The 243793-nt window shown below is 43.7% G+C and overlaps 3 protein-coding genes across 12 annotated transcripts; 1 reads left to right on the plus strand and 2 right to left on the minus strand.

Moving 5' to 3' along the window:
- Positions 1 to 31907: 31907 nt before the first annotated feature.
- Positions 31908 to 35087, minus strand: RASSF10 (Ras association domain family member 10). The gene has a single exon (XM_039553122.1). It carries the CDS (start codon positions 34995 to 34997, stop codon positions 33651 to 33653), a length of 1347 nt encoding a protein of 448 aa, XP_039409056.1. The 5' UTR covers positions 34998 to 35087; the 3' UTR covers positions 31908 to 33650.
- A 40941-nt stretch (positions 35088 to 76028) lies between these two features.
- TEAD1 (TEA domain transcription factor 1) lies at positions 76029 to 228556 on the minus strand. 10 transcript variants are annotated; one of them, XM_039552599.1, is made up of 14 exons: positions 179247 to 179336; positions 175600 to 175853; positions 119374 to 119438; positions 116606 to 116668; positions 116455 to 116517; positions 108156 to 108167; positions 106815 to 106949; positions 106577 to 106623; positions 105973 to 106034; positions 103893 to 104017; positions 94328 to 94501; positions 83544 to 83684; positions 82503 to 82655; positions 76029 to 81849 (listed from the first exon to the last, which is right to left on the minus strand). In XM_039552599.1, the coding sequence occupies exons 2-14, from the start codon at positions 175745 to 175747 to the stop codon at positions 81736 to 81738; spliced, it is 1302 nt and encodes a 433-aa protein (XP_039408533.1). In that variant the 5' UTR covers positions 175748 to 175853; positions 179247 to 179336; the 3' UTR covers positions 76029 to 81735. The 10 variants fall into 10 exon arrangements, with proteins under 10 accessions (XP_039408533.1, XP_010403602.1, XP_010403603.1 ...); XM_010405300.4 differs by lacking the exon at positions 179247 to 179336 and adding an exon at positions 228455 to 228556 and having other exon boundaries at positions 81440 to 81849; XM_010405301.4 differs by lacking the exons at positions 116606 to 116668; positions 179247 to 179336 and adding an exon at positions 228455 to 228556 and having other exon boundaries at positions 81440 to 81849.
- A 9963-nt stretch (positions 228557 to 238519) lies between these two features.
- LOC109950979 lies at positions 238520 to 242435 on the plus strand. Its single transcript, XM_020584572.2, has 4 exons — positions 238520 to 238546; positions 239535 to 239878; positions 239956 to 240038; positions 242009 to 242435. Exons 1-4 carry the CDS (start codon positions 238520 to 238522, stop codon positions 242227 to 242229), a joined length of 675 nt encoding a protein of 224 aa, XP_020440161.2. The 3' UTR covers positions 242230 to 242435.
- The last annotated feature ends 1358 nt before the right edge of the window (positions 242436 to 243793 follow it).

The following is a 243793-nucleotide window of genomic DNA, read 5'->3' on the forward strand; positions in this document are numbered from 1 at the left end:
AGCTACGTTTTTTACCAGTGATAACAGATTTTGATTTCCTTGACTCTACTGACAACGTTGAAAACCACAAGACTACATACTCACTGTCACAGTCACTTGTCTGTCCTTGGGTTAGGACTTCAGATTTGGTCCCTCTTTTGGGAAATCCATGTGAGCTTCAAGTACACCCAAGTTTTTCCACCAGCCTTCTAGGATATGCTTCAACTACATCAAACATTTATGTCACATCTACGTCCTCTTCTACATTAGCTATGCAAAACAGCAGAGCTATGTGGAACAGAATGTCCCCAAAGAATAGCCCCCTGAACAATCTGCCATACTATCGCTAGTTATTTGAACATGATTAACATTATTTTTATCATATTTTTGTTTTCAAAATAGCACATTCTCTCTGTGTAGTGATAGAAGAGACTTTGCATTTAGCTAATTAACACAGTCTCAAACACAGGAACTTTAATGCATAACTCAGAATAGGTGTTCATTAATTAAACAATGGAGGCATTGCAATAAGCATACTGTATTCCTAGTTTTAGCCCCCTAGGGATAAGCCTGCTGGAAAAAGACTGTAAATCACAAAGGTGCTGTAAGGCAGCACATAACAACTCTTAGATACCATTATTTTACTCTGTAGGATGAACAGTGATGAAATCCTTCTTTATTGCACAGTTCATAGAATTTATTGACTGTGGAAGAGCTCAAGACATACAACTAAGGAAGCCCCTCAAAAAACCACATGCATATTGATAAAGTTTTATTTTGAATATTATGCATACAGATTCTAGTTGAAGAAAGTTCTCTAATTCAACTGATGTACTCAGAGTTGCTTGGAGTAGTTCAAAATCTGTTAACAAAAAAATCAGTAAACCTAATTCCAATTATTAGGTGAAGTTCTCTGATAGATAGAGATCAAATTAGTTAGAAATAAATGCAAACAGAAAGGTTTTGGTTAAAATTAGGCCACCTAAATCTATATATCAGCTAGTCTGGCACTTCACTCAACAATCATCAGAATTTGATATTTACTATTGTCCTAGGTAACCCCAAATCTTATTGTATTCCATATATAACTGTGCCCAAAATCATTATTGCCTCTTTAAGAGCCTGTGGCTGGGAAACAGAATAGCATGGCAGGGAGTGGGGGGTGCCCTGGGCTTTTTAAACTTGGAGCACTCAGGAACATGTCTCTCTCCCTCTCCTCTTGGATTACCTCTTGGCTGTGTCTTCTGTCTTGCCTTTCTTGCTTCTTGCCTCTTGGCTTTTGCTGTAGAGCAGAGGCAGCACAGGTGGAGGGTCCCTTTTTGTGTCTTCTTTCATTTCCAAAAGCTCTCCACCATCTTTACTACTGATTTAACTTAAAGAAGTAACAGTCTTTCTAGTCAGCTGTTATTTTTTCACTTATATCTACTTGTATTCATTTTTCCTTATTGGTGGAAAGGGATTGGTTAAAGCTGTAAGGGGACACAACTTATTTTAGTATCCACTTCTTAAAATTGTCTCAAACCAAGACAAATTTGTTGCCCAACCTAAGGGACATGAGAGAGAAAGTGAAAAAATAATAATTTTGTCAAAAAAAATTGTATATTGTGTACAGATCTCACTGGTCACCATATTGCTCTATCGGATAATGGGCATGTGGCACTGAATCTTGTATACTTGTCCATATATGTTGGGCAATTTGCCCTCAAGATGAATCTTTTTCGGATCAGGGACTGTTGTGGTTTTAGTTTAGTCCTAGTTTTTTTCCTGGTAAAGGAATTTTTTCGGATATGCATGTTGCTAGGGGACAAATGGCTGTACTTAAGAAAGACAAAAGAGCTGCCCACTAGAGGTGGGGTGGGCCTGGCTACTCTTTTGTTTCACCTGGGTGTGGGGTAAGTTCACTCTTGGTGTTCGGAGAGAGAAGCTGCAGAGAAAGGAGCTGCTGGTTCTTTTTTCAGCCGTTTTTTCTTTCTGCTGGAAACAACGCTGGGATCCCAGGGCCGCTTTCCCTGCTGGAGGCCGGGCTGTGGCTGCCCTGCCCTGCTGCTGCTTCGAGCTTTCGCTGCACTGTAGCCGTGCTCTCCCTGCCTGCGTGGACCTCCGGGGGGTTCCCCTTTTGGATACATCTCGTCTGGCCTCCGGGATTTGTGCTTGTCCCTGCCGCTCCAGCCTGCCGCTCCAGCCTGCCGTTCCAGCCTGCCGCTCCAGCCTGCTGTTCCCGAGAGTCCGGCTGGACACCGGGGCCAGCTGCCCAGTGGTTTGTGAAGCTTTTGTTCCATCCTTCCCGGGATCCCAGGGCACCAGTGCCGCGTGCTCCCCGAGCTCGCTCCGGAGCGCCCCCTGCAGCCGCGGGGGAACCATTGCACCTGCCCTGCTCACCGGGAGCCACCAGCGCCCCTGCTGGCTGCGAGCGGAACTGCACCCGAGGGGAAAGGGCCCGACAGCCGAGAAGGCTGGGACTGGGTTTGTGATTGTTTGCTGTTACTGCCTGTCTTGGGGTGACCTTATGATGTGTATCCCATATCGTTGCCTATGCCCAGAAATTAATTTCTGTGCCTTTCTATGCCTCTAAACTGAGCCTGAGAGGGGGAAGGAAAAAACTGAGCAAAACTTTCTCAAAGCAGTTTGCAGCTTGTTCAAGGTCACATAAAGATAGCAGGTTTTTTTTCCCCAGCTGCAGCAGGGGAGCGAGGAAGCACCCGGCTTGCTGCTTTCCAGTCAGCTTTTGGCCAGTTTTTCCAGTTTCCTGTTCTCCGGAGAGAGACTGAGAGTTGAACTTTTCCTTCTCTGGAATTTCGGATTTTCTCCCTTTTCTACTGGACTGCTTGATTGCTGTAACATCAGAGCACATCGGGAGGACTTTCCACCGGGCACAGAGGGCCTGGCCCCGGCCCAAGCCCCAGCTCCGAGGAGACCAAAGGGAGGACCCTAACGCTTTCCCAGGTTTTTCCTCTACAGTGAAAGATTTTACCATTTAACATTATTTTCTTTTCCCGTGTGTTTGTTAAATAAATAGTTTTATCTTCTTCACTTTCCTTCGAGGAAAATTTATTTTTTTCCCAAACCTGGTGGGGGAGGGGTGTTTGTGCCTTCTCTCAGAGGATATATTTCTAAATTTGGCCAAACCGTAACACTGCCATAGTTATTGTTGTTTTGTTTGACTGGTTATATATATAATAGTAAAGAACTGTTATTCCTATTTCCCACATCTTTGCCTAAAAGCCCTTGATTTCAAAATTATAATAACTCGGAGGGAAAGGGGTTACATCTGCCACTTCAAGGGAGGCTTCTGCCTTCCTTAGCAGACACCTGTCTTTCAAAACCAAGACAGGGACACAGACCAAGATTGCTTTGTTCATATACTCTGTGGTATCAGCTTATATAAAGATAACATCAGAGGCAATGAAGATTATTTGGGATATGTATTTGTTGCTGTTTGCCTGTCCTGATCTCAGTTGCTTCTTCCAGGGGGTTAGTAATAATCACACTCAGTCTGTTGGGGGAAGAGTAGGGAATGATCTTTTTCAGCCATTCACCTCCTTCTCCACTTCAGGTTTGACACATCACCTTTTGAAAATGTTCATTCCCTCTGAATGTTAAAGACACCATGTTTTTATTGATAATTCTGCTATGTCTCCTCTATACAGTCTACAACACATTCAGAATTAGGGCTGAGATTTCCAGAGAGGTTGCCCAGAGATCTACCCCAGTGGTGGAAAATCCTGAGTGGCATGGGATGTAGGTTCATACTCTGCCGGTTTTGAGAAATAGAATTCCTGTGTAGAGATAACACACTCTCACAGACATGCTTGAGCCTCCTGCTGGGACAGAGAGAAATCATAAAAGCACATCCTGGAGATAAACTGTGTGTGCGGGAAGTTGTTTGTTACATTGAGGCAGGTAGTGGGCCTCCCCTCCCCTCCCCACTGCTCTCTAGGTTTAGCTAAGCCTGATGGAGTCATGTGTCTCTGCCACCTGGCGTTGTTAGAGAAGTAATGAAATAAATCTACACTTTGCTTTTCAACTGAGGCTTGGCAGTTGTCCTGGTTACCTGTATGTGTTGATTCACGCAAGACACAAAACCCCCACTGTCATAATGACATTGAGATGTCTGACTTTGATCTGGTAAGTTCAACAATGTTTATCACAGTGACACCCTTGGAAACTTTTTCTTTTCTTTTTTTAAACCAAGTCATGTCCTTCCAGCCATAATCTGGCATCATAAATACTATTTTTAGACCTATTTTATCCAAAGCATCAACAAAATAGAGATGTCATATTTCAAGTCCTTTGAAACACATATACAACCAATTCCTACTAGAGGGCTTGGTGCAATATATTTTGAAATGTTAGCGTATTTAAGTAATTATAGGAGGAAAAGAAATAGTAAGAAAAAAAATACCGCTCTTTGTTACTGCAAGTAATTTCAGCGAAGAAAAGTTCCCCTAAAGACAATCTAGAAACAGTAGACAATCTTGATATATGGTTTCTGCAAAGTTTTCTTCTGTACTCAACACAATCAGCTCCCATACCAAAGGATAACTAAGAAGAATGACTGCTAAGGGGAGAGGGTAGAGGGGAAAGACCATTAATTAAATTAATTATTTTTTTAAAAAAATCATTAATCAAGTCATTTTCTTTAACCAGATCCAAAAAGGAGCTGGTATGTATATGAAGTTCCAGCACAGTTCACCACTCAACAGAACCTTGCCAAATCAGTACCTCAATTTTCTTATTTTCTTGGTTTTTTTTCTTTTGGCATCATTGGAAAAAAAAAAAGTAGCTATCACCAGCTTTAAAAGACTTGTATTGAATATATTCCACAAGCTGAGACTTTTCCTTAATACTCTTTCCCTTCCCATCTATCATCAAAATGCAGATTTTCGAGATAAAGGGACGCAGTCCCTTACAACAGAGATAAAAATAACAGGACCAAAGAAGACTTCAAATATAGGCTTAACTTTTAACAATGTTTTTATTATTGTGCAACAGTATTTTTAACACTTCTGCAATGACTTTGCTGAGAAGAAAGTTAAGATACTCTTTACGAAGTCTAAGAAAGTTACTAATATGATTGACATCTGAATCAGCAAAATTCCATTTATTGTATTGATCAGGCCTAAAAATAATTAAGCCTTACAAAAATGCTTTCAAGATTAAATGGTAGAGGGGAATATTCTATTCACCAGTGAAGGCCACAGCCTTTCTGGAAAAGTTTAGAAGGACAGAAACAATGCATTATGCAAAAAATGCCCTATTTCACCGAAGAGCAGTTTTTGTATTACTTCACAAAATAATATGCAATAAGAGCCAACATCGCCCAGGGTGTTTAATCAAATCTTGGTGTTGTTCCTGTTGCTAAAAATAAGATAGGTACACATATTTTATTTTTATATATATACATACATAAAATATTCATGCCTTGTGATCCAAACAGGGGTGGAAACACACAGCTTGCTTAATTTGCTGATTATGATGACAAACATGCTAATGATGCACATTACCCAAGATTGCCTAGATACAGTTTCAAGTGCTTAACAATGCCATGAGACTGCTGTGTCTGTTTCTACTATCAAAAAACTTACAATGAAGGACAACCCATTTAAATATGTTTTAATTAATATTCTGTACATAAAGGTTTTGTCTGGCCATAGCTTACATTTCCAGTTTTGTAATGAATTCAGAGGTCTCTTGTTACAGTGCGGATACTGCAACATGTGCATCAGACAACGAGGCCTGTGGAAAAGAAATATATATGGACCGATTCTTGATTGATGTTTCAGAGAGATGTTTATTTCTCCAGCTGCATGGCTGGAGCTCTGCCGAGGAACTGAGGCAATCACGGGACCCGCTCAAGGGAACACAAAACAACCAATGGGGAACGAGGCTGACCAGGGGCTAGGGAAACCCCGTGTCTCCCCCCCAGGGCCCCTCTCCCAGGATGACATGGCAGGGGGAGGGCCCCAACATTTCATTCATTTATTCTTAACAAAAAGAGATTTAAAACTTAACATTGAAAACAACTCGATAAACATGAGACAACAAGGACAGTTTCAAAACAAAACAAGCCACCCTCCTGAGTCTTTAAATGTCCAAACAGATTCTCTGGAACAACTTAAGGCTGACAGAAGGGAGACAGGACTTTCCGGGCATGTTTTGTGGGGAAACTGAGGCAGGAGAGGGTTTCTTCCATTTGTACCTGTTGGAACTCTAAACAACAATAGTTAATTTCTTCCCTCCCCCTTTTCATCCCCCCCTTGGCATCGGAGAGGAATTGTAGGGAAAGGGAATCGTATAGGGAAGCCATGGGGTGAAAAACAGATTAGAAATAAACTGGGGATGGGGTAAACTTAGGAAAGGGTTCATATTGGGTATAGGGTAAAAGGGGAAAGTAGGTTTTGGGTAGGGAAGTTGCTGGGATGGATATTGTTTATAATTTTGTGCATAACGGCTGCCTTTGACTGGAATACCTCCAGGCCCAGTAACATTTGCTGCTTGTAAACCCTTCTTTCCTTGCACTATATCAAATTGTACAACTTCCCCTCTCCTACACTTCGCAGGTAATTTTTAGGGTTATTCTTTTTAATGGCAGTTCTTTGAATGAATATGTCTCCTTGATTGTCACATCTTGTTATAAAACCATAATTTTGTTTAACATTATACCATTTTACTATTCCTAAAACTTTAGCTATGGTGATTTTTTCCTTTTTCCAAGTGGCTGCTCTTTCCTGTCTCGCTGTGGTTTTGCTTTCTCTTTCGCTTTCGCTCACTCCCGTGTTGGAATTTCCAGGGTTGTCAGTGCTGCCAGGGCTGTCGGGGCTGCTCGTGCCTGCTCGTGCCTGCACGCTTTTCCGGGGTTGCATTTGGGGCCGCACAGGCCGGGCCTGGCCGCACCACTCAGCTCCCCGCGTGCCGCTGCCGCCTCTGCTCTCAGCTGCACTGCCACTGCCTGGTGCCGCGCCCATGTCTCAGCCGGGCCCCCAAGCAACAACCCCCCACGCCCTGCTCCAGCGCGTGTTTTGGCTAGGCGTGGCTCTGCTCCACTGCCACTGCCGCCTGCCGCTGCCCGTGCGCTGCCTCTCTCGGTCAGTGTTCATGGGGCTTGCTCCACCATGCGCTGCTCAGGGCCGGGCAGGCACCGCTGGGTCACGCCACTCCCGCCACGCCTCGCTCTGCTGCCAACACTGCAGCACGTGCCGCTCCGCCCACACGCAGGAACTGCCTTGCTGCTGCTCAGAGAGTGCTCAGTCCACGTGGTCTGGGTCGCACGGACTCTGAGGCACGCTTCCCTTCGCCAGGACACAGCTGACATTGCTCAACAGTCTCAGTAATTAAATAATATTCATGAAAATATTCTTCCATCGGCATATATTTTGACTCAGAAATTAACTGTGTCCAAACGGTCTTCCAAAAGTCTTTGGTAAGAATTAAATCCCAAGAAACGTAGAAAAAGTTCTTAAACAACCATGAAAGGAAATGTTTCAGTTCCTTTTGAGCTTGAATTAAGCTAAAATTTACAAATTGTTGTTCAAGAATCTTTTCAAGTTTAAGATAAATGTCCATATGCGGCTCGGAGAGCCAAGAGTCTTCCCACGGTTCCTCCATAGTTTAGAGAAGGAACAGCAAAACAAAAACAAGAAGAGAAATCCAGAGTTTACTCACAAATCAGTCACTGTCCTTAGAGACTGGGGATCGTTCTGCTTGCATTGTCTACCATTTGTTACAGTGTGGATACGGCAACACGTGCATCAGACAATGAGGCCTGTGGAAAAGAAATATATATGGACCGATTCTTGATTGATATTTCAGAGAGATGTTTATTTTCCCAGCTGCATGGCTGGAGCTCTGCCGAGGAACTGAGGCAGTCACGGGACCCGAGGGTCCTTGCCTGCGCAGGAGAACACAAAACAACCAATGGGGAACGAGGCTGACCAGGGGCTAGGGAAACCCCGTGTCTCCCCCCCAGGGCACCTCTCCCAGGACCACATGGCAGGTGGAGGGCCCCAACAGTCTCTTGCTAAAAACTAGAAAGTGACACTTCCTTTCCCCTCCCACCCACACACTCACACACCCCAAAAGCCAAATACGTTTCCTCTGTGGTACCCTAACTAAATAGAGTTATCAGATGTCAGGATCCATCCAGTAATTCCAGACTGTCTGAAAGATGAATGGAGATTTCTAATTCCATATACAGCAGATTGTAAACTGAAATTTCAGAAGAGAAGTTTTGGAAGCTCTTGAGTGCAGACAAATAATTGGATAACATTTCCCCCCTTAAATATCTTATCAAAGCATGGATAAACTTATTTAGATGAAGCCGCATCTTCTCCAGAGACAAAACTATGAAGATTTTTTCAAAGTTATCATATTTGATCGCAAGTTTTATAAGTAAATTTATATATTGTCACTTGTGGGAAACAATTTTAGACTGAAATATTTTACGTTTTCTTTCACAGATAACTTACAAAATCTTCTTTATAGAAAAGAATATAAGATGAATTAGATGCCTTCATTCATAACTACTGCTGGTGAGTGTATTTAAATCCTTTGATAAATCCTCTTCACCAGAGGAGGTAGTGCACCGCTTTTAAAGCTAATGCTTCAAGCTTTATTGCACTTCTCCACAGCCAATCATGAAAAGCAAAAGACTTGGAAGGCTGTTAATGAACAACTTCAGACCACCAGGATCTCTCCCAGGCCTGAGCAGTTCAAATTTAGTTCCTAAATAAGAAGAAAGGTGAAAACCAATTGAAGTGAATAGCCTGACACCAAGCTTCAGCAGGAAGCCTGTAACACGTTCCAAAAGTGTTCCACGTTTCCTCTCTCTTAAGGAAACCTGGTAGAACATTTTTACCTTTCCCTAAATTGTCAATACACTTGCTACCTCTCTGAATTTCTACTTCATTTTTATTCAAGCTTTCCTGTTCTGTATTCAACACACACTCATACTCCCACTTGGTTATTCATCTTCAACTGCCCTATTTCTATCTCAGACATAACACACCACATTTCCTTTACTTCCCTGGAGAGATTACTCTGTTCTCTAAATGCCCAAACAAAACACCCACCAGGTGTGGCATAGCTACAGCAATAACATATTTGGCACAACTACTGTACTAGAAAAAAATCCTAACAACCTCTTTATAAAATATAAAAAGCAAGTGAGGATAAAATGTTCCTTCCTGCTTAGAGACAGAGGGGACCCTGCAGAACCTCCTCTCAATTACCACAGTGAAACTCCCTCCAGGGAGGAGAAAAATAAAATGATCAAGAAAAGGAGAAAGATTCCCTTAGCTGTGCTCTGCACAGCTCTGGAGTTGGCACACAAGCTTTAGCACTGCAATCTAGCTAGCTCACAGGTTCAGAGATTCTAATTTCAAGACCACTTCTTTTGGCACAACCTGTGTTTTATTCAGTATTATTATTCACTTTGGGGGAATTTATGACTGGTTCTGGCATTCACTCTTGTTGTCCTTTGCAAGCATTGAAACAACTCACTTATTTTCTTAGCACTCCAATTTCTTTTGGTAGTAAATTAGTACTGCTATTGAACAGATGCTTGGCTGTCTCCATTACTAACCTTTGTTACTTATAAGTTTCTTACTTTTACCATATCCCTTTCTGAAATCTTCCTGCATATTTCGCCTTTGTTTTCTGCATTTTTATTCTCCCTTCAAATCTTCTGATTCTGAAATATTATTAAATACTCTTTACTCGCTCTTTTTTGCCACACATTCGATTTTTTTTTATTTTTTGTTTTAGATGCATGCACACACATATAATTTATTACTTGCTCAGCTCAACTAGAAACCCCAGAGCATGGCCATATACTGATCAAGAGTAAAGGGCAAAATATGTTTCAATCATAACTTAAATTTGATTCTGGTCAAATTTTTTTTGCATTCAATAATTTTGTTGTACTCCAACACAGCACACTCCAGGCTATTTTAGTGCCTTGAGCTGTGGTTAAAAAGAAGAAACATTCCAATTTTATACGTAAGTTGAAATTCAATGACAAACTGAGAATTGAGTCTATGGTGTTACGCAAAGTAAAAATAAAATTATACAGTTACCATAGCCTGTTGCTGCCTGTTCCGAGCTTCCCTTCCCCCTCCCCAAGACAAGCCACGACTTGCCTCTGCCATGTGTTCTCAACTCCTTTGTTCCAAGTGCAGGCAAAACCAAATATAACTCAAACTCTTTACCAGTGTCTGATTGGCCAGTCACCCTGGGTCCGCCCCCAGTTCTCCCCTTTCCCCTTCTCTGAATAAAAGAAGGACCCAAGAGGGGGCCCACCCTCTTTGGCTTTGCAATCCTTCTGCGAACATCTGCGTGTCTGTCTCTGTTTGAAAGCTTCTAATAGCAGGAATTAGGCAAACCAAAGGCTACATTTCTCCGTCTTTGCATCTACTGGTGGTATCAGCTTTGCAGCTACTATTTGCCACTTTCAGAGCTACTGAAATGCTGGATTGCCCGTGCTACCTCTCTAGGCTGCCCGAGGCTTTCTAAGGCATTGAACTACGAGCCTAGCTGGTAAAAAGCTTTGAGTATTTCCACATTTGGCGCCCAGCATGCTATCTCTGAACTCCAGTTCTGAGAGACTTTTAGGGTGTCCCTGCAGCTGCGTGTCTGCTGGAGTTAGCTCTGCACGTCCTGCGTGCCAGCTCTTGTAGTGAGCTGTTACTTTTTGCGTAACAAAGCCCAGAGCCTCAGCCTGTACCCTCCCCCACACCACGTGGCGAGGGAACGGCTGGAAAGGAAGACCCTTTGCTTTTTTTTCTCCGGACCTGCTTTCCTGTGATAAATCCAGAATTCTGGTGAGTATTTCCCTGCTGGTTTAGGGGCTCCTGTCTTAAGCTGGTGCCGGTGTAAACTTTCTCTTTTTTTTTCCTCCTTTTTGTGAGTAAGGGGTTGAGGTTTGTGGTGGTGCATTCGTAATGGGATCTGAAGTTTCTGCACACCATAGAGAAATATACCACCAAGTTCAAAGTTACCTTTCTTTAACTGGGCATAAATACCCTAAAAATCTAGTTCAATCTTTTGTACAATGGCTTTTCAGTACTTTCCTAATCTGACCTCCGAAGATAAGATCTGCTGAATTTTGGGATAAGGTGGGGAGAAACTCTCCTCTCTGAGGCGTGCAGGAGATGAAACAGTTTCAAAATTCTTTCCTCTCCTGTTACTAAGTTATACTTTGCCGGAGAAAAAGGCAGTACATGAAAAGCCACTGCAAAACCCCCCTGTTAATTCCCTTACACCCTCTTCCAACCCCTGTGTCCCGGACCCCTCTTCCCCTACGCTGGAAAACACAGCTAGAGCAGACTGCTTCTCAGCACAGGAGAGCTATCGTCCTCCTGGCTCACCCGTGTTTCCTCAGCACCCTACCTTGGATGGGAATCCGGAGCCCATCCCAGGACCTTCCCAACCCCTTTTCTCCACTCCCTTTTCCCCAGTTTCTAGCCCTCATGTTTCAAGCGCGCGTAAAAACCCCTTCTCCCCTGATCTCTTTGTTCCCAGGGTCGGCCATTGCCACGTGCTCGCAGCCCGGGAAAAATCCCCTCCCCCCAACCGCCTTTCTCCCAGTTTGTTTGTCTCCAGTAATGGCGGACGCAATGTTCCTTCCTCTCCAAACTACACCTCCCACAATCCCTTTCTCCCCCATCCCACCAAATCCCTTCTTGTCCCCATCCCCTCCCACTCCTGTGTCACAACGCCTGACCCCGACCCCGCCCCCGACATGCGTCGTGTTTCATCCCCTCCCTCTGTTTCCCGGCCCACGGCTCAAGTGCCGCCCCTGGCCTCCCCAACCCCGCCCCCAACCCCTCCCCTTCCTCCGGAACGTGTCCCGCCTCCACTCCCCGCCCGCTGCCCCTCCCACATTCCCCGCCCCTGCTTCCCATTGTCCCACCCCAGGTTCCCACAGTCCTGTGACTGCCCCCTCTCAATCCGGGAACCATTGCCTACCAGGAAGTAACTCCAAACTGCTTCTACTACACTCTCTTGTACGAGCAATGGAGCTAAACCCTGACTGGAAACCCCTTTCTTATTCTGATATTAAGGATTTGTGCAAGGCAACTAAGGAGTTTGGAATGCATAGTAATTATTTTAAGAGCCTTTTAAAGTGCTACTTTTGCAACTCACTTACTTGTACCTCATGAATTTTACTTACATTAATGGCAAACTCTTCTCACACCTGGTGATTTTATGATGTGGAAAAAGCAATGGAAAATAATTTTATCTGATTTATTAAAAATTTTGTGGCAACTCCAGATAATTACCTGGATTTTGAAAACAATTATATCACATTAGACCTTTTATCTGGTGACAATAATATGGCAAATCCTCAAAAACAAGCAATGCTTATCCCTCGTCCAGTTCTTACTGAAATCACACGTGCTGCTGAAAAGGCCTTAACATTATTACCATCTCAAACTCCTAATTCTCATTATACCACCATCAAGCAATTGTCAAATGAAAATATTATTCACTTTTATAACCGTTTGTACGAAGCTGTCTCTTCCCAGGTCCCTAATCCTGACCTCCAACAAGCGCTCCTACTCGAACTTCTCCAAGTTAATACGAATGATGCTTGCAAACAAGTCATTCTCACTCTCCCGCTGTATCCTCCTCCTACTGTTGAATCCATCCTCGAAGTCTGTACGAAGAAGGTGCAGCTGAACACAGCTGCTCCCTTTTTGAAAAAAGTGGGGATGGTTGGGGAGGTTGTGGAGAATGTTACAGGTACAGGAGAAACTCAATCGCGCGGTAACTTTGTATGCTATCGTTGTCAGAAAAAGGGACATGTAGCTCGCAATTGCAGAGCAATTATAACTGCTGATAAAAACTCTCCAAAGACTGTTTCCCCAGGTCAACAGCAGGGAAACTAGCGACTCAACGCGTCCTAACAGCTCCGCGTTCAGACATAAATAGGGCTGCAGACAAAGCAACTTGGACTTCTGGACTCAGGTTTAAGGTAACCTGTGATAAAGCACACCATTTCAACAACAACAAACAGACTGTAATACCCATTTCATTCCAGAATGTGGACCACATGCCAGAATTTACATACCTTTTTGTTATTGGGGACACTCGGGAAACACCTGCTGGGATAGAGGTTACACCCACACTCATGAAAATGGATCAGAACGGGTGTTCTAACCTAATGGTACAATGTATATATCCACCGTACTTTATGCCTAAAGGTCAAGTCATTGCACAGGCCTTTCCACTGCCCAAATACCTGCCCACAGATGGTCATATCCCAGCCATCTGTTGGACTGAGGTTTTGGGAAACAACAAACCTGTATAGAATGTAAGCTCCGTTACAAATCACATAAAATCAGTATAATGGGAATGTTAGACACAGGTGCTGATGTGTCTGTCATTCCATTTGATAAGTGGCCTACGCAATGGGAATTGCAATCTCAGGGCATCATACAAGGGATTGGAGGTACCCAAATTGCAAAGCAGTCCAAACACACCATCCAAATTGAAGGTCCTGAAGGACAAATAGCGACACTTCGTCCGTATGTCCTAGACACCAAATTCACCCTGTGGGGAAGGGATGCCATGTCTCAGTGGGGAACAAAAATTGATATCACGCCTAGACATCAAAATTTTCCCTTGCAGGCCACTGAAGCAGAGTGCCATCCACATAAATTAAATTGGAAAACAGATGAACCCGTTTGGGTTAACCAGTGGTCGTTAAAAAAAGAAAACTTAGAGGCACTCAAAACATTAGTGGCTGAACAATTGGCTAAAGGAAATATAGTTCCAACTAACAGCCCATGGAACACACCCGTGTTTGTAATACAAAAACCGGGAAAGAACAAATATAGGCTACTCCAAGATCTTAGAGAAGTTAATAAGGTTATTGAAGACATGGGACCCCTTCAACCAGGTATGCCATCACCTTCAATGCTCCCACAACATTGGCATTTAGCTGTTCTTGACATCAAAGATTGCTTCTTTCATATTCCACTCCACCCTGCAGATGCCCCCCGATTTGCATTTTCTGTACCATCTCTTAATCGTGAAACTCCCATGGAACGTTATCATTGGCTTGTGCTTCCCCAAGGTATGAAAAATTCCCCAACTCTCTGCCAAGAGTATATTGCTAAAATTCTATCTCCCATCCGTGCCAAAGCAGAGAAAGCCATCATCCTGCATTACATGGATGATGTGCTGGTGTGTGCTCCCAATAATCAGTATCTCGAGCAGACACTTAACATGGTGGTTGAGGCCCTAGAGGCCAAGGGCTTTGAATTACAACCTGAAAAAATGCAGAGAACAAGCCCTTGGAAATACCTCGGACTCAAAATCACAGAAACCTCTATCACCCCAACACCTGTCACCATTAATAATAACCCAAAAACATTAGAGGAAGTGCAACAGATCTGTGGGACACTGAAGTATTTAAGGTCCTGGTTAGGACTCACCACAGAGGATGTAGCTCCTATTGCAAACCTAGTAAAAGGGGAAGGCGGTCCAGCATCCCCTAGATCCCTGACAGAAGAGGCAAGGCAGTCTCTCAAAAAGGTGCAAGAGCTCATTTCCACCAGACAAGCACACAGGTATCAGCCCTCCCTACCCTTTAAGCTTGTCATTCTAGGGAAGGTACCACGCTTTCATGGCCTCATATTTCAGTGGGACAAAGAGCAGAAGGAACCCCTCATCATAATTGAATGGGTATTCCTTCCACTCCAACCTCCTAAAACCATCACACAGCCACAAGAACTAATGGCAAAAATTATCATGAAGGGTAGAGCAAGGCTCCGCACCCTGGCAGGATGTGACTTTGCATGCATCTATTTACCTGTAACAACTGACGCATTAGATCACCTGCTCCAAAATAATATAAATTTACAATTTGCATTAGATAGTTACTCAGGCCAAATCTCAAATCATTACCCAAAACATGACATGTTTAATCTGCCATTCTTTTTCATCCCTCGAGAGATTCAAAGTAGAAAACCCCTCGATGCGATTACCGTTTTTACTGATGCCTCAGGAAAAAGTAAAAAGTCTGTGGTCACATGGAAAAATCCAAAGACGCAAAAGTGGGAATCTGACATCGAGGTAATCCAGGGATCACCACAAGTAGCTGAATTAGCAGCTGTTGTTAGAGCATTTGAGAGGTTCAAAGAACCCTTTAATTTGGTCACAGACTCAGCATATGTAGCTGGAGTAACTGTTAGAGCTGAGCATGCTCTCCTAAAAGAAATCTCAAACAAGAAAATTTATGATTTACTCTCAAAATTAATTTATCTGGTTTCCCACAGAGAGCATCCCTATTTTGTCATGCATGTGAGGTCACATACAAACCTGCCAGGATTTATTGCGGAAGGTAATCGCAGAGCTGATGCTCTGGCTATGCCAGCAGACATAGTTCTATCAGCCGACTTACCAAAACTCCCCCAAGTTTTTGAACAAGCAAAATTGAGCCATGCCATGTACCATCAAAATATTCCTGCTCTTATCCGCATGTTCCATCTGTCGCGGACACAGGCAAAAGCAATAGTGGCAACATGTCCCAACTGCCAGAAGCTACAGCTTCCATCACTGGGCATGGGGGTCAATCCCAGAGGCATTAATAGCGGTGAAGTGTGGCAAATGGACGTCACACATTTCCCTGAATTTGGGAGATTAAAATACGTTCATGTTTCTATTGATACCTTCTCTGGTGCTATGTATGCCTCCGCACATGCAGGTGAAAAGGCTAAGGATGTTGAAAAACATCTTGTCCAAGCTTTTGCTGTGCTCGGTATACCTGAGGAGATAAAAACTGATAATGGACCTGCCTACACCTCCCAGGAGTTTAAAAACTTTCGTCAGCAGTGGGGATTTCGACATGTTACAGGTATTCCTCACTCCCCAACTGGACAAGGCATTGTTGAACGTGCCCATCAAACCCTCAAGCGAATGCTGCTACAACAATCAGGGACCACCAAACTCAACTCACCTGTCCTCAGACTCTGCAAAGCACTGTTTACCATAAACTTCCTGAATGGCACCTTTGAGGATCCAAACCCTCCCATCTATCGTCATTTCCAGAACACCAGGAGACAGAAACTGCAGGAACATCCAGAAGTCCTGATCCGGGACCCAGAGACTCAAAAAATCCAAGGACCGTACAAACTTGTAACTTGGGGACGTGGGTATGCCAGTGTATCTACCCCTCAAGGACTGAGATGGATCCCAGGGAAGTGGGTAAAACCTTATGTCACTTCCTCAAAAGTTAAGGAGGTTAAAACTGCCTCCTGGAAGAGACGCCGTAAAAAAGAATCCTGATTTTGCACCTTCATGTAAACCCCCTACTGCAGATCTTTATGTTAATCCCTTAAGTTAAGTTGCACTGTTTTGCACTCAGGTTTTTGCACTGTATTTTGTAAATCTTCGTCCTGATACTCCATACCATAGATGTCCTGACTAAACCCCTGAGTTTTGACTGGGGAACTAGTTTAAAGGCATCCTAGGTACTGTCGAGTTGTAGGGACGATAGATTACAATTATATTTTGCACTGTTGTTTTGTTACTGTTCTATGCACTTTTAAGTTACTAAGAGTTACAACCCAGCTTTAAAGAAAAAAAAATAGGGAATTGTTGCTGCCTGTTCCGAGCTTCCCCTCCCCCCTCCCAAAGACATGTGCTTGAGCTCCTTTGTTCCAAGCGCGGGCAAAGCCAAATGTAACTCAGACTCTTCAGCAGGGTCTGATTGGCCGCTCGCCCCGGGTCCACCCCCAGTCCTCCCCTTTCCCCTTCTCCTAATAAAGATGCTCGAGGGAAGGGAAACGCCCTCTCGCAGCTCAGCTACCTTCCTGTGAACATCTCTGGTCGTCTGTCTCATTTAAAGGCTTCTAACTGCAGGGAATTGAGCGAGCAGGGAGCTATATTTCTCCCTCTTTGCTTCTGCTGATGGTATTTGTTCTGCAGCTGATTCAGGTACCGATTTTAGAGCTACTAAAGTGCTAGATCGCCTGTGCTACCTCTCAAGGCTGCTCGAGGCTTTCTAAGGCATTGAAATACAAGCGCTAGCCGGTAAAAAGCTGAAAAGATACCTTCCGCAGCTTTGATTACTGTGTGTGCCTCGTTGTTCAAGTGGAGCCCTCCAGTCTCAGGCTGCTCATGCCAGTATGGGAAAGAAAATGCATCTAGGACTTTGTTCTGAGCACAGAGTTAATGTAGGTCTGAACACTGAATGCTTTGGATGGGCACTAGGTGAAAACTTATGCCAGTAAAATTGGCTAAACCATGACATTTAACTCATGGTCCAGCTGTTCTGGCAGAAATTATACAACTATTAGGCTTTTCATGTGAAGACCTAAGAGTGCTATACAAACAGTCATTTATTTGAACTTTCCTATGGTTTGAGAAATTTCAAATTACAGCTTTTTAAGAAATAAAAGCATTAAAAATATTTTTCTCTAGCAAGTAGTTCAAACATCTAACATTAATGATACCATACCAAAGTTCTATTTTTGTTCATATTGAAAAGAAATACATCGTTAGGGAAAGGGATTTTTTTTTCTTCACAACCATCCTCTTAAAATCAGAAGTTACCAGTTAATTGTGGAACATTCTGTATGATTTCTATTGGCAAGAGCCACATATTTTTCATGCAAGTTGCATCTAATCCACTACTGGGCCTATGAACAGGTATCCAGCCTTTTCCCCCAGGTGGGAGCACAGAGTAACTCAATAAATTGCTGAATAAAAGGAGCTTCTTGAGCTTTTCTTGCTGTTACTTCTCTCAAGTCCTAGAAACTCCTGTGTAATCCTCAGGGATGTTTTGCATAGTCCTGTAAGCACAGCCTGTTTGCATGGCTAGAGCTCATCTGTGCATGGCAGGGATGCAAATGTTCAAAATGAGAATGTGTTTTGATCGTAAGATCAAAGTGTGTCTGGTGTAGAGCAACTAAAGTAGCTGGTATGCAAACTCCCTGTCACGCAGATCTCGCCTAATGGCCCAGGACTGATTCCCTGCCCATGCCCAGGGAGGGAAAGGCAGGGCTTGTTTTTATAGAAAACTGTAGGGAAGGGAGAGGCTGCTGCTTCTTTTTTCCCTTGGAGCTGAATTTATAGATAGTCTCTAGTGTAAAAAAAAGAGATGTAAAGATGTCTTGACATGAATTGATAAAAATATATTAACCTGGACCACTGTGAAAAGATTGTAACCACTATAACTGGCTTGCATGTCCACCTCTTTTCAACTCTCTGCTTTTCATGGCTTACATAATAGCACACCCCAAAAATGCCAATCCAAGCTGTGAGGAAGGAAGGAAGGAAGGAAGGCAGGCACGAAGGAAGGAAGGCACGAAGGAAGGAAGGAAGGCACTTGCAGAGTCCAGGATATATCCAGCCACTAGCCATGTTTGTTGAAGCCACATAAATATTTAAGCTCCTGTGCTGAAATCATACCAAGTTAGAATTATGGATCAGTTTTATGGACCATAAATTCTATCTCGGATATATCCTAGAGATTGACTGGGAGTAGCTCCAGTGACAGCACTTTGCTACTGAGTTCCTTTTTTTAAGTGAATCTTCACGATTGGTTTAAGAGCTGCCACCTTTGTATCATGTTGTAGTTAACAACCATTGTTTGTCATGTGAAAGAAGGGGTCATAACTTTTCAGTGCAGGAGGGGGGAAAAAAAGGGATTTTTGGCTAATACCATAAGCTGAATCATTAGAAGATTCAATAATACTCCTAAGCCTTGCCTTCCCTAACGTGGTATATCTGAAAAATGCTCACCCAGACACAATATATCATCCTTGTAGTTTCCTGTGGTTTCTCTCTCAACCCTTGCAGGAATGGAGCCATGAGACTGAGCTGCAGACAGCGCTGCTCCAGGTCTGGAACTCAATTAAGTGCCTGGTAAATTGCTCAGTTATGTGGTTCTGTTCCTGGTTTAACAGCAACAAAGTGGAGCTAAAAAGCATCTGAATGAATAATTCACATGCTCCCATAAATGTGGAGTCTCCCAAGGGGAGAGCCTCTATTCAGAAGAAGAAATATTGCTATGGCACTTGCAGTGTGCTGTTCCTGAAGAAGCCCAGTGTTCTGGTTGAAGGAGTTCCTTCTCCTACTGCTCACCTTCCCGCAGGTTTCCTGCCTCCTGCTCCCTGCTCCCAGTCCCCCGAGGTCACTGGCACCCTGTGGAGTTTGAGCCAGAGACGCGCTGAGGGAACTGGAGACCTGTAGCTGGAAAGGGCCTGGAAAAGCAGGGGCCAAAGGCAGAAAGGGAATATTCATGGGACGGAGACACCACGCAAAGGAATGCAGCTGTGAGAAGATGCAGCCATGAGAAGACAGCAGATGTTATCCCTGCTGGCAGGGTACTGGATGAGCAGATTCCATTGTTCAGTGCAGATTATATCTTGTAGGAAATCATCACAACTCCTAAACCATGTCAAAGTTGCCTGCAACGCAGCGGATGCTTAATATAAAAGATTAATATAAGTTTGTTTGCCTAATAAGGGCCCTTGCCAAGATGCTGCAGCTCCTTTATGTCTTGCCTTGGCTCCCCTACTGAAACGAGATGAGGAGGAGGGTGGCTGTCAGTGCAACACACTCATGATGAAATGGTTGGCCTGCTCAGCTGCTCTGTGCTGGGAAGGAGGAGGAAAAGTCCTTGGGCACACTGTGTTGGATGATAGTTAGCAGCAGCTCGCTGTTGTCAGAAAAACCCGGGCTTTTTCAGGCACTGGAACAATTAGCTGATGAGATTCCTAATAAGGAAGGAATACTTTGAAACACGTTAAAACTGCTGCTGCACATCCTGCTCTGTAATGCTCCTCCTCCACATTTCCTTCCTTGAATGCTGTCGTGCAGTTGCATAGGAAGAGAGCAGCAAGTGCCACACTCCCTGTTGGCTTTTTGCTTTGCTTCTATTAAGACCCATTTTTCCCCTCATGGCTTTTCTTAGGGCAATACACCGTCTGCAGGCTTCCCAGATTTTCTACACTCAACCTCAGTTCTCCTCCCAGCCCGAGGGAATGAAGTACAGCCTGGATTTGGGCATGTCTGCAGTGCAGTTTCACCTTGAGTTAATTTGTTGTTTAGAAAGGCCAGGCTGGATGCTCCCTGAGTGTTTGTTTTTGGGCTATAACTGTTTGCTGCTTGTGCTGAGGATGAGGATGTATGTATTGTCAGTATACATAAAATTGACTAGTTTTTATGTATGAATTAGTGGTGGTATGGTCTTGCCTCTTTTAACTTGCTGACATAAACTTTTGGCACTATTTTTTCTTCTGTGAATTTTTTTCTGAGCTAAGAGGGATTTTTTAAAATGTTTCTAGCAATCAGTTTTGGCTAGAAGTCCACCCAGCAGTAATGACTAAGATTCTCCTCTCGTTTTTGCCAAGTGATAGAGAAAAAGAAGAAAAGGGAGATTGATATCAATGCTTACATCTAGTGTAAGTCGATTTCTTCCCTCTAGAATAATTTACCAGCATAAGATTAATGTCAAGGCTTACTATAAACATCTGTTTTCATGCAGTTTAACACCATAAGCATCTCAAAACTATCAATGTAGCACACCTTAGGGACCTCTGTGTGCATTTCTACTTCCCACTTTTATGCAGTGTAGTAAAGTCAGGACAAAAATGATGACAGAAATAAAAGTGGCACACTACACGTCATGATTCTACAAAGTCAGATTGCTCCAGCAGTAATGTGTGGCTGTAGTGGGGATCCATTCCTGATCTCACACTCCAACAAGGAGGATGGATCTGCCTATACCACAGAAACAATTCTGTTATCAGCACCAGCACTGAGTGATGCTAATTGCAGTAGGTTAAAACCATAGAAAGGCTGAATGCACGATTGCAGAGCTGAGGTTTCCTCCTTGATCAAGGACAGCGATAGGTTTCCAAAACTGGGGAACCAGCAGCTGAGGGTTCATGTGCAGTGTTGCTGCTTCCAACCACCTTTGGATGTGTCTCATGTTCATCCTGGTGGAGTATTAGAGATAAACTCATGTCCTTAGTTAGTAGTGGTAGGTCTTGGCTTGGGTTTCATTCTGTGGAAGTAAATCTGATGCAGGAGCACTTCCTAGAAAGAGGTCAGGAGCTGTGACAACTGTTGGGGTTTTTTCCCTTTCTGTAAATTCAACAGCAGCTGGTCAGGTAGTTGGGTTTGTGGAAATTTAGGCTTTCACAATCTTTATGATTGTTTTTTTCAGTTAGTCAGTGGAGCAGCTCAGATCTGGCAATGACATGTAGAGGCTCAGCCAGGAGAATGCCACAGTGCTATGAATGTGAGCCTTTAAAAAAAGTTCATGGGACAGTGCTGAATTAATTCACTTCCTATCTGTGCATTACTATGACCTAGAAAAGTTGGGCCTAAGCAAAGAAGCTAAATATTTCCATGTTTAACCTCGGTCTGTGTGTTAATAAGAACTGGATACAATTCTTCAGAACTGCAAGAAAGTCACCAGTGGTAACTCTAGACAGGTTTCAGTGCATGAAATTGCAAAAGTTTTGTCCTGGTCTAAACCCGTATGCTTCCCTTCCTGTTAGTTTACAGCTCAAAGTATCAAAGGCATAACATCTGAATTATGCAGCAGGGCTACAATTCTCAAGAAGAGTCTAAGTGATTTTTTTGGACTTTGTCCATGTGTGATTTTCAAAAGCAACAGCCTTTTGGAGGACAGGTCTCGCTGGAAGTCACAGACACTTAAACCTGTACCTCTTCTGCAAGCGGGACTCGGGTTCCCAAGCGGGGAGGTGGCTTTGGGTGCCTTATCCACACCCTCCCTCCCCTCAGCAAATCCTGCAAAGGAAGCCCCTGCGGGCACGTTCTGGGGTGGAGGTGATGCTTGATTTGAAGGCAATGTCTGTCAGTCCTGCCAGACTGGTTGGCTTGTGCTGATCCTGTTTCAGAAGCAGGGCCAAGCTTAGGCATGATACCCCGAATGACAGTGTTTGCTCAGCACCACGAACGATGGTGCACCCGCTCGGGGACTACAGTTCTATTATTTCTTGAAATGAGTAATTGCTTCAGAGTGGGGGGTACCGAGGATAATGCTGCTTGCTGAAAAGAAAATTGGGCATGGGTGTGCCCAAGTGACAAGTGAGCAGCAGACTTCTCAAACAGCATAGGAGAATGTCTCGGTGTAGGCTTGTGTTTGTTCATGGATAGGCTGCACTCAGATGTCAGTGTATGACACTCATGAATGTCATCAGAATTTTAAGGTTTGTACCTTGGGCTGGAATTAGACCCTCGTTACTCCTAGTGAAACATGCAGTGGATTGTTCAGCTGTGTTTCATGCTGTTAGGGATTTTGAAATATATAAAACAACCCCCCAAAAAACTCACACAGACAAAAGCATATTTTTGGCCAATGTTATTGTACTAAAAGTTCTTTGTATTTGAATGCTGACTGTAGCTGGATCTTTTAGGTTTTGCACTTGTACATGTTTAGGCTCGATTTGCCAGTGAACATAATAATAGATTATTTAATTTAGAGTCATTTAAACTGAAGGCTGATTACACACTGCTTACAAACATTCCACTCTGAAATTAACTTAATTTTGCTCCTTAGTAATTTGAATTTTTACTTGTGCTTCATTGACATACTTTTTATCTACCGATGTCTAAATGATATTCATACTTTAATTATGACATCAGGGAGAAAAATCAAATTAACCTTAGTCATCTTGTACTTAACTGAATAGATTATGAACATCAGTTCTGAACTTTTGCAAACATTACACTGTTGAAAGAATTTCTTGAGAACTGTGAGGTACTTTTGAAGCCTCTTTCTGCAATGTGAGGTGCATGTTACCATGCAAAGAAATGTTTTACTTCTAAAGAAGTCTTTGACTACCTGTCAAATTTAAAGCAAAGGATAGAAATAAGATCTGTTTTTCATTGCATCTCATCTTGTGATTGAGCATGATTTTAGTTCTTTTGCTCAATAATTGACTACATCATGACTAATATGAATAGTTACATTAATGATCATGTTCAGTTAATCAACATCCAGATACATTTCTTGTATTTGAGGCTAATTGTTAATAAAGATTTTGCAAGACTCTAATCTGTTTCAGGCAGTGTCTCTGACTGCCAAAAGAGGAGACACAAAGCAGTAGGAAAAGGGCATATGCATGTCATGTGCTAAATATTTATAAAGCCATGTGAAATGTTGAAAGCAAGTTCCAATTGCTCCATTTTCCCATTACTTCCATTAATTGTGTTTTTCCATCTGTTCAGGGCCTGCTCTTATTAAAGCTCATAATTCAATATCTAAAATACTTTCAGACACCAGATTTGGTACTTTCCATTCTTGTGTCTGATATTATTTTGTTCATTAGCAATTTGAATAAAATGTAAATTTCTCAGGTTAATTACATACTCTGTATCACAGCTACCTTCCCGCATACAAGTTTTGGTGAGGGACCAGACTGTTTGGGACTTGTAGAGCACTAATCACAGTGGGATTCTAGACAACAGAAGCAGCCCTAATGTTCACTTGTACTCCATAATAGCTGGAGCTTTCATCTAGGCAGATCAAAAAATGCATGATAAAATGTGTTTGGAGCTGTTCCTTTTGAGCCCTAATGAAAGATGCATTCCTTCTCAGCATCAAATATTTGTGTAACAAAGCCTTTTGTGGCAGCAATACATATCTCCATAGCACTGCCCTTCAGTCATCTAAAATACTCTGTTTATATGGGGTTTTTTGAAGTAAAGATGAAAACCTCAGGACTGAGCTCAGTTCAAAATGCTGTACTGGCAATGACCTGCCTGAAGAAAATGATCTTAAGTGCCATGGTCCTCCTCACCTGAAATTGCCAGGTATGGCAGATGGAAAAGGAGAAACTTTTCATGTTGGCAGCCGTGTCCCAGGCAGACAGCAATGGCTGGAGAGCCCACCTGAGAGGAAGCCAGGCAGGTTTTGGAGCAGTACCTGCCCACTGGGTGAAGCACCTTGGTCAGAGCTGCTCTTCACAAAGTGTTCTGAGTTTGCTAAAAGGAAAGTTAAAATACACCTTACAATATGGGAAAATGTTGTTCATGGACAGATCTTCACAGTATGTGTGAGTCTCTTTGTTGCAGAAAGAAATGCAGGTATCCAGGAAATGAGGAATGAAACCTGTTTATAGATACAGCAGCGATTTATGCCACTAACATGTAAATGAATCAAAAATCTTCCTGAAACCATAAATTCCCAGGCTATAAAACTATGGATTTGAGACTACTAAATGTGGATATGAAATGCAGTAGCCTAATGCAATGCTTTCCTTATACTCCTTGACCTCCTGTATTCTTCAATAGCTTGAATGAATCTCCACACATTTCAGGGGTACAGCTCCTGTGGCAGTAAGGGATGGAGATAGATTTATGCCTCCTCCATTGTCTGTACCACACCACAGGCTGGAAGTGTGGGTCTAGCAGGGAGGAAAGTGGATTGGGAATTGGGAGAATTGGCTTGTGTTCCCACCTTTGTTGCTAACCTGCTGCACACCCAAGTCAAGCCACTGCAGCTCCCATGCCATCATCCCAATTGATGTCTGGCTTGTCTGCCTCAACTATGATCTCATCAAAGCCAGGGCTGCCTTGTCCTGTGTCTTTTAAAAACACATAGTATAATAGCTCTCTACCTTGTGTGGTCCTATTGCTATACCAATGCTTGTTAAAATTTTACTTAGCTCTAGCTGAAAATGTACAAATCACTGGGTTAACTGGGTACATCTTCAGTAATTTCTAATTTGGCTCCTTTTACAAGCAGGCTCTGATATCCTGGGCAAAACAGTGGAGTTTGTGTCCTTTTGCATAAGCTGGTTGTCTTACTCATCTTTGAACTAGGAAAGCACCCATTCTTTCTATTCTTTAGTTTTATAAGTAAAAGAAACACCAGAATACTGGTGTGGCATCTTAGCTGGAACAACTGTGACTTAGCAGTTGTGAGCCTTGAGTTGCAAGTGTGTGGCAGACAATTTCTGAACAGGCAGGTGTCTCTCACCCTTGTTAATTGCAAAGATGAAGCCCAATTGCTAATGACTGGAGGAGAAGAAAAAGGCTTGGAAGTTCTGTGGGGAAAAGTATTGGAGGGAGGAGAAATGAAAGAGAAGTTAATAATGAAATATATGTTCTATAAAAGTAAACTATTCCTTTAGGCGTACTAAAGACATAGGAGTTGCTAATTATGGAGGTGGTTATGAAGGTAAAATACAGAAAGCTGTATAAATAGAGGTCCAATTAATATTGTCAAAAATGGTAATTGTGTTCATTAACTAGATTAAGTGATCAACATGTGAATCACTCTGGTGACACATCATGAAAGACTTTAAAGAAATGAAATTTCAATCTCACTCAGCTGGCTTGTTTTACACAAACTGGTTTACAAAACGTACTTGCAAAGCATGTGCAACAGCCTTTCTGATCTGGCTTGTGTAAACTGGAGTAATAGGTCTGGATCTGCTTTTTCCTTAAGCTTGCCTATTAAATTAAGCTAAAATAACCCATTTTCTTTGTGCCACAGTGTTTTGGCAAAGCATGTAGGTAAACAGAGAACATGACAGCATCCCAGACTGTAAAAGCAGCAGCTCTAGGAAAGGAGAGTATTGCAGAGAAATTGATGATATAAACTATGTATCATCTAGGGAAATGTCCATTCCTCCATATTTACCTAGTAAAACTTGAAAGAAAAGGAAAAAAACAAAACATTTGAGAATGATTTCATCCTCAAATTCTCATCACACTTGCCTGTTGCAAATTCTGCAACCACTGGCCTTTCCAGCTGGGTGAAGAGAACCTCAGGAAAACACAAGGGTTTCACTGATGTCTTCCCTCCTGTTCACCTGGCTGCAGTGCTGATAAGCTGTGAAGATGCTGTGGCTGGATCTCCTGTCCCTTCCAGTTAGATGGTTACAGTGGGACAGCTTGATAACCACAAGGCGTGGTGGCTATCACAGGCTCTTTGCCACTGTCTAGGAGCTCATTCCTGCTCCCTGCTGCTTTCCAATTGCCCAGGTTTCTTGTGGGCTTTTTGTCCTTTCTTGTGGGCTTTTGTTCCCTTCAGCTGCCTCGTCCCCGGTTTGTGTTGTTTGGGCTCAGTTCGCTTCTCTTCTGACACAGTTTCGTTCTTCACGCTCTTGTCCCTGTCCATCCCCACTTCACTTAGGCAGTGCAGAGGCAGGAAAGATTTCATTCCCTTCCAGAACAGAAAGCAGCAAGGTACATGCTCATTACTGCCCTGGCTGGTTTATAAATCCCTCTAAGCCAGAATGCCATTTTCTTTTCTAACTGTACACCTGACAGGTAGGGAGCAGGAGACACTGTCAAAATTAATTCAAAACGTTCAGATGTTTAGGTTACTTTATTTCACATTGGAATCACCTGCTGAAGATCATTAGTCACCCCTGCCAGGGTTAAGAATGAGCAATTTATGATTTAGTGACCTTGAACCTGTGTTTTGCTGTATGAGCTGAGGAAAGGCATTTCTAATCAGCTCACTGCTGTGGATGGGCACAGCCAGATGTACCATTCTGTGTGTTACAGATACAGGACACCTGGACCTCTCTGTGCTCTATCTTCCTCTGAAGGATGGCAAAATTTGAGTGCCTGACTCTATTTTCTGGCCGGGGTAATACTTTTTGAAATAAAGGATGGAAAGTAGGGGACACAGAAAATGTGCAGGAACAGAGTTATAGAAAAAGATGACCAACCTGGCTTTGAACTTTTTCACCTACTGGTGATTCATGATTCCTGTCGTTGGTCACTCCAAAAAGGAAACCTGTAATAGAATTATGGAGAAACCATTCCGTGAGAAAGTGAAGAGTAGCTGTGAAAGAAAGGGAAACAGAAATGCCAGATATCTGCAGTTAAAAGCAAATAATTTGCTTCTATGCTTGTGGTAGGAAGAACAAGCACCGAAGTTTTCAAAAGGTGATCCATGTCTCTCTTAATTTCCAAAGTTACTTTTCATCTGTTCTTAAGATATGTCTATCAAGTGGAGATTCAGTGGAAGGCAGAATAAAACCATATGAGGTTACACTGATAATTAAATGCATAAACTAATAGCCTGATTACACATAAAACATGACACTGTAAGAGATTAAAACAAGGGGATTACATTAAATTGAAACAAGGATTAAATATTTTTCCTAGAGGCTTTTGACACATTTTCCAAAGACCTGCTCATGAGCACACTTTACTGGTGAAAATAATTTCTTTTGGAGGTAATAGACTAAATAATCACATAATTAAGCCATGTGAAGTGCAGTGCTAAGTAAACTGATGATAGTATGTTTCAGATATGTAAGAGCTCCTTCCGTGAGTCACAGATACTTTTTGTTCAGGATTATTTTTTGTTTTGTTTCTTTTTCCCCAGTAAACTCTATAAAATCCCAAGACTGACTTAGCAGGATGGTGTTCTGAGATCACTCTGCCATGGTTCCACTGAGCTAGTAAATGGGAAAGGGTTTCTGCAACCATTCAGAAAAGGGGAGAGAGAGCACTTTGGGAGCTGAGGCACAGGAGACTGAAATTGTTTCATATTTTCATTACAGCAGTACCTAGGAGGCCTTGGGTAGATCAGGCCTCCTTCTGCTAGATGGTGCATGATCAGAGAGTAAATACCTTCACCAAAAGCTTACTCTCCAAGGGAAATAAGACACCACTCCCTGCTCAAGTTATTCTTCAATAGAAACTGTGTCTTCCCACCCCAATGCTCCACAGCAGTGTCACCCCAGAATGTCACCTGAAGAGATGCGTTCCCTTCTTCTGTGAGAAGTGCTTGCCTCCAAGTAGGAGATGGGAAAAAGGTAGCTTGAAAACAGGTTAAAAGGGGAAAAAAAAGGTGGGGAGAGAGAGGACAAGAAAGTTGATGGGAGTATGTCCTTAATCCATATGGCAACTACAAAAATACTGCTGAGCTTGCCACGTACTACACAAACATGGAGTTTTTGCCAAGACACTAATAGACTTTCTTTTCTTTCTTTCTTTTTCTTTCTTTTTCTTTTTCTTTCTTTCTTTCTTTCTTTCTTTCTTTCTTTCTTTCTTTCTTTCTTTCTTTCTTTCTTTCTTTCTTTTTCTCTTTCTTTCTCTTTCTTTCTTTCTTTCTTTTTTTTTCTTTCTTTCTTTCTTTCTTTTTCTCTTTCTTTCTTTCTTTCTTTCTTTCTTTTTTCTTTCTTTCTTTTCTTTTTCTTTTTCTTTCTTTCTTCCCTCCCTCCCTCCCTTCTCCTTCCTTTCCTTTCCTTTCCTTTCCTTTCCTTTCCTTTCCTTTTCCTTTCCTTTCCTTTCCTTTCCTTTCCTTTCCTTTCCTTTCCTTTCCTTTCCTTTCCTTTCCTTTCCTTTCCTTTCCTTTCCTTTCCTTTCCTTTCCTTTCCTTTCCTTTCCTTTCCTTTCCTTTCTTCTTCCTTTCTTCTTCCTTTCTTCTTCCTTTCTTCTTCCTTTCTTCTTCCTTTCTTCTTCCTTTCTTCTTCCTTTCTTCTTCCTTTCTTCTTCCTTTCTTCTTCCTTTCTTCTTCCTTCCTTTCTTCTTCCTTCCTTTCTTCTTCCTTCCTTTCTTCTTCCTTTCTTCTTCCTTTCTTCTTTCCTTCTTCCTTTCTTTCTGTCTTTCTTACCAAGTAAGATTCCAATTCTGAACCCGTGGAGTCACAGCAATTTGAACAAAGCTATTCATGAAATTCAGAGCAGGTGCAGAGGAGGAGTAGATTAGCAGGAAGAAGGGAAAAAGTTATTGGGAATGGAAACTGTTTTTCATGGAACTTCAATGACTTTCTGGAACATTTTCGAAACTGAGGTAAGGGGATTGTAATAAAACTTTCCAAATAAACTTGAAGTGTAAACAAGCTGATATATAGAGAGTGTGTAAAGCCTGCAGAAGCTGGTTTTTGAGGGTACATTCTAATACCCCAGCAAAGTTAGTACTGTAACAATCTAAGACATCAGTGACCAGCTCTGTGTGTTATTCAGCATGTGACAGCGTGTGACAATCCACCCTGCATGGAAGGTTCTGCTCTGATGCATTTACACAAGTAATGTCGTAAATTATGCAAGCAGCACTTTTCAAGATACTATTTGACAATTCTGCTTGAAGATAGTTGGCTAAATTGCATACAGAGCCAAGATTTGCTTTGAGTTTATTAATTTTTCCCTTTCTGTTAAGCTTCCAAGTTCATTTAGCAATGAGAGTTTGTAGAAAAGGAGTGACATCCATGTAGGCTCCCTGCACTTTGCCATGCTCATTTCTCTAAACTTTGTGTGCCAGCTCAGGAGCAATAATATCAAGTGACTTCAAAGGACAACTGCTCCCAACAATCCACAATGGCTTGTATTTCAACTCGTTAACCAGCACAGCTCACCAGACCTGTTATTTCAAGGCCTCTGCTGCTCTTTTCATGTACTGAGCTACATTGCCAGCTCAGTGCAAGTGAAAGGGGGGAAAAAAGGCCAAAGTCGTGTAGAACTTGGGAGGGAGGTCAGTTTCTGCACATGTGTCTCCAGACACAGGAGCACAGACTATTTTTAAAGCAAACCTGGAACATACGTTTCATGCAAGGAGTCAATAATAAAACTTAATTACATGTTTTCTCATACCCACTAACTTGTTTCCCTCCTTTGACTGTATCTTGTCTGAAACCTGGACCATAGGTCCTTTGGGAAAGGATCTGTCACCATAAAACAACCAGACTGTGATTTGGCTGCCCACATGCTGGTTTAGAATCTATGGCAATAATTAATAGGTCATTCATTTTGCATGTCAGTGGTGTTCATTACAGTAAACGTATTTGACTCCCCTCTTCAAGGCATCAAACGATATCCCTACAAAGTGCTTATTCAGACTGGCAGATCTCTTACACAGGCTAAGAACTAGAAATATATCAAATTTGACACAGAGTTTTCATTCTGATAATATTGCTTGATAGTGGGTTTTTGAAACAAGGTCAAGGCTAAAAGCTGCAGTATTTGGCTTATTTTGGGTTTAATATAGGTGAGTGTAATTGATGTCAAAGAAGTTTCAGCTCCAGCCTCAGTTTTCCACTCTCCAAACCTTCACTTAGGCCGTGAGTGGGGGATATTTACAGCCTGAAGGAAGCTTTTGCCAACTTGCAAGTCAGCATAAAGCAGTGCCCATTGCTGAAAGGATCAGTTCCACCTTTCCAAGGGCCTTCAATTTCTCATTTTTACCACTGTACCTCATCATTGCCAGAAACGTTTGCGTGACTGTACACTGAGCCACATCAGGGCCTCACCTAAACTAAAGTTCATCAGTTTTTTTCTGACCTGGTTCACTACCTGGTCCCACAAACTTCTGCATAGGCACAACAGAAAGAGCCATGTAGGGTTCAGAAAAAACATGGCCAAGGGCAGCAAACAGACAGGACCTGTGTAGGAGTGCTTTATAATGCTTGTTTAAAGGGTGCCTGAAACTAAGGCCTGCTGCTACTCTGATTATATCTCCTGGACAAAATTTCTGATTTCTGTAGGTATTGTCTGAGAAAAGGCTGGTGGCCTCAGTCCACGGTGATTCCTTTGGGAAGCAGTTAGGGTGTTGAATAAATAGGGCAACATGACACTATATGCGATTTATGTAAATAGTTTGCAGTGCTGTTAGGTTTTTATTTAATTCATGCCTACCTGTATCTGTCTTAGGAAGAGAGAAAGATTAGACTGGAGTTGACTCTGAAAGATAGAAGAGAATGGTATTGAAAAATCCCCAAAGGCTGTGTTTGTTGGATCTTTCACCTCTCCCCTGGTGGTGCCGGAAGGTAGATTTCCGTCACGGTGTTGGTCAGGGGGTTTTTTTGCTGCTATGTCTCTCTCCCATTCTGTCCGAACTGCAAAGGAGATAAAAATCCTGTCCTTCTACCTGTGATTCTGAATCAGCTCTCCTAACCCTTGGCTATGTGCCCAGCAAAACCCCAGAGCCAAATTCCCTGACAAGCACACTGTGGCTTGTCTCTATTATCTGAGTGAGGATATACAAGCCCAGAAAAAGGGAAGGGAGAAGTGCCTGGTCCAATGCAAACAGTGATTTCCTCTTCTATACTGATGTTTTAGTAATGGTTTGAGAGTGATAGGGATTTGTGAAGATGTTTGAGATCAGTCTGTGAGCCTATTGCAATAACTGTTTACACATTAAATAAATTTACCAAATTTCACCTGCACAATATAGGACCACAATCAAATAGGTGCTCCTAGGAATTCACTGTAGCTCCCACCAAACCCTTGAGACTACAGTGCCACCTGCAGCGTTCTCACCCCTGTCCTCATGGGACAGGACCAGCAGCTCTGCAGGGTCATAATCTTATCTGGGCTATGGGGAAGCCAAGAGCAAGCACCACATGGCCCTCAGCAGCCTAGAGCAAAAGTGGCTTTGTCCTGGTTTTATGGATTTTCCTAGCTGGGGATGAGTAGGCAGACTACTTTGCAAATTTGAATTCCCTGCCTTCCTTCACCTCATGCTTCACAGGCTGCCTGATGCCTCTATCAGCAGTATAATGATGTGCAGCGTGTTGCAGCTCATTTCTGTAACGTGCTCGCTGTTTTTGCTTGGTGTGGTAATGGGAGAACTTACGCAAAGCCGGCTCGGCTTTATTGCTTCCATCAGTCCCTGCAGAAGCTGTGAGCAGGTACTTGCATCACCCACCTGTTACATCCACGCTGCTGAATGCAGGGCAGCAGTGGGACTCCCACATCCCTCAGCTTATTCTTTGGCTCTCCTTCCATGAAAATCCAAATTTCTCACTCTGGACAAGTGCTGATGCTTCTAAATGCCACTGCATTGCCCCTGCAGTGGCCAGAGCTGAGGACAGTGCACTGCTGCTTGTACCTGAGGGAGCCCCTTGTCCCATCAGAAAGGGAAGGGGTGATGCTGTCATCCCTTGGTGTATCTTTCCATTTGCTTTGCACACAAGGCAACGCCACAAAATCCCAGTCCTGGCAGATTCTTAAATCACACTCAATTGGGAACACTTGTTAAGCCTTATTAAGAGTTTTATTAGCTCTAAAAATAGGTTCTTAAATGTTTTCCAAGGTTGACTAAAATGTGAAAAACAATTATATAATCAGTGTTTAAAATAAACCACAGTTTGTTACAACTGAAACCCATTCAGTGGAATAACATTTATCAAGAGTCATAGCATATAGAAAATTCTGCAGCCTCTGCAAATCCACAGACAGTATTTCTCTGCTTGCTTTCAAACTGAGTAGTTCCTGAATCTAATTTTCTGACGTCCACCAGAACTCCTTCCAGCAAGAACACTGCAAGAGTGGAACACGGTCTTTGGGTGAGAAGGCTGCGAGGTTTTTTAATAAAAATAAAGAACTGGTCTATTGGTGTACCCCATTTTTTATACTTTCTTATTGTTAAATGAAAACTTTTATAAATAACCTTACATAAATAATAATCTCAGGAGTTTTAAAAAGTTCATACCATCAGTTGAACCTGACTCAACCTTCTCTGGTCTCTCACTGTTTAAACTATTTCTGCAATTATTCTGGAATACAAGAATCCTTAATGTCTCTTATTGCAAGAGCAGATCATATATTTTGGGCAAGAGTTAAGCTGCAGAGGAAGATTTGGCAATTAAGTGAAATGCATGTTACAGCTGATGGCTGCTTTTTTGTTGTTGTTGTTGGAATAACTGAAAAGATTAAGCTGTAGTGCATGTAGGGCTTGAGTCATGCTTTTATCGTTGCATCTCTTGGCCTGATATGAACTCTGTTATTAAAAATGGTAGCTCAAGCTGATTCTGTACTTTGTTTATCTACAACCAAGCTCAGCCAAAGATCAGCTAGCCTAGGTGGAAAAATGTAGTTGAAGGCTGTGTACATACAGGCACTGCTAATTACCTTCCATGACTGCCAAATGACTATAGATACTAACAGATTTCTTAGTATGCCTTTAAACAAAGCACTCTTATCTATGCATAAGAAAAAGCACTACGCAGAGCAGAGTTAATACAACATGTTAACCTATATTTTGATTTAGTTTGCTCCTTAGAAAAAGAAAAAAATGAAGTAATTTATCACCCCTTTTTGTTGCCAAAAGGAACTGCAGTACCGTCCAAAAGCTTGCGCCCTGGGAGACCCCAGTGTCAGTAGTACTGACGCCTCTTCTCCTCCGTAGTGTTTAAATGATCAGCAGCTTTAGTGTCGTGTCGTTTTGCCTGTAAAGGAGCCGGGTGTGTATCTTTGCCAGCCAGTATAGCCCAGTATAACCCACCGGGAGCCACCGTCTGACTCTGCAATGCCGAGAACCTGTTCGGGAGATACCGATCCCCACTCGGGAGCGCGTCCTGGCCTTTTGCCCGCGAAGAGCTCACCCGGAGCATCCTTGGACTACAGCGGGGAGATCGTGGGCAGCAGCCGGAGGATAAAAAGGCCCGGCAAGAAAACCTTCGGAGGGAAGCAAGCGGCAGGATTTAAGGAGCGAGCAATCCCAGACGTGAATGAAACACAAACACGCTGTGGGTTTTCTCTTCCTTAGATAAAAGCACTGGCGAGCGAGCCTAAACGCTGCCCGCGGATGACTAGTCAGAACAAGTTCAAACTCCAGAGCTCAAATTAAAGTGTTTCCTCTGTGTGACTGCCTCCTGAGCCGGGAGTTTCCTCACCAGCCCCACATCTGCCCGCAGTCCTCCACCGCCCTCTGCCCCGGCAGCCCCGCTCCGCCCGCCCGCCCCGTGCCCGGCCTGGCTGCGGCGGGGCGGGCGGGCGCTACACGAGGGACTCGCAGACGGGCAGCGAGTCCGAGTCCTGGCTGTGCATGGAGCTCAGCCCCGTGTCCGAGTCCTCGTCGTTGTCGGCGCGGTCCTTGCGCAGCGCCCGCGCCTGCTCCACCCAGCCGCCCCCCGCCGCCGCCGGCCGCCCCCCTCCCGCCGCCCCGCGCGGCTCCGCGGGCGCCTCCGCCACGTCCAGGGTGCCCAGCGTCTCCAGCAGGCGCTGCAGCTCCCGCTCCTTGTCCTCCCACGCCCGCTGCGTGCAGTCCAGGTCGGTCTTGACGGCCTCCAGGTCCGTGCTCAGCTTGAGACCGATGTAGAGGCTGGTGCTCAGCTGGGTCTTGACCCGTTCGTGCTCCAGGTGCAGCTCGCCCTCGCCGCCGCCGCCGCCGCTCAGCTCCGTGGTGTCGCAGTCCGTGTCGGCCAGCCCGGGCCCCGCCGCCAGCTCCAGCTCCTCCCGCCGCCGCTTCATCCAGCGCTCGTTGAGCTCCTCCTGGATCTCGGCGGCCAGGTGCTCCAGCAGCTCCTCCTGCTGCGCCCGCTGCTCCTGCAGCTGCAGCACCTCCTCGCACTTCCTGGCGTAGTCCTCCTCGGGGCGGCCGGCGGCGAGCTGGCCCGGCTCCCGGCCCGGCTCGGGCTCGCCGCCGCCCGTGCCCACCAGGTAGGTGTCCTGCACGTAGTTGACGCCGTGCCGCTTCATGCGGTCCAGGTGGATTTTAGCCTCGTACCTGTCGATCTCGCGGTCCAGCTCGCGGAGCCGCTGGATCTGCTGTCGGATGGTGTGGTCCTGCGAGAGCACCAGGTGCACCAGCGTCTCCATCCTCTCCGCCGACGAGGCCTCCCGGGCCAGCGGCTGCTGCCGCTTCTTGTTGATCTTGGCCAGCTTGCGGAAGGCTTTCCGCACCACTCGCCGCTGCCGCTCCTGCGTGAGCGCCAGGCTGGCGCGGGCCGCCCCCAGGCCGCGGCCGGGGCGCTCCTTGCTCAGCACCACCCGCGCCTCGGCGCTGCGCGGCCCCGCGTTGGGCAGCGAAGCCTCGCTGCGCACCAGCACGAAGCGCACGTTCTCCTGCTCGTCCCCCCACGCCACCCAGAGCCGCAGGATCTTCGTCTTGTTGGGCAGGATCCGCTCGAAGCCGCGCCACTTCTCCACGATGCAGTAGGAGTGCGGCGGCCCCGACAGCATCCCGCCGGCGGGCTCGGGCGGCGCCGGGCGCTGCCGCCGGTGGTGGCTGTCCTCCAGCAGCACCCGCACCACGTCCGAGCAGGTGGTCCGCCGGGAGAGCCCGGAGATCAGCTTCTCCTCCTGGCAGATCCACACCGAGATCTTCCGCTCCTCGGGCTCCATCGGGGCGGCTGCGGGCGGGCGGCCGGGGCCGCGGGCTCAGGGCTGGCCGGGCAGCCGCTCCATGGGGAGCGCTCGGCGGAGGCGAGGCGCTGCCCGCCCGCCCGGCTTCAGGGCGGCCGGGATGCCTTGCCGTCCCCTCCCCGCCCGCGGCACCCCGCCCGTGCGCTCCGCCGGCCGCTCCACCCCTTCCTGCCCGGTGCGGCGGGGCCGCCGGGGGCGGGGGGGCCGGCCCGGTGCGCTGGGAGCCGCCGCGCTCCTGTCCGCTGCCCGCGCCCCGCCGGGATTCGCTCTCCTCGCGTGGGCTCCCCGCGGCTCAGGCCCCGCAGCCCGCGCAGAAATCCGCCGGCGCGGACACTTCGGGCCGGGTCGCCGTCGCCTCCGTGTCCCCCTTCTCCGTGCCCTGCCTGTGCCGCGAACGAGCGAACGAGCGGCGTCGGGGATCTTCCAAAGTGCCGAGGGACAAGAGCGAATCCTGGAGCTTCAAAGGGAAAGCCAGAACTAGTGAGGAATTTCCAGTTTTAGTAAATCATCCGCCTGTAATTAGGAAATTCATGTTTGTGAAGCACTTCGCAGATGAAATATGCAAAGGACGGGAATGTCTAAGTGCTATTAAAATACTAGCTGAGCCAGATTTTAATGGGAGCTTGCTGTGTACTTTGATGGGAACGGGATCCGTCCCGGAGTGTGGATTAAAATGAGAAGATGTGAAAAATAGTAATAAAACGCAGGATTGTGGCACTGATTTTCACTGATTGCATCACCGGGTTCACGGACCTAGGCTTTTCTAAGTGATTAAATAAGTACTATAATGGGCAAAGAAAAAAACTCTCTCAAACCTGAACCTTCCGAGGGAGTTTGAGAGCCAATAAAATCGGTGTGCCCTGTGGAGAGGACTTTTGCCTGGATAAGGTTTATGTTCCGGTCAGCGGAACAGAACGGAGTTGTGGCATTGCAGCCTAACTCCTGTCATTCTGCTGTTAGAAACGGTGGAGCTGGGGCACACCGAACAGCGAGGGAGCGATTATGTAGCCTAATGTCCTCTTTTCCCCTAAAGTAACAGGCTCAGTGCGCTGTGCGAGCTTCTCCTGGGTTTCCGTGGAAGGGCTAGTCCTGGGGAAGGAAGCCTGCCACTGCTCTGCCTGCGTAAGGCAGCTAATTACGGTGGTGGTTCCTGACGTGCAGCCTCCTGTCCCGTGAGGAAGTGGGCTGAGGGACCACCGACTGCCAGCATTCCTGGAGCTGAAGATCACGGGGATCTTGTGCCCGCTGCTAACGTCCCTTTCCTGTGTTACTGCAGGTTAAAGGACTCCAAACCGAGCTGGCCACTGCGTGTTGCAATTAGGGCACGCAAGATAAAGGTGATGGTAACAGGCTGGATTTGCTTCCTGACCACAGCCACCTTCTGTTAAAGCTGCAAATTCCTGTCCAACGGTAATTGGTGTGGCACTGCCAGTTCCAAGGGCAAGGCGTTTTGCTCTCAGGATATATCAGAAGTGCTGGGTCGCTGTGCTTTGTGTAGAGGAAAGTGTTTGCTGATGGAAGGTTATTCCCAAGGTGTGCAGGCTTTTTTTTGTTCAGTGGGTTGGTTATGCCTAAAAGCATCATCCAGGGCAGAGGAAGGTGGGTCCAGCAATGGCAGTCCTGTAAGAGAACAAAATGACTTTAACAAAGGGGGTGGTCAGGACTCTGGGACAAATCTGACAGCTCACACTGCCCCAGGATAACAGGGTGCTGAACAGAAATGGGATCTGAAAGAGGACAATATGATTCGGCTTTGACTCTGGCAGGTTCAAGATTTTAAAAAACCCTTCAGGAGAGTAGGAAAAGAAGCCTTGTTGCTCTCATCAGGCTGTCAGAAAGCTGGAAAAACAGACCATTCCTTGTCTTCTGAAGAATCAGGTGCAGCAAAGGGATTAATGGGGCAGTGAGAAACTGTCCAAGTCCTTTACTGGTGGTTCCTTGCCTTTCCCATTTAATTTTAATCTTGTTTTACATGTGTTTCCTATGAGAATGTCTGTACCTATTTTCTTTTGGCAAAGAACAGTACAGGAAGAGCAGGTTGTGATTTGAAGAGGCATCTCATGCTCCCCACAGGTCAAGCTGCTCCAACTTGTCTGACTGCCTGTATCTATCCGGTATCCAAGCCTGGCTTAGTGCAATAAAATTGGAAGATGATCGTTCCATCTTTCCTTGACCACACCTCTGTGTGTGGAAAGCTGGCTCTGCCTCCCCAGTGAAGCCCCCAAGGCAGCATTGCCAGAGAGAGGATGCAGATGTTGGCAGTTTGGTTGGAGGCAGTAAGAGTACAATTAAGAAGGCAAACACTCGATTTTGGTAGGATATACCCATTAGATGTGTGTATATAATGCATGATTTAGAAGATGGCATTCAAAATTCACATTGCTGGATCTCAAGTTTAACCCTCAGGAATTTTGGTTTAGTCTGTTTGCAAACTCAGGAAACCGCTGGCAAAGCTTCAAAAGTTTGAAGTGCTGTATCTGAACTAAAGTTTGGGCTGTGCTGTGCTGAATCCCAAAAGGCAACTGAATGCAGGCACACTTTTGCCTTTGCTCCCAGGATCTTAAAGCAGAGAAAGGTGGTGCTATTATCTCATTTTAAAGATAAGAATGCTCTGGCATAAAGGAATCGAGTGCCTTGCCTAAGGTTATACAGCAAGGCAGCAGCAGTGTCACAAAGCAAATCAGGTTCCTTCACTCTGGCACCATTAGTCACTGAACTCCATCCTCTCCTCCTCTCCTTCTTTTAATTATTCCATGAGAAAGGGAGGTGAGGAGGAATCCATTAGTTCAACAGCTACAGATGGTGATAAAACAAAAGTACAAGCTCAGCAGAGAGTATTTCCCTCTGGTGAAGCAATGGGAGGCAGTGGCACACCAGCTCCTTCAGACGCCTCCATCCTGGTGGAGGCAAATCTCCTCCAGCCGACTGCAAACCTGCAACACTCACCAGTGTCAGTAGAATATCAAATTGGAGGGAAGGACTGCTGCTCCTCTCTTCACTCCCTTCCCCACAGAGCAGTGATGCAGGAGGTCTTCTATAACTCCTGCAACAAGCATATCACATAATTAAAATGGAGAATGTGATAAATATGGTCTCCTGTAATGCAGAGGCTGTTTCTGTACTGCCTTATCAATGCACAGCTGACAGCATGCTCTTTTTCTGAAGCACAAAGTTCCTTGACAGAATGCCATCCAGAACTTACTTCACAGTCTGTATTTTTTTCACCTGTTTCATAAATTGCAAAAAATTCAAAGTTGATGATATTCTTAAGAGCTGCCTAGGTCCCAGAAGGAGAGTTTTGAGCTTAGTATTTTAGGCTGTATTGAAAAGTTCAATCCCAGGTATAGACTAGTTTATTTTTATCCACTACAGGAGAATTACAAGGCCAAGTGATGAGAAATCAGATATATTTTGGCATTTCACTTCAAGTTCTTTCTATTTTTTCCTTTTCATTGAGGTGTGCAAATAAATTATCAAGTCTTTTGTGATAAGAACAGCATTCCTATTATGGGGTAGGATAGTGAGATGTCTGTTTTGTTGTGTTTTTTTTTCAATTTGAGCTGAACTATCAGAATGAAATTGCAGCCCTGATATTTTTAATAAATAAAATGATGCAAGACTTTAATTTTTTGAAATTAAACCAAATAAATACAAACGTATTTTCTGCTTCCATAGTTCATATAGCAGGAATGAGGAGGAACTCTTAGAACACTCTGAGACACAGAATTAATTTCTTTCAAGTGCATTTAAATGGAGAAAGTGTACGGGTTCAGATTCAGGGTATTTTTCTTTTTTTCCATGGTGAAGTTGCTTTTACTTTTTAGATCACTCTCAGGACAATTTACTTATTTTTCCTGAGGTTACAGTTCAAAAGAACACAGCCTAGGTGGATGAGCAAAGGCAGGCTGTAACTGGTAATCTATTGAGCCATCACTGTCTGGAGAAGTTGCTCTTTGTTGTGATGCTGAACAGCAACGCTGCTTTCCCAGCTCCTCTTCCGATGTTCCTGTTAATCTCATTTTGTGAGGTTTAGCTCTTGGTCCCTTTTACTTGTTGCTTTCTAATATTTTGCCTTGACAAACATGGATGAAATCTTGGGACAGAGTCTGACTGGGAGTGTTACAAACTTCTGCAGTGGTTGCCAACCTTTACAGATTGATGAATAGGGAAGGGGCTACTTGAACTTACAGGTCACTCTCTCACGGATGATATTCTCATTGGTACCCAGTTTTTCCTGATGGTATAAAGCTGAATAACCAAATCATGCTGTGAATAACCAAATCATCCCTAGTTAGCATGCACAGAATTAAACACTTGAAAAACTACCCCCGTGTTAGCAGCGGTACGCAGACTCCAGTCAAAACAGTTTGTAGTCTTTGACTTTGATTTGGAAGAAAGTTGTTCAGTTTGTATCTGAGCAGCTTTAGACATTAGAGTGCTTTCTACTTTCAGATGTTCTGTTGAAGACAATGAAGGAACTGGCACTTCAGTTAAAGATGACTTGTAAGAAGTGTAACAAACTCCTGAAGAGCTTTTGTAAGCAGTAAGCTCTGTGACCTCCTGACCCTTTTCCTTCAGTTCCTAGCATCTGATGGGTGCTGTCCTGCTTCTGAATGCCACCTGTTCAGTCAACATATCTGGAAATCTGCAGTCATTACCTGCTTCACATGGCTGGTGATATCTCCTTTCTTATGGGATCCATTTGGGAAGACTGTGGTGTGGCCTGTTTGCATAACGGCAGCCAGTACTGGGTTATATTGCTTTGACTGCTTCGTCCAACTTCTTCTCTTTTCATGTGCACACACCCAGAATACAAACAGGTATGTCAGAAGGAAACTATCTTCAGTGAAGTCAGAGGGGGCTGTGTGGGTAAATCCCTCTGCAGTGCTTTCAAAGTGCACATACGTCTATAGACTGCCATTGAAGAAAATTATCAAGATGTATATTTACATTAAAGAGCAGCCTGGTAGTCTTGATGTGCTAGATGTGATGTAAATGCATGGGAGGAGATTATCCCTGCCTGCTGTCATGCAGCAGGGTAAGAGCACAGCAGAAGTCAGTGCTAAGAATACAGATTTCCAGCTCCTCATCTTTGAACAGACTCTTTAGCAATTTGGTTTTGTTTGTTTGCTATATACACTCTTAGGACAGGAAAGAGTCCTTCTCCCTTTACACCTTCTGTTTCAGATTTTCTTTTGGTGTAAGCGAAGAGGACAGAAATACTTGAACAAAGCAGAAAACATTTTCCTTCTCATGTGCATTATAGGTACACAAAGCTTTGATCCTAAGTAAGTCAGCAGAGCTGCACTGGTAAGCTTTGGGGGAAAATACAAGAAAGATCAGACTCAAATTATGGTTATAAACTTCCTTCTCCAAAAAACTTTAAGTGTATTTGAAAATGGTCTGGGTTTGAATACTGCAGCCTTGTCAGCAGTCATCAGGAAATGGTGGAAGGCAGCAAGGAGGGTGTGCAGCAAAGTCAAAATCCTGGACTTCAGGAGAGCGGAATTTGGCCTCTTCAGGAATCTTATTGGTAAAGTACCATGGGATAAAGCCCTGAAGGCAAGATGGGCCCAAAAAGGCTGGTTAATATTTAAGGCTCACCTCCTCCAGGCACAGGTGTGATGCATCCCAACAAATTAAAAGTCAGGCAAAAATACCAGGACACCTGCTTGGATGAACAAGGAGCTCCTGGACAAACTCAAATACCAAAAGGAAGCCTACAGAGGGCAGAAACAAGGACAGGTTGTCTGTGAGGAATACAGAGAGATTGTCCAAGCATCCAGGGATCAGGTTATGAAAGCTAAAGCCCTGATAGAATTAAATATGGCTGAGGATATTAAGGACAACAAGAGATGCTTCTATAGGTACATTGGTGATAAAAGGAAGACTGGGGAAATGTGGATCCTCTCCATAAGGAAAAAGAGCACCTGGTTACCCAGGACATGGAGAAGGCTGAGGTATCCAATGATGTTTTTGCCTTGGTCTTCACCAGCAAGGGGTCCAGCCACACCCCCTGAGCTGCAGAAGGCAAAGTGACTGGGGTAATGTAGAAGCTCCCACTGCAGGAGACCAGGTTCAAGACCATCTAAGGAACTTGAATGTGGACAAGTCCCACAGGACCTGACGAGATGCAGACACAGGCCTCAAGGGAACTGGCAGATGAAGTTGTTAATCCACTTTCCATCAGATTTGAGAAGTCAGGTCTAGTCCAGGGAAGTTGCCACTGATGGAAAACAGGGAATTATAACCCACACATTTTGCCACTAAGGGCAAATCATACCAGAAGAATTTGGTGGCCTTCTCCAACTGGGTTCCAGCAGTTGTGGATGATGGAAGAGGGACTGGTATCATCTACCTGGGCTTGTGCGAAGCATCTGGCTCTGTCCCACACAACATCCTTGTGGCCTGCCCCAGGTGTCAGTATTGGGACAGGTATCATTTTACATCTTTCTTGGCAACATGGGCAGTGGGATCGAGTGCACTCTCATCAGGTTTGCCCACAGCACCAAGCTGTGTGGTGCAGTCAACATGCTGGAGGGAAGGGATGTCATCCAAAGGGACCTCGAGAGCTTGAGAGGTGGGCTCAGGCAAACCCCATGAAGTTCAACAAGGCCAAGTCCTGCAGGGCAATCCCGAGGAAAAATCTAGGCTAGGAGGAGAGCAGTCCTGACTTGGGGATGGTGGATGAGGAGCTCAACATGACCCAGCCATGGGCACTTGCAGCCCAGAAAGCCAAACAGCCTGGACTGCACCTGAAGCAGCCTGGCCAGTAGGTGGAGGGAGGGGATTCTGCCCCTCTGCTCTGCTGAGATCCCAGCAGGAGCACTGCATCCAGCTCTGGGGTCTCCAACATAAGGACATGGATCTCTTGGAGCGAGTCCAGAGGAGGGTGCTGATGATGCTCAGAGGGCTGGAGCACCTCTCCTGTGGAGAGAGGCTGAGAGAGCTGGGGTTGTTCAGCCTGGAGAAGAGAAGGCTCCAGGGAGACCTTGTAGCACCTTCCAGGGCCTAAAGGGCTACAAGAGAGCTGGAGCAGGACTTTTTTACCTGATCATGCAGTGATATGATATGGGGTAATGGCTTTAAACTGATAGAGAGTAGATTTAGATACATGGAAAAGGTTCTGCACTGTGTGAGTGGTGAGGCACTGGCACAGATTGCCCAGAGAAGCTGTGGCTGTGTCATTCCTGGAAGTGTTCAAGGCCAGGTTGGATGAAGGTTTGAGCAACCTCTAGAGGAAAGTGTCCCTACCCATGGCAGAAGAGTTGGAGTTAGATGGTCTATAAGGTCCTTTCCAACCCAAAACATTCTACAGTTCTGAAATACTCAGTGCAACTATGGTAATTTTAATTACTTAGCACTTGTAACTTCTTTGCTTTTCCCTTAAACAATTCTCTTAGCCGTAGAGAACGTTTGAGTGTCTCACAGTGCTTCTTTCTTTAGTTTTGACCATGAAGCTCAAAAGAGATGAACTAGGTTATTCATTACCTTCTTGAGATTTATCATGAAGGCTTTTAACTACTTCAAATACTCTTGTTTATTCTCCCCACCCCAACTTGTGAATATCCTTTGGAATACACCTTGCCTTCTGAGTAAGCAAAGACTGTGTCCTCAGTGGCACAGAGGATACAGAGTTTCCCAAATAAATACTCAGATGACCTCTTTTTCAGGTCACTTACTTGTATGGAAGGGACTGGAGCTTTCTGGCCTTAGTGGGGGTTAGTGAGAAGTTCTCCTGTTGTTTTTTCTGTAGAGGCTGGGTAGAGGAGCTGCTCTCTGTCTGCTGGGATCAATGACAAAGCTCTTGACAGGCTTTGCTGGGAGCTGGCCCTGGAGTGTGGATAGTTGGAGCCATCAGTTAGGCACGAACAAACATCTGTTTTCATGCTGGCAGTATGAGTAATATGGTTCCTCAACATCACTGCCACGAAGGAAGAGATCAACCTTGGCATTAGGTCTTGGCAAACATGTCCAGCTCGCGTGTGTTCACAGGCAGGCTGTGTGCACTGCATCCTGTGAGGCAATTCCTGCAGGTACAAAGAGAGGGTTTGGGTTTAATTATATATTATTTGAGCTGGAGAACAGTCAGTGACGTGCGTTCCTGTCTGTGACTATGAAATGTGTATTCTCATCCTACCACTCCACAAACACGTTCACCTGGAAATCTGTAAGGATCAAAAGCTTTGTGTGCAAATAAGGCCATATCTCTATATCATGCGTGGACCTCTCTTGTGTTTGGATTAGTGACATCCTTTTCTCCAGAGAAATACCTCACAGGGAGCTTTCTAAAAGCTCAGAAACCACCCCGAAGTGAGATATGATACAAGCAGGATGTGTTATTGCAGTACGATGTTTTGGCAGATCGGAATGAAGACAAATGAATTCTCAGTGTTTGAACGAACAGAACGTTCAGTATTTCCAGTATTACCATGAATTTGTTTGGTTTTGAAGTCTGTCCTATAAATGTACTAAGCAGGCAATCTGTTTTACCTGCCCTGTTTGTATGATCAGTAGTAGATTTCAGCTTTTATAGCAGAGAGTTGTATTCTGATAAGGTTTAAATTTGTAGCTATGAATCCATAGGTAAGAGGTGTAATTTACTTTTCAGTTATAATGAAATCCTTACTGAACTAAGACTGTGAGGTTATTGTATTCTCCAGCCTCATTCTGTCCAGTTGTGATCTTCTAACTCTTCACAAAAAACATTCCCAAAGCCTTTCTTCTGAACTTTTGTATTATTTCCTCAAGACATTTGTATCTTTGACCCATTTCTAAACTCTTTTTTTTTGTATTCTTGGTAGATCACCAGGCTAACCTTGAATCAAGCTTTATGAGGGGTTCAAGTGAGTAAATAAAATTTATAGGTGAATAAATAAGTATGATTTACAAATGATTTCAACAAAACATAATGCAAAAGGACTTAAAGAGAATATGAACTGGATATAGATAGTGTATATTCACTGACCCCATTCTGACACTGACAGTGGCAACAGGATTAGGTCCAGAGGCCAGAAATCTCTTTAGAAAGCAAGAAGATTTCAATGATGCCTTTCTTTCCCTTGAGCAAATATGTCCCAAATGGCAGAAAATAAAATGAGGAGCAACTTAATCTGGTGGAAAACCAGGAGTGGTAATATGCAGTGTGAGAAGGGAACCTAAGTTAAAGTCATATGGAAAAAGCCCCAGAGTTGGGTGCATGCAGCAGGGAAAATAAGATGTGTTATTCTTTGAAGCATGGCTTTCCTGAGAGCCCCAAGAAGATGGTGAGCTCTAAGGAAATGACAGGTTTCCCTCGGGGTGGTCCAGAACAGGTCTGAACAAGAACATTGTAGGAGAGACCTGAATTGTTTGGTGTTGGGGCCCTCCCCCCTGCTGTGGGGTCCTGGGAGAGGGGCCCTGAGGGGAGGCACGGAGTTTCCCTGCCCCTGGTCAGCCTCGTTCCCTATTGGTTGGTTTGTGTTCCCCTGCGCGGGCAGAAGGACCCTTGGGTCCTGTGATTGAGCAGTTCCTTGGCATCTTCAGCCATGCGGCTGGAGAAATAAACATCTCTCTGAAACATCTATCAAGAGTCTGTCCACTTATATTTCTTTCCCATGAGCCTCCTGGTTTGATATGCGTGTTACAGAATCCCCACTGTAACAAATGGTGGATAATGCGAGCAGAGCGATCCCCGATCCCTAAGCGACTGATGTGTGAGTAAACTCTAGAAACTCTGGATTTCTCTTCTTGTTTTTGTTTTGCTATTCCATATCAGAACTATGGAGGAACCGTGGGAAGACTCTTGACTCTCAGAGCCGCATATGGACATTTATCTTAAACTTGAAAAGATTCTTGAACAACGATTTGTAAATTTTAGCTTAATTCAAGCTCAAAAAGAACTGAAACACTTCCTGGCATGGTTGTTTAAGAACTTTTTCTATGCTTCTTGGGATTTAATTCTTACCAAAGACTTTTGGAGCACCGTTTGGACACAGTTAATTTCTGAGTCAAAATATATGCCGATGGAAGAATATTTTCGTGAATATTATTTAGTTACCGAGACTGTTGAGCAATGTCAGCCGTGTCCTGGCGAAGGGAAGCCTGGCGCAGGGACCGTGCGGCCCAGGCCACGTGCACCGAGCGCTCTGCGAGCAGCAGCGAGGCAGTTCCCGCGCGCGGGCGGAGCCACGCGAGCCGCAGTGTCGGTGGCGGAGCGAGGCACGGCGGGAGCAGTGGGACCCGGCGGTGCCTGCCCGGCCCCGCACAGCGCGTGGTGGAGCGAGCCCCGTGAACGCCCGACTGAGAGGGGCGGTGCATGGGCAGGGGCCGGCGGTGATGGCAACGCGGGGCCGCGCAGAGCCCAGACACACCGGAGCAGCGCCGCTCGCAGGGCGCGGAGCAGGTGCAACGCGGGGGCCTGGCCGAGATGTCGGAGTCGGCGAGGCCGCGGCCACACGGGACCAGCAGCCACGACTAACACGCAAGCACGTGATAGGAGAAGTTGTAGCCACAAAAGTCACAGGAACTGTGAAATGGTACAATGTAAAAAACAACTATGGATCTATAACACGAGATGATACAGGGGAAGATCTATTCATCCATAGAACTGCCATTAAAAGGAATAACCCTAAAAATTACCTGCAAAGTGTAGGAGATGGGGAAGTTGTACAATTTGATATAGTGCAAGGAAAGAAGGGTTTACAAGCAGCAAATGTTACTGGGCCTGGGGGTATTCCAGTCAAAGGCAGCTGTTATGCACAAAATTATAAACAATATCCATCCCAGCAACTTCCCTACCCACAGCCTACTTCCCCCTTTTACCCTATACCCGATATGAACCCTTTCCTAAGTTTACCCCATCCCCAGTTTATTCCTAATCCGTTTTTCACCCCATGGCTTTCCTACACAGTTCCCTTTCCCTACAACTCCTCTCCGATGCCGAGGAGGGGATGAAAAGGGGAGGGAAGAAATTAAACCATCTCCTGCCTCAGTTTCCCCATGCTCAGAGAGTCCTGTCTCCCTTCTGTCAGCCTTAAGATGTTCCGGAGAATCTGTTTGGACATTTAAAGACTCAGGAGGGTGGCTTGTTTTGTTTTGAAACTGTCCTTGTTGTTTTCAATGTTAAGTTTTAAATCTCTTTTGTTAAAAATAAACTGATGAAATGTCGGGGTCCCTCCCCCCTGCCATGTAGCCCTGGGAGAGGGGCCCTGAGGGGAGACACGGCGTTTCCCTGCCCCTGCTCAGCCTCGTTCCCCATTGGTTGGTTTGTGTTCCCTGCGCGGGCAGGGACCCTCGGGTCCCGTGATTGAGCAGTTCCTCGGCAGATCCCGGCCATGCGGCTGGAGAAATAAACATCTCTGAAACATCTACCAAGAATCAGTCCATATATATTTCTTTCCCATGGGCCTCCTTGTTTGATATGCATGTTACAGAATCCCCACTGTAACAGTTTAGCACTTGTTGCATTGCTATTTAAAATAAAAAGTATTTTGCTTTATCCTATTCCTTCAGTTTAATAAGACAGTGTGAACCATAGCTAAGGCATAAGTATGAAATTGCAATGAAAGCGACGGAGAGAAGACAGCGAGTGCAGTGCAAGGAAAGTGAGAAAACGAAAATTCAGGGGATGTCAAGAAAATCAGTCTGCTCTGACAATTTCTAGAGCTTTGTTTTAAAGAAAGTGACAGCAACGTTGATATGACCAGGAGTTGACACAGCACTGTAGAATATAGTGAATGATGCTGGCAGAAATGGGGACCAAATCTAGAGCCTGAGTGTCTGCAGTGGCAAATCCTCACAAAACCATGCAGGTACTACATGCAACAAGTGAAGAGGCCGATAATTACTGTGCCTGCCTTTCTGTATAATGCTGTGCTTTTTGCACAAGAGTCTTTTCAGCTGAGCTTATGAATTGACAACAGTATTAAAAGTAAGATCATGTTTACCTCATTCACTTGTCACTGGGGAAAGAATGATGCTCCATCCATCACCAGCCCCTTCTGCTGCAGTGGCCGCTGCATTGTAATCCACTTGTTATTGTAAAGACAATCCAGCCTCATTCTTTACTTTGCAAACAATTCCCAGGGAGTCCCACGGGGCCTCTGAGGTGGGTGTAGATTCTGCTGGCAGCTGATTGCTCTGGATGCCTTGCATGCATTTCTACTCAGTCAGTTTTCAAAAGCTGACTCTTCAGTGGGGAAAAATAGCACCAGAAGGCCACATTTACAGTGTTACCTGGCCATTAATCACTGAAGAGCAGTAATTTTTTAATGATTTAATATGTGCCATCTGCAAAGGCTGCTGTTGTAATGGCTCATATATATTTTACATCCAGTGTGAACTTGAGAATTATGTCACTAATTAGTACACAAAATAATAAATAAAGTTAATTTGGGTGTGTTTTATATGCAGAAAACAAACGAGTCTGCTACTTCTACTAGGAATATTAATCATAAATCAGATTTTTAGTAGCTTAAAGTCAATTAACTTCTTAAAGCTCTGATGGCTTACATCATCCTAAGCTTTAGTTCAGGCATCTTTTGAAGCTGTACTGCCTACAGTTTCTTCTTGTAATTCATGGCAACTTTTGAATCCTATGTACTTTCTTTTAGGAAGGAAACTTAATTTAATTTATTATGAGAAAATGTACTTTTAACTCCAAAACTTGGTCAGCTAGTCATTTTTAAGTAAGAGGCACTGTATAAACTGATACAAAAATTTTCTTGAGTACAAAACTTAAATCCCTCACTGTTATGACAAGTCCTCTATTCTTTTCAGCTTTTCATTCCTCCATTTCATTTTTATCCTGTTTGTACCAGCATCAGTTATTGGTTTTGGCAGTGTTTCTTAATCTTTGGGCAAGAAAAGTTAAGTGATTTTTCTCCATCTTGGAGTTTTAGCATTCTTGACAGCTCGAGGCCTGTTCTTCCTAAGGAACTTGTCAGTGTTCAATGTTCTGCTCAGAGGCACAACCTCAGGCTTGTCAAGTTGTTTATGGCTTTAAAGCTCTATGCTTTGGGTATCCAGTCTCAGAACAGGCGGTTCAGCCACTGCTGTGCATGATCCAGCTCCACTAAAGCTCTCCTGAGGACTAGGGAAGGTGCTGTATAAAAGGAACAAAGCAAGCCAATCAATTAAAAAAATATATAAAAGGGGAAAACTGAATCCATCACTGTGGGGTTTGGGTTTTTGAAAAGAAAAGGAGGATAAAAAGAGAGAAGCCTCGCATATTTGGCAGAAACTCTGACATTAGTAGCATAGAAGCAGTGTCAGGAGTAAAAAATAGACCTTAATGAAAATCCCAGGAGAATTACATTCTGAATAAGTGAACACTTGATCCTGGGTTGCTGCCACAGGCTTCAAGGAAAGCTGGAGGTGCTCAGAGCTATATGGCACAATCCTCCAGTCTTCATAGCGTAGGACAAGTTCCAGTCTCATCTTTCCCTTATTAGAATACCTGCTTACTCATACTGCAGCCCAAATCAGTCATATGAAGTCTTTTGGCTGGAGGTTGCAAGGAAGCTGAAATCCTATATCAGCATGTTTGATAATGAAGGTCTTAAAGTACAGCAAACTAAATCCTGGGAAGTGGAGCCCACCTGCAGGTGAGTGGTGTGGTACAAATGTCTATCTAGATTTCTATAATGCTCCCACCATTTTTAATTAGAGTGGATTTGGATGAAAACTTCTAATCCAAGGATTGAAATGAAATCCGAGTGCAGAATTTGCTCAGTTCCTAAACTTTCTGTTAAACTTAGTTTTCTTTATTCACTAACAGGGCTAATTATGGTTTCCAAATGGAGAGTTGGAGGCCTTCAAGGTAAGCAGAGCTCTGGAAAGGTCACAGCCAGGGCTGGGGTCCTGTCAGGCTGTATAGGCTGTATAGGCAGAAAATTGACTTGAATTCTCTCTAGCATTATTTGGCTCCTGCCTCCCTTCTCCTTTTCAATCAGTACAGTGGAAAGTTTGTTTGAAGGGAGATAATTTTACAAAGTGCTGAGTTCAGTGTTCCAGAGCCTCTGGCATTCAGCAGGAGACTTGCATGCTATTAATCTATCTCTTGTGTTCCTATATTAAAAGAAATGTTTTCAAAGTGATTTGAGCAAGTTACCTGTGTGAGATCTGCTAACAAATAATAGGATATATGCGTGTAACAGTTACTTCACTTTCAAAGTTTACCCTTAGGAGCAGAAAAGATTTCTCATTGGTAGAAATACTTTCTTTTCTTAAAGAAAATAAGAAAGAGAAGAAAAGAAAGGCTCTTGCATGTGATTTTTCATTGCTGTCTCTCTTCTGCTGGCTTTAATCATGTAAACCTCCCACCAAGGTCAAGGGGAGTTCTGGCTAATTCACGGGAACTGGAAAGCTGATGCAGATTTAGTGACTGTTTCCATAGGACCAAAGGAAACAGTGGAGGCAAGAAGCAAATTTCAAACCCAGGGACCTCCTCAATAATTTCCTCATTTCCCCAGTTCCCCATCACCAATGTTTCTCTCCTTGAGAGAGAAGATCCCCACTGATTTGAAGTGCGAATTCCTTGAGAGATCCTGCCCGTGATTGCAACATCATCCTGTCAAAGAGCTGATCCTGCAACCGTGTGTTCGGGCTGGTGAACGCTCCCATTTCCCAGTGACTTGAAGAATGCTGCAGTGATTTAGGCAGTTGTAGCTCTGAGCTAAGACTTTGCTGATACTCAGCACTCAGCAGGATCTCATTTATTCTGTAGAGTGCAAACCTGCAGAACTGCGGCCAGCCTTTTTAAAGCACTGTGATTCTGAGTCCTCTTTGATTTCCGGGTGGAATCCTCTCTAGGAATACAGCAGCTGGGAGCAGCAGTGGGGCACAGAGCTGTTTGCTGTTCAGCCTTGTCCTTCTGTTCTCAGAACCTCCCTCTGCTGCCCTTACCTGCCTGTGATTAGCACTGTGCTCTGCTCTGGGCCTGTCTCACGGTCCAGGAGGAAGGCTGAGGTCAGGTTTGGCTCTGTGAAGAGCAATGTGGCAGAGCCCAGGAGAGTTGTGTGTGTGAAGGAGATGGCCATCCAGGGAATGAACAGTCTGCTGCCTGCTCAGCACAATGTGGCGCTGTCTCTGACATTTTGGTATAATTGCAAGAGAAAAGTGAAGGGTCCACAAAGAGAAAGAAAAAATGGGAGAGAAAGGGATATTGCTAATAGCATTACTACTTGGGCATTCAGACTATGGTCTTTTGCTGAGTGTATGCACTGTTGTTTAACTACTTTTGCATGAGTTATTTGACCTTTCCAGCTAGTTTAGCCCAAATATATCTGCAGTGATAAAACGTGGCAATGTAACTCATCAGTCCTTCCTGCTGGAAAGAGAATCCCACAGCTGATTTCCTTATTTCACATTCCATCAGTATCTCTTCTACCACTGTTTTGTGCCGAAGTAATTTTTCTGCACGTCTCTTCCATCATTAGAGTTCCTTCTAATTTGAACATCTGCTCTCACTGGTTGGGCTATGATTTAGGCCCACAGTAATAGGATCTCCTTCCTAACAGGTACTGGGGGAGGATTTCCCCCTTCTTCCCTTCCACTCTGGTTGACCTGGTGCCTTCATCCCACCTCACTCTGCTCTGCAGCGTTTAGCTCTTTCTGCAACTTCCCATTGCAGCTCCTGTTGTCTTACTGATGTTTTTTCACATCAGCTTGGTGTAAGTTAAAAATAGGCAGGCTCTGCTTCATTTCAGGTGTCAGAGCAAGTGAAGAGAATGGTGTCACTCCATGGCTCCCAGATGATATTGACCTCTCACCAAGTCTACTCCAAAGCCCAGTGTGGTCACTGTGAGGCTGGTGGTGGTTGGATCCACAGTCCTCCTGTCACTATGGAATTAACACATCACTTCTGAGGTTTGTGTTTCAAAGTAGATGAAATGCATTTAATTGTACATTACAAACTACCCTGGGATGACTCCAGTGTACCTCACTCCCACTAATTTTCTGGTTGTGTCCAAGCCAGGCCTAGGGTGGGCTCCCAGCACCACGCCAGTGTGGTCTCCCTCCCAGCGCAGGAGGCACCAGCTCTGGTTGCTGCTGTTCTCCAGCCCTTTCTAACACCATCAGCAGGTACCTCTGACTCTTTGCTCAGAGGGATTTTCACCAATTTGGTGAAATGCATTCCTTGCAGATGTGTGTGGGAACTGCTCTCCCAGGAGATGTGGGAGTGGTGCCCCACAAAGCTTTAACTTGGTCACTGTCCTTTCGATACGTGATGGTCAGATCACTGCACCTCTGCTCTCAGATTCCGGACAGAGTTTTGTGTCTCCTGCCTGCAGCCCCTTGCCTGGCTCTGGCAGAGGCACGAACTCTGTACACATGTAACTCCTCGTGGTCACCGCTGAGATCCTCGGGGGTCCGCAGCAGTAGATTAGATTTTGGGAGGAAATTCTTCCCAGTGAGGGTGGTGAGGCACTGGCAAAGGTTTCCCAGAGAAGCTGTAGGTGCAGCATCCCTGAAAGTGCTCAAGGCCCAGCCGGATGGGGCTCTGAGCAGCCTGGTCTAGTGGAAGCTGTCCCTGCCCGTGGCTGGATGTGGATGATGTCCCTTCCGACCCAGACTATTCGGTGACGCAGGTGCTGCGTGCCCTCGCGGGTGCCAGCACTGCTGCAAGCTGGGATGCCCCTGGTTAAGCTGTCAGTGCCCGCCAGTCGCGACAGGAGCGTCGCGACCCCGCCAGCCGGAGCGGCCCGGGCGGCGCGGTCTCTGTCGGCCCCTGCCGGGCACTGCGGGCGCCGCTGGGCGGGGCGCGGCCGCCGCCTCCTCCGCTTCCACCGAGGGGTAAAACCCGGGCAGCGTCCTCAGAAGCGGAGAGCTCCGTGTCGGATACCAACCCGGGCAGCGTCCTCAAAACCGGAGAGCTCCGTGTCGGATACAACCCGGGCAGCGTCCTCAGAAGCGGAGAGCTCCGTGTCAGAGCGCCCGGCAGGAAAACCTCCTGCGCATCCATACCCTGTGATGTACTAACACGTGTTGGTCTGTATCAGTCTGAGCCTGTACAGCACTCTCAGGTTGGACAAAAGCAACAGGATACAGTTTCCTGGTGCAACAGGAACAGACTTTCCTAGCAGATTTCCCAAACTTCAGAATGCTGGTTTCTTGATTTCGTTTTCAAGGTTGAGAAAGGCAGAGAATCAGCCAATAGCCAAGGGAAGAGGTGACTTGACATGAAAGGCTCCTGCTTGTGCTGGGAGAGTTCCAAACCTAGTCTCATCACAGGACCCCAAAAGGGTTCATGTTGGCTTGGAGGCTCTCTGCTATGGTAGAGTTTTCCTCTGTAACCCAGGCTGTAGAAAGCTATGGAAGTTGAAAGCTGTGTTTTGTCTTCAGTGTTATCTTCACAGTACAGAAAAGAAACCTTGAGCACAAACCACGTCATCTTCTGGCATCAGGTAACAGCTGTCAGCTACCACAAGAGTTAACTAAAAGAGCACAGTCTGCACATTTTGATCCAAACTCTTACCTCTTCACCAAAGAAGTATATTTTGAGACCTTGCAAAGATGGGTAACTGGCTGCATGTGACAAGCAAAGGTCAAGACAGTCATTAGGGCACAGGAGCCCAGCTCTGCCAGATCCCAGAACCAGGATCCTCCCACACCCAGCAAATCAGCTGCAGGTTCCCACAGCTCCATCAGACACGCACTGGTAGCAGAGAGATTTGCATGAATTTTAGTGGTAATGAAATGAAATTACACGTAATGTATAAAAAGCAAAAGTAATTAAGTGTGGCAAATTGAATAAATTCTCTCTCTTGCAAGAGAGAATTTATTCGTGGAAGTAGAGAAGTGAGGTAAATCCATTACTCGTTCCGTTTTCCTTGTGTTTTGCTATGAGGATGATCAGTTTAGCTGCAGACTGCTTTGACAGTAAGCTGATTCTTACTTAAAAATGTGCCGCCTGTAAATCAAAGTAGGGTCTTGAAATTTGTGAATTACATATTTAAAATTAAAGATTTGGTCAAATATTTTGACAGGAAGCCAATTTTTGTGATTTTCTGTTCAGCATCTGCAGCTGTTTTCTCTGTTGAAAGTGAACTCTGTGCTTCTTAGAGCTCTTGATGGTTAAAGGAAGTGATTTTACTCTCCTAATCAGATCTCCTACTCCTTCTTCTTAGCCTCTCTGACCTCTAGCATAGGGACAATAATTTTTATGTAGCACCAAGAGTGGTGTCCCTAGGGAGTCCTATACAGTAAGACTTAAAAGAATTTTGAAGATTTCTCCCTCGTACAGTATCTCTGTGTAAAACCTGGGTATAGAAAAGCAATGATAGGACGTTTCTTGGAGGTCTTTAGTGGAGAGGAATTACAAAAATCTTTATTTTGTTAAGAACACGTGAGGTTTCCAACCATTTCTTACTCCTTCTTCAAACCAAACACAACTTTCTAAGTGACCCTGCTTAGGGTCTTAACTCAGAAAATGTCAGGAATTGATATCTGCAAAGATGTATTAAGTGGCTTTCTGTCTGCAGTTAGAGATTTATACCCTGGTACCTCTCCCACATAGTGGAATATTTCTCTCACATTCATTATCTGTGGTGTAGATAATTTCCTTTGTGCACACAGACTTTCATCTGCCTCCAAATCCATCTTATTTTGTGACAGTGTATAACACTTGACAGTGGACTTGCTGTCACATAAAATTAACCTCTCCTGTCCCATATGTTGCTGTGGAGAAACACAGAACGGAGCAAATTTTGTGGTAACTATTTAGATGTAGTACTCCACGTGGCCAGGGAGTGCTCCTTCCTTTAACTGGCCCTTTCCCTGCTTTGTACTTCTATTAGTTTTATTTAGATTTTCTAACTGAGACAGGCGTTAGCAGTCCCTGCTGTGCTGCATTAGACTCTCACCTCCTCTAACACTTCCCTGCTGATCATTATCCTTTGTTTATAGAGCTTCTGCCAATTTTCCATCCTCTGACTGCTTGTGTCTGAGGCAGTTTGAACCGAGTACAACAGGGAGCTGCTGCAGGAAGTGCCTTAATAAAAACCCCAGATCACAAGCCTGTCGTATTCTCTGCGCCCACTAATTCTGCAGTCCAACAGAACTGAAGTTTGTGCAACGATATTCCTCCACAAGTGCACACTGTTTATTGCTCAGGGCAGTCTCTTGTGGAGCATTTGTAAATTTTGGCTCTGGGTATTGTTGATGTTTTACAGGTGTCTGAAGTGACTGTGGGGACTGCTGGTGCTGTCCTGGCTTTGTTCTTCTGTGCCTCATGCTGCAGTGAAGGTAATTTCTGTGGTGAGATTCCAATGAGATTTACAGGGATGTTCTTCCAAGCTGATGGAGTTTTTAGGAACCGACATTAGTGTGAGGTCAGAATTTAATCCCCTGCTGCACAAGTGTTTATTTCCTGTGAATTTTACAGTACCTTTGACCTGAAACAGCTTTGGACATGAGGTAGAACTCCCATGCCTTTCCCTACAGCCTCATCAGCAGTTCTTATTCACTGCTTTTGTTGGTTACTCTGTTGGGTGGTTTTTCATCACTATCTCACAAGTGGTCAGACACAAGCAAAACAAGCTTAATAGTCAGACACACAGACAACAAAAATCCCTGCTGTTATTCCATGATCTGCCCCACTTGGAGAGCTTCATGTATTTAACAGTATTTAGGCTCATTTACTGCTTTTCATCTCAAAGCACTTTTTTTAAACATTTATTAATTCCCATTACTGGTAAGCAATCTAACCTTTTTCTATTTCCAACCCCTTCTTCTCTCCACCCACCAAGACATGGGGATTGGTTTCTAGACACCTCACTAGAATTGGAGCTGCAGTGACTAAGCAGTCAAAATATTTGCATGACAGGTTTACCAATCTGCTCTGCCAAAAAAACTACCCACCCTTTTCTTGGTATTCAAAGCACAAAGGTTACAAAACTGAGTGTAAGTTGCATTGATTTGGTGTCACCAGAGAAAAGTCTAATAAGCACAGTCTCTTTTTAATGACAAAGAAACAATCGATTTCAGCGTGAGTTTTGGAAGTCACATCTGCAGTTAAGAATGTGCATATTTCAAAATCATAGAATTACAGAATGGTTTGGGTTGGAAAGGACCTTAAAAATCATCTGGTTCCAACCCCCCTACCATGGGCAGGGACATCTTCCACTAGACCAGGTTGCTTGAAGCTCCATCCAACCTGACCTTGAGCACTTCCAGGGATTGGGCATCCAGAGCTTCTCTGGGCAACCTGTGCCAGCACCTCAGCACCCTCACAGCAAATAATTTCTTCCCAATATCTAATCCAAACCTACTTTCTTTCAGTTTGAACCCGTTACTCCTTGTCCCATCACTACAGTTCCTGATGAGCAGTTCTCTGGCTTTTATGTAGATGCCCTTCAGATACTGGAAGGTTGCTAGGAGGTCTCCACACAACCTTCTCTTCTGAACAGCCCCAAATCTCCCAGCCTGCCAAAATGTTGAAAAATATATCAGTCAAGTATGTTTGTTTTGGGAAGACTTTGTTACTTTGAATATATTCCACGTCCTTATCAAATACAGCTGTGTGAAATACACAGGTGAGCCATCACTTCAGTTCCCTGCACTAGGATTACAAAGGCAGAGCTTCCCCTGTGGAAGCAGCCACATCTTTGGTTTCAGGTCTGGTAACAGTGAGTGGCTTTCTGAGGAGGAGAACTGACTGAGGGTGTGGCCTCCAGGCACCAGCTGGGCATCTTTGTTCTCACTATATGTTTGATGACAGGCTCCCATTAAATACAGACACCCCACTAGGTGAGAATAGAGCACCCAGAACACAGCAGGGTCCTAGCAGCTGAATAGTGCATGGATGTGTGTGTGTGCTTTTGTTATGCACGTTGTAATTGATCAAACTGAGTAAATTATACTACAGAAAGTAGAAGCAGATTAATCATTATTTTACATTAAAAATAATCCTAATGCAGTGAAATGTTAACTTGAGAACCAAATTCTGCCTTCATAGAGGCAACCATAATTCCCATGGGAGTGAATGGCAGGTTGTACCTTAAGGCAGATGTAATTTCGTTGTGGCTGATACTGCTGCACGTTCATGTAAATCCCCTTTTCTGTTTTGTTTGTTGGGGTTTTCTTAAGTAGAAATTTGGCATTGCTAAGTTGAACCTGTGTAAAAATAACATCCCCTTTCTTAAAAAAATCTCAAAAAGTTAAATTTTTCATAAAAGGCTTAATTATCATAAAGGAAAGGATATTTCCTATGTGTTTGTTGTGACATTGTACCTCATCAGAGCTGGAGTCAGGGGTTCCTGTTTCCTGCTCGCTCTATCAGCTGACATCCACAGCAGGGTGTCATAGCTGGGGCTGCCTGTGAAGCAGCTGTTCCTGGGCACCTGGAGAGTGCAGGTTAGGGAGCAGTGTGGGACCACCACTGCTAGGAGATTTAAATAGATCATCAGAGCCCAGTATCTTTTTTTTGAACTACAGCGTCTCTATTAGAAAATGCAACTGATTTTTAATCTAACATTTGTAACAAGGTAAAATCGTAAATGCTTGTATGCTTTTCCAAAGGTTTATACTTTCTTAAGAAGACTGTAACATATTTCTAATGTGGAAGAAATATGTAACAGCCTGTATTTAGCTAATTACCCATCACACCCCAAGTGATTTTCAATTTCACTTCTTCTTGGGGTGAAATCTACTGTCTATAATACTTGGACTCAAGTAAAACTCCTGGGTGGTACAATCGTGTTCCAACACCTAATATTAAGTTAGATTTGATTATGAGTCAGTTTTTTCTCTGTAATACCTCAGGCATGCAGGCTGTAAAGGTTTTGGAAGCTCTGGGTACAATGCCTCTGCAGTCCCAGGCAGGCAAATGGCTCATGAGCAGGCCACCTGTGCAGAGCTGTGCAGAAGAGCCAAAACCCCGAGAGAGATGCACCTGAGCAGTCTGCTTGTGCCTTATCCCTGCAGGTGTGAGTTTGCAGAGGTCACTCAGCCAGGTGCCTGGCAAACCAGGATAGTGAGCATCCAGATAAGCAGGCAATTGCTGTGAAAAAGAAAGAAGAATACGTCCTGTTTGACATTTCAGGTCACACTTAGGATTTCACTTAAGAGTAAGAGAATGCAATGCCATGTGAGATGTCTGACAGTCCACACAGTCATTTTAAACTGAGGGCTCAGAGTGCAGGAGTGTGCATGTCGTGCTCACTGCTTCATGCTACTGACTATCACTACCACCTCAGAAAAAACCAGCACTGCCCCACAGTCATTAAGCAAGGACTCCTTCTGACATGGTTTTTCCCATTAAATCCCAGAACAGAGCAATGACTGGCTCTAGATTCTTCCAACAACCACACTTGATTAGCAGGAATTATTTCCCTTCTGGAAACAGAGACACTGAGGTAGATAGGCAGGCTTCAGCATGTCTGAGGATGCTGCCCACTGAAAACCTGCAGCATCTCAGGGTTAGGAGCCAGGAATGTCCTTTGAACCCTTCTCCGTGTGCTCACCCAGACAATTTGCAGAAGGGACAGGGTGTTTTAGCAAGAGGCCCAAACCTGAGGATTCAATTGCACCTCAGCAGACACATGGAATGAATAGGCTGAAGTGTGTTGCTGGCAGGTCTGAGTGGGCAGTGGTGGGAGCAGCCTCAGAGCCACATGGGACTGAACACAGCATTCTGCAGGGCTTCCATGGTATTTTATATTTCTGTTCCCAGCTTGATTGATTCCTGTGTGCATAAACAGTGGGAGGACAGACAGACCTCAGGCATTCGGAGAGTTCAGTACAGTAAATTTTTCATTTTTGGGGTTTTTTTTTTTTGATTTTTGAACATTAGGCATATCTGCATGTGGGCGTTGGGAGCTTTTCATGGCTTCCTGACTCCATTGATGTCTGCTGTGTTGGTACATTTTGGTCAGCTGAGAGAACTTCCCATCTTTCAGCACAGAGAAAAAGGTGGAAAACTTCTCTCCAGAAAACATTAAAACACCATCTTTGATGGTGCCTTCATCAAGGCATGAAGTAACCTCTGGGCTCAGTCCAGCCCCCCTCCCTGTCCTCCCCTGTATGGTTCAGGGCTCTTCGCAGCCTCAGCTGTATCAGAAAAGTTGCTGGAGGTGGGACAGAAGAACTCTCAGTTCCAGCACTTCGACTGAAGAGCCTCCAAAGAGTTTTCAGAGGATGACAGCGAATAGGCCAAACTTGGAACCCAAATGCAGACATTTACCACACGGCTCCTGCTGAGCACAGACTCTGGAATTTGGCATTGCTGCCTTGGGCTCTCCAGGATTTCAACAGATGTAGTGCATTGATTTAATGTTTAAAAGAGAACCCTGCTGTGGCTTCCAGAGCTTGTTTCATCGCTTTAGAAATCAAGCAGTAACATACAAACAATACAAGCAATTTTGTGTTATAAACAACATCCAATGTTTAGGGAATTGGGATTAAAATAAAATGTCTCCAACACTTTTGGCATTCCCCTGTCCTCCATCTGGAGATTGTTTTCTTTTTTCCAGACTCTTCCCACTTTCGTCTATTTCTGAATTTTCGGTATTTTCCTTGCAGCTTGGAAATTCCTCCAATTTGCTCTTTTTTAAGCCACATGACAACCTTGATAGGGCTTGTTGTCTGCCCCATGTAATTCAGAGCTAATAAAAACTCTAACTTCTCACCTCTGAGAGAACAGTGTTTGTGCAATGTGCACTCCACAGCGCTCCCTGCATTGTACAATGTTCATATGCCATAAGGCAGCCCACAAAAATACCAAGCCTGGGTTGACATTCATGCTTTTGTTTATACATTTTGGGACCTGATGCTTATCCTAGGCTCCCACTTAGTATGTGGGATGGGGACAAGGTCATCGTGCTCCTGAAAACACTTCCAGAAACACAAAGGTGCAGAGATTTACTAAATCTTCTACTGTTTGGTTTCAATGAATTGCTTTTCAGAAGAATTCAGAGGAAATTGAGGAAATAAATTGAGATTCCTTTACCTCTACTGCTGTGTTTTTGACATGATTACACCTCCAAAGAAAAATTGTAGAGCTAGAAAAGACAAAGGCAGATAGAGTAGTAAAAGATATGCCCCCCATTCTGTGTTGACCATTACATGAAGTTTTCACCTTAGGAAAAAACCAACTGAATGCGGATGAGATAAAATAGTATAAAAAGCATGAATGGAGTAGAGAATGTGATTCGAAAAGCATCATTTACCATTTCTCCTATTTCAAGACATACATGGCTAACCTGAAAGAAATTAAGACACACTTCTTCACACAGTGTAGGTACACTTGTGAGCATTCCTGCCACAGGGCGTTGTCAATGCCAAAAGTTTACCTGGATGCAGACCAGACCCACTCACAGAAGTAAGCTCCACCAAAAGCTATTAAACACACTTGTTACCATCTCTGCTTCGGGGATTTTTACCCTGTGTATCTTAAAACAGAAAGAGTTTGTCAGGGAAAAAGCATATAAACTTCTGTTTTCCTACTCTTCCATCTGCCATTCAGCCCTGCTGAGTGGGATACAGGGCTGTACCCTGCTGTAAAGTCCAGCAATTCTTATGTTTCTAGTCTACAACTTCACTTCCTCCAACTCAGCTTCTTTTCTCTTTGTCTTATGCTGTTTCTATCACTCTCCTCAGTTTTTCCATCTAACAGGACATGTTCTTTGCCACCCTACCTACCTCTGCTACTTTCTACTTCCTTTAGGTCCTCTTGAGGCGTTCATCTTTTGGCCTCCAGAGAATCTTTACTGTGAGACCTTGAAAAGACCTAGAAAAAGTTTTATCAGCTTGACACCCATCTACATTTTCCAGTTACCAATGATCTGGGGGTTAAGAATGAAGCACCTCAAAGAGCAGTCGAGGCATTCCCTCCCTGTCAAAGTAGGTTTGTTGAAGCAGTTTCCAACCACTTACCAAGTGCCATTGCTATAATGGTAATATGCAAGGATGTTGTTGTCGTCACTGTTTCACTTGTTCAAGTGCTTGTTACATTTTATGCCTTTGGCTGAGCGGTGATTTTTAAGAAGCGAGGTGTTGTGACTGCAATATTGGGCACAGCAGGGATCATGAAAAATGCCAGATGGAACAAAATTATTCCGATTTTTGATCCACAAAGAGCCTAACTGTCAGTCATGCTGGGCACCCAGCAGCTCCCATTGAAACCAGTGGCCCCAGGCCAATCCTGCAAGAACTGCTTAGTTCAGTTCACTGGATTGGCATTGCTGTGGAACCTGCCTCACACCACAGCTGAGCTTTAAGAATACAGAAAGAGATGATAGTGTCAATAAAATCAGGACATGCAAAGAAGCCCTGGGGAAAGACAAGAGATTGATGCCCCACTGTTCCCTCCTTTTTCTTTTGAAGCTTTTTTTGCATTTTTCATTCAAGTGCTGAGTGTCTTTTCTGTTAACCACAGCTCCACTCTGTCAGCTCTATTTTGATTTAGTAGGTCCTGGCAGGAAACTGATTTGGAAACATAAATTTGCATCTCAGGTCTCAGTCTGAAGTCATACTTGCTGAATCTTTTCTCTATTTTGTAGCACAGTCTAATGGGGAAAAATCCTCGTGATCATTCTTACTTGTGGTACGCTGAAGGGCATGGCTACAACCAGTGGAACAGTTCCTAAAAATTCACTTAGGATTCACTCATGAGGTTTATTCAGGGGATTGTTTAGACTTCTGGTTTGGCTTAGAGTGTTTTTCAGCCAGCAGTCCATTTTATTCTGACGCACATCAAAATTCAAGTCAAAACACACCTGAAATTAAAATAGCAAACTTCAAACTCAAAAGTGAAAATATTTGGATGTTTGTGTCCATGTCTGGGTTTAGCCCACTCTTGGGAACAGCAGAGCTGTCATGCACATTTGAAGCCCAAACCTAATGATTTTATTTGAATCTCTCTCTGAATTAAGACAGTAAACCAGTTATTGATATGTTTAGAAGAGTGAGTGTACATTTTCTGTCAAAGCTGGTCCACGGCTCTCTCTGCATGAAAATTAATTGTTTGCAGAACAGGAGGATCCCTTCAAAAGATCCACAAGCAACAGAGGATACATAAACTTCAAAGAATGAGGCTGGGATAATGAAGAAGAAGGAAACAATGAAAATAGCAAGAAACCTGAAAATTTTGGTCACTGCAGCTTCTGGATGTAATTCTATTTCACAGATGCACTCCGAAGTATTGGCAGGTTCAGATCCCTGTTAACAGAAGTGTAATCCCATGCTCACTTGTGAGCAGGGAAGGACATAAATCTACAACTCAGTGAAGAGAATGCTGTCTTTAAGTACAAACTGGTTTGAATTCTGCCATCTACATGGTAAGATCCTTACCTGAGATCATTCCATGGAACTCCTGCAAAAGTGTTGAAGTGGTAGATTACTTTTTCACAATGTTAGAATTTAAATTGCTTGCAAACACAGATGTTTAAGCTTCTGCCTTTCAGTCTGGACCACAGTGCACTCAGGTTTGTGATGCAGAAGTCTCCTATTTTGTGTTGCTTGGTGGAGCTGTCTGGAGGGTCACAGAGGTGCTGCCAGCCCAGGTGTGTGTTCTGTGCATGCTGGAGACGAGGCCACCGTGGCGGGAGGAGGCTGCCACCAAAGGCGGCAGATGGGATTGTCCCCGGAGCAAAGCAGGCACTGAAGCCAGGTGGCAGAGAATTCCCAGCTGGCCACCTGTAGCTAGGGATGGCCAGGCTGGAGGAGCCGAACTTGCTGCTTTATTCCAACATTTCTGGAGGCTCACATGCAGCTCCACAAGAGAAAAAAGGGAAAACAAGTGGGAATTAGCATGATAGCAAGTTTATGTTTTGCCAGGCTGTTTGCTTTATTTTTCAATGTCATAGAACATCATGAACAATTTCTCTGGATGGTCAGGCCTCCTTCCTGACCTGTCCAACCGTCCTTTGGGGGTGGACTGTAGGAGAATGGGGTCTTCTAGCAAGTAGTTGCAACATAGGAAGCCTACCCTGGAATCTTCTAGCTGTCCATTTGCAGTTTTCAGCTGCCAAGCTCGGACAGGCTGCTTTGCGTTTGCTGGTGCCAATTTGCACCTTGGTGTCAAAACTCAGCTGGTTCTTTAGCCCTCCTCCAGCCTTGCTCTGTACCTGGAAAAGGTGTTCTGTGCAAGCTGCTCTTGTCACAATGTCGTTAATGAGCTTTTACTCCAGTGGGAGGCGCTGAAAAGGCCTGGCTTTTTTCACCTGGCTTTAAAAGGGTGTCTACAGAAGAAAGAAACACAGATGACAGGTGTGATGGCTTAAGCCAATTTACAACACTGATAGTTGGCAGCAGATAAAGAGGTGATGTGTTCAGAACTAGGCTTTGTATTATGCCAGTCTGGATTTTATTTTTCTACAGCAAACAAGCAATTTATGCTACCAGGCAAGTTATTTTTCCTTCTGTGGGGACGTGATGCAGCCTTTTCACTCCGTGGGCAGTGTTCTGAACACTCAGAATCATTACTCAGGTTTTCTTCTGAGCCTTAGCTAGCTAAAGTTTTCAATATCTAATAACTATCCATCCTTCCAGCTGCCATGAGTCGCTGTTGAAATAACCAGACACAAATCCTGAAGAGAGTAAACAAAGCTCTTTATTGCATGAATAGATGAGCCCTGAATTCTTCACGCAGCCAAGTAAAGGGGCCATCTCCTTTTAAGTGCAGTAGCTGTCCTGCTTGCACTGACACACTGTATTCTGACTGTTGCACTGGGCTGATGGTTTTTCGGGCTCTCAACACTGAGAGCTTGGAAGAGGCACTCACCAATGAACTGGCTGCTGCCCAGCAAAGAAAGGGGGTTATTTGTGTCTGCCTGCATGGGGTTATTTGTCTCCATAAATGTGCACTCTATTCAGTGCTGACAATTCCCACAATTTTATGATACGGCTCAATATTTAGCACTGGCCAAAGAGCCAGGCCTGGGACATTGTGTGGGGTGTGTAGAGGTCGTATGGTTATAAATGTAAAATGGGATGGTTTCCATTCTGGAGTGCAGTGGATTGGAAGCACCAAAAGGTAACAGCAAAGTTTTCCTTGGAATTGCTCTTTTGAAAAATTCTACCACATGTTTTTTGGGGTGCGTGAGACGGTTTCTGGCGGGCTGAAGTTGACAATACTTCACTCATCTGTTTTCAGTGAAACTGTGGTAAAGGCAGAGCCTGCCTTGGCAGTGCCGGCAGCTCTGAGCTCTGCTGTGAGCTGATGCAGCACAGATTTAGCAGCACAGTGTTCCTCCGTGGTGCTCTGGGCTCGCTGGCTTGGCAAATGACTTGCACTGGCCCCATCCCACGGCAGCTGCAGCTCCTGCTCAGCACAAACGAGGCTACTGGATGTGATGGCTTTGGGGCCAGAAAGGGCACAGGGACCTGTGCCCAGCCTGCTGACCTGGTGGCCAAAGCACTGCCACACACGGAGGGAGTTCGGCAGCTCCTCTCCTCACCGTGCAATTCGTGCCAGGTGAACGAGGACTGAGCCGGGGGGCCAGCGGGTACGGGCTGTTGTGTGATAAAGACAGCGAGCACTCCAAAACAGGTGTGTCGGCCACGCAGGGAGGGATCACTCTCGCGAGCTGAGATGGAGGAGCTATTAACCTGCCAGCTCATTCACAGCTTTAGGCCCTATAGCATCCCCAGCGACAATCTAATCTTATTTCCTGTATAATATAAACTGTGGCATTTCCCCGGTTCAACTCCTGCCTCGTGCTCACCCTTGATGCCAGCGAGAACGCGCCTGTTAGAGATGTGCCTGCTGGCAATTCCCACCCTTCCAGCGGTGGCAGCTCCCCCGAGGCCTCGGCAGCGGTGGGCAGGGCTGGGGCTGGGGCTGGCCGGCTCCTGCCCGGGGCACGGGGTGTGCGGGGTCTGTGGCTGTCCCCGCGCGGTGTCGCTGCGGGGCTGCGGGAGCTGCGCTCGGGCGCGCTCCGCTGTCCTGGCCCCGCGCTGGAGAAGCGCCCAGCGAGAAGGGTTCCAACAAATGGGAAGCGCCGCAGAGGGCTCGCACGGTCCGTTTGTCAGAGCCAGGTTCTGCTCTGCGTTTTCCCGGGAAACTCCGAAATTGCCGCTTTGTTTGCCACCTGGTCAGGACATTTTGATGTAATATTTTTGCCAGTGACGTAATTTTAACTGGAAAGTCGGTCTGCTTTTTCACTGGAGTAGTTTATCCATCATCCCTGTGATACTGTAAAGCATAAGGCAAACCAATAGCGTGATGAGGATGGGGAGCACGGATTCCCATGCTTAGCCCATTCATTCCCAGGAGGTTTTCCGGCTGTGAGTAGCAGTTAAACAAATGTCTGAAAACACATGACACGTTCGGGGTGCTGATGGTCGGGCTGCAGAGGGAGCCAGTCTCAAGGTGAAGCTCTTCCTCCGTACACCCTTTCCCTGTCAGGTTGTTCTCAATGTCACAGAGACAGGGCTAGCGAAAATCCAGCTTTCCCCGAATATATCTTGTCTTGTTCCCCACACGACTGTTTTCCAGGCCAAGTTTGAGGCTGCTTCTCCGGGATTTTGCTACAAAGGAGTGGGTGAGGCAGCAGTTTTGAGCGATGAGGCAGTCAGCCAGGGGTACTGGCTGAGCACTGCAAATGTGAGCACCAGCACACAGTGCAGGTCCAGAGGGCCTGGAGCAGCCTTGGCTGTGCTGGACAGTTGCTGCACAGATGGCTGGAGCTTGCCCAGCAAATATGATGCAGCCAGAGCTACTCAGACCTACCACATGTGCTCGAACTTCTGCGTGGAAATACAGCAACTCGGAGACCCACCAAGGGCCAGAGTGACAAATTAGTTTGGGGATCACAGAGTCAGCACAGTTCAGCCCTCTGGTGATCTCTGGGCAGCCTCATGATTTCCCTTGCCTCTCACTTCTACAACATGGTGGTAGCAACTTGCTTTGTGTCCCTTGACTTACAGTCTGGCTACTCCATGGCCCCAGTTCAGAGCAATGTGTTTGCTTCACTAGCTCTTAAAAAGCAAAAGGAGCAGAAAGCAAAGAAAACTGCTCTCAGCTGGGCAGCTCTCAAGCTGCTCTCTTAGGGGAGGTGGTGGTGGCTGCCAGCTCCCTGTCCCAGTCTGGCTCTACCTCTTGGGCTCTGCTCAACCAGAAATCTGCAGAGGGCAGAATCTGTATCAGTTCCCATCCCATGGCAGGAGGTGGCACTTTGTTTTCCTCTGGCTTTGGTTGCTTGGCCCCTGACTGTGTGTCTGTATGCAAAGTGTTTTAAATTTATGTGGACTTGGATTGCTCCTCACCATGGAAACACATAAAATGACAAGTGAGCAAAGGCTGATAGCACCAGCATTAGGGAATAAGATGCAAAGATTTTGACCCTCGTGTCCTCAGCTTGGTGGATGCTGTTCCTGTTTGATGAGGCTCCCGTGGCCCACGTGAAAGGAATCAGTGTCATAAGGTTGTGCTCTGCTCCACAGCCAGCAGGCCTCTGCAAAACAGTGCCCTGGGAGGAGTATCATGTCTTTATTTCTGAGGCATGTTGGGTTGAAGGGTTTTTGTGGTCACACAGGTGGTCAGTGGTAGAGATAAGAGCAGATCTCTGTATCTCAGCTCCAGCCTGGTGCTGTAGTTCCCAGTGCGTGCTTGTCTCATGGCTCGGCAGAGAGTGGGACCCATGCTGGGATTTCAAAACCTTCCCTCATGTTTTTCCTGCATGAGCAAGCTGACAGAACCTCTTTTCCATTTTGTCTCAGTCCCACGGCCAGGAAATCATCATCAACCTCAATTTAAACTTTTGCTTAACAGAGTTGAAAAAATAATATACACATCACTATTCATCACTGTCTAGTTTTCTGTTCATATCATCAATAGAGAGAAACTACTGAAAACAAATGTTTTAATGAAAACGGAAACAGTTTTATAAATAGTTTGTTTCAGGCTGTGGCATTATATAGAAAGCTGAAAGCAGAGGAGTAGGAACAGGAGTCCACGAAACCCATTTCTCAGCGTGCCCCGGGTCTGGCTCGTGGGCAGAGCTTCAGGAGCACAGAATCTGCTCGGCACAGCCAGCAGCACCGGCGGCACCAGGAATGCTGGGCGCCCGGGCTGCGGGAGCGCTGCTGGCACCGGCCCCGCTCCCAGCAGCGCGGGAGGGCTGTGCCGGATCCGCGCCGCGCGCTGTTCCCGAACAAAGCCCTCGGCATCTGCGCCGGGGCAGTCACCAGTTGCCATATGTCACTCTGCTCTGCATATGTTTGCAGGGCCCAGCCAATGGCGCTCGCACACTCTCGGTGCGCCTCGCTGTCCCACACAAAGGGTGCCCTGTCGCGGCCGGTGCCGATGCTCCGCAGTCTGCTCGCCCGCGGAGCAGCCGCGCTCGCCGCGCCGCGTTCTGCCGCACGGGCAGCGCGGCCCCGGCCCGGCCGGATGCTCTGCAATCTGTTGCTCTGGGAGCCCGGGCCCGGCTGTCGCGATTTCCGCAGCCCGCGGGGCCGCAAAGGAGCAGGCGGGACGCGGCGGGGCCGTGCCGGGCCCGGGGGCTGCGCCGCTCGGCCAGGACCGCGCACAGCGCGCAAGCTGCGCGCTGCAGCGCCCGTAACTAATCCCGCCCGTGCCTTAAGGAGTTTTGGTTGCGTTTGCTCCGTGCATAACCAGCACAGCCCAGAGAGTCACTCGGACTTGCACAACGGGAAGAAATGGGATGTTTCCTCGCGTTACTTAAAGCACATCCTACGCTAGCAGCTGATACAAGTGAGCTAAAGGAGTGGTGCGATATTTTGCCCAAAAATAGGGCTCGCTGCAAAACTTCCTTCAGGAACACAGTTTGTACCACCCTTCAGTTCAAGCCTAGGAGGCATAAAAATTGTCTGCACTGAGAAATTCACTCAAACAAGGCTTTGAGTGGCACAGCCTTGCTGGAGATTGCAGGCTGAGCTCAGAGGAGCCCCAGGAAAATAAATACCTGCTCCTGAAGGATTCACATCCCACAGAGGCCTTCTCCAGGATGTAGTTAATGGTACCAGGGCCACCTGTTGAGCAGTGAGGATGTGACAAAGTATTGAAGCCATGTGCTTTCAGATGTGCCACCAAACCCACTAGCATCCGTTTGGAGACTGTGGAACAGTGTGTGTACACATGGAACTGAAATTACGCCAGAGTAGAGTTGTATTTTAGTATTTATTTTATTTTGTTGTTGTTGGTTTGGTTTTTTGGTTTTTTTTGGTTTTTGTTTTTTTGTTTTTTTTAATCTGGGTAAGACTAGGTGCTTGTTTCACAGATTGTAATTCTTTATGGTAACTTCTCTCAGTGCAAAGCACTTGGCCCCCTGGCCTGAAGTGTCTTTTCACATACAACTTACGCAAAGCCATAAAAAACCCCTGATGCAGCAGCATAATTTTATAACATTCACACATCTGTTTCCACTGACAGCTTTGAAGCCCAGTAAAGTGGCTCAGATAGAAAAGAAAAAGAGAAAAATAACCACCACCGTGTCTGTAGAAATATGACTAACACCCCGACCTGCCTGTACTTGTTAAAACGTGCTAGAATGACAATGTTAACAGCTTGGCCAAACATCAGAAAATCACTGCTCCATCTGATGCTATTAGCTGAGTTATTCAGTAAAGGCAGAGATGGAAAAGTAGTGATGCTTCCCTGGGCCTCAGGGTGGAGTGGCAGAGAGAGATCAGACATCTAGTGACCAAGGGATGCTGGTAGGAGCCTGGCCCCTTGCACAGGCTGCCCATGCTGCTGCCACCCTGTCCTGAACGGCCTGGTAGCACTGGGCCTGGAAAGCTTTCTGCATCTAACCAGCCAGGAATCTGGAAGGTGTGAACATGAGGGGCCCTTGCTGGATGGCACCCCAAAAAGAGACAAAATGACATTTTACATTTTTCTTGTTAGGCCATGTTCAGGCTGAACAAGAAGTACCCAGGGTGAGTCACCAGACAGTGAAAATGAGCTGCCTGACAATCATTTTCAAATGCCCCACTTCCCTGAGGGTGGGATTTTTTTCATCCAAGTCCCCATAAGCTTTTGTAGTTTAACTTGGAGAGTTACATTTCTGCAGCACTGACACCACCAGCAGGATCTGTCTCTTTGGTGTTTATCTTTGCACACCTTTGGGAGGTGAAGGAATGGATCTTTGGCTTTGTGCCTCACAGTTCTCCTAAAATCCCGTGCTCTGCCTTCAGTTTACAGACCCTGTTGTGCCTCTCTTCCAGTGAGGCACAACTCCCACCTGCCTGGCTGAGAGAGGGGAGATCCACCAGGTTGTGTTTGTGCTAAATCCTGTCCACCCAAGTGTCATCCCCTGAGCAAAAAGTGATGCTGCAGACGGCATCCGTGATAAAATCAGAGGTTCTTCCCCTTCCCTGGAAATGGCTCCAGGAATAAAGGACAGTGCTTCAAACAGCATTTGCCGTAGGCATGTCATTCATTATGTTCTTCATGCAAGGACACATTGAAATTCAGTTCAAAGAGAAAGGAAAACCCTTTTCCACTAAGCAGAGATCAGATTATTTGGTAAGCACAAAAACCTTTTGAGTAATAACTTTTCTGTGGAGAGTCAGATGGTTTCTATATGCTTAGTAGTCCTAGTTTCCCTTGAACTGCGTAATTCAATTGAGGTGCCTCACTCAGCTTTTAAACCATCTCATGCACAGCTGTATTCCCAGACTGGCAAAGCCACTGAGCACCTCTTGCAGGGCCACTGTCTGTGGCATTTGGCCTTCATCTTGGAGGGCTACAGGGACAGTCTGACTAAAATTGAGGTCAGTCTCTTCCAGTGACCTGCCTTCACTTGTAGCTGGGAGTAAAGCTGGAAGTAAATTGGCACTTTAAATTTCTGTTTGTTCACAGAGGTCTCCAGCAGAGGCAGAGCCTCTGTCATTTTGTGTGTTCAGGGTATCACACAGGCCAGGTGACAGAGAATTCAGATTGAAGCCAGGAGAGTGCATGCCTTACTGTACTGGCAGTGAAGAAATACAGAGAAATAAGCAATTGACCTGAAATAGAATTAGCAGAAGTCAAGAAGTCAAGACGTTATAGTAACTGGTTTTCCCTCTTTTCAGCAGAGCTGAATGTTTAATTGATTTAGCAACAGAAAGTGACAGGGAGGATGCTGCTGGTCAGAGGAGAGCTTTGGAAGAGAATGGGGAAGACAATGTATTGCCTTTGCTTTTACTGGTAGCTTCCTAAAAATACATATAGACTGTGGTAACAGATACAAGCTGTTCCCAAGTACCAAACTGTGTTGCTGAACCAGATGACAGCAAGAAAGGGGAGCACAAGCAGGCATTTTTGTAATTTTTGTTCAGGTGAATCAAATCATTCACCTGAACAAAACCATTGGTGCCTAATTTATGTTGATGGATGAATTTCTACTTTGTGTATTCAGACTGTGCACTAGAGAAAACTGAGAAGTCCAAAATTCTTACCAAAATTCTTAGCAAATCCCTTTTGTTAAGAATCCTACTTGATATTCTCTTAATTAGGCAGGAAGGAATAAGTCCATCTCCAAGGGAGACTCAGAAGGAGTTGCTGTGCACAGTTATTCATGATAAATGTTGCAGGTCTTCTTTCTGAACACAGATCCGGAGAGGAGAAGGGAGACAACCTTCCAGGTTTACAGCAGATCAAAGGAAGGTCAGTGGCTGGCAGGAATATGGAAGGGGGGAAGAAAGCTGGGAACTTAAGGATCTCTTAAAAATCAGTGACTGCCTCTGCCTACGGGTCAGCAGCATCTCTAAATTGGTAGTTCTTTCCTCTTCTGCTAATTAGTAGTGGCTACAGTGGGAGTGTGTATTCTGTCAGCTTGAATTTAGCTAGTTCAGAAGGTAGACTGTGCCTTTTAGGTATTCTTTTTAGGGTAAACTCTTCCTATTGGGCATGTTTTATTATCTTGGGATCCATCCTTCAATCACTTGATGTTGTGGCAAATTTCCTGCATCCCAGCTGGGATCCCAAGTGTGTCCAGAAAGTCCTACTGTTTTCCAGGATATCCTAGCACTGAGAGCACACATAAACAGAGCACACCGAACAGATGGGTCATGATTTGTTTGAACAATCTATATGTCCTATATATCTCTATGTCTCTTATTTATCTTTATATATATTTATTAATTCAAAGACCATTTACAATGATTCCCTTTATTTAAACGTCCTCTAGATTCTATCTGCTTGTTTGTGCCTCCAGGAAAATCAATCTGTGTGGGGTACTGAGCACAACTGCAATAAAGGAGAAAGAAATAAAGCAGACAGTGAAATACGATGTGTTCTCTCCAGAAGGGAAAGTAGAAGCCTCGAGCCAAAGTCCAAAGGTTACATATGGTGGCAATGCTCTTATCTAACCTGGTTATACCTGGTACTTGCAGGTAAACGGATTGAGACACTCTGCAGTCATGACATGAGCACAGCAGGGCCTGATGAGCCTCACTGCCACGCCGTGCTCCACCTCACACTGCCGTGCAGCAGCACACACGAGAATCCTGCAGGATACAGCTGTTGTCTTGGGCCATGTCCTTTCCCTGGGCATCCCCAATTACCTGGGCCTCCTCAGTGAGGAGAAGATGTGGAGCCTTCTGAGCTCCTGGCTGAGGGACCTTGTCAGATGTTCAGATCACAAACTGGTACTTCATATAAGCACAAAACCCGGCGTTATCATATGGAGAGATAAATCCAGTTATTACAGGCATTGATACAATCTTGAAATGTAAGGATGGAAGAATGAATGTTTCCTTTAAAGACATTTTGGCTTGTTTCTTGGTCTGACTTTCAAGCTTTTTCATCCACTTGCTGGCAGAGAAGTTTCTACTCCTTTGGCTCTTGACATGACCTCTCTTTTCCTAGCATTTCCTAAACTATTTTTCCCTACATATTTCCTATATTTCCCCCCTATGTGGGGCTGTCCACACTCAGGGCTGTTTCCTAGTTTTCAGCAGAGCCAAGCAACACATGCTCTAAGTCCAGAGTTCCAGCTTCTCATCAGGTACTTTTCTAATGGCTGAACAGCATCTTTGTATTTAACCTTTGAACAAAAAAGCTAAAATATTATACAGAATTCCTCTATTTCTATTTGTTAAAGGAACTGGGCACCCCCACCCCCCACTGCCTGTTACTTGGGCACTCTGAGGGTGACAAAGCCAGAGATCTCCTCTGTAATCGTGACCATCTCTTACACAGAAATACTCATCTGTCCTCTCAACAGGCAGCCAAACACGAGCTCCAGGTGGCGTCTTGTTTCCTCAGCCCTGAGTGTGTCTGAGGGCTGTCAGCCCCACCACTGCCCTGTTCCCCCTGTTCTGCAGACAGGAGCAGCCACCACACACTGTCCTAATCAGGAGGAGCTGGCTGCTGCAGCTGACAGGCACTTTCACAAGTCTGTGCTGTGCAGTGCTATCTCCATGGCTTTCGTTTCCTTGCCCCCCTTGACCTCCCATCTATCTCCTTTCACAGAAAACCTGTGGGCAGCCCCTCCCAGATCTTTCTTATCTGTAAATCTGTCTACTGCTGCATCCACAGCTTTCCCATGCACGGACACACCCAAGAAAGCCTAATTTGTCCAGAAACTTCTGACGTTGGCAGTGGTCACTTGTAGCTATCCATCCACTCAAACACAGAGAGCTCTGCACCTGTTCTCTCAGTACTTCTGAGAGCTACCTTCTCAGCTGTTATCTGATGTTTTTCTCCCCTTCCTCTCAGTGGTTTCCTACTCAGCTTATTGACCACATACATATTAATTCATAATAATGAGCACCCTGTACTCTTTCCTCAGGCAGGTCCTCTGGGTTCATTCCTTTTTCTTTGATACATTTCCAGCTGCCTCCAGCTGACCAACACTGACTTTGGCTCAGCCTTTTTATGTGTCTGACCAGAAGTGGTGGAAAAAGGCTCTCTGGAACAGTCTTTGCGCTATCTCCTGCTTCACCAGCTTCATCTTCAGATCATGGCTAATCCCTATGGCTAGTTCTTCCTTTCCATTAGCATTCCAGTACCTTCAAGCTAATGTCCTCCATTGTGCTTGTACTTACTCCCTTGGTGCTACAGGTTGCAGGGATAGAGGGTTCTCCTCCCACTTCCTCCCCAGCTGAGAAACCACACTGGCCTAGAGCAGGGCACATGGAGAGCCTTCCTGACCACCTGTGTGTGTCCTCCCAGTGGCTCTTGAGCCCTTAGCCTTGCTCTCTTGGAGTTCCTGTTAACTGTGTACCACTTCCAGCACTGATGTTCTTAATGGGAAGATGTTTTGTTTACATGGAAAAAGAAAAAGTGAAGCTGATACCATAGCTCTGAGTGCCCTGCATGCCCTGCAGTGAAGAGGAATTGTGGAGCCTGGTGTTCAAGGAATAGCCTTTCAGAGGAATTGTGGAGCCTGGTGATCAAGGAATAGCCTTTCAGAGAAGGGGGCAGATGGAGAGAAAGATTCTGCAAAAATGAGAGGGGCTGTCTAAGATCTCAAGACACCCCTCTCATGTATTCACTGCTCACAGGACACTGTCCTTTGTTATCTGGGAGACGTGTGAAAGCAGGCCAGGAAAGCCAGGAAGTTTGGAGTTTGCTGGTTCCTGCCCCAGATCTCCCCGTTCCTTTGTGCTTATCCAGAGCCTATCGCTGGTGAGTCTTGGGGCACCTCCCAATTATTACTCACCACCACCTCCCTCCAAACAGGAGATCACTGCAGGAGATAGGGAGTGTGAACCCTGCTGAGCCTGGTGTTCTGGCTCCCACGTTATTGCTGTTAACTCTGGGGTGGACTGAGCCGTTGAGTTTCCACCCTTCGTGTTGTTCTGGCGATAAAGTTCAGATTAAACCTAGTAAAAATATAACATAACCATGGTAAAACCAATACAGATATTTCACAAAGAAGCCATCAAATTCTCTGTGCTGTGGAATGCTGTGATATGTGTGCAGGCAGTGTGGTTGAATCTAGTCCTTCATTGCCTGAGTTTTTCTCGTGGGTTCATGTTAAATCTAATGGAAAGGCCAAACAATAAGAAGACCCCATTTTCCCCTTCATCCCCTTCAACTAACATAAAACTCTGTCAGAAAGGAAGTACCAAAGAGAAGGGTTATAACCTGGATGCTGTTCTTGTCCATTTGGCCAAGTAGGAACTTTTGCTCAGTCAGAAGTTCAACATCACAGGCAAAAGGATAAGAAAAGACAAGTATCTTGGAAAAAAAAATTAAATCTCTGATAACACTGCAGAGAACATATGATTTAAGCTGAAAGGAATTTTTAAAAGTCTAGGAAAAAAAACCTCCTTATTCTTTGGTCTCTGCCAACAGAAAAAAAATGGAGAACTATCTTTAAATATGGCTAATAAATTTACCTGCTTGGGGCAGAAGAAAAAATCAGTTTGTAGTTTGTTAACCCACTGGGAAAGTCAGCTGCTCATGCAGCTCAGTGCTCTGCTCAGAGGGTAAGTTTGGAAGCTGCTGCCATACCCTGTCTGTGCTGGAGGTCCAGAAGGCAGAGCATTGAGGTGCATTGCAAGGCAAGGACTAATCCTCTCACTGACCTGTACAAGTAAGAGGAATGAAAAGGGACTTGTACATATTAATCACAGCTCCTGCACCTTTCTCTCTGGAGGCCCCAACCACCATCCATAGTGGGACACTGACTTTACAGTTAGGGGACAGCTACAATGCCTGAGGCTCCAAAAGATAGTTTTCAGCTCTTAAAGCTGATAAAGATGTTTAGAAACAGATTTATGAAAAAACATTTGGTTCTTGGCTTTCTGCTCCCGTTTGATAACATCAAGGTTACACATTTATGCTCTTAGCTCTAGGACAGAGTGAGGGGCAAGGAAAGGAGTATTTTTGAAATTCACCAACTAAACCTGCAATGGACCCTGTGCATGCACCCAAGCCCACACATCTGCAGAAAGGTGGCTTCAGAAATCCCCAGTGGTGAGTAAATTGAGAGCAGTCACTTGCACTCAAGTGTCTTTGCTCAGCTGATTGTTTCAGATACTCTTCTGGCCATTGCTCATTTTGCTTTCTCTCTCTCCCTCTCTCCAAAACAAAGCTGCCAGCTCCTCATCTGCCAGGGAGGGTTACAGGGTGGCTTGCTAAGGGTTTTTGGGCTTTATTGAGTCTCCCCAGTGAGGCACACAAGAGTGGAGGTCTCCAGCAGCCCTTTCCCTTAAGCTTGAACAGGATATGCCCCAAACTAGAAAGGGCTAATAAAAAGTAATGCAGGAGGGGAAAAAATACCCCAAACCAAACAGCAGCAAATTATATTTACCTAGGTGAATGTTTGTCTGTTTTGTTGTAGTTTATATTTTACTCTGATTCTCCTGCCTTCTTCTGATGGACACTTTTTTGATGGTGGTAGGTTTTAATGATCCTTTTCGTCCCTTCTTCCTGTTTTGTCCTCTCCTCATCTTTTCATTTTCTTTGAAAAGCAATACCATTCTACTTATTTTCTCCCAGTCACTTGCACTCTGGGTTTCTACAATTTTCTTTTTCCCTCCACTCCTAGTACAGTGTCTCTACCCACTCCCTCCTGCCCTTACCACCTTCTAGTGTCCCCAGCACATCTCTAGCTCTCAGGGAACATCAGCAATCCTAGAACAATTTACAGCCATTAACCAGTGAAGTGTCCCACCTCCCTGCAAGGCAGGTAATTATTTATGAACACTGCAAGGCTGCCACTGTTTGGGGTAACAGATTGTTCAGCTGTTCCTGCTCGAGGGGCCCCACACAACAACAGTGAGGCTGCAAAAGGTCAGGGTTGGGATGAACAGCTAGAGCTGCGTGTGGGGACTGCAGACATCTGCTAGCACATTGCTGAGCTCTGAGCCCTCCTTTTACTCGTGGGTTTGTGAGCATGAAATGTCTCCTGGATTTGTAGTGTCAAATAGGCTGTATCTCAAAAAAAATTTAAAATCCAGAGAGAAGTCCACGGACCACAGATGGATTCTGTGCTCTAACTGGTCTGGCTTCTTTGTTCCCTGCTCGTGCAAACCATCCCACGCTTCATCAGGGAGGGGCTGTGGCTCCCACTGAAACCAGCTCCTTCATAAACTGATGGTGACACTACATGGGGACTCCCAGCCTGAAATGCTGTGTGACATTTTCCCAAAGGTGGAAGATTTATGGGTTTAACCTAAATTAATTAAGAAGCAGAACCTTAATTAAGAAGCAGGTTGCTTCTGAAACAGCTAACACACTTCAAAGGGCTAAAGCCATACACTTAATGGGAACAAAGAAGAGAAAACAGGGTCAAAACAGACCATATCTGTGCCTTGTTCTCACCCCATTCATCTAGCACATGGAGGGGGGGTGCTCTGCTGGTATTTTAAAAATAGCAGTGGAACATCTGCCACCCAAAGGAGAATTGGGGAGTGTGGGAGGGGTATGTGGTATATTTTATTCAAAAGCTGCTGCTCCCCTGTGGAAGCAGAAGATGAGCCAGATGTACTTTTTTTTTCTCTACCAAGTCCTGCTCGCTTTCCCATTGATTTCAGTTGAGCCAGGATATCCCTCTTAGTCTCTTTTTCTTTTATTTTTCCCCCTAGCTAGGTGGTTTCTCTTTGTGAATGCAGGAGGCAAATTGATCCTGTTTCATCCTCTCATCATACCAGGTACAGCTGTTAGCTGAGGGGCAGGTGGTTTAAGAAAAACAAGAAACGAGTCTCTTGAAAACACGGCACAATTTTAGGACCTCAGTTCCCACAGAGCTCGGTGTTCTGGGGGAAATGACCTTAGATAACCACTGTGCTCGTCAGTCAGTTCTAGTTGCTCAGTTAATGATGTATTTGTACCATTTATTCTGTAATATTTTGAGCAGGTCATTCCTAACTCTGGAATTAAGAGAGATGGGTGGCTTTTCCCATTGTAATGGTGTGGTTTAAATGATGTTTCAATAAAATCCACCACTGTTTCTTTAGGAAGACACACAAACAAGAAGCAGGATGATGGACTCTTCATGGAACACAGCTTCTAGATGTGCAAGCCTCAAGCACCATCCCTCCAGATTTCTGTAAATCCTGCTGGATCTCCTTGGCACCTTTAGGAAGGTACACATGTATTGCTGCAAGTCTGGCCTTGTGCTATTTTGGAAAAGGGTTTTGAAAGCTACACCCAACATTAAGAAGAGATTGATGTAAGAGATTATGATAAATGCACAAAACACTTTCATTTTCTTTATTTTCAATCGATACTGTATGAATACAAAGTTTCTAGAAAGCTACAAAAATTCTACCACTTTATCAAGAAGGCATCAAAATGTGTCACTTTGCAAAGACATGAAAACACCTGCAGTAACCGACACAAAAATAGCATTTTTAGAGTGATGAAATAATTGCACTTAACTGTCATGGATATTAAAGTTATCACACATATGTACCGCGAAAGCTAGAATACATTTTTTTTTTTTACAAAGCACTTTATAAAAAAATTCTCTGCACACAAAACCTATAATTTTCATATTACTATCATACTAAAGATAAATTCACTTTAAAGCCAACACTTAAAACATTTTAAACAAAAAAAAAAGGTACCAGTACCTACACACAGACAATAACAAATACAAGAATACTGTACTGCCAAGAGGTTTGACTGAAACTCCTTTTGAAAGCTTCTGCAAATATGTTAAGAAAACATTGGAGAACATTCAGTTTTTTCCAAGAGCCTTCCCTCACTGTCTAACCTAGAGGTACTTTATCATCAAAAGGCAAGTTCTACATCAAAAGTTACCAGCAGCAGTACAATATTAAAGTAACCACTGACCATATATGAATATGCTTAAGTCACAAACCCATTTTATACACATTACACAAATAAACATAAAGTGAGAATTCCATTAAGTCATTTACAAATGTGAACAAATGCACATGGCAAAAAAACCCCAAAACAAAACAAAAACCCAACCTGTTTTACATAAAATGCACTGAAGAATTAAAGGCTATTCAGGTTTTCAATGTTATAAAATTCTTTTGTCTTTTTTTTTTTTTTTTCAGGCACATATTGTATTTTTTGTCTGCAGTCGTGAGCCTGAATCAGAGGCCCATAAAACGAAACAAAACAAAAACAAAAACACATATTCTGTAAGGAGGTAACAGGGATCCATCTCCTTTTAGTCAACTGAGTGCATTTAAGATTTAATTTACACACTAAAACTAATTACATGATCTCAGCAAGAATGACCTGAAAAGTTAAAGGATGAAGATGTCCAGAGTGTTTCTTGTACTTTGACTTATCCAGCCTCAATCTTTCTTAGGGGGCTAAACATCTCGTTATGAAAGATAAGAGGGGGAAAGGAGATCATCCTGAGCAAAGGACAAAGCCGGGCTCTATTCCCCACATCCGCCGCGCGCCCGGGCACGTGTATCCTCATGGGAAAAGGAAAGGGGGGACAACAACAGGGCTCTCAGTGTGACTGACTGAGTGCTCCAGGAAAACTCCCAGGGGAGCTGCTTCAGACAGCAGGCATGCCCCAGGACTCGCAGTGGGAAAATAAATAGATACGGATTAGCACGTCAAATGTCGTATCTGCCTCGGACTGGCCAGTTACTTACATTCAACATTAATGTACACCCTTCATTATTCCCAATAGCCCATCCCATGGGGTTCCACGGGAGAAGCTACTGCCAAACTGAGCTGTAGCTGTGGTGGAGGGGGAAAGTGAGAAACAGGCATTAGATCTGCAATTCCTTCAAAATAGTGGTGCAGTACCTAAATAAAATCAGTCTGGAATTCAAGTAAGTAAAACTACATTTGTGAGTAGTAATTTTTAACAGCCCCAAATGGTACCATTATGCTTGTTTGAATGAGACAGAGGTGTAGTTTATCACAAACATTGACTAGCACAGCCAAAATGTTTGGCAATAACTGAAAAAGTGTGCTCTGCTTGTGGGCCAAAAGTGTCTTTGCCCTACCTCAGTCTCATTGAGTTCAACAGGATTACTTGTCTTCTAGAGGTAAGTGAGATTTAGACCTTGAAGGAATAACAAAAATAATATTTTAGAGAAAGGGAATTTGAATTATCACAATATTTACCACACAGTGTCACAATATTTCTCTATATAAAAAGTTAATCTTAGTTTTCATCAAATACTTTAAAAATCAAGTTAAAATTGTATTCACAACTATATAATCCCTCTGACAGCTTTTGGTTTTGCTGATATTTGTTCCTTTTAAAATTGTTAAAATGTTGCTCCTCTTCCCATCGATTTCAGTTGTAGTGGAGAGTATGGCCCCCGTTCACAGAAGGTATCAAATACAGACATATTATTAAGAGGAGCTAACTTTTTTTTGTTTTTTTTCCAAGACATCATTTGGGAGGAAAACAAAACAACCCTGTGTTCTGAGTCATGCTGGCCAGAGTTTCTCTACCAGCACCTTCATCCACAAGGCTCACACTCAGCGTTTCAATGCTTAAACCCACACAATTGCATTTACCCTCGCTATGCTCAGCTCTCCATGTTCGTCTTGTTTTATGTATCTGACCTTCAGCGTGCACAACTTTGTAAACAAAATCTTCTGTCTAAACAAAGAATCTTCACAGATACCAAAATATTGTTAGAGGAGATCAATGAAGCCATATTTGTCCACTGAAATTCTGTAGGATACGGATCTCTCATTATGCAGATGCGTGATTGGATGAAGAGAATATAAATGCGAATATTTTCATTTTTATATCACAGACGAATCAGTTGCTGGTTTGCAATGCTGTCAGAAATGGCAAACAGTAGATTTTTCGCCAGCAGGCTGATCATTAGCAAAATCCCTTTGCTATGAATGGTGCTCTTTTGTGAATGGAGGCCTGTAGATTCAACCTATTCCAATAAACCAAAGGCATTACGGTGATAACTAAATATTTTTGGTCTCTCTACAAATTGTCATTATTATGGCAGCACTTTTCTAAGCTGGAATTTCAAACCAAAGGCACTTTCATGCTAGAGTGCAGAAGAGTCACAATTAATTATTTGGTCATGAAATTTAAAAAGGCAGCATTCATTAATACGATTCACTTTTCAGGGAGAACTAGGAATCTGTAACCTTTCCTTTTGGTATAGGCATTTCACTGCAATGGGACTGACTTGTACAGACAGCTGGTTTAGACCAAGCAGTCAAAGAGCGTTCCTGTGGGGAAAAATACGGATATTTTAAAAATGGAACCAATTAATAAAACAATGTATAAAATTTAATGTTAAGAGGCTAAAGGTACTTCTAATATAATGCTAAGGCACTGCATATTGTAATGCTTTGGCAGCTCTCAATTAAAAGGTTCCTACAAAAAAGTAACAGTAACAAGATAAGTACTTCCAGCTTACAAAAGAGCTCACAGTTTACAGGCAGCCTGTTGGACTACACACCCCACACTCAACAGTTGAAGGATTAAGGCTTTTAAGAATTAACATATACAGGGTATGGATCATTTACAGAAATGTAAAGAAAAGACGATGGAAGTAGCTTCCCTAATATTACATATGTGAACACCAATAAACATTGTGACTGTTTATACCCTATAGTTATGGCATATGTAGTGTGCCAGATCCTATTAAAAAAAAAACTGTACCTGGTTTTGCACATTGACTCACATACTTTATATGCCTTAAAGAGTTTGCTTGTTATTAAACAAAAAAAAAAATTAAAAAAAAAAAAAACACCAAACCCACAATTCAAACCCTAAATAAAAGACAACTTTAGAACAAAAAACAAAAAGTAGTTTTTGACTTGTAACACCAAGTGCTTAGAATAAAGGGCTACCGTTAGGCTGTTACAATGCAGTGCTTTTCCTGATGTGATGGTTAGTGTTAAAAATGAACGTTAAAAGAGACCTTGCCATGGACACATTTCTCTGTTCACTTCGCAGAGTATAAACTGAAAGATCATCAGCCCTAATATCCACAGCTAGACATCACAGCAACCATCCACCTCATGGAGTCAGATCAGGCTGAGGGACTAAAGCAGCCTCCCTTCCCCTCGGTGATGTTTGCACCCTCCTCGAAACCGAGACCTCTCCAGCGTTAGGGATGATGATGGTCTGACCCACTACCTTGCCTAGGCTCTGTTCTAGTCTAGACATTTCAACAGTGGGCAATTCCAACAGAAAGGACTATGCAGGGATCTAATTTAAAGAAAAAATAAGACTTGCTTGTTTGAAGACTACAGCAGTGTGCCTGGGAGTAAATTCCCTGCTTGAATTGTGCATGGGAGCATATCGTAAAGGGCAGGGAGGAGGGGCCTGCAAAACGTGAACTTTGATTCAGGACTGCCAAAACCTTTCCTAAGAACCATCTCTGCTGATAACTCATCACTGATCTTTAAGGTGGCTTGTGCTTGGTCAGGCAGCCCTCAGCCTTTCAGACAAATGTTTTGCCTGAGAACCCTCTGCTGGCCCAGCACCTGCCCAAACAACTTCTGCTTGGGACACGAGAGGCAGCAGGAGGAGAGGAACTGAGCAATGCCCTCTGTGCTGAACGCGAGGGATGAGGCTGCTGCTCTCACGTGTGGGGACCTCAGGCAATCACTCACACCCACAGCTGTGGTTCGAAGCCTTACAGTGTTAAAATATCTCCAGCTGTACTTCACTTCTTGGAGTCTTCCCTGAATTTATCAGAAGGACGAATACTACCACATCCAAGAGGACAGCAGACCCCATGTGGTAGATGTGTGTTTGTTTCAGAGAAGGTCTTTGCCAGACCTGGAGAGACAACTGGGAGAGGTGTAAGAGCACCATGATTAAGAGGAAAAGGAGGAAAAAAATAAAATTCTCCGCTTTCCAATCTTTGCCTGATGTTGGTTGTGATTTTCTAGTGTCTCACAGATATTAAAGCTGCTGATCCTTTCAGAGGTGTACACACTCTTCTTTCAAACACATCAGTGTTTTGCTTTCTGTTTGCGAATGGCTTGATGCTGTCACCATGTCAGTTGTTTCCGTTCATCTCTTAATTTCAGAGTTGCAAGTTTTTTGCTCATCTTATTAGAAAACATAGTTGTCCATATAAAATATAACCGCACACACGAGACTACATATAATGCAAGTCTAAATCTTCAGTATTTACCTACTTATTGCAAAATGAGCCATCTTTTTCATTAAATAATCAAATTTTCATATTAGTACAATACAACTTTATACTCTTTTAAAATACACTAGATATGTTAGGGGTAAGGGATGATGTTTTCTTTCTCTGCAATACCTGTTTGAAAGTTTAATGGATTAGAAGATTAGTTTTAGCGTTGAGAAAAAAATACAAAATTTGCCTAATTTTAGGACCTGTCTGTTTCTATCAGGCATTTCTTAAGGCTATATTTTTCATTTGGTTTCAAACAGAAAAATGTTTCATTTTAAAAAATAATTTAGTGAATTACATTCGTCCATATCTTCCACCCTAATTAGTTACAAAGATAATTCTATAAAGATTATTAACTTTGTGTACTCATTTACAGTTATAGCTAAAGATTCATTTCAATTTCACTTGCATTGTAAAACAAGTATTTCATGTTGGAAAAAAACCCAAAATAAATTCTTATAAATGCTGTCAGTTTTTCCCCATGGCAAATGCTCTGTCATACGTTTTTCTATCAGAATTAAAAATAGGCCTCCACAGACAGAGGCGTTAGGTTCTTAAATACAGTCTTCCCAAAGAACTGTGGTTTACAAATTTGAAGAACACTTAGTTTTAGAAATAATTTTTACAACTGTACCAGAATTTCACAGCTACAATTATATATGAACACATTAAAAATGACTTCACTAAAACAGGATTTAGAAAAATGTGGGTGAAAGTTGGGCCAGAGGCACTGCCACTTAGTGTTGAGGTTTACAGTCTGTGTTTTGAAAAAGAAGTGAAATGAAGTGTATATATAAATAACTGCTCAGTCCTTTACAAGCCTGTAGATGTGATGCTGTGCTCCGTGTTCGCTGTTCGACACTTCAAATACACAAGCCATGCAGAGCAGGGTTTCTTGTGTATCCCTGTTTGTCACCACCTGTGTGGGGGAAGGAAGAGGCAGATGGAGCATTACACATCTGGAAAAAGCAGGGCTGAAACAAGAAGTGACCGGTGTCACCTCGGTCCTGCCCCAATCCCGCGGCAGCAGCCAAGGCAGCATGGCTCTAAGAGCTTGGCTGAGGTGCCACCACAGAGCAACAGGGAAAGCAAGCTGGGTCACTGGATGAAACTGGCTTAAAGGCCACTACATGGACCATTCTCTGTGTTTTAGGTCACCTGTTGGGCATATGCTGCCTTTTTTCCCTGCCCAAGAACTAATTAATGCCACTAACATCTGCAGCATTGTAACCGAGCCCCAGTAAGGACACATCAGATGAACGCGATGGTTCAAAGTTACTGCCTCAGGCTCTCTTCAAATCCCAGATTTGAATGGAAAAAAGGAAGAAGTAAGCTGAAACTTGTGGAACATAACAAAGATGTTTGTTCACGCTCACAGCCAGCTGAGCCTTTTCATCCTGAGCGTCTATAGCGTCCAATTCCAAGAGAATTATTCTGAAGTCAGTGGGACAGTTTCTTTGGTAAGAACATGACTAAGGCATTTGGAAACTGGCTTCCTACGTTACAAGCTGAGCAAGCCATACAAAGCCTGAGAGTATCTTAGAAGTGGAAAAGTAAAAAGCCAGTCCATACCAATAAAATTGTGAAGTTTTCCAAGACGCTGTTCATCATGTATTTCTCTGGTAAATGCTTCAGCTTGTGTATGAAGTTGATCATATATTCACACATTGGAGAGCGGTTTATCCTGTACACGAACCGGCCATTCTCAAACCTTGCATATTCAGTCTAAAAAAACATAAAGAGCATTTAGAATGTGATAACTCAGAAATAGCAAAGAAGTGACCACTAAATATGTCCTTCTCTTTTTTTTTTGTGTAGACAGGAAAAAGAGAAAGTGGCTCAGACACACACTTGCCTGTTCTCTGACTCCCTGCCCGAGCTATGCAATGCCCTGCTAAAAATTATGGTGCCCTTGATTATCAAAAATTATACTATCACTACTTGTTCTCTAACGTGGAAATTAACAAACTGAACAGATGAGGATTATAAAGTCCCGAACTGAGTAAGAATGAATTGAGCCAAAAACTGTGATAAGATGATTTTACAGGAGTTTTGAGGTGCCTGTCTGCAAAGGGAACAGCAAAATTAAGCTTATGTATTTATGCTGAAGTGCTCACATACAAACATAGATCTATTATTGCATGCTTTAATAGGCAATTTAGGAACTCCAGAAAGATGCAGGACTACAGCTGGAAGAAAACCAGACTGACTTTGATTCCCGAAGGAGGGTAAGGCTGTGACTCTCGGACTTCTGCTGTCCAGCTACCAATCCCTCAGATGAGCTACTCAGTGGTTTACGAGGATTTTTGACTTTCTCTAAGCTTGGAATATAGGAAATTACTAAAACCTCTTTTTTATGGTTAGAAAACATATTTGGTATATGAAAGGACATAAACAATGACCAGGACATCTGTAAAGGCTCAACCTTCAGCTCTAGGCTAAAATTCCCCCACTAAAACTGTTTTGTACATGACAGATGTGGGTCTGGGGCTTAGTCCCCAGCTGCAGTATCACTGTACAACAAACCAGCCAGAGACCTGACCATGCCATACAGGTTTGTGCTTAGGAAAGGTAAAAAATAAATAAAGGCACATATCCCATCACATCACCCACCTCTACTTTTTCTACTACTTGCTTTCCAAATGAGCAGACTTTGGTGGAACAGGTGATTGTCATGTTTTCTGAGCTCTCATACTGACTGGTGACTCCGTAAAACGCTCCTGTATCATCTTGGATGTTGCAGTTTAAGTCAGCCTGTGGGAAAAAAGGAATGGATGGTGAAGATTTGATTTTTCATTTGACAGTGGGAATAGCATAAGCTGTCATTAGCTCCCCATTCTTTTCAGAAGTAAGGGGGGGAGCTTAATGGTGATGACAGTGACAGTGGAAAAAGTCTGTCAGGGAAGCAGCAGCCTAATTGTTGCAGTAAAAACCTGAGGAAATCAGCAATTTATTCAAACTTTAAACAATAAAAGATGACCCAGTATTTCTGTGGGCTACAGGTGATGTTCTTGTCTGGCAGATAGCTGATGAAAACCCTGGAGCAAAGGAATGATCACCTGCAAGAAGCCTGGCTCCAGAGCCAACCCCTCTGAAGTGAACCTGCCTTGCAGTCTCAAATTCAGCTGAGCCACCCCACTTCAGAGAGGCCACAGCTCACTTTCTCCTTTTCCTTTCTTAAAGCAATGAAATCCCCATGGCAGAGGGAGACAGCTGGGCACCACGGGATCGATCTCTGATAAGACTCTGCCGGGCCATATGGCACTGATTCAGCAAAATACTCGACTTCACAGAGCAGTCTGACACAACCCCAGGCTCCCTGTGTGCACAGAGCCGTGCCCACCACCAGCAAATACTGCTGGAAGGATTTGCTGGCTTCCAGCATTTCTCTGCAGCCTCAATAACCATCCAGCTGCCTTTGATATGCAGCATCAGAGACCGAGACTCAGAGGATCAAGTGAGGAACAGCGCTACCTTCAATTATTCATGTCCGAATCCAAGCCCTGTGCACAGCAGGATTAATTTGGCTACAAAGCAACCACACAGGTCACCTGCTGAATCCGGCCTCCCCGGGCCTGCAGCAGTGCTGGAGCTGTTCTGCCACTCTGCTCTTTGACATCATGGATCCATTTTCAAAAGCCCTCCATTTAAAAGCATGCTAATATGGATACAGGCAGAGTCTAGGGACGTGCCCAGCTGGATTTGTTGATTCAGGCATTAGCTCTGCTGACATCTTTGATGCCCAAGGAGAGGGTGGGCAGGGTTTTCCTTTCATGTGGAAATAGCTGATCAGCTACTGCAGCATGACAGCTAAGAATCACCTGAATTTGCAAGTTATGCCGAGGTGAGCATTTTAGCAGGGAAATGTACTTCTGCAGCTGTTTCACTTGCAAGTCTAACTCTGCTTGGTTCTATTCCTAATACAGAAATGGAACACAAAATACTTGACAGATACTTTAGTGTTTACCCTTGGACTTTTTAAAAACCCTGTTTACAGGAATGCTTACCTATGCCCCATCCCTGGAAGAGTTCAAGGCCAGGGTAGATGGGACTTTGAGCCACCGGGTCCCCATGACAAGAGAGTTGGAAATAGATGATATCTAAGGCTCCTTATGACCAAACCATTCTACGATTCTAGTGTGGAACACTCACCATAGTTCAGGTCATTTGTAACTGCTATTTAATTTTTAACTTGGCAACAACTCATTAATCCTCCTTAGTGTCTGCAGTCCTTATTTGTGGTACGGCCTTCTGAGGCAATATTCTGATAATAGCACACACTGAGCTAGTCTGTGGTACAGAGAAGACACAGGTCTAAGGTTACTTGGGGCTGGCTTTGTAAATTAATCAGTGGAGCAGCCTCCTGAGGTTTGCACTCAGTAACACAAACAGCCCCACAGTCACGTATTTTGCATAAGAGGAAGAAATCCTATCACTGTTGCACCTTGTTTCTTGCACCTGCTTTGCGTGAGGTCAGCAGTTAATGTTTAATGTGCATCTAAAGCAGGGCTGTCACAGGGAGCTGTAAGGAATTGCTCAGAGCTGGTAGTAAATAAGCAATTTGCCATCACAGCTGGCCTGCAACCGAAACATGGCAAGCATCTAAACACAGCAAACTGCAGCAGCCATCGGCCACACCACCGCTGCTCCACCAGAAGAATTCGGATTTCTGATAGAACAATTGCACTGCTGTAATTAATGGTAATAATAATAATAGAAGTAATCTCTTGAAATGCAATTATTCCTGCTGCTACCACAATTGCAGTGTTACTAGCAAAACATTTTCTCTCCTTTCAGATACGAGCAAAATATTTAGGAAATCATAACTAAACCACCCCTCACAATTTCACGTTGTCAAAAGGCAACTGCCACAGACCTTGCTTTTCGAACTCCAATAACAAATGTTTAGAGAGTTAAAAACGGATAACTTTTTATCTGCTGACTTCTGATTTTGAAGCCCACTGAAAAAAACCATCTAACTGTTGTATTTGCATGCTGACACTTAACCTGGAAAAGTAACACATGTGGCCATCTGGCACCCTGTTGTTCACTCCCACAGCTCTTCCAGCTCTTGTGAAATCACCGGGAGGACTGTGTACACAAAACATCCAGGCTGGGGCCTGATGTTTCAATGAGGGACACTTGAAACTATCACTCAATTGTCATGATTTACTCTGATGCAATCACAACATGGTTCCAAAAGTCCCATGATGACCATATAGATGAGAATTATCTTCATTTACTTGTTTGCTCTTCAATTTTTTTTTTTTTTTTTTTTTTTTTTTTTTTTTGAGTCTAGCCCACAATAAAGGTATTTTCAAGGAAGGACAGAATTCTCTTCATAAACAGTTTTCATGTTCAAATAATTACAGATTGCTGAGAGCTGAAGCTTTAAGACTCTTCAAAAAAGTCTAACACCAACCAACATTAAAAAGTCATAGGAGTTGGCAAGCAAATGCTCTTGAAAGAAGGCTTCACCAATGCCTCTTTTAGTACTGTAACAATTGTCTTAAGGACTTAAGTGTATTATTATGGCTCAAATAGTAAGGGATTTGTCTGAACATATACAGCTAAAAGCTAAATTGTATTTCTTAAACTGATGAAATTAAAATAAATTTTTTGCTGGTTTTCTCCTTCTCCAAAAGGTTATGGAAAAAAAAAAAAAGAAAGAGAAGGCTACCTATGTGGCTGTGAGAGTTGTAGATGTGGGAATAAGGAGATGTGTTATAAATGAATGTCCTGGTATTCAGCTTTAGCTCCTTACCACGGTATTGATTCCAGGGCTTGTGTCTACATTTTAGAAGGGATGTTGGAAAATTGGAAAGTGTTCAGCAAAGAGTTACAAGAATGATTTCAGGTCTGGAAAACATCCTTTGTAGTGAATGACTAATGAAACTCCATCTACTTACTTTTTCCAAGGGAAGTTTTTCCACAACCTTGTCATAGCCTACAAGTTGCTACATGGGGAAGAGTCTTCTCCTAGATTAAATCTTGCAGAAAAGGACATTAAAAGGCAGAAAGCTAAAGCTAAGCAAAAGCAAAATGAGAAACAAGGCAGGGGCTGGTAACCCTGATGGCAATGGAACGCTGGCATAATTCTCAGATGAGGAGAAATCACCATTACCTGGGGTCTTTTTTAACCAACTGAATATCTGACAGGGATGCTCTGGTTCAAGCAGGCTTGGTATTGTCCAGTGGCAAACATTACTTAGCAAAGATCACTGCCTATGTTACATGAGAGGCAAGAGCACATAAATATAATAACAACAAAACTGAAATACAGGAATTTATCATATTAGTCTTCTCCTTATAATTTCCTATTTCAATGATCCTTGTGAAAAACATGACAACAGGCAAGCTTTTGGGGTGCTGCTACCAGCTCTGGTGCATTATTTCCACGGTGCTCTGTCTCCAGCTGTTCTCCTGCACTCAGACACAGATTGCAAGGCTTCCTGGGCTGTAAAACAGCTTTCCCTCCTGTATGGCTTCTCAGGCAGCTGTGCTCTGGGCTCCAGGCACTGGGGTTGGGGAGCACTCTTGCTGCCTCTACAGATAACTTTTTGAATGGTGACTTCAAATATATTGGCATGAGTTCAAATATTAGGGCATTTAAAACATTGTGGGATGATCATGTGTGATGAACAGGAGTCCATTTACTCACTGAGTTTTAAAGATCAATGCAATTTAGGGGGGAGAAGATCCCAAACCACAAATGGAATTTTAAATTTTTTTTTTCTTTACTTTCAAGAGTAGAACTCTAATTGAGATTTATTTCTGAGCACTGAGTTTCATACTAGCTGAATGCACTTGGAGGCGGGAGAGGCACTCAGCTTTTTGGCACCCTATCTCCAGTGTAAGAGCATGATTAATTCATTAATAAAGCAGAGCTTGTCAATGGGTAGCACTGGAAATACTACATATTAAGAGCACCAAGTGTTTGATACACTGAATGAAGAAGCCTCTGCCTATGTGCTGGAGGAAACACCTAAACAGAGCTGGCTGCAAACAAAATAAAGAGTAAAAATAAATCCAAAAACCATCTTCCCATTCCTTTCCCAAGAGCTCTTGGGCTCTGTGCTACAGGCAGGGGCAGAGGGTAGAGCACTTGTGTAATAATAACAGCTTTGGCTACCAAAAAAGCAACTCCAGCAAAAATTGCTGAGAAGAGTCTAAATCCATCCTGCTGAGTAGAAGGAAAACAGCACCTACTGGAAACAGTGGGATCTGGGGAGGGCCAGAACAGCTTGCACTGGCACTCAGCAGTTAACATTAAGCACATCAGGTCACTTATTAACAACATATAGGTTTGAGCAAATGCTGACTGCAGGGAGGTGTGTTACTCATAGACCGCATCGTGCCTCTCCTCCTCCTCTGCAAAGCACCCCCAAAGAGCAGGGATTCCAAATTGTGAAGCAATTTTTTCCAACGGGAGCATCTGGGCCGTTGGCACGTCGCTGTGCAGCTCAGGAATTGTGTCCAGGTCTGCCACATGGTTGGGCTTGTGATGGACAGGCCAAGCTGCTCCAGCTTCCCAGCCCCTTCCACTCATCATCCAGCCCCCGCATCAGCCTGCACAGGGCTCCTCCTCAGCACCACGTGAGGCCCCTGTGCCTAGAGGGCCGTGGTGGGGAAAAGCAAATGGATGTCTGCTTTCTTCCATACCTAATTTGTTTTGCATACATTTGCATGCTGGCCATAGAGCCATTCACACTACGGGTCCCATTTGTGAGCTGCAGATCATTTGCCAGTCAAGCTGGCGAGTGTGTGTGTGCGCGTCTGCGTGTGCGTAGGGAACTCCAAGATTCTGGATTATGCAATATAAATTACATGTAAAAATAGAAAGAAAAACAAAACAACAAAAAAAGGGCAGTAGCTGCAATTGTGCACGTGTGAATGAAGGGCACAAAGAATCTCTGCACCTTTTAAGAGGGTTGGAGGCACATGGGGATAAATTCAGGAGGGGGTGGGAGGAGACCACAGGCACAAGCCATTTCTGAACACTGATTACATGGGTAAATTGTTTGTTCCAGTGCATCACAAAGAGAAGGAGCATTATTTTTCATGCCACAGCTGTTTTGAATAAGAATAGGAATAAACTTAACTATCCTCCTCATGTTACTTACCACTAATTATGGCATATATTTACATCTATAAAACAGTGAAATTTTGGGAGACATAATTTAATGCCCCTTTATTGTGTAGATTCCTTTATTTCCATCCCACATTTGAATTTCAAAAATGTTTAGGACTTCAAAGCATCTTTAAAAGCTTGCCCTAATTATAATATGCATTACTTTCTAAAACTCCTAGTTTGCATTGCAGATTCCTGCAAATAGAGGCATTCATTTTAAACATCAATTAATATCATCCACGCATCTTCAGATGAGTTTGGGTCTTTGTTTCAGAGTTGCAGTGAGCTCTGACTAAGCTTTTCTCAGTTAGAAGAATCATTCAAGCTACTGCAAACATTTAAAATTAAGCCAGTGGATCAGATCCATAGAAAGCCCGACAGGCCAACACTAATTTGTATCAGTTGGTTTTTTCCTATGTCACCAATGAGAAAACATCCCTCTTCCTTTCAGAAATATTTTCTTCCCAAATCTGTCCCTGTAGCTGCAGAAACCAGTTCAGGTTGGCACAGAGCATTTGGCAGTGTGAGAGACACAAAATCCTGGCATGTTATTATTGCAAGGTGGGCTTACACCAGCATTAAGGATCCCAATGGAGGCAGGACCCACTGCACAGTGCTGTAGGTTCCATGGAAAAGTCATGAAAAATTTGCCTCAAAATTTACAGTTGGGGGTTGAAGCAAAACCTGAGAGAGAAATAACAAACCTACAGCAGCAGAATTTAGTCTAGGAGGCCTAAGTGCATGGTTTAGAATTACAGTATTTCAGAATAGTAGTGGGCAGTCAATCAGTGGGAGAAGCATTAGATATGAACACGAGTAGAACTTCAACAAATAAAAGAAACCAGTACAGGCACCCTGGGTTGACTTAGCTTTTGGACAGGCTAACTGGAACTTCAAAGAGCAGAAAACTTTGGGGCTATTCCCAAGTCACAAAACCAGTTTAAATACAAACTAACCACCAGGAGCATTGATCCTACTCAGATTAAGGTTAGATGGCATGAATCATACCTGGTTGTTTTACAGAGATTGGGTTTAGCACCATAAGGTGAGAGAAGCAGGATTGTGCACTCAACTTGCAGCCAGGGAAAGGTTCCCTCTGCAGATATTCTCCAGCCTTCCCTGAACTCTGCATCAGTGTTCTAGGACAGCTTTTATACTTGTTTGGAGCATTGATTTCTGTTTTAATTCTATAGCCCTGTAATCTCCAGTCTCATATCCCTGTCACACAAACTTCCTGTGCCACATCATTAGGACGTTGTTCCTTATTTACAACATACCAAGTAAAACTCCCTCAATTATTGTAAAAGTCTAGCTTCTGTGGCAATTTCCCTGAACTCTGTGGTTCCCAGTGACTGCCTGGGATAAAGGAGAGGAACAGAGTCATTGCATTCCTGGTGCAAGACCAGGACCAGGGAATTGCATTGCAGGGCTGTAAGGTTGGTTGTTTGAGGTGGTGTAGGAAGAGGAGTCTCTTCCTTTTGTACCTCCTGCACTGTGAGGTAGGAAGAGGCCCAAAAGTGTGACATCCAGATGTTTCACCAGGAGTGGGGCCAGAAGCTCATCCATTCCCAGCATCAGGTTGTGTTTCCCATGAGATACAATCTGCACGAACCAAAAAAGCTCTGCAAAGCAAAGCAAACTTTGCTTTGTACTCCATCCCGGTGCTGCCTTGCTAAGTCAACTCCACAACTGCCAAATGTCTTCCTGCAAGATCTCAGACCTTTCCCTCCCACTTTTTTTGTAATCAGACCTTATTACCGAAACCAGGACAACAGGGAAAACTGAGCTGCTGAGCAGCCTGAAGCAGAACCAAATGGGAAAGAGCCAGAGGAGTATTCTTTCCAGCTACCAGAGCTCAGCTGCTTTCTGGCTTAGTCATCCTCAGTACAAGTACTCATCTGTGGTCTTCCTGTTTCCCATATATCCGTTCCACAGCGGATTGAACGTCTGAACAAAATACCCTCTGTGCTGCCTCCAGTGACATGCTGACTTCCCTTAAATCCATTTGCAGGGTCACCATCCCTTCCGGCATCAAATCCTCACCTTCACTTTCAAGCTTCTCACGTCATGACACTCTCCTGCTTCCCTTCTCTGGCTTGCCTTGACTTCTTTCACTCAGACCCTGCTTTTCTTTCACTGATTCTCCTCAGAGTGCTTTCACACCTGTACTTACTTGCCCAACCAAAATTCACTTTCCTCTTTTACCCACCAAAACAAGGACTGCCACAGTCACCTAGGATGAAGCAGCTTACAGTGCTGAGCAGATGATCGATGGCTGCATGATAATAAAGGAGGAAGGCAACAGAAAGGCTGGGAAGGGGGAAATGGTAAAATAAATGGTGAGACAATATTAGGACTAAGCAATAACCACACATCATGAACAGAACCTGGAAGGAGGTGAACTTACAGAGTAGGAGGAGGTAGCAGATGATGAGAGAGTAAATACTTATTCAGAACTGGATATTTAATTCAACCAAAATTAATCTATTCTCATATGACTAAACTTCAGGTTACTTATAGGGTCAAAAACGTTGCCAGCAACCTGCGCCAGCTTTACCCTGGTGACTGTTTGAAGCAGTTTGTTAACACTCCCCATAAAAATGGGAACAGCATCCTTTTTTTCTGAAGAAACACCCTATTGGGGTGAAAGAAATAAAAGACAGTGAGCTGACAGTTTAGGGTCTAATTCTCATGACTAGTCAGACAGCTATCTTCTGGTTTCCCTATACATATTCCTACATATGTTTAGGGCTGGGGGCCACAAGTGTGAAGTTTATTCCTAGAAGAGTATTCATCGTGACTCTTGCAACACTCAAACACTACCTCAGGCACCCTCTCTCTGCCTCACTCACTTGATGACAGAGAAAATCCACTGGTCTATTTTAAGACCATGGCTCAGGAAAGTGTTCTCACCACATTTTTAATGTATAACTCAGAAGGATGTTAGCACTGTATGTTTTTTAATCTCTAAGCTAATACAGCACAAAATTGCATTAAAAGGCCATTATGTTGGAAGGCACGGTGAGGTTAGGAAATGTTGGATTGAAGTTGCCTGCACATCCTGACTGCTGAACTGTATCATGTCACAGGCTTCAGCTACACAACTGCACATTCACCCTCTGAGCAGCTACAGAACATTTCTTTGTCTTTGCTGTTCATTGTGGCCCATTCCCTGCTTCCTGAACACTGCTCAGAACCTGTGCTGAACACAGAATTATACATTTTATAGAGCCTTTTTTCATGGCATCACTTTGAGACCCTATAAACAGCCATGAGTCTGATTTGTCAGTGACCACCTGGTGTGAAGGGCTGGTATCACCCCCATGTTACAGATGTGGGACGGAGACAGGAGTGTTAAACGTGTGCACTTCTTGGAGGAGACAAAGCAGAGAAGGCTGGCACTCGAGTTTTCAAATTCAGGAGTATAACACAGACCTCAGTGATTCAAAGAAGGTCTCTACTGGCTTTAGGTATACCTTTGAGCATTCAGCATGCCTGAAAATCAATTTCCACATGGAGAAAAAGCAGAACATACAATACATCAATTACCATATCACAAATCTCTGCTGCGTCCACGTCTAGTATAAAGTCTGAGGCTTATCATTCTCTGTGGGAAATGAGAACAGGCATGTGAGGTGACATTCATTTTTGCCAGTGGGTTTTGCAAGTATTTATTATGGGGAGTGGATTGGAGAGATGACGGTCCTCAGCCGAAGCCAAATTTCACAAGGAAATGTATTTAGTGGTCACAGACCCTTAACTCTGAGCTCTGCTCCTCTGCAGCCAGATTTCTCCTACTGTTACATTTGTCCTATTCCCACCTATCAGAAACCTTTTTTGCTGTACTTCATCCCTGTGTTTCCCTGCAGGCTCCTTATCCCAAATGCTCCTTCTTCCCCACTGCCTCCCTCTTTTTGACTCCACATTCTCACCTGCCTGTTCCAGGTCACTCTCTCAGCTCCCACTCCTATGCTGTCTCCTCTATCTGGCCCCTTTGCTGAGCCAGCCCTCAAATACTTGGTCTACAGCTCCCAGACCCAGTTTTAAGCCCCGTGAATTTCTCAATGGGTTTCTTTTGCAGTCCAGCACAGCTCCTGCTCAGTGGCTTAGTCCTTCTACATCCAGATTTGAGAAAAAAAGTTTCCCTTATTCCATTTTCCACTATTAAATCTGGTGGCACAGAAACTCTTTGAAAGATATGAAGCCTGGGGGATTTACAAGGTGCAGGGTATCTCAAATCCCATAGATAAACGCCAGGAAATCTGATCATAAGCAGTGGTTCCAGATCAACCTTTTCTGGCTTCAGCCTCAATCTGTCCACCCTGTAATTAAACCCTGAATATGCCCCTTTTACTGAGATTTTAAAAGAAAAATTTAAAATCCTTAGATGATAACTACTGCTATGAAAAGGAGTATACCACAAAAAAAAGTACTCTAACAAATTAGTGAGTATAAAAAGCTTTAGTATAAGCATGAGGTTCAGCCTGCAGATTTGCTGATCCTTTTGGGTGAACCTTTTAGCAGTTTAGGGGGGACTTGGATAATGGTTGGACTCAATGATCCTAGAGGCCTTTTCCAACCTAAATGATTTTATTATTTTATTATTATATCGCTAACAGGTGATTTTGTAAATACAGTAAGAAAAAAACTGACGTATCAGTGAAATTTATCATGACTAGATCAATACACAGCATCCCAGCCCTCCATTCTAATTATTTTTTTCACCCTTGCTCTGATATGGTAAGTTTTGGAGCAGAGTGCTGTGGCTGACTAACAAAAAGGCAAGTAGAAATGTGCTTCAAGAAAAGCCCAGCACCCTCCCAGCCTCACAGTTGTCTCAGTTCCCATCCCGCTTGGTCCTCTCTTCACAAGCATGGGCTGATGGCAGGACTGATCCTTGCACCACTTGCACTTGGCAGAAGCTGCACCTCGGAAACACCCAAAAGCAGGCTCCACTGCCGTGCCTTCCCTGCTTTTCCTTGGACCACTAGATGGCAGTTCCCCATCTCCAAAAGGGGGCTGCCGGTACCTGTTGGCTCCTGCCCAGCAGCTGCATAGTCAGGCAGAGCTGAGGCACATCTGCCTCTGCTGCTCTGACTTCTGGGGAGCTGTCAGCAGGAGTGGCCCCGGGCCAGCGTCCCACCTGAAGGGAGAACAGCTTTGCACTCGTGCATGACAACAGAGGGAATTTCCACAGGCACCCCAAGGGTGCTGAACACCACACACAGCCCTCGTCGACAGGAGGGGTCCTCCACGTCTTACTCACCCAGAATTTTACGAGGAAGAAAGCGTTTTGAGGCCCCTTCCCAAAGAGTTCCTTCAGACCGCCCTTCTTTTCAGGAAATTTGTCATAAATCTGACGAATGTCCACCGACTCAAGCAGTGGGTCACTGTAAGAATGGTTGGCGTGTCCAATGTGCACGAAGAGGTGTTTATTGTACTGCAAGGAAGAAACAGGAAAATCAGTGCTGTAGGAGAAGAATAGAGGGTTGTTACGGCAGGGGGCTGCTCTTTGATGGATTAAATGACTCGCACATCGCTCCTGGCACTGGGATTTTCTGCAATATGGTTTCCATGAACAACTTCACTGATTGTGTCACAGACCCTTGTGAACAAGGGTCAACATCAAAAAAACCTGTGTCCCCACTGCAAACCCCAAAGCATGGGCCTCTGCAAGGGGGTTATTTACATTGCAAGACCCAGTGGCAGCACGGTGATAAAGAGCCCTTCACTGAGCATAAAAAGATGAATGTGCTCAGGAGGAAAGCCTATTTCTGCTCCTTTAGACAGTGCCTTTTAATGGCCAGCGTCCTCAGAGCCTGATTTTCTGCTCGTGCCACAGAACCCACTCATGCACACCGCCTGTTTGTCTATCAAAAAGCCCCAAACCTCTATCTGTAGCACATCTCAACAAAAAGAGATGGAAGGGATTTCCTTCTAACTGCAGGATGACAGTAGCAAGAAGGCCAGTTACTCGGTGTTGCTGTTCCTGTAGACATTGCCCTCACTGCATGTCCTCCTGTATTTTGACCCATGTAATATCAAAGAGCCCAACTTTTCCCCCTTCCCTTGGGAGCCAGCTCTGTAGATGACCATCCCTGCCAAAACACATTCAGCTTCAATTTCCTATTTCTTAACTGCATCCCATCACACCTCATTATAATCAAAGGAATCACCTCGGCTTTCCTGCCTGGGTGAAATCCTTCTGGTGGAGTCCACTCCAAAGGAGTCCAATGTGATCTTTTAGGGGCTGCCATTCCTCCAAGAGAACCTTTCAGCACCCGAAATGAAAGTGGAAGGATGAACACCAAAGACCCTCCACCAGTCAATCAGCACCTCCTGGGGTCATGAGAGCAGAGTGAAGGAGCTCCAGAGTGTCAGGATTAGACACTGGGGGTTTTCACCATGCAGATCACAAAACATTTCCCTAAATCAGTTAAGGGAAAGCTGATATGCAGTCAATGAACACTAGAAAACCCTGTCACATTGAACAGATGCTGTATATAAGGGGCAATTCCCAAAAGCTAGGCACAAATAAAATATTTAAAACCCCGAAGCAAACCTCATTTAAGCTATTTTGTTTACAATGTACCTGCTGAATGAACAAATTGAAGTGACAAATCTAAATGAATTGGGCAAGCACTCAGAGCCTTCCTTCGGTGTGAGCAGAGTCTTCCCTAGCAGATGTCCAAAACTCTGGGGAAAAGGAAATGGACTGCTAGATTTCTCCACTTAGTAAATGAAATTGAAATCTATTAAAAAATCATCTAGCACAGTGAAATCCGAATTTAGAACCAGAGAACACGCATCTGGGTATGAGGCCAAAAATGTGATACAGCCTGTGTTTCTTTGCAGGGTTGTATTTCTTTCTAAATTTTCTGGAAGCAGAAAGGAAAGCATAACATCTTAGCATTTGCCCAAGCAAAAGAAATGTGGGGATTGTTTCCTCTCAGTCTTGTCTGCTGGAGTTGTTCCAGGTTGTACAAGTAACCATGTTTTTATGGAAACAGAACTGAGGGCTCAGATTCTCCTGTAAATTCTCCTTCTCCCCAAAAGGGTGTCTCTCTCCCAGCCCAAAGATGGCTGTGGAGGGAAGGGGGAAGGGAGAGCTGTATTTTACAGTTTGGCCACTGCAAACTCCCAAGACAATTCACACACTGTACCTTATTCTGCAAGTCAGGCAAATACACAAATTGCTCAGTATCCAAACTTCAGTAACAGCAAACACATTTATAGGGACATGGAGCGTGAAGTCTTACTACTCTTTAAATACAAAAGCAAAGTTGGAGGCAGCTGCAAAGCTGCCACAGTTGTCTGCAGAGCTCGCCAAAGCACCAGATGCTGCTGCAGCAAAATTTCTGAGCGGGTACAGTAGGACAGATGGTATGACATCACCTGACAACATTCTTAGGACAGAAATGTTTATTTTGATATTGCAATGTGTGATTATTTTCTCCTTATGTTGCTGCAATTCCTATGCTAAGTACAATCATTACTAAGCTAATTAGACATGGCATATTTCTGCAAACTAACAAATGATAATGCAATATTGGAGCAGGGTAAATGGATACTGAAATGATCCCTATCATTTTTAGACAAACACGCTCCACGACAGCTACTGATGCATAGATAAAGGCAAAGGAGCAAAGTTTTATGCCTATATTTTTGAGCCCATTAGTGTCTGAAAAGCTTAAAAACATCCTCATTATATTGAGAATTCACTGTTGATTTAGACTGAGTATTCCAGAGTCATTGAAGTACATTAGTTGCTGAGGAATTTACTCACACTACAGCATTTAAAGGATTTACATCTGGCATCAGGGCAATAATGTGCTTTAGATGCCATAAACCAGCACAAGTCAAATCCTGTATGTTTTAAGTACACAAGTACACAAAAACAGGAGGAACATTTTCAGCTCTGTCTTCTGTGTCTGCATTACACGACATGCCCTGGAGATGGCTGCCTCTTAAAGCTGAGCTCCTTCCCTTAAAAAAATTCTAACTATCCAAAGAATGCAGTAAAGCCATGAAATATGACTGTTGTCAAATAATACCATGAGAAAAATTATAATCCACTTAGGAATCTAAAAGAACCAAGACAAATTGCCAATGGCAGGGCATGCAAGCTGGTGCAGAACAAAGACAAACCACCTACATCTGCTTTATCAGCCAGCACATATATTTGTAGCAGCTCCTCACCAGTTTTGCACTTATATTCTGACACAACCATACAGACCAGCACATGGCGGGGGGGTGAATGGCTCCCCATGCACAGGGTGACGTAGATGCCGAGCAAGGTGGAAGGCAGGTGGCCTGAGAGGGAGCAGCTGTTTCTGTGGGAATGATCTTGCTCACGGGCACAGCACCCTGAGTGCAAGAGTGCTGCACCCTCCTGCTGCACCCAGCCGTGATTTAACCTGCCCAAATCCCACTGACACAGCTGGGAGTCACCTGCCTGACCAGTGATTGTGGTTCTGGGGGGAGCAGGAGCCAGGTGGGATGGGCTGACTGGGACCCAGGCACTGGTGTATCAGCAGTCTGTGTGCAGCTCTAACTGCACCCTGCCCAGCCTCAGCCCTGCTGCCTCGCTGTATCTCGTAAATCTGAAACTCTTTAATTTCCTGCTGATGTAAGAAAATCACTTGGTCTGCCAACAAGTTTTCTTATTTCTACCAAAACACTAGTAACTGAATATTTAATTCCTGCTGCTGTTGTCCTCCACTGAAGCAGATTGGGAGTTATAAACATGACATTTTAGTGCTATAACTGGAGTCTGTACCAACTCCTGTTGTTAAGGTTTTTAACACTTTCCTGTGAAATGTTAATTGAACTTTCTGTGCTGCATGCTATGATACAGCTGCATGGGCAACCTGGTCTTTCATGGACCTCCACACGTTCAGACTCTTGCCTGGATCTGAGCAGGGATTGAATCAGAAATGCAAAGTAAAAGGGGATTTTGGGCAACTTTACGGTTGCAGAAATGTAGAGGTAGGTGATGAGGGAGGGCAGTTCCCTGACCTCTTAATGTTGACCAGCACCTCCCAGCTAGCGCCACAGCAGTCCCAGCATGAAACTGGGACTTGCTGGTTGGGCAAGGTGCTTACACAATATTTCCACCATCTTTTCTGCACAGTGAAGACGCATCCTTCAGTTCTGGCCTGTCTGATTTAAGACCCTTCGGTCCCAGTTCCACAAGTGCTGAGTGTTCAGATGGGAAAATTATGCCTGACTGTAGGAAGCTGTCAATAACGTTAAGTATTCTGCAAAATCAGGCTCATGCCAAATCAAAGGGGACCCTCAAAATCAGTGGCCCATTCATTCTTTTGCACCTGAACTTCTTGGTTTGTCAATTGTGAGTAATAATGCTCCTTCATCTAAAGCGACTGCACTAGTACATCTGTGAGATGCAAATGGAGGGAATTATTAATTCCATTTGGAAGGGAGGTTAGACAGTGCACAGTGAGCAGGGCACGGGGCCACGCATTTCAACAGAAGAAAACAAACTACTGAATAGTTGCTTATCAAAGAAGGGCCATCTACATCTCCACTGAATGCGGCAGAGGAACAAATAAACACGTGAGCATGTCATTATCTGCTCTCTGCACAGCAGACGCAGGGCGGTATTTCCCAACTTCTGAGAGCCTGGCTCTGTAGCCGGGCCAAGCAGTTTTGGGGTGGGTGTAGGGGTGGGGGAAGCTGTTGGACGAGTTGGGGAGATGTGGGGCAGAGGCACAGGCAGGTGCAAAGCCCTTGGGGTGAGCCAGGATGGGTGCTTGGGGCAGGCAGAGTGGGGAATTCACAGCCGCAGCCCACCACAACCACAGCCGACCCCACGTGTCCCTGCACTTTCCATTTTGCTGGGAAATCTCCCCAGCAGCAGTGGGATTTGAGAAAAGGAAGAGAGCTGCATGAAGGCAGCAGTGAGAGCACAGCCAGGCCCCAGCAGCTTTCCACCTGTGGGCTGACTTTGGGGGATAAATGGCGCTGGTCTCCCAACACACCTAACCACGTTCTGGCCACAGGACCCTCCCTGGGAAGTCCATGTCCTGGCACAGCCAGGCTGGGGAAGCTAGCCTGGGGTTTCCATCATGTCTCCATGGGGTCCCCCAGGAATCCTGCTGGATGAGAAGTCTGCTGCCATGCCACAGTTTCATGACTGGAGCCTGTGCCAATCCTGGACCTCTTTAAAGTGCTTTCTTGGCACTTCTAACTATGGACACTCGAAAATGAACATTTCACAGCATATGACATTTGCACCCCAGGGCCAACATACAGCTCTCCAGCACAGCAAAATAAATGAGCCTTGTGTTTAGCAAAACTTTTTCTGATTCCAGATTAAAAAGACCTCAAATCCTGAGTCTGTGGCTCCGAGACATTCATCCTAATGTGAGTTTGCTTTCTTGTCCTTTCACATCACAAAGACACTAAACCAAGACTTCCTTGTGAGAGAAATGCTGAACTGCTTTTTATACTGTTTACAGGGAGTACAGAAAGGATAAACAATCCTTGCAACAATGGATATTGTTCAAGGATGGAGGGCTTCTTTTGAAAAGATCTCATTTATTTTTCATCACTTAGGTGGTTTGATTAACTTTGGTGAATTTTACTGCATTTGGCTAATGATGGCAGGCTGTTTTTATGGCCCTTGAGCAATTGCTTTCCCTTTCTGGTTCTCAGGCACAATTCTCCCCGGGCTCACAAAGTCCTTTTACAACAACGATAAAACCTGAATTAAAACATAAAGAATGTTTTATTTCTTCGCCACTTTTTAAAATACATTTTGAAATTTGGACCTAACACAATCTGACAGTTTGGATGGGTGGACTTATACTGAAAATGTCCATCACCCATATTCTTTATAGCCCTATATAGATATTTTAAATGTAAAGCTGTCTGAAGTGCTCACAACTTAAATAAATGTGACAGCAAGAACAAGAAACCTCAAAAAGGAAGAGAAGAAAGGGCTTTTTTTGTTGGGTGGTGACAGGGTTTTTTTCTCTGATTGAAAATCAATCTTGAAAAAAAAATATGAATTTGAATTATTCTCATTCAGTTATAGTCTTTGAATTTTATATCTACTTGTGTAGTAGTCAACTGCTTAGATCCTTTGTAATCAGCTTGCATGCTCAGTTTATATTTGTTAGGGAACATGGGATTACTTGGTTTAAGCATTTGTCGTGAACTTCCACAGAACCACTACAATAAAAATAGAAAGCCCCCATTAAGGAAAACCTGTCTTGGAAGCAACAGATGGGCACATGAACTGCTTCATCTGCTGAGAATAAAGTTGTACAGGGCAGGCAATAATCAAAGGTAACTGAAATGCTGCTGCTTGGACCTGCAAGGGAAACTTCTATGCACCACTTAGGAATTGTACTTAAGCACAAAATGCCACAAAAGGAAAATGCAGCTTGACATTTGTAAACTGAATTGATTTTCATGTAAAAGGAGGAGCAATTTTGCCCATCCTCAGCTGCAGAGTCAGTACTCCAATGTTCTGCAACTGTGCCATCTTGCTTTCCCCAGACTATCTTCTGCCATGCAGATTTACAGTGAGGGGTGCATATTGTTTCCTTTCTATATTTTTCTCTTTTGTAAATGGAACAATTTTGTGTCTAGATGAGGAAAAAGATCAACAGCCACCCACAAATGAGAGGACTCTACGGAGCAGATTTCCAACTCTCCAGAATGGCCACTCTAAACTAAAAAAACCTGCCTGGCATTGAGCAGCTTTGGTACTTTTAAACACCAATGGCCATTGGAAGAGCCACAGAAATGCTGAAGGCCCCAGTTCTACAAGGAATTCCCTGTGGGTGGACCTTTGTGCCCCTCCACAGCCCCACTGCAGGTGCTGGGAGTCACTGAGGCTGACAAACCTCAATTTCTAATTTCTGTACAGGAATATGGACTGCAAGGGGCCTGGATTCTGCCAGGATCAAGTCCTGTCCCCAGATGCCATGCCAAATACACCTTTTCCACTCAACTTCCAGGTTACATTTTAAGGTGGAATTGATCTATTTGCCCCCACTACCATGAGGCTTTCTGGCCTGATTTTGTGTTGGGGGAGAGACAGAGGAAGGGTCACGTTTTTTTAATAAAATGTTGGAAGGACATTTGATCAAGATAATATTTTATGTCATTTTCTGTGAAAAGAAAGCAATGTAATGAATATAGAACTGTCCCTTTTCAGAAGATACATGAGAACTCCTACACATCTCTCCTGTAGCAGCACATAAATACATTCATTTCCGAGGTCAGCAAAGGCACAAAGGAGATGCTGCAATCACGGCACGTGCCCACAGGACTTCATGTGCACATTGTGCAAACACACACATCACCTGCCTTGATGATTTTATTTGAAAAGTAATCAAACCCCATCCTTTCTGTGCTGTGCAAACCTTACCTGCAATAAAACATCTCACCCACACAAAGAAAGGTGTGCAAAACTGCAGACAGAATTCACATTGTCTGCAATGGCACTGCATGAGGCTGGGGTTCGCTCTCACCTCCAAGGAGAACTCTCAGTGCTTGTTGGAGAGGTCTGTGCATTGGAGACAGGGAGGGCTGGCAGGAGACACAGAGCTGTCCCTGCACACCAGTGCCTCTCCAGCACACATCCTTCTCCCCTTGCCTAGGGAGCTGGTCACACTGCCTTGGGGCTTTTTTCCAATGCCCTTGTGTAAGATCCAAATAATCAAATTTACTTAACTGGATCTAAGCAACACTTCCCCTTCTCCTGACTCCCCTTTTCCAGGCAGTGATGCCGACACACTGCCATGGGGGCTCATCTTTTGGCTCCCCATGGCACCTGCCTGGATGGTGCAGGCTGTCCCCACGCAGAGCACTGCCCCACTGCATTTGCAGTGTGGATGCAAGAATGAACTAAATTGGCAATTGACTTTTCCTAGAGTCTCAGTTTTGCAATGTTACAGCACACAGGTAACTGCTTTTTTAAAAACAAGTCTGGGTAGTTTGATGCTCTTGCTTGTCCTGTAAACCTCCTGCACAAATGTGTTTAAAAGGTGGGTGGGTTTCTCAGCAGTCTTCTTGCAAGCTGGGACAAGATCCAGTGGGCCTCTGCACCCTCAGGAATTCCAAATAATATTAGTTTACTCCAAAGAAGGCTTTGCAGTACTTGTGGGGCCATCCTGGGTAACCACGCTTCTGTTCAGACCTCCACTCTCCCCCTGCAATGCCAAAGCTACTCAGTTGCTCAGCCCCTGTTTGCTCCCTTTTACATAAAACCCCACAGATACAGAGGCACTACACCGTATTAGCCCATGGGTTTTGCATACAGATTTATGTCATAAAAACCTATGGAAAAGGGATCATTATGTGGCACAGTGGCAAACCATCCAATCAGACTGCACTGAGATGCAATTTCATTCACACACAGACAGCAAGGCTGAGCATCACGTGGCCACATCCTGTTTTCCCAGTAACCTGGAGGAACACACACACATCCTGGCCTGGAGCAGGCTGGAGGTGGCAGAGCCCATAAATCAGCAGGACACCTTACACGGAGTCAGCAAGCTGAGGGTTGGGAAATCTGCGCATGGATAAGGGTGACTGATGGGAAAACCTGGATGCTGTGCTTTGGCAGCAGAAATACAAACTGCTGCCTGGATGAACTCGGGGCTTGGGGTGGAGGAGGTGTTCCAGAGTGGTCTGGAGGACACTAAGGTGAAGCCCACCAGAGCCAGGATTGCCATGAGATCATGGGAAGGCAAAGGGATTCCAGGGAAACCATGAATGCCCAACAGTCAGGTAAGTGCTGAGAGAACCATACCTGCTGCCAAACACTTCCTGCACCTCAAAGCTAATTCAACCTGGCAAAGTGTGACATTTAGCAAACCAACACACCTCCATGTGGTTGGTGTATGAATAGGTGAGATACGGTGTATTTTCCCAGGGATGTTTCTCTGCCAGGAGCATTCCTCTGTTGTAAGGTTTCTGGGCTATGTCTCCAATCCCCATTGTGCAGGGTAAACACTCCTTGGATAACACCCCTGGCCAGAGCCCATAAATGCTATGGTTTCCAGTTCTGGATTATAAAAAGAAAATGATAGCTTCTCTCTTCTCCAGGCTACTGTATTTTACCAGGAATCTGAACAAGAATGGCCTGTCCATATCACCCATTCAGGACAGTATTTGCTTTCCAGAAATTTTCTCAGAACAAATTCTCAGGTTGGAGCTGAAAGAAGTTCTTTCAATTTATTTGTGATGCAGTAGAATCAGTGCTAGGCTACTGACAAATGTTCTTGGTAAATATATGGTGATTAATGTCAAGGTTCAAGGCTTACTGGAGTAAATGAAACATTACAGCCAGCTTCAGAAATTATCCTTGCAGGTATAGTATGCAGACTAAAAATCAAAAGAAAATTAAAAATTTCATTTAAAAAAAAAAAAAAATCCAATATGCAATATGCACACTTTCTGTGCAAGTCCTTAATTTTGTTCTGGTTAGGAAATAGATTAGGCTTTAACTTAGAGTTCAAGCACTGAATTCTTGCCAAGAACACAATGCAATTTGGTACACCTGCTAAACTAGGTCAGCAGTGAGACAGGCGCCAGAACAAACCCTGCCTGCTTTCACAGAGGCCTCTTGCTGCTGCAAATGGGGGAGAAGAGGGCAAGAAAGGAAAATACAGTCCTAGGGTGAAAGGAATATTGCACAGAGCAGCAGCGAACACAGAGACACCGGGTGTATTCCATCAGACTCAACCCCGGAAGGCATGCCCAGAGGGTGGGGAGCAAAGGTGCAAAGCTGAAGATCAGCAGTAAAGGTGCAAAGCTGAGGATCAGTGGACACAAGGGCAATAAATACTTACTGATTCAGGATCCCTCTGCTGCTCAAGGAAAGCTGAAAACTCCACCAGCCTGAGCTTGGTCGTACCAATAGATCGGCCCTGCCATGCAGGGACTGAGGGAGCCGGGGCTGATGTGGGCTCAAAGCCTGAAATAAAGGAAACAGTTTCATGAAGAAGCTGACACTTCCTCGGTTTATATTTTCTCAATTAAATATAATTGGGAATTATGCATGTAGCCCTTGGATATTTATATTAATTTTAGCAACTAATTAATTCAGGATGAGTTAAAATTGGAAAATCTCAGACTAATACGTAGAAAAAGAGGTCCCAACCCAGCAATCTAATAATGGTGGAAAGAAAAGATCTACTATTTTGTTTCCTTGGGGCTGCAACTCACTGTAGAATTTTTGTTTAAATTATATACTAGATTATAGAGATTTATAGAGACTTCACCTAGACCTACAGCTGACCCTTCCTTGGAAACTGGCATCAAGATTCACAGGAGACATTACTGCCTTGGGAGTCAGGAGAACTGGCCTCCATTTCTGGCTCCTAATGTGCCACATGTTACAAGTAAATCACCCCTCTTTTTGCCTATTTCTTCTGCCACTCTCAATTCCCCTCTCCTATTTAGAGTACAAGGTTTCCAAGGCAGGGACTGTCTCTTACTACGTATTTGCACACTGGGTCTTGACTACTTTTGGAGCTTTTAGGCATCATTATGCTACAGCTAATATTAAATAATTACTGTAGAGAGCTGAATCATTCCCTAAAAAGAAAAAAAAGGTTTTAAATTGATAATAAAGATAGAATGACATGATCTAGATACAGAAGGGATGTTAACCACCCTCTCTAATTCACCTCAAGAGAAGGAATAAATGCTATCTCCTGGTTCTCATTGTAGAAAATTAGATGAGAAGGAAAGAAAACTGTAAAGGAAGAGGAAAAGGCAGCAGCTCAAAGGCAAAACTCATCTTGGGAGAGACACAGGCACAAGGCAGGCAGGGGAGAGGCACCAAAGGTGAGAGAACAAAGATTATCCTGAACTAGGCTGAGAAGCAGGGAGAGGTCACAGGTAGTGTGTGTCCATATCCCATATAGTGAATGTGGTACCTGACCCCAAACCCTCAAATTTAGGCAAGGAAGGTGTGAGGCTTGTACAAAACAGGGAATTACAAATGTCACTGGCTAGACGTGAACAGGAATTCTAATGAAGCAAAAACTCATGCATGAGTTTTAACCAATTTAGAAATACTAAAATTCCTGTTCTGAGAGAAAATGTGGAAGAATAAAAGGAGACAATAGAAAATACCTGTCCTAGAAAATAATGGTATAAATTAGCAATGTCAAGAAAAAGGCATTCTTATGAGTGCAGAAAAATAGCTTTAGTTTGAAGCATTAAATAGCAGAAAGTTAGAAAATCATAAAGAACTGGGTGAGTCAAAAACTTGCAGCACAAACAGAGTCATAAGCACTGGGGTCATTTGGCAAGGGAGACGTAACATGAGAAATCACCTGCAAAGAAATAATTCCTGAAATTATGCATGGAAGGATGCTGGGAAAAGGAGCAGGGAAGTAGCCATGGGAAGGGCTTGATCAATTTGAGCAATGGAATTCAGAATAAACATTAGGTACTTATCAAAGTGGCAGCAGGCAAAGCAGGACCTTCAGGAGGGGATGAGTTATAAACAACCTGATACAGAGAAGTTTTATACTTAAGGCTAAACATATATGATTTTGGAAGGGGTTTTAGGCTCAGTTTAAAATAAATTAAGCTGTATTCTTGTTACATAGCTATTATAAAAGAAACATTCATCCTATTACTCACTTTTTACAGTAATCCCTACATTATGGAATGCTGACTGGAAATCACACATCACAACTCCTTGCATATGTATTAGTGCTTCCTACCTAAAAAAACCCCAAACCCAATGATTTTCCCTAAGATATAATGAGATAATAGGACACTGGGATTGGTGTTTCCTTTGGCTGGAGGGAACATGAGACCTGGAGCTGTGGCTCTGCCCATGTCAGAAGTCAGCACATCACATTCAGTACCAAATTCAAGTCTTTTTAAGGGTGAGGATAAATGAAGAATTACCTGAAATGGGAGCTGTGACTGATGGCTGTATAGGATAGGCCTGCTGAACGAATGGCTTTACGCTGGAATAAAGAGGTACACAGAAATCATACACCGTGCCATCCACAGGAAATTCCATTAGACTCACACAGTATAGGAAAATAGGTGGCTAATGACCTTTACCCACAAACATATCTCTTCCTTGCAGAGCATATTTGACAGATGGACAGCACAGAGGGAACTGAGGGGATGAGAATCACACCCAGCACCCTGAAGCTGGGATCTCAGCGGCGCTCGGTGACGCAGCAGGAAACCTGACCTGCTGCTAGAGTCACAGCAGCCAGGGATGGACACTGCTGGGACTCCCAGGAAACCCAGAGGACACTGAACTTACAGGGTCACAAAGGAGGGTGTCCATCCAGTATTCAGCCTCAGTTTTGAGGTTTGGGATCCCTTGTAACTTTTGGAATGTGAGTTCACATCACTGCAAAGACTCTTTCTTTCCCTAAAATTATCTTTACCTCCTTTTTTGGAAAATCTGCAAGTTCTTGCTTCCCTCATATCACAGAGTGCACAAGCCACCCTCCCACTGCATATAGAAACATATTTGAATTTTCAGACTTACTCTTGCGAGGATCCAGGCTGCCCCGTTTGAATCATGCCCGGCCAAAACTGAAAGAGGAAAAACAAACAAACAGGCCCACAGTTGTTCTCTTTGTTGAAAGACTTTGGGTATTTTTGAGCAAGCATGATTCCTTTTGCAAACCCAAGTCAAAGCATTAATCCATTCATTCCGTCTTAGTTTTCTACTGAACATTGTTAGAGAATACAGGGGTTTTTTTGGGACTCAGCTAACGACTTACCCCAGGTGCCCCAGGAAATGTAGGACGGGGAATTCCTGGCAGGCCCAGCTTGTTGTGAATAGCAGTAGCTGAGACTATCTGAGCTGATGACATTGCTGCCATGTGCTGGAGTGCTTTGTCCTTTGCTGTCTGATCCTTTAATATGACAATTACACGGAGTCTTAAAACATTTGGCACAACAAATGATGTTAAATAACTGCAGATACAAGCACATAACTACAAACTTAAAAAGCCACACAGAAAATGCAAAAATAGCAAACCATGCAGGGGAAAAAAAAAATACAGCACGGAGGCTAACACTCTAACTACCACAAGGCAAAACCTCCTCTCAGACCTGTATGGTAGACCTGAATTCTCACAGTCTGCTCTGCCAACACACAGGAAGCTCTGGGAGAGCAAACTACTGGCCACTTGTTTATCTGGGCAAATTCTGCCGATTTCAAATCAGGCTGGACTAAGCAGGGCATGCTGCTGAGGCTCAGCTCTGCCTGCAGGACAGGGAGCACTGAGATTCAAGCTCTATCATTTCCATCTAAGAGGAGTTTGCCTTTTGTATTGCAGTGTAAAATGAGAACACAGAACTGCGGCTGACTTGCAAACAGGGACAGTTTTCTTCATGCTTACGGGCTTAGAGTAATTTTGGATTCAGCTTTAAGACAAACATTTTGAAAGTTAGGTCACAAACATGGAAATAACATTTTAAATTTTCAATTGTGGCATTTTACTGGTTTACAGTGTTCCCAAAGAAAGCTATCAGCCATAAAATTCCTGCTTTTTTCGAGCACACAGGAACAAGTTTAGGAAAAGGTGGGTTGTTATTGGTTACTTGTATTAGAGCAGCGCTTGGAGTCCCAGCCACTGCCAGTCAGGTATGGTCACAGGACAGAAAGGGATAGCCTCTTAATGCAACAGAGTTAACCAGGGGGATGTCCTAGGTCAGGGAAAATGAGTAAACAACAGGCTGTTACACACTGGTAAAGCAGGGTTCCTCATCCAGAAGTACTGTATTAATAAGTACCGATATTTAGGTATGTCACTTAGAATGAAGGAACACAAGCAGTATTAGGCAAGGATGTTTTGGGGGTTTTTTTTCTGGTTTTATTTTACAAGCATAGTAGCAAGCATGCTGGCAAGAGATGCATGCTCTTATGTATGATATATGACTTTGCACATATATGCTCCCTTTAAAGCTTGTATGTAGTAGTACTATAGGTGAGCAGTTTCTTCCTTTGAATAGCTCCTTTAGAAACAGCACAGGCTGAAAGTACAGGAAAAGCTAGCCAAAAAATTCTGCCAAGCACAGCTAAGGTACATAATACTTGGTTTAGTCAAAATACTTACCATGCTTGTTACCTGGATACAACAACAAACAGTTTATTAAAATGCTTGTGTAGAATAGCAGACTCTTAGCAAAATATGAACAAAATAATAAGAGACAAAGGAAGAGCAGTTTGCTCAGCATTAAATATCAGCTTTAAACAAATGCATTATTTTCACCCAGGGACTGATTCATTAAAAGGGGAACAAAAAGGATAAAAAAATACCAACAAAACCCTGGGGAGAAACAACCCCAGCTCCCTGTGCGAATGCTGTGGATACTGAATGAGGGATTGTTGCTGAGTGTGTTTCCCTGAGCTGTGCAAGGAGCCCCTGTGGGACACAGCCCAGAGAGCAGCAGGTGGAGCAGGGCAGGAGCAGCTCCAGCATCATTGCCTCTGCTCCCTGCAGGATGTGGGCCCAAAGGACAGCCCTCTGCTCAGCAGCTCTAACACCCTGGGCTCACCTGTGCTGAGGGGGACACATCCATCAGCACGGGGCCAGACTCGGTCCTTTCTCAAAACTTGTAGCTTTCTGATATAACCACAACCAATTCTCTGGTTAAGAGCTGGAGCTCAGCCCTGGCTCTCACCCCTGCCTGCCCCAGGGTGGGAGGGTGTGCACAGGAGGTTTGTGCTTTACTGGCTGCTTTTGGACGTCTGAAGACCACCGGGCTAAAAAGATGTTTAGCTGTGTGCTAAGAAGTGGCAGTATCCTGACATTCATGCAGACCTCCAGACCCCTCTACACTCTTGCACAGCAAGAAGGACCCTCCATCATGAAAAGATGAAAGTGAGATGTCCTTAAGCAATATGGAGATCCAGCCCTACCAGATTTCTCTGTTTCACCCTCTTTTTGTAAGTGGAGCTGTGGCTTGGAAATGCCAAACCATGAGTCTCACACATTGCCTGCTGAATCCTAACAAAAACCAACATTCAGGGGATCTGTATCCTGTGTGTAAAATAAATGATTCAAGAGACATGTGCCTCTGGGTCCTAGTAACCTCCGAAACTGTGTGAGTGCTGCTTTTGTGACCACCTTGTTCTTCTCCAGATGTGCTGGGGCTCTGTAGGCTCTTCTCCTCCACTGCCTCCTGCCTGCCACCACATGAAGATGCAGCCAGTGCCTGTGGCCCCTGCCAAGTTCCCAGACTCCTCTGGATCCACTATTAGATGGATTCAAACTAAAGGAGAATTTAAAAGTAAAAGCTTTTTTAGGGCTATTAAAGTCCATTCCTGGGAGTTGTGTGAGCCCGAGGTAGGTTATGTGTCCATGAAATTGCTTATCATGCCTTGCTTTATCCCTCTGAAGTCTCTGCCTAACTCCCTGCTAGTGTTAGTGCAGCTCCAGGAGAAGATGTATTTATTTCTGCCTGATGAGGCACTGAAACAAACTGAAGTGCATTACTTTCTGTAATGTTCTTGCCATCCAAGGACTAGAATAGGAGCCTGGACACCCAATACAGCAACAAATCCCACCCTAACAGATGAACTAGGAAAAATTTTTGAAGATTTACACTTCCTTCAAGATCTTCTGTGGAGCTCTTAGTCACCATTACAGTGAATCTGATGATCCTGAATTTTAAGAACAGTGACAGGGATTTTTGGAGGGAGAAAACATCTTTTCTTTCGTGACATGAAATGGGATGTGCCTTCCTTCTTGCTGGTTGCTGCTTTTCATCCTAGAATGGTCTGTGTTTTGTGGGGCCATTCATCTCATCCTCTTTGACTGATGATGTTTTCAGGAGGATGCAGAGAAAGTAAAAAACCTTTAGAATGACAGCTCAGAAAGGCAATCCTTCAATAGGGCTATTTTTGAGTAGTTTCAACAACCCCCGCAGAGTTTCCTACTGGTGACAAATCTGATCTGGGACATCAACACACTCAGGCCAACACACATCAACGGGAAGTTTCACCTTTTGTAGGCTTAGGAATCCTTGCACAGTGGGAAGATTCAGCTTTTCTCAAAGTAACTTTACATTCAAACATGACAGAAATCAAATTCAAATTCAAATACAGATACTTAGAAGGTCCTGAGTTTCATTGGCAAAAGAGCAACTTCAGCTCCAGGTACTTTTTGAGAGCTGCAAGGTGGTTGCCTGTGCTTGTATAATCAAGCAGGCTTCATGGTCTTCAAAAACAAATGGGATAACCACATTTTAAAGCTGTTTATTTAGATTGCAATATTGGCTTGTCTGCCACTTAAAAACAGGTATATATTGGGGTTTTTCAGACTGTAACAGAGAGCACTCGTAACCAGGAGGGAATGAGTCTCTCTACCTATCACTGCACAACAGCCACTGCTGGGATGGAACTTGGTAACTGATTAATAACACACAATGGTATTACATCACAGTTTAGGCAGCAAGAGAAGTAATATATCCAATTAAAACGGCAGGGGTAATTTAAACAGGCAGATTACAGTAATTACCCAGGTTGGAATATGGCCAGGACAAATGGGTTAACACCCCTACTCTAAAACAGGAACGTTGTGGGATTTTTAATGACTGCAAATAGTTAAGATTTTGATTTCCTATCTTGTCCAAGAGAGAAAGGGTTTCGTTTTGCTCTCACTTGTGCTGCTTTGTAAAGCTGGAACAATTTCTTTCAGGTCAATGTGGTTTACACTGATGTAGTAAAATAAAAGTTTGGCTCAGCGTGCTGCAGTCCCGTGCTGAGGTTCAGCAGAGGCTTGGGGGACAGTATCTCCTACTGAATCATTAAATCCTGCTGGAGCCTAAGGTATTCCTTGGATAGGTCCCATCTGGCCCTGACCTGGTTTGACCCTACGTAGTTCATGAGCTCAGATGGGATTGCTGCTGCCCAGGAATGACACAGTAGTAAGCAACAGGCTGCACTCAGACTCCTGCCTTCCCCTCCACTTACAAAAGTCTTCTGCACTGTGGTACATAATTAATAATGAATGTTATCAAGGTGGATTTAGAGTACAGTCAGTGGAAAACTGGTCTAGCTCCACTAAATTCCTAAAATATCATCTCTGTAGAGGAGATCAAGATGTGCCTCATGTTTTAGCTGACTGCTGCTGGCTGCAGTTGCACACACTTTGTTTTTGGAAGATATAAGCTCTAAGCATCTTATGCAAGGAGACTACAACTTTTAATGAATCAGGCCCTTGAGGTTTGCTTTTCACAATTAGTTTTGGAATGCAAAATACATAGTTAAATTAGATAATAATAATTCCCCAGTATCATCCAATTATAAATCTTAGTATCTATAAAAGCCCCGCATGAAACAAGAGTTCTACATGACAAGCACAAAAGGATTTGTGCCTGACTTTCTTTTAATCCAACATAAACAGAATAATAATTCAATCAATCAGTTCAAACAAGTTCGTAAGCAAAAAATAAAAACTCTTATCCTAGAATGATAAATGGGGCTTTGAATACCATGTTATCTATGACTTTGGGAGAAAAAAAATCTAAGACAGTATGTGGAAAAGTAAGCACAACAGAACAGTATTAATTCAAGAAGCCCTAAAACCTGTACCAGTATTTAAAATGCAAAACTTTTCATGTAAGGAAAAAAAAAAACACCATAAGAAACAACAATTTGCTCACAAAATGGATGTTACAGTAACACTAGGATAAAATAGCTTCCTAATAAGCAATTTTGCAGATGTTATTTCTGCTCAGATCTCGTATTGATTCAAATAACCTTTACAATAATTAGCTGTAGCTCAAAAAAGATAAACAAATCATGACAATATACAATTGTTCTGGACAAAAGATAGAGAGCACTTCAGTGTTTCTAGCCCTGATCTCCAATTTGCTTATTATTAGAGAAGACAGGAGTAAATACAAAAGCTGGCTATTTCAGCCAGGCAATAGCTAATGCCAAGAAGAGAATGCGCATTCAAAGCTGTCCCAACTTGCTGCCTAATGAGTAGCAATTAATCCATCTTATTGTATTTCAAAATGCTGAAGACTCCATTCACATCAAAGGGAATTTTTCAAGGCTTTTATCATTGTTCATTTAAAAAAGTATAGAGCTATCTTTAGCATTTTATAATTGACAACAATATTTTCTTTTTATCCCTAAATGCGGAATGTAGAATAATGGATTTAAAAACATGTAATACATGTGAACTGTAGGCATTTTAATGTGGGGTTTTTTGTCTCTGTCTAATTAATCTTGCACTATGAAAAAAATCTGATATGAAAGCCTAAGATAGATGTACATCCTGCTGTGAACACCTTTACTCTCTGTTTACGTACAGCTTCCAATCCATCTTTTGTCCTGAATGGATAGAGGTGACTTTGGCTCCCTGTCAGTGCAAAGGTGGAAAATGCTGCGACCTGACACTATGGACTGGTGTATTTGACACAGAAACACAACACTGGGGGGTAAAAATTCTGCTTTGCCTCCTCCAGCTTCTGCGTGAGAGGAAATGCCATGAAGAGGAGCCGCCTTTCAGATCTGTCTCCAAGGACAACTTTGTCTCAGCCTCTCTTCCCGTTTTCATGAGATTAAATTTCTCTAACTTCAGGAAGATTTTAATAACTTCAGTATATTAAGATTAAAATCTCTAAAATAGGAGTATTTTCCTGCTGTAAAGGGGATTAAAATGTACAACATCCCTGGAAGGGCTGAGGGGACGCTCTTTACTGGTGGTCTTGAAAGGCAGCAATAGCATTTATGGGTGACACTTGGCTTTCTTGCAGGCTAAGGATCCATCCATCCATCCATCCACAGTGGCTGCAGGTACTTCTCATTGAAGAAAAGGGACTTTGCTGGACCAAGCAGACTTCATGGCATGCAGGTGAGATTTCAGCCTCTTAGAAAAGCTTCCAGTGCCATGGGTGCAGATAGCTCTGAAATCCTTCCATCCATGTGGATTTTTGCAGAAGATAAACACAACAAGATTTGCCCAAGTTCTCTCCTCTCCATGAGCAGATTTCAGACCAAGGCAGGACAGTAATATCTCTTGGTAAAAAATAAACTCAGCATCTAACTTGGGGAATCAGGGTTACTTGTACCAACACTGTCAAGCTAAGAGGCCAGGATCTGGGGCCAACGGGACAGATCAGATCAGACACATCTCAAAAGAAAATTGACACCAGATGCATATGGGATTTTTTTAAAGTGGTAACTGCTTCCATGGGTGCCACCAATCACAGGTTTTGCCAGTGGCAGCTCACTGTTAAAAGGGTGAGTTGGCCTGGGTGGGAAGCATAGAATCATCAGATGGTTTGGGTTGGAAAGGACCTTAAAAATCATCTAGTTCCAACCCCACTACTAAGTGGGACTTTCAAGAAGTGTCACCTCCCACTAGACCACGTTGCTCCGAGCACCATCTAGCCTGGCCTTGAACACTGCCAGGGATGAGGCATCCACAGCTTCTCTGGACAACCTGTGCCAGTGCCTCGCCACCCTCATAGTAATTTTTTTTCCTGTATCTTAATTTAAACCTATTCTCTTTCAGTTTGAAGCCATTCCCCCTTGTCCTGTCACTATGTGCTCATGTAAAAAGTCACTCATGTAAAATACTGTGCATCCTATCTTCTCCTTGGTCACCCCTTCACCAGGGAATGCGGACAGCAAGAGCCCATCATCTTCCTGAGGATATTGATGAGGCAGTTCAGGCTACTGCCAAAACTGGTCCCTGTTGAAACAATGAGCACTCAGAGGTGCTGGAATGTATCCACCTTGTCTTCCTTTTGCACCAGTGATGTCCTACTCAGGCAGCTTTTGAAGTCCTCCGCAAACTGCTTTAGCACGGGGGAGCTGGACTAAAAGATCTCCAGAGGTCCCTTTCAGTCCTAACTAGTCCATGATCCTGGGTGATTTTGTGTGACAGTGGACCATACAGATGGCTCAATACAGGAATAATAAAAAACCAGGCAGTAGCACTAACAAAATGTCTGGAGAAGCAAAGTTCCATCTCAGGTTCAAAACCAGCAGCTTCTACCACTTCCAGGGAGTAATTGCAGCAGGCAAGAGGAACAACAACTCTCTTCTTCATAAGGCAGCTCTCTTACGGCAGCTCCTTACACCAAAGTTTCATCTCTTCCATGTGGGGAGGAAAAGGCCTGTGGGAAGCTGCCCCTTCTGCAGAAGGGACCAGTGCAAGGGGGCAGGTGTCATGCCACGGCTCCTGGTTCCCTGAGACCAACACTGGCAAGGAAAAGAAGAGGGAGGTAGGGAGAGCCTGGCTCCTTCACCCTTTGTGGGCCCTCTTTACGCTGGGGGCTATGTCAGGGCTCCTGAGGGAGCTAATTCCACGGGCAGCCTGGGGACGCAGGAGCAGGGCTAGGACAAGCAGCCTGGGACCCATCAGCCAGCAAGACCCACTGAGGGAGGGCTGAAGTAGCTTTTGTCAGCAAGGCCAGGGGCCAGCAAGCCTCTGTCACCTGTGTGCATTCTGTTCCCACCATGGTGTCTCAGAGAGCTGAAGCAAATACCCCTGCTGAGTGTCAGGGCCTGGAGCTGGGGAATCTTCCTGAAGCCATCAGTTCCTAGCAGTGAAACGGCAGCTGCTCCGCTTCTACTCAGCACTGGGGGAGCTGCAGCCCATGGACAGGTGGGAAAGGGCAACAAGGTATGAAGCCCTTACAAAATATTTTGTTGTCCAAACAGATCTTCCCTTCTTCAGGCGACTCCTTAGAAAGAAAATTCATCCCAGATCTCTATTTACTGCAAATGTCATCTAGACTAGATGAAATATTCTTGGGATTTGGCTACCTCTTTCTTCTTTGGAAAGCTTCAATAAAAATCAGACAGCAGGTGCAGTACTTAAAAATGGTTTTTGCTTGGTAAGTGTCTTCACATTTTAAGGTATTTTGGTCATTCAGAAAGGGAAATATTTTAGAACAGTAAATCCAATAATTGTGTTCAGCTCCTAGGCCTGTATTTGGTACCTATGTGGGCTTCCTGGTTTTTGCAGCCCTCTAAAACTCCAAGAGCTGCTGGTGCTGAGCACCTCTGAAAGTAAGGCCACCTACTTACATACTTAATTTTAGGCATCAAGGCTTGACAATTTGAGCTTAAAATGCTACATATCTCTGTATTATTGCACCCTCGGTTAAAAAGCAGTACTTTTAAGTTTTCTTAGTCGTTCTTTAAGAACCCCAACTGCTCAGCCAGTGCAGCTAAAAAGCCAGCCACCAACAGCCAGACAAGCTTGCCAGCATGCTGCCCATGAAGAACCCAGTGCTTCTGTCAGGGAGGCCTGTTACAAAGCCAGGCTGTTATTCCTGCGCTGCAGTTCAAGGATGGGGGTAAGCATCCGCAGTGCTCACCACTCAGGACCGGGAAATCACTTCCCGAAACGTTATGCTTTCCAGCTAGAACAAAAACGTGATTTGTTCTCATCTGGGTGAAGAAGAAGAAAAAAATCCACTCACATTAAAAAAAAAAAAAAAAAAAAAGGAGGGAGGGAAGTAAAAGATTTACAAGTTTCTTAGCTTTTTCTAAGAAAAAAAAAAAAAAGAAAAGGATAGCAAAAACTGCAAAACTCCATCTTCCACTTTTAAATAGTGTGGGAAAAACCCCAAAAAATCTCAAGATCTCTGCTGGAAAACTTGAAAAAACAAGCAATCCAAGAAACCCCTATTAAGCATTTCCAAGAGGTTCTTTTTAGCCTTAGAATCTATTTTATGGAAGGCAGAGAAAACGGGGTCCTATAGAATTCATCATGTCAGATTAAGCAAACATACTTAATATTCCCTGAACAGGACTCTGACTGAGGCTCTCCAAAGATTAAATGTCAATAATTTACTTTAAAAAAAATTAAATTTCAGGGAATTTTGTAAATAGTGCATAATTTGAGGTGATACTAGATTGTAGTCTAGAAACACCATAGCGCAATCTGGATAAGCTGTGCTCTCTGGCACTTGGAATAAATGATCTGGTTTAAGTATTCTTGATGGCAGTTCAGAAGCACAGACAAAAAACATTTGGGAATGGAAAACAATTAGCCCAATTACCCCTCTGGAAAAAGCAAAAAAAAAAAAAGATAAAAAGCATCTACACAACTCTGCAAAACCCCTGTGTATTTAAATACACTCCTAGCACTCAACTGTTAAAAAGTAAAACAAAAAACGGACTAACGGGTTAAAAATCAGGTTTAGGTGCTGAGCTGTTACAAAGAGGAGTTCACTTGGCATTTGGACAGTGTTAAAACAACGTTTTTAATGTGGATGCTAGTGCAGAACCCGGGGATTAAACACAAAGAGACGCAGACAGCTCCCACATGCAGGAAAAGGAGGTTACAGGCACAGCAGCCCCAGCGCTTGCCCATCACCGCGGGGAGGAGGAAGGGACAGGCATAGCAACCACAAGCCCAAAAGCAGAAAAGCGCATACCTTCAGCTTGGAATGAAAATCACGAGATTTCCTTCTGGCAAGAACCTGAATGTGACTAGACACCTGCAGGGTAGGGGAAGGGAGGAAACAAAGGAAAAGCCTGTAACCATGGAGATGAAAAGCCCCCTACAACTGGGCAAGCCAAACGTACCTTAATGGCGGCTTGAATTTCTCGAACTTTCTTTCTTGCTAAGACCTGTATGTGACTAGACACCTACATTGTTCAGGTTTATAGGGGGAAAAAAAAACAACAAACAAAAGAAAAACAAAAAGCAAATCAAATTTTTAATGTCTATTTTTTCTTAAAGAAAAAAAAGGAAAAAAAAGAAACTTTTCCAAGGGGAGGAAGTTATTTGCATCTTCAGTAAGCTCTGCTGTTAAAGATACCACATTCCCAGCCAGATACCAAGCTCTTAGCACTGAGGCTTAACAATACAGGTCATCATTGCAGTGACTTGATTAAGGAAATAAAAAAGAGAAAGGAAAAAAAAGTGTAACCCACCAGGTTGTGCATTCAGCTACAAGATAGAAGACACAGTTCACAGCTGGACACAGCCCACGTGCTTTGGTACTGATCCCATCCATGCCCAGGCCCTGAGCTCTCATGTGGGGAGCCCAAAGGATTTCTACCCCATCTGCTGGGGATGCAGATGCCCACTCTGACCATTTGCCACTAGGCTTGAGACATAACTTGGCACCAAGAAATTTTATTCATTATTTATTGTGCTCTGCAGCTCCAATGAGGAGAGACTCAGGCTCCATTTTGACTCCACTGAAATGCTTTAAATTCTGGCACAAATGATAAAATACTGGCACAACACAGGTCCCTGAACCCCTGCTGGTTTCCTTGGTAATCTCAGCATCAAGTCTGCCCACAAAACTTTTGTGTAACTGGGGACCAGTAACTTGACATCAGTTTGAGTGATGCCCAGGTCTGGCCCATGGCTGTTTTGCCCAGAAATTTGTGCAAACCCTATCCCGCCCTACACGAGTTATTGGTCAGAAGTTGCTGCCTGTGCAGTGAAGGGTCTGGGCCCAAATTCACATTCCTGTTTACCCAGGGACATACTGAATCCAGGCTGTTGCTGATGAGGGTTTAATGATGCTGCCCAGCATTGCTTGGTAGGGCTCAGCATCCTTCAGCCTTCTGTGTGAAGGTTTAAAACCTGCAGCAATGGCGAAAACCACTAAAGGGAAATCTATTCTCGTTTGACCCAGGACATAACAGATCAGGTGGTGCACATTTTTCCTGCATTAGTTACAATTCCTCTCTGGGAAAGAACAATGCCAAAAAAAGGAGAAACTATTACTTCCTCCCTCTGTAAGACTATTCTGTGACAATAGCACCTGTATTTTAGTAGGGAAGCAAACAGAGATGCATCAATGAGCACAGTCCCTGAAGGCTACATTCGAGAAGCACCTCAGGAACCAGTGTGCAGTAATTCAGAGTTATACTGCTGCTTACTGAGCAATTTTGCAGTCAAACACCTAGACTGAGTTTTCACATATGTTCATTTGTTTTGCTTTCAGTGGAATATTAGTGGTGTTAAAGGTTATACAAGAAGCACAATCATAACATTTAATCACTCAGTTAAAACTCCAGAGTAGCGACAAACTTTTTAAAGCACTCAGTCTAAAGTGATTTATGAATTGCTCTAGAGGGATGTGCAAGTACGGAGGCAGACATCACCACACGTAGCCAACACAGCCCTCCTGCTTTCTTGGCACATGCTGGCCAAGCATCTAACCCCAAGCTCTGCATTTTGACTCCTGAGGCAACTTTATGATCCCAGCATAACTTCCAGTTGCTGGAGCTCGCATGGGCAAGGCAGGGTAGAACTGGGGCCTCTGTCTTTAGTTTGTGATTTCTTTGTGAATCTTTGGTTTGTTCCTTTTCCACATGCTGCAGTTCACCTCCTTTCTGATGCCTTTTTTCATCCCTCACACACATGCTTCCTTCCTAACTGACAGGGGACACCACCCAGGGCAAAACAGCACCCAAAGTGCTTCAAATCCGAGTGCTGGCAGCTTTGTGTGACCCAGTGTCACCTTTCCCTGCACTGCAGAACATGCAGAATGAGCAAGTGTGCAAGCCTCTGCCTTCCCTTTGTCACACGTGCAGGGGGAGAAGGGCAATCTCAACTGCTGACATTAAAGCAAGGAGGCTCTGCCATTTGTGAAACACTTTTAAACAGCAAAAGGGTGTAGTAACCACTGCACAAACTACACAGATCATGGGCCTTCTGCAAGGCTGCTGATTGCTGTGAATATTATAAATTAAAGGATTTAGTCATATGAGATAAATTAATGGTTATGTGGTAATCATCTGAAAAAAACTTAAGACAGTTTTAAGGTTTATTCTGACTCTTGGATGAATGAAATTTTACCATGGTCAAAGACCAGGAGCCAGAAGGCTCTCAGGGCAATTTTAAAATTATGTTTATATCCTGTAGCAACTACTGGCCATAAGCTTAGAGCATGGTTATGACCAGTTCTTCTAGATAATTTTTATTTATTTACCTCTCATATCCAAGAATCATAGCCTCTATTATAAAGCCAAATTCTCTTAACTTTTAAGAAGTTCCATTATTTACCATTTCAAAATAATTATTATATTATAATAATATATACAGAAATAAGGCACAATGCTTTATGGCTTTGCTTCAACTTTTGAATTTTTTTATGAAATATGGGGGGATAATAGCTTCATGTACAGACAGATTAATAAAATATTAATCCTCAAACCACCACAACATAAGCCCTGGAGTTTTAAATATTCTCTAAACAGCATGTATTTAATCTGAATAGTGAAGTCAATACATCATCTCATCAGAGCTGAAGCACAGACAGCCACTGCAGCCAAAAATGCCATGTTTTGTCATTCACTGACATGCATACTTCCCCACTGGGTTATTTTACCTGCTTCCTGGTCCGTGTCTTCCCTGTTCTAAGTTTGATGTATCTGGCTATCAATTCATTCCTACCTGAAACAAAGAAAAATTCATGGTAAGGGACAAGCAGCATCACACCCAGAAACACCATCAAAATGCCACATTTGAACACGAGCTTCGCGCATATCAGGTTTATGTTTTCTTACACCTACGCCACTTTCCTTTGCAAACAATTTGCCAGCATTTCTCATTGTTCACCAGTGTTTCCCTTCCATCTCCCTGACAGGCATTGCAGGTGCCACAGGAACTCTGCAGAGGACCACGAGTTCAGTGTTTCCCCACCAAAGTCCTGCAGCAGTTTGCAGGCAGAGGCACCTCCTTGGCCAGCAGCAGTGCCCAGAATGATCTCTCACTGGAGAACCTCCCATGCTGGGGCTGCCACAAGGTCTGGGCTCCTCTGGTTTTGATTCCTACTGCTCCAGGTGGTGCTTGTTCCCTGGGTCCCCTGTGGGGAGAAGTGGCTGCTCTTGAGCTGGTTGTGTGCTACCTACGCCTAAGTGCCAATCACACAGATGTGACACCTTCTCTCCAAGTTTTAGTTCTGCAAGGAAGACAGCAAAATCTGTCCTTCCTACCAGAAAGCCTCCTCCAGTGGTGCAAATCACTGTCCCAGTTCAGCAGGTTATCAATCACACCCTTAACTGCACTCACAAGAGTGGCTGCCCTGCAGTGCTGAAGTTCCTGTGGGAGCAGGGCTGATCAACACGGTGGTTTGTTATTCAGAGCTCAGTTGCTCTTTGAAATGTGAAATACTTCCAAGTCTCTAAAATGGCTATTTGACTCTTCTTCAGTCACACATTATGCTACCTAATGCAAATGAACATTTTCTATCCAAATAATTTCCTTCCTAAGTATTGCTGACATGGAAGATAACACAAGTTTTATGTGGTGTCCTGTTTATTTTCACTGCATATTATGTTACGTCTCCATGAGTTGTAATAACTTAAATATACTTGTTCAACAAGTCCTAAGCTACAGAGCTATTTGCATTCAGCACGGGGGAAAAGCAGCTCGTGCGTAGAAAATGAGAAGACTGATTTAGCAGAGAGCTGAAAATGGGGAGGTTAAGAAAATAACTTGTCACCCACCAAGCTATTTTGAAGTGGATGAGTACATACCTGGGGAATGCAGAAAATTATTATATCAGCCAGGCCTTCAAACCCTTACAGTTTTAATGTGGGGGAGAGATGGGGAAGTTTTGAAGTAGCCTGCATATGTTTGAAGGGCATTTTGTTGACTGAAAGACTGAAGACATTTAGTCAAACTAGACTTTTTTCTTCTGTCTCCCCCTCTGAGCCTTATTTTACACCGTTTGTATCAAATGTCTCATGGTTCCTGTCTCTTCCATGTTTGCTAAATGGGTACCAGAACATGAAATATCAGCATGCTTCAGAGCAAGAGCTGCATTTTTGTTTTGGTCTGGACTGTGTGCCTCATTTCCCACAACATGCCACTGGTTTGTAACTCCTCAGCAGGTCTCTTCAGGACAAACTTCAAGAGGTAAATTTTGCGTGAGCAAACAGTTACACAAACCAGCCACATTTCTGCACACAAATGAGGGATTTCCGTATGCAAACAGAGGAGCAGGTAGTTACCTAATTTCATGCAAAGGCCTTGTCTTCAGGCTGAACAGTTCTGCAGCCTGTAGTGCCCACAAGATACTTACCATTTGCAGTGAACAAGTGCCTTTGTGTTCATGGGGTGAAACCACGGAATGCTGCACCTCTGTATCTCCCTATTCTTGTGTTCTTTCTCATTACCCAAACAGAAGCCTGCAAGAGCTTCTGCAGGCCTGCAAGGCTGTCTGTGGCTTGGTGAGATGCAGAAATCACCACAGTCCTGCAATCATTAGGGTGACAGGTGGTATGGACATTTTTGTATTTCTAAATGCACATTTTTATTTAATTGGGGAATGCCAGCCCTCCAGAAAGTACCTGCTTTGCATATGTTTAAGTGTAAGCACACATTAATAGCCAGAATGGGTTTTTTTGATGCAAAAAGATGGTCAGATTGTTCTGATCAGCAGCTGGTGACTGTGCAAGGCCAGTGATGCTATAAGGTGATGTAAAGGATATGATGCCATCTCTTGTCCCTCTGTCTGTGCTGCAGATGTTTCAAACACCTGGGCACAGCACAGGTCACTTCAGCCACCCCTTGCCCATTAAGGCAGCCCTATGCAGCCCTCGCCCACAGCTGAGGTCTCACAGTTCTCCTCCCAGACAAGACAGCTAAAAAGCTATTCTTAAAGGAAAGCTCAGGTTCCCAGGCAGCCACTTGACAGGAAAAGCATCTTTATTAAAAACACCAAGCACTGAAAGTCTAGACTATTATTTGAGTGCTGTCTCTGATTGAGCCCCAGTCCATCCATGAAATGCTTTGGCTTCACTCAAGGGGGGTTTCTGTAGCCATTATCTAGCTGGGCAGGGCTATGACTAACAAGACTGCAGTTTTGGCGAGTGATCGCTTCCCTGAAGCTGAAGGCTATCCATAGCCTAACTCCAGAAGAGTCAACAGGGTGGAATAATTTGCCTTAACTTGCAGGGATGAGGAACTCCACAGGGAACCATAAAAAGTGGTCGAGGCAAAAGCCTAACATATAGTTTCCTTACCACCATGTTTTCAACACAGCAAGGACACATGCATCAGGTTTAGCCAAAGCAGGAGATACTGAAGCCTCACTAAATACCTTCTCCCTGGCCACAATGATCTGAAAAGACATAAATTCTTTCCTGGGTTACCAAAAGCCATAAACACAAACAGAAGCACTGCCTGACATAAACAAGATAGATGCCCCCAACTAAAAGTTTACAGCCTAAATGTTATCTACCAAACATTGGTGCTCTTCTTTACCAGCTCTGACAGATAGGGACAGAAATGATCTTATCTCCAGATCAACTAAAGCCCAAAGAGGATTTTAAAGAAAGGAAAGCTTAATAATCCTAAAAACACCCTTTCCTGTTCTTGGGAACGAGAAGAGTCTGAAACAAAAGGAGGCTCGAGGAACTTCTTTAATTGGCCATTAGAAACCTTAGGGTGAAAAATGCTCATTAGTAAATAGATCTGTTTTCTCTCGAAGAGCTCAGCTGTGGAAATACTTTCCATACACGCCCTCCTTCTGTCTTCTTGTCATATATATCTGGGAAATTGCCTGGCAGAAGAGAAGGGGTCAGATTTATGAACTGTAAATTTTCAGCTCTTTCTTCTTGTCATTCGCTATGACAGCATCCTACTTTGAATGTCTTGGTTCAGGTATCAAAGAGCAGCATGGAGAAGTGCCTGGTTAGATAAAACATCTTCACAGCACAGGAATCTTTTCCAAGGATCTTGCAAAAATCAGGATATTTTACATAGGCTGCTTCTTGGAGTCTGCTTTTTTCCCTGTTAATTCAGACTTTATCTGTCATGTCCTGTGCTGTCAGTGCAACTGCAAACTATCACTCTCCCTGGACTGATGCTGAGGAAGAGGCATTCTGTGCAATGGAACATCTTTTTTAATCATGGCATGGAGTAAAGATGGAGAAAACAGCTAGAAAACAGTGCAGATGCCAAAAACCTGTGAGGCTTTACAGAGAGACAAAGCTCTACTGTGGCCCCTCCAAGGGAACAGCTCCCTCCACCTTCCCAAACCACTGCCCCATCCCTGAGTGCCACCACGCTCAACAGGGAGTGTGTGGTGATCCTGGACACCTCTCAGGCAGCAGACAGCCGACACTTCTGCTCCTCTTGTTCAAAATAAGTAGAAGCAGCTGCAAAGTGGGGAGGCTCCCACCACCCCTCCCCGGGGGAGGCAGTTGTTGCTCTAACAGAGGGCCCTTGTGCAGGGAGCCTCCCCCACCAACGCTGTTTCCAAGAACAGCCTAAAGCAGCCAAGCACTGGCCCCCATAAAGGTCTCCATGAGGCTCCCTGGTCCATCCTTGGTGCTAAGGGTGTGTTTGTCCCCACTTTCCCAACACCAGCAATGCCCTCAAAGGTGAAAACCCACCCCTGACTGAGGAAGGCATAACTGGCAACCCCTTCATGGGCCAGAAACGGGACCACCACCACCTCTGCCTCAGGGGAGCCAACAGAGCACCACAGGCAGCTCTACCAGGACCTGCACGAGCTGTGGACATTCTCCTGGCCACACCATGTCCCTTTTCCCATGTCCTGGCCACGGGCATCACTGCTCAAACCCAGGCAACAGGGCAGGGAGCTGGTGCATCATGTCCCTGAGCAGCCGTGAGGCCAGCGGGCGTCTTTATTTAGAACATTAATGACACAAATTAAACCTCTGCCCTCCCAGCTCCCAGTAATAGGCACTACCCGAATGGGATAAAAATAGGCAAGTGTGGGAAATAAAGCTGGCTAGCAACTTGAAAAAGAACAGCTGATTTTAAAAAGTTTTCATACTCAGCCAAATAATTCAAGTAACGATTGAGTAGAAAAGCCTATTTTATCAGACAATCAAATACTATGAATTTCTTCAAATTCTGCAATACTGTGGCTTCTTCAAATTCTAAAAGACAGGTATTTCCCATCCTGACTGCAAAGTCGGGGAAGAGAGCTGCACAATTTCATCTCCAAAATCATTCTCACAGCCATGTTTACCCATAGCAAAGCTGTTTTCAGCCAGTTGTGGTGAACTCCAATTCTGCTTGGCCTGGTCATTGCACAGTGCTGCCCATGTGCCTGGGGGCCAAATCTGGAGACCTAGTGGGAATTTTGCTCGATGAGGAAGCAGGCTGTGAGCACTCTCCTGGGACAGTCCCCATGAGCAGCACCCAGCTCTTTGTCTGGCTACTGCGCCCAGGCTGGATCCAGATCCCACCCCAGGCATGGACACTGTCAGCAGGGATGTGCTGGTTTGAACCCTTTCCTCATCAGAAGGTGGGCACAGGGTCCTTGGGCAGCAGAGCTTGTGGCCTGTGGAGGAAAAGCTGCTCTGTCATGGTGCTCAGGCCCAGCACTTTTCTGTTCCGTTTTGCCGGCAGAATATCCGGCTTTGGGAGATCCCGCCTCAAATTCGGCACCGCCGCTTTCTGAAGACGCCTTATAGCTAAATTGGCTAACAAAAAGCCTCTTGTAGATAAAAGAGCTCTGCGAGTCAACAACTGGCTAAGCAGTTTAAACCTCTAAGTAAGGCATATTCTATTTAAACGTTATAGGCAAATCTAATTTAAGCTTTTAAAAATATTATGGGCAGGTGTTTAAGTCGCGGGCACACTGGGCTGTGCTGGGCTGGGAGGGGGCTGGGCGCCGCTTCCCAGGCGGGCAGCATTTTGTTCAGCCAAGCTTTCTGCAGAAGGGCCACGTGACAGAGGCCAAATAAACAGCATCTGGGGATTTTCAATTACAGACCTTCACCCAGCATGCCTGCACTGTAATCTCTACCAGATGAGGCTCAGGCCTCACTATTTTCAATAATTCACACACTGTGTACACATAACATGACAATAAGGGCATTCATGCAACCGCCTGATTCGCACATCAAAGCTCCCAAATGGCCAGCTGTAAGCATGCTTACTGCTGAATAATTCATTCTTTTCACAGGCTTGAAAAAACGCTCAGCGGGAGTTGGCAAGCTTGTGTTCTTTCCTGTGTGGTATGCTAAACTCAAATTTTGAAAGAGGTACAGCCCCACTAAAAAGAGTCAGAGATACAACTATTTAAATGTGCATTTGCGAGCTCTCGGATGGCTGCTCACAGAAAAAAAAAAAAAAGAAAGAAAAAAAGAGGAGAAAAAAGCAGCTCTACATTTCCAAGTGGATAGCAGAGATAAGAGGAAATAACCAACATATCCTCTGAGGCAGGTGGTTAACAGAAATAAAATGATAAAGCTGTTTTCTGGCTGGTAAAATACTTTTTACACATATTATTCCTGGCTAAAATTTTTGGATATACCAGGCGCATAACAGTCAACAAGTTCAGCAGACTTGAAATTTCCTCATACTTAGCATAGATTTTCTACTAGATGGCAAAGAGGGTTTTTGTTAAGACTAACACATATGAAAAAGGCAAACACAGAAACACCAGAGCTAATTCTGTAACTCCTATTTACTGTTCTCAGCGATACGGGTTGAATACTAATTTCTACATGATATTTTAACAACTCCAAACTTGCAGCAATGTCTCTGAACATTTAACTTGCAACAAGTGAATGTTCCAGATTTTGTAATACTTTCACTTAATGCAACAGAACCATCATTTCTTTAGGAGAAAAAAAAAAAAGGGGAGGGGGGGAGAAAAAAGAAGGGTCTGCTTCATAATATCAAGTTTTCTTGACTGTCAATCAGTGCCTAAACCAGCAGGATCAACTAGTCATGACCTCTTCTTATAGCAAACACATGCTGCTTACCAGCTGTGGGCTGTGTTTTTTACATCCTTTTCTCTATCATTCAGAATGGCTTCCTCCTAATCACAATAATCCCAAAAGTGCTAAAACATATCAATCGTCCTCTAAGCCCTGCCTACAAAAGGCCAGCCGTCCGGCCTTTATGGGCTTGTCCAACAGCAGCTGATACTTCATTCAACTACAAATCCAATTTAGCAGTTACAAGAGGTTTAGCATCACTGGAAAAATATTGGTGTTGATCCTGCACTCTTAAGTCAGCAAATATTCCTTTGCCATATTGTTTAGCTTTTTCTGCCATATTTACACTTCTGCTGGATTTCCCTGAGTGACTTCAACAACAGCATTTAACCTCTGAACTGGTAATATTTACAGTTGATCAAACAGTGATTTTTAAAATATGTTTACCACAATTACAGAAACATAAGCCTATTTGAATTCCAACTGTTATAATTCAAAAAAAATCCCCAACCAACAACCCTAAAAACAAACACAGTCATTTCACTCAAAACCATAGAGCACTTTGTGTACCAGTCATGCAGGATGTTATTTATTATAGCCCTTCGGGCAAGTTCATGGCAATTCTTTCACTTATGTATTTTTAATTGCCAAGTGAGCCAATGCAAACACTCCCTTGATTCCCCCTACACCTTTTCTATTTTATTTTTTCCCCCTGTTTTCCTGGTTTTCTTTTTTTTTTTCCCTTTTTCTTTTCCCCCTCTTTAAGCAGCAGTATATGTTGGAGGGCTGGGGCCCAGGACACAGGCAGGTCTCACAGTCCCCAGGGAACGGGATTGGATCAAAAACATTAACTGTGTGTCTTCAACCTGCTGCAGTTTGTTGGTGCTCTGAAACCTTTGGGAGCCAAGGGTCTGGCTCAGAATTTAGGTCAGGACCATGCAGAGAAGTGGCCATGCAAGGACAGGACCAGGAGGGGACAAAGACCTGAGGGTTCCTAAAACGGGTTTTAAGGGCTGCCCCAGTGGTGTGTGTGTATGCACTCACACACAAAACTACAGTGAGTCACTTAAATATTATTACACACAACTTAACTGCTTTCAAGGCATACCCTAACTGGGCTGTCCAAGAGGAGAGGGGAAAGAAAAGATCCCAGAAACAAAATAACCGAAATAATCCCTTCAGATGCTAATGAGCGAACAATTACAATGACTCATCGAAGTTATATCATAATGATACTTCCAAAGAAAAGAACTTTTTGTGTATTGTATTAAAACCAACAACAATAAAATGATCCCAGATTGAATCAAGACCACAGTTTAATTTACACAGCAAAAGGGAAATGACCTAATAGTAGCACAGAAAGATATTCTCCTCATGTCAAGTCTTAATCTTTGGGTTTTATCCCAGCTTCAGTTTTAGAGAAAACAATGAAAAAGACCCATAGACACATCTGGTTCAAAAGTGTTCATTGACATTAATGCAATGCATTGGATTCTGTTTGGCAGGTCCTCATACTGGGAAATATTCCACATAAGCAATGTTTATTAATTTTCCTCTTCTGATTTTTTAAAAACACAGGCAGAATATATTTCAAAAAGAGAGGAGTAATCCAGAGAGCTCTCTGAATATTCATTAATTAATATTTTGTCAGTGTCAGTTGTCTCAACAAAAGAAGGTTTTACAATTTACTCTAAGTCCCTTTTAATTAAAATTTAAATGCTACAAAAATACATGGCTTTTTTTTTTTTGCTCCTACTACTTACAACAAACTGTATTTTACTGCAACCAAAAATGCATTTCAAAACAAACAGCAATTTTTATGCTTCAGAATATACAAAGAAATCCCCACAGGAGAAAAAAAAAATCCCCAAACTTGACCTTTGCCATATCTCTGGATCAGCTACCTATGTTTAGTGGATTATACAAAAACCTGGATGTCCTTAATCTGACATTGTGGGTTTTTTCCCCTGCTCTGATAGGAACTGTCAGTAACCTCTCTGCAAAGACCCTGTGCAAATTCCACATGCAGTTCCCGGGTTGGTTTCTGAGGTAGTTGCAGTTTCTCAGTGACAGGAGCAGTTCAGAAAGGAGCAGACTCTTGCCCAATGCTGCTGATAGAAACTCTGATTTGGACAGGAATCCTTCAAATACACAGACAATGGACTGGCTGACCTGTCATGCATGATGGATGAGTTAAGGGGATTAAAACCACTATTTGCATTAGAATAGATAAAAATTAGCAAAATAGAATTTCTCAGTAGGTGGCTTCAGTTCTGTTTGTTCTCTTAGGCAAAATGAAGTTCATTTTTAAAGGAATTATGATTGTTTAAGTAATGCTTATTTGCAGAGAAGAAATTCTGGGTGCTGGTTTGCTTCCTATTGTTTATTCTTTAAGACATACACTTTAACTATCACAAAAGTATCCTTTTCTCCCCGTGTTTATTACTAGAGCATTACACAACTACAGTGTTCTAACCACTTTAAACTGTATGTATACCTTAATGCTTACATGTTCCTAAGCTGCATATATCCCCCAAAAAAGTGGTTTGAGTTCAGGGAGAAATGATCAAAAAGACCAAAAAATTGCATTAAATTGTGTGTTGATGCTTCGGTGAGGTTCTGAGTACAAGCCTGTGACTCAGGAACTGTAAAAGGCAGATGCTTGAATCACTGCAGGTTTCTTTTGATCAGATTCATATTGCACACAGTGCTGCTACTTAAAAGACTCTGAGATGGCTGCACAAAGTGACCTAATGAAAGGCTGGCCTCACAGAATATCATTATACTGTTTATACAACATAGCTTTGAGAGAAATCTGTATGGACAAATTGGTGCACACAGGCAGGAAAACAGATGCAGAAACTGCAGAAACATCCATCTCCCCCTCACTCCTGCTGACAGCAACCAAGACCTGTCTGTTTGTCAGACCAGGGCTGTGCAAACCATGGAGCTCCTGCTCTTTGCAAGGCTCACACATCCAAAGTGCAGGCAGCCAGGAGCCTCCAGAAAATCCAGCACCTTTTAAAACACACGTCTGTGTGCTGCCAAATATGTTACTAAACTCTGCCTGTTTTCCCAGTGAACTGCAGTCAGACCAGCGGTATGTTCCACCATGCCCTACAGCAGCACCAACAGAGAGCAAAGCTGAGGCAGTAAGAAGGCACATTTCTTCCAGAGATGACATTACCAACAGCAAAAGCTGTGACGTGATTTCTCAACTCAGCATTTACTGTAAGGAGATTTTAAGAGAGCAGGTCACTTCTCTCACTCAGTGATGGGGGTTCTGGCAACCTCAGGTTGTCTAAAACAGGGCAATGCCAGATCCTGCAGCCATATAGCTCTGTGCATCCACAGGCAAGGGAACACCTGGTGAGCTGCCTTCATTTTCAGCTCTACAGACCCTGCACCGGGATTTCATGCAACTCTTTGCAAAAACTCTTTGTTTAGCTTACAACTTACTTGGTGTCTGTGTCCCAAGCAGTTAAGATGCTTTATTTTCACAGCAGGTGCAAAAATGTATTTAAATTTTCACTATGTCCAGGGTATTTGGCCTTGGTTTGTGTTAGATGACAGCTTCTGACACCAGATGGGCCAAGTAGAGAAACATTTGACCAGCATATGAAAGAGCTTGGGATACATCCAACAGCAACCTTGGTTTCCAAGTTATTTCACAAGCACAAAGTAGCATTTTGTGGAGATTTTATAGCTAACAGTGTCATTCTAGCTACAGTACAATAAATACTATGCACCAATTACAAACCCACAAGAGAGACGTACAACATACTTGAGTTACAGGGTAAGTCATTCCTTGCAAACTCAGTCTCAAAACACATTTAAATTTGAGATTCCCTTAACTCTTCTTTTTTCAGCGTAAAGAAAGACCTCTCCATACTTCCTTCCCATTAGATCAGCTGCCCATTCCTGCCTCCCTGCAGAACCCAGCTGGTCACTGATGTTCGAGCTGAAGTGGAGGAGAACAATATTGCTGCACTTCTGAAGGATTCCCAAGACACCAGTCCAAGGAGAGAAAAAGAAACCTTAATGTCATCATAAACTCAGGTATCAGAAAACCACAAACTGTTTAAGAACAGAAGACACCACTGCTTATTTTGAAGTTCAGCTAAGAGGTACAGCAATGAAAAGCTGAGTAATCAAATAATACTGCACCATAATGCATTTTGTTTAAATTTGGAAGTGTTCCTCATAACCTACTCATTTGTCAGAGAAAAAAATGCCTGCTTGGCTCTCCCTGCCCCTCTGCCCCAGGCTCCAGCATCCCACTGTACATCCCAAGCAGGGTAAATACCATGCTGCTGATTTCATTATAATTGAAAACCACCATTCATGCCTTTCAAAATCTGCAGGGTTATCTTGGAGAATCATAAGAAAATTTTGCTTTGTGTAGCCACCAAATGCATTAGAACCCTAATATTTGTAATCTTTGTCACATATTTTTTTAGTTAAAGTGGTTGTTTTGGTTGATGGGAGGGCTCTTTAAAGGAAAACAATTTAAGGGGTAGGACATGCCAGAGAACTGAAAGAAAATCACCGTTATTTATAATCTTTTCACCACTTACTTGTTTCTATAGTAAATCACTACTTTCTTTTGCTTCCCAGCTCATGGCTTTACTTTACATAACATTTATTCAAAAAGTGTACATTTGGAAAGCTTTTCTTTGTTTGTTTTGGATAAATGAGTAATGAAGTGCAAACACTGTGTCACGCGTAATTTTTAATCCCACTTTCTTTAGGCCTGATGAAGCAGGAGAGAAACTTCACAGGTTGTTTTGTGCCTGAGTACCACTGAGATGGGACTGGAAGAGGAGACTGGGCTTCCAGCTGCAGCTCTGTCGAGTCCCTGTGCTCCCCTCACAGTTTTGCCTGCTATAGATGTTAGTTCTCTACATATCGCAGTGAAAAAGATTTGTGAAAGATGCCTCTCCTCCACCCACATCCATGGTTATCCTATGGAGCAGCCCCAGACACCAGTGGCTTCTATTCCTGACAACAACAGTGGACATTTCACAAGGAGCAGAAGGACTTTGCTTCTCAGTTCCGTCACAGAATCACAGATTCATTAAGGCTGGAAACGATCTCTGAGACCACTGAGTCCATTAACCCAGCACCGCTGTGTTCACCACTAAACCACATCTCCAAGTGCCACATCCACAATTCCAGGAGCTGAGGGCTGAGGGCTGGCATTAGAACCAGGATGGGGGCACATGTCCCAGCACAGCCCCCACAGCTGGCATCACCAGACCCATGGGCAGGAGCTGCGAGCAGGGCAGCTTCATGCAGCAGAGGAGCAAAGTTTAAATAAACACACATCTGGAACTGCAGTCAACATTTATTAATGTGGCTTACAGAGTTCTGTCCCTACCAAGCTCCCAGTTTGCTCATGAGACTTTATCATCTGTTTAGTCTAACCTGCTGATATGGTAATCAGTAATCTCTGGTGCATAAAATGATTTCATTTTTCTTTTAATCGCTGGCATTTTATGCATTCTTCTCTCCTGTCTTTCAATGTGCTATCTCTCCTACTATCTCACTCCCTCCTTCTCCTCCCCCTGCCCTTCTTCAACAGTAAGGATAAGTAACACCAATCCTTCCCCTTTCCTGGTTGTTTCCAGGATAACCCTCCATTCTATATGGGTTCATCTTGAAAAGAGCACTTCCCTTCTGCCTGGTCCTTAGTGTGCAGACTCTATCCTGTGCAGGCTGTCACACGCCACAGGAAGGCTGGTTTAGGCGTGCTACTCTCTAGTGGGCAAAGTTCTGACCAAGATTCCTGCATCTGACTTCTACCTTGGCCAGTGGCTGGCTGGATGCATTTTGACACAGAGATAAGAGTTTCAAGTGAGGAAGAGGTCCTGAGTTTTGTCAGTGAGCAGCTGAGACCAACAAATGAAAAAAGGTTTTAAAGTGTTAAATACTCTGTATTTGGATTCAACATTTTAACACTGGTATGAATCCAGGTTCATGCCTTGGGAAAAGGGTATGTCAGAGAATGGCAATGTGCTCAGCACCCCTCTTCCTAAGTTTCTGCCTCTGCAAGCACAGAAACAGCAATCTGTGCTTTGCTAAAACACAGGCAGTGTACAGACTACTACACTGTACCTAAACTTCTGCCAGCTTCACAGGGCACCAAATTTCTTAGTTTTACGAACTTTGAAGCACTGCGCTGTATTTTAAACTGTATATGTTTTGATTGTAAAGGCATTTTCCCTGAGGCAGCTGGCAAATCCATCCTGAACCTGGCTATCACACCACTATCAACATTTTAGCACACACGAGGTTTTTGCTACTAAAAGACAAAGAAATAGTCGTTGGGTCAGCCAAAGGAACTCCATCCGACATCAGGCTGAGCTATAATGTGCACAAAGAGAATAAATTAGTGCTGCAGAGACTTTTCAAGAGTGCTTGCAAGAGTGACACCCCTTTCATCTTTGTGAGATGCATATGAATACATCAGGACTCACTACTCCAGACACTAAATTGAGGCATAGACTGCTTTTCCATAAGGACTGGTGGACATGGTAGTGTTAGGTTAACAGTTGGACTCGATGACCTTAGGGATCTTTTCCAACCTAAATGATTCTGTGAGTCTATGACATAAGAAGAAGAAGTAAAAATATACTTACCTCAGAGGCTCACAAATGTTTATATGAAGCTGTTAAAAAGCTGAGATTTAAAACAACACATCCATTTAAAAGAAAGTGAAAGGTTGTTTCTGGTATGGCTGATGCAGTTACATGTTTTCTGTTGGGGGAAATTTACAGCCACATTATTGCTGTCAAGGAGGGTAGTGAGCCACAAGGATTTCCAGATGCCATGTGTGAAGTTTCTCATTTCCCCTAGTATACCAAAGTACATTATCACCCAAACTCAAACAAGCTTTAAAAAGTGTCTGTCATTAAAACATGTGTGGCCCCCTTTCCTGGACTTAAGAGATTTGGGGTTTTTTCTTCTCCTTTCCTTTCTTTTTAAGCCAGATGGGAGAGGGCACTGCAGCACTCCCAGGGGCCCAGTTGCCGATCATACTGATGTTGACAGCAATACTTTGGGCTGCAGCCAAAGTGAGAGGTACATGCTGCACCCTGTCAGTGGGAAACCTGGCTCTGCCAAACAGTAACATTTCACTTGCTGAAACTCAGGCAAAGGAGGGGAAGAAGTGCTGCCATGACGTTTCTCAGAGCAGTTATGAACGTGAAAACAGATTTAAGAGGAACACAGAAGTGTACTGGGTTTGCATGGCCAGGTTTTGGCAGCTTGGGGACTACAGGGGTGGCTGCTGTGAGGAGCTGCCAGAAGCTTCCTCATGTCCAGCAGTGCCAATGCCAGCAGGCTCCGAGACAGACACACCTCTGGCCAAGGCTGGGCCAAGCAGAAATGGCAGCAACGCCTCTGTGATAACAGATTTAAGAAGAAAAAAAGAAGTTATTGCACTGATGTAACTGCAGTCAGACAAGAGCAGGGTGAGAACACGTGAGAGGAACAGCCTTGCAGACACCTAGGTCAGTGTAGAAGAAGGGACTGGAGGTTCTCCAGGCACCAGAGTTGAGATCCCCCCGCAGCCCCTGGTTCAGCCCATGGTGAGGCAGCCATGACCCTGCAGCCCACATTGGATCAGTTTGGGGAGAACTGTTGGCTGTGAGATGCACTCACAGTGGAGAAGTTCCTGGAGAGCTGTCTCCTGTGGGAAGCACCCCGGGCTGGAGCAGGGAAGGACTCCTCTCCCTGAGCAGTGGCTGAAACAGTGTGTGGTGAACTGACCATAACCCCCTTCCCTGTCTCCCTGTGCCACTGGGGGAGGAGGTAGAGCTGAGAAGGAGGGAAGGGTGTGAAGAAGGTGTTTTTAAGGTCTTATTTTTGCTTCTCAGTGTTCTGTTCTGATTTCATTAGCAACAAATTCAATTAATATCTTTAATTAGAGCCTGTTTTGCCCATGACAGTAATTGGTGAGTGATCCCTCCCAGGCCTTATGTCAACTCATGAACCCTTCGTTATATTTTCTCTCCCCTGCCCAGCTGCAGAGGTGAGTGGTAGACTTTGGTGGGTGCCTGGAATCCAGCCAGGGTCAACCCACGACAAGAAGCTAAAACCCACTACAAGAAGCTTAAACATAAAAACATGTTCAAGTTTCTCCTGTACCTATACACCAAACTTGCCATACCAGCAGGCAGCTGAGGGACCTGTCCCATTGTACGGACACCAGTGGGCAGCTGGGACAGCTGCCTGCACAGGAGACCACCCTCACACCTACAGAGAAGGGAATCCTGTGCCAAAAGGACTTTCAAAGGCTTCTGCAAGCCTGAAGCAGAACAACCTCTCTCAGGGCTGTCTGGGACTGCTGCACGCTCAGGCGTGAGGCTTTCAAGGGGCAATAGGTGGAAACAAATGCCTTGCAATCAATCACCTTTCCAACTCTTACTAGCAGAATGGAAGGACAATGAAAGCTAGAAAATCTTATCAGTGAAGTTTTTTGCTTCCGACTGGAATTGTTTTAAAAAGAGGAACCACAGAATTTATGCAAAGGTCCAGCACGATGGTACTGAAAAGAGAACAGAGGTGGAAATATCAGAAGGCTGATGCCATGTAATCCCCACCGATTTTTTCCTCAGAGTAGGTGTTTTGTTAAATGATGTTAACTTGAATCTTTTGCTGAAAATCAAAACTAAATGGGAGATGTTGAGTCCAAAGCAGAGCTGACCCTTCTGTCTCACATCTGGGAACATACCAGCAACAAGATCCTCAGTGGGAGCAAGAAAGGTTTTGCTCAAAACCCAGAATGAAACAAAGTTAAGGAAAGAGGGCATGCTGGAATCCCTCACTCCAGCTGGAGAACTTCCCCTCTCCTGCAGAGCCATAGGCACAAAGTGGCACCTGTTTCTGATGCCGCCTCAGCAGAGTGAAGGCTGAGGAGAGCCCCATGCCAGTGCCAACCAAACTGATGGGAAGCCTGTTTTATGACACAAGCTTTTTACTTCTAGAAACATCTTCCATATCTTCAGCCCTTTCCTATGGTCCTCCCAAAGAGAGTATATACAACATAAGTCTCAGCTATCAAAAGGACACTCTTAGAAACACTAAAGCAAATCCCTGAAGCCACCTTAATCACATCAGACGCTGGGCTTGAAGTTATAACATAGCATTTTCTGAAAGAAATATAGATCTGAGTAACAAAAAGGGTCCCTCAGAAACTCTCACACTCCACATTAATACTTCAGAAAAACTGAATTTCTGCTACAGCAACTGCCGCAACTAGCTGAAGGCTCCAGTGCAGGGTGTGCATGTTTGATGAAACAGAAACAGCCAACGCAATTATTTCCAGAAACTTAGAACAAGTCAATATGGACAAATCCCTTTTCAAACCTACACAGGGCGGATCATTGCCTTGCTGATCTGCCTGAGACTTCATGGCACTCACTCATAGATAAAGAAACTCATCCAGAGTGTCTTCTGCACCTGTCAGTGCTTGATACTCCAATCTTGTTAAAAAAACAAGTTCATAGATTGAAAACAAAAGTGTCACTACAGTGCTTTTAAAACAATCACCCTGGCTTCTCCTTCATCTTTTCATTTCCACTAGATTAATGAAAGACTTCAATTAAAATGTAAGCCAATTTATAAAAGATTTTAAAATTCAGTAACTCAGATCTTTCCATCCCAGCATTTATTTCCTATTGTAACATCTGCCATTCCAGCAGGCTTTTGTTTGCATCTTTTCCCATTCTTACCTGGACAAAAGGCTCTTTTTTATTCTCCAGACTGAAAAAAAAAAGTGAAGATGACAGACATTTCTGTGTGCGTAAGTAAGGTCATTCAACAGTGAACATGAGCTAAATATGCTCAGCAGCTATAAAAATTAGATCACAAACTTTTATGCCTGAATTATTGTTGATTCTCCGAGCACTGGAAATCCTTCGACTTGTGCATCTGAGAAAATGAATCTCCACAGAAATCAGATCTCAGTCAGTTTTCTTTCTCTATATTCCCAAGCAAGACCCCCAAAAGAAGACCTCTGGGTCAACTACTTGTTGGGTGTCTCTCCCATCTGCCCTCCTTCCTGTTTTCAAGACGTTTGTAAAGATGTTTCCTAAAGAACATCACCTCTCCAGTCCACATTAAGTAAGGGATTTGCAGAAGTGACTGGGAAGAACAGGCAGGCAGACACCTGTGGACCACTTTGGAGCTGTGGCCAAAAGAAAAATTCAAGTGAGAGAGTCTTGTTTCACTGTTGCATTCAAATTTGAATCTAAAGCCCAGTTGCTTATGGCATTTGAACATGAATGCAAACAGTGGGCTCAGAAAATTAATCTGAGCCATCTAGATCCTCTGCCCCTGTGGTAAGCAGGAAAGATCATAGGAAAAGAACAACAGGGACCAAAGTGCATCAAGGAGTTTTCCTCTTCTAAGCTTGTAGTTTCACGGCTGTGCTTGAACAGAGGAGATAACAGAAACCTGCAATAAATCTCTTTATGCTGGAGACATTAGTGGGCAAAAATAACAAATTCAATCCCAGTTCCTACATCTGTTCTTTTATACAGCTGATGGTTCATACTCAATATATACATCTTACTAAACTTGAGTTTAAAAAAGTTTGGGATTAAGTAGAAATTATTAACATTTTACAATGTCAAAATGTTTATGGCTGAAAAGATCTGAGTTGGTAAAATTGCTGACTCTATGAGGTTAAATAAATGTTTACCTGGTTTTAGAATTAGTAAATTGTATTAAGTTATATTAACTATTATAATTTATTCTAATTTAAGAAGCTTTAAACCAGTGCAAATTATATAAATTAGTCAAACTTAATCCCTGTGCTTAAGCCTCCTTAAAGTCAATTGCATTCCTTAGTATTTGAAAGGTTTCATTGAAGTCATTGTCAGTGACACCTTTAAGGTGTATGTAAAATGAAAACCTTGATTTCAAATGTAGGTTAATTTTATTTGCTGTCATAAAATAAAATACACTTTAAAAAAAATCTGTTTCCTTTCATATAAATGTCTTGTTTTTTTCCTAAAGTGTGGAAAATAAAACCAGCTAGCATTCAATACCAGGCTCAGTAGAAATCCTTGGCCTGAAAGTTCAGCATTGCTTTCTATGACATAAAATCCAATACCTCCAATAACAGATCACATAAAATTTGACCCAACCTGTTGGCAGGGTTCTTTACCCAGAAATAACATCCCTTTGCATAAAATCGGTGTTTTGAGGGATTGTAATGTTTATGTGACCTGTGGGAAATACACCACCTCTTGTCTGCCCGAGAAGATTACATTGAACCAAAGGATGGCATATGCTCACATCCAGCAAGGCAGACACACCCACTGAGCCATGCAGGAATGGTCTCATCTATAAATACCCAACGTTTTTTTCAGGAACAAAGAAACTACAGCACTTCATCTAGGAACAGCCTCACCCGAATGTGGCTCAGTCTGTAACAACAGAGAAATGGACCCATTTCACAAGAAAAGGATGCATTCCCAGAAGACTTTCTTTGGTTCAAGATTTTCCCATTTTTCCTGTGTTAACCCACTCAACCTGCAACACAAATGCAGGTATCAGTTCCAAAAAAAACCCATACCAGCATGCTGAAGGCATCTGGGAGAGCAGTAAATTACTAGTAGATTGGAAAGATTGATTTGTGAAGAAGTTACAAGGCAGTGGAGACATTGCAATCAGCATGTACATGGTGTAAAGGCCGAGTTTCCCAGCAATCCCTGAATGCCCTCAATTCCCACTAGAAGACTGAAATCAGTGGGAGCTCAGGACATTCAACAATTCATAAAAATTAAAGCAGGGAAACGACTGGTTTTATTGTTTGTTCTTGGCAGTACCCACCAAGAGTGCGACGCTGAAGGAATGCATGATCGATGTTGTGACAACTCTGCAGTTTGGAAAGATTTAAGCAAAAGGGATAGGGCAGTGAAAAGGGGTGTCGCAAGTAAATGAAGTGATCAAAGCTGATGGTGGCTGGCATTCTTTATTAATACAGCAATCTCTGCATTTCGGGTAGAGACTATTCCCAGAGCAGCTCAGCCTACCTGTTACTGACATCCTCATTTCCTACAAATCCCCACAGAAGCGCCTCTCCCTTGCTTCGGAGGGCTGTACTCCAGAGGGCTGTGGCTGTGGGATGTGTGGAGGTTTGTGGGCCAGCTCTGGCACGACACTGCACTCCTGTACCCACTGCAGGTGGAATGAAAGGGGCTGATAAATGGGGTGGGAGAGCAGCACAGGGCGCCAGGGGCTGCCTTGTGGGCACAGGCGTAAGTGCTGCAGTCTGCAGGGGCAGGGAAGACATGTGAGTTGCATAAAGACAGAAGAATAACCGATTTTTAAAAAATTTTTTGTGGGAATATACACAGAGGAATGATCTTAACAAAACAAAGTTTAAATTTTAAGCAAGAAAATACCTTCCAGATTTAAAACAAGCTGCAATGAATGTCCCGTGTTAAGGCACTAAAAACAAAATTGGCAATGCACTAGAAAATATACTGAGAGGAGGAACTTTTGACCTATTCCTTTTTCCCCCTCCCCACTAGATGTATATTTGATATTTTCTTTCTGTATGACCTAAAAACCTATACCTATAAACAGAGCCCCAGGTGACAGGTACACCATGAACTGTGAGATAGGCCTGCAAGACAAATATCCCTGAACCAGCCCAAACTGAACCCCCCTACAACACCAGTACTGTTCTTTGCTTCTGCTCCTGTGGTTTAGTTTTGGGTAGTCCTGTGATGAGCAGACTCCATGATCCTTACGGGTCCCTTTCAACTCAAAGCATTCCCTGATTCTGTGTCTCTTCTCAGTTACATTCCTCTAAACCTGAGCCACACCCAGCAGACCCTCCTTGCTTATCTTTATGGTTTTCTTACACAAAACAGAGAGTAAGAAAAGTAGGTGGTAAATCACTGAATGATTACTCTTCAAGAGGAGCTGTGGCAGGTTAGTATTGTTTTGATGTCACTTTTCTTGTTTATCTCACTTTTTCTAACAAATTTCAGTTTTAATTTAAGCACAGGCTTTGCATTTCTTGGACACCTGGAATACGTAAAAATAATTCCACAAGTTATCTTCTTTTCTGAGAGGGAAAAATAAATTAAGAACTTTCTGTAAATGCAAGGGCCTGCTCTACCTCTAACTTCCTTCTAACACTTAACACCAGGCTTAAAATTCTACGACATAAACACAGAGAAGCTGAAACACCACGAGCAGCCCTTCCATCTAGTTTGCTTTACACATTAAACCACGATTCAAACAGAGTCCATTAAGGCATCTAAATGTGACTTACCACATGTGTTAATTGGGTGGGGAGAAAAAAAAAGAAAACACAACCCTCGAATGTGGACATTTATGTATTCCCATTATTCAGACCCTCCTGATGCCACAATCTCCCACTTCTATAGTTTATAAATGTTTGATTTAAAATATAGCCATTTTATCATTTGTACCACATTTACCTCATCTTACCACTGTTCTGACTGGATGAGAAGCTAATGTAGCCTACACTGTCTGGTCAATTATTGCATGGACACCAGGGACCAATTAATGCCATCCATAAAAGCCTGAATCATTCTGTCAATTAACTAGAACTAACTATGTCATCAGATATATTACTGGTGAGCAAGTCTATTTGGTTGCAATATGTCTTGAAGGAGAGCAGTATCAAATGAATCACAATTGACTTGGACAACTGCTAGCATAATTTCAGAAGATGAAAAGACAAATGTGGTAGTTATTAGTGGTCCCCTGAGGAATTACGGCCAAGCAATTGTAATGTGCTAAGACTGTACTAGCAGGTGCCCACAGCACAAATCAGGCAGAGGGTTAAATCAATATTTTCAATTTCTTAGGATCAATTCAGTGTTTGAACAAGATGGAAACTTGTTAGCAATTGGCAGAATGTGTAAATGAAAAGTCAAACTTCTTATTATTTGTTAAAAAGGAATCAGTGCTCTGCATCATGCCCTTGGCACAAGGTAATGCTTTCATGATCCAGTTGCTTGGGCATTCACTAAAAATGTAGCAGTTCTTAAATTTTAATAGAGTGCAAAAGGCTACTTTAATACATGCTGAACATTCAGGATCTTTAAAAATGATTGAAGTGTCAATAGGAAAGTTTTTGAGCTGTGACAACAGCATAGTTATTAACGATTAGTGCAAGAAGCAGAAGAAACCTTGATTGCTTTAGAAAAGTCTCACCAGGAATGCAGCCTGACATCCTTGGTACAACTTCACATTTATTCTGCTTCATGCAGGAGAACATTTGGATCATCAAGTGATCCTTTACCAATTAAACAAAAAAGAAAAAGCCACCTTACACAAATTGATTTCATTTGTCACTGCTGAGCTTAAAGATGCCTGTAGCAGGACCTAAAGCATTGGCATCATATTCTTTACTTTTAACACAAAGGTGTAAAAATGAACTGTTACATCTTTGTACTGTTTTACAAAAAGATGCCTCCAGCTGCCCTGACAATAAGGGTTTGGAAAATAAACCTTATTTTGAGGTTTTGAGGGAGGCATGCCCTTCAAATGACACCTTAGACAGGGCACAGTCAAATCTCTGGGATTTGGAAGCAGAAAACTGGCCAGTAATGCTATTGTACCTGGGGGAAAAACACGTGATCTCAGGGAAAGCCATTTCCATGGTGCTCTCCCAATGCTTTAAGTCCCTTATTTCAAACAGATCAAAAACATGAACCATTTTTCATGCTACAAAACTACAGCAATATTTATTAGGAAAACAAAAACAAAGCCCTGATGGTTAATTAAAAAGAGGAAACTCAACAAAACAGTTTTGAAACATGCCTGAAGAAGGCATCTATGCTTCAAACATGAATACAGTTCTCTGGTATAGGAATTATTTGAATTGTCTTCAGGGTTTGGACCTCAGCTCATGGGTACAGACGAGTGAAGAGGTAGGTGAAGCTCCTCTTTCAAAATTGTTGGCACAGAGACATTCTTTTCAATATTCTTTGCTCTTTAGTTGTGAAGATAACAATATTTACATTGGAAAAATGGTTCATCTGACTGAAGCATTTTCATCCAAAGCACCTCAAAGCACTCTAAACACAGAGCAGGGAAATGATCCTTTGCCCAGCATATGGTCAGCCTGTGAGTTCACTGTGACAGAAAGTTATAACCAGCAACTCTCTAGCTGCTGTTTTTAAATAACAGTAGTGGCCTTCACTGATACAAGCCAAAATAAAGAGCACTTGAACTTCAACAAACTGCAAACCCTCTCAAATCTTTACATTAGATGCTGCAGATGAAGTGGGAGATATTTCTCATTTTTTAGCCTTTTCACAGGAATAAAATGGTGCCAAGTCACATAAAATAATGAAAAAAATAAAATCAAATCAAAATGGATTTCCCTATTTCAGGGTTGGCCCAGATAATCTATTGTCAGTGTCTAACTCACTGCAGCTTTGTCTGATTTGTGCAATAGATTTATCAAAGAGACCTTTCTCTTGAAATGCATTTAGCACAACATGGGGGTTATGCTCCACACCACAGGACAGCAGGTCCAGAGCAGGCACATACACCATCAGTGTCAGACGATGAAACAGAGGGAACACAAGACATCACAGCGCTTCCTACTGAATTGGCCCACATTAATTACAAAAAAAAAAAAAAAAAAAAAACCAAAAAAAAAACCTCATTAGAGTAATGATACAGTTATTCTCTGAAAAATAACACAGGAAAGATAAACCCTTTCATCCAAAACACACAGCCAATAGATTTTTTTTTCCTTGCCCAGCCCCTCTACCTGTGCACCGTGCATCAGTAAGAACACGTTTTTGGCTCTTTGTACACACCCTCAGGTGAAACCATTCCCAGGCTTTATGGAGAACGTGTACTTCCCTGGGCTGGCCTGGGGAGCTGGAAGAACCTGTGCCTTTAAGAAGCACAGCGAACCAGCGCAACCGTTCGAAACCAAGGTTCAGCAAATAGGAGACAATGAAATATGGAGTAACTTGAAACCAGCCCACGAGCTGCCCAAGAGAAATCTCCAGCTTGTCTGGCTCTCAGACACACCCTTGCAGCACTTCTGGAAAGCTGGGCCCCGTTTGCAAGACAAGGAGCTAATTGATTCCATCGTCTTCTGTGTGTGCAAGTATAAACTGAAGTGCATAAAGGACAGAGGGACACGCAGCTCAGCTGACCGCGCTCAAAGGCTCTGCTGTCTGACAGCGCGCCGGCCGCCGAACAAGCGCCGCGATTGTTCCTGCCAGACGCCACGGGACCCAGGATGCATAATTGCAGTGCCTGCATGTCCAACTGTAGGGTATATTGGCAGCAGGATAGCAAACTGGCTTTGAGTATTGTTAACATTTTTCTCTGCCGTCCACGGAGCTGCTGAGACGCTGCAGGAGCGAGGCTGGTCCATCCTCTGCCACCAGCTCGCACACCTGCCGGAACGTCTCCTCTCCCTACACACCGAAACAGATTTTCCTCTTTACAAAGTGGCTTTCTTTCCCCCCATCTAGAAATTATCTTCATTAACTTCCTCTGTAACAGCCCCTGAGTTGTGCTTTCCACAGAACCGGAGTAAACAAAGTCAATCTTTTCAGCCTGAAACTGATACACCACTCGGTGCCTCCATTTGTTCTCTTTTACAGCGTGATTTATCTCACAGCCTTTCTGGTTCTGGCCCAGTAAAACTCCCCAGGCTGGAGGGGAACTGCCACTGGATCTGTATGAAAGTTCCTGGCGAGCCGCGTGCCAGGGGAACACAAGGAGAACACCTCTGCTGTGCTCAGCCCGAGGTGATGGATGCAGGGGCTCTCTCTTTTCATCTCTTCTGAACCGCGTGCTTAAAAGCAAAATGGCATGACATGCACTTCAAGCAGAGCAAGAAACGTGCTATCTTTGTGTCCATGTGGCAATCTTTCTGCTAAGCAAAGACATCAATCAATTCCACTAATGATAAAAGGGAGAAATTTTATGTCAGAGCCCATTCTGTAAACACGGAATTCAAACACTGCTCTTGGATCTCAAACATAACAAAACTCACTGTTAATTAAGAATAAACTATATAAAGCTACGTACTAAATAAGCCTAAAAACACAAGGCTCATGATATCTTTGAAATGTTATTTTTTTTCCTCCAGGAATAATAATATGAAAACATATTTAGAGTATATATTTATTTTGTGTTTGAGAAACTATACTGAAAATTCTGAAAATCTAAGGAAAAAACATACAACAGGAAAATAATTCCAAGCCACTTTACACACAGTCATCGAGCTTCTCATACAAATTCTTCTGGTTTAAATATGGAGCAATACCACCAAACACAGTAGCAAAGTCATATTGATGTAAAACCGCAGTCTGTTTGTATTTATTTATCGGTATTTATTTGATCTCATGGTATTATCAGATTTCACAGACTTTGGACACATAATTTATAATCCCCATGAATACAGTTTAGTAGGGAACCAGCAGTTCTCTAGCAGATAAACAGGAGCTATGGTTTTGGTCAAGCTAGAATTTGATTTTCAGGTCTTGGCTGGATAAACTGAACAAATCATAAAGACGATAACAAACCAGTAGCCCGTGAATGTGACACCAAAGAAGCAATATCTGGCCAGGAGTCATCACGGACTTCAGAGGATTTTACCTCTGGCTCTTCCTTATTCCTGCCCCAGAAACGAGTGACTTTTCCTGCAGTTGCCAGCAGTGTCATGATCCAATTCAGTAAAATTCTTGCACACAGTTAAATTCAGAATAAAGGCAGGGTTTGAGGATCATTTCTCATGCAGAAATACTTACATGTCGCACCTGATTTCACACTGGTTTGAGTTCACTGAATTCAAAGGATTTAGTGACACTTTGGTCACAAAATAGTGAATCTGTGTTTTTCCTTCCCTTGCCTCCCTGCTTAACCCCCATGCCCTACAGTACCAAAGGGCTCCCCTCAAAACAATAACCAGCAAACAGGTCTCCACATTCACACCCAGAAGAGCATCTGCAAAGAAAATAAAGGCAAGATTCTCAAGCTTGCTGCTATACATAATCTATTATTTCTCATATTTACTATTATTATTACTATTGTTTTCATTGTGTTACCAATATTTCTGCCATGTAAAAAAATGCACTCCAAGATTTAAATATTTTCTTTCTAAAATTACTTGCTTTGAAAAGCAGAATCCCAATGCTGTACACTCTTCTCTGACTAGAATTTCTCTCCCATAGTGCTGTAAAGCAGAGACTGGCATTTTACCATGATCTCTTGATGTTTTGTGTCTAATTTCCTGCGTGCTCACTTGTCAGAGGAAATAACTTTCAAGGATGGGACTACGCGATTTGCTTGGATGTGGTGCTGCTGTTAGCTAAAATGAAGCACCTCAGTAGTCCTGACCATCACTCAGAAAAGACACCAGAACCGGGAAAACCACTGCAGCTACATAACAATAAAAAAACTAAACACAACCATCTTGTGATCAATTTTATGTCTAACATTTCATTAGAGTAGCCATAAAAATGTATCCAGTTATTTACAATTGAAATCTAGCATGCAAGGTCAAAGTGGAACCCACTGCATCCAAAATGCTGTAGCTTTGAAACCAGATGAGAAGTTATTCATGCTCCCACATAACTGATTCTGAACCCTGTATACTTTGGTTCATGCAGATACACTGAACAAAGGCACTCGGTGTATAAATGTTGGTTAATTCTTATGTTATTCACAAGGCAGTGCCAGATTTAAACAAATGAGTTGCAAATGATTTTGATGAAGACGTTGAATTGCTGCTGTGTTTATGATGTACTGCAAGACAGTTGTGATTGACAGTGAGTGATTTAGGCTTAGCTAATAAATATTGTATTCTTATGTTTGATAGGAGTACATCAATGAAACCTATTCTAATTCTGTCTGAGGCAATGAAATCATCTGCCTGGGTTGCTTATGGAAATATGAGTCCAACTATTTTGGACTCATGCAGATTTTATGCTTATACAGAAGAGGTAACTTCCACAATCCATATTTATGGGTGCAACACCATTCACTGAACAACATGGCTTTTCAAATTTAATTATAAACCCCAAACATACTTAGCTAATCGGATCAATTGCAAGTCACAGCAAAGCACATTCTAATTTTCAAGACAGATGAAATTTTGCCACCTCTCAGCTGCTGTGAGAGCCAATGTCAGGTGAAAAGTAAGAGAAAACTGACAAGCATGTTTTCCAAGAACCATTACAACAAATTTTATGACTGTGTTTGCAGACATGTTCCCTGCAGATCTTTAAGTTGCTAAGGCTGCTTTTATTTTGCTGAGCCTCTGCTGAGCAGCAACCACCATTTCAAGGAGGCAACAATGCCTTTTTTGACAGGTCCCATTATCCTTTCTTGCCCCACAAATGCAACAGGCCAGTCCTCAAAAGCCTCTTTATGAATTTATGGGGATGAAACTGAATTTCTACGTAGAGAAACTTAGGTTCAATCCCAAAATAGCCCCTGAAAGGCCCTGCTCCAGCCACAATTGCTGCACTTACTCTAACAGACCTGCAGCAGAGACTGAACTCAAGTCTTCCCTCAGGGACTCGCTCCAGCACTGCGACTTTGCCCCTGTTCTCCTCATGGTGCTGAGCTGAGGCTGTGCTGTCAGCCCGGCTCTGTGGGGTCTCTGCTGGGTAACCAGCCCCTCACAACGGGAAGGCAGCTCACATGTTGTGACTCTGGATCATGAAACCCTTCTGGCTTCCCTTATTTTTTCTGTAATACGAACCTGTTGTGTTTTCTGCAGTGAGGAGTTCTTTTGGATGAGCACCATCTCTTCCCTGTGATGTGCAGTGATCAGTATAATGAAAAATAGAGCTTAGAGTACTGCAAGACAATCCTATTTTCAGTGCTTCAGCTACCTAAGGAGCCACCAGAACGTGTGATATACAGCACCTCTCTTCAGATGCCTGAGGTAATTCTGCTTTGGTTGCACACACTATCATTCATATGAGTGGTCTTGAGGGTATTCCAAGCAAAAAAGGCAAAACTGAGACCAAAACAACTGGTTTGGAAAGGCTCAGATCAATACTGCAGTCAGTCTACTGTAAACAGAAGGCATAAATTAGTATATACAATAATCACCAGTTTGTTCTGTGGTTGTGTTTCCTTTTACTGTAAACATAATCACAAAAGCTCCTGATGACACAGCAGCTGCAAAATGAACTCCTCGAATCACAGCACATTCTCAGGTTGACCCAAAGGCACTCTCATAAGGAACTAAGTATCAAAGTATAATTACATAGCTATAACATTATTTATTATTTGCAACATTTGCAGTTACTTTGAAGTGTCAGTCCCATGGTACTGGCTGTTTAAAAACACAGTTTCTCAAAGAGTTCGCTTAGCACAGAAAATCAGAGACTACAGGTAGATGTAATGGGCTGGTGAAAGGCACAGCAGAGAGGTAAGAGCAACCCAACAGCTGTGCTGCATAAAGTAACCAGTATTTCCCTCTTTTCATATAAATTTTGGCACACATAGGGGCAAGCAAATCAAAGCAATTCAAACACTGCCAGAGCCCTATTGACATCTATACAGTATGCTGCTTCTCTGTGAAAAAGCTGAATTTCCTATAAAACACTCCACAGCCTCCAAGGACAGGGAACGTGCCCCGTCACCACCCTCCCTCATCTCTAACAAATAGAGGATGTGTGGGCTGGGAGAAAAGAACTGAGAAAGGAGAGGATCCTGAAGGAAGACAAACAGGTGGATGATCAGGAACAGAACAGCAAGGAGACCCCTGTTGTACAAGAGCACTGAAGAGCAAAACGGTCCCAGACACGTGAGATGAGGTGCCAGGCCTGACCAAAGCCCAGTGAGGGCAGCATCTCACCCATTACCAAAGGAGGGTAAATGCAGGGAGAGCTGAAGAAAGTGCCCCCGAATTCAAATAAGTTGCAGCCCAACAGTGTCCTGAGTCAGAAGCAGCGCCTCTGGACATAACAGGGAATTTTTACTTTCTGACCCTATGTAAACATACAGCTTCCAATGTACCTTTCAAAGGGATTCACAGCTGCACTAGAGCTTGTCTCCAGAGCTGGTGGCTTTTGTGTGTTTTGAGCCTCACACCTAAACCTTACACTTGCTGCAGAAGAAGCAGTGAGCAGCTGCTCCTCATTCACCTTCTCTGTGCAACTCAGTTCTACAGATTTCAGCCCTGTCTCCTGTGAATCACCACTCCTGGACCCAAGAGGTGCAGTCCACTGAGTCACTGCTTGTGCTGAAGCTGTTCTCAGGAAAATTCTTTGATCCTCCTTGTTGCACTCTTTGAATCTTATCCAGGTCTGCTGCTCTCCTTTTTGGGTGAAGGAACTGAAGTGCACAGAGTATGCAGGGCTGCCCTGGCTTCCAGACACAGCCAACCCTCAATCCTCCAGCACCCAAGGAAAAGCCAGGATTCTCAAAAAAAAAAAAATTCTGCAGTGCTGCCACAAAGATTCTAATTTCCATCACTTAATTTAAGGCTAAAAATCAAATAATCAGTTGCCACTTTTATTTCTGCACTTTTTTTTTTTGTTTGTTTACTTGCAAGTATGGGAACATCAGCATGGACTGGACTGTTTCAGGTTTTGAAATGTGTAGTCCTCTCACAATATCTTTTGAAGTTTTCTGGACTGCCAGACATGCACAGACCACATGCTGAGTAACACTGCTGTTCAGTGCTTCAGCAAACAGCCAAACGGGAGTTGAGGGGACAAAACAAGTTTGACTCAAAGTGCCCTCTGCAGTATGAGTAACTGCTCAGGAATCCTCTGCATATATTCAAAACCACTCGCACACAATCTGATGCTCATTTCCCATACTATAACTCACACGTGTGTGCCCAAGCAAGGTTCAGTGCTTCAGACCTGAGCCACACTTCCCTGGTAGAGGATGGGGGGCAAACCCAAGAACCACGGGGTTGTAGCTGAACTGGCTCTGACCCCCCAGACTCAGCATGAAGGGTATGGCCAAACCCCTGAGAGACATCGTGCCTGCACTTTTAGGGCTAACACTAACAAACATCAACTATTTTCTCACAGTAGCTGACCTATGTGCAATATTTTATGACTCATGGAAAACTTGGAACAGCTGTAAGGAACAGTCAGTAAATTTAAGCAAGACCAGAGTGGATCAGCAATTGTACTGAAACAAAAAGCTACAAACCTGAATGATAAATTGCATGACATGCCCATAATGGAAGGCTTGAGGCTGCTGTTGCAAAGGATCACCCATGAAGATGGAACCACTGGACAAGAGACAAAGCCAATATATTCCTATGGATTTAACCATTTTACTGCTTCTAGCTAGTACTGCCAAACTTTCTATATCATAAACTGCAACAATTTCAGTTGAATTTTCTTTATGATTGAAAGAATGAAAATTTTACCTTTGCTTGAATTTATTACTAACTGACATCACAATTTCAGCAATTCATAAATTTCCACACTGGTCAGCAAGCTATGACCCACAGGGAAAATGTTATGCTGACCTCACTGCAACAGCAGTCCTAGAAGTAGAAGACACAGAGTTATCGGTATTTTAGCAAAGGTTTTTAGATGGATTCTACTAGTTGAAAAGCTAGTATGATACTCCTAAGTAAACGCTGAGGTTATTGAAAACATAAAAAAAATTGAGTCTGTATATTGTGGACAAATACATGGGATAACAGCTCCTTGGGAGAAAGGCTGCAGAGAATAAAAAAGATACACTCTACATATCTAGAGTTTACAAATATTTATTTTCTATTATTTAGACTGTTTGTATATCTAAGGAAGCTGCAAAAAAGAAATTTATACTGCGAGAAAGTCGGATGAAAGAAAACAATCCAAACAAAATCCCCAAACTCCACAATGGAGGAACGTGGTAAGATTTTTAGCATTTGATTTCACACAGTCCCTTGAAAACTTAAGAACTCCTATTCTGCCTCAATCAGCAGCTCTCCATGTTTAATACCCTATTTCTGTTAACTATGAGTCAGTTTTACTGACTTGATGGGAGAAGGTGCTCAGCCATGCCTGAGCACCCTGTAGCCCATCTCCAAAGCTCTGCAGGGAGGGGGAAGGAGACTCTCAAGGCTCCCCACCCCAGGAAGCCACTGCAGGCACTTTATCCCAAGTGCACACCAACACTCATCCAGCCGTAAGTAAGGGTGATACCTCCAATCAGCGAGAACACAGATGCACCCAGCAACAAAGCCGCCATCCCAGATGACAAATAATTAAGCAGACCAGTCTTTGGGGACTGGGGGACAGAACCATTCTCAGGAGCTCCTGGATGTGCAGAGGAGGGTGGGAAGGGAGCTGTGTCCCACTTGCTCCCAGCGAGCCCAACCCTGGCAGTGCAGGGAGAGGGAGCACCCAGCTACACCCCAGTAGTGCTGTGAGTCTCCACGAGCACCCCTGTCCCCAGCCCTCACCGCAGGGCTGAGCACCCCGCTGCCCTTTCAGAAAGGTTTATACGCGTTTAATTACAGGCACGCGCCAGGAGAGAGGTCAGCACTGAGTTTTTCCCTTTCTTGCCTTGTTATATTTTGCAATACTTAATGTTCCATAATTGATTACATGCAATCTGTCCCAGCTGTAGCTACAAGGTTCTGCAGGTCCACTTTGGGTGAAGAGGCAGTGAAATTAGAAATGCTCAGACCACCAGTGCAATTCAGTGAATACATCTGCCAAGAGGAAACCAAGGAATTAATGCACTGGAGACTAACCTTTCAGGAACAAGGCAGGTTTACTCTGAGCATTAATTCTGAAAGTAATGAGGTTGTGGTTTTTGCTTCAGTCTTTAATAGTCTTCATCATAAAAGCACTGCAGTTAATATCCCATAATCAGTGCTTTCTGATCAGGAGAGTCCAATAAGCAATTTTCCATCACATACTGGAACTAAGCTACTGCTGCAATCTGAACAAAACAAACAAAACAATGCTCCAGTCTACATCTAGCAACAGGAAACACAGACAAAGCAATTTAAATATTTCATCTGTGGAGCCATTTGAGGGTCTAGCCACATCTTCCATTAAAATTAGCAGCCAAAAATTCCAGTTCTGCTTGGGAGTCTTCCTCATTTAGAGTTTTCTTAGTGTGTACAAACATTATCTTTCATTGTTGCTTAGCAGTGGTGACTCCCACTTGGTTCAGAAAAGTAAAAGTATTCCAATTTAACGCAAATTAGTTTTTTTATCTGTTTTCCTGGAAAACCTGCTGGAAAAAAACAATTTGAATTAAAATCAGTTCAGCAGAAAAGTTCAATTTTATACCCTCTCCTTAAAATGAGTGTATATGGTTATTATTAATTTCTGAATCACACCATGTGCTCTTTCCTACAGTAATTGCTAACTGAAGTCAACAGCAGTACTGTCATCCATTTTAATGGGCTGGGATCACGCCACAAGACACAAAATAAAGACACTTCTTGTTTCAAAATGCTTAGGATCAAAACAAGAAAAACACAAGAGACACACTGGGAAACCCAAAGGGATGAATGACTAGGAATTTAATTTCTCATTTATTGCTAATATTATTGTTGACTCGCTTGTTAATGTAATGTAGCACTTACATTAAGGGATCTGTGTCAGAGTGACCCACTAATGATGATTTGTATCTGCTGCCAGGATAGGCAGACATAGAAGAGACTATTTCGGTGGTGTTCAGGGGCTATTTCCCTGTCATTTAGGGGATTTAAGGCTCTTAAGCAGTTACAGGCTTGTTTATTTTTTAATAATTAGAGCTGGCTGAATTGTAAGTCAAAGAAGACAAGCAGGATAAGGGGCCTCTGCTCTCTATAGTGCAATTGCTGCACAAAAGAGGAGCCAGGAGGTACAGGGCTGGTTTTCCTCCCCTCCTCACCAGCTGGGGAGGCTGGAAGAGCCTCCCAAGTTTCTTGCACCATGCCCCAGACAGCACAGCTACATCCCTCTGCAGGTAAGTCAGCCCCTCATCACCAAAGCACAATGAAAACCAGGATTTCCTAAGCCACAGCCCTCTCAGAGCGTGTGGGACTGGTATTTATTCCTGACACAGGAGCCACCAGACCTCCCTGCTGCACTTTTCCTGCACTGCTGTGTCAGGCACCGTCACCAGTGATGTTCTTGGCCTCACGCTCACAGAGCTGCCGTAACAGCTGGAACTGGGCTGCCACAGGAGCACACCCCGGAGCAAGGAGCTCCCTGCTCGCCAATTTTATACTTTTTGTGCCATGCTGACACATCCTCTCAGCTCCAGATTAGCCTGGCCAGCCACTGTGAAGCCCTGGCAGTGGATCAAGGGTGACTGGGGTAAGGACCATGGCAGGAGAGGGAGAAACCTCAACTTTGCATAACTAAACTAGACTCAAAATGGGATCTAACGAAGTCATAAATACTAGCAAAAAGTGAATTTCAGAAAAAGCCCTACAGCAGATATATCTTGTCTGAAGTACAAGCATCAGGTGATGGCCAATGCCCTCTTTTGCCAGAACAACCTGCATTCCCCGTGGAGGGCTCGCCAGCACAGCTGTCCCAGCAAACCTCTCCTGGTGTGCACTGAGAGCATCACAAGGATTCACCTCCAGCCAAGCTGTTCAACACCTCTTCCACCACATTTACTCCTTATTAGGGGTCAGTGATCCTGATCGCATAACAAAGAGCACTGGGGGAATACACATTTAGAAACATCAGTTTGTAAGACAAGGCAAAACCAGCTGCTTGTAATGGCAGGCATGGCCGGATGCACAGGGAAGACAGCCCTAATTCCAGTTGGTTTGGTTTTGTCTGGTTGCTTTTCCAACCAGTTTCCACCTAGGAAACTGGTATCACTTCCTGAGGGCATCTGTAACTCTTTACTACACCAAGCATTCATGGACACAAGCGTCCAAGCAGAGCAGGCTGGTCAAAATAGGCAGAACACAATTAAAAATACTTGGGTGGCAAATAAATAACTGCTGCTTTTAATCATGGGTGATATTTCTATCTGTGCAAGTGGGTGTAAAATTCTTCTGTTATTCAGGCAAAGTAGTGAGGAACCAAGCCTGTGGCTCACTCTGCAGCAGCAATCACATTATCCCGTCTCCCATCCTTGGCCTCCAACACATCTACAAGAGCCCATACCAGCAATACAGCAATAATTCTCTACTCCTCACATCTGAGTGTTTGTTTGTTTCTCAGTCAGGATCATACAGAAGCCCTCATGTATCTATAGCAAACACTGGAAGGAGAACTGGGCAAGAGATATTATGCAGGCCCTTGCAGGGCAGATGCAAACCCACAGCATTTCTTGCTGTTCTCTCCTTAGCTGGGCTGAGGCTTTATCCACTCCATCTACGACTATTTAGACTGCAGGCTCTTCGGGCCAGGGACCACCTACGGTGTGCATGTTTCTACAGTCTCCGGAACAAGACTTCCATTTTTGCTGGTTCTCCCTAGGCTAGACCACAATAAATATGATTATTTTAACAATAACACACATTAATAATCGTTAATGCATTGCTTGAATTTCCTTTTGAAATGCAATCTGTGCTCTCCTCCCTCTCAGCAGTTTAATCGCTGGCTGAACTTTCTCAGTTAACTGAAAGTGCCATAGGTAAGATTTTTTTCCACTATCAGCACTTTTAATCTTTGTGTAATTTAAAGCAAATACATCTTTCTTTGTGATTGCAAATGAGCCCAACTGTTGGGGGTTTTCTTTGTGGTTTTTGGTTTTGTTTTGGGGTTTGGGGTTTTTTTTTACTTTTCTGAACTTTTAAGGTATTTTCTAACAGCAACCTGGCCTGGCAGCAGTAAGGCAGACATGACATAATGCTGGCTGCTACTGGCTTCCCAACCCTGACTGTCAGCTCTCCCCATTTCAGTGAGTGCTCTTGGACCCTCCCAAGCTCACTGTGCTCTTGTGCTGGGCCTAAGTCACAGCTCTGTGTAAGAATCAGAGAATAGTTTAGGCTGAAGGGGAGGGACCTTCAAGCTCATCTAGTCCAACCCCTCTGCAGTAAGGGATGTTTTAAACTAGATTAGATTGCTCAGAGCCCAATCTAAACATCCCTTAAATGTTTGCAGGGATGGGGCATCTACAGCCTCTCTAGGCAATCTGTTCCAGTGTTTTACCACCCCATTGTAAAGAACTCTGACTTTACAGCTAACCCAAATCAACCCTCCTTCAGTTTAAAGCCGTATTACCCGTTTCCAACCATCTCCTTTTAAAGCCTTTGTGCTCCTGGGCTCATGGATGGGGCTCTACCTCATTTTAGTGCTCCAGGCTGGCTGCTCTGGATAGGCATCTTCAAGTTCCTGGGGCTGTGGGAGGCCACACCACTCTCAGCTTTCCAGCACGTCGCTGCGGGAGCACTGGGAAACGTGCGGGGGCGTTGGGGGCGAGGGGGAACAGCTGCCTGGTGCAGAGTGATCACCTTTCTGGGCAGGCATCTGCCAGCCAGAAGAATCTGCCTTGTTCCGAGCTTGGCTGCTGTGCTGGGGAGAGAAGGAGAGTCAACCAACGCCACCCTGGCCCTGGAAATAGCCCCGCTCCCAGCGCTGCCGTCCGCGCCCCTCTGTGCCGCCGGCCTGCAGCACCCCAGCAGGGAAAATGACCAGTCCCCCCCAGGAGCAAAACAATCCAGCATCTTGGCTGGCTGTCTGGGCTTTAAAGAATGATCTTCATACACAAAGAATTCCCCTCATCTTACTTCACATCAAGCACGATTATTTGCGGGAGCAGTGCGGATGGGAGAGGGAGCGCGCGGCCCCACCTCGGAGCAGAGCCCCACTGTGCTAAGCACAGGGCACAGAGATGATCCTTTCCCCAAAGAGCTTACAGCTAAGCATAACAGGGAAAAATCTCATTATTGACAGATTAATGACAATCTGTCAGAGCAGCCACTCCTATTAGGAGTTTCTTGAGCAGAAAAGTATTACAGGGCCCTTATAATTGGGTAAGGATACCCAATCTGACCCGAAAATTGAACAGTTAAATTTAAGGACTCACCTCCACGGTAACATTGCATTAAAATTGGTGAGCGTGGGATGAGTACATGGGAACATTTTAAACAGAACACACAGATGGGTAACCCCCAAGGAAGAGGTCAATGCTTAGATTTCTTTTGTGAACTTCCTAAAAACGTGTCGCATATATGATCTTAGAACTGGCATTTTAAAATAACATCTGGGGATTTTCCTCTTTCAACCCAGTTCACTGAGTTAGTTTTAATACTAATGCTAGAGAAACAAATAAATCACTGGCAGGCTGTGAGATGTTTTTGGGGTTTTTTTTCATATTAGTGCCACCTAACATATATTTGTGAAAGGAGATTCTCCTCAAATTAATTCTACTTTTGCTTGACCATCTATAATTCATTCATAACTATTAAATATTGGCCAAACACAGTGCTAAACTTCCTGAGTCAGAGAGCTTTCCTAATTGCAGGAAGTTAGTACTGGAAAGGTCATAAGTATTTGTTCTGCATGTCCAAATCACATCCACACATGGGTCTCACAACCACCTAACTACCCTTGTTGACTCTCCCAGCTGCCCTCTGAGATGGAGGAGCCTTTTGATATTCAATGCAGTATTTGACAGGGTCAGCTCTTAGATGATATTCAAGAAACACAACTAGAAGGAGCTTCAGAAAAAAAAAACACCAACAACTTACATCCTCCTGTGGTGTAAGTGAGCACGCACTCATGCATGCCAGTGAAAATCACGCTGATTTACATGATGTGAGCATCTGGCTCTTTTCCAAGGGTAAGGACTTACTGCCCAAGGGCAAGAAACAGCCCATGATGCTATTTCACGTGGGCATATGATTTTCCCTGCATTATTACTGTGAAGCTCCCACGTGCCTCCTCCCACCCTCATGAAGGAATGATTCTGACCTCAAATGGAATTATTCTGATCAAAATGAGCTTGTCCATCAAACGTTCAGGCCCCCAGTTAGGGCCCAGAGAACTTCAATTGTACCATCAATGCCTGCCTTGAGCATCAAGACTTCTGAATTTTCACACATTTATTGTGACCAGACTTGCTACTTATCCTGTTACACAATCTCCAGGATACACCACGGTGTTTAGGTCTAATCCTGCGGTCCTGACATAAAAAACCCCCACCCCAAACACTCAAAATTCTATTTCAATACTGCATTAAGCTGTTCATTACAGACTTGTAAAAGGTGGCTAAAACCAAACATGACAGAATCAAGAAAACTCTTTTGTACTGAAATGCAAAATGTATGCATTTTCAGTAGTTTAATAAAACCAAGACAATCATTACAAATACTTCCTGAGCAATAGGGTGAAATTAGCTCATTATTACGAGAAGAAGCTTGGAATTAACCAAAAGCATATGACGGAACACAAATGGAGCAAATTCTACTTCTTTAGAAATGAAGATCTGTAAATTTTAGAAATGACAGCCATTTGTACTTACAGAACTCTATTTATGGCTTGTGCACTGCATAAAGAAACTTCCAAAGCTGGATAAACTGTTCCAGATTTCATACAGTTAATGTATTCTACCAGAAAATGTCTATTTCTGATGTTTTTCATTGACACACACTGATATACATTATGCCATTTGGAAAAAATGGCAGCTTTGTCTGTACTTAATAACTACAAGGCGTGGGTACGAAACAGCTAAAGCACAAAACCCTAAGGACAAGGCTTCATTGTAAGCATTAAATAATTATTACAATGCAAAATTAGTCAGAGTAATATCTCTGTTTTACTTCAAGCCATGTGAGGTCTGATCCAGAGCTGAATTTACTGTCAACTCCAGTTACAATGGCATTTCACACTGTACTTTTTGCTTATAATTAAAGGGACAAAATCCATTTTAATTTTTAACCAACCATTTTCATTTATTAAATCCAGTTTCTGATGATTAGTCTTTTTAGACTTACCCTGGTTTTATTTGTAAGTGTACCCAAATTTGTTTCTACTCATGTGAAAAGCTCTTTACCATAAGAAATTGACTGCACAGGGGAGAAACTGTGGGGTTTCTGTCTGACTTCCCCCAAAAGTGACAAATATATACTATTAGGAGTTTTAAAATTAATAATTTTGAGATGAAAATAATGTTCTTTTAACTACCCATTATAATTTTTACACAATAGGGTCTTGCAGCTGGCACTATACTTTCAAATAATTCCCACACTTAAATTCAGTCAGCCTCTATATTTGCCAAAAGAAACCTGCTACAGAAATTCTCCTTGGAAGAGGAGCTGTGGAAATGATTCATGAAAAGCACTGCATTAAGCTGAATGTTAGCATTGAGAAACCTGTTAAATACCTATCTGATTATTATTTATATTAAGTAGCACCCCCATTTCAAATCCAAGAGCAGAACCTCACTGTGCTAGATTAAAAAAAGAATAAATAAATGAAGAAATACACCAATTGGCAGGGCCTCCTACTCCCACCACAGCTATAGAATAAAAAAGCCTACACTGAAAACAAGGCAGAAAAATCCTGTCAGGATCTGCCATGTGTGGCCCAGCACCCAAAGCCTACAGTGGAGGGTCTTCCCCTCCTGCAGCCTTTTCCTGGAGGAGAGGAAACTCTCCTTTTTCCTGGAGCGCACGCAGATCCAAACGGGCGACAGCTGAAATAGATGTCATTCTAATGGGTTCTGTCATAGCTGGGCAAAACACAGCAATGTTAGAAAGCATTTCTCAAAGATATGACAGGGCTTTCCAATTATGCTGCCTTTCAACCCACTGCTTAATAAAAATGTGCGAAGTGATAGAACACTTTACCTCATCAACATCACTGGCAGCCACAGACTTTCTTCGGGGAGCAGCTATTCAAAAGTAACTTGACTGAACTTCAGAGGCATAATTACAGAAAGTGGAGGCATTCAAAGAAAAACCCACCTGTGCAACAAAGTAATTATGTAAACTAATTTATCTTTAAAGCAAACATTTCAGCTTTCATAAACTGTCTTGCTTTCCTTTCCCAAGATGAGCAAAAGGTCCTTTGTTTGTGCCAGTCCTTCTGCAGCTCCCATGAAAGGGGAGCCTGGCCTGAGCAGGGGCTGGAGCAAGACAATTCAGGTGGATTTACCATCCAGACTTGGGTGGCAAACTCTGCTGAGCTTTCAGCTCTACTCAGCATTTCTTACACGCGACCTTAACACAAATAAGCTAAAGAATACAGTACTGTAAGTTTTCAAAAGCTCGCTATGAGGACCACCCTTTACACCCTCCGGTGTCCAGAGTTTTTGCACTGATTTGAGTGGGGTCAGGAGGAGCTGGAGAAGCTCATGTGCCACCAAAGACACTGATGAGTTTCCACTAAACTCAGCTACAGAAACAAGTCCCCATCTTGTGCCACCCTCCAAGCACACACCAAACATCACTCAGTTTTCTCACATACACAAGAAATCTCCTCTGAAGTCGGCAGATTTCAGTGAAACCATGAGCTCACCAACAGTGGTTAGTTTTGATGAGTGCAGGTCAGCAACGTATGCAAGAACAGGTCTAGCATTAGTTGCTTGGAGGTTTTCTGGCTGGCTTTTGGGATGTGAAATGACCTCAGCTACCTTGTATGCAGCAGTTGTTTGTAAAGCTCAGGTTACTGAGGTGGCACAGCAACGCTGTGACAATCTTTGTCAGGCAGGTCCTTTTTACTCCTTGCCTGTTAATGGATTTAGAGGTCTAGAATTAAGCAATTTTATGTATATATATATTGCCTTTGTGGTCTGAATCTAGCTGTTATTGCAAATATTAACTGTGATCTAAAGTGTTGAGAAATACAGCACATGAAAAATCTGATTATACCTTAGTTTTTATATATGAAGAACTCCACTGCTTAAAAATACTCATACGTTTCCTTACCTAGCAGCTCTGTGTTATGGACATCTTCCCTCTGTCTGTTTAGTATCAACCTGGAGTCAAGAACCCTAGCACCAAACTTCCATTGCTTAAGCTCCAAAAACATTTCTCTCATGGCCATTTCACTCCCTGTCTTCTGCTTACAGCACAGAACCAAAGTCAAAATCCGTGACATTTCCTCCTCCAGTTCCCTATTTTTTTATTTCTCTGTTTCTACACACAGGCTTGAATTTGCCTCTGAGTGAGACATGAGGGCAGGAAACTCAGACAAAAAAACCCTGTCTCTCTCCCTGGGCTTTCATTTACCCCCCTGGGCACCAGTTCCTCTTGTCCCAAGCTCAGCCCATTCACAGATCCAGGGATCCACTTTTTGTCCCACCACACCACAGCACTTCAGCTTCCACCACAGCCTCGGTATCTTAAGTTTCTGAACCAGGAGGGTGATGCTGTAAAATAAACTCACTAGTCACATGCCTCTTCCTGGCTGATTCCTCCCAGAGCTCCTAATAAATCCCATTATGTTCAAACACACACAGAGTGCTCGGGCACACACACACACACACACACACACCCTCTGTATTAGGCACAGTGGCTTCATTTTTAAGGCAGCATGTCAGAGCCCTGCACAGAATTGTGAACCCCTGTATTAAACAGTTACTTCTTTGGCAAGAATAAATTAATTTGAGCCTCCCTTTTCAACAGGTTCCTGATTTCATGTGGGTTCTCCAGGGTATTCCGGCTAAAGCACGCGTGACAGAGGTGACCTCCAGAAGGGACCTCCAGCAGAGCAGCAGCTACCCAGACACAAGATCACTGTGTCAAAAATCAAACTCAAATGCTGATTTGAATTGTGCAGAGAGGGCTTATGCATACAGTGCCCTCATACCCACAAAGCTAATTTGGACAGAATGCCATTGCAAATAACCCATCAGCTCAGTTCAGCCTTCCATGGCCACACAGTCTTGCCTGAGAGTGGTCTTTTACTAATATTCTATACGTGCAATAAAATAGCCACCCTCACAGTTTTCAGGACAACGTGAAATCCTGGCTTGTGACTTGCCAAAGCAGAACAGTAAGAATATATGCAAAAAAACCCTTGTCAGCACTCTCCCGACTCCAGTGGCTATGGGCCAGATTTTTCATGATGCAATTTCCCAGAGGAGCTGCTTTTCTGGCCAGAGCTTCACCTCATCTCTGCTGAAGAAACTCTGGGGAGCTGCACAGGTGAATCTGGCTTTTCATGTATAACCTGCTATTACATTTTTGTCCAGAGAGTTTTGTTCTGTATTTCAGCACCATTCTTCTTAACAGCCTGTAGGACAATTTTCTAGAAGGAAAGCTCTTATTAGGCTTTATATCTATGACCTTAGGTTATCTTTTATAGTTTAATCTACACAACCTTAGAAATCAAGCTTTGCCAGTGGTAGCCAGCCCATCAATTCATTCGATTGTCCAGTACAGCCTCCAATTCTCACAAGCAATTTGACAATTGAAAGTATTTTGCACTGCATATTATGAAGTCTAGTGCTGCAAAAATAATAAGACTTGGAATTACACACAGCACTGGAAGTCTACTCATTTAACCATGAATTCTCAGGTCATTTCGATGTTTCAATAACAGGCATGCTATAGGCCAAGCTGTCATATTACTCTTATCACAAAAACGTCATGTGCCTGTTCCCTAGCTTGCACACATGCCAGCTCTCAGACTCTCATCAAACCTTCCCTAACTCCAAGCATACACAAGCAAAATACATTATTTTAATGGATGGTTTCATAAACAGCAGAGCCCTAGAGCCACTAAATAGTGCTCTCAAGTCATTTACTATGGTTTGTAATTTATTAATAGGGATATATGAATCTTCCTTGAGGGGAAAAATGGAAGAAGCCAGCTTAGCCCACTAGAGGCACAGAGCTGGATTCTGCTCCTAGTGACTTCTGCCTCCAGCATGTGAGAAGAGGGGTACCCTACCTTTCCCTCTCAGGTCTGCCTGAGAAATGCTCCTTGCTTGGTTAAATGCCAACACAGGCTGTAAAGTTACCACCCATGGCCATCCATTCCAACCCTCTGCCTGAGGTCTGGACACTTGTCACAGCTCCTGACAATCAGACTGCCCACAGCACACCTTGTGCACACCCACTGCTGAGAAAATAACTTAAAGGTGGTCCATAAGGTGGGAGGGGGCAGCGATTTTGGGAGTGGCTGGGGCCTCAGTCACCATTGCAGGGCAGCAAGGCCCCACTCCTGCTGGGAACTGGAGAGGAGGTGCTGGGATGGGGTGCCCGGGTGCCCCCAGTGAAAGCCAGGCTCCCAGCAGCAATGATCGCTGCAGGTGGCAGCATCAAAAGCAACAGAAATCGTAACTGACCACAAATCACATGATTTATGGAATGTGAAGAATTTATGAAATGTCACATGGTTACATGAAATCATTAAATAAATCATAAATAAATAGAAAACAATTAAGAAGGCAGCCACCCGGCTCCGCAGACCGGAGCGCCGCCTGACCTGGCTGCACCCACACAGGGACGGCCGGCTGTGCCGCACCACCAGACACAATTTCTCTCCCACTTTCTCCTCCTTCTGCTGCCTAAATCACCACGTGCCTCGGTGGGTGGGAGCAGGGACAGGCTGCCCCGTGCATAGCTCAGCACCCGCTCCAGAAACGTGACTTCACAACTGCTTGCATGGCCCAAGTTTAGCAACCTGTAACAATATCTCAAATCCCTCTCACTGCTGTATTTAAAGTTAGCTTTCCTTCTTGCTGCTTTTATTTCTGCATCTAATCTGGAGCTTGGAGCCAGTGAACTCTGAAGCCTCACAATATTCTATAGTATGGGGTTAACCTGCAGTAGCTCCTTAAATTACACAGATGGTTTAATATGAAGAGAAATGAGCAGGTACAGAAAAGCCAGACTGAAAGCAGATTGTGAACACTGCATTGCTTTCAGCAAGTTCAATTCACTTCTGATTCTGACCTGATTCTTTTACAGATTTAATGAATCTGTCAGGTTGATACCATGAAATGGGACAAGTGAGCAGTCAGCTTTGGTGTTCAGGCTTTGTTTTCGTGTTTCCAATTAAAACCAAAAAAAAAATCCAAGCAATTAATGGGAAACATCAAAATGTAAGAATGCAACAGCTTTTAAACATATGGGAGATTTCATCTGAGCAAGAATTTTCACTGGAAAAGATTGAGGTGAGCTCACAACTTTCAATCAAAGTCCTGTGCATCGAAAAAACTTAGTTAAAGTTGGTTAGGGTTGTCACATAATAGATGAATTTCCACAACTCTAGAGACTGGCTTTACTAGAATGAATTATTGATGTCTCACTTTCATAAGTGAATGACTTGCAGAAACCAGCACAGAGTATGTCCCACTGCTGCAAGATGTGCAGACTTAATGCAGCTTTGGAAAAGCAAGCCAAATTATTTCTCTGAATTGCACATCAACAAAAACAAGACTGTAAAAGATCCAGTTGCTTTGGAAGTGGATCAGTTTTTAAAGCGTTAAAAACAACTTCTGTACCTGAACCCCACTGATATTTCTGTGGTCTTACAGCTGTTTTTCCTGTTTTCAGAAGTTTTTCTCTTCCCTGCTAATTGACAGAAGCTGAGCATCTATTTCAGTGGAGCTCTGCCAGTTTATACAAGCTGAGGATGTGGCCCATATTTTTATAAAGGGAGGTCTTTTCCACTGTTTTGCCATCTGCCAAGCTCTACTTTAAGCTAATTAAATAACGTCAAGTTCTAGCAGGCTTTTTCAGGCCATTAGAGTTTTCCATTCCTCGACCCCTAAGGGTATCTAGTAAGTCTGGCTTCAGGAGAACTGAGATGTGAATTCAAAGGTGCTGACAATGCTAAGCGCCTTTTTAAAAGCTGGAAAATACCCTGACAGTTTGGACACTCTCTGTGGTTTCCATACAAAGAGAGTTTGTGGAGGATCTGTGAATGTAAGCAAACAATCTTACACACTTGGAGGAAGTGGGGGATTGACTTCAAGCATCTGTTGATTCAACCATGTCAGTGACCAAGAGGGATGGCATGGGAGAGCCTGTGTAACTCCATGTGGCAGCCTGAACGTGCAGGCAGCTTGCTCTGGATAAACACTGAGGCCATTTATCACACTGAATTTTTTCCCCCACTTCAGCAGCAAACCTCACCCACCCTTTGGTCTGGCATCTCCACAAGTTGCTCTACCCAGCTCCCCTTCCTGTCCCAAGCCCTCCTGCTCCCTCACAGTGCCCTGTGGCCGTGGTGCTGGCTGTGGAGATGAGCAGCAGCAACCACCCTCTGCGAAAAACAAAAGCATCTTATTTACCTTCAACTCTACAGCTCCAAGGGTAACAAACATCATCCAAAGTCCCCGAGATACATAAATGAGCAGTTACTCCACATAACCATGGGTCTCCTATCATTTGTAGCATTTTCTCTCCCTCTCTGCTATTCCTATGATAAACCCCCTCATGCTATTGGTCTTAAAGCAGAGCCGGAGCAGGGATTGTCTCATCTTGTGAGCACAAGACTTACTACAATGGAGCCTTTATCCTGCCTGCAGACTTTCAGCACTGCTATAATTCAGGTACTACTAACAGTGATGGTGAATGTGGAATAGTTTGAGCAGGACATTAACACGAACAGAGAATAACCCTCCATGAGCCAGAAGCTCTATAGGAATAATGGACTACACCAGCAGTACTGGCAGCATTTGCACGCTTCCTGCTTTTTATCCTGAGAGAGCCCAAAACACCTTCTCATACCTGTGGAGAGACTGTTTCAAACACATCATATTGAATGTAGCCTTTTTATCAAGGTGCAGCAGCCCCTCATGCCATCTGGGGCTAAAAGGGAAAATGACCTCTGCCAGCTGAAACTGTCACTGGAAAAGGGAAGGGAGACCAGTGCATGGTGGCGTGGCTGAATGACCAGTTCTGGTTTCTGGTCTGCCTAGGATAAAATGAGAATTGCCCCAGTCTAGATCAGCCTCTCATCCACTCTCCTGCCAACTAAGAAAGAAAAGACAACAAACAAACCACAACAAATCAAGCATTAATAAGCAAGAACACAGTTCTTCTCACATGGCCTCTCATGCAGTACCATCCTGGTGTCAAGCCAGACACAAATGCTGGATTGAGATACCAGTTAAATTTCACTGTCATTTCTACGACACACTCACACCTTCCAGTAAGCCTCTACAGAGGTGTGTGAATATGTAGACACACCTCTGTCTAAAGTTCAAACATGATTTAAATATGTCATCCTACACCAACAAAGTCGTATTAGCACAAATCCAAGCCTATTGTAACTGCCTGAGTCATATGAGTACACAGCAGGTATTTTAACACCACTGTGATGGCTGACATGAATAAATCTAAATCTCCAGTGTATTATATGACCACAACAGCTCTTCCCCTTCCCTCCCTAACTAATTTATCATATGGAAGCAACGCCCACAGATTTCCCTTGAAATCATACTAATATAAAAGAAAATGGATAGGACTGCAATGATGGAAACAGCTGACTAGGGTGCAGCAGCATAATCTTAAAGAACAAGCTGGAGCTGCCTGGAAGAGCCCAGGTTTGGAGGGAGGCAAGTTTCCTGATGGCCGTGGACGAAGGTCTGTGCCTGTGAGGGTCATGGGTTTGAGAGTAAGTTACAGGCAAGGGAGCACCGCGTAAGGCAGTCCGTAAAACAGGCCCAGAAGTACAGCAGTATTTTAAAATCCACTATATTCCTGGCAAGTCACATGCCTTAAAACTGGACTTAAATCATTGCAAACTTCAACTTTTGTTTCCACAGGACTTTTTAAATGTTTTTGGTTCCACACACAGGGCCCTGTTCAGCATCTTGCTGCCATGGTGTTTTTCTATCTTGACAATTCACTTCCGTGAGCAGGCATGTAGCCAACTCAAATGAGACTCAACGCAGTGAAAAGCCCTTCAGGTAAACAGTGTGATAAGCTAAACTGCAAAAACGAGACAATGTTTTTGTACTATGAGGCAGTTGCTATGGAGACGGTTGCTAATTAACTGCATTCAGCCAAGAGAACAAAGGGTTTAAGGGCAGACAGGACTCTGTATCTTAGAGTGAGCAATGCATAATGTCTTATGCAATCTGCACATCTATCATATCTGGAATACCTGAGCCTTTGCTTAGGTTGCAAAATACATCAGTGACAACAGGGGGGTTTATTCCTTTAAATTTCAACTAATTTTTAGGTAGTTAATGACTTATCAGTATTTAAAAAACAAACAAAACCCATATTTAAAAGCCACAGGTATCATGAATCAATGCATCAAGTCAGGACTGTACTAAACATTGAACTTTTTATGTTCACTCAGAGCTACTGTTTTCACAGAGTACTGGGTTTGCATGGCCAGGTTTTGGCAGTGAGGGGCTACAGGGGTGGCTTCTGTGAGTAGCTGCCAGGAACTTCCCTCATATCCGACAGATCCAATGCCAGCCAGCTCCAAACAGACCCGATGCTGGCCGAGGCCGAGCCCATCAGTGACAGTGCTACTGCTCCTGAGATAACAGGAGGGAAAAGCCTGGGCAGCTGTAGCCAAAGAGAGGAGTGAGGATGTGCGAGAGGAACAGCCCTGCAGACACCCAGGTCAGTGCAGGGGGAACAGGAGGTGCTCCGGGCGCTGGGGCTGAGATTCCCCTGCAGCCCATGGGGCAGCCAGGGTGAGGCGGCTGAGCCCCTGAGCACAGGGAGATCGCAGGGATGCTGAGATCCACCATGAGGGTGGATATTGAGCAGGTGGATGCCTGAAAGGGGCTGTGACCCCAGGAGAAGCCCACGCTGGAGTAGGTTCGTGGGCAGGACTTGTGACCCCCATGCTGGAGCAGCCTGTTCCTGAAGGACTGAACCCTATGGAAGGGACATGCTGGAGAAGTTAATGGAGAATTGTGTCCCATGGGAGTGACCCCACACTGAAGCAGGGGAAGAGTATGAGGAGCCCTCCCCCTGAGGAGGAAGGAGCAGCAGCAACAGTGTGTGATAAACTGATCATAACCCTCACACCTCATCCCCCTGCACCACTGAGGAAGAGGAAGTAGAGAAATTGGGAGCAAAGTTGGAATAACTAACTCTTCAATTCATTCCTAAATGAAGTTCCTAAAAACGTACCTTGGACCTAAATACTGTATTTAAATTAAAACTGGCTATTCTGAACAGATACTGAATTATATTATTTTAAAGGGATCATATTTTGGTATAGTTTTGTTATGATTTCTACAATGCACTGTAGGCCTACAGCACTCTAGGAAAAGCATAAACTTGTCAGAAGTGCCATAAATCCCAGAGCAGCATATTTCCAGCTCACAGAGTGTGTTCCTGGGGAAACTGCCCCTGCTCACAGCATCCCCCTGCAGCCCCGGGGAAGGGCCAGGGCTTCCCCAGACCTGCTCAGCCTGTTCGGTGGGCGAGGGCTGCCCACGCTGTGCTCGGGCTAGACCAGGCACCTCCGTACAGGAGACAGGCACATCCTAACTCACTGCTGAAAACCTTCAAAGTTGAGCTCTTTTCCTAAGTGGAAGCTGAGAAAAACAGTAAAGAGCCCATTAAAAAGACCCTTCCTTTAGAGATGAAAAGCCAATGGATAAAATAGATCTGCACTAACGTAAGATTTCTTTAGGTCTGAATAAATAAGCCAGTGTTTTTCCTTTTTAAGCCATTAAACACATGATTTAAATTAAAAAAAAAAAACTGGGAACTTTTTTTTTTACATGATTTAGATACTGTCAGGATGTAAAGGGTCACAATCAATTTTGAAGTTAAGTCCTTACTAAGGGGAATGGGATGAGTTCACACCTCATATGAGGGTATTACCTCAGCAAAGCCCGCTGCACACTGAACACGCAGTGTATTAATTTACTACATGAAGGCCTAAGGTTTGGGGGTTTTTTGACATTTTAAATTATGAGGCATCTGCAAACAGACCCTAAATCTGAATTGCACATGGATTTTCCACACCAGCCAATTCTGATTGCCCCTAGACATCCCCTCCAGCATTAATCACTCACCCACACTACTGTAGTTCATATTTCTTTTACAGAAACAGAGGTCTGCAAAATTCTTAAACTCTTGCCTAGAAAACAGGAATTATTACTTCTGTGGCAAACTAAGTTTTAAACATAAGGGACCTAATTCTGCCTTCAGTTATACTGCCATAAATCTTTAACAATTCCATTAGATTTATAACAGTGTAACTGAGGAGGAAATTGAGCCCAAGATATTTTCTAAATCGGTAATTAAATAGCAGAATTTTAGTTTGGCACACGGTAAAGACCTCTTAGATTACTTCTTTGGATAAGGCTACATACTTTTTTGTTCCTTGAATAATGATGTTATGAACAAATTAAATCATCTTATTTTCAGCAGCCTCTCTCTTATTCTGTTATTCTGCCACATCATCTTATGGAGCATCAATATGGGGCTAAATATTGCCTCAGTTTCCCATCCACTTTCTCTCTCCTCCATATAAATCTTGTGGCTCTCCATTATTTGTGCACAGTATACAGCACCTCGAGGACCTTTTCTTGTTTGGTTTCAAGGAACTACTATATTAAGCAAATGTCTAATAACAATAAAATGGCATTTAGTCAACTCCCTTATTAGAGGAGCAAGACATCCTGTGGTCACATTATGCAGAGATTGTACTTTCCAGGAGATGCAGCTGCCTCTCCCTGCACACAGGATGTGGTGCAGGAACATGGAATTGCCACAGTTGCCCTAAGCTCCCCCAAGGGTCACCGGATAAGCTGTGAAAGGAGCCCCTTCAGCATTAAAGCTTAGATGGCACTGGGGGGAAGAGGGCTCAATTCCCAGCTCTGCTATAAAACTCTTGATGACATCAGACAAGTTATTTGGTCCCTCCAGGCTGCTTTTCTTCATTGGGCAAGGGCAGCTTGTAAAATTTCCTGTCTCGTAATTTTAATAGAATTGGGTTTTTAATGGCTATTTTACCTCATTTTAATTTTTGCTCAGTATTTCCAGCCCTAATGCATCTTTCCTATTATTTCCCACTTTGCTAACCTCACATGCCAGATTCCACGCCGTCCCCACCAGCTCTGCGTGTGTCACAGTCACAGGGGTCAGTGGGAGGCTGGAACCTGGGACAACTGCTCCCAAATGGGGGCTGAGAGAGATCAAGAGCCTTCGGGGCAGCCAGGCCAAAGGGCTTTCTGAACTGTCCCACCTGTTAATGGCACTCCTCTGGCCACCCAGCTATGTAGCTGCAGAGGCCTTTTTTCGCTGCCTGGCAGGATGGAAAATTCTGCGGGCGGCTCCTGCGTGCGCTATCCCTTACAGCAATTCTCCTCAGCACGCGCCCAGCCTCTGGTGATTGGGCCTCCTGCAGCTAAAAATACCCCGTGCAGTCCAAATATGAAACACACAATATATGCCTGCATACCTCACCTACCTAAATATATGCCTACATGCCTACCTAATAACAGCTACAAATATGAATCATACTATTTCTTTGCAGAGTGCTCTCACGGGAGGTTGCTTTCAGTTGCCAAAGCAAGGTCCCAGCCAAGAGGTAGCCAATTCCTTGTGTATAAACCTCCTGGCTGAGGACTCCTAAATACATTTTAATTGGCTGAAAGGGAACAGATTTTATTCACGCACACAAACCTATTTGCACATATATGTATGTGCATGTATTTTTATATAGCTATTAGTAAACACTTCTTTCACCATTAATTGTACTAAAAGGTTTATTGCTGACAGTCAATCCAAGGAAGAACTAAACAAATGAAAATGCAATTCTTGTTCAAAGAATTAAATGCTGAAGTTACCAGGCCACATGAAGGCACCTGCTAAAGTGATCCAAAGACTACTTTCACTATGGGAAATTATTAGTTGTCAACTATACCCAGCCTGCCGTCCCCAAGCCCCTGAAACTGGGACCCAGTTGGGCTAACATTTTCCTTTTCTCAGTGCCAAAGACAGCAGTGTTACCTGCTAGTTTAGGGGTAAAACTGGTGCTGAATCCAAGTGGCTGAAGATGCTTTTCTCGTCTGTGTTCCCTACACACCTGCATTGCTAGAATGACAGAAAAAGCAATTTCAACTGTGATTTTTATTTAATTAATCCTTTTCCTTTCCATACTAACCAAACACCAGTTGATGTTAAAGTAGAAGTAAGAAAAAGTGAAGCAGCTTCAGGCAAATAAACTTCAGATGTTTTAGCTCTGCTGCAATGATTAGGCAAACTGAAAAAGCTTTTTCTTTATTATCTGAAAACTTGGCATACTCTGCCTCACCTACGTCCACACAGATTACTGGAATATGCTCCCAAACACCTCCAGGCATGTTTTCTGTGCTGCTGTCCCCAAAACTGTCAGGCATCAAGGGTGATACAGTTGCCTACAGACAAACCAAGATTCAGCCCAAGCCAAATCCATCCCTGGCTGCTGAGTCCCCTGTGTACCCCCTCCTCCAAGAAGGGCAACCAAACAAGGAACTGGGTTGATGACCCGATCTTTTCTGAAGGCCTATACACCTGGTAACCTCTGGCAAGCTTACTGCCCCCTTCAAGACAGAAAGGAGATCTCAGTATAAACACGAAATCTACCTGCATCCAGAAAATCCTCAGGAGGCTTGACCTAGTTGGAGATGGCTGTTGTGGGAAGGCTGTAATTAAGCAGTCGTGATAGCGATGCTGACTTCTCACCCCAGAGAAGGTGTGTGTTGATCACAGTTTCTATTAACAGTGCCTGAGTACCCTGTAGGTTAAATTGTAATGGTGTTTGACTGACATCCCAGCAACTCCCACAGCATGCAGTGCCTTCTCAGGGTTCCAATTCCCTTGTGAATTTGGGATGCACTGCTGTCCCCTTTACATTAGGTTTAACAAGCCATAGCACTTCTCTGCATTTAAAAGAGCATTCATGAAGTAGAATTAGCACATTCATGTCCTCAGTTCGTATTATTTTTGCTTAAAAAACATGTTCCTTAATCAAACAATGTAAACACTTTGTATGCCTAGAAGAAAACCAGAAAAATTGCAGAGGAGCCTTTTTCTACTAACTGAACCATTACTTCTACTGAAAGTCTGTAAACTGTTAATCCATTAGTGTCTAATTTCTTAAACTCAAATTCCAGACTTGAATCATCTGGAAGCCCAGACCCTGAAGTATTTTTCTCTGATGTTCCAGACCAAGTGCCCCACATGAAATTGTCTGTAGGACAGGAAAATATTCATACAATGGTATTAATGCAACATCTCAAGGGCACCACAAAAAAAAAAAAAAAGAAAAAAAGAAAAAAAGTCCTTCATGCATCTGTTAGGAAATCCCCATAAGACTCAGATAAGATACATATTAATTTTGAATAGCAGGCCCTCAGGGAATTGTGTAAGGCTCATGTCACAAGCACCACAGCACTTACTCTCCAACAGTTAGCCCAGGGTCACCCCTGTGAGGTGTGGGGTGGGACACAAACCTACTTCTCAGGAGACTGCATGTCCTCAGAAAACCAAAGATGCTGTAAAATTTCTTTGTGTTCCCACTGCTCCTTGTTCCCAACAGTGCTATTTGTTATCACACCATGAAGAGGAATTCAAACCTTACAGCCCATAACAACCCCCAAGTGGGCTTTACTTGTCCAACTCAATTGTCCCCAGGTTGCCTGAACCAGAAGGTGTTTGCCCTAGGAGCAATCCCAGTTCTACAAGGAATGAGATCGAATAAACAAGTCAATTTCCTTTCATGCTATCTACATGCAGGGTTTTCAATTATCTCAATCTCTCAGTGCTGTGCAACCAACTAACACACTACATCAGCCTGATCAAGGCTGTTTTAACTACCTCCTAGCACGACAACTATTTCTTAAAGCTGCAAAACTCTGCCTTCTGCAATTACAGGATCACAAGTTCATCCTGAGAAACCAGTGCTGGAAGAAAAACAAGATAATAGAAATGACACTAGACAACCACCTAAATGTATCCTGGATGTTCCAGTGAGGTTGCATCACTTCAGTGCTCTCAGGCTAACGTGTGTCAGTCCTAAACAACGTTATTACCAGAAGAACAATGTCATAAAGGAAAGACACTCTCTTGCTCTGTTTACTATAGCTGTTTGAATAGGAATAGCCACTAAATAATTCTGAAGTAGAAAAATGCCTGATCTGAACCTGTCCTGGTAGCTTCCACTTAGTTCCAGGCAAGAACTGATGTTGCCAGTACCTCCTCCATGCAGTGCCTACTGAACACTGGGAGACAGGGGCAGCAGCCATACTGTTGTCCTTCCCATGAACAGCCTATAAGCAGCTTTCTACAAGTTCCCCTTTACATGGGTGACTGAAGAGAACATGTTTAGTAGAGAGAGGACAAAGCCCAAGTGCTAAAAATCACTTTCAAAGGATGTCCTGCTCTTTCTGATGCATAATTTGTCAGCCAAACTTTCTAGTATATTTTCCCATTTCGTTTGGAACACGTCACACTCCTAACCCAACACAGCCAGTGGAACACCAGATTGCTGTGCCATGTACCTTCCACAGCATTACTGACGCTTTCAGGTGTGGTGCTTACCACAGCCTCCTCTCCTCTGCCTGCTCCCCAAGTAGGAGTTGATACCCTTATCACACACAACTCTCACTGTCCCACTGGGGTTTTCTCTTTAGGATAGCAGGTTATGGCAGAGGTAAAAAAAAAACAAAACAGAGAGATAAAAAATTCTCTGTCTTATGAAGACTCTGTCACTTTATCTCAAAGCATTGACAATTTACCCTTGAAAGCCCAAGGAGAAAGATTAAACCCTGTTCCCCCACATTTCAGAAATCTTCAAGGACCAGGAAGCCCAACAACCCCTCATTTCCACCGACAGCAGGGCCTGTTGCTCAGCTCACAAAACCAGATCTTGCCCTCCTGCAAGCACGGCCTGCTGATGTTGCAAGAACATCCCCACATTGCAGAAACAATCTCAGGCAGATTTGCTCACAACCCAAGCGATTTCAGCAGAAACTTCCCAAGCAGACATCGTATCTCTGGCCCTTCCTGCCCTTCCCTGCTGGCTGAGGGCTCGGCGCGGGTGTGACACACTGAGCAGGCCCAGCACTGCCAGAGTGTTTCTAGACAGATTTGTTTGCAGCCTAAGAAACCCATCTAGTGGCTTTCAGAATAGGAGTCCCATCTCCATTGCATTCATTTGGTGCATGTTGCTGAGAGAACAAAAAAGGGAAAAAAAAAAACAAAAAAAACCAAGAGCGTATCTTTGCACAATGATTGCAGGAACAGATGAATAAACACGAAACCTGATCCTTCACATCTGGTATTTCATCACTCCCAATACCTTATTCGCATTCAAATATCTTTAATACTGTGGAAACTTTACAAGGTAACAATGTCTTTATGGAAGCAGTAACTTTCATGGAACTTTTAAAATTAAAAGCGACGGTAAAAATAATTTGTAACATGTTACTGTACTCTTCATAAAGCTATTTAGCTCACACTTTCCTAATAGAAGCCCAGGAAAACACCAAATAATAGCAGTTAGCTACAGAATCAGGCAAGCCTATAGAATAGGATTTCTTTTGTCAATGTTCTAGTTCAAAGTTCAATTTTAATACCCAATTTACACAAGGTGCTTTGGAAATGAAGACTGTTATTACTCATCATGCAAAAAATTCTATTATCTGAGCAGAAATTTTTCTGAAAGTATCATTTTCCCTTTACAGTGCATGCCAAGAGATTTTATGTATAACCTAATAAGCATACACAGTTCTGAAAGGCTGCTATGCAATTTCTAGCATTAATTAGTACTCATTCTTCTCTGTAAAACTACTAAACATGCTAAAAAACTTCCTTTTAATAATCACTACATACTTTTAAGCAGTTTTATTGCAGAGATAAATACCTCCGATGCAAACTCATAACTGAAGAGCTGTTTACATGTCTCAAAAATTAATATCAAATTATTTTCTTGTCTTAAAGGCAAAATCCACCTTTGCTACCTTGAGGCTAATTTAGCAGGGCTGATAACAACGTCTGCAGGCATATTCCACTTGCTAGCAGGTTAATGGCACTTTGGCATTGTCCCTACAGGTCCACTAAAGCCACATCTTGCTGTAGCTAAATTTAAAAAAAAAAGAAAAAAAGAAAGAAAACGTGCACACAGAGCCAAGTCCAATCCCGTGGTAACTCCAGTGACTTCAGTGTTACACCAGGGATAAAAGTAGGGCTGCATTATTTCACAGCAGCTTTCATTCTTGTAATCTTTTCCAAAACACTCTCCCAGGAGCAAAGACAAGCACAGGCAAATATCTTGCCAGTAAGTGAGTTCACAGGGATTGCTACAAGTTACTAAACTGCCAGCAGCAAAAGACCAACAATCGGAACAAAGTACAAATACAGGACAGCCAATGCCCTCTAATGGGCTGGAGTTTTACTATGAGCTGCAAAAACATGGACACGGAAATTCATCGGATGGAACTCTGAGAGGGAAGGCAAACTATAGGCTGTCCTAGTTTGTACCAGAGGATGATGTTTGTGTTTGATCAATACTTCTTTTGAGGCAGTACAGATGAAAAAAGTCTTACCAATGCCTTGGGAAGACAAATGAAAATGGGTCTAACAACTCAGTCTTTCCTCCGTGGCCTACGCTTGACTGCTTCCACAAAGAGTGTGAGCATCAATTTATAGATGTGTTCCTCTATCCTCCTTCAAGCCTCCACAGTTATACCCTCCTCACATTTTTAAAATTTTATTTACTTTCAGTCAATACTGTACAAGGAGCAAAACCAACACTGTAAGACCTTCACAAACTCGCTCACAAAGGAAAGGGAAAAGGAGTGATGGATAGAGCTTTCCTGCAGGAAACTTATCAGGGGCCCCTTGGCCTTACTGTGTATTCCCTTTCTCTCAAGAATTTCAAAACTAGTTTCTGGAATTTGCCCATCCAAACCAAAACAAGCATCTTTGCTTCTTACCCAATCACTTCCTATGAATTTATAAAAAAGAGTTTCATTAAGCTTTCATTTTGTTTTCTGAGGGTTTCTTCAAGGAGCCATAACCCTGGGCCAGCAGCAGCCTGAAATGCTCCTGGTCTTGCACAGGTCACAGTTTTGTCTACAGCCTGAGGATGCCCCAAGGCAAGAAAAAAAAAGTTAGGACATCCCCTTTCCTCTCCCCAGCCAGGGGCCCCTGCAACCCTCTTCTGTGGGGATAGAATCAAAAGTCTTTTGTTCTCATCATCCTCTTGTGCCTTAACTCACATTTTTGGGAAGGCAAGGGGAGAAGAAAACACCCTCCCCTTCTCTTCCCTCCTTTATCTGAGGTCTCAGCTGTAGAGGAAGAGCTGAAGTGATTCAGGCTGCCCAGAGAGGTCATGGATGTCCCTCAGTACCACTGGCACAGCTCTCCCATCACGAGCCACCCTTCTCTCACCCAGGTGGCACTGCGGGCAGGCGCCACTCGGCCACCCCTCACCCACAGATCCCAGTCCCCTCAGTCCTCCTTGAGCAATTCTCCAGGTCCCCTGGAGCCAGCCGACCAGGAGGCTGAACACAGACCTCTTAGGAACGCCAATTTAAGGATGATTTTTAGACCACCACAAAGAAGAGTGAAGAAACTCTGGCTGCTTGCTTACATGAATGTTGCAAAGCTCTCATTAAATCAAAGGCAGAGACTTAAAATATTTCTTCAAGCAAAATCTCTGCTCTTCTCAAAGTCTCCCTCCAAGGATCAAAAACTACAATTGCTTAACTTAATCCACACAAAGTGATCATTATATTTGCCTCCATAAAGATCAGATTTGTTCTGGTGCCTATATCTAAAGGTAATTTCAGTTAGAAAATGAAATGGTGCTCTCTTGACCTTTCATCTTACATGGTTCATAAATTACTGACACATTACAATATCCCCCAACACTATGGAAGCTTAGCCATATTGCAATGTCTCTCTTGTAAGTGAAATAAACTTGGTATGCCACTAAAAGGCATTAAATTATTTTCATTATGCCACACAGAATGTAAAACACTTACACTGTTTTGATTTCAAAATCCTTGGAGAACAATTATGCTCTCAGGGCCATAAGACTCTATTAGAAAGTCCTCAGAAACCTAACATGGTTTCAATAAATCCTCAAACACTACAAAGCAGTCACTCAGTTTGAAGAATGAAAACATGAGTTTATCCACTGCAAAGTCAGGATGTAAATTCTGCTCAAACAGTACCCTGCACTTCCTAATTTTTTTCTACTCTATCAGGGCAACACTTTAAGTGAAGTTTTCAGCATCAAGCACGCATAGCTCATTTTTTGATTGAAAATTAACTATATTTGATTTAGGATTAGCATAAATATGAGATGTGCCTGTGCTTATGGTATTACTAGCTACCAGTATTAATCAGCAGTTAGATATGCACAAATGGTTTTATACATATATCATTTAACAAATGTCAACATTTAGGGTTAGGAACCATTAAATGAAATCAGTGATTGTCACAATGCATGGATAAATATGTTAATTTATTTATTTATACAATGGCACCAAAAATGCTTCAAAACACCAAAAAGCAGATTTCAGGAGTAACTAGTGTGGTTGTAGGGATCCCGACTTAAAAAAAAAAAAAATGCAGCCAGCCTTATTTTGGCTGGTGAGCTGTTCAAGCCTAAGTAAGGCTTTAGAGCATAACTACACAATAAGCTTGTTTGTATATACATGCTTATGTACTCCTAGAAGGCGCACAACCTTCTAATTAGGCAAATCATCTGCCCTTTCCAAAGGAAAATAACAGCACCGAGAAGCAATCAAAACAGGCGGAAACGGGCGAGAAGGAGAGGACAGGAGAGATTATACTCCCTGGGGCAGGGGGAGAAGGGGAGTGCGGGAGAAGGAGGAGGGGGAAAAAACAAACCCAGGCAGGAAACCCGGCCCCGACAACTTTCTGCCGAGGGCAGCTGAGATGCCTCATCCCGACTCTTCCTTCCCAGACAGGACGTTCGGTGTGGCCGCGGGGTGACACGGCAGCTGCGGAGGGGGCCGGGTCACCCGGCAGTGCCCGTGACCTCGGGCGGGGCACAGCTGGTGGCAGCTGCAGCACCATCTGCTCGGGGCCGGCCCCCTCTGCCCCGCCAGGTAGCGGCGAGGGACGGGGAGCATCCCCGGGGCACTGCCACCCACCCCGGGGTACGGCCACCCATCCCCGGGGCACTGCCACCCACCCCGGGGCACGGCCACCCACCCCGGGGTACGGCCACCCACCCCGGGGTACGGCCACCCACCCCGGGGCACTGCCACCCACCCCGGGGTACGGCCACCCATCCCCGGGCACTGCCACCCATCCCCGGGGCACTGCCACCCATCCCCGGGGCACTGCCACCCCATCGCCCCGGCAGGTGCAAAGGGGCACACGGACACACGGGTAAGGGCTCTGCCGGCCCCAGGGAGGAGCTTGGAAAGTGGAAACGAGAAAGGAACGGAGCGAGAGAGAGCTCGGAGCAGCGGGACGAGAGCTGCACAGCCCCGCGCAGCACATGGAGATGTCAGTACCCTTCCGCAGAGCGCGTGTTTATGGAATGCTGGCAGCGCGTCATCTGATTTACAGCTCGCACGGAGGGAAGGGCGGGAAAAAAACGAGAGAGAGAGAAAAAAAGAAAAGACACAAAAGCACCCCTAACTTGCCTCTTTCATGGAGAGACTCCTGAATGCAACAAGAACTTTATCTCTTTTCAGTTCAGTGTCGCTTAATCTGCCACACCACCATGCAGACTGCGCTTCCCATTTCCCTGTCTTCACCATTCCGTGAAAAATAAAGAAAAATGCCTATTTTTTTAATGCCTGAGGAGTGACACATTTAAATGCTTCTTTTAAATATTCACATTTAGCCACAGCATAGAATTTGTCAAAGGCAATTATATAGTAAGGTAACTAATAAAATTCTGTATCAGTACTGTTTCCTAGTGCCAGCAGTGAAGGAACTGGCTTGGACAGTCCTGAACACCACATCAGCTCAGCTGAGCTCTCTCAGCTTCACATATTTCTTCACAATTTACTCCAAAAGTACCAAAATCAGAACCAGGAATATTGTGTAGAAACAAGCTGGGCTCTACAGTTCTCATCTTGGAACAATTATTTCCAAAGGCTAAATGTGTACCACTTACCATACATTTTGCCTTCATCTGATAAGATGATTTTCCTCCTCCCACATGGTGGATAGATAGCTAGAGCCTCCTGAAAGCTCTGTTCAATGTCAGGGCTCCAGACACCTTCTGCATCATTGTCAATAGGTTTATCTGCAGAATCACTCATTCTTTCAATATCTTCGGCAGGACTCTCGCTGCCGCTCCAGCTGCTGGGCTCAATGGTGATGGCTGGGGTCTCCAAGCCTAAGCCTGGAGTCTTCAAGGGAATAAACCTGCAACACAAACAACCAACCCCAAAAGGCATTAAAGGCATGGAACTCCAGGCAAACATTTCTGCCTACTTCTGATGCTAAGTTAACAGCAGCTGAGCAGTAACGTGAGCACAGGAAGCACCCAGGAAAAGTGAAAAATTGAGAAGCATTCTACCTCAAATGAGCAGAGGTGGAGCAATAAGGCTGTCAGAAGAGGAACTCTATCACATTTTCTGTGTGCAATTACACGAGGGCATAGAGAATCAGATTATTTTTCACAAATAGTCAAAGTGGGGGAAAACTCTCCAGCCACATTTCATCTGGCTGAAGACTGGCACCCTTAAAATAACAAGCCAGATCCTCAGGCAGGGGGAAATCAGTGTACTTCCACTGGCTGGAAGGGAAGCACACCAATTTATGCCACAGTGACCACCAGAGCCTAAAACCATTTGAACCTAAAAACAAAAGCAAAAACTATTGTTCACATTCATCCGGATGTCACTGGATTTAATGGAATTATACCAGTGATGCCACAGCTCAATGTAATTAACTGGAAAAGGCTGTAATTTTCAGATCTTACCCAAATAAATAATACAATCAGAATCCAAGCTACATACAAAAAGAAATCTTTAAAATGATAATACCAGAGCAAGGAATTACAAGAGAACATACATGCTTTGCCTGACTTAAAAGGTCTCTGTCACAGAACCAGAGCAGAACAAAAATTACAAGCTTCAAGTTGCTGAATCAATTTAATAAGAAATAATTTAATATAGCTGCACCTGCTCACACTAGCAGAGCTGCAGATCTGTCAGTGTTCCTTTTATATTTTTGAGAGAAATACAACTCTGCTATAAAGACTTGCTCCAGGCAAAAAAGCTGCTATACCAGACCACGTTCACCTCTGCTGTAATTCTTTGGGAAGTCAGTGAAATAACACCAGGAACAGATTTGGCTCAACATGTCTAGGCATAATGCAGTTTTATTTTGAAAAAAGAAGAGGTTTGGTGACTCTGACTGATCTAAGTGGATAGGAGTGTTCAAACATGCATGCATGCGCTGCAAACACAGTTAAAATCCAGTTTCCTGGATAAACACTCAAAACCTCTAAACTATAACATTTTTATTCTGCTGGGGCAGAAGAGAGGGGCTTCCCCTTGCGCACACCTCCATCCTCCTGCTGATACGCCTCTCACTGGGGTCTCAGGACGTGGCAAAACAACAGGTGAAAAGCAGCAGAACAGCATTCACCCCACGGAGAAAGAAGGGGAGGGTGTACATGGAAGGCCATGACACCTCTGACAAAACACCTTTGGTCTGGAGAGCTCCCCGAAAGAGGAAATATTTACAGCAGCCCTCACCCGAGCTCCCCAGCCAACCAACCGCTAGAGATAACCAAAACCTGACAGTCCGGTCCCTCGGAGGCCACGGTGTCTTGAAAAAAAACAGAGCTGCAGCTGGGGAAACTGGGAGCAGGCTCTCAGTCTCACAGACCAACATTACCCGTTTGACACCCAAAGTACAGGGTATTTCCACTTCTCCAGGCTCTAGCAGGAGCTCAAAGGGATCAGTACATGCGAAATAGGCTCCCATGAACTTGGTTTTCCTTGCTTGCCTGTCTGTTTCCACAGAGAGGCATTTCTTGACTTTGCATTGCTTTGAACATTTCAGCACAGCTTACGAAAATGTTAGTGCCTCCCCAGCCATAATAGGCAGGCTAATCACTGTCTCAAACGCCTTTTAATAACTGATAATGAGGGAGCAGATGGATTTGCAGGGAACCACACACATGTGAGCGGGTGAGAACTCTGGCCAAATGCACCACTCATTGTCCGGGAAATCCACAACGCACAAAATTTTTTAAGTTGTCATCACACAAAGGGAGACGCAAACCTTGATAAAATAGTGAAACCTCATCTGTCAGAACCCTCGGAAGGTTGAAGGGTTGATTCAACCTCTTGAAGAGTTAAATCTTGTATGCAAGATTTAGCCAAAGCACAATCACAGCAATACTGGGAAACTACTGACAAAAACATTCATGTCCATTTAAGCCTTCACACAGAGGGAGAATTTTTGGTAAATGAGAGGTAATTGAATGTTGATGGAGATAATTAGGGGGAGGGATCAGTTTTATTGCAATAGTGCAGGGGAAAATGGCTGCTGGAGGGTTTATTGGCCTCACATGATCGAACCACGACGAGTATTTCAGAAGACAGCACAGAGTGGGATGCATCACTGGCTCTGTTTTCCAAAGGTGCCTATGGGAGGAAATCCTTCCCCTCCCTGAACCCAGGCCCAACGGCTTGCAATGCACAGCACAGCCATGGGCAGCTTCTGCTCAGCTCAACCACCCTCTGCTTACAAAATCTGCCACAGTCATAGCCTCAAGTCCTATTATCATCCTATAAACCAGCCCTTGTTATTACATTATGCTGAAATAATAATTAAAATGCACAAGGAACACAGTGAGGCTCTAAAGTAATTAATGTTACTTGATAGTCATGTTATATCTTGCATTGTGTTTACTGGTGAATTTTCACTAATGTGCTATCTGCCTTCCCATTCCTTTTTACCTACTTGCATATCATCTTGAGGCACTCATAGCTACTATTCCAGCCTCTAAAGTGGAAGATAACCAAGTGTTTTTTGCAGAACATCTGTACAACAGGGGCGTGGAGCAGCCTGCTGGAAGAAAACCTCTCATATTAAAGGTTATTTCCATTTTGGTGAATGCTGACACTGCAGATCAAGCCAGAGGGCCAAGGAGGAATAAACCTTGTATTACAACTGCTAAATGGCTCCCTCTTATTTCAGGAAAAAAATGAGCTAACTCAGTTAATCATTTCCAGCTCAGCTCTAAGTATCAAAACCCAATTCCACCTCCTCCTTAGCTTGAATTCTAAGGACTCAACTGTGATGAAAAATTTCAGACCTGTTATTCTGGAGTTCAACACGATTATCAAAAATAATACAAGCTGTCAACAGACAAGCTCTGTTGCACATTTCTAATGAGATATAAATCTCATGTGAAAAAATGTGCATTTACAATCTGATTTAGATTTAGAAAAAACTTTAAAAAGCGGGCCTTCTTTATATTAGCAAACTCCAAATCTTGCAATGCCACCTTTCAGCAGAGGAAGAGCTAAGCTCCTGGGGGCAATTAGCCCCTCCTCCCCTGCCCAAAGTCAGAGATTGTACACATGACAGATCGAGTTGAAGAGTTCTGTATGTGCTCTTTATCATGTTAACTTTCAGAGAACCAATTTCCTACTTGCACTTTCTGTTAACAAAACTAAAACACATCAACACTATCTAGAAAACCAACCAACCAAAAAAAAAAAAAAAAAAAGACCCAAAGCCCACAAAAAAATAGAGCAACAAAAAAACCCCCAAACTCAAAAGATTTTAGCTCACCTTTTTGTACATTCTAAGACAGCTTAAAGCACACTGCTGCAGTTTAGAAGGTCTCTCTTCAGAGTTTTCCTTTTAACACCAGCCTTACACATTTCAAGACAGCTTCCCCTGTGCATAAAACTCTTTTAGCTGCAAACCAAATGCATCTGTCTTGCAGTTGCTTTCTACTCTCTGCAGTTAAGTCAGTTCTAAATATATCTGTTTTCCTCATGCAGTTATTAAGACACTTTTTCTCTGCATGTTGGAGGTATGTCCCTCCCGTCAAACATCACAATGTCACACTTAGGAACAGAGAAACCATTAGGGGCAACAGAGGGTTTTATAAACATGTTTTATAGCCAGGCCATTCAAGACAGCTTGGTGAGCTACAAGATATGACTTACTGTCATTATGTTCACTCACTACAGTAACTTGAAAAATTACTTTAAAATCTCAGAGAAACAAGGCTAGCTGTTGTCAGAGCCGATCAAACCAATGCGTTTAGCTAAAACCAAATGATAGCCCGCAACTTCTTATTAAGGGAATGGTTTCTTTGCTTAGACAAAACATTCTCCTGTGCCTTTCACTTTATGAGCAATGCAAACCTGGACTTGCCCTGAAAGCTGCTGCTCACAGACCAACAACTGAGATCAATGGCTCCTCACAGCAGCGTAGGACAAGTGCAGATTTACGGCCTTGGTATGTTTCATAGCCTTCAATATTTGCACAATGAACTAACACAGAAATGCTGTCTTTCAAAAGTCATTAGAGCTGGATCTTATTTTACAGTGTCTTCCAAAAGTTAAACCATTTTCTCTTTTGTTTAATTAATTTACTTTCTTGAGTGTCGGTGTACAGGTGCCGAATGGTGCCTTCTCTGTGCTATCAAATAACCCCTAGAAAAGGATTAATGCTTTGCAGATATTGGTGCAGGAACACAAGAATGACTGAAAACATGCCTTGGTTCTGAGAGCTGTCTGAGGGAAAAAACTGTTATGTCTCCCAAGTCTTCTAAACTGTGTCTGCTCGAAGGGGATCAAGTGCAGGTATTTCTGAGACTGAGCACCAGTGTTGTTACCCACACTGATCTTCTTGCTATGAACAGCTGCAGAGTGCTACCAAATCATTCTTACAGCCAGATCAGTATTTCTAAAACACGTCTTTCAGAAAAAAATCTTAATTCTTGAGGTAGAGAGTTCGAGTGTTGAAGGGGTAAATAACACTTTTAAGAATACATTATATTTTTAGTTCATGAACAACCTCATCTTAGCCTCAGTTATTTAAAAACAATGGCATGAGGAATCCAACAAGCTTTTTATAAACATCAAGATGGTAATGAGCAGATGAGCGCAAACCAACTAATTCTAAATTTGCAGATGGCAAATTTTCTCTGAAGGTTTGAAAAGTTGCAGGCCCATGGGATTTTCCTTCTGCTTTGTTCAGCAGTGCAAATCCACAGCTGGAGCGCCAAAGCTCTGGAGAGAATCCAGAGGAAGAAACTTATCAGATCTAGAAAACATGACCTACCAGGAAAGGAATTGGGTTTGTTTAAATTTAGAGAAGACTGATGTGAAAAGATAACCACTTTCAAATAAGGAAAAGGTAAGAGCAAAGCAGAGAAGCAGCTCTTGGCAATTTCTACCAGGGATAAGATATGAAGCAAAGTACTTGAGTTCCAGCAAGAAAACCACAGGTTGGGCATTTGGAGGATCGTTCTGACCCCACCAACAGAAGTGCTCAGCCTCCAGGGGTGCTGGGGAACTGCTGGGGAACTGCTGGGGAACAGAGATTGTTCCAAGCGGGTGACACAAGCATTTCTCAGGAACGAGCTCAGCACTGTGTGGGCTAGAGCCATGACCTAGATGATGCCATGAGACGGGGCAGCAAAAGGCCCCAACAGAAGGAAGCCTGCAGTGGGAGCACGTCCTTGGCTAGGCATGGGGGAATCCAGCTGCCTGAGAGACTTCCCAGATGTCCCAGTGACCAGACAGCTTTGTCAGCTGCAGGGCAGAAATCCAGGCACAACCAGGCTTCCTCCTGCGGATGCCTGTGGAGCTCCTCTGCCCTGCACAGCTGCTGGACACTGCTGCAGGAACACTGTGGGCTACAGCCACCTTATCAAAGCAGCCAGGATGGGAAGGAACACCAAACCACCAAGCTGGGGAGCAGAAGGATCCATCTCCTTCTGGTGCTGTCCATGGGAGTTTTGGGAAATGAGGCTGCCTCATCCCCAGACACCCCACTCTACCAGACACCTGCTGAACTGCCTGATCCTCCCTATCACACCCAGGTTTCTCAAGCTCTTTCTGCACTGATTAAAGTAAATATGGAATTGGTGGGAAGCTTGAATTTCTCTAGGATTTTATCCTTCTACTTTGCCAGTGAAAGTATCTTTGTAGTGTTTATGCAAGTCAAGCATGCAAAGAAATTACTTCGTTATTTACAAACAAATTCATAGTGGATTTTGTAGCTGTGATGTGTAACTGTGTATGGATTTTTCTGATTCTCTGAGGTGTTCAAATGGCATTACTTTCAGGAAAACACTATATTTATTCAAGCCACTTTACATATAATTTTTTTTATGAGGAATGGATATGGCTCAGTACAAAGAATAAAAATGTAAATAATTTACAGAGCATCCAATGGTGAAATCATTAGATTAAAATTACTTTATACTGTATTTTTGTTACATGTTCTACTTATCAGCAATTATTCCCTCTAAGAAGAAAGAGCACAGGAGAGAGAAGCAGCCCATTTCTAGGATAAAGAATTCCTTTAAACCTCAGTCAGACTAATTCAGCCATTCGCATTTGCCACTGAGATGAAAAAAAGAGGTTTTCTTTGACTGTGAGAACACTTCAGGAAGAAATTCTGATGTTGTGCTTTTTTGGTGATCAAATAGTTGTATGCAGTGGTGCTTCCATGTACTTCCTATCATTCATATGAACTAGCTTTATTATCCTAATACTGAATTTACCATTTCTTGCTTGGGATTCAACCTATTTATTAACTGTCAACTACCTATTTCTGATTTGTCTTTGGGATCTGTGCAGGAATAACATGATCAGTCCAACTACAGCCACAGAGCACCTGTGAAAAGCACATGATGTTTTTCCTGAGGTGAGTGCATTATGCAGTGAATTTGGATGCACTTCCTTCCCCTCAACTACCACACTCAGGGTACTCACAAAAGTACTAGGAAGGCAGTGCCACGCCAGAGTGTAAAATACCAAAACCATGTAACTTAACATCAGTAAATTGATGGTTTTCTTCCAACAGAACTTGGCAGCCTGCTCATCTGAGAAGATTTACACATGTATTTTCACAAACTGTAAGGAAACTTCCTGAACAAAGGGTGACTGAGATCAGCAAGAGTAGGCAGCATATAGGCCTAAATGTGAAATTAGGATTACATGAAGTATTTATAAAGAGAAACAATGCGTTCTCCTTGAATTGCTCATTTTTTTTGCTTATAGAAACAGATTACTCAGCAAAGAGTGGGTTGATGCTAATACATGGGAATTCTTCCCTTTGGAAACAGCTTTCATCTCTGCACTCTTTATGCAAGTGAAAAGTCTATTTGGTACCACTCTGAGAGCTTCATTTATTTACTTTTCCAAAGGCTGCTTTTGTTGATAGATACAATTATTGTCATAATGATGTTGAGTCATTAGCTCCAACCCAGTTTTCTTGTCCATTAGTTTTAATTTCATACAATTAATAAAATGGTTCTCCTTCTCAGTGGGGAAACGACTGGATTCTGACTGTGCCTACACCATACTCACGGCTCAGGAGGCTTTGTGCTGGCTCACCAGGATTCCTTCTGCAGGCAGCTCCAGCTTCAAAACATGTGTTATGAGGCTAGTAACCAGCAATCCAGCATGCCAAAGTGCTGCACATCACTCATGGTCCATGGTCTGCACTGATTACCAAGTTATCACCGGGTAGGTGAATCTCAACATACCCCTGGTGAATCCCTGTCTCATTACAGTCACAGCTGCTCCAGATACAATTCCTTCCCCATGTGATACCGAAGCAGCCACACTCATCCTAGGTGCTAGTGCTCATTTACACCCAGCTGGTTTCAATTATAAGGGTGTTCCTGGCATTTAACCCAGCTCCAACACTGCACTGTGGTGGCAACCAACAAAGATTATTCTAAATATGACTTGGCACTCAGTGGAATGAAGAACAGTGAGCAGCACCATGTCTGGCTTGCTTTTGCTAATTGCCAACACGAAGCAAAGGAAAGGATAAAATATTTACCAGCTCTCAGAAGGAGAAGCCATTCTCCCTGCAATAACCCAGCTGCTGTGCTGTGCAGGAGGCGCTGACCAGGCACCTCCTGCCACCCAACGGGGACGGCTCCAGAGTGGGAACACCCAGTGCCAGTGCAACGCCGTGGTGTGCTCAGCCCAGCTGTGTGCCAGCTGGGACATCTCCATGGCAAAAGCTGCTAGCCTGTACAGTGGGGATTACTGATATTTCACTCATTCAGTAGTTATGCAGCTTTGAGAAGAATGGTCCGTGATGGAGGTGGGTCTGTCCATTTGGGGCAGGGGGCTCTGCTCCCAGAGCAAGCGAAATGGTGTGGGCTTGCCCAAGGACTGTTCTTTGGCACCGAGAAATGGTCTGTAAGAAACACTTCCCAGCCCAGGACCTGTAGGTAGAGGTCACAGAAGGTCCCTCAGGGCAAGGTCTGCAGCCACTGCTTTGCTTGGGGCATGTTCGTGGAGCATGTGTTTGGAAGGTCACCCTAATCCATCCTGCTGCCAACACACGTAAACAGAAAGTGAAAACTAGTGTGTGTAACTGCCAGGACAATAAGGTTTTTTGACGTATAAGACTGGGAAATGGGACAGAAAAATAGGTGCAGTTCTTGCTCACGTGCAATAGCTGTCTATTCCTTGAATCCTTACCCCGTGGAGGCTGAGGCAGGGATTCAGTGTGTACAGAGGCTCTGTGCCTTCCCAGTGACTCCACAAATTACCAGTTACAGCATAAAAGCCCAAAGAAAAGAGTCACTGGCCCTCCTTCAGCTCCAGTGCTGTTCACCTCTCCCTGCCTCTCCGTACACACAGCTTTGGGATCCAGACCTGGATCCAGGCACAAACACACTCAGTACCCTCGGAGCTGTCCATCTTCTGCATCTACTGGTGCTTTTCCCATCTGTCCCATCTACCTGGGAGTATGTGAGTGATGCAAATGCAGTCAATGGCTTTCACATGGGTAAATAGATGATCTCTTCTTTGTAGTTTGCTGTCACTGCCTTCCCACAGCATCGCTGAGCAATTATTTTCATTTTGTACCCCAAAAGCCAAACTGGAACCATTAATACCACCTACCAAGTGTTATAAATACCAGAATGAGGTACATCCTTGATCTCTGGTGTGTTACAAGCTTCCTGTTGGGACCACATATGATCCATGGCTCACACAAATGATGGACTTGGCAGCAAGTCGTTCTGTCTAGATGTAGCTCTGAAACCCAATTTTTCCCCCCCCGACTCCCTGAGCCTCCCTAGTTTTATTGGAGTTCCCATGTCACACAGACATTTGCAAAACCAGATGGAATTCTTCACATTCATAGCTCTCTTATTCTATTTCTGGCATATGACTAAGTGGTTTTGTACTCCAGCACTAGATTTTTTTCTTTTCTTTTTTTTTTTTTTTTAATAATAGCTTGTTTTCAGGATGAAAGGTTTTTTTCCACAATGGCTGCAAAAACATGAGTGTTCACTCTAACAGCTCTTAGTGAAGTGGAGAAAGGGACAGAAAGCCACCTGCTTGAACAGCTTTATATAAGTTCAGTCAGGAAAGGGAAAACCAATGCTATTTGAAGGGTGGTCCAACATCTGACTGTTCACACGTAACATAAAACTTTCGCCTATATAAAAAAACATTTTATATAATGATTTAAGTATTCTGTTAAACAGGTACAAAAAAGGCACAGCGAAGTAAAAGGTTCATTCATTTACTCAGGTGCATTTGTTTAAACAAGAAACAGCCATATGATTAACCCTTTCCCTATTCCAAGCTGAAGAAGGTCCCTTCTTTTACGAAGCAGGAGAAAAGCAAATTTTGGACAAACTGCAACATCCAATTGGCCAAAGCCACCCCTGGAATCCAGTGCTGGCACCTTTCATCCCTCAAGCCCACTTGTTCTCTGCTTTGCAGATGTTACACAAACACTCCTTTGTGTAAGTGCAAACACACACACACACACACACACACAGACTTTCTCAAACATTTGCTGGAAGAGCTAAATTGCCACTGAAATTCATTTTACAAGTTTAGAAGCTCTACCAAACAGTCTCTGTGAGCTCTATCCCTCTAAAGCTGCTACAGAGGTTGTCTCATGCTCACCTGAATGTGCTGGTTTTGTATCAGGCAAAACCAGGAAAAAATAATTTTATTCTGCTTTGGTGTTACTACTTGAGCTACAGCCCCGGGCTCTGATTCTGACAACAGAGCCGTTTTATACATAGGAATAATCACTCCAAGTTTAATGAAGCTCCTCACATCTCCGTTAGCAATTGTTTTGGCTGCTCCTATCAGCCCTGGAGGAGCCTGGAAACAGAGGAGTGATAATACTGGGAGGCTCATTTTGGGAAAGGCCATGGTTTTCTGGTGATAGGACACAGAACTGCAAGACAAAAATACCCAAAAAAGAGATTTCAGAAACCAGCATGTGAGATCAGCTAGGACTTGGGGTCCATGTCAAGTACTCACAACATGTCTACAGTCTTCATCACACGCCAGCACTGGAAACCACACCTTGGGTTTTTGTGTGTACAGAAAAATCAAAGCAACCATTTTGTTTGCAAGTGCAGTAGCTGTCAAATAAAAATATTTTAACTCATTTTGTCTTCCAACTGCTAGCAGTAGTGTTATGGGCAAATTACCCGCCAAATTAAATTTTAAGTCTGAGCTGTTCATCTGTCTATTACAAAGGAAGCCTTCTATGCGAGGAAATGAGCATTACTAATACAGCACTTCAACACTGCAACTTCTTTCTTCCATCTCACTCTTGCCCCCAACACCTGTCCTCCCACAGGTGGTGAATGCATTGGCATTGGCTCCACTGACATCCATAGGTCTGTTTCACAGAGATAGTGACAGATCTATAGCTTGCACTGTGCCCATAATGGAAAATTTATTTCTTGCATCTCATATAAGATTCCTCTGAGAGTTGAGGATGCTTTTATGCAGCAGGACTTGCATCTTCTGCAAGGGAGTAGTAGAAAACACTTTCCTGCTGAGATCCTGAAACAATCCCAAACTGTGGCAATCTTTAATTGCCATAATTGAACATAAGTAAAACCTGCAATGTCTGGCTGTAGCATTTTCAAAACTCAATATAATAGTTATGCATTTCTTATACACAGAATAATATAGTTATTCTGCACTTCTCTTGTAGTTATTGCCTGTTGAGGAAGCAATTTCTGTCTTAAGCTCTGACTTATATTTCCAATCTATTTCAACTCCTTGTTCACTGTAGTTTAATCCTGCTTCAGGGGGTGTCAATCTTCCACAAAAATAACTTTGCTGGCGACCATTAGAATTGTGAATTCACTGGACACCGGCAGAGCTAAAGAAGAGATGGCTGGGTTCAGGCAGCAGAAAATAAAACATCTAAAAACCCAAACAAACAACACAAGCCTAGGAACTAATCCTGATAATTCTCCTGGACTTTAAGAATCTTGAATTTAACAAAAATAGCGATTTCCCAGCACACTCATTTCTGCCACAGCACCCCTTCCTCCCCTGTGCTCACCATGCACATTTTCATGGGCAATCATCACCTGCCTCAAGAACAGCTGCCCTGTCCAAGACCTCGCTCCGGGTTTCCAGCTCTGGCTGCAGCCCCAGGCGCCCCTCAGGAGCTGTCCCATAAAGGTGTGATGTGGAGACCATCACCTGCCCTGGATCTGCCCAAGCTCAGCAGACCCTGGCCATCTTCCCCTACTGAGTCACCCTCCTGCTGCTCCCCAGCTGGAGCTGTGTCTTGGAAAGGGAGTGTCGGACTCATCCAGCCCCACGGGGAGGTCTGTGCTGGGGGTTTTCACTGCTCTCTGCTCGCTCCCGCCTGGCACTAACATCTGTCCCTGCCACGTGTGGAAGAGGAGGCGGCAAGTGAGCCCCAGCAGAAACCCTTGCAGAGAGGAGCCTCTCCAACGAGATAGTTTCGTGGTGATATGAAAATATATTAAATTCTTCAGATTCCCCAGGGGAAGGAGAATATACAACAAAATGCCAATAACGTTTTCAAATGACAAAAGAAAAGCATCTCTCCCCACAGTGGTCAAAAATACCTTGCTAAACTAGCCAATGGTTGAAATTTCTGGTACAAATACAATGCCTCTATCAGAGTATTACTTAGTATCTGAAGGTTACGCACTATCAAAATCTGTTTAGGAACAACAACGCTCTTGCATGCACACAGTTCTGTTCAAAATACTTAGTCAAGCTCAGAAAAAGACAAACAGACTCAATTATTTATACATTTAAATTATGTTAAATCACATTAGCTCTTCAGAATTACTTCTGTTTTTCATAAAGTCCATGCACAAGTGCTCCTTTAAGTCAATGGATGCTTTTATTGTAGTGAAAACTGAGCACCTGTAGCATGGCTTCTCCAGTATGTTTTGAATTAGAGGCTAAGGGTGGCTTCATGTTGACAGCTGAGACTTCAAATTTCACTATTTAATTCACCACCACAAAACACCATTAAAACCCTGCACTTTTTTTGTTTTTACATTTCAGGCTGCAGGCTTTTCAGCCCTTGCAGGGCAGACCTCTCTTTGAGCTAGAACAATTTCTGGACTTGCAGCATAAGCAAATGTCAGAATGGCAGATCTGACTATCAATCCTGAATTATTTTGTTTCTAGTGAATCTAACACTTCAAGAAAAGCGTTGCAGTGTCCTTGGTTCTTCTCCTGCTTAGCCATTGATTTGCTTATGGTTCTTTAACCCTTCCCGTGCTTTACCATTCATCACATCCTCTTCACTGAGCAGCTCAGGCAGGTTGTGATCCAGTACCCTCAAACCTTACTGCTAGTTAAATCCCTGGGAATCCTAGGCAAATCTATTTTGCTTAACTATTTTTGATATTATTAATATTAATGAATACAAATAAGAAGGAGAGAGTGACCCAGGCAAAAAAGAATGACCCCGAAAGGGAATGAGCCAGCAAATGACCCAGAGAAAAGAAAGTATTTTGGCTTTCTTCCTCAGAATAGCTGTTGGTTTCCTCAAATGACATTTTTAAAATTTTATTTGAAAGCATTAAAAAAATGCTGATGAATATTACAGTAGAAGCAAGCTTGGCTCTTGGTAGAGAAACATTATGACTTAGAGCCAAGGACTTATTTTTCACATGTGAATTATTTTTTGAACAGCATTTCCTGGCTCAATGTCACTGCACCACAGATAGATATGACAGCAGATAAGTACATGAGATTTTAGATCAACAAGAGTGTTACTTTTACAATGAATACATTTGTAGTCAGAGCTCAAAAGTGGGTTTATTTCTGCTGTGCATGAAAGATGTATTGCACACTATTTTATTAATACACTTTTCCTCTTAAAATGGAATGTAATTCAAATTTTCTGACACTGCAGCTGCAATGGATTTCCTAACCATGTGGATTTACAGTAACAAACTCTTCAATTTTCTTCCCCCTCTAGCTCACCTCTCTGCCACCTTGATTTATTTCTGTTTCACAGCTGTGCCTACCAAATGATTCTTGCTCTCACTCCACACTTTCCCCCCTCTTCCTGCAGCTGATACAAACTAAAACACAAATTTTATGGGAATGTGAAATTAAAGAACTCTCAGAGCAAGAATACAATGTCCAGTATTGAAGGGAACAATTTACCAGAGGGTGGGCAGAACAACCTGAAGGATGGAGGTTCAAATCTAGAAAAACTTAAAAATTCTCAGCTTAGATTCCACCATCAGAGTCAGTAGTCACTACAGCACACCAGGAACTCTTCCCTTCATGAAATTTACCCACCTCTGGGATTTACAGCACTAACCACCACAAGCAGCAATTGCTTGAGTTACATAAATAAAGCCCCAAATATTCCACTCTCAAAATCAGTGTTGCTGCTTTCAAAACTGGCACCAGAAAACCTTAGTAGCACAAACATTATCCAAAAGGCAAACCAATCCAAATAAATAATGAAAACCAGATTGAAGCAGAGAACAAGGACACACTGAGGACCAGCAAAATGAAATTAATGGGTAAAATACTGATGAAAACTGAGGGAGCCTGCCCTCAGCTCCTTCCCCTCCCCAGAGCAGCACAGATGTGAAGGAGAGCTGGGTGCTGTGCCCCATCCAGCAGAGAGCTTCCCTTTCTAGTGTTACACAGGGATTCAAAGGGGCAGAGCCCAGGATGAAACTGTAGCCCTGTGTTTATGTACGAATTACTGAGAAGTTACTTAACCTTGAGCCACCCTGACGTCATGAGCTTGGGCATCCTTAAGTCTCTCAGAAAGGGAGCTGAAGGAAACCCTGTGGCTTGTCTTTACTCCTGAATATCCCTGCCCTGGGTCCTTGGTAGGGACACTGGGACACTGCCTGCCAGGGACAGGCTCTGAGGGAGCAGCAGAGTGTGCAGACCTCAATTACAGGGACGCTGCACTTGCAGGGCAGCCCAGCTGCCAACCACGCAGAGATTTGCAGCGATAACAATTATACTTAAAAGCCTCACTACACGTCTGAATGCATTTACACATTCTCCTTTTACTCTCTATTTATTATTAATGGCAGCTCAACTAATATCAAGACCCCGGCGTGTTTGGCACTGTAGGTGCACAGAAGGGCAGCAAGTTCTTGCTCTGAGGAGTTTACAGCCTAATTATAAATGACAGCAGATGGAGGGTAAACATTGTGAGCTGTTCTGCTTTTTATTAGGAAACTTAACTCAGGTAACAATTTCTAACCAGATAGGAACAATTACACATTCAATCATGGGCCACAGCCCAGGCTGCAGGCGTATCCTGGTCAGTCTGACACACTGTGTGACAGTGGTTACTTCCAGGACAGATAACCAGGTCCCAGGAGATTTGGGGCTTTACAGATGACCACCCGTACAGAGATTTTGCAGGAAGCAAACAGGAAAGCATGTATTTAAATCCACATCTGTTCACCAAAGGACTTAATGTGTAAGCCCAGGACATGCATCTGATGGCATTTTGCACTTCCTCACATTTTAGGTGTCACTCCTAAGTCCACCTTAAATAAGCTGCCTAGGTAACTTCATATTAATCATCTGTGAAATCATTAAAGCCACACATTACCATTAAGATCTCCACAAAAACAGGATTTTGAGGTTGTAACTGATAAATTCTGTCCACCTGAGGACCATACTGGTAATTCACCAGGAAGCTGCAGCCTTGTGTGTTTTACGCATCTTGAAACCCTGCGCCCACCCGTGCTGTGGCAGCAGACCCATACCAGGCACCAGGCTCTGTGGGGCTTGGTATGAGCCACACACCAACATCTGAGGACCCCTCATCTGTAGGAAAGCACTGGGGACTGAGCTGAGCTAACAGTGCATGGGGGAACAGCTCCCATGGACAGCCCAAGCGTTAGGGAATAGGGTAACACTGTACTGGGCCCTGAGGCTGGAGCGTCAGGAGTGGGTTCAAGTGAGCAAGGAGCCCTGGATCTCTTAGACCACAGCTGAGCCTTGTGCCCTGGGTGGCAAACACAGCTCTCCCCTCACTGGGATGTCCTGGGCAGGATGTTTTTGCATTCAGCCCTCTCAGAGGCCATACCTCAGTACTGCAGAGCACCAGAGACCCACCAGCTGTGTTTTGGATCTAAGAGATTAATGTCATGCTGAGACTTTATCTGCTGCACTTCCTATTGCTTTACAAGGACTCTGCAGCCTGTGCTGTAGGATTGGCAGCTTGCTGAGCCCTTCCCAGGGCCCTGGCAGGACACCCTGGGAGGACCTCTTGTGCAGAACCTCGTTCACAAACAGCCGACCCTCAAGCGCAGGAGGTGCCGAGCACCACACGTTCCACGGAAGCCAGCCAGTGCCATAGGGGACTCACGGCCCCACACTCAGGACGAGAACTGAGTTTGCTACTGCGAGGTACAGAATCACAGCACCACTTCCCAGGTCTGGCAGAAAATGGGTGTGTAAAGTTCAGATTCCCACGGGGGCATGCAGATGTTTTGGGAAGCCAGAAGTACCTAGCAAGCTACTGATTACCAGCCACATCCACGTAGAAGAAAGGTTATTTATTGCACCACACTGTGGGGATGACTGCATCAGCTAAGAGTCCTGGGCTTAAAAATCATTTTGTTCTCATTAGTAAATTCACAAACAACTCATAGAACAGGGGCAAAGTTCTTTATGGCTCCCTCACTTCCAAGGCCTCCCCAGGCTACCTTTGTCCGCCTTCCATAGCTGAGACACCTAAGGCTCCTGTGACCCTTCCCCACGCAATGAGAGCACTCTCAGCCACACATTTCCAGAGGAGATCTCTTTCCTGAGAAGCTACGACACGGCTATGCCAGCTAAAGATACCACAAGAACCAAACTCTTTTGGGTTATTCTCTATTCTCAAATAGACAAATTTCACACAGGAAGATGGGCAGGTCTCCCCAGAAGTCCCAGCTCCGCAGAGTGCAGATGCAGGCAGAGGGGAGCTCGGTGCTCACACACACTGAGCCCTCCAGCAGCTCCCTGGGCTCAGCCTGCCGTATGTGTGGAGGGCTGGCTCTCATACCCAGGCTTCTTCTTGTGGAGCCTAAACAGGGAGTCCAGCTATTGTTCTGGAGTAATAGTACAAATTCAGGATACATTTCACAGCACAAAAGGGTGAGAAAACCGTTTTGCTACCGCAAAAAATTAAAAAATTTACTTAGAATTGGACAATTAATCTTCTCGGATTTGGTCTTGTCAAACATACCCTGTGTCTTATGGAGATTCTGCAACCTTCTTTATGCCACAGCCACATAAAATGTGAAGGAAAAAAAAGAAGACAACTCAGGGAAAAATACTTCATATTTCAGACTTCTCCTTCCTAATAAGCAAAATCCTTGATAGAAGACTTTTGTCCCAGCCAGGCTACAAGAATGATGTACAGGGACTGCAGAAACGCTGAATGTCTTTTGAGGATCCTGATGATTCTCCCTCAGAGAAACCACCATGGATCAGCTAAAGAAGAAATTTGAGGAGGAGACTGCTGCATGTCCAGATTACACTACTTCTGAGATATTATGCAGAGGGGGAAAAAAAATGTTTATACCCTTGGAAGACAGAATAATAATTTGAATTATAGGTCTCTCCTCCCAGGCAGCATCAGGATTAGATGACTGATGTAGAAAGCAAAAGATTTGAGGATGGCTTGAGACTTTACCACAAGAAATTTATGGCAAATTTTGAATAAATCCTCAAGTTGTCCTTCAATCTTCTATTCCTGTCTTCAAATGATTTTTCAGATATTCCAGCAGGCCTGGAGAGAGGGCAATGAGTGGGCACTGGTGACTTCAAGGCTGCCTGCACAGCAAATCAGCACCAGAAACAGAGGGTGAAATCTCAAAGACAAGGAGGGTGCTTTCTATCTCCCACACTTAATGCAATTATGAAGTAGATTTTCTGGGGGGCTCCTGCCTCTGCTGTGACACACATGGCAGCTCGTGGCAGTCCAGGACTGATCCAGAGGCAGAGGACCTTCACCCCAGCAGCTGCAGGCTGAGAGGGATTTCTCAGCAGAACTGTAAAGCAGAGCTGCACGGTAGCACTGGGTGATGCAGATTAAGGAAGCCACAAGTGGTTTCTTGTTGCCCTGCGCCCTCCACTACATCAGTTAGGAGCTGGCAAAAAACCTTCCCCTCTGGCTTTCTCAGGCTTTCAGCATATTCCAAGTAGGGGAAGGGCACCTTGGCTTACAGCAGCACACGCCTGGCCTCCTCTCTCTCCTCACTCAGGTAATGGAGCTTCGGAAGGACTGCCAGCAGCGAGTCAGGGCTCACAGCATCAGCCACATACCACTGGCAGAAGCTGGACAGGGGATGGCCGTCACTGGGTCTTGTGGGGCAGGGAGAGTGGATCCTTAGTGATTCCTACCCGTTTCAGTGTGAATTCTGCAGCTGATAGGGCACTTTTGAAAAACAGCCCAAGAGAGGCACAATATTCCACATGAATGGCCTCAGTCCTGGGGACTCCACACTCCCTCTTAACCTGGGAAATGACTATTGAGGCACACAGCCCTGGCAACACACTGAGGTCTTCTTTAATACGTGCTCTGATTTCATGGAGATATTAAGGAACAAAGGAAAAAACAAATATATACACATTCATGCACAGCTGGAAAATATGAGTTTACTCTTGCAAAGTGAAGAAAGTGTCAGATCTTGTCAGTGACTTCATACTCACTGTGAAGCTCAGAAGGTTTAGTTTCTACATCCTATTCCAACAAAGCTGCTCTGATTTTCAGGGAGTTTGGCTTTTACAATTGGACGAACATGATTATGAATGATTTGCATGAGGGACTTTCCCAGGCATGCTTTATAAGCTCCCTCAGACTGCTGAAATTGTGTCAGTCTTTTCTCTCTCACAGTAAAACTTCAAGATTTCTTTCCCAGGGACTTGGAACTGTGTGCACAGTATTTTGCTATTAAGTGAAAACCTTTCCTATAAAATATCAGAGTATCTGGATCACTGCATCCTCTTTCTCATCATCCTAGAGTCTTTCTCCCACCATGTTAGTGTTGTAAATTCTGCAAACAACAGTTCTTTGGGCAAAAATTAGGAAATGTTTTTTCCAGGCATTTAGCACTGAATCATTATCTGTGTCTATGAGCCCTCTGAGAGTTTCACATAAATTCCAATTGCTTTTCCACTCCATTCTTTTTTCCATTCTTGAAGATGGTTGTTGCATAAAGGTCTTCGGGATTCTACTTATTTTATTATTGATTTTTTTTTCTGTTCTATAAATTATCTGTTTCTATCTGGTAGTCTTTTCCTTTCAATGATTTACTTCCCTGTGAAGAGGAAGAAGGAAAAAGCAAGTTTCAAATATGCAAGTAAATACCTAGATAACTACAGAAATAGTCCAGTAACTACACACCAGGAGATGGAAATCAGAAATAAAAATAAGAAGAATTATGCAGATAATAAAAACTGTCACTTGTTAGACACATCAGGAGACTGCTGTGACCTCAGGCCTGTGGTCACAGAAGCCAAAATCAGTTAAAACCTGCAGAGAGCATTGCAGATTGCATTTATGATTTCCACTGAGATCTCCACATTAGAAACTCCGCTATTATTTTAATTCTTGGTTGATGATTGAATGTTTAAGTTCATTTTGGCTTTTGCTGTTTTGAAAATGAAACCTAACTAATGGTTTCATTGCAGTCTTAAGGAAGGCTTTGTTTCATGTGCAAAGCAAACACTTAGTGAAGGGTACGATTAAAGCCAGACAAGTAAATGTTTTACAGAGATAGTTTAGAAGCTGCAGCACAGCAAAACAAGTATTTAGTTAAATGCTGAGAATCTGACCTGTCTGCATAGATGCTTCTTTTGTCTCCCCCCCATCTTCTTTTTTTTGGGTTGTTTTTTTTTTTTTTTAATTCTGTTCTCTTGCTTGGGATTTTATTCAAAACCACAAAGAGATTTTTTGCAGCCCCAAAACAAGTTCTGGTGCCCAGTTTTTCAAGAGGATGTTGCCAGTAGTGAGCAAGGCTAAACACAGTTTACTGAAACTGCCTTCAGCAAGTATGGCAGAGTGCAAAAAGGGGGTAAGGGGAAAAATCTGTGTCTTGAGACTCTGAGCAACTGCTGAAACAGCAGAGCATACTGTTACCTTAAGTGCTTACCCAATAACTCATCCAGAAGCAAACAGACATCTCAAATGGACATTTATGCCCAGACATCAGAGGGCATTTCAGTGAGGAGCACACAGCCGTTGCTCCAGATGTGAATCCACAGAGCCAAGACACGGAGAGATGCAGCAGACCTGGACCCTTCCCCGTCTGTTCCCCCCTTCCCCAGAGCAGGGGACGCTTTGCCAGCACAGCACATCGCTCAGCACGGGGCACCCCTCCAGAGCCTGGCACTCAGGGCCAGGCAGGGCTGGCAGGCAGGGCTGGCAGGCAGGGCTGGCAGGGCTGAGCCCAGGCCAGGTACCAGCCCGGGCTGAGCCATCTGTGCGCTGAAGATCCGCCCATTGTGCGGGAGCAGCGACCCAGGCGTGATCCTTCTCCGCAGGAAAACTGCCGTCGACATAAAAGGGTGGTTTCCTGCTAAACCGGGAAAGCAATCGTCGGGAGCAAAGCTGTGCAAAGCCATTTGCTGCACTTCTAAATCTAAGGGGTTTTCCTCTCTCCTCAAAGAAAGTTTCCAAGAAATCCTCGCTGCTCCTATCTGTAAATGATAGTTTATGGAGAGGAGGAAAAACACGGGACAGGCAGTAAATCAGCCACTAAGTGATCCAGCGTCCATTACCAAATGGTTTTCATTACATGTATGGCTTCACTAATTTCTGCAATGCGTTGTAGGCTATTTCTGGAAGCTTTAAAAATGCATGATGCTTCTGCATTTTAATACTTAACAGTACGGTTATTTCAGTTTATTAAGCAAAAAAAAAAGGGGGGGGGGGGAATCTGCTTAGCTGCAATTGGCTTTCATGTCACAAAAGGACTAAGCCAGCGCAAAAGTATCCAAGTAGGAACCCTATTTAAGTCCAGCATGAAGAAAACCTTTCCAACCTCTTACACCAATTAGGATAATCTGGGTCTTTTGATGTTAAAACCCCCAAGAATCATATGGAAATCATAAAAAGCACAGTATTTAAAACAGACTCAGAATGCAGATAAAATCATTTTTCCTTCTTAACATTTCCACCAGAGCTAGGGGATTGCTCTCAGACAGGGATGGTGAGGGAGGCTGTCCCTAAAAGCAGCCACTAATAAAACAAGCGAGCACCTGGGAGGCAAAGCTGGGATGCAGCTGGAGCTGGGCCAGGCAGGCACCAAGGCCAGCCTCAGGCCCTGGATGAACACTGCTCCCAGCCAGGGGAAAGGAGACTGAGCAAGGACGCAGCTTCTGGAATCTCAGCCCCTGGATGCCTTGGTGGGCTTGTACAGCCTTCCCTAAGTGGATGGCATCCTTCATGACCATAAACGAGGCTAAGGGAATTGATATAACATGCTTGAATCTGCAATCAATTCTCTTTGGGTGAAAAGTACTTCAGCCTAGCATTGCTGCTTTATACTGCACTATTTCCGAGGCATCCAAATTTCTCCAAGTGTCCTGCTTCCAAGGAATCTCAGGGCAAGAATTCTGTTTGCCTTGACGATTTAAAAAAAGACCACAAGCAGGAAAACAAGGGATGTTTTGCTGGATGCAGTTTTGCAGAGCTGGAGGGGTGTTTCATTCTCTTCGAATAAAATCCTGGCGAACATATTTTGCTGTGAAATCTGACACACAACAACAAACCTTTGTCAAAGCCACATACATATTGAGAGAAGGTAATTTTACAATATTCTCCCAGACCATAACATTGTATTTTCTGGAGCTGGTTACATACTACTGCTACATTTGTGTATGATGTTGTACAAAGCAAAGAGGCAAAAGGACCAGGAGGTGACAAGACCGGGGCGGAGGTGGGGACGCCCAGCTCAAGAACCTTAAATTGGCATTTGAATAAACTGAAAAGTAAGCAAAACTGTTCGTGTTTATACAAGCAACTTGACTGTACTCTAGGAGAGGACAAGGGTATGAAACTATGTCCTTATAAAGTAATGCTCATCTTTTACTTATCTAACAAAAAGAAACACAGGAGAGAGGTCAGAGGCTGCTGAAGGAAAAATACCCAAGTGTTAAGGCCAGAGAAATGGAAAACAAAGTTTAACAAAGATAGGAGTATTTGCAGATGGAGCACACAGAAAACCCCCTTATTTTCTATAAAAATAAACATGGAATATTGTTGTCAGTGGCATGCACACCTCTGTGAGAACCTGATATTTAAATTGTCAGTTTGACAACCAATAAAAATAACAGTAAAAAAAGAGTGGCATTACAGTTCTAATACCTCTCTAAAAAGAAAATTGGTATTAGTGTTAAATATGAATGTAAAATCAGCCTTCTAACTAATCATCACAATTTTGTTATGAAATTCTCATACAGATTTTGAATTTACTTTTAAGTCTTAGAGTAACACCAGAACTGTAATTAATCTTAATTACAACTTCCATAATTTCACAGTGCCTGAATTGCTTGCTATTCCTAGTATTTGTAGGAAACGAGCCACACAGTTCCTGGCACAAATATTATTCCTTATTAGTTTTGCAGCTGAATAATATTCAGCCTGTAACAGAATCCTCCTAGGACTGAAAAGTACTCTTGTGCACACGGATACACGCACAAAAACAACAACTGAAAGCTAAAAGCAAACTTGCCGAGAACTTCTGGGTCAGCTTTTGACATCACCCATAGGAATGAAATCAGACACCGACCAATCCGGCACCATGAGGCTGGCAGCACAAAATAAACAAAAGCCGGGCCCAGGGCTCCACAATGAGGAAGGGAAGTGGAAGAGACTATTGTTCCGAAAGCTTTTAAACGATGTTGCTTTATTTATTTCTTTTGACAATGCCTGAACTGAATCTTTAAAAAGGGAGAGGACCCTGTCCCCCCTGCCCCCCGGGATCTGTTCAAACAGAGTGTGGGGGTTCTTTGCCCTGCCGCTGTTTGTTCTCTCGGACAATGTTGTGCGAGCCCTGTAAAGCGCACAGCACTATCCCGGCGTGTGGGAAGGCAGCGTTCTTCCAGCATCTCCACAGAGCCTCAGCTCCGACACTCTCTGCCAGATTTTCTGAAAAGCTGGGCAGGCTGGGTGCTAAGCTCTTTTCAAAATCTGACCCTTATTTAGGTGCCTTCCAGGAAGCTGAGGTCTTTAGAAATCTGGCAGCGAGCACAGATACCGAGCATTTCGGGAAGCTGGGGCAAGAACTGCGCGGTGAAACCGCTTCATCTGGGTGTTCCTCCGGGGAGAAAAGTGACACAGAAAAGGCTCTTTCGGTCTCCTGGCTCCGTGCAGCGCTGAACCTACCCGGGCTGAAGCCCCTGCGTGAGCCCATAGGTGATTATTCACACGAGTGGGCCCAGGAGGACAATGTCACAGCCGCGGCTGGTGCGCAGCCGATGGATGATTCACTCCTTGGACACTCTAACCTGTCACTGAACTCCAAAGATTTAGGATTAGGCCCAAAGTTCACTAAAAGCACACATGGTGTGGGGTTCTTTTCAAAGTTCAGCTCAGCTGAACAAAGCTGGCTGGATGACTTCAATCCTCTCAGTGCTTCCCCAAGGAAAAAAGGAAAAAAAGAAAAGCAACATGTGTCTGCAGTTCGGACTGAACCTGCTGCCCCTTTCCCATTCCTCGCCACGCTGCACAGACAAGTGTATAGCGATGAGTACATGCATTCCAGAGGGAAGAGATAAACGTGGACCCTGGAGTCGTACAGGTAAAGGATATCAGTCATTCCTGCATCTTTAATAAAATAGACCTTTTTCTACTCTTGCCAAGAAAATTAGTCCTAAGGTGCACACAAATAATTACATATTGTGGAACAGTAAATTATTACAAATGCCACAGAATTCAAGCAGCCCCAGGTCTGGGCCAGATTTTCCAATGTTTTGCAGATGTTTATGGTTTGCTGCAAAACTTTTGTCAAGTTACCCACACAACATAGCATTTGCTGAAGGATTTTGGCACATGGTAATTCATTTTCTTTGCACAGGTGTTGCATTCCAGAAATATTTTGTCTTCTTATAGAAGACTGCTGGAATTCTACTTTAAAAAAATCCTCATGAAAGAAACCAGATTCTCTCATCTAGGAGAGAAAAAAATGCACCCCAAAATCAGTTCATGTGCCTTTTCTTTCTTTTCAGGTAAAGAAAACCTCTGTAACAGGTAAAAATATATTCAAAATATGTTGCAGAAGTCCGGTATTTCTGCAAACCTCACAAACTGGGAAAGCACAGTCCAGTACAGGGTGAAGCCCCAGTTGGACTCTGGTAAGAGATACCAGAGTACCAGGTCCCAGTAGAGTTCCAGTGGTTAATTTTACTTACTGGGAGCTCACAGCTGGTGGGACTACTGAGGTTTGCTGCTGCTTGACTGCAGTAGAAAGCCACGGAAGGAGATTGTGCCCAGCAAGCCCCAGGCAGAGCCACAGTGGGGCTCATGGGCAGGACCAGCGTGGGCAGCAGCAGCAGCAGCAGCATCCCCACGTGCCTCTGTCACCTTGGCCCCCTCAGCCCCACCACAAAGGCACCACGGGCACCCGCAGGGCTCCCTTTTGTCCCCAGCTTTTATTCCACACCGCGTGGGGCAGGAAGCAGAACACAAAACGGGGCTCTGCAGCACTTGGGACCTTCACTGAAAGGTTGCCTGGAGGCGAAGCGAAATGAAACCCTCGGGATTGAACAACTTTCCCTTTTAAGCATATGGAAATTAAACATTAAGCCTAAAACATTTTCCAGGAGCAGATATGAATCCAGATATAATATTGCTTTGTAGATATGGAAAAATACAACCAGCTATCTTCAACTTCCTAGACGTGCAAGCCACTAAGTTTTCCTTCAGTGTAGGAAAGCAAAGATGAAAATGCCAAAGGACTGTTAACCTTTAGAGACACATTTTAAGAGATAACATGACTGAACTCAGATAAATCGGAATTAAATTTAATCAACCTCCCACTCCTTAGCTACACTATCAGAAGAGAAAAATCTACAATTAGGGAAGAAACAGAAGGAAATTCAGATATCTTAAGCTGAGCAAGCTTCCATCTCTGCTGTGCAACTTCCTGATGATACTAAATACTGCAATTCCCATGTGCAGTATTACAGACTTGCTGTCTTAACAGTGCTCTGATGAGTAATCAGTGGAAGGGAACATTTAAATAATGTTTTGGAGTGCATATTATCTAGATTTGGCTGTTGTTCTCTCATTTAGAGCAAAATTAGTCTAAATTTACAATTTAAATACTTTGCGTCAAATCCTTAAACCACCCTTCTGGTTCTGTGAATGGAGCTGTTAACATTTTTGTGCTCCAATACAGCACCTAGGAATATATAATCCTTTAATCTTTTGCTCTCTGACTCCACCCACAAGTCCCTGGCACTAATTTCAGAGTACAGACTGTGATGTTTCTAATGAGCTAAGCATTAGAGTAAGATGGACTGTCACAGCCAGGAATGCATTGCCAAAAGTGCTGCCATGACAATAGGTGTGAAGGTACCTACAAAAGGAATCTCAGTTTCTAAGGGATGGGTGAAGAGTGTTCCAGCATGAGTATTAAAGCCTATATTAAGAGGAGTTTAAAAGAAGTTTAAATATTTATCATTAAAATACTGACCCTCCTATTGAGAGCATTTTTTTGTTTTTCCAAATTAAACTATTAAGTTATGATAACCTATACCACTTTATCTTATCCTAAACCTGTTTTTAAAGAAATTCATGTGCTTTTACGCATGTGTCACTACTCACTCTTAATTTTTCTGGAGAAAGCTAAGCCACTGAGTGGACAGCTTTCACTGCCTAGGCATCTAAAACAGCTTATTGAAGCTTTGCCCTGGGGTTTTTTCCAGCAGTACTTTTTTCTGCAAGTTACAGCAACAGCTCTCTTCATTCTCAGGTAGTTCAGTTTCTAATTAGTTCACTGTAAGTTAGGAAAACAATTAGAAAAGCAGGAAAGTTTGTTTTCCTCTTTGCATTCATGAATAAAACTGAGATGTGCAATTATAGACTACATAAGTGGCCCACAAATTTTGAGGCACTTGGTGTTCAGAACCAATGGGCTCAATGCCATAGCTGTAGATACTAGTTTTGTGTAACAGATCAGCTTTAAAAGCACAACATATTTCAATAAAACTTTTTGCCTTCTATTCCAGAACATCAAACACAGACCACCAAAGCAGTCTTGAAACATCACTTTTGTGTATTTTAATTGAATTCAAACTACTGTGAATTAATTGCATGAGAATAAAAGATCTGCTATTTCTTCTAAGAAATGTGAATCACTGTTTTCTAGCAAAAGTAGAGTGTAAAAATGTAGAATGTGAGTAAATGTACGTAAGCAGTGCACGTATGCTCAGAGAAGCCCAACTGTGTACAACAAACAGCTCTGGTTAGCAAATTATATTGACCAATAAAACGGAGCCTTTGTTTAGGAAAGTAACTGGAAAGCAAAAATGCAAAACAAGATTACACTTAATTATTTAAATCAAAGTTCTCCGCTTGTTGACTTAAATTGTGATTAAAATCAGGGATTTTAATTAATCCACTCTGGATTGCATAAACACCACCTTAATAAGAGGGAGCAGTAGCTTTATCACAGAAGTCATTCAGGAAGAGCACAGTGATGGAGCGCAAAGGAGACTGAAGAAGTTCATTAATGGACGTCCCTCTACTGCCCACCCTCTCCCGTTTTTCCCAAAGAGAGAGAAAGCAAATGCATGAGTGGGACAGAGTGTTTACAGGAGTGTGCATGCATAAAAACATGCACAGGTACTATGAGGTGAAATAATGGTGATAATTTTTCATTAAAAGCAGGATTTCTCTCTCACACAAAATAAAGCAATTACTCATGCATTCCAATTCTTCTTTCTTGTTTTAGCACTGAGGTCCCCAGGAGAGTCCATGCTCATACTTGTCCATTAGCAGGAACATGAAGTGTACTCCCCGTTTAGCTGATACTGACATTTAGTCAGTGTGTCACTTAGACACAAAGCACTACTAAGTGTTACACTTCAAAGGATTTAGCTCTGCACTCAAATACCCACACCTAACCCCTGTTCCAGCTCCTACCAAATCTTGGACTCAACATTTCTTCCCAGATAGCAGGGAGGTGAGTAGCACAAACCAAACAGTACAACTTACTGTTAAGGGAGATCTACTGCAACTTAACTAAATGTCCAATGCGTTGCCAAGGTGATCAAAATACCAATATAAAAGGAGCATAAACTCAAGTACTTGACAATGCAACCTACAGCACATTTACTCCAAGGACACCTTAATATCTTATATGAGAACATCCTCTCAATATGATTTAATTTTCAGCAGAGGTCCAATTACAACTAAATGAAAGCAGCTAAGCCTGTCTTCTTTCTGCTTTGCAGCTCGATTTTGAAGGACAAACTACAGCCTACTTCTAAGGAACTACTTTTCTTCTTTGATTTTACAAGAAAGTGTTTTACAATCCAGAGAGGATGAGTCATCAGAAAATCCTTGTCTCGTTGCCAAAAACCTGCCCCTCTTCATTATGAACATAAAGATAAAAGCTCTTACAGTACATTAGCTGGCATACGCCTACACAGACAGTACAAATAAATTAATTGTGCCTAGCCTCAAACATCCAAAGAGGTGTAGTAGGAGCTCAGTCCATCTTGTTTCATTAACAAATTAAACTGTAATAGAGCATCAACAGTTCTCTTATGTACATAAGCTTGGCTGTCATATAGAAAGGCTCTGCAGGTATCATGAATCCTTACAGACGTACATGGCAATTCTTCAGCTACTCACTTTGGCTTGCACAGACTACGTAAACACCAACAAAAGTTGTATATGCTGGAAAAAACTTTAAGCTGGAGTAAGGGTATAGGATGTTGGTCTATTTAGAAGCTGCACAGGATTTTGGAACCCAAGACCGAGGTAGTGGTGTATTTTAAAAAGGGAATTTTGAGTACGACACTATTCTACACATGCACAAATTGTCTTGCATCTGACAAGAAAGGCAAGTGTATTTGGAAGTGTGAGTGGATTGTATCCACTCTGCTACATTCAGGTTCCTAATTCAGAACTTGAAAATTTGCACTACCTGCAAACATCAAGGTTATTTCATAAAAATATACACACGTGTATTGTACAACTCAGACAACGAGAATACAGATCAAAAGGGAAGTCACTGGGTAAAGTACTGTACATGGACCAGGGGCCAGAACTACTGGAGATAATCAACACTTACCATCAAACTCCTGCTACAGACGAACTGTTTTCTTTCTGGAATGCTCACAATCTTTAGCATGAGAAAGTTATACACAACTAACTTGAAAAACAAGTTTAACTCTACTTAGCCACAAGCTAAGATTACACCCTCAAACACACCTTTCTAAGATTTCTTATGAGAGGTTTGTTTGTGCAATACAGTTAAGGGCAATTTGTTAAAATTGCTCTGTGATTTTCTTTATCCTTTAACTGCATAATTTAAGCAACCTGCATTTTATAAGTTCAAAGAAATTTCTTTTTGTAATTATGTATTTCTGCTTTTACCTCCTGAAAATAGAAAAGCTGAAGAGAGAGAATACAGAAAAAAGAACGGATGAGAGAGATTGAGCTCAATCTAGCACAGAAAGAAACTTCTTAATTATTGAGAACAGAAAGTGAGTTAACATAAAACACAAGGGTTCAAAAATATCTGTCTGCAGTGTCTGCTACTGCTGCTTTACCTCTTTGGCCTCTGACCTCAGGGCTGGGAAAAGCCAGAGAGAAAGGTAAGGCAAAGCAGTGTTGATAGCCAAAGGGCAGCACCTCCCGCCTGTCTGAAGCCCCAGTGATCCCTGTACAGAGGATTTTACCCCCTGTGTTTTGGACAGGCGGTTGGTAAGATGCCACCCAGGGTACAGCGGGGCACGGCCATGGCTGTGACATTCTGGACAGCTCTCAGCCAGGGCTGCCTTCCAGCTTCATCCCTCCCTGAGTTCCACTTCAGCCAGAGATAGCGTTTTCCTTCTCCTCCCGGCTGAGGGAAGTGCACTGCTGCTATCTGATGTGGGTAGCTGTTATGTGGTGTTGCACATGAGGACATGGCCTCAGCAGCTCCCAAACAAGCTCCAGACTCCATTTGCAGAGGCCAGTGTTTTTCCTGAAGTGTGACCAAAGACATGGATGCGCATCTTGGAGCAGACTGTGGCTCACCGCTCCCACTGCACATACACTTTGTTTTTTTCCAAAGATCAGTTCTGACAGGCACCAAGGCCAGTGCAGACATACTGGCCCAGACTCGTGACATCACCTGATTAATAAATCCAAGGAAGGTTTGGCAGCCCTGGCTACGGGCAGCCAGCCCGTGGGAGAGCAGCAGCCACGCATCAGATAATGCAATGCTAACTCACTGCCCCATGCACTGCTTCAATCAATAAACAACTTTCTCATCAGCCCACTGTAACCTTCTGTTTACAGGGCCCCTTCTGTAAGCCCCAAGGGCCCCCCAAAGCAGAGACCAAACCCTGCTGTCAGAGCTCCCACTCCTGCCCCTGGCCAGTGGGATACACGGGATGCCGAGGATGTCATCCTCATGTAGCAGTGGCAGTGCCACAACAGGGAGCTGACAAAGGGCCCTGGGGCTGTGACCCTGCCTCACTGAACAGAGCCCAGACCCTGCCCCAGCAGCACAGCCAAACACGCGGGAGCCTCACCGAGCCCCCTCCATCCCACCAGAGCACAGCCACGCTCGTGGCCCTCAAAATTGAGGCCGCTGTCTTTTCCCCCTTCCTTTATGAACAACACCTCATTACTGCAGAATGATACGAGCGCTTAATTAGTGCTATGGGTTAATAACTCTGCCCAAGGAGTTCCACGAATAAAGGAAGCCAATCCAGGTTCCCGTTATCCAGCTACCAGCATGGGCTCTAATAACACTCCCTCTTCAGCCAAAGCCAACCACAGCCATCACACAGATACATAATGTCTGATGTATAACTGGTGATATCCTCTCTTTTATGGGGTTAATACTTGCCCTTGGGGATAATTGTGCAGGACTTTAGATGAGAGATTCCCATAAAAGGCAGTAAGAGTCACCCAGCTCAAACCACACATAACTCAAGCTAGTTTACCCCTTTGCATTATTTAAATGTCTCTCTTTAATGTGAATGCATCAATTTAAAGGCACAGTGCTGCCAGTGCTCCGGGCAGGCAGTTCTTCTCTGGCGACCAAATGTGTCTGTTCAGAATTTAAATTTGCATGCATTTCAAAAATGTGCTATTCCTAGGCCTCCTGGCTGTCAGGGAACACAGGCAGGAGTCTGCCATTCCCACTGCTGTCAGGAAAGGCTGCTGTCAGATGTGCTGCACCGCTGTACTTGGGGGCCAGGCAGGTGGGGGGCTGAGCCCCTCTGACCTGCTGCAGATAGTGAAATTCACACACTGGCGTTTCCAACCATTGGTGCTGGCAATTCTTCTGACTCCAGAAGAGCACCTGGACACTCCGTGCATGGACCCAGAGAAGGAAGAGAAGCCACTGGCCCTCCTGGCCCTTCCACTCTGCTTCCCTGGCTCCGGGTTCTGGCTCAGGCTGTCCTTGCAAGCACTTCTGCTAAAGAGAAATTTCCACCAGTACATGCAGGTAACCAGAGACTTTTCCCAATCACTTACAGCTTGGCCTTCCATTTTAAGATTACAGGTTTTTTTTCCCCCAGGTTTATATTTGCACAAAGACTACCACAAGGTTCAAGTTACAGCAATTAATGAAATTTAACTACATTAATAGCGAGAGAGCCTTTTAAAGAACAATTTTGGTTTTAATGTTAAAAAAAACGCAGCAATAAGAGTGAGGTAGAAATATTTTCATTTGATTGCCTGTTTCTTTCTCTGGCTACATGCATGAACTTGCTTCCTGGTCAAGGGGAATTTTTGCAGGTAGGAAAAAAAAATTCTGCCATCCACTCAGTCCTCGAGTGTCTTGTTTTTACAAGGTAGAAAGGTTTTGTCAGTCAGGTTACCTAGGAGTGAAAGTTATGTCTCATAATCCATAATTCTATTGCCTGTTACACACCATCTGGTGACACAGTCAAAGATAATCTGATTTCTGTCCTTTAAAAACATCACATAGCTGTATCATGTGGTGCATGCAATATGATAAATGGCTTATTTAAATATGCCATTTCTGTACAGTTTACAATTTCGTGGTCACTCTCAGCTAACACGAAAGCAGTTTCAAACAGGGATTTTATCGATCGTTATTTTCAAATATCTCAATCCTTAACTGAGGTTTTTACCTGTTTACAGCTACACCTAAAATTGTATGATTAAACAGCTAACACCTAAGCAACCTTTAAGAAGCTTTTATTGGAATTGAAAGTTTTGCATCTACAATGGAACAAATATCATGACAAAGCTGTTACGTGTTCCAAAATCAGCAATGTCTTTTCCCAGTGTCTTTACCAGGAAGAGCCTGATATAATTTAAATCCAGACTACTCACTCAGTCTGTTGCAGGCGTTCTCAAGTATTTCCACAGATTCTGGAAGTCTACCCAGAAAAAGATCCTTGCAAGATAATCATCCATCAATACATCTGCAGGTTTGCAGCAGGTTTGCTTTTGTCACTTTATTTTCAGTCTCCAAAATAGTTAAGTGAGCTGCCAAAAGTTGAATCCTCACAAAATAAATCAAAAAAAAGAGAATCAATCATGCTGGGCAAAAGAAAGCTCTTACACAACTAACCTGGTGAAGGGAAATAGGCCATTTGCTGTTGCTCAACTCCTATTTCAGTGGCCCTTACATTCTCCAAGGCCAAACCTTCAAACAACAATCTCATCCCCTTCTGATGCACAAGACACACCCAAGACATTTTCAGGAGGGGTGGAAAATAGTAAAAGAAGATTTCTGTGATTTGCAGTCAGGTTCTTCTGGGAAGATTACATATTTCTGGGAGGCTATAATGTACACATGCATCTGTACCTCTGATACAATCACATAATCACCATTCAGATCGAAATAGCTATTTTTTCATGCAGATTTTTATTACTTTCTCTTCCTGGAATAATTAACGACTTTCAGATTTTTTTAACTTAGGAGAAGACTTAATTTTCACCCAACTCTTCAATTACAACTCCAAATAATTCCCATTTTCCTTGCAGACTGTCAGGCTGCTGTGCCCTTTGCTCTGGTAGGTTTTGTTCACAGCAGAGCCTCTGGGCAGAGCACAAGCCTACAATAATCTCATTTAGTGATACACCTGCATCATTCACCAGGATTTACCACCGTCTCAGGCTTCACTTGGAGAGAGGAAGGCAGCAGTGCTCCACTAAAAGCCGATTCCTCACAGAGTTTCGTGTCGGGCCCAGCTGCTGGGGTGCCAGGCCACGCTCCGTGGGGAGGCAGGGAACATTCCCAAAACCTGGCAGGAGCGGGGACGGCACAGGAGCCCCGGGTGCGAGGTCCCAGGTGTTCCATTGCGCTGCTCCTCTCTCGCACACACCTGCAGAGCCCTGAAAGCACCAGGCCTCGTCCACACAGCGCGGGAGGCTCGTCCCGTTTCCTCTGCCCTCTACATCCAAAAATCCCACTTGTGCTCCCTCTGACCAGGCTGTCCAGCTGCCTGTGCCTGTCAGGTATATTCTGCTACTAGGAGGGATTTGGATAAAGCATTTAAGTATCTGGCAAGCATTTTCTTCAATGAAGACATGCTAAGAGCTAGGCAATCATGTTTTTAACTGTGCTGCCTGCCAGAAAAGTGCACAAACTTCCAATAGCAAAGAAATGAGGTCATTTTGGTCAACTGCCAAAATCAGCACATTTCCTCTTTTGGTTCTGGATGCTGCACCTCCACACTCCACAGTGTGTGACAAGGCGTGAGCGGGAGGTGTAGTCTCTCAGGAAAAAAAATAAAATATAAAGTGAACTGGTGGATGTTAGTTTTTTTCTTTAGGAAAAAAAAAGGGGGTGGGGAAGGAAAAGAGGGGGGGAAAAAAATCAGGAAGTGTCCTGATGTCACATGACCTCCTCCTCAAGATCTATTTAATTGGAGTCTAGAATAACCTTCCTAAGAAGATGTCAATACTTTATCCTGATGTTACAGCAGTGTAAAGCCTCATCCTGTTAAGGAATTCGAAAGGCTTAAAGGAGGGATGCAGCTTGTGGTTAGAAGGCTGGACTGGAATTTAGTAGATCAGGATTAAACCCTGATCCTGCCACAAGGTTCTGCTTGAGCAAGACTCCTAAATTCCTTTGCCTGAGACCCTATCTTGAGCATGGTCTGGTGCCTTTAAAAACTAAGTTTTCCTGAGCTGGGAATATCTCTTTGCAGTAGAGCAGAGTCTGGAACAGTGGATTTTGGATGCTCATTTGGGCCTCTTAATGCTAATGCAGCACAGACCAAAATGACAGTAGTAGCAGTAATAATAATAATAACAATAATAATTATCTCTCAGTCTTTATTTTCAAGTTAATGTCTGCCAAAAATGTTAGAGAAGTTTCTCATTGTGGCAACTACTGTATTTATGTGCATAATTTACAAGGAGCTCATCTGAATAATTTGAATTTTTTATTAAGATTATTTTCTCATTTTCCATTGAGAAGCCTTCTTAGATACTGACTCACTTTCAGCCTTGTGGGGAAAAGTGCCAAGCATTTGTTTTTCTTCTGTCTGCAGTAGTTATTTGACTCCTGCATTAAACTCAGCAAAGCCAAAACTGAATAGGAACAATCTTAATTTAATTATTAAATATATTACAAGCTTCACTGTGATTTTAAAAAGAACTTTCATGTGGGGTAGTGGAAATGTGCCAGGGAAATCTAAAAGAACTGTATGTAATCCTCTGTCCTCACCCCTCCCTTCTTCCAGCCTCTCTCAAAACGAGGTTAGGTGAACCCAAATCTAGCGGAGTCAGGGTGAGCCAGTTTCACTTTAGGTTTGCTTGGCAAAAAGTTGCCAGGGCATCCTGCCAAGCCTGCCACTTTTGAGATAAATATGACTTTCTTTCAGGGCAGTTTTATGAGGGGCACAGCAAGAGGCTCATATACTCTGGCAATTCAATTGCAGATTTAGCTACGCAGCAGCTGCCGCTGCTCCATTATAAACAACAGCTCGCTCTGAAGTTCTCTTAAGAAGTTTACAAAAGGGACAGTGTATTTATCTGACGTCTGTTACAGTGCTGTGCAGATACACAGATGGCCTTTGACTCTCACCTTCTGCATCACACCCAGCCGAACCCGGTCCCACAGAAAGGGTTAGGCTTTAAATTTGCCTGCTCTTTTCCTGATGACACTCTCTTCATCTATCTGACAATCAGAGCCAGCTTACTTTCCTTGGGAGGGTCAGATTGGCAGATGAACTACAGCGAGGAGAGGAAACATGTTAAGTATGAAAACATTCTCATAAGCTCTCACAGGAAAAGGATGTAGCTAACACTAAAAGAGAATACTGCATTTCTCTGCCAAACTTTATCATACAAGATTATGCATTTCCAAAGCTTACATTTCTACCGATTAAGTTTCAGTGGTGCTACATCTGCAGGAGGTATATTCCAAAGCACCCTTCCTCTACTCCCCATAGTCAGTTCTGGAGGATTCCTTTTGAGGTCAGCAACAAGCACATGGATCACCACAGGATGCTGCCACTGGAGGGTAACTGGAGTCTAACTCCCACCAGAGTGCTGGGAGCTGCAAAGTGAAGAGCTCCACCACTGTCTGACCAGTGCCGTGTGTGATCCCTCAGGGAACACCTCCCGGAGCCACAGGGACTGACCAAGTGTCAGGGACTGCTTGAAGCGAGCTCCCTTCCCCAGGTCCTCACCCCTGTGCTGATGGCCTGGCCTCATGCTGGGCACAAACACCCTTTGCTGGGCAGCTGGAAGGATAATTACTTAAAGTTCGTCCTTCCTGTTCTGGAGTCCCCTGCACTTCCTCAGTTGTACACAGCTGGAAGAGTAAAGCCAAGGAGCTGATAAAAGTATGGTCTGGGCACGGCTTTGAACAGCTTGCCCTTTCCTGGCTTAATGACCATATCATCTGCAGTTTCACTGAAAAGCTCCAGTTCTGACTGCCCTGGCCAAGTTTCATGGCTTTTTGTACCTTTTTGGGGAGCAATCAGAATGAGCATTTTGATGGCCCATCCCTAGTCCAAGCATTATTCCCAGAAATGCATCAGTCAGCACAGACCCGTTGACCTTTGTTTGGCTTCCTCAGTCCCACCTGGGCAGCTGATTTTGACTTGTTTCTCATTTTGTTCACCTGTGGACAAGTCTGCCAAACAGGCAGCACAAGTGGTTTTTGCTTACACACAGGCTGCTGGACAGACTTTTGCAAGCAGCCCTTGGTTTAAATTTGGTGTCTAACGAGTGGAGCAAATCCCCAGGTCAATACCTGCACTCAATTCTACAAATGCAAAAGAAAAAAGAAAAGCTGCTGGTGTGGGTCATTCTCAGAAAGGGATCCAGGGCTCTCTAAGTTGCCTTCTTCTTATGGCTCTGGAATCACTGCATGTGATGAAAGCAGTCTATTAACAGTTCATCATAAAACATTCTCTGAGATTTTATGTCCTGAATTATGTATATGATTGTTCGGCCTGTCTGGTGACTTAGTGTAGTGGGAAATCTAAATCACTGCTATTACACCTCTACCTAAAGATTTTTAAACTATTATTTTAATTGAATGGAAAAAAAAAAAAAAGACAAGCTCTCAGAAAAAAAGTACTTCAAAAAAACTGTGATCATTCTTTGAGCAGCCTTAAATATGAAATTGATATTTCTTCTGGTCCTGGGACACACCAGTGCTAGCATGTTATTTCTGCAAGGACTGAGATCTGTGCATTTGTTCCTGTACTTAAAAATGGTTCTTCACATACATTTTCATAATAAAGCACCTTATAACTGCTACACAATTATTGCTTAGAGCATTAAGTAACAAGGTATTATTACTCCAATTTTACAGAAGGGAACAAATCATGGAATCCGAAATACTTATTCTGCTTTTGCGTAGGCTTTCTCATATTAATTAATTATGAGACTTAATTACACTTAATCTCAGCACTCCAAACCAATTAGGGAAAATTGGGTAAAGTAAAGAAGCAGGGAAATCTGTCTTGGAGATAATCACTTACACTGAAAACAATTTCCACATAGGTATGTAAAAGGACTTTGCAAATGTTAACTTGCTTCCTCGAAGCAACAAGATGGATTTTTCTCTGATTTTTCTCTACTGTCCCTACACCAGTAATGTGAGCTGTGATCACTTCTCCCAGCTTCCTCTCTCAACTCTGCCCCAGAAACCAAATGCAAATCTCTGCTCCCTGACTTGTGCCTTAATCACATGATCACCTTCCTGCCCAGAAGCAGTAAAAAAAAAAAAAAAAAAAAAAAACTCCAGGCATGTTAAAATCACCAGACTAGAAGAGCTCTAATCCAGTGATTTCAAGGGTTGGTCAGAATTGGTATATGAGATAGATAGGTAGATACAGATAGACAGATAGACAAATAGAGATATATAGATAGATGTTGCAAACTATTTATAGCTTTCTATTTATTTTGAATCGACAGCAATTTTATTTACTGAAGTTTGTCCCACAAGAGAAATGGTAAATCCTCTAAAGCATCACTTTAAAAGTTTTTCTTACATTGAAGCATCGATGAACACCCTCTGCTGAAACATTAATTCACTGTTTCCCACAGCACTTAGCCACAGGGACTTACAACACATTTCAATGCCTTCAACAGCAGCAGCATTCCACAGGGAACCATTCTCCAATTTCCAAGTCATGGCTCTTACAAAGATGGACTAAGCCAAGGCAAACTGGCCTTTTTTATATTAATACCAACTGATCCTCCCATAAAATGTGCACATTTAAAATCAGAGGAGGAACAAGAACTATTATCTTTTGCAGTTTGTCTAAAGAGGGCTATGAGTTCAAGTAAGTCTACTTGATTAAAATTGGGGAGAGATATTGAACTGACAAATACTAGATTTTTCCTTAATTTCTTTACTCTGTTTGCCAGTGAGTAAGGTCTTCTATAAAAGACTTTGTGAATAAAGGTGTAAATGCAAGCGGAGGAGACTCCATTCATTTACGACTTTGACTTCTCTGGAGCCAAGATTTCACCCAGTCTTCACAGTTGTGACATTTTGTGCTCAGTCTGGCCTATTCCAGCAGAACATTCAGTCTGTGCTCGTAGCAATTATGCCTTGTTTGCATCACACCATGACACGCGTGCTACGAGAGTTTCACACGCCGCAGCGTACCACAGTTTATTTTAAATGCTCTCCAGTTCCCCAAGTGAGCCTCATGGCATGGCAGCAGAATTAAACACAATGGGATCTGGCAGGCTGCATTCACAGGACTGCGTTGTAAAAACAGGGAAAATAAACATTAGCATTTTGACCGTTTCTTGTAGTTTTTCTAAATATTCTTAAGTAAAACAGAAAATGCTTTGCTGAGCCTGAAAAACCAAAGGATTTGCAGATGCAGTCAAATTAGGCAGTTTTCAAATATACATTCTTCCTCACACAACAAAAGTTTCCCCCTTCTTTGCCCAGTGGTGCTTCTGGTAAGGCCAGCAAAGAGCAGCTACAGTGTAAAACATTCAGAGACAACCTGGGCATTCAAAAGACTGAGATGTTCAAACCCTCACCTGAATTCCCACACCTAATGACAGCTTTACCCTCTCCCAAGTACACTTCTACATCTCCTAAGGTAGATGCCACCCCTCTTCATTCAGGCACAGAGTGGGGGTGGCCAGGATCTCCCTCTGGAAGCCTTCAAAGGCACACAGCTCTCTCCTCTGAATATACTGATAACTAGAAACTTTCATGACTAAGACTGGCTTACCATGCACCAAAAATTTTGCAATAATTTCAGTACACAGTCCTCTCATTTTGGCTCCCATCTTCCAAGCTTTGGAATGGACACTTTCCTTTACGCAAGATACAAATTGAATTGTTAAGACAAATATCAGCACAAATTCTGTGTTAATGAGAATCATGTCTCTTCCATGCTTTTAATACCAACCCCTGAGCTTAATTATTATATTTAGTGTCTAGGGCAGCAACACTTCCTACTCAGCACCTGTCATGGGTCCAGCAATTAATTGCATACCACTGACCTTCACAGAACACCATGGAAATTTTATTACTGTACAACTCAATTGCAGTCGTACAACACTGCCCCAGAACTATGTCTTATTACAAAAAAATCATGTGCTTACAAAAGGGATAGTGGAGCCAACTGAACTATTTATAATCCGCGAGAATAAAAAACATTTCACAAGGTTTGCAACATACATACACAAAAAAAAAAAAAAAATTTGCAGCCTTAATACAAGACAAATGTTACCAAGATTCACATTATAGACAAAAGTGGAATGGAAAATATTCCCCGAAGTCATAATGGCAGGGTTATGCAGTATGCTATTTAAAAGCTATTCACCAATGTCTTTTTCCTTTTAGTCAGAACTCTTATGGTAGAAATTCAATTGAAGAAAGTCAATTAATCGAAACTGTGGTTCCACAACAGAGGGATTGGATGTGTAAGATGAAGCAGCTGAAGGAAAGAACTACATTTGCACACCTGACTTGGTCCTAGGCCCAGGTCTGCCACCTTGGAGTTACCTCTCTGCCAGTTTGCTGTTTTGAAGGGGCTACATCCTGCTTATGTCCTGCTGCTGTGGCTTAACCCCAGCTGACAAATCCAAAACACAGCCCTGCACCGAATACGATAAAGAAAATTAACTCTATCCCAGCCCAGAGCAGCACATCTGCCTTACTCCCTTCTTTTAACAAAATGCTGCCACTCAGCATATTTCTTCTAAGCTCAAGAGTCTCCTTGCTCCTTTCCAAACCAAAGGGTTCCCAAAATTATTACATGACTACTCTACTTTCAAGCTGGCATGCTAATGTAAGTCAGGGCAAGGAGACTTTCTCCCTGGTTTCAAGGCTGCGCCCAGGATGAAATAACTCGTCACGCCCAGAATTCCAATGCCAGCTCCCAAGTTCCCAGGCTCAAGTGACCCAGTAGGACACAGCCACAAACCTCCACACTCACACTTCTGCAGCTGCTGCAGACGCAGGGTGGGAAAGGGACAGTGCAGGAGGTGTCTTGGGCTTTGTGGAAGGTGTACACATGCACCAAGGAGCACCAAGACCGGCTGCTTTGATAGCTTGCACTGTCCTTGTGCACTTCCAAGGCATTATCCAAATTTCTTACAGGAGTGATTGATAGGCAGCAGGCTGGCAACACACCCATGCAGATGGTGAGGTAAAATACCCATCCCCTGAAGTCAAAACCCAAAGAATAGCAAGAGATAACTGTGGAGCTGGAGGTCACTACTTGATCTGCATCGCCCAAACACCTTGCTTGATTTTCCAGAAGAAATGAAAAATGCTTCCCACCATGACAAATTCCTCACATCTCAGGCAATGCATTTAATTTCACCAAAATGCAGTTACAGTTGGGTTTACCACATCGATCCAGTTTCACATCTTTTTTGGTTAAAAATTTGTAATCTATACCGCCAATGACAGAAAGATTACCTAGCAAACAAAGCTCATCAACAACAACACTTTGCTTTGAAGAGTCACCTACACATGGCATGGATGATGTCTGCAAGGCAATTCAGGGCTCTGTGATGGTTGAGATTTTGTTGTGAGGGTTGTTTTTCTTTTCCCTAAGAAGTTCATTAAAATTTTTCAGTTGATATAATAGATTCTTCCGTCTCTTCAGTACAGCAGAGGAAATGAAGTGAAACTAGCTACATTGTAATGGAAAAGTGATCTCATAATTTAATTCACTTTGCTCCCTAATCACAAATGCTCAGAGAGCACGAGCTAGGGAAGGAAGGTGTAAAGTGATGCTGCAGCGTAGCACCCACAATTAAAAATCTCCCTTCCTGAAGAAGTCTGGGTTACAAATCAGAATGAAGCACACATGTTATTGAGATTACTGAAAAGCTGTGGGCAAGGTTATGATTTAGAGGCAACAACCCTGCTCTTCTGAAACTAAATTCAAAATACCTGTCGATTTTGCTGACACCTTGGCTTAGATATTCTTGAGGCCTGATCACAGAGCATATTAATACACATATAGGTGCCTACAATGACTTGCTATACAGCCTGATGTGAAAAAGAAGTTACAAAATGAATGCAAAGATGACAGACAAGCCTCCCCTCTCCCAGCCAGGAAAGCTTTTATTGCCACCTCTTCAACACTTTCACTTCTGCCAGAAGTCCCCTCTGCCCACCTGGCCCCTCCAGCTGTCCGAAGTGTCTCCTCCAGACAGCACTGCTGAGCAGGCAGAGCATGGATTAAACAGTGTTACATGTTCTTTCTGTCATTTTTGGTTTCAGTAATTTAGAAAATCATTTTTCTCATTGTGGATATTTTTAAATAGGGTAAGGGAGGTGTTACAGAAAAAAAAAAAAATCTCCAAGATCAGAATATATCAGAAACATGACAACACTTAACATGTCATTGTGACCATGAATATGTACAGAAACACACACACATACAATTAAAGTCAAGTATTTTGGAGGAGGTTTAAAAAAATAAAACATGCTCAACAGGAAGAGTCTGTTTAATGTAGGATTTAAGCAAGGCTCTCCCATTTGCATAGATCACTTACAGCAACAGCAAGTCATTAAATTCTCCCATAAAATCGTGCTATATTTTGTCAAAAGTGACACATTCCTTGCAGATCACAGTGCCTTTCTCATGCTGTTAATAAGATAATCTGTTACATGAGGTTTACAAATCCATTTAAATTGATTTTAATTAATGAATCAATCACTAGCCACTGATGACTTGGTCTACAGACAGCAAGCAATTCAAAGCCCCAGGCTTCTAATCCAAAACCAAAATCCACATTAGAGCAACAGGACATCTCTCTGATTGATAGCAACACAAAGATGTTCAGTTCATACACATTTAGAGTGTATGAACTTGATCAAAATGTATCTCCAGATCTTATGCATTACAATTCCCATATTCAGGACTGTTCAACTAGAAAAGCAATATTAAATCATTTACATTTCTTTGCAAGGGGAAAAAATTAAATCAAGCAGAACTATAACCTGTTCCTAAACTTTAGATGCTTATTCCACTTGAACGTTTTTCCCTTTGTTCTTAAACAATCTGTTGTTTAACATTAATTAATAGAAAATTGCACTTCTTATGATCACAAACAGGAACAATGCTTTTTACATTTGCTTTGATGCCATGAAAAGCCACTGCTATTCTCCACTGCTCAAGTGCTTACATTTTCCCTTAAACAGAAAACAGGAAAGAAGCAAGATTTCTGCCCCAAAATCAGCAAGCAGAAGCAGCGGGAAGAACATCCTTGTTATTGTAGTAAGTTAATTATTATAATTATTGTTATTACAAGAAGTTAATTACAATGCAGTAAGTTAAATCCACAATGGGTGGTGTGATGCTGAGCACTGCAATCCCTGAAGCAGCAGCATCTGGCTCCCCGTGGCAGAGGGGACACACCTGAGTGAGGCTGCTTCTCCTGTGTGCACAAACAGCTGGTGCTCCCGCACAGCATCTGGGACTCAAGCACCTCTTGAACTAGCCCAGAGAAAGGAAGGAGTGATGCATGCCTCCCCAGGATCCTCCTTCAGGGATGCAAGCATCTTCCAGAGGAAGAGCTGCTCCTTCTTCGAAGGTGACAGGGAAGGAAGGGTGAGACGGGCCAGCCTGCCTCCAAAACAGTCTCATGTTTATACAGCTACACGGTGCCAAGCCCAGGCCACCCTGCTCACACAAAGCTCTGCACTGCTCAGGCCTCACAGCACAGATCTCTGCGTGTCTGGGATGTGACTCTGCACTGATTCCTCAGCCTCACACAAAACCTGACCCTCAGAAGCAGAGCAGGAGGCACTTGGAGATCACTACAAACTTCCTGTACCAGAGAAGCTGGTGCTGAAAATTGCAGTCATGGAGCAGTTATGCTGGTTTTGATTTCTTTAAACACTCTCTGCACCTTTATGGTCCACTAGCATCCCTTTAAATATTTTAAGAAAAAACCTGATCCCTCAGATTCCACAAAGCAGCTCGCTTGGATGCTCACTGTCATGCCAAAAGTCCCAGCAACCCAGCTCAGCACAGCACCATTATAATAAAACACTTGTAGTGGCCTCTCCCTGGAGGGATGCTACCAGCCCTGCTGTGGGGGAAAAGAGCAGTTGGCATGAGCTGTAGGAAAAGTGCTGTGAAAACAGTGCTGACACAAACCTGACAGTCAGGAGGGGACAGCCTCTGCCTCTCCCCTAAGGGCAACCTCACAAACAGCCCCTCCAAGGCTCCAATGTCATTGCCTGAGCAAGGCATTGACCCTCTCCAGGTCTTTCCCATGGACATGGAGTTGCACAGAGAGTGGGAAGAGGTGGCAAAAGTCTCTGTTATGGGTACTAGTCTCCACATGAAAGGGCTCCCAGCACCCAGCTGCCTTCAAGGTGGTCTGTGTTCCCTCGTTTCTGCCCCAGTCCAATCCTCTTCTATCGTGCTGGACAAACACCTGACTCCAGCATGGACAGCAGCATGGGATCAGCTGTGCCAGCCCTTTGGCTCCAGAACCCTCCAAGCACCCACCATCACACCGAGGTCAACCCACCAGCACGGAACGGCACCAGCTAAGAGAGGACCCAACTTTTAGCTTGCTTTATTAAAGCAATTTCACATGTTATCTGATACAAAAGAAGGTGCTGCCTAATGTCCAGTAACCATTCTGCCTGCTTAAATGAAGAGCTCTGTATTTGTTTTAATCAATACTGCATACAGAGTTTAACTAACCCTGTCAAAATTAGACTCGCTTTTTTTAATGCAATATCTACTAATTTATCTCCCAATACTCTTGCTCTTCATGGTTTGTTAAAAACAAAGATGTTCTGGAGGGAAGAATAAAAAGAATAATTAAAGAAGGTGGGTTTGGCTTTTATATGCTGCTAATTAATTAGAGAGTTAAATTAACCAAATAATAAGTACAAGATACCAAACTATCTTTCATAATATTTAAGAAAAGCATAAAGGGTTGAACAGTTTCCAGGTGTAAACACATTAAGATCAACATTGTACCAAGCCTGAATCTGGCCCCATTAGCTCAAAAAGGTAAATAGTGCATCCCCTTGCACAGATGTCAGAGCATACAGGCACTCCAAGTTTAAAGGACAGATTCTGCAGCCAACAATGCTCCACTGACATAGAGACAATCAATGTGTCCTTGATTATGAGGAGGCAAACAGTTTTCACTGCAAAAAATGGAGACTGAAAAACAAATCATGTGTTTTTATTTTATAAGTTCCAAGTTTGGGTTGGGTTTTTTTCAAGCCCTTTTGGAACACTGAAACAGAACAAAAATAGTTTGTTGCACAAGCATAAAACAAAGTAACTGCTAAATAAACATTTTAAATTTACTCCTATGTGTTCAGTTCTCACTCCCATTAGCCTTCAGGAGTTGGATGATTTCACTAAAATATCTTCCTGTTTTCTGGAAAACTGATTATATGGGTTTTGTCCAAGAATTGTGCCATAATGTGTTCCCTTTATTTCACATGCTGAATATCACTGCTGGAAAACGTACTGCAGCACAGAACGTAGTATATGCCAATGCATCCTGACATTCAAATCAAGACCACAAATTATAAACAGTTTCAGCAAATTGACTGGAGTGCCTTTGTTCCTCAGACATACATCTTCCTATTGCTTACAAAAGCAGCATATACTAACCACGAACGCTGCTATAGCCAGTACTGGGAAAGGAAGTTATTGAAGCCTGGATTTCCTGCTTTCAGCCCAAGCCAAGAACTGTGAGGCTTGTAGTGGTTTCAGGAACTGACTCATCTAATGATTCATGGATAAGATACTGGTTTTAATATATTTCTGATCATAAGACTCAAACTTCAAAACCAGTGATGCTTAATTTTTATTTTAAAGTAAAAAAAAAAAAACACAACAAAAAAGTACATGAATCAAGAAAACTAATATTGTCATGGGACAAACAGGCTAATAATTATAAATGTGTTTTACAGTGAACTCTGTTTGAATAAAAAAAAAAAAAAAAAAGGTGTGTTAAATGTCCTGGAAATTCATTTCAAGAGAATGTTGACATTGAATTAAAAATCCACTGTCAAAAACTCGAGTACTTTCATTGCAGTCCTGATACAGCTGAAATTCAAGTGGAGAGCCGCTGGGACATCAGTGCATTTTTAGATGTGCCCTTAGGTACAGGTAGGACTGCTCCACCCTAATCCATGAATCCTAGAGCTACCATTGTTAACGCACCTGGTTTCTGTAGCTGCATACAGAAAGGATCATCAAAGACTGGCTGGTAGCAAACACTGGGGCATTTGAAACAACAGAAAAGTTTTGTCTCAGGAGTGACTGAAACTGCAGTGGTCAATCCTAAAGCAATGACTAACTAACACTGGTTTTAAGTGCTCACACACACACCTGCATTTTGTGCTCATTCAGAATTCAAGCCCAGCCATCTTTATGCATTTAGTTCTTCCAGAGGGAAGCAGCCTTCCAGAGCATCCAAATGCTTTTTGCCCACAACACAAATCTCATCAGTATGCTGTAACTTGAACTGCCAGGCTCTTGCACCTAAAAAATAGCTGGTGATGGAAGCGGAGTTCTGCGAGGCTCATGTATGGAAAAGTACTGGTTTACTTTTTAATTTCTGAACTGCAAGCTGCAGCCACTCACACTCTCAGTGCAGCCTGGTGGGGACGGAGGGGGACGTTAGCATTTCTGTATTTCACCCTGTGCACAACTAGCACAAGGGAAAAAAAAAAAGAAAACAAAATGCATCTTGCTTGGAGGAAAAGAAAAAAGAAAAGCAAAGAAAAAACCAGCAGTTAAAACACTTGACAAGAAAAGGCCAAAGTGCACTCCGTGGCTGGCAGTCATTTTATGGCTATAGTCCTACAGCAGATTTACTTAGATGACGTCAGTGGCTCCAATCCAGCTTTTCTTTGGTAGCATTTACCACTTGCCTCTTGAAGCCTCCACTATGCTACAGAGCAGTAGACCATAATCAAAATTCCCTTTGTGAAATAGAGTTTACCTCAGGGCACAGAGGCATTGCAAGCTGAATTGCAGGCTCTTCACCCTGTACTGCATGCCCAGAAATAAATAACCTACAATACTGTACTCTCCTTAATACAGAAGAACCATTAAAAGCAGCCTGCTACCTAAAAAAGGGTTCTTTAATTTGTTTCCAAAATCTCAGAAGCCAGCATATTAGTTAATTTTCCAAGCAACCAAGAACTACAATAATTCTACTACCCTTTGGACTTCTTTGTATTGCTTTTAGAGATTTTGGATGATAAAGTTATTTATGGGTCACTGTTTTACCAGCAAAAATTATTACTAATGCTAGAGGCTAAAGTGAATCTGTATAGGAAGCTGCATATTTAAAACTGTCTTTCAAATGTGCCCCTTCAACTGCTTATCTACAGCTGCTCAGTAAGCATATAGTAAATATGCCAAGAAGCAGAGCAAGAAATTACTGTGCATAAGTGATGGTCAATTTAATGAGCAAAATGCACATTATTTGGAGCTGTGGATTTCCTATCACAAAGCAGTGGCTGAAACCAACAGAACACCAGTAAAGCCAAGTCAAGGAGATACCAAATAAAGTGAAACTTCACAGGCTCTGGAGTTTAACCAAAATAACCCCCACAACCATAAGAAATACGTATCTTATAGTACTAAACAAACATAGATTTGTTAGGTTTTAATGGACCCATCAATCCAAAGACAGCCATACTCATTATGAGTGGTAACTAGATACATTAGTGAACTGAAAATTGCCTCTCACAGTCGAGCACTCAGAAATAACTCACAGGGAAGATGCACACGTGCCTCAGAGAGCTGAAAGTCTCAATACCCTTCCTTTCCCAGGGTCTTTGCTTACCTTGCCCCTAATCACACCAGAATGAGAGATCACAGGTCTAGTCTGCAATGGGCCAGAGGCCAAAAAATGCTACTGTCACCCAACTGCATGAATCACATCATGGACCTGAACTCTAAATCTGAATTCAAAACAGATTTAAAACGTGGGGCGACCCCCAAACCGGCTGTAAGTGGACAGACACACACATTTCATGTCTGCAGAGAAACCAGAAGCCCTTTAGCAGCCTCAGATGCCAAGGGCAGGAAGCCTTTCTCATTTTCTGCAGGTGCCAATGTCAGCTTAGGCAGAGCAGCAAGGTGGGAGCATCACTTCACTGCCCATCCAGCTGGCTCCTGGGTGCTGTGTCAGCTCCTGCCTCTTTCCAGGCAGTTCATCTGGGTGAACATCAGTGAAACGGCAAAGAATGGCCACTGTTCAGACTGTCCATATTTCTCTGTTCCAAACGGACAGGAGAAAAATTTGCTTCTCTTTGACTTCTTTCCGTTGCTAAAAAAAGTGGTGTCAGCAAACAGATTCAGAAGATGATTGTAAATTTCTTTGAGAGAGAATCTAATCCTTTTCTTGGTCATTAAGGATCTGGACATGAAAGGCACGACAAGAACAAGTGGCCCTTTCTTTTCAATACCCAGGGCCAGGAAGGACTGGAAGCAGCAGAAACTGCGATGGGCAAAGGGACCCCACAGTGACACCATGTCCGTGAGCAGCAGCACAGGAGGCGGGATAAGGAGGACCTGCCAAGAGGGATTGCAAAAGGAGGGAAACAAAAAAATCACAGCGATCCAAAGGCAGGAGAGCTTAACCAAGTGCTGCCCAAGAGCAAGTATGTGTATTCCCAGGGAAAAGGAGGGTCCTGGCAACCAGGGACAGCTGTGGTGCCCTGCAAGGAACAGCGAGACTGAGCCTGTAGGGCAGGGGACAGAGGAATGTGCTGCAAGGTCAGAGAGCAGCACAGATCCAACCCTAAGGACACCACGGAGGCATTGAATGGAACACTGTAGTTATGGCTGGAGACCTCCTGCAACAAAATAATGACTCTCAAAGAAAGGCAGGGGTAGGGGGAAGATGAAGGAACTTCCACTGAATCTTCCAGTCTTCTCCAAGGCTTTCAGTTGATCGTGGAAAAAGCAGGGGAAAAAAAAAATCTTCAAAGATCAGCTGACAGCAGATGCAGGGACATGACTGGTTTTAAAGGTTAATTTTTTTGAAAGAATGAAGGTAAAACCAGGGATGTGGAAAATGAAACTGTTTACAGAGTTTTGCCTTTTTATTTTAAACTGTAAACCAGCTTCAGGACAAAAAAAAATATGTATGTACTCATAGTGGTGATAGATTAAGTGTGAATAAAATTTCCTTTCTCCCATTAATTATTGTCCCACATCACCATATTTTTTTAAATTGAGATACACATAACAAAAGCTTTAATCCCCTAAACCTCTATGAATTTACCTTTTCTTCCAACGTCTGTTCTGACATTTTCTCCCCTCAAAACCAAAATGTCACTCCTGAATTATAATCTCCCAACAGAAATACAACCACGTAAAAAAACCAAAAAACCAAACAAACCATGCCAGCTAATTCCAAAAATAAGCACCACTGTTCACAGCACCATGAGGTGAATGAATGGTGAGAGATTCCACCAAGGGAATAATTGTGATCTCTATAATGTTAAGGAATAATTTGGCACCAAAAATACCCAAGGCCATACTGGTTGGCGATTCAAACACGAAGCATATCAAAACACTACTGATAAGCTAAATTAACAGATAGCTTATCTGAAGCATATACTGGCCATATGGTGCCACAACTTCTGTTGCCTGTTGCTGGCATAACAATAGGCTACTGCAGTCTTAGACTGGAAGCACTATTTGACAAACTGTCAACAGCATTTTTATTTTTTTTGCAGAGCTCTAGGGCAATGGCACACTCGCCTATTTGCATTTTTTTTTTTAAACAGGTGAACAAAGAGTAAACCAGATGTCGACTTTAGAAATCGAGCTGTCTGGATCAGGAGATTTAACAGAGGCAAGCATACTGCTACAGCTCAAATCTAGACAATGAGCTTTTCTAAAAACACTCTGGCCTAGGGGAGTGGCTATTTAAAACACTTGGCTTCTTTTATTTCAGCACTATGGAAGTGAATTCTACTCTTAAGTGCCAGCTCAAATGAAGTCATTTTGTTTCACTGGGGCTTTCTTTGCATTTCAGAAATGTAGCATGTACTGTAGTAACGGAAAAGACAAAAAAATCGGGGGGGAGTGTGTGATGTGGAAACCAGCAATTTGATCACATACAAAAAAAAAAAAATCTTTGAAAGGACAATTCAAGTGCAAGTTACATGAAATTTACTTTTCTCTCTTAGGAAAAAAAAAACCAAACAACACAACCAAAACAAAACTACCAACAAAAAATAAAGCCCAAACCACTTCTGAGTGCTTTAGAAAGACCTGATATTTACAACCCCCTCAAGCTCCACAAAGACAAGGGAAACGGACCAGTAAGGACCATTTGCAATGGGACTTGAATATGTTACAGAAACACGTTCAGTTAATACCAAAAGTATAATGAAAGTTGTCTTCCTGCTTTATTTTAAAAAATTAAATCTTACTACTTGAGGACAAAAAAATCTTTTCATAACAACACAGCGATCTACTCAATCACTTTAAAAATTGACAAAATAAAAACTACTGTCAATCAATATAGAGTAGATCTGTCTATGAGATTCAATTATGAAAATGTGCTTTTAGCTGTGTTCCGTAGGAGTGTGAAAGACGTAATGAGAAAAAGAGATAACTTTCTGTTCTAATAATCTGTTCTGCTTTGATAGGCAGTTATGGGAACATATTTATTTTCTGACTTATACCCAGCTAAGTATGTAGCATTTTTAGACTATCTTTCCAAATTGTTCTTGAACATTCTCAGTTAAAAAAAAAACAACTCCTTTCATGTTAAGTTGAGATTGCACTTGAACTCTTTCCAAAAGCCAGAGCTGTACTGAATTATGATAATTAGAAAGCTGTGCGCATAAAAGGCAGCATAGTTGATGCATTTAAAAAAGTTCATGCCAGAGAATATAAGTTCAATATGTTCTCACATAATTAACATTTCCCATCATTAGCAGCAGTTTTCAGTTCATGTATCTGTAAAAACAACAGCACTCGTCATTGTTTTAGATTCCCAGTCAATAGCATTTTAATAGTTTTACACATAATCCTAAACTTTCCTTCCCTTCCCCCTCCCCGCACATGGAGATTTCACATTCTACCTCCTGACCTGCTAGCAAATAAATTTGGATTCTGTGCTCATGTGCTCCTGCTGCCACACAGACTGACTCCAACCCGACACTTTAGGGAACACCTAACAAGGGCTAGAAACCCAAGAAGGCCGTTGCAAAGCTCCAGCAGGATGCAGGGGGAATAATCACGTTGTTCCAGTAAACAGTGAGGAGAAGACAAAGAACAAGAAGTTGTAGGTGATACCTTCAACTGGACAGGAGCCAAACTAAAACAGGCTGTCTCTGAGAAAGCAGGCACAGGCTGGAGGAAGCAGGAAATGGGGTCACAGCCCTGCACCAACCGGGCAAGTGTCTGCAAACCCTTCACACCCTCTGCGGATTTCCACCGCGTTCTGGACGTATGTACAAAAATTCATCGAGCAAATGAGGGCATGAAGCACATGATGGGCTACTCTTTGAGACTTCCTGGGTAGAATATCTCCAATTAGTTGTTAGGAGCTGGATTTTGACTTCAATTGACATTCAATTTTGAAATTAATTTAATTCTGGTGGAACATTAATAACCTGATCCAGTATAAAAGTTGCTGAATCTGCATCAACACAGACAGAAATTTTGGCTTTACCAATAGCCAGATAAAACTCACAGTGATTGCAGTGGGATTAGGATTTCATACAAAAACGAGAGGTTTGTTGTATTAAATCAGAAAACAGCTGAATTTTGTGTGACAGATCTGAGGAGCAGATTTGAAGTTGCTGCCTCAAAGGACTTAAGTCTGCAACTTTTCACTCTCTTCTGTTTTGGAAGTGAGCAATCATTACAACCAAATACAAAATTATTCCAGGAAATATTATTCTATCCTTGTTCCACTTGCAAAAGTCAAAAGGAGTTTTGTCCAAGAACAGAGAGCAAGATATGGTCATAAAGTGGGAATTTATTGCAGAGATTTTTCTTCTAAAACTGTGTCTTCAGCATAGCTTAGAGTCAGTCAGCTTCACAATAAATAATGCCATTAATCTGTTCATATATCACAGGATGCAATTTAAATTATACAGCACTTTCACAAACTGCCACAAACCCTCTAACAGCCCTTGCTTTCAGAGAGATGATTTACCTCCTGAAAGTTCTAAAATTTTGTTGAGATTCCAATAATTTTTTAATAGTAAAGGGCTGCAGTTTAGGAACATAAAACACCCCTGCTCACGGCAAGCGCTAATGGCAAAGTGCAACACGGCGACACAACAGTAATTAAACCTCAAATCCCAGAAACCAGGACTATTTCTCTCATGAAAAGGTAGGCCCCTCTGATGAGCTGGGGACTTCAAAATCATTTTTAAAGGGCCAGTTCACACCCTCATTCCAGCCAAAGTAATCCAGCAACAGGCTGTACGAAGTTGGTGGAATTAACCTGAGTTTAGACCAGATTTCTAAAAAGTCAGCCCTCACCTCATATTTGCACATGCTATGAATAAGAGCCCGAATGGAATGAATGATCAGCTGTTAATAGAAATTTGCCTTCAAGTCTTAGGCAGATTACAAGTTAAGCAGAACATAAGCCCCGTGCAGAAATTTGAATAAGTGTGTGTGTCTAATCAGTATTCTTTTAAATCAAAGATGCCCTTCTTTAGACATCAAATATCACACTAACCATGTACATAAAGCATATGCTGTAAATATCTTAGTATTTGATCCAGCAAATATTTATTCCTATGAGTCATCCTGGTCACTTTAACCTGAGTAAGGATTGGATCCAGCAAATATTTTCTTCCTAAATAAATGGAATCACTACAGAAAGACAGCTTTTAAACCATCTCTGGAGGGGTACAGGATTAATAGTAGTGACATGAAGGAATACCAGATAGAATGAGTGATGTGTATATATATGTATGGTGTATATCCAGTAAGAAACCAAGTGTTCATAACAGGTTTGAAGGAAACCTTCTCCCAAACACATTCAGAACTGTACAGTAAATCTCCATGTTTTGGGCACCTTCTCACCAAACCAGATTACTTCTGGCGAAATTCTTCCAACAGTGTAACCATCCTAATTTACAGATTGAAAGCTGACAGCTGTATCATAATACACGACTGCATATTTTTACCTTCCCCTTTTTTTTGAAGTGAAAGACACCAGTATTTCTCTATAGCTCCAGAAGTTTTTATTCCTGTATTGCCTGTATCTTACCTTGAAGGTTTGCTTACAATACTATCACAAAGGCGGCTTAAACAGAAAGAAGGCAGAAATGTTTTTTTCCTCTGCATGTGACTCAACTGAACTTTTTCAGGCATGGACAAACAAAGCCTAGAAACCACTTTAACGATATCCAAAGCCACTACAGCATCCAGCAGCAACAACAACAAAAAAACCCACTGGTTCCAAATGACACCAAACACGCTACACACATGCTCACACATCTCCACACATCACCACGCTCAGCTGGACACTCACGGCCGGGTCCACTTCGTAATTAAGTTTCTGCTGTTCTTTTCTAGCTGTTTAATTAAAACTCCTTTAAACACACTCTGTCTTTACTAAGACTCCTGTCAAATCAACATTTTCCCTCTGCTTCACTGCTTGCATACACCCCACTCAGCACTGACTAAGAAACTGGAGAATATAAAACTATAATTTGAATCTCAAGAGCTGTTGTTACACTGCCCTGGCTGAAAAGGCCAATAATATTTACTTCACCAAAGCGGCGTACACAGAATTGATGCTCCAAATATACCGAACGTGTTTAGCGATAAAGTACTTTCCAAAGGTATTTCTAGATTGCTAAGAAGAAAAATTGAAAGAAATCCTTTGCATCCAAAATTTCTGCTTGGTCAGCTGATAAAAACCTGGAGCAAATAAAATGCAGAATTATCCCTACTGGTATAGAAAATGCCTTATGACCTAATTAAACACCAGTGCAGTGTGAAAAGACATGTTTTACCACAAAGGTGAAAAAATAAATGCACCTCTAAGTGTTTACCCTCAATGAAAATAATTTCAAAAAGTTGATTTTAAAAACTTGCAACTTCAGAATGTGACCCAAACATAAAATCTTCAATTTTGTGTTTCAAGAACATCCACTGTATTAATTCTTGTATTTCTATTCCTAGATAAAGGATGCATGTGTGTGTATATAAAAATATATATATTCACATACAAACAAACATGCAAGCTTCCCTCCCACTCCCAGAAGTAATTTAATATACAGGTCTGTGTCATTTTTAATAGCACCATCTTACCATCAGTACAATCTAATATTCTGTAATGGTATTCCCCAACTATTTATAGAGATAGCATACATCATACATTACAGACACACATTCCCAATCTAGGCTTGTAAGAAGAATCCTACATAATTTTAAATTAATGTAATTATAACCATTTTTGTTTTCATATTCAATTGCAGGTAGCACTTAGTTATTTACATGAATTTTCCTGTTAGAGGCATTCCCACAGAGATTTCCATATTAGATGTGCTGCATAATAACCGAGCATGCAGCTAGGGAGAGCAGCATGTTATCCATACAGCTCCCAGCTTTGCCATTACCCAGGTCAGACAGCTCTGTAAAACCGCTAACTGCCAAAATTGCATTTCTAAACTTTATCAGCACGAAGAGAAAGCAAATATGCTCCTGCTAATACAGGAATACAGCTGCATATGTACTTTTTCTCCCTGAGGCTCTGCCATTTAGGCTTACCTTTCTTATAAATCCTATTTCAAGTCAGAAAACACCAGTACAATCTGATGTTTCTTGGCCTTTCTTGCCTAGATGGTGTTCAACACGGAACAGTTAAAAAATACTGGGAGCCATTTACATTCAGAGAGCGCAGGGCAGAACTGCTCCCTAACTTTCCAGCACTTCTGGAGGTCACTTTTCATTTCTTCATATCAAAGGCAGGCACTTGTTTCTAATAAGTTAACAACTCTCCTGAGAAACGTGGGTGGCTGGTATTTCATTGTTTCATAAATATTTTTATACTGGTAACACCATTCAACTTAAAACAGATTTCAAGAGGAGAAAAATCACGACTAGGACCGCGTTCAACAGAGGTAGGAGCGCAAACTTTTTTACTTGGTGAAAACAGACATTATTTCCCCCCTCCTCTCGCTTTATTTCGCCTCGCTGTTTTTGTTTGGTAGTGTGGAGGGGGCCGCTTTGTTTTAATTTGGGTACAAAAGCCGCACTGTATAACTTTTCCCTCCCCCTTGGAAGTGCACTTCCTTTGAAAGCGCTCCTCTGCGAACAAAGGCTGCCACCGGCCCTCCGCACCAGCGCCGGGGACAGCTGTGCGATGGAGCTCTTCAAAACCTCGCCGAGAAAAGAAAAAAAAAACCCTGCGGTTCCTACCGAAAGGAAGTTTTCCAGGGACAATCTCCTCGGTGTTGCTGTAACTGCGACTTTGTCTTTTTTGGATACAATGTTTCTGCTGACTCCCGAAAATTTTCCACTTGAATGTGCAATTAACCAGCAGCGGCGGCAGCAGCAGCTCTGGAGAAGGAGAAGAAGCAGCGAAAAAGGACATTCCTTCTTTCATCTTTTAGAGGAAAATAAAAGAGGGGAGGGAGGCAAAACTGGGGGCAGCGCGGCGAGCGGAGCTCCGCGCCAGGCCGGGCCGCCCGGGGATGGCTCCTGAGCGCTGCGAGCTCTGCGCCCAGCCCGGGGCTGCTCGCGGCTTTCCTGCTTCCCCGCGTTAAAAAAAAAAAAAAAAATGTGAAAAATGCCAAGGATCGGTGCGCGCGTGTGCGTGTGTGCGGGGGGAGCCCGTGTGTGTGCGTGTGTGAGTGCGAGCGGCGTGTGAGCGCGCCGGTGCCGGGCGGTGACTCAGGCGAGTAAGTGGAGCGGCGGCGCGGGGGAGCGGAGCGGGGCGGGCGGCAGCGCCTGTTGCAGCTCCGGCCGCGGCCCCGCAGCGGCACAACTCCGCGGGAAACTACTTCTGCCCCCGCCGCGGCCCCCGGCCCGCCTGCCCCGGCACCTGCGGGGGCGCCGGCCCCCCCGGGCCGCCCCCGGCCGGGACGGGCCCCCCGCCCCGCCGCACAAAGCGCCGGCGGCGTGCGCGCCCGCGGCCCCCTCTTACCTCCGCGCCGCGGCCCCCTCCGCGCACCGCCAGCGCGCCGCGCTCCGACGGCAAAACTTCGCCCGCCGCCCCCGGGCCGCCCTGGCTATTTATGGCCCCGCGCCTATTTTTAATCCGCCGCTTGACTATTTATACCGCGGCCGTAGGTTGCCGCGGGCCGGCGGACGGAGCCCTCGGAGGATGAGTTGCTGCCCGGCCGGCGGCGGGGCGGGCCGGGCTCCCGGCCGGGCTGCGCGGCGCCAGCGATGCGAGGAATGCGCGGAATGAGGGGAGGAATGAAATGAACGCGGGAGCGGGGCGGCCGCGGGGCGGAGCGCGGCCCGCCGCCCCCTGCGGCCGCGGGCGGGCGGGCGGGGCGGCGGGCGGGGCCTCCGCGCCGCGCTGACCTCATAGGGGAGCCCGCGGGAGGGGACCGGGCCGGCCGAGCGGGGGCGGCCGCGGGACCGCGCTCGGCGGAGCCGCGGGGCGATGCCGTCCTGCGCGCCCGGCGATGGACCGGCGGCGGGGTCCGCAACACGGCGTGCGGTGCCGTGAAACAGAGTTCCAAAGGATGCGCTGGACAGGGCTCTGCCATGGGGTCCAGCTGGGGAATGGATGGGGAGGCTCCCCTGGGAAGCTCAGTGTACCGCACTCACATCCAACCCATGGGTGCCCTGTAAAGCCCTGTGCAAACCCTCACGAATCCCTAAGAAACGCAGCTCTGTGTCCAAAAGGCCAGCACAGCACCCCAGGGCCCAACAGAGCCCCAGAGCATGGGATGAGAAGACATCGCACCCCAAGCTGACATGGACATAACACGGCCCAGGGGTCCACAGTCTTCACCCACAATCCAGATCCTGACCTTTCTCATAAAACTGTCCCCAGATTCAGATTGTGCAATGCCAGTTTTGCACCACTCCAAATGAGTGAGCCTAAGTGCCACTGGACTGACTATCTGTAGCCTTCTTGTACTTGTGCAACCCATCCCCCAGAAACACTCCCCAAGCACCATCACAGGCACGTCTCCTTCAGTTAACAATCCACTACCTTATGGAAATAATTGCAGGGAAGGCACAGCTGTTGTGCTTGTGAAAATTCATATTTGCATAAGCAAAATGGATAACTGGACACCTTGGTGTTTGTGAAATAAATTGCCTGTTTTGATGTGCAAACACACATTTCTACCCACCTTTGAAAGTTTGCCCAGCAGGGCTGTGGCGTTTGCAGCTATCAGGAAAATCATATTACAGCCTCAGAAGAACAAGGTGTCAGTGTCACCAAGCAGCATTTACATGTTCACACGGCATGTAAGTTCATGGCATGCTGGTGGAATCCTCAATAAATGCCCTGTGTATTACTCGGTGTGACACAGAGAAGGGATGCCCAGCGTGTCCTTCTGTGAATACCAGGAACACGCTTCTCCCGGTGCTTTCCCTGTACCAATCTTGTGAGACAGCCATGCTGTTAACAGACATCCTTGTAGCCTGTGACTGACCCGAGAGCCTCTTGAAAGGGAGCCACTTCAAGATGACATTGTGGTTTACAGGGAGGCTGCAGCTGGTTTTTACCTTTGTGGACCAGGCACGGAGTGTGTATGACAGGCAGTGCAAGCAGAAGGTGCAGGGTTCCCACTGGTCACACTCATGACACTGACTAAAACATTCCTGCAGGGAAGTGTGCAACAAGTAGCAATATCAAGGTAAGCCAAATTCTGAGCAGGTCTTGGTCAAAGGACTGTGAGAATGCAAAAACGAATGTATTTTAGGGTATTTTTTCCCCCACGCCATTCCATACTGGCTGAAAAATTTCTTCCCCAAAACAGGCTACAAGAAACCCCTTCACACATGCAGAATTTCTTTTCTCTTCCACTCCTTCTTTCCAAATAGTTCTATTAATATCGTCTAATAAGTGTCTGAGTGCCTGCACAATTGGGAAAATTCAATCACTTTGCAGATGTCTGCACAAAAGCCATAGTCTCTTGAGTGCACTTAGAGTTTACCAACTCTTTTCCGAAGTTGGAACAGAAAAACAGGACAAAACATTGCCCCCTAACATCTATAACATAGATTTCTTCAGTCACTAGGCTTAAACTCCCTCATCTATCCTCGCTGCATGCGCAGAAATGTGAAATGTCTTTAAATTAATGTGGGTTTTTTTCCATAAGGCTTGCAGAGGAAGTACCAAGAATATTGACTCTTAAATTCTGTGCCTGTGCAGGGCCCAAAAGTTATCACAGCTCTGTACATGGGAAGGAAGAGTAGCATATCTTTGGACAATGGATAAGTAGAGTTTGGAAACCTGTTACCTGTAGCAAATTCTCACAAATGAAAGGGATGAAAATTTTGCAGGATCATGCTCTCCTTGTGGAAAAGAAAAAAAAAGAAGACTGTTTCTGCAGCCATCATCGTGGATCAGACAAATCAGACTCAAACCAGGTTGTAGCTGTTTGCTGTATGTACAGACAGACAGTTCACTAGCTCTTTCGCAATTCAGAGTTCAGAATTGTGGAAGAATAATTAAATTTACCTGATGCCTGCATATTTTTCTGTTAACTGCAAGCAGCAGGGAAGGCTCACACTATTCTATTTCCGAGGTTCTGAAGCTTTTTATGTTAGTGTCCTTCAGAGGAAGAAATACTCCCATGGAAGAAAGGCAAAAACAAACGTCTTGCGGAGGACTGGAAACGTTCCACTGGCACAATGTAAAAGTTCTTCCACAATCCACAGTTTTCAACTCAAGGCTGAGTCCTGACAATATCTTTCTCACAGACAACTGTACATACCAATTAAACCGCCAGAACTGAGGCCAGGATGAACAGCAAACCAGTGTGGTGACTAAACCACGGCCCTTGCTAAGCACAGCCAGCAAGCTCCAGACAAAACCAGTGTCCTCTGAACAATGAGGTAGGGAAAGTCTGTCAAGTATTGATCTCTCTTGCCTCCTGGCTCATATATCCTGGAGACTGTCATGTCATGCCATACCACATTGGCAGTCACTTCAAAAAATACGTACCTGGAATGCCTGTGAATATCTGACAGGAAAAAGTGGTATACTGGGGAGAGAGAGGTCTGTGCCTTTTGACAGATGGTAAAAACAGCCTCAGTATCAGCCAGCCTGTTCATCCAGCCACCCTCTCCATACAAGGGGAGGCTCTGGAGGCCCTATGGATAAAGAAGGAAGGTACATTGGCAGCACATTCATAGACAGAACTTTGATGAATTGCCTGCCCTCTGTTTATTGATGAATGGCTTCTCCAGGCACACAGGTGCGCTGAGAATTACAAAAGCTGGAGAAAACAAAGGGACATGGGGACAAGCCCAGGCAGGGGCATTTCCTGGGGACAAATGCTTATCTCAGCTAGAAAGGAGACATACAAGTGGGGAATATGGGAAAATGTGTTAAGAAAGGGAAAGAATGAGATTCAAGAGACAGACGCCAATAAAAGGACTTCAGGGAGAGAGATTGGGGAAAGAGAAAAGACAGAGAAATTAGGAGAGAAAGTGAGAGAAATTTTTGAGACTACAGACAGAAGACAGGAAAAATGAAAAAAAGTTTAAAAAAGGGTGATAAAAATGGAGAAAGGAAAAGCAGAAAAAGAAAAAGAATTGATGGGGCAGAAAGAACAGCTGAAAGGAAACCAGCTGGGAGAGCAAGGGAGACTGTAGTTTAGGAAAAGAAAAAATAGGAAGTAGTAGAAACAGGAGACAGCAGTGAGGAAAGGGAATTAACTTCACCATGAAAGGAGTAAGGTAAGGAAGGATAGAAAGAGCAAGCAAAAGAATTAGAGAATAAAGGTCTGCAGTAAAATCAAGTCTTGCGTTTGTCAGAGAAATACTATTTAGAGTGCAAGTCCTATTGAGTCTGGGGCAGAGGCAAGTGTGAACACACTTAGAGATAAGGTGGAGGCTGGGCTGTGCTTTACGTACAGAAACCACTTTTGTCTTTATTAATGAGACCGCTGATAGCAGGGGGCACTAGGTACAGGGACCATGGCTTACATATTTCAGCTCAGCCACCCAAAACCAGATGGTGCCTTTAAGTCTCCAAGAGATGAAACAGCACCCAAAGATACAGGGTTAACAGAATTCCTTGCTTACTCTAGGAATAAGTGAACTCTCATCTGTTTAGAGAGCACTGGCAGATGAAAACAAGACGGACTTTGCAAATTCTAGATCCAGAGCCCATTTTGGACTTGGAATGAACCTCAAAGCTCAACAACACTTGGAATCAGTGTTTTGGTTACAAACACTGAAAGAATTTTAAAACTTTGTATTTGGATTGCAGTTCAGATTAGGAAAACCGCTAATCCCAGGAAATGCTTAAAGCAGTGCATAGATTAGGGTTAATCTATAGTGTGCAAAGAATTAAATATCCAGATCAATGTGCTGCTGAACATGCCAACAAAAAAATGCTGTGGGGATGCTGTAATGTAATGGAACAGAGCTCTCCATATTACAAATCCAGCTGCTGAGCTTTGTAAAGCAGCAGACAGCGTAAAGAATGAAAACAAATAACAATTTAATAATGAATTACAATAATTGAGTCGAGAGGAAGCCAGGACATGAACCACGGCCTCAGAGCCCAACTGAGTTAAAATAGAACAGAGAGTGGAAATGTATAATTTCAGACAATCCTGGGTGCTTATTTCTAAAGGTGAACTCAGAGCTTTTTAAAATGACACGACCAGAGTCCAGGGCTGTGTATTTCTCCCACTGATGAAATCACAAACACCAAAATGGTGTGGCTCTCGTCCTGCTTTAGAGCAAACAATATAGGCACAGCAGCCTATTCCTTCTCCTGACAGCAATAATTCCTAGTGCCACTGATTGAAATGAATTGCTATCAAAACCACTGGTGTGGTTGGGCTTTAATAAATATATTTTGCACTACAAATTTTGTGATGTTCCCATCATTTTGTGCTGGCAGAAAAAAAAAGGAGAAAACAATTCCCATTCAAATTCCCAAAGTATCTATTTGATTCATAAAAATATCAGGTTTTTGAGCATTTCTCAGCCTGCTTAATATTCAAATGGCATAATTTGTTCTCTCCCTTCACTTTGGCCCAGATTTCTAATGGTGTTTAGATGCTTGATGTTAGGTGCAGGTATTTTTAGTCCTCTTCAGTATCTAAGTACCTAAGTTATTTTGGTTTCAATGGAGTTTAGGTGGGTACCTCTTCTGGGAATTCTTCATGCTTATCTAGACACATGAATAATAATAATAATAATAATAATACAAATAGCAATAAAAATAACAGTAACAATAATAATGAAAGACACCTTAATGTTTATCTTAAACACCAAAGTACCGTTAGAGGCTTCCTTTGGCTCATGCTTGAAATCTACATCCAAAGAATATTTCAAAGCACTTAAAAGCACCATCTGCTGCGAGATCGGTTGCCCAAGGTCGTTCCCAAGCATCCACTTATCTCACCAAAATGACTCCACAGGTGACTTCTGCAGGCAGAGGCATTCTGCCATCTCAAGAAATGGAAGATGTTTCACTAGAGAAAGTGCCAGGCAGTTTCACAGGGACATGATGCGATCCTGTCACACCAAGAGCAGCAGATACAGACTTCCCTGGCTGCCGCTTCACCTAATCCCTGGAAAGCAACATGCTAAGGGAGAGCTTGCCATACATGAGGAAAGGCTACCAACAAGTGACAGTGTCTAAAGTGAAAACAAGCTGTCCCAGACATGGAAGAATTGTTTCACAGCCCTTACCCACACAAAACCCACAGTGTCACTGGAAGTTCTGATAAATACAAACCCAAACTTCATGCGCGTGGCAGGGGTACCCAATATGTGAGCAAGGCAGGTAGGACAGATTGGCACACTAAAGGCCCAACTGGAATACAGTTATCCTTATTTTGCACTGATTTTTCCATTTCTCCACTCATAATGCATGTAGAATCACACATGTTAAATAAAATTTAGAGAAAACAGAAGCGAGAAGGTCTGAGCTCTGCAGAGGCGCTAAGGGCAATGTTGCTAAGAGGGAAGAAGTCAGAAGATATCTGTCCTCTTGTCACACACTCTTCTATGTCATCCGTATAATGAGACTTGCAAAAAGTACCTGAGTTTCTCCTGCTGCATTATTTTCTCTTTTCTTCTGCTCTAATAGAATACACACCAGTTCCAGACACCTGCAAAGCTCAGGGTTTGTTCAGAACAGAGCAGGGGAGCTGAGAGAGCACAGCACCAGATCTCAGGCAGCACAAACCCAGTAGGATTCAGTCTTTCTATTTTTGAATGGGAAAAGGGGGGGGGGGTTGGAAAGAAAGGGACTCTTACAAGACTACATTCCTATTTCCCATTAAACTTGACTTTTTAGATGTTCAAATGAGTATAAAAGGAAATCTAAAGAGAGGTAATGCATTCCTTAGTGCGACTAATCCTTGAAGGCCAGGTTTACATGGTTTTTTGGTAGTAAAATTATGAAGACTAATTTGGAGTTGATTGGTAATGAAAGAAGAAAAAATTTCCAAAAGTTGCTGGGAAACCCTAATGGTGTATGGGTATGTAGTTAGATGGGCTCAGTTCACAGGGATGAGAACCACTGAAACAAGTTTCTGGAATGGCTATTACAGAATTTGTAGTAGTAAATATCACCATGTAAATCCCGACCTTTCCTCATCCTTCCCAGGGGGAACCACAAATGCTTTTCATCTAGCCGGTATTTCGGAAGACAGTTTAGAGACAGGGGTAAGAAAGAGCCAGCTGAAGATGTAGGAGCCACTGAGGCTGGGTGGTGCTCTACCCCATCAGAATAGGATCCCCACTTTTCATTTCAGCATCAGACTGTCTCTTCTCTCACTGCTTTTTCTGTCGTGTTCCAGAAATGACAAACACTAACTGGACTGACAGTGTTAAATGAAATTAAAACAACTGTTTAATGCATTTAAAATTCAGAGTTTTGCAGCTTTGCAAGCTCTAGTGGATAGAGTGGCTGCTATGAAGCTTAATCCTGATTGCAAATGCTCTCTTTGTTCTGGCTTTGTTGCTCCTATGCTCATGGTGTGTTACATCCCATCGAGAGCCAGTCAGGACACACTGCCAGTGCTTGGAGTGATCCATGCAAGTGGAGGACCATCCCAAACCAGTGTCCTGCAGGAGGAGCAACGCCTCCCAAACGTGGGGGAATAGCTGTCCAGTCTTCATGGCCAGGTTTTGTCAGAAGGAGGCCAGGGACGAGCACGAGTCCCACTGGTCAGTAAATGCTCCCAGCCTGGGGCCGTGTGCTCTGCCCACAGTGGTGTCACAGGTTCGTGGGACACACACACCTGTGAGTCACAGGGCCTGTAAATGCTCATTAAAGAGCTGGGTAGAAGTGTCAAACAATGAGATGATGTAATGGACAAATGTTTATCACAAACATAGAGAATCCTGACCTCATTTCACATGTGATTTCATCTTAGCTGACCTCACAAGCCCAGTTACTCTACCACCTGCACAGCCTTGTCTGTTTTATGCTTCTTTTACCCTCTAGATCCTGAGGAAATGAATTAATTTGTTATTTTTCATAATCAGTCCCAGATGGATGATAACTGTCAGCATTTTCCAATTACATAACAGTTATCATTTTCAAAGCACTTTATACACATTGAGCAGTTGATCCTCACACCACCCCTGTGCCCTAAGCATTAGAATTTCCTTTTTACCAACTGGAAAATGTAGTGGGAGGTCAGAGCAATCCTCACAGTAGCTAAGGTAACAGCAAATCTCTGTACCATCCAAATACACCTGTAGCACCTCAGAATTTCCCAATGCAAGCACATACACCACACTGCCCTCGAGTAGTTCTTTTTTCTTTCTTATTTGCATATAAAAATCCTCTCTGGTAGTTCTTCCAACTTTTTGGTGTCTGGTAGAGCTGAAGAGCCAAGCTCCCAACCTGTTCCCAAGTCAGCTTCCAAAGTATTCTAAATGAGAACAGCTTCTTTGTGCCCTAAGATATTTTATCCCACATGTATTCCAGGTACAATCAATAGTTTTAAAAAGTTATCTTTCTAATTTATTCACTTACTACGAGGTCACAGAGTCATCTAAATTCCTTGTGGGTACAGAACTGAGGTTCACTGAAAATCAGGCCCCAGCTGAGCTTTAGTGAATTTTTAAAGTAAGCAATTAAATGGCTTGTAAAAGAGAGGTATTTCCAAACTGACATCAGTAACTCTTGGAAAGAACTGAAACTCAGAAGGGCTGTGTTCTCAGCTGCAGCAGAGCATTCAGCACGTTAAACTCCTTCCAAGCACATACAAAGGGAAGTAGTTTGATTTATTAATAATAATGGCCTTACATACATAGCTGTAGGCAAGTGAAGGCGTTTGAGTCACTTTTAACAGCCAAAGGCAAGTAAAGAAGAAACCCTGGGTAGTAGTTAGACAAAATTAGAAGCCTGTAACCCCTTCCTTGGGCACTGTTTCCTCCTCTAATCTTACTAATCCTCCTCTTGTCCATACTAGCAATGAGTAGTGGTACCTGGCTGAACTCTGCCTGAACACCACCACCTGCCACCCCTCAGCACAAAAAGGTTCTGTGAGCCAGCCCACTGCTTGTTTGAGTCATTCACACAAAAAAATCACCTGAATAAAACCTTAACAAAAGCACCATTTTTTCATGAGAATACTTCTTCCTTCACTCCTTTTTAAAATGTTTTCTCTGTACTGGCCTAAGTGACCCCAGACGTGATGCTCTTAAGGATAAACCTCCCCTACACTCAGTGTTGCAACCTTGACTGACGCATTTGCTTTCGTGTTTGACAATGCTTGGGAAAAGGCAGGTGCCTGAGAACGAGACTCAGCACAGGCAAATTAGAGGTACCAGTACCAGCTAAAAGGGAAATCCGTAGGAAACCAGTTAGAGGCCTGCCTTCTGTCAGCACAGACACTTGTTCGGCATAACAGGAGCTGCTCTCCTGCTGTGACTTGGACCCCAGTGGCCTCTGCTGAGGGTGGGTGTCTCTGCTCTGCTTTTCAAACTGGCAGATGGCCTCTGTGCTTTACAGAGAGGAAGAAGGGGACATTGCCATTCACTCCCTTGCAGCAAAATAGTTAAGCTTCAGTCCACTCAACACTGAAGGAAACTTAAGTTTAATGTCCTCCTCTGCCTGAGATAAATCCACTCCTCCAAACCTCATGGAGGGATCACTGCCTAGCAGGAGGCTGCTCTGTGAGAGAATAGTAGGTTCTCCTTCAGAGATACTATTTGCATTTTACTGTGTTCCTTGCAGAAGAAAGCAGTGGGTTTCTTCTAGAATTCTCGGCAAGATTAGTGGATATTATATCTGTTAGCGGATATTTCCCTCCAAACCGGGAACTGAAATGGGAAATAATCTCCCCTTTCCATGAGACCAGGAGCATGGCCACCAGTGTACCTCTCAAAAAGGTAAGAGGGCTCCATCAGTTGTGTGGCCTCAGCATAGCCCAGGAAAAATTCACTTGTTGGCTTCATCTGGACGGGAATTAGACATTAATGTATCTCTGCATTGTAACTCCTGCTCACTCTGCTCCCTTTTGCAATAAAAGAATTAAAAGTTGAAAAAGGGCCAGAGGCAATGAGAAATCTAAAGCCAGTTGGAAGGAACAACTGCTCAGAAGGAGCACTCATTGACTTTACATTTTCAGTCCCTAGGCTGGACTCCTTCTGGCCATGTGTTACAGCAAAACAACAGGGAAAACAAACTTGCATGGGATCGAGTTGTTTTAGTAATACATCAATATAAACATCCTACATATGAAGCACTGCAATACCTCTTTGTTCTGTTTTCTCTAGGTGACTGTTGTCTAACCTGCCTCATTAATTCAGGCCAGTGGAAAACAGTAAGTAAAAACTGTTTGTTTGAGACATGGGCTTGTTCTGCTGCCCAGGTTTGAAGGGTTTGTGGCTATTTCCCAACATCTCATGAGCATTGGCTCAGAAATGTGAGCCAGTTGCAGTGGCTTAGCAAGGCAATGCACATCAGCTGAACTATGGCTGCTCAGTTATGTCAGAGCTTTTCATGGCATCCATGTGAATCCTGCAAACAGGGTATAAATCTGGCATCCAGGCTGCAGGACTGGGGAGGGACTTCTATTTCTGCTTAATTTTTAATCTCCAAAAGCATGAAAAGATCAATTAAAGTGTGGCAAATGGATGACACATGCTGTGCTCTTCTACAGCACCACCATTAACAACTGATGGCTTATGTTATTGGTGAGGAGGGGAGTTAAGTGATTAAAAAGCTAATTTACGTCTCTTTCTTCAGCGTGTGACTCAAACCGGTTTTGCAATCAGTTACAGGTTAACTAGCCAGGGTTAGGCAGGGTGGGGCCTGCAGCAGATTGCAGAACTGGTTTATTCCATTCACAGCGCGAGAAAACATCCTTAAGAATAGGCATTCGAGAAGAAGACCAGATACCTTGCTGTCAATTATGGCGCGTCATGCAACAAAACAGATTTTCAGGCCCCTCAGCTCTGGGTGCCTCGCTGGCTGAGGCGCTGCAGCTGCAGAGCTGCCGTGCCCGCAGCCCGGGGCTGTGCTCGGGGCACGCCCTCACCTGCAGCCTCCTGTGTGTGCCAGTGCAGCGGGTTAATACATCACCATCACCCATCACCCATCCCACTTCGTCCCGGCCAGCCGCCTCGGGGCACGGGCACGGAGCAGGGCAGCGCGGGGCTGCTCCGCAAACTCGCGGCGTGCGGCTCTGGAGCTGCCTGGATATCCACAGGTGATTCCAGGTAGGGAAAGAAATGGAAAAGACCTGTCCTGTTTTCAGCAAAACCAGAGAGGGACTGCAGTCTCTTGTCTCCTGCAGGGCAGGGCAGGCAGAAATGCAGGAGATGAGCTGCAGATTTACCCGTACAGCTCCATGTGGATGTGGGATGTGCCGCACAACAGGTAAAGCTCTCCTTCGGTGCTAAACTGAGCAAGACGCAATGCACAAAGCACGAGGGAAAAAAATTAAATTACTTCAAAAATCTGTTGTGTATGTGTTAAAATACATGCCAGATGGTTTCAGAATCTTGCACCCTCTCTTGTTATCAAGGCAGTTCTTTTTATTATGTCCAGACAATACAAATGTTGGCATTGTACGTACAACACTCTCAGAGAAAAGATGAAGTATGTGATCTACTTTTCTTTATGCAGCCAATAACATCATTGTACTTAGAAGTTCTTCCAGTCTATAACCTTAGAAATGCCATCAGAAACTGAGAACCCTGCTATCACTTGCATTAGTGGGCCTTTCATATTGCTCCAGCAATGTAAAAAGGTCCTAAATTTTAAGTTAAAAATGCACTTTATCTAATTTCACAGCTATCACAGAGTATTCTGAGTTGGATGGGACCCACAAGGATCATCGAGTTCAACTTTTATGTGTAACATTATCATATTTGAACGTTTGTTCTAGTGAGACACCAGAACAGCCTGACTGGTGGGCCAGAGGAGCTTCCCTCACGGGAAGTTTTTGGGAAGTTAGGATGTGCGTGTGCCAGGGTGGTCTGGGAGTATTTGATCCTACCTCAGTGCAGGGCTAGACTGAGTGATTTTCTGAAATCCCTCACAGTCCTACAGTTCTAAAGGTTTCTGGTTTCTTAAGAGACAATTTCTTTGTGTGTCAGTCAGCGCAGTCTGGTTTTATCCCCAGGATACTGATCCATATTTTTGCACAGGCTATCAGCTTCCCCACTGCAGTAGTGAAAGTTAAAAACTGCGTTCCTGAAATTGGCCCATTTCCTAACAACATACCAAAGAAAAGTACACGGAAAAGGTATCACACATCATCTAATTAAGACTGCTTCTTCTGTGTTTGCTACGGTGTTAACACATTTTCACTTCTCGCTCCCCCAAACTGTCCAGCCCAGCTGAGTTGTGAGCTGTGATTCTAAGGACATCCCACTATTGTGCTTTAAAAAAATGTAATTAAAGATTTCTCCTTTCATCTATAAATTCCCCAAAACTGTTTGAAGCCCTGCTCTGTCTACATGGCAGGCTGTTTTCTTTTTCTCAGAAGATGTCAGTTTTAAAATGAGGCTGCTGCCTTTGGTTCTGAGCACAGTAGCCCCTATTTGTTTCAAGCAACAACTGTTGGGAAGGCACCTTCGCAATGACTCTTAGTGAAACTCCAGATTTAACAGTATTAACATCTAGACCAAAATCAGTGAGATCAAGTTAAGTGTTAATCCACAGCTCTCCTGTCCCTTGCCCATGGAAGTGGGCAGTTTTAAACCAAAGGTGTTCAAATGTCCTCATGCTGCCCTACAGAAGAGGCATGAGAATACCCTCGCTGGAACCTACATTGCAGCAGAGAGAGCCAGGTGAGCAATCTGGCTTGGGAAATCCCTCAGTGGTGTCCCAGAGAGCTGCTTTGCAGGGTAACCAGGCCATATGGTGGTCTGGGTTGCAGTATCAGGGACCTCTTCAGTGCCAGTGTAGCCCAGCTCCCAAGTTTCGACATTGAAGAAGAAACTTCAGTTTGTGTGGGCATTACTGCCAGCCTTTTGTAGTGCCACATTCGTGCTAGAGGCATCAGTCCCTAGGGAATCAGAGCAGAGCTGGCATTTCCCCTCCCTGGAAGGGAAGTGGAGCAGCCCTTGGTCAGAGCTGCACTCTGGGTGACTGAAGTAATGAAGTTCTGCAGTCCATAGCTTTTCACTGTGCATTTCCTCCCCAAAGAGTCGCAGGCTGGTTTACTGCAATCACACACAAATAGGTCTCAGTGCATTTCTTAGTGGTAGATACTAGAAAAAACCCCTCAGATAATTGTGGAATGCTCTGGTGGAACCTGAAGAAGCGTGGCTTTATTCATGGCTTTGGGACTAGCTGGAGGCTTGACTTCAAAGGAATCTTTTAACCCCTTTGTGTTTCAGCTTCCCTCCACTGTAGAAGAGGGGTACTCACCTGCTCTGTGCTACTCTCATGCCGGCATGGGCCGAGCTCCTTCTGGGAGCAAGGCTGGCCAAGCCTACTGCTGGCCTCCCACACCTGTTCCCTGGACAACTGGACAGCTTCAGTTCCAGTGGCAGCCAGTACAAGACCTTTACCAGCATCCTATCCATGGAACAAGCATGTATTTTTATTGTTGTCATGACTGCAGCTGGCTGACAGAAATCCCATAAAGCCCGAGGCTGTAAAAAATAATAAAAACATTTAACATTACAACAAAGTTACTTTGATACTGTGTGCCAGGCTGGCATGGCCAGAAGTGAAGCATCACAAACACCAGCACTACTCATGCTCCTTCCACTCATGGAGAGGCTGGGGCCACTCTGGACAGATCCCTTGGTCCTGACACCACCTCAGCTCACACCTTCCCAGAGAAATCCTCAGCCAATCCTGCCCTTCCTCCACTCTCAACTCAGGCTACTTCAGTAGCTCAGAAGTGGCTCTGGGTTGTGCTGCTCAGCTCCAACTCAGAAACTGCACTTGGTGAGGCAAAAGATGCTTTGCCAAGACCTCATGCTCTGGACCCTCTGCCCGTGTAATGGCCATATCTGATCATTTTATGGAAGCCAAGGTCCTAATTTTTAAGCTGCTGCTCTGCAGGTCATCATTAGAATTGATCTGCATGTCTTGTCTTGGGATTTTCTTTTACAGCATGTGAAGTATTATGAAAGTTAGCATTTTTCTAGGGCAATAAAATCTGCCTTTCAGAAAATTTATAATAAATATTTATGAAAAATAAATTAGGTAAAGTTTAGCTTATTTTAATTTTTATGACTCCTCTGGATGGCAGGACAGCTGTATTGGCTGCATAACATATTTTTTGGGGTTAGAAATATATAGCCATCTGTTCAGCTCATAACAAGTGTTAATAGGTATCTCAAGTTTCAGTTCAAGAAATAACCATCTTAATAAATAACGTAACAGCAAGGAACTTGGGTTAACTGATGGAGACCTAGCTGTAGCAGTAGTGCATCTGTTTGAGTTACTCATCACAGAAATATCCAGGTACAAAGTACTTGGCTAAATGGGACCCTTTGCTAAGAAGCATTAAAAAACTGTATTTCCTGGAAGTTTGTGACTGAGACTAAGAAAAAAGACAAGATTTCCAGCTTCATGTTGGCACTTGGATACATTTTAGAGAGATGAGAGATTTTTACTAACCATTTACTTACCCAAGCTTCATCAATTTCTCCTAGGACTTGGTGGCACAGAGATGGCCCTTTAGAGAACTTCAGACCCAGTTGGAATTGCAGTTCAGACCCCTAACTCTAGTGAAAGAAAAAAGCCCTTGCAAAATACATGAGTTAAGACCACCATTAAATTAATCTCAAATCGTACAGCCCCTGTAGGACAATATCCTGCTTAAGTGGTCTCAGTGCAGACAGCAGTCAGCTCTGAACTTGTTCTGAAAGGTGAGTTAGCACTGGATGGTTGCACTGGATAACCTTGCACAGGTAAGCATGAAACAATAAAGTAAAAATGTGGTTTGGGGTTTTTTCTGTTTCAAAAGACTCTTTTTGCTGCACGGTAAAAAGAAGTGTAAAGAGCTGTAACTCCAGGTCTTTGGTTGCCAAGATGAAGAAAATGTCACTCTCAAGCAGATGGTGCTGCTGATGCAGAAGGTCAGGGACTTGGAAATTCATTTGAACAACCCATACCAAAAGCAAGGGAACGGTAGCAACAGTCCGTTATCATCTTTGAATATTAAA

The sequence above is a fragment of the Corvus cornix genome, chromosome 5 (assembly GCF_000738735.6).
Source record: "Corvus cornix cornix isolate S_Up_H32 chromosome 5, ASM73873v5, whole genome shotgun sequence".
Taxonomy (NCBI): Eukaryota; Metazoa; Chordata; class Aves; order Passeriformes; family Corvidae; genus Corvus; species Corvus cornix.

Excerpts from the sequence above, each read along its gene's own strand:
- RASSF10 (XM_039553122.1), bottom strand. The coding sequence starts at position 34,997 with ATGGAGCCCGAGGAGCGGAAGATCTCGGTGTGGATCTGCCAGGAGGAG.
- TEAD1 (XM_039552599.1), bottom strand. The coding sequence starts at position 175,747 with ATGAGTGATTCTGCAGATAAACCTATTGACAATGATGCAGAAGGTGTC. Across the intron at positions 119,439-175,599 it reads AGATGAAGGCAAAATGTATG|GTAGGAATGAATTGATAGCC; the intron begins GTAAGTGGTACA and ends TCTTTGTTTCAG. Across the intron at positions 94,502-103,892 it reads AGCAGAGGGATCCTGAATCA|TACAATAAACACCTCTTCGT; the intron begins GTAAGTATTTAT and ends TCTTCCTTGCAG.
- LOC109950979 (XM_020584572.2), top strand. The coding sequence starts at position 238,520 with ATGGCCACCAGTGTACCTCTCAAAAAG. Across the intron at positions 238,547-239,534 it reads CCAGTGTACCTCTCAAAAAG|GCATTCGAGAAGAAGACCAG; the intron begins GTAAGAGGGCTC and ends CCTTAAGAATAG. Across the intron at positions 239,879-239,955 it reads ATATCCACAGGTGATTCCAG|GGCAGGGCAGGCAGAAATGC; the intron begins GTAGGGAAAGAA and ends TGTCTCCTGCAG.